Genomic DNA, 270,958 nt, shown 5'->3' with positions numbered 1-270,958 from the left:
GTTTTTGCCTTAGCACTACACAGTTGATTCAAATAACCAAAGCTTGATGATGAGTTGGTTATTTGAATCACCTGTGTAGTGCTAGGGAAAATAACAAAATGTGCACACGGGGGGCGCCTAGGACCCAGTTCTTGGAATTAGCTAGGTAGTCTTATGAGCTATCTAGGTAGTCTTGTTAGCTAGTTAGCTGCCTAGTTATCTATGCTGGTTGTTAGCTTGCATAACTGATCTGTGTATAATTATAACAGACACTTCATGTTTTGTGGTTAATATTTACATATACAGCGTTCCATTCCTGACAGGCTGATCAGATTAGCTTTTAGCCTCAGAGCTTGATCAGATTGTAGGTTGTTTCATGAGCAAAGCTCCTTGCTGGCATATAAGCAGTCAAAGTGCCTTATAGGCTAATGCATATGATCCAGTGGGTGAGCGCTATTCCTGGCAGGCTGATCAGATTCAATAGCAGCCTCAGAGGCTGATAAGTCAAGATGCTGCAGGCTGTTTCATGAGCAAAGCTCATTGCAGGTATATTAGCAGTCAAAGTGCCTTTTAGGTTGATGCATATGGTCCAGTGGGTGAGCTCTATTCCTGCCAGGATGATCAGATTCAATAACAGCCTCAGAGGCTCATAAGTCAGCATGCTGCCATTCATGCTCCTTGTTGACTCAATTAACCCCTTCCGTCCTCTCTGCCAGCTCCCTGTGCCACTCCAGACTAGCCAGGTCTCTCAACCTGGTCTCAGAGCATTTTGTATTATTCTGTACGTAAATCAGTGACACTCCATGTAGTATGATATGTTACATTTCGTATGGTTACATAAGACATGGTTATTTAGGACAAAAATTAAAGTAAGGTGGTTGGTCAGGATGTATGGGTATAACGCAAACATCTAGCCAGCCAAAGGTTGTAAGTTCAAGTCTCATCACGGACAACGTCAGCATTTTAGATAATTAGCAACTTTTGAACTACTTACTACCTTTTATCTACTTTGCAACTACTTAGCATGCTAGCTAATCCTAACCTTAAAACTTTTCACTAACCCTAACGCCTCGATCATACCGACAGCTTCATTGCGTTTTGGTACACCAGAAGTACATTCATTTCCAATGGAATGATGCTTTTGCCTTGCAGCATTGCATTGCAGAGGAAGTTGCAGTGCATTCTGTGTGATAATATATTGGATTTATCGAACGTATGCATCAAACTATGCGTAGACGGCTTGACAGAAATGGTAGCAGGCCTCCTGAGTGGCGCAGCGATCTAAGGGACTGCAGTGCTTGAGGCGTTACTACAGATCCAGGCTGAATCCCGAGCTGTGTCGCAGCCGGCTGCAACCGGGAGAACCCATGAGGCGACATACAATTGGCCCAGAGTCGTCCGGGTTAGAGGAGGGTTTGGCCGGCCGGGATGTCCTTGTCGGGGCGCATGCACGCTGACACGGTCGCCAGTTGTACGGTGTTTCATCCGACACATTGGTGTGGCTGGCTTCCGGGTTAAGCAAGCAGTGTGTCAACAAGCAGTTCGGCTTGGCAGGGTCGTGTTTCAGAGGATGCATAGCTCTCCACCTTCGCCTTTCCCAAGTCCATACGGGAGTTGCAGCGATGGGACAAGACTGTAACTACCAATTGGGGAGAAAAGGGGGTTAAAAAAATGGTAGCAGAGGGTGAATGTTGAACTTTTGTTGCACACAAATCCAGTTGACACTGTCGTTGTGATTGAGGTGTAACCCTAACCTTAACCCTTTTACTTAACTCCTAAACTTAACCCTAACCCCTAGCGTAGCTAATGTTAGCCAGCTAGCTAACGTTAGCCACCTAGCTAGAATTCGTAACATATCATACATTTTTTGCACAAATTTGTTTACATCCCTGTTAGTGAGCATTTCTCCTTTGCCAAGATAATCCATCCACCTGACAGGTGTGGCATATCATGAAGCTGATTAAATAGCATGATCATTACACAGTTGCGCCTTGTGCTGGGGACAATAACAGGCCACTCTGAAATGTGCAGTTTTGTCACACAACACAATGCCACAGATGTCTCAAGTTTTGAGGGAGAGTGCAATTGACATGCTGACTGCAGGAATGTCCACTAGAGCTGTTGCCAGATAATTTAATGTTAAGTGTTGTTTTAGAGAAGGTAATCCCAAACTGGGGTACGTACGCCAAATAAAAATGTGATTCACATTTATTTTTATTTTTTTTCACATTTTCAAACAGTGCATATATATTTTCCAAAAGGGCTATACATTTGGGTGAGTTTTTTTTCTCACCTGAGTACCCTCGTTTCACTGCCAAAAATAAAATGAAACCATCAGCGAAATAACAACACAATGTCAAATACAGGTAGCCTAGTCAAATAATGAACATCCAATCATATTAACAGTTACTCTCTTGCGGGAAACCTTCACTCTTGCGCAGACATTTAGAAATGAAACATGACAATTTGAAAAATAAGGCCCCTTGACCTCTTGTGTATTTTCTGCATTATGCAATGATATGGTCAGCGACCATGTAACGCTTTTACAACATACAGAAGTGCGCTGGTTATCAAGGGGCAAAGTATTGACACATTTTTTTGAATTGAGAGACAAGTTTAAAGTTCTCTTTACTGACCATCATTTTCACTTGTCTGACCGCTTGCATGATGACGAGTTTCTCACACGACTGGCCTATCTGGGTGATGTTTGTTCTCGCCTGAATGATCTGAATCCAGGATTACAGGGACTCTCTGCAACTATATTCAAAATTGAGTCTAAGATTAAGAAGTTGGAGCTCTTTTCTGTCTGCATTAACAAGGACAACACACAGGTCTTACCATTGTTGTATGGTTTTTTGTGTGCAAATTAACTCAAACTTACGGACAATGTCAAAAGTGATATAGCAAAGCACCTGAGTGAGCTGAGTGCGCAATTACACAGGTACTTTCCCGAAACGGACGACACAAACAACTGGATTCGTTATCCCTGTCATGCCCTGCCTCCAGTCCACTTATGAATATCTGAACAAGTCAGCCTCATCAAAATTGCAACAAGCGGTACTGTGAAAATGTAATCAGAAGCCACTGCCAGATTTCTGGATAGGGTTGCGTTCAGAGTTTCTTGCCTTGGCAAATGCGCTGTTAAGACACTGATGCCCTTTGCAACCACGTACCTATGTGAGAGTGGATTCTCAGCCCTCACTAGCATGAAAACTAAATACAGGCACAGACTGTGTGTGGAAAATGATTTAAGACTGACACCGACGTCTTGCTCCCAGACAAACTAAACAACTTCGTTGCTCGCTTTGAGGACAATACAGTGCCACTGACACAGCCCACTACCAAAACCTGTGGGCATACTTCACCGCAGCCAACGAGAGTAAAACATTTAAACGTGTTAACCCTCGCAAGGCTGCCGGCCCAGACGGCATCCCTAGCCGCGTCCTCAGAGCATGTGCAGACGAGTTGGCTGGTGTGTTTACGGACATATTCAATCAATCCCTATCCCAGTCTGCTGTTCCCACATGCTTCAAGAGGGCCACCATTGTTCCTGTTCCCAAGAAAGCTAAGGTAACTGAGTTAACCTGTTAGGGCTAGGGGGCAGTATTGACACGGCTGGATAAAAAACGTACCCGATTTAATCTGGTTACTACTCCTGCCCAGTAACTAGAATATGCATATAATTATTGGCTTTGGATAGAAAACACCCTAAAGTTTCTAAAACTGTTTGAATGGTGTCTGTGAGTATAACAGAACTCATATGGCAGGCCAAAACCTGAGAAGATTCCATGCAGGAAGTGGCCTGTCTGACAATTTCTTGCCCTTCTTGATTATCTCTATCCATTACAGAGGATCTCTGCTGTTACGTGACACTTCCTACGGCTCCCATGGGCTCTCAGAAGGCGGCAAAAAGCTGAATCGTGGCTTTGCAGGCTCTGGCTGAAAAAAAGTAGCGCGTTTGGGTAGTGGCTGGTTACAGTACTGTGAGACTCAGGCGCGTGCCCGCGTCGACCGAATGCTTTGTTTTCTTTCCTCTGTTTACCTAAACGCAGATTCCCGGTCAGAATATTATCGCTTTTTTACGAGAAAAATGGCATAAAAATGGATTTTAAACAGCGGTTGACATGCTTCGAAGTACGGTAATGGAATATTTCGAATTTTTTTGTCACGAATTGCGCCATGCTCGTGACCCTTATTTACACTTCGGATAGTGTCTTGAACGCACGAACAAAACGCCGCTATTTGGATATAACGATGGATTATTTTGGACCAAACCAACATTTGTTATTGAAGTAGCAGTCCTGGGAGTGCATTCTGATGAAGAACATCAAAGGTAATCAAACTTTTGTAAGAGTAAATCGGAGTTTGGTCAGGGCTAAACTTGGTGGGTGTCTAAATAGCTAGCCGTGATGGCTGGGCTATGTACTCAGAATATTGCAAAATGTGCTTTCACCGAAAAGCTATTTTAAAATCGGACACCTCGATTGCACAAAGGAGTTCTGTATCTATAATTATTAAAATAATTGTTATGTTTTTTGTGAACGTTTATCGTGAGTAATTTAGTAAATTCACCGGAGGTTTGCGGGTGTAGCGAAATACTTGTGCTTCGTCCCACCTACGCAACAGCCAGTGTAATCCCGTGGCGCGATTTTCAAATACCTTAGAAATGCTATTACTTCAATTTCTCAAACATATGACTATTTTACACCATTTTAAAGACAAGACTCTCGTTAATCTAACCACACTGTCCGATTTCAAAAAGGCTTTACAACGAAAGCAAAACATTAGATTATGTCAGCAGAGTACCCAGCCAGAAATAATCAGACACCCTTTTTTCAAGCTAGCATATAATGCCACAAAAACCCAGAAGACAGCTAAATGCAGCACTAACCTTTGATGATCTTCATCAGATGACACACCTAGGACATTATGTTATACAATACATGTATGTTTTGTTCAATCAAGTTCATATTTATATCAAAAACCAGCTTTTTACATTAGCATGTGACGTTCAGAACTAGCATACCCCCCACAAACCACCGGTGAATTTACTAAATTACTCACAATAAACGTTCACAAAAAAACATAACAATTATTTTAATAATTATAGATACAGAACTCCTTTGTGCAATCGAGGTGTCCGATTTTAAAATAGCTTTTCGGTGAAAGCACATTTTGCAATATTCTGAGTACATAGACCAGCCATCACGGCTAGCTATTTAGACACCCACCAAGTTTAGCCCTGACCAAACTCCGATTTACTATTACAAAAGTTTGATTACCTTTGATGTCTTCGTCAGAATGCACTCCCAGGACTGCTACTTCAATAACAAATGTTGGTTTGGTCCAAAATAATCCATCGTTATATCCAAATAGCGGCGTTTTGTTCGTGCGTTCAAGACACTATCCGAAGTGTAAATAAGGGTCACGAGCATGGCGCAATTTGTGACAAAAAAATTCGAAATATTCCATTACCGTACTTCGAAGCCTGTCAACCGCTGTTTAAAATCCATTTTTATGCCATTTTTCTCGTAAAAAAGCGATAATATTCCGACCGGGAATCTGCGTTTAGGTAAACAGACAAAAGAAAACAAAGCATTCTGTCGACGCGGGCACGAGCCTGAGTCTCACAGTACTGTAACCAGCCACTACCCAAACGCGCTACTTTTTTTCAACCAGAGCCTGCAAAGCCACGATTCAGCTTTTTGCCGCCTTCTGAGAGCCCATGGGAGCCGTAGGAAGTGTCACGTAACAGCAGAGGTCCTCTGTAATGGATAGAGATAATCAAGAAGGGCAAGAAATTGTCAGACAGGCCACTTCCTGCATGGAATCTTCTCAGGTTTTGGCCTGCCATATGAGTTCTGTTATACTCACAGACACCATTCAAACAGTTTTAGAAACTTTAGGGTGTTTTCTATCCAAAGCCAATAATTATATGCATATTCTAGTTACTGGGCAGGAGTAGTAACCAGATTAAATCGGGTACGTTTTTTTATCCAGCCGTGTCAATACTGCCCCCTAGCCCTAACAGGTTAGATACTACTGCACGGTCGGAACTAGAAGCACAAGTATTTCACTACACTCGCATTAACATCTGCTAACCATGTGTATGTGACCAATAAAATTAGATTTGATTTGACTCTCTCCAATTCAACCCAACATTGCAGAGTTATGTGCGTCCTTTCAAGCACACCCTTCTCATTAACCTGTGGTGAGTTATTCACAATTTCTGATTAACAAATACGGTTTTATATGTAAGATGGCTAACTAAAGAACAAAATTATAGATTATTATTATATTATTATTTGTGCCCTGGTCCTATAAGAGATCTTTGTCACTTCCCACGAGCCGGGTTGTGACAAAAACTCATACTCATTCTTATGTTTAATAAATGTATCTTGTGTGTGTGGCAGGCTTACAATGATGACAAAAAACAACATTTGAGAGTGCGCTGACCCTGGTGCTAGAGGCGGTATGCAGCTTGAGGTTGGATGTTTGAGGGAGTACAGGACTATAAAAAGTTTGGGATCCACTGTTTTAGAGAATTCCAACTGGTCTCACAACCGCAGACTACGTGTATGGTGTTGTGTGGGTGACCGGTTTCTGGTGTCAACGTTGTGAACAGAGTTTTTCATGGTGGCGGTGGGATTATGGTATGGGCAGGCATTAGCTAACAACAACAAACACAATTGCACTTTATCTATGGCAATTTTAATGCACAGAGATACCTTGACGAGATCCTGAGACCCATTGTCGTGCCGTTCATTCGCCGCCATCACCTCAAGTTTCAGCATGATAATGCACGGCCCCATGTTGCAAGGACCTGTACACAATTCCTGGAAGCTGAAAATGGCCCAGTTCTTCCATGGCCTGCATACTCACCAGACATGTTACCCATTGAGCTTGATTGGGATGCTCTGGATCAACATGTACGACAAAGTGTTCCAGTTCCTGCCAATATCCAGAAACTTCGCACAGCCATTGAAGAGGAGTGGGACAAGATTCCACAGGCCACAATCAACAGCCTGATCAACTCTATGCAAAGGAGATATGTTGCGCTGTATGAGGCAAATGGTGGTCACACCAGATACTGACTGGTTTTCTGATCCACGCCCCTACCTTAATTTCCCTCCTAACAGACACATTGTGTCCAGAGGACGGAAAACTCTGTTCTTTACAATCAATGCGCTTTATGAGACTATGGTATCTATTTCCCTTCTCTCTCCTCTTTCATTGTACGTCTCACTGCTCTGTTCTATGCTGTTATGTTTGTGTGCGAGATTTGTCTCTAGTCAACCTTTTCTCTTAGTTGCCCGCATGTCCTTTTCTTAGTTGTCCACATGTCCTTTATTAAGATTGGAATGGACAGACTGCATGCATAGTGAACTCTTGCATATGGTGTCATTCTTAATTGTTAATGAAAAGAAGACCATATACTATTATTGAGGTTTTGTATGATCTGTATGTCCCATTTCGCTCTGCCTGGGAGTAACTGTGTGTCCCTTCAGTCAATCCATAACCATAGCTAGAGCTCCTCAATTGTGCTGAGCCTGGTGTTCCAGAATCCTAAAGGAGTTCTACATGAGTCCAGTCTACCTACAGCTCCTGCAAATTGAGATTTTGCTTTAATTTCTTAAGAGTGGTCTGGGTTTATTTTTACTTGAACCAGTCCAGTCAATTGTTGATTAAGGGATGATGTTGAGGAAATGTGATGTCTCTAATTGGGAATAGGAAGAACGAGTTATCAGATATGATGAAGATGTAAACCGTGTTTGGTTAGTTTTCAATTAATTTGCCAACCCTTTTATAACAGGGCACTTATTTTTTATATTTCACTGTTTATATAATGGAACAAAAGTATAACATAAAGGGTGTGTGTGTCTTAAAACACTTGATTCCCTGTATAGTGCACTACTAGTCCTGGCCATAAGTAGCGGGAATAGTGTCATTTCAGATGTACATACTCGTTGCCTGCTTGTTTATGTACTAGTAGAAAGATGCCATAGCAACCCAGATTGATCCTGAACTAACTAACATGTCAATCTGCTTGTTGATGAAGGTCCTTCTGAGCTAGGCACCGCTCAAATGTCTTCTTAACCTTTGTATGATATGAGTTCATGCCCAGTTGTTTGGGAGTTGAGGTGTTTTGTAGATTAAATAATTTGAGAAAAGCCTAGCTCTAGTCGGCCCTCTAGAACAAGCACAGTGTCTACTCGGGGTATGCTCTTTTGAGAGCATCTTTCAGAATGTTGCAGATGGAAATGTAATGCATAGAAGAACTTCTACGTTTCCACCCTCTGGAATAATCGATGGCATTCTGCACTGTTGTGTTTCACTTAAAATGCCCCAGATTTCTTTCATTCGCCAGTGAAGCTTCCAGTCAGTTGTCTTTTTTTCTGAGCTGCTGTACTTATAAAGTACTAATTCATTGTTTTCAGTATATCAAATGACTTATTTTCAGTTTGAATATTTTTGTACTTTTGATCCTTAGTAATCAGTCTTACATACAAGATGTTCCTAAAGGGTCCTCATCTCATTCATGATTATCATGCAATAAATATCTGCTCAGAGAACATGAAATATACCAGCCTTTTTAAACAAAATACCGCCACTTATACTTACCATTGTATTTGACAGTTATTTACTTTGAACCAGATTCTGACGTGTCAATTATAAAAGCATGGTGACATCCTGTGCAAAAACAACTATATTTTCTGTTCATGGGCACCCATCGATTTTCACTGCTCACAATTTTCCAAGCTTTGTGCATTTAATCTTGAATACTGTACATATATTTTATACTTCACAGCTGGATAGTGGTTGCTGATCACAGGAGAGTATGTTTTTCCTGTTCTTAAGCTATGTTTACACAGGCAGCCGAACAGATTTTTTGCAACGATCTGATCGGTGAAAAGATCAGAATTAGGCCTGTGTAAACACAGCCCTAGTGTTTGCTGTGATGAGTGATCTGAATGTTCAGTCTGTAGCTGTACATCTATGAAATCACCACTGAGGGACATAATGTAGAACACCCCTAACTGTAACTGGTAAGACTCAAGTGTGTAAAGGACAAAACAGACCAACTCAAACAGTCAGTCGTGTGCAGCAGATCCCTTGCTGGGTGTCGACGAATGGTGGTCATTCATAGAATCATTGGGGAATTATCAGAAAATGACTGCCAATATTCTACAGTCTGAGGCTGCACAACTGCTGTGCAAGGCCGACGTTAGTGTATTTTGTATTTGTATTTATTATGGATCCCCATTAGGTGCTGCCAAGGCAGCAGCTACTCTTCCTGGGGTCCAGCAAAATTAAGGCAGTTATACATTTTAAAAACATTACAATACATTCATAACAGATTTCACAATACATTGAGTGTATGCCCTCAGGCCTATACTCTACTACCACAAAATCCATGTGTACGTGTGTGTATGGTGCATATGTTAGCGTGTGTTTGTATGCATGTGTCTATGTTTATGTTGCTTCACAGTCCCTGATGTTCAATAAGGTCTATTTTTATCTGTTTTTTAAATCTATTTTTACTGCTGGCATGAGTTACTTGATGTGGAATTGAGTTCCATGTAGTACTGTGCGCCTCCCATAGTCTGTTCTGGACTTGGTGGCATATGCATGGGTGTCCGAGCTGGGTGCCAGTAGTTCAAACAGACAACTCGGTGCATTCAACATGTCAATACCTCTCACAAATACAAGTATTGATGAAGTCAATCTCTCCTCCACTTTGAGCCAGGAGAGATTGACATATTCTTAATGTTAGCTCTCTGTGTACATCCAAGGGCCAGCCGTGCTGCCCTGTTCTGAGCCAATTTCAATTTTCCTAAGTCCCTCTTTGTGGCACCTAACCACACGACTGAACAGTAGTCCAGGTGCGACAAATCTAGGGCCTGTAGGACCTGCCTTGTTGATAGTGCTATTAAGAATGCAGAGTAGTGCTTTATTATAAACAGACTTCTTCCCATCCTACAGTAGCTACTGTTGTATCAATATGTTTTGACCATGACAGTTTACAATCCAGGGTTACTCCAAGCAGTTTAGTCTCCTCAACTTGCTCAATTTCCACATTATTCATTACAAGATTTAGTTTAGGTTTAGTGAATGATTTGTCCCAAATACAATGCTTTTAGTTTTTGAAATATTTAGGACAAACCTATTCCTTGCCACCCATTCTGAAACTAACTGCAGCTCTTTGTTTAATGTTGCTGTCATTTCAGTCGCTGTGGTAGCTGATGAGTATAGTGCTGAGTCATCAGCATACATAAACATACTGGCTTTACACAAAGCATGTCGTTAGTTAAGATTGAACAAAGTAAGGGGCCTAGACAGCTGCCCTTCTTGATTCTACCTGGATTTTGTTGGAGAGGCTTCCATTAAAGAACACCCTCTGTGTTATGTTAGACAGGTAACTCTTTATCCTCAATATAGCAGTGGAAAAAGCATTATGAGACAAGCCATCAACATCACAGGCCTAATCGAACATTTCCTTCATAGTGCTTCTATCAGAAAACAAGCCGGGAGGAGAAATAACACCTAAATGTACAAAATAACCAGTGTGGTGGACTAGAAAAAAATCCAATCAATTGTGCTTAAATGAGAGTAAAAGTGCAACCCATTTCACCAGGAGGTAAATGTCAGCATGGGGAATCCTTCGTCGTCTTGGTAAGCTAAGCCACTGGGCACAGATGTCAATTCAACATTTATTGCACGTTGGGTCAATGTAATTTCATTGAAATGACGTGGAAACAACTTTGAATCAACAAGTGTGTGCCCAGTGGGAAGGCAGAGAAGTCCTCAGTGTGGTCTGTGTTTGGAGCTAGGACATGCGCCTGGAGAGAAGCACAACAGGACATATGAACTTAGGATAGGATTCTAATACAAAAAAAAAGTATGCTTCTCGAAAGAGTTTACCTCACAAAATGGTCAGATTTTTCTATGGTTGTCTAGTCATTGTCGTTATTGTCTTGTCTGTATTTCGTTTAATTTAATTTTATTTTTAAAAGGTCAAAACCGTTGCCAGCCATGTTCACTTAAAAATAAAACAGCTCTGCCCTGTATAAAACTAATATAAAACCCCTCTGCCCTAATGTAGTTGGTTTCCAACATCTTGTCTAAAGCAGAGGATATCAACCCTCTGAGTCTTCTCTGCTCTTTAATGGCAACTAGTTGTTCCCCCTTTTCTCCATTTCTTGTGAAATTTCATCTTTTAAAACCATTAGAGAGAGACTGTCAAAGAATACAGCAAAGCGATGCAATTTTTACGAGTGAGTTCATGTCTAAATATTTATTCAGCACTGTCACTTTTATTCAACACTTTAAAAAAACATACACTTCTTCCTACATCCACTTGTGCTGCAATGAAAGAGTGGCCAAGTGTGCCCTGCGTTTTTGTTGTTATTAGCAGCTCGTCGTGTCTATTTTAATATCTATGAATATCTCACTTTCTCTGGTCATAGGAACAACAAATTTATGCATGAGATGCGGTGCAACTCGAGTTTCTCCATCAGGTGGAAGACGATGCCCATTCTCTCTGGTCAGTCTCACTGGAGAAAAGAAAGGAGATAGCAGGAACCGGGAGAGGCCCTCAACCGCTTTCTCTCCCTCCACTGAGACTGCATGTTCAAAACAACTGGGATCTCAGAAATCTGACTTCCGAGCGTTCAAGACATATGGGATGTCACGCTGCTTGCTTAGAGAGTACCACTTCCTACCGATTCGGCCCATACCTGGCCTGAACTTGGAACCTCGGACTCAAACACATCGCGCCACCTCAAAAGCTAGCTAACGAGGCTGAGGAGTACGTTTCACACATCCCAAAGTGCTACGTTCACCCCTCAAACTTACTCAACCAAATGTTTTTCTCCCCGATTGGTAGGTACAGTCTTGTCCCATCTCTGCAACTCCTGTATGGACTCGGAAGAGGCAAAGGTCAAGAGCCATGCGTCCTCCAAAACACAACCCTGTCAAAAGTCCTCCGAAACACAACCCTGCCAAGTCACACAGCTCACTTAACCCACCAATGTGTCGGAGGAAATACCGTATAACTGGCAAACAAAGTCAGTGTGCATGCGCCCGGACCGCCACAAGGAGTCGCTAGAGCTTGATGGGACAAGGACATTCCGGCGGGCCAAACCCTCCTCTAACCCAGACGACGCTGGGCCAATTGTGCGCCACCTCATGTTTCTCCTGGTCGCGGCATAGCCTGGGATCAAACCCGGGTCTGTAGTGATGCCTCAAGCACTGCAATGCTGTGCCTTATACCACTGCACCACTCGGGAGGCAAACAGGGATTTTCTCTTAAGTCTGAATTGGACCGTTTTTCTGTCCTAAGCATTCAAATTGTACCCAGTACTTTTCGGTGTCAAGGAAAATGTATGGAGTAAAACTTAAATATTTTCTTTGGGAATGTAGTGGAGTAAAAGTAAGAGTTGTAAAAAAATATAAATAGTAGCACAGCGGTCTAAGGCACTGCATCTCAGTGCTAGAGGTCACTACAGACCCTGGTTTGATTCCAGGCTGTATCACAACCGTCCCATAGGGCGGCGCACAATTAGCCCAGTGTCGTCCGGGTTAGTGTTTGGCCGGGGTAGGCCGTCATTGTAAATAAGAAATTGTTCTTAACTGACTTGCCTAGTTAAATAACAGTTTGATCAAATAAATTAAATAAAGTACAGATACCCAAAAAAACTACTTAAGTAGTACTTCAAAGTATTTTTACTTCATTACTTTATTCCACTGTCCAAAACCTAATTCAATATGACTATCCCCTATGGATAAATAAATATGGCAGTTACAACAACAAAAAAGTTTAAACCTCAGAAAATAATAAATGATTTCAGCTAACTGTGGTTAAACATGTGTAAAGGGTGCGTACTGGCGGCAGAGAAGTCAGGTGCAGGAGAGCAAAAGAACTGTGTTCCAACGGAGCAGTTTAATAATAAAAACCACCGTAACATAGAACAATAAATGGGTACCAAAACCCGTCACACACCAGAACACGTGCACAAGCACTTACAATAAACAATTCCGGACAAGGACATGGGGGGGACAGAGGGTTAAATACACAACATGTAATGATGGAATTGAAACCAGGTGTGTGGGAAGACAAGGCAAAACAAATGGAAAATGAAAAGTAGATCAATGATAGCTAGAAGACCGGCGACGCCGAATGCTGCCCGAACAAGGAGAGGCATCGACTTCGGCGGATGTCGTGACAGTAACCCCCCTTGGGGACGGGGACGACCCAGAGGGCGAGGTGCAGGGCGATCCGGATGGAGACGGTGGAACTCCTGCAGCAATGAAGGGTCCAACACGTCCTCCACTGGAACCCAGCATCTCTCCTCCGGACCATACCCCTCGCAGTCCACGAGGTACTGAAGGTCCCTCGCCCGACACCTCGAATCTAGTATGGAACCAACGCAGTACGCCGGGGAACCCCTCGGTGTCCAGAGGGGGCGGAGGAACTTCCCGCACCTCAGACTCCTGGAGTGGGCCTGCCACCACCGGCCTGAGGAGAGACACATGGAACGAGGGGTTAATACGTTAATCGGGGGGGAAGCTGTAACTCACCTCGTTCAGTCTCCTCAGGACTTTAAAATGGCCCCACAAACTGCGGACCCAGCTTCCGGCAGGGCAGGCGGAAGGGCATGTTTCGGGTCGAGAGCCAGACGCGGTCCGCCTCACTGCGGTGACGGTCTGCGCCAACTTTCTGGCGCAGCACCGTGCGCCGAAGGTGAACATGGGCGGCGTCCCATGTTTCCTCCGCGCGCCGGAACCAGTCGTCCACCGCAGGAGACTCGGTCTGACTCTGATGCCAAGGAGCTAGAACTGGCTGATACCCCAATACACACTGGAAGGGGGATAGGTTAGTGGAGGAGCGAGTTCTGGGCCATCTCTGCCCAGGGCACGAACGCTGCCCACTCCCCCGGCCGGTCCTGGGAATAGGACCTCAGAAACCTACCCACATCCTGGTTAACTCTCCACCTGCCCGTTACTATCGGGGTGAAAACCCGAGGTAAGGCTGATCGAGACCCCCAGACGTTCCATGAACGCCCTCCAGACCCTCGAAGTGAACTGGGGACCCCGATCAGACACTATATCCTCAGGCACCCCATAGCGCCGGAAGACGTGCGTAAACAAGGCATCCACAGTCCGTAGGGCCGTAGGGAGACCGAGCAGAGGAAGGAGACGGCAGGACTTAGAGAAACGATCCACAACAACCAGGATCGTAGTGTTTCCCTGTGATGGGGGCAGATCGGTCAGGAAATCGATTGACAAGTGTGACCATGGCCGTGGTGGAACGGGTAAGGGGTTTAGCTTACCTTTGGGCAGGTGCCTAGGAGCCTTACACTGGGCGCACACCGCGCAGGAGGAAACAAACCCTCACATCCTTAGCCAAAGTGGGCCACCAGTACTTCCCAGTCAGACAGCGCACCGTCCGACCGATGCCTGGATGACGTGTGAGCCCAATAGATCAACCGGTCACGAATAGCAGACGGGACGTACAGACACCCAGCTGGACATTGGACGGGAGAGGGCTCTGCACGTAACGCCTGCTCAATGTCTGCGTCCAGCTCCCACACTACCGGCGCCACCAGGCAGGGAGTATGGGAGTGGGATCCATGGGTCGCTCCTCTGTGTCATACAGCCGGGACAATGCATCTGCCTTCATGTTCTGGGAGCCTGGTCTGTAGGAAAGGGTGAACACAAAGCGGGTGAAAAAACATGGCCCACCTGGCCTGGTGAGGGTTCAGTCTCCTCGCTGCCCAGATGTACTCCAGATTGCGGTGGTCAGTTCAGATGAGAAAAGGGTGTTTAGCCCCCTTAAGCCAAATGTCTCCACGCCTTGACAACGGCCAACAGCTCCCGGTCCCCCACATCATAGTTTCGCTCCACCGGGCTGAGCTTCTTCGAGAAGAAGGCACAGGGGCGGAGCTTCGGTGGCGTACCCGAGCGCTGAGAGAGCACAGCTCCTATCCCAGCCTCGGACGCGTCCACCTCCACTATGAACGCCAAAGAGAGTCCAGATGGGCCATTACGGAAGCCGAGGTAAACAAAGCCCTCAGGTGACCAAAAGCCCTGTCCGCCTCAGCCCACCACTGCAAACGTACCGGGCCCCCCTTCAGCAGTGAGGTAATGGAAGCCGCTACCTGACCAAAACCCCAGATAAACCTCCGGTAGCAGTTGGCAAACCCTAAGAACCGCTGCACCCACTTTACCGTGGTGGGAGTTGGCCAATTACGCATGGCTGAAATGCGGTCACTCTCCATCTCCACCCCTGAGGTGGAAATGCAGTACCCTAGGACGGAGACAGACTGCTGGAAGAACAGGCATTTCTCAGCCTTGACGTACAGGTCATGCTCCAACAGGCGACCAAGCACCCTGTGCACCAGGGACACATGCTCGGTGCGTGTAGCAGAGTATATCAGAATGTCATCAATATACCCCACTACACCCTGCCTGTGCAAGTCCCTGAAAATCTTGTCTACAAAGGTTTGGAAGACTGATGGCGCATTCATCAACCCGTACGGCATGACAAAGTACTCATAGTGCCCTGAGGTGGTACTGAAAGCCGTCTTCCACTCTTCTCCCTCCCGGATACGCACCAGGTTGTAAGCGCTCCTGAGATCTAGTTTGGTGAAGAAGCGCGCCCCATGCATTGACTCAACCGCTGTGGCTATGACCAGTAGCGGGTAACTATACCTCACAGTGATCTGGTTCAGACCTCGATAGTCAATACACCGGCGCAGACCTCCCTCCTTCACAAAAAATAAACTCGAGGAGGCGGGTGAAGTGGAGGACCGAATGTACCCCTGACGCAGGGATTCAGAGACATACGTTTCCATAGCCTCCGTCTCCACCTGTGAGAGGGGATACACGTGACTCCTGGGAAGTGCAGCGTCTACCAGGAGATTTATCGCACAATCGCCCCGTCGATGGGGTGGTAAATGAGTCGCCTTCTTTTTGGAGAAGGCGAGAGCCAAATCGGTATGTTCAGGGGGAATGCGCATGGTGGAGAGCTGGTCTGGACTTTCTACCATAGTAGCATCAACAGAAACCCCTAAACACCTCCCCCAATGCACTCTCGCGACCACCCCTTGAGCCCTCTGTTGCCAAGAAACAGTGGGGTCATGACAGGCTAACCAGGGTAGGCCTAGCACCACGGGAAACGCAGGAGAGTCAATAAGGAAGAGACTAATTCTCTCCTTGTGACCCCCCCCCCTGCGTCACCATGCCCAGAGAAGCGGTGGCCTCCCTAATCAACCCTGACCCTAATGGTCGACTATCTAAGGCGTGAACGGGGAAGGGCACAGCGGGGATCCCTAAACTATGAGCGAACGATCTACCTATAAAATTCCCAGCCGTGCATGATTTGACGAGCACCTTATGCTGGGAATGTGGGGAAAAACTCAAAAACATATGTGTAACAGAAGGCTCTGGATGAGAATGGTGCCGGCTCACCTGGGGTGACGGCAGAGCGCTCTGCCTGCTGCCTCGATACCCAGAGGAACCAACCCGGCACCGACCGGCAGTGTGACCTCTGTGGCCACAGATGGTGCACGAGCTGGAACCACCTCCGGTCTCCCTGCGCACCGCCCCTCCCAGCTCCATGGGTATTGGAGAGGGGATGCAGGGGGATGGAACCAACAGACCCCAATCTGAACGTCCACGGGTAGCCAGCAGGTTGTCCACCAGCTGGTCGAATGTGAGAGTGGTGTTTGCAGGCCAACTCCTGACGGACGTCCTCACGCAGACTGCAGCGATAATGGTCAATCAGGACCCTGTCGCTCCAACCCGCGCCGGCAGCCAGGGTCCGAAACTCCAGGGCGAACTCCTGGGCGCTCCTCGTCCCCTGCCTCAGATGGAAGACCAGTTTGAACTCCTCAAACTGGTCCAACGCCGCATCTCTCCCTCTCCACACGGCGTTGGCCCACTCCAGGGCTTTCCCGGTGAGGCACGAGACGAGGGCGGACACCCTCTCACGGCCCGAAGGAGCCGGGTGGATGGTTGCCAGGTATAGGTCTAGCTGCAACAGGAACCCCTGGTAGTTCGCAGCCATCCAATCGCATTCCTGGGGAAGGGAGAGACGAATCCCACTGGGACTAGGAGAAGGAGGGGCGCGTAATGGAGACCCCGGTTGTGCTGGTGGAGGCGCTGGTAGAACTCCCTGTCTCTCCCAGCAGTCCATGGCGGTGCCAAGATGGTGGAGCATTGCTGCGTGCTCCCGGACGCACTCCTCCACCCCTATACCCGGGGTACCTGCTCCTGCTGACTCCATATAATTGGTCCGGAATTCTGTAAAGTGTGTGTACTGGCGGCAGAGAAGTCAGGCGCAGGAGAGAAAAAAAATATATAAAAAAATAAATAAATGTTCCAACGGAGCAGTTTAATAATAAAAATCCCCATAAAATAGAACAATAAATGGGTAACAAAACCCGTCACACACCAGAATACGTGCACAAGCACTTACAATTCCGGACAAGGACATGGGGGGAACAGAGGGTTAAATACACAACATGTAATGATGGAATTGAAACCAGGTGTGTGGGAAGACAAGACAAAACAAATGGAAAATGAAAAGTAGATCGATGATGGCTAGAAGACCGGCGACGCCGACCACCGCCCGAACAAGGAGAGGCATCAACTTCGCTGGAAGTCGTGACAACATGTGACCCCCAAATAGAACAGTATGACCATAATACAACTGTAATGAATTGCATAATAATAAGCTACTTAAGCACAAGCAAACACATTTCCTATCATTAATGATTTATTATTTTTGTTAGTATTATTGTTAATAGCCTACTATTAAAATTATGAATGTATTAATAGTATTTATTAATATTAGAAACAGCATTAGAAGCTGAGGCTTATGTCTTGAAGGGTCAGAAAACGATTGCTACAGTGTTCATTAGCCATGCAACTGAGCCAGGTATCACTGCCATACAGAAACCAAATCCAAAAATATTACAGTATAGGCTCCCATTGTTGGGAGAAATGTCCATTCAAAGAATGAGGGAAATTATATATGGTACTTTTGATTAAACGAGTGCACAGAGCTGGAGACAAATGATTGAATAAAGAACAACTATTCCCCATCCCAACTCCTGGCTTTAACCACACACAAAAAAATAAAAATAATCACTTGTGAGGGGGGGGGGGGTTGGGGGGGGCATTGGTATTTCACTCAAACCTCCACAAAAAATGTTTTCGATAATAAATCCAAGTTAGGAGATGAAGGCGTGATTGGAGTAGGCTAGGTCTAAACCATTGACTCTGTCATGTATAGTTCAGCAAAGACCCTGAGGTTGTATTAGGCTAACTTCAAATAACAAAGGAACATTTCCCATTCTCACTTCTGCTCTTTGACCTTCGGGCTACTACTAGCACAGCACATCGGCACATCGTCCAATAATCTTTAACCCCATTCTACTTGCCACATCTTTATTTTAGACTGCACTGCATCCCACCTTATCCAAATCATCTGCCTTTAAGTTTGTCTAGAAATATGGCAATATCTTTTGCATTATCCACATTTTGGCTATAATTTTTTATAATATCTCATGTCAGGAAAGAAGGCTGTATACATAATAAATCTGAGGTAAATCTGGTGATTGAGGTTATCCGTTGGATAATCTAACCTATTGTCTATGGATAATCTAACAGTCAACAGTAGGCAACCGTCTACTTTTCATTGGGTTTCCAAACCAAATTTAATTTAATGCAACAAAAAAAGATAAACCAGAAAACAATGCATTACAGAAATGGTCATGCTATGCAGTTGAACGCTGCTATTCATTCTCAACCAACACTAATTCGGTTTAGACTATAGGAGCAACAGTTCATGGTCACATCGTTTGAGTCACTGGTGATAACAATACATCGATTAGTTTAAAAACAGAGGTTGATGACTGTTTAATTACAATTCATAGCCAAATCAATGCGTCTATAGGCCCAAAAATAAACATTTCTAACGTGTAGACCTACAGACATCAATACACCTGGGTTTGGTGACCATGTAATAGCCTTCAACAACTAAGCACATCTTTAAACATCACTGTGGAATAAATTACTACGATTTGCATATTTGCCATATGAAATAGGTTTCACTTAATGATGTAAGGATGACAGCATTCAGTTCTCTTTTCTTAAAAAAAAAATATATATAGGCTAATCCCGAGTTTGTGACTTCACTTGGGGTATTCCATGGTGAACTTCTACCCTATTTTAAACCCCGTTTGAGGATTATGGGTGAGCCTATCTAGCACGTAATTATATTGCAGTCTCGTGTTTAAAATCAGAAACACTATCATAAGTGAGAACAGGACTTGCATAGGGGTGGATCGGAGTATGAGGAGCGCAATAAGCACAATTCAGGGATGCTCTTGTAATTGGTAATCACTTTCCCCAGTTTGGTGCTCATGGAGAATGTACTGTGAATTAGAATGTCCCCGCAAATGTGCGTCAGATTGTTTAATCTGCGTCTTTATATTTACCACGTCCACTTCTAATAATAACACGTTTGGCAGACAACCAGGGTTAAATCCGGCAACACAGGGTCGAATAGCCGGAAGAGATTAAGCCATGTCTCGTTTTTTGAATTAAGGCCAGTCTCGTAAATTGACAGCCGTTGGTTGCCAAAGAGGTCACAGATGTTAGAAGAGACAATGTTTGACATCAAAATGCGCACTTGCTGGAAGAAAACACTGCCGTCGTTCACATTTGGCATGCTGAAATAGTCTTTGGTATGAAGGAAATAATTGCATTAGGGTAACGTATAGAAAATGAATATATGACTGTAGAGTTGAACATATTTTCCTTCCTCTTTAAATGAAACAGTTACAGAAAATGCATACTGTTCCACAGTCATATTCTTTTTTTGTAAACATATTTACATCTTGGCGAAACCTTTATTCGAGTTAGGCTGTATTTGGCCAAAATGTATGTTCAATAGGCTACAAACACCTACATAGTAGCCTACAAGTTGGGTTGAGGTGGTTTAATATCTGACATTATAATTTACATATATTATTTCCATGTTTTAGTCAGGCCTGTTTTATAAATCTTTAAAGCGCATCAATACAACGTAAATCGTCGGTGGAAGAAATAAAAATAATAGCCTACATGGAAAATATAGGCTAGTAGTGCGTCATGTGGGAATGTGTGTGTGTGTGTAAAATCAGCGCATCTGCTAAAACATCTGTGTGTTCATTATTTCGACGTTGAAACAAACAAGTAACGCTGCTTAGAATGTGGCTCTACTTAAAAACTATGCAGCAAACTCTTCACCCCTATCTCTACCCAAATGTATACTGTGGCCTACACTTAGCAATCCTGAAACCGCATTGAATGAACAGCCACACCGGCCAAGAGGCTGGTGTATCAGCTCAAGCCTGTGATCAGGGTTCACTCAAAAGGGCAGTTTGCTCCAGGAGGAAATCAACGAGGGCACCAGCGTCGGCGACATCACGGAATCGAGCGCATTCATTAGCTGGTATCCAGGTTGTGGCTGGGTGTGCAGATGCCACTGACACAAATCATATCTGACACAAAAAAAGACAAGCTCATCTCCATCACATTCACATAGTAGAGCATGTGTATTGGGTTGTTTTATATAATGAAAGACCAAATTATTTATCTAACAAAGTCATTTTCCCTGATGTGAGTCCAGTGAAACAGGACTAGTTCTAGAGTTGAGTTGACTATATCTGGTGACTAATTAACCTACTAGTCAATAATGATCCATCACTGTTCTCAAGATAAGACAAACCCGTTTAGTCCCTTTCCTTCAGAAATTAATGTAATTCATTTGGGAAAATGTCTTATTTGGATAACCGGCAGTGATTACAATATTGGTCCAAAACCAAGTAGTCAATGCAATAAATTGTTATGCACATTTATACATGTGTATTGTTAATTATATATGCATGATTATTAGGTCATGTGGAGATTCATACAAATAGTATGATTGCTTGTTACTGCCACCATTAACTGGACATAGCTGAAGAAATCACATTACAGCCTTATGGTTTCAATATTCAGAAACACTCAAAATTATATTCCACCCTCCATGTGTCATCATCACTCTAAAAATGAAAGCTTCCTGGCTGATACGAGCATTTCGCTACACCTGCTAAACACGTGTATGTGACAATACATTTGAATTTGATCCTTAAGATCATTTAAGGTTAAAAAAGGAAACTTAAGGTTATTTCATGAACCTGTAGGTTAATTGAACAACCCATACTCTGCCATCAGATTGTTCTTTAAACTTTGCAGATGTGACGGGTGGTTTGAGAAACCCTTTTCAAAAAAGGGTTCATTTTGGAACCAGTAGGATGCTTGTGCATATAATTCTAATTTGGTCAAAGAAACACTAGGGAAGTGCGGATGGTTGGAGATGACCGACGTGTTTAATTTGCTTCTAGCAGAACTTGGCTAGGCAAAGCAACATCTGTGCCTTGCATAGTCCCTTAAAATACCTTAGCTTGAAAAATGAGAAAAAAACAGCAGCAATATTACTGTTTGTCCCTCTTGAGATGCAGTAGCAACAACATAGCCAGTATCAAAGATTATGGCTATACTGACAAGATACAGTACTTGTCTCTCCTCCCTAACAATGGGAGTCCTCGTCCACAAAGCGGCATGGCAGTCTAGCTCTTGCCTATCCTTTCTTTGGATTGGTGGATACATTTCATTATTTTAATACTTGTTTGAATATTTGAGAGTTGTTGATGTCAACTGCCTGTATTCAATGGAGAGAGATGCTATGCCACTAGCCTCTTGCCATCAATATGAATAGCCATCTGTTTTTTTCTCAATTTCAGGGATGTCACTTGTCCTACTTATATCAGTACACTCTTAACACCCTAAGCATTACACAACTTCTATTCAATCAAATAAACCTCATGTAGCAAATAAGGCATACATTTTTTGTTGTTGACCAAATTCGACACTCATTGACCTCCACTTGCTTGGTGGGTAGAAAAACAAAACAAAAAAAATGGAGGGAGACAGCTTTTCTGCCGAGTTGGGCCTCTCTTTACACTTCCTCAAAACAGTCTGAATTAATCTAAAACAGGAGTCTCCAACACAGTTCCTGGATAGCTACCCTCCTGTAGGTTTTCGCTCTAACCCCAGTTGTAACCAGCTAATTATTAGAATCAGGTGTGCTAGAATAAGGTTGATGTGTGAACCTACAGGACGATATCTCTCCAGGAACAGGGTTGGAGAGCCTTGATCCAAGATAAATGAATAAATATGAAATTAATTGTAACGTTTTTGACAAGGAGGTCTTAGTCATGCAATTTTACACTTAACTAAGATGTCTGGTGCAGTATTTCTCAAGTGAAGAAATTTGAATGGAAAGTAGTTGCCTCTTTAAATGACAACAAACACTTAATTGAAGAATCCCATCCATAGTTTACACTCCTACTAGGAGTAGGACTGTTGACCAATCACAGATGAAGGGGCATAGACTTCCGCTATCGAACTTTGACTTGCCTCAAGAAAAAAAATTATATGCTCGAACTGTTTCAACTGGGAAGCATGCGACAGGTTTAACCAGAGCCATATCTTTAAATAGGCTACATGGCTCTGGGGTAAATGTTAGCTATTAGCTAGCTAAGATAATTAAACTACTATGAAAAAACAATACATAATGTTATGTAGGCTAATCTTTGTTTTTTCTTCAGCTAGCCAAACATAGCCTGTAATGTTAGCTGGTAATTGTTGGCTAACTAGTTTTTGCTAGCAAGCTATCTACTGTAGCTAATGTTAGCGAGCTAGATTCACCATTGAGAAATGTTAGTCCCTATTTAAACCCACAATACTCTTTCACCATTTTCCATCCTCCGTCCATTAGTCCCCGTCTTGCCCTGCCCCTGTCCACTTGTAGAAAGTTTGGGTGCTGTGAAAGACAAACTCAACCTCCACAAACAGGTAAGACAAAATACACACGACCCAAAGTATAGGTTGTGTTAAACTTGACAAAAAGAAATAAAACAGATTAGATATTAGATGCATTATCAAGGACTCATGTTTATGTAGTGTTTGTGTTAATGAGCAATTTATTATCTAGCAAAATTTGATTGGCAGCTCCGGTTTTAGATTGCACTGTTGGCTATTCCTGTCTCATATGTTTACTAAATATACTGAACAAAATATAAATGCAACATGCAACAATTTCAAAGCTTTTACTGAGTTAGTTCATAAGGAAATCAGTCAATTTAAATAAATAAATTAGGGCCTAATCCATGACTGGGAATAAAAGATATGCATATGTTTGTCACAGACACCTTTAAAAAAAAAGCCTCCCAAGTGGCGCAGCGGTCTAAGGCACTGCATCGCAGTGCTAGTGGCGTCATCGGCCGTGATCGGGAGTCCCATAAGCGCACAATTGGCCCAGCGTCATCCGGGTTAGGGGAGGGTTTTGTCAGGGGGCTTACTTGACTCATCGCGCTCTAGCAACTCCGTGTTGGGGTGAACATTGTTTCCTCTGACACATTGGTGCAGCTGGCTTCCAGGTTAAGCGGGCGGGTGTTAAGAAGCGTGGTTTGGCAGGACATGTTTCAGGGGACGCATGACTCGACCTTTGCCTCCCGAGCCCATTGGGGAGTTGCAGAGAGGAGACAAGATCAAAATTGGGGGGGGAATATATAATTACAAATAAGTGGGGGTGTGGGTCAGAAAACCATTCAGTATCTGGTGTGACCACCATTCCCCTCATGCAGCGCAACACATCTCCTTCGCATAGAGTTGATCAGGCTGTTGATTGTGGCCTGTGGAATGTTGTCCCACTCCTCTTCAATGGATGTGCGTAGTTGCTGGATATTGGCGGGAACTGGAACACGCTGTCGCACACATCGATCCAGAACATTCCAAACGCAATGGGTGACATGTCTGGTGAGTATGCAGGCCATGAAAGAACTGGGACATTCAGCTTCCAGGAATTGTGTACAAATCCTCGCGACATACGGCTTGTGCATTATCATGCTGAAACATGAGGTGAAGGCGGCGAATGAATGGCACATGAATGGGCCTCAGGATTTTGTTTACACAGTATCTCTTTGCATTCAAATTGCCATTGATAAAATGCAATTGTGTTCGGTGTCCATAGCTTATGCCTGCCCATACCATTACCCCACCGCCACCACAAGGCACTCTGTTCACAACGTTAATGTCGGAAAACCACTCGCCCACCCGATGCAATACAACATGGTCTGCGGTTGTGAGTCCAGTTGGACGTACTGCCAAATTCTCAAAAATGACATTGGAGGCGGCTTATGGCAGAGAAATTAACATTACATTATCTAGCAAACGTTCTGGTGGACGTTTAGTCAGTGTCATGATATGTCACACCTGTCATGAGAAATGCTCACTAACAGGGATGTAAACAAATGTGTGCACAACATTTGAGAGAAATAAGCTTTGTGTGTATGGAACATTTCTGTGATCTTTTATTTCAGCTCATGAAACATGGGACTAACACTTAACATGTTGTTTGTATTTTTGTTCAGTATCAGACTGAAGTACTCAGACAACTGAATGATCAGACGTTCTATAAGACACTCGGCACAAATCCCACAAAACAGCTGTTGGTATATATTAAACAAATTATCACTGAGGACAATTCACCCAAAGAGAACAGATTTCTGGTGAGCAAAAAGTGGTCCATGCGGGTAATCTACACAGTCCTTAAAATACAAAACATTTTTTTTTTTTTTAAACTGTCCCAGTCCCCGGACGACCAATAGTATCATGCAATAACTCCCCTTTGGAACCCCTGTCACAATTCGTAGACTACTACATTAAACCATATGTACAATGTTTTCCCTCATTATGTGAGAGACCCGTCTGACCTTATCCTTAAGTTACAACAGCTCTGCCCGATAAGCACAACATCACTTTGGTCATTTTTTCGGGAGCTTTTATTTCAGCTCATGAAACATGGGACCAACAATTTACATGTTGCGTTGATATTTTTGTTCATTGTACAACATTTGATCATTATATGTTAATAAATAGCCCTCATACTGTTTTCAGTTTGTCATGTTCATCTGCGAAAAATATCCACTTGTGTGCATGCTAATTGATTATCATGGTAATCAAAGTCCATGTTAAGTCAATGGGACAAATTGCCTTTGTTGGCTAACTAGCTAGACACAAAGAATATTAGCTAGCTAGCCATTTACAGTTAGGCCAACATTTTGTTTTTCATTTTAAATAGTTGTGTGTTTAACTAGCTGGCTAGAAGACACATACCATGTTTGTGGTGAGAGGGGAGGGTCGGGGGATTGTCGGTGAAAAATTAAACGTTGTTTCCTTTTCTATATTATACATTACATGACCAAAAGTATGTGGACACCTGCTCGTGGAACATCTTACTCCAAAATCATGGCCATTAATATGGAGTTTGTGGGAAGGCTTTTCATTAAATGTTGGAACATTGCTGCCGGGATTGCATCCCTTCAGCCAAAAATCGCATTAGTGAGGTCGGACACTGATATTGGGTGATTAGGCCTGGCTCGCAGTTGGCGTTCCAATTCATCCTAAAGGTGTTCGATGGGGTTGAGATTAGGGCTCTGTGCAGGCCAGTCAAGTTCTTCCGCACAGATCTCAACAACATTTCTGTATGGACCTCACTTTGTGCATGGGGGCATTGTCATGCTGAAACATGAAAGGGCCTTCCCCAAACTGTTGCCACAAAGTTGGAAGCACAGAATCGTCAAGAATGTCCTTGTATTCTGTAACATTAACATTTCCCTTCACTGGAACTAAGGGGCCTATCCTGAACCATGAAAAACAGCCTCAGACCATTATTCCTCCTCCACCAAACATTACAGTTGGCACTATGCACTTGGGCAGGTAGCGTTCTCCTTCAATCCGCCAAACCCAGATTTGTCCGTCGGACTGCCAGATGGTGAAGTGTGATTCATCACTCCAGAGAACATGTTTCCAATGGTCCAAAGTCCAATGGCGGCGAGCTTTACACCACTCCAGGTCTGCGTTGCCAAGCGTTGGCTTGGCATTGTGCATGGTGATTTTAGGCTGCCATGGAAACCCATTTCATGAAGCTCCAGACTAACAATTATTGTGCTGACGTTGCTTCCAGAGGCAGTTTGGAACTCAGTAGTAACTGTTGCAACCAAGGACAGACAATTTTTACGAGCTAAGCTCTTCAACACTCGTCATCCCCCTCTTCAAAGGGGGGGACACTCTTGACCCAAACTGCTACAGACCTATATCTATCCTACCCTGCCTTTCTAAAGTCTTCGAAAGCTAAGTCAAACAGATTACTGACCAATTCGAATCCCACCGCACCTTCTCTGCTATTCAATCTGGTTTCAGAGCTGGTCATTGGTGCACCTCAGCCACGATCAAGGTCCTAAACGATGTCTTAACCGCCATCGATAAGAAACAATACTGTGCTGCCGTATTCATTGACCTGGCCAAGGCTTTCGACTCTGTCAATCACCACATCCTCATCGGCAGACTCAATAGCCTTGGTTTCTCAAATGGATTGCCTCACCTGGTTCACCAACTACTTCTCTGATAGAGTTCAGTGTGTCAAATCGGACGGCCTGTTGTCCTGGCCTCTGGCAGTCTATGGGGGTGCCACAGGGTTCAATTCTTGGGCCGACTCTTTTCTCTGTATACATCAATGATGTCGCTCTTGCTGCTGGTGAGTCTCTGATCCACCTCTACGCAGACGACACCATTCTGTATACTTCTGGCCCTTCTTTGGACACTGTTAACTACCCTCCAGATGAGCTTCAATGCCATTCAACTCTCCTTCCGTGGCCTCCAACTGCTTTTAAATACAAGTAAAACTAAATGCATGCTCTTCAAATCGATTTCTGCCTGCACCTGCCCGCCCATCCAGCATCACTACTCTGGACGGTTCTGACTTAGAATATGTGGACAACTACAAATACCTAAGTGTCTGGTTAGACTGTAAACTCTCCTTCCAGACTCACATCAAACATCTCCAATCCAAAGTTAAATCTAGAATTGGCTTCCTATTAGGCAACAAAGCATCTTTCACTCATGCTGCCAAACATACCCTCGTAAAACTAACCATCCTACCGATCCTCGACTTCAGCGATGTCATTTACAAAATAGCCTCCAATCGCCCTACTCAAATTGGATGCAGTCTATCACAGTGCCATCCGTTTTGTCACCAAAGCCCCATATACTACCCACCACTGCGACCTGTACGCTCTCGTTGGCTGGCCCTCGCTTCATACTCTTCGCAAAACCCACTGGCTCCAGGTCATTTACAAGACCCTGCTAGGTAAAGTTCCCCCTTGTCTCAGCTCGCTGGTCACCATAGCAGCACCCACCTGTAGCACGCGCTCCAGCAGGTATATCGTTTGGTCACACCCTCAAAGCCAATTACTCCTTCGGCCGCCTCTCCTTCCAGTTCTCTGCTGCCAATGACTGGAACGAACTACAAAAATCTCTAAAACTGGAAACCCTTATCTCCCTCACTAGCTTTAAGCACCAGCTGTCAGAGCAGCTCACAGATTACTGCACCTGTACATAGCCCATCTATAATTTAGCTCAAACAACTACCTCTTCCCTTACTGTATTAATTTATTTAGCTCCTTTGCACCCCATTATTTCTATTTCTACTTTTCACTTTCTTCCACTGCAAATCTACCATTCCAGTGTTTTACTTGCTATATTGTATTTACTTCACCACCATGGCCTTTTTTGCCTTTACCTCCCTTATCTCACCTCCTTTGCATATAGACTTATTTTTCTACTATATTATTGACTGTATGTTTGTTTTACTCCATGTGTAACTCTGTATTGTTGTATGTGTCAAACTGCTTGCTTTATCTTGGCCAGGATGCAATTGTAAATGAGAACTTGTTCTCAACTTGCCTACCTGGTTAAATAAAGGTGAAATAAAAAAATCAAATGTTTTATTTTTTTGTTAAAAAACACTCGCCAGTCCCGTTCTGTGAGCTTGTGTAGCCTACCACTTCGTGGTTGAGCCTTTGTTGCTCCTAGACTTTTCCACTTCACAACAACAGCACTTACAGTTGACCGGGGCAACTCTAGCAGGGCAGACATTTGATGAACTGACTTGTTGGAAAGGTGGCATCCTATGATGGTGCCACATTGAAAGTCACTGAGCTCTTCAGTAAGGCCATTCTACTTCCAATGTTTGTGTATGGAGATTGCAATGGCTGTGTGCTCGATTTTATACACCGGTCAGCAACGGGTGTGGCTGAAATTGCCGAATCGACTAATTTGAAGGGGTGTCCACATAGAGATGTACACTATAAATACAAAAATGCTTGTCAATTAGTGTCAAATATAATTCAACTGTATTGTTATGTTGCAAAATGAGACATCTACAATTGGGGGAAAGAAAGTTGTTTCTGAAGACTTCTAAATGCATCAGAGGCACAAATACAGTATGACCTCCCTATGATTGGTAATGGCTGGGAGCAAGAAGTTACATGTTCAATAAGATGCAGGCAGAGTGCACAAGACAAAATGAAGAGGACTTAGAGAACTTTTCATGAAATAACACAGCACCAACAAAGTGTAGTCCGTTTGTCAGCCATTGTAAGACAACAAAAAAAATCGAATAGAAATAAATGATTAAAAAAGCACAACTATGTAACGTAGCTGGCTACTCAATGGTCCCATGAAATCAAGTGCCACAACACGTATGAAATTCCTAATCTTCTATTCCAAACAAAAACGAATTCAATAAACAGGTTACAATAATGGGATGCCATTAAAATAAATAAAAACTTACAGATTGTGGATATCCCTTTGCTTGCTGCCTCCCTGTGAAAATAGCAATATACCTACCTGTGGGGGGGGGGAAGAAAGAATAGTGGCATTTAAAACCAAGCATGTTCTGTTTGCTCAAATTGCTGACCATATTTTGTTATATAGGTAATGACAGCGCAACCAGTAACGGCATCACCTGAAATAGCCTTACTTGAGAAGCAGATAAAAAAAGTCTACATGTTTCAATTGCAGAAATCGACCAGTGAAGCAAAAAATATATATACTAGCTCCAAAAAAGACCAGCCCCGTCTGCCCAACCCCTCGAATTTGTGGCTGCATTTGGGGCCGGCGCAATTATTTTACTGAGGTGACCTGGTGGGGTGCCTATAGTCTTCTAAAAACCTACACCATTGCAACGTAGGCTCTAGGCTTTTGAAATAGACTTTTGCTTGTCTTTGAGGTGTATTTATTATGCAGTGCCCAATATTAATTTGGTGGCACACATAGGCCACTTGGTAAAAAAAATGAATCTGCCCTGTTTTTGGAATCGGTCAATATAGAGTACATTATGAATCCTTAAGAATTAAAAGCATTATAGGAAAGGCCTTTAAATATAGTTTGCAGATGGTGGCGCAAGCAAGAGTGTAATCTATAGTTATACAATGGTAGCCTATAAATCACCTGTTGCTGAGTTATACGCCACATTATTTCATAACAAATGCAATACCCGTCTGTGATTGTAAGGCCAACCCAAGATGGGGGGTTAATTTGCATTCACACGTTTTAATTGTTTAACTAATAATGTTAAACAGCTTACCAGGGGTGTTGGTGGGGTCACATGAAAAAGTGCAGTTTCTACCTAATTAGTGCGTTTTTGTCCCATGAGCCTTAAGCCGCCAAAATACACACCGGAGGAGAGCTTGTCTTCTTTAATTGGCCCTAACTGAAATACCCGCCTCGTCATGTTTTCAATCTTGAACAGGTGTTTGCTGAATGGGGTATTGATGGTCTTTTAAACATGTGTGTGTGTGTGTGTGTGTGTGTGTGTATGTATATATATATATATATATATATATATATATATATATATATATATATATATATATATATATATAACTTAATATAGAACATGTTGTCTAGGGCCTACAAATGCTGCTAAACAAAATGTCCAATGTAGCACAAAGTGGATGGTTGCTTGTGAATATTGAATCAAATAATACAATATTTCAATTAAGTAAATAGGTTAATTCTTCAATCGAACTTGAAGAGAACATTTTAATAAGGGTACTTAAAAATGATTTGGCTGCATACATCATGCTAATGTGAGTTGTCAAAATGTTAATTGAATCCTTAAGACTCCATTAGCTGAACTTATTTTCTTTCCGTTGAACTCTGAAAATACAGGTAAAACTTCAATGACGAGGATGTGATATATTCAAGGACTGCATTTAAAGGAGTATTCCACTACAAAACTTTATTTTGGTATTTTTTTCCATTAGTCCACTGTTGATACAGCCATAAAATGTTTACACGTCAGCAATCAAGTTTTCAAGATATAGTACTTTCAAAAAGCTAATTGTAACTTGCCACATCATCATGATGATGCAAAATGCATCATATGATGTAAAAGGCATCATCATGATGATGTGGCAAGTTACACATTTATTTTTAAAAGTCCTGTATCTTGAAAACGTGATTGCTGACATGCAAAACATTTTGGGACTGTACCAACAGTGGACTAATGAAATAAATACCTACATAGTTTTTGAGTGGATTATTCCTTTAATAGGCCTTTAGCTGGTCTGTTACTGACTTGATATGCCATCACAAGGGATTTGTCACAAAATTAACAGAATCCTTCAACTGATCAAACCTTTTATAAAGGATGGTCCTTTAACTGAACAAAAATGTTTCTTGATCATTTTCAAAAGGTGAACTATTTCAAGTTCCTGAAAAATCCTCTGAACCCATTTACCTGAAACTCATATGTTTATAGGCTATCAAATGTTCAGTTAGGTCAAAAGGACCTAGATATGTATCATATGATATTCACCTGCTAATTCTCCTTGCCCCTTTCCCTATGCATTAAATTACGTTTGACAGCTATTTTGGTTCTATGGTGGAAAATGCATACTCATAAATTGTTGGCATTTTCGTTAGCTCCAGATGGTGACGAGGGAAGAAATGTACAAATAATTTCACATATAATCCTCAGGCGTGTTCAGGTACCCAAGCAGAGCAGTTTCTGTGTACCATGTCCCTTTTCATAATGCAAATAAATGGTCGACCTGTCTGTGAACTCTCTCAGCGGGTTTTGGAGAGTGAATTAAGCAAGATCTAGCTAGTGAATTTATTAAGCCAAGTCTTAAGAGTGTACTTTACACAAAACCACTAATCTCCCTGTTTTATACGTGCCAACAACAATTGTATTCTGAAATGGGCACTTGAATGCACCACCGAACGATGTTTCTAACAACCGTTTTGCGTATATGTAGACTGGCTATGTATCAGACAGCCTACACCCTCAAGAAAATATAACCTCTTTTTCTAAGAGTGTAGAGTAAACTGCGCACATCGATCACTTCCTACATGAGTAGATTACATTAAGAGAAAATACATGGGTATAGATATGGAGCACCATTAATAGAGGGCGTTGTATAAAACCAGGTGTCATAGCGCCCAAGGACAACTTTGTTAAGGCTTTAGGCTATGTCCATATTGCAATCTGTTGTTGAAAAGAATCAAACAACAGAAGGAATCGAGTTGCATATTGTATTACTTCTGATATCTCGTATAAGGATTTCAAATGGAATATAATTGTCTAAACATTATAGGACCAATACCTCTGTTAAAAAACGCAAGCTTAGAAAAAAGCATAGAAATCCCACATAGATTGTTTACTTGGAAAAATACATAATAGTTCCATAATATCCATTAATGAAATCTTTGTATAGCTATGTCAACACTTTAAACCTATCTGACTAATAGTCCATCGCACAGCAAACTGCAGAAATGTATAAATTAAAGCGTGCCTTATACAGCAAGTAGGCCTAAATGTACATTATTTGTACAACTTTTTGGCCAAATGTATAACTTTTCGAATATTGAGGTTTTTCATTTAGGCAATAGCATGCTTACTATTCTGAAAACATCACTTTGAAGAGCATTTAATTCCTCTTTTTGAAGAACGCATAATGAATTCCTCTTTTCAAACATATAGTTCAATGATATTTCGAGAACATTCTCATCATGCCAGTCATATACAATAACACAAGATTTACGAGCATATATAAAGTAGTTCATGTGTACTAGCCTAATCAAAATATGTTGTGTTTATTAATTATGAATGGTTAAAGGTTGGCACACACATCAAATTGTACATAAGAAGAAATAATTGAAATAAAAAGTTAGCCTAAAAGGTTACTTATGCCCAAAGCTGTGTGCTGTGTGACAATGGTATAATGGACAGAGCCTGTTTGAATAATTGAACATGCACTGAAATAATCTTATTCATCATTTTTTGTTAGTTCCTATAGCTAAGGTCTTGTCTCAAAACGGTAGCCTAATACAAGGCCTGTATATACAACAGAGAATGATTGTGAAGCAAACAACAAAACAATTCATCCAAACCTATTTTCTCTTGTGTTACATTTTATGTAGAATGATTGCGTTTGAAGCCTAGTCACTGAATGTAGATAACATTTCAAACATTTGAGTTGGTTTTGAAAAGGCAGGTTACAAATAACATGCACATCATTTTTTATTATACTTATATTAATGATTTTTGGGGGGGTATAGACAAGTAGCCGCGCTTGAGCCTGCAGGTTGAGCTTATCAGATCTTTCTAAATGAATGAATTAACTTTCACAGTAGGCCGGCAGGTAGCCTAGTGGTTAGAGCGTTGGACTAGTAACCGAAAGGTCGCAAGATCTTATCCCCGAGTTGAAAAGATCTATATCCCCGAGTTGAAAAGATCTATATCCCCGAGTTGAAAAGGTAAAAAAATGTCCTTCTGCCCCTGAACAAGGCAGTTAACCCACTGTTCCTAGGCCGTCATTGTAAATAAGAATTTGTTCTTAACTGACTTGCCTAGTTTAATAAGTAATGCATTATGAGGTAGATAAGAAGACACCCCCATGTGAAGAATGAATGAAACGTAGGCTAATTCAGGCATTTGTTAAATTATGCTTGTTAGAGAATGTGTTTCATGAATTTGTTGACGCTCCTGCAGGTGCTTCTCCCCTGAACACAGCGAGAGGGAGAGAGAGATGGTCGACTGGCACACACCTTGACCGTTTCTGCACCGACAGCCCCCTCTTGTGGATAGAGAAGTTCTGTTTTGGATTAGTGTATCATGACAAAGTTTCTGTATGAAACTATAACTTTTATGGGTATTTTTTAGTTTCCATGTGCTTCTGCCCGGTACTTTCTTTTTTCCCATTGATGTTCTATTTTTTTCTTCATTTTAACCAAACAAAGTTTTTGTCAATGTTATGCAGGGTAGTCTAGTGGTTAGAGCGTTGGACTAGTAGCCGAAAGGTTGCAAGTTCGAATCCCCGAGCTGACACTAATCGGTAGAAATCTGTCGTTCTGCCCCCTGAACAAGGCAGTTAAGACCCCTGTTCCTGGGCCGTCACTGAAAAGCAGAAATTGTTCTTAACTGACTTGCCTAGTTAAATAAAGGTAAAAAATAAATGCATAATCACTATAACCTACTGTTGATGTTGTAAAGATCCAGCATACCTCTGAAATGCGTTTGTTGTTCATTTATCCGTTGGAAAAAGAGGGGTCCATCGTTGTCGCTTATTCACACAACACATAAATAGTGACAACACACTGGCCTTTACAGTTACAATTTCTAGTACATTAACCAATCCCAATTCAAGATTGTAATTGATTGACGTAAATGGAAACAAATAAGCAACCAACAAATCATGTCACCATGTCATTGGATTTAGGTTAGAAGTTGGGTGAAAAAAAATATGAAATTCCCTCATGTTGATGACTTCTTACAAATTCAATCAGTTTTCCACTTTGATTCAACATCATCACATCGTTTTTTGTTGTTGCAATGACGTGAAAACAACGTTGATTCAACCAGTTTTTGCCCAGTGGGAAGCGAATGGCAAAGAACAGGCATAAATGCGGTGCTTCTGCAATCCGAGAAACAGAATCTTTCTTCACAGTTGGATAATTCGTTTTGTGTGTTTACCATCCTTGAATATGCCTTGCACTCCAGGATTATGCGAGCATTTTCCAATTAGGCGGATATAAATTCATCATAATAATGCTGCATCATTAGTGGTGGAACATGAATCCAGCTATACTTAAAATGTTGCCTGATTCATCCAAGCCTTCATGCGCTTTGTGATAGGAGAGAAGGGTCCTTGTCCTCACAAGCAATATACATTTTTTTAAGGCACTTAAGCCCCATCACCATTTTTTCTCGTGTCCTAGCATCATTAATGGATGTTTTTTTCCTTTATTTTCCTTTAAAAAATATGATTACCAGGGTTTCAAAGATGCTCCACTGCACTTTATGGCCACTTGCACTGTTTGTGCACGCCAGACCTGGGTTGAAATAGGCATACTATTTATTGTATTCAATTACTTTCACACACGTCTTGAAGTAAGTTTTTGTTTCTTTGAAGATTGCATGTATTTGGAAATACACTTGGAAAGTGTTTTTTCAAATACAAGTAATGAAATACTCCATGCATTAAAATCCAGGTATGTTTGGTCCTAGGGGTATTTGAAATAATGTATTTGGAAACAAGTTTGTAAATAGTTTAAAATAGTAGCCTATTGATAGGAAAATATTTCAAAATACTTTCAGATACTTCATATAGAAGTAGTTGATTCGACCACATTATTTGAAAATACTGAAATACACAGGAAATATGTATTTCAAATACAAAATATGCATGTATTTGACCCCAGGTCTGGTGCACGCACAATGTATAGCTTTCATTGGAAAAGAAATGCCAGACAAATAAAATCCAAACTTTTTGAAAAATCTTAAGCTATATTGGCTGTTTTGTGTTATAGTAATATACCATGAATTTTCAATGAATTTTCTGTTAGACTTATGGATAAATCTGGGTGTGTTATATGTGTTTATTATATTGTCATTTGAAAGCTTGAGAAAGAACCAATAGCGGATGTCTTGGCAATTTTTTATTTGAAGTTAATGAATGTATGGCAGGGAGTTGCCTTGCTGTGTATGAGGATGTCATATTGCTAAGTCTACCTTTAGAAATAATTAGTGATGATAAGTTATTATCAGTTAAAAATACATATTGACACAATGTGAGTAAACAGATGACTTCTGATGCATTAACTTGGGACTGTGGTATGGTGTGTGTACACTAAACCAGGCAGATATCTGAAGTAATATATTTTAATAAAAAAATGGTGAACTATACCACATTGTTCGCACTTACCCAATGTGCACTTATCAGTCCACTGAATCAACATGTAGTACTACCATAATTGACTACCATCATTGTTAGTTGACTGTGAGAAAGTCACATAGCAGAAGACCACTAGATGGGGTAAGGAGCTGGTCGTTTGTGCACCACGGGCTAGGATGCTGAAGTGACCTTGATAGGATATTTTCTCTTTTTTTCACCAGTTGCTACAGTAACTGAATATATTTGGATCCTCTCAATGAGACAATAGTGGAGGAAAATGTTTTCTATTTTTTTCTGGCTAGAGGGTAGTTCTTCATCTCTCAAATGACTCCATCTTTTCTGTTTGAAACGAGGTCGAGAGGAAGATTCCCCATTGTGAAGTATGTGCTGCTTTGGCTGTCTGGCTCTGCTCTGTCTGACTTTATTGGAAACTTCTTCTGCATGTGTAGCCTCACTTCTCAGTGTCGCTCTTTTCCTTCCCTGGAAGATGCCATCTACTCACTCTATCATGTGGGGGAAGTGAGTTGAGTGTTTGATACATGATGGTACTGCTATAGTAACACTCCACTGGAGGGCCGTGGCTACAGGAAAGAATGATGGATTCCATTTCATGTACTACACCCCACAATCCTCAAGCTAACCAATTTTTACAATATAAGCTTTAGGTCATGGGCGTGGGGAGGTGTGCCCATTGCTGTCCAATGAGGAAATTTATAGACACTATTTCTGTCCATTTCGGGGACCCTATTTTTTCAAGAGCACCCCCAGAGGCAAATTGTTGAGTATGTAACTTTAAAATTCCACACTGGCTACCGCAGGGTTGTTTCAAGAATATTTATATTACCCTTTAGCAAGGCAGAATGCCGGTTTCAAATATTGTTTTTACCAACTGCTTAAAATGTATTTTTCACCAACTGCTTGTTTACAGACTTTTTAATCAATTTATCTTGGCATTTTTTTATTCACTGATAGTTAGTTGTTTGTGTTGTGGTCAATGTTCATTGTTGTGTCAGTATTGGTTGGTGCAATCCAATTTCCCCTTTGGGAACAATAAAGTAGTCCTTACTAACTAGCAAGTGGGTGATTATTGGAGTGGTATTTGCGTCCCTCACCTTCGCAACCATGAAAAACACTTTAAAATGACAAACTTTAAAATGACAAATAGATGCAGGTTTCCTCTGTGAATTTGCCTGTGCTTACCTCCATTCCATTTATTTTTTATCCTGAAAAACTCCTCAGTCCTTAACAATTAGAAGCATACCCATAACATGATGTAGCCACCTCCAAAATATGGAGTGGTAATGTGTTATATTGGATTTCCCCCAAAGACAGCACTTTGTATTCAGGACAAAAAGTGAATTGCTTAGCCACATTTTTTTTGAAGTATTACTTATTCTGTACAGGTTTTCTTCTTTTCACTCTGTGAATTAGGTTAGTATTGTGGAGTAACTACAATGTTGTTTATCCATCCTCAGTTTTCTCTTATCACAGCCAATAAACTGTGTAACTGTTTTAAAGTCACCATTGGCCTCAGGGTGAAATGTCCTTCCTCTCCGGCAACTGAGTTAGAAAGGACGCCTGTATCTTTGTAGAGACTCTGTGTATTGATACAGAATCCAAAGTATAATTAGTAACTTCACCATGCTCAAAGGGATATTCAATATGTGCTTTTTTTATTAATACCCATTTACTAATAGGTGCCCTTCTTTGCGAGGCATTGGAAAACCTCCCTGGTCTTTGTGGTTGAATCTGTGTTTGAAATTAACTGCTTGACTGGGGGACATTACAAATAATTGTATGTGTGGGGTACAGAGATGAGGTAGTCATTAATAAATCATGTTAAATACTATTATTTGGCACAGAGTGAGTCCATGCAACTTATTATGTGACTTGTTAAGCACATTTACTCCTGAACTTATTTAGGCTTGCCATAACAAGCCTTAACATACTTATTGACTCAAGACATTTCAGGTTTTAATTTATACAAATTTAGAGAGAAAAAAAATAATTCCACTTTGACACCATGGGGTATTGTGTGTAGGCCAGTGACAGAACATCTCAATTTAAACAATTTTACATTCAGGCTGTAACACAACAAAATGTGGAAAAAGTCCAGGGAGGTGAATACTTTTTAAAGGCACTGTAGGATATGTGTCTCTAATTTTTATGTAATTGGTGTTGCCGCCTTAAAAATCCCTCATTACAAATATATACAAGGACCTTGAGCATTCCCTCCAGTGGCAAACTGTTATGGGGGAGGGGTCTAGATTAAAGAAAATGATTAGCTAATCACACCCTTTTAGTATGTCATAAATTGGAGGGTTCCATTGATATTCGGTGTGACTAAATAAAAATAGTCATTGGAAAATTACAATGTGAGCAAAATGATTAATCATATCACTTTAGTAAATGTATTTTTAAAGAGTTAATAACCTTAGATTTAAGCATCTGTGGCCTCCATTTATGATAATTCTCAATTAACTGGTGCGCTGCACGAAATTAGTCCCTTTTGGATAGTGTGGTTTTTACCTATTTTTTTCACGTTATGTCATGAAGAGCACATGCACAACTTAATAAAAAAACATGATGTTTTTCCATCTCAATAGTAAGTGCTGATTAAGTGCCAGATAAAGTATAAAGTAACGGGGTTGACCGTAACAGGTTAGAGAATTTCATCTTAAATCCCAATGTGACAGGGGGAACGGAAGCTTGTTGTGTGCAAAAGGAAGGGACAATTGCATGTAGCTTCCCCAAAAATATTTAATTGTTTAAACATTTCAATGTTTCTTTTAAAAATCTATATTTTAATAGGAATAGTTTGACCATATTAAAACAAGAGTTCAGTTCATGTAACAGGGTTGACCTTAAAATGAATGACATAATAATGTTTTGCAATGACAACAAAAAGCAACAAAAATAACTATGGCTTTACAATGATGGTGAAAACTTGGAGAAATTTTGGGGTTAAGTGCTGTTTAACTCTGACGCCCTCTTGTGGCACTTTCTAAGTAGGGCGGCAGATTGCCTAGTGGTTGCTGGATCAATCCCCGAGCTGACAAGGTAAACATCTGTCGTTCTGCCCCTGAACAAGACATGTAACCCACTGTTCCACGGTAGGCCGTCATTGTAAATAAGGATTTGTTCTTAACTGACTTGCCTAGTTAAATAAAGGTTACGTTTTAAAAAAACAAACATTTAAGTGACACATATTGTAAACTACCTTCATTCCATACATTTCGTTTTCAAAACAATAAGTCCTACAAACACATGCTTAGTATTGTTAGAAAGGTAAGAAAAACCGTGTAACTCTGACAACGTGCAACAACGCAACTATTACAGAGCCAGAGCAACAGCAGGCAAAGAAAATCTGAAAACAATTGTTTTATTTATTTGGTTTTGGTTTCCAAATTGTCCCCATTTTGGGAAATAAGAGAGTTGAAAGTCTGGGTTTGAAATTAAATATTTCACCAATTACCATTCCAAAATGATTTAGGCCTATTTGTAATATATATTATTTAAATGTCATATCTTTTACCTAATGGTGTCGCTAAACATGCGCAAATTCCCATAAACAGCCATTAACAAGCGTAAGACATCTCCCAGCCTGGTGGAAAGCAGACATGCCTCCGTTTTTAGTCTTACAATTAAATACATTTGAGAAGAAAGCTGAAGTCGTAACCTTTTCACTGAATTAATCAGTTCTCATGTCTGATTCCCAGTTCATCCACTAGATTGCAGTAGAATATCACATGATGTGACTTGGCCACTTGAAACTAGATGGGTCTAGTTTGATCAGTGTTGCCAATTTAGCGACTTTGTCGCTATATTTAGCAGGTTTTCTGACCCCTCTAGCGACTTTTATTGGTAAAAGATTCTAGCGACAAATCCAGCTAGTTTTTAGGCTGCCTTTGGGTAGTTTTGACCACCAGGTTTATATGGTTTTGATAGCATTTAGCGATTTTTTCCCCCCACTCAATTCTACCACAAACGACAGTGGGAGAAGCTGTCTGTGCAACAGAAGTCACAGCAAAGGTGCACACACAGGCAGAGATCCACAAGGGGAGGGCTGGTGCAGTGGAAGACGCTGCGTCGGGACCGCAGCTATGCCACAGCAAGGCAAATTGGGGCTGTGACGTCGTCACGGCAACGGCAAAACGTCATCTAGCGACATCTAGCGACAAATCAAAGAGCCAATAGCGGATCTCACTGAAAAATAGTAGACAACACTGCGTTTGATCTGGTTTGGGTAGTGATTCACTGTGCGAAAATGACAGAACGGAATTTCAAACCTGTCATCTTAAAGTGACACTGACAGGCGAGGAAACCTCGACCCCTTTTTCCCATTCATGTTTCCCATTAGAAATGAGTGAGATAGATCAACGGTCAATATGGAGGATGCTTTTCATGGTAATTACACATTCAATGTGTGGATGTAGAAAGAAATGCATTGTATTATGATAACCACACCCAAGGTGTACCCATTCCATGCATACAACATTTTTTCACTTTTGGTGACTTGATCTAAATTGCTAACTCTATGAATATGAGGCATTCTAAGGCATTCTTACAACATCGCCAGTAGGAAGATTTAAGCTCGATTTCCAAAAAGACAAGTGCTGTGGCTTTCATGTAATATGTCACTTTCTATTTTCTGACCGAAATTGACGGAGTGGGTACCAATTCAAGAATGACCCAGAGTACATTAAACCGTTTTATACCGCAACATTGTTGAATACACATTTCTGATTGGTTGAAAGGGCATTCTAGAATGGCCATTAAAACTGGCTAATGGACAACTGGAAAAAATACCAGGACAATCATGATGCAATATGTGCCTACACATGCAGACCATACTTGCTAAAGTTAAAGAAAACCAAACCAAGAACCACACAAACCGAAATTGGATAGTTTGTAAACGCAGTACCAAAAAGGCAAAACTAAGCTAGCTAGCTGATTTGTTTTTGCAGAGACATATTGTTTTGGAGCGTCTGATGACCTAACGTGGTGAGTGATGAACAGGAATTTCTCAAGTCCCTACTGTTGCAGTCATGACGCATGTGGCGCTATGCAGTCAAATCCCCCCACATGTTTTTAGTTTGACCAGCTGTTTTCAGCAAATTATATGTTTTAATTTGGTTGTCATATTGGCAGGTTTTCTAGCAAAAAACTATTAAGCTAGCCTAATGTTTGATATGCAATGCAATCTTCTCGTAATGAACAGTGTCGAGTGTCCTGATAAGAAGGCAAACTTTTCTAGTTATGCCAGGCAAAATCAGGAATCATCAGCTAATTGTTGTGATGTATCCAAATGAATGTCTATAGAAAACAGCTTAAACAAATGCAAATGCAGCTACTTTGCTTTTATTCTGGCTGTGTCAGCTAGCTAGCAAGCAAGGGATAAGAACGTTGCCAGCGAGCATGGGAACGGAGCATATAGAATGAACAACTGGGTCATGTTCATAAATATATGAACACAAAATATAAACACAACATGCAACAATTTCAAAGATTTTACTGAGTTACAGTTCATATAAGGAAATCAATAAATTCAAATCAATTCATTAGGCCCTAATCTATGGATTTCACGTCTGAGAATACAGATATGCATCTGTTGGTCACATACCTTAAAAAAAAGATAGGGGCGTGGATCAGTAAACCAGTCAGTATCTGGTGTGACCACCATTTGCCTCATGCAGCGTGACACATGTCCTTAGAATAGAGTTGGTCAGGCTGTTGATTGTGGCCTGTAGAATTTTGTCCCACTCTTCTTCAATGGCTCTGCAAAGTTGCTGGATATTGGCGGGAACTGGAACATGCTGTCGTACACATAGATCCAGAGCATCCCAAACATGCTCAATGGGTAACATGTCTGGTGAGTATGCAGGCCATGGAAGAACTGGGACATTTTCAGCTTCCAGGAATTGTGTACAGATCCTTGTGACATGGGGCCGTTCATTATCATGCTGAAACATGTGTTGATGGTGGCAGATGAACGGCACGACAATGGGCCTCAGGATTTCATCACGGTATTTCTGTGCATTCAAATTTCCATCAATAAAATGTAATTGTTTTCATTGTTCGTAGGCTCTGCCTGCCCATACCATAATCCCACTGCCACCATGGGGCTCTCTGTTCACAAAGTTGACATCAGCAAAACGCTCACCCACATGACGCCATACACGCCATCTGTCCGGTAAAGTAGAAATGGTACAGTTGAAACCGGGATTCATCTGTTAAGAGCACACTGTTCCAGTGTGCCGGTGGCTATCGAAGGTGAGCATTTGCCCATTGAAGTCGGTTACGACGCCAAACTGTAGTCAGGTCAAGACCCTGGTGAGGACAATGAACACACAGATGAGCTTCCCTGAAACAGTTTCTGACAGTTTGTGCAGAACATTTTTAGTTGTGCAAACCCAACATTTTATCAGCTGTCCGGGTGGCTGGTCTCAGACGATCCCGCAGGTGAAGAAACCAGATGTAGAGATCCTGGGCTGGCGTGGTTACACATGGTCTGCGGTTGTGAGGCTGGTTGGATGTACTGCCAGATTCTCTAAAACGACATTGGAGGTGGCTTATAGTAGAGAAATTAACATTCAATTCTCTAGCAACAGCTCTGGTGTATATTGAATGTTAATTTCTCTACCATAAGCCGCCTCCAACATCCCAATATTGTTCACATTTCATGTAAATGTTGAAACTACATAACAATACTAAATAAACAATTGATCTAGGAAATCTTTAAGGAAATATCCACTCAAAACCACTCATTCCTTTAATTTACAGTGTGAAATTACACTAATATGTGAGAACAATAGTTTTGGTGAACAAATGTTTCATTTTGGCATTATAATAAGGTTGGTAGCAACATGGAAAATTGTTGTGGGAATCTGTTGCAGCTCCAGTCAACTACAAAATCTGCAATGCTCTCTCAATGGGCTAGCTGGCTAGCTAGGTAACAAATGTAGCTACACACAATAATACCAAAGCAAATATATGCATGTAAAATAGCTGGTTAGCTGTAAAATTGCCAAAACAAACTGCACTATCAATTTAGGAGCCTACAATCTCACCATGTTCAACCTGCAGATTGATGTGCCTCACAGACTGGAGTCTGACATTCACAATGGCAGATATAATTTTCAGGAGATGGGAAACGTTGCCCATCCTACGCCAATGGGCCGCGCGGTGCATTCTGGGCGACTCTGGGACGAGGAGCGCTCTCCTTCAAGGAGTGAATGGTAGTCTATTGGGCACTAGCTCAAAAACCCAACATTAGCACAAATTTCGTCAACAAGAAGTACAACATTACAAATATTTTCCGAGATGTAAGATAATTAGCTTGCTCTCTGTAATATCGTATAGCTTTGGAATCGTGACATTACGTACTTTCGAGGAAAATAGGCACGTTTCTTGACATATACACTGACTTTGAGAAGGGTATTGTATGACCATTAGCTTAGCAACCGCGTGAAGCCTCATGACAATGTGAGCGTGATTGGTCGACAGTTGGCTGGGTGGGGCATTATACGTTCATTCATTCGAGTCCTATCTCCTTTCTATAATATCTCTGGCAACGGCACCATGCAATGCACCCTGGACTAAAGAGGCAGACAAATAGGAAAAAGTGGTAGACCCTCCTTTATATTACAAAAATATTATCAATGGCTGATTCGAGAGAAGACGTTCTCCCGAGTTAGTACATCGGCCAGTATTGAAATCTGACATGTATGATTGACGTTTTTGCAATCTAAAAGTCAAACTCCTATTCACTTCCAGTGTAGTGAGAGCGATTCTATCACAGTGCTACGTCATACCGGCCGGATTTCTGCCTGCTTGAATGACAATAACTCAGATACACATGAAAACATGAAATTACCCAGGGAATCGATAGAACATCACTCAGAGATGCACAAAAACAATATAACATTCAAAATGGGTGAACCTTTCCTTTACGTCTTTGCTCTTTTCTTCATTAGCATGCTGATGATTTTGAGGCTGTTAATATTGTGGCACTTGGCATACTGTTTTCATTGTGAGATAGATAACAAAGTTGTGTTGGGTTTATTTTCATCTGCTAAGACATTGAATACATGTTGTTTTCTATATTTAGTCAATTGAGTATGTTTAGTTTGGTTTCTCTGTGGCTATATCAGTCCTCTAATACAAGACTATTAAAGGCCGAGTGCACTACTTTTGTGAAACTTTCTTCAAAAAAGTATATATTTGTATTAATATATATAGTTTTACTATTTTAAGCACCTCTACTTCCCGCAGGCTCACTAGCATGAAAGGCAAACACCCTATGCTTTGCACCAATAGGGTTAACCAACTTGATGGGAATTGTAATGTGGCTCATATAGCAAAAAAAAACGTTACAATATGTTGTTTTTTTAACATATACCTGATTGCTAGAGAGCCCAGCCTTGACTCTCTAGTCATGTATTGAACTCAGTGTTCATCATCAAGTGTCATGGTGAATGTACAACAAACCCAGAAGCATAGTGCATTTTACCATTCCTAAAATTGTTATGCAATATTGCAGTACAAGTGTATTGATGTAGGCCTAATAGTCAAAATGCAAAACATGACAGGTAACCTGAAAACCATTGTACAGATTTTTTTTTGTGGTGCGGGGGGTTCTTATTTGCATAGGAGATGACTAATGAAAATGTGCCAGTGCAGGAAAGCTAAGACCCTGATGATGTAAACGTAGTGCTGCGTCCTAGAAGCCCTTACTGTAGACATTTAGGTCTGGATTTGGAGACATTCCTTGTCAGAACAGCCGTGCGAGCTGACGGGAGGGGCGGGACAGAGGGCTACCTAACAATCGGAAAGTAGCAGCCTGAGGTACAACCAGACTTCCTTGCTTTGGAGGTGTAGATCGGCCAAACTCGACTACAAGCGTTTAGTTGAATGGGTCAACCCCACTGTGCATCCTTTAAATGTTCTTTTTAGCGCGCCATCCATAGCAAATCCTATTTTCCAGTTAAATCTAATGCTTCAGGCTGGCAAGTAAACAAGGACAAACTGAATGTGTAACTGTTTAGGGGAGACTCAAGGAAAGATAAAACAGCGGGACATGATGACTGAGAAAGAATCGGCAACAGACAAGATAATAGCAGGTAAACGCTTTTGATTCTTGAGGCTATCCTTCAAAGGGCCCTCTCTCTACCTATTATTTCAGTCTCAAATCTACACAGTAGGTGCGCTCATTATATCCGTGGCGGTGCGCATTAGAGCCTTTGAGATCTCGCCAGGAGACTCCTTTTCCGTTTTCACGTTTGATTTTGGTTATAGTCGTCCAGGTAATATTCGCTCCTTTTAAATGTATTTAGCTATACAATGTTTTGTAATGAAGCTATTATTGTAAAGCGTATAGGCTACAGTCGTGGCCATGCAGCCTCAAAATAGCTCTGCCGCAACATGGAGGAAATATGATAATCCACCTGGACAGAAACACATTTCATTATTAGAATCATTATTTTACTCTGAAGAATATTTCCCCTACAGCCCCAGAAAATCGCCAGCGGTCGCGTTTAGACGCCCCTTTTCCTTGGGCAGAAAAGGTATGGTCGAGCAGTAGAGTTTGGTCCTCCATAACCGTGCAGAGTATGGTCACATGGTCAGTCCCACGGGAGGCTTGACTCAATGCAGCAAAAGTATGCTTGCCCAACTACCATCCCAGGTATCGCAGCAATGTGGTTAAAACGTCGGATTAGAAGTAGGAAAATAATCGCTATATAATCTGAATTGATTAAAAACAGCGATTCCTCTATTATGGGACAAATTATATTATTACATCTCAACCAGTGCTCTTATTTTCATGTTGTTTTACTTATTTGACGTTTTCTTCTAGGTTTTCATGTCCAACACAATAACAACGTTGTTTAGGAATAGGCATATTTACTTTTATTTCCATCACCCACAAACTTCACAGAGGTGTCATATCTGCTCCACAGCAGGACAGTAAATCATGTGACACCTCTCCTATGATGTAATATGAAGGTGTAGATGAATCGTGTACTGTACAGTAGGCCCTACAGTGCATTCATAAAGTATTCAGACCCTTTCCCTTTTTTGATGACTTCCCAAAAATGCTAAAAAGGCCTAAATAGTATCATTGATGATATATGACTTTAGAGTATGGTTACATTTCATCTGCTCTGTTAAACCTTTTAGAGATAGTTTTTTCCCACTGTGTTATGAATTTACTATGTATTATTTTATGGTGTTCATTGTTGATCCAGACAATATATCAACAAACATGCCAGTATTTGATTGGGAATCATTTACTGGGTTGTGACAGGGTGCTTCAAAAGTTTTAAACAGACCATGCATTTTACAAGCACGACACTATTTGGGCAATGCTGCCAATCCTAGGGACAGCTATCTCAGCATCACTGATATAGAGGTTGCCAGCACAGTCACGGTGGAATCGATCAATATGTATATTTGAGCTTTGCAGCAGAACGATTGCCTGGTTACCCAAACTCCTTGCTCCGGCCAAATGCTACGCCACGCCCACGGACATTAGTTTGAACTCCGCAATGATTCTGGATCTGAGAATCTCCCCGACGATTTCTAGAATGCAAACACATTCTAACTATTCTGATTGGTCCCAGAAACCGATTGGTTTGGCCAGAGCCAGAACATACGTAGGTAAATCGTCATTTTTAAAAATGCGTCATTGGCTTTGATACTCTGATTAGTTATAGATGATCCCATCACTGATGACTTTGTTTTGTACAACACCCCTCATTCTGACGCCACCACAAATTACTTCAACGATGGCAGTCTCAGACTGAGGTATGTAGCGAATATAGAGCAGCGGAATAGTTGAATTTGAGTCGTCAGGCAAGCAGAACGGGACAATGGAGTCCCCATACTATTCAGGGTGTGGTCACAGTCAGTGGAGCAGCACATGCTTGTATAGTAATGTTGAACCTTTTCAGATTATTGATTTGCAGTGTTTGGCTAATATTAGGCACTGTAATTGTGTGCAGTAAAACGTGTGAATGTGACAAATGGACATAAATTGATATTGCACTCAGCTGATTACCTGAGCTACAAGGACAATTTCTCATCATGAGAGCTGTGCTCAAGTACCTATTAGTGTGCAGATACATATCCCAGAGATGACAAATAGCATCTAAACCCTCTGATACTGCTTGTAGACACAACCCAAACCGCAATGATCTGTTTCAAATGATCATTACTTCTAATTGCCGATGTCACCATCATAACTTGCTAAGCACATTTTCTGTTGTCCGCTTTTGCTCAAGTAATTTCTTTTAAAAGAGCAAAATCCCAAACTATTTTGGACTGGCTTTAGCCAAGTGAGAACACCCAGTGACCACACTAACAGAGAGCTTTGTGTTCCCTTAGGGATTGCCACACATGTTCAACACATTTAAGGTAGAGAGAGAAAGGGAGAGCTCAGAGAGGGGTGGGGGACTCATACTCAGACATTTATTTGGTTGGACCGTGATATTAATGTGATCACAGATTCCAAAATGCACAGATTCATCTTGTGTTGCCTTTGTAGATAGCGTTGGTGACAGCTTGATGCAACGAGGCGTGACCCTAAAAGGTGACAAATACAAAAGCCATCTATAACAAACTAGTTCATTAAACAGTCAGTCATACATTCTTGTCTAATCAATGCTCTAAACATCTGAAAGCGTTTCAATCAGCCCCAGTGCTTTTCTGTGGGTGGATTCTCCAGATTGACTTGTACTGTGATCTAGGAATTCAATCAGCTTCACTGTGATCGCTAACTTTAAGCCCAGTCGTAAGCCCAGTTTTCCTCTGGTCTGCTGAGCTGCACAAAGTGGACCTCATCACTGGGTTATTTTCTGTGTGCTCTGTCCAGCTGCTCTACAGAGTATCCAAGTACTTACGGACACTCCCACACATGTGGCTCCGGCCAACCAATGTGTGATGCCTCCTCATCAATTTCACTGAGAGGAGAGAACCGTTGTAGAGTATTTTTCAAGACTAGAGTCAGCGTTGCACATTCCATGCATTCAAGGAACCAGTCTTGAGTATCAATTAACAAAAGAGTGTAAATGTGATGACGTCAGGTCAGACGACATTTCAGAGAAGACATTGAAATGCATTGAGTTATGGGAGACCTTTTACCATAAGATGGCATTGTATGAATCGCTACAAGGTCATTCAGGTCATAAATCAGCTGGTGAACAGCAACAAGCATTGAAAAGGACTATACAATATAATACCTCAATGTGGCTCAGCACATCATGAGCAGTCAAAAACAAATTGATCCACAGGTGTGCTGTCGGCGTTGCACTCACAAATTCTGTAAACGAAAGATGGTGCTGCAGTGGATAGTAGCTGTCTTGTGTTTTTTGTTTTTTTTAAACTGATCTTAACTTTTTTTGTACATAATGTCTCAGCCATCATTTCCTATGACCTCGTACCCCTGCACATCGACTCGGTACTGGTACTCCCTGTATATAACCATGTTATTTTGACTCGTTATTGTTATTCGATATTCACTGTGTATTTATACCTCATGTCACTAGTTCTATTTTATTTGTATCTTTAACTCTGCATTGTTGGAAAAGAACCCGTCAGTAAGCATTTCACCGTTAGTCTACACCTGTTGTCTACGAAGCATGTGACAAATAACATTTGATTTGATTTAGTGACACACAGCGTTTTAAGTTCCCATAGCAACCAACACATTATTGTCTTCTTGCGGGAGTAAGTGAGGCATTCATACAGCACAACACAAGTAGTGTTACAACTCAAGTGCAGCTGCATGCTACGGCAGTGATGAAGCTGTTATCATTTTAAACATGTACAGCCTCTGTACGAGACCTTTGAGCTCTAGTATACAATTGCCCTTTTTCACTTGAAGCCATTGTTGGCATCCATTTGTGAAATGCACGGGGGCTTTGGGGGTTGGTTCCTGGGCAAGGGGTTCAGGCCAGGGGAGGGGGTTAGGATGCAGTCAGAGGTGGTTTAAGGCCTCAGGCATTAGCGTCTCTGTCTGAGGTCAATCCAATGACTTGGAGTCCCTGAGACAAGAGTGGGAGGGGGGCTGAATCTGATAGGCCAGGGCCAGACAGGAAGTTGTCTGTCAGCGCCACAGAGGCCCTAAGGTCAAACGGATCCAATCGCTACTCCAAGACGAGACACACACCAGAGGGCCCACCACGACACAGGTGTGTTCTCTCAATCAAAGATATCTTTCGTGTTGTGACTAGGTGATAATGGGTGACATTAATCACATTACAGGATCACATTTCTCTTATAGGTATTCTGTGTGGGTAACAGTTCACATTAGTTGGTTTTATACCAATAATGCTGTTATTACTACAGTAATAACATGGTTGCTATATTTTATGGAGGTTGAAAATAATTACAATTGGAAGGCAAATAAACTGGGAAGGGACAAGAAGTCCCATGCTCGGCATTATGTCATGACTAAGATATTGGCTTTGTTTACCCTCAAGAGGAGGCACCCATTATGTTTTGGAGTAGGCGGCGCAGGGTGAGGGAGGCGCTTTTCACATGCCATTGGATTCTAGATGTGAAAATAAGACCAAAACAGCTGTTAGACATCAGCAGTCTGACATCTTTGCGATTACCCAAGAGGCCCTTCATGAAAATACTGTAATCTCCATCTGTATGTGTCTCTCTCTCCTCCATCAGTGCACTCCACAGAAAGCTGTACTCTCTGTACTCTCACCACTGTACTCTTTGTACTCTCTCCAGTTCAATGTTAGAAACCAAAAGCCTACTGAAGCGCAAGCCTGTTTGATGTCCAATGAAGCCTAATTGGTTGCATATGTTTCAGTGGAATTCCAAGAATGTAAACACTGAATGTGTTACTGTTTCTTCACATCTCTCACTCCCATCAAGATGCTGTGAGACACAAGCTCTTCCTCATACCACAGCAATGTTTACATCCCATTGCAATGTCTTCTGTACATCCACCTTTCAAAGTGTTTGGGACCTGTGTTCCCTTTGACAGATTTACGTAAGAACCTTTACTGAATGAATCTGTTGCTCTTAACTACCACAGTTCAAACGCAAAAAGCAGCAACAATTCAGGACAACTTAAAAACTCACAAAAGTTGAATATATGGTGTGCTGTTTGATGACTAGTTTAGACTTGATGGAATTACTTTAATAGGGTTGTTCCACCAATTCGGTGTCTTTTGAGAAGCATAAGTTGGTAAAAAAAATATATATATATTGGATTTCACCTAATTTTAACATTTTGTGATAAAGAGCACATGTTCAACTTCATAAAAAAACATGATTTCCCATCTCAAGAGGTTAAATTAAAAAAATACTATAGTAAGTGCCTATTAAGTGCTAATTAAAATAACAGGGTTGATGTCATCTTAGTCAGCCATAAATCATCTTGTGATAGGGGTAATGGATGCTTGTTGTGTTCAACAGGGAATGGTAATTGAATGCAAGCTACACCCCACCAAAAAAATATCTAGTTTGTCTATTTACGGGTTGACCTGTTACGCTCGACCCGTTCAGTTTTTCACCACAAAACACCAGAAAATGGCAAAAATAGTAGAACCAGCTCACCTGCTTTAATACTATGATTTGACTATGTTTCATTTCAAGTAAGAGTTCAGTTCACTTAGTTTGACCTTAAAATGAGGGACAGATGTACAGTTCAAGTCGGAAGTTTACATACACTTAGGTTGGCGTCATTAAAACTCGTTTTTCAACCACTCCACAAATTTCTTGTTAACAAACTTGTGCATGACACAAGTAATTTTCCTAACAATTGTTTACAGACAGATCATTTCAATTAAAATTCACTGTATCACAATTCCAGTGGGTTAGAAGTTTACATACACTAAGTTTACATTACAAATGATGTCATGGCTTTAGAAGCTTCTGGTAGACTAATTGACATCATTTGAGTCAATTGGAGGTGTACCTGTGGATGTATTTCAAGGCCTACTTTCAAACTCAGTGCCTCTTCGCTTGACATCATGGCAACATCAAAGGAAATCAGCCAAGACCTCAGAAAGAAAATTGCAGACCTCCACAAGTCTGGTTCATCCTTGGGAGCAATTTCCAAACGCCTGAAGGTACCACATTCATCTGTCCAAACAATAGTACACAAGTATAAACACCATGGGACCACGCAGCCGTCATACCGCTCAGGAAGGAGACGCGTTCTGTCTCCTAGAGGTGAACGTACAAAAGTATCTATATCCACAGTAAAACGAGTCCTATATCAACATAACCTGAAAGGCCGCTCAGCAAGGAAGCAGCCACTGCTCCAAAACTGCCATAAAAAGCCAGACTACGGTTTGTAACTGCACATGGGGACAAAGATCGTACTTTTTGGAGAAATGTCCTCTGGTCTCATGAAACAAAATTATAACTGTTTGGCCATAATGACCATCGTTATGTTTGGAGGAAAAAGGGGGACGCTCGCAAGCCGAAGAACACCATCCCAACCGTGAAACACGGGGGTGGCAGCATCCTGTTGTGGCGGTGCTTTGCTGCAGGAGTGACTGGTGCACTTCACAAAATTGATTGCATCATGATTAAGGAAAATTAGGTGGATATATTGAAGCAACATCTCAAGACATCAGTCAGGAAATTAAAGCTTGGTCACAAATGGGTCTTCCAAATGGACAATGACCCCAAGCATACTTCCAAAGTTGTGGCAAAATGGCTTAAGGACAACAAAGTCAAGTTATTGGAGTGGCCATCACAAAGCTCTGACCTTAATCCCATAGAAAATGTGTGGGCAGAACTGAAAAGGCGTGTGCGAGCAAGGAAGCCTACAAACCTGACTCGGTTACACCAGCTCTGTCAGGAGGAATGTGCCAAAATTCACCCAACTTATTGTGGGAAGCTTGTAGAAGGCTACCCGAAACGTTTGACCCAAGTTAAACAACTTAAAGGCAATGCTACCAAATACTAATTGAGTGTATGTAAACTTCTGACCCACTGGGAATGTGATGAAAGAAATAAAAGCTGAAAGAAGTCATTCTCTCTACTATTATTCTGACATTTCACATTCTTAAAATAAAGTGGTGATCCTAACTGACCTAAGACAGGGAATTTTTACTAGGATTAAATGTCAGGAATTGTGAAAAACGGAGTTTAAATTTATTTGGCTAAGGTGTATGTAAACTTCCGACTTCAACTGTAAATGATTCACTTATCACATTAAATAAATAATACTCTTCAGAAATGACTTTGTCAAAGCAACAAAATAACTAGGACTTTACAGTGATGGTGAAAACTTGGAGAAAGGTTGGGGTTAAGTGGGTTAAAATCTTCCTAGAAAGGTTTACAGAGGGACATGTCAAAATGCAGAATTGTGGCACTTAGGAAGTTTGTATTCATATAAAAAATGTTTTATTGAATTGTTGATGTGGTCTATATTCAAGGGCTCTTCATTTAATATAACAGGGTTTTTTATTGAATATTGATGCACAATTAATACTTATATATCAAAGGGACGCAAAAGGCACTCTTCTCGTGGAAAGACCCAATTAACAACCGGGAAGCTTCTCAGACAATTAAACTCAAAGCACCATCGCTATGCGTAACCCATGTGTTTAGTTTAACATTGAAATGGATGATAGCACGAAAGCACTGATAACAAGGTTCATTGCCAAGCAGATGTTGCTGTTAGAGGATGCTTTTGAACGTGCAGTGTTAACGTGTCTGCAATACGTAAACAATGGGCAGCTATTTTTATCTGTTGTGTAGCAAATTTAATTGTCTTATTATTAGACATTGTCTTATTATTTCGCCGTGGCTTTGTTGTTATCCGGGTTTCCAACGTAGAGAGAGGAAGGAAGCAAGGCCATTGTTCTTTGGAGAGGTTTTATCAATTTCCTCAGTATGACCTAAACGCTGTGCCCTTGTAGGAAACTAGGCTCACTCCTTTCTTTCAAATTCCTCTTACCATTGTTCCAAATTCTTTGTGTGGTAGTAAGGACACACACTATGGACTTTTACACTATTCTCATGTTTGATCTCAGTTATCTATCCAATGTGTGCTGTTGAAGCTTGGCTTACATGTAATTTTGAAGTGCTTACATGAATTGGAAATTGGAATAATGGACTAAAAAGAGAACCAAGGGAGGCTATAGGGCAGGGGTACTCAAATGCTATTTGATAATGTCCGCTCACACAAATTTCCTAGGTGGCAAGGGTCCGGATAGATATTATAATTTGTCAGCATAGTAACACCCCCCCACCTCACAAACCATGCAACCCCAAACTGTTGACACCCCTCTTGTTGGCGGATATCCAATTGCGATCCAATTACTGTCTTGTCTCATCGCTGCAACTCCGCAACGGGCTCGGGAGAGGCGAAGGTCGAGTCATGCGTCCTCCGAAACATGTCCCGCCAAACTGCTATTCTTAAAACCCACCCGCTTAACCCGGAAGCCAGCTGCACCAATGTGTCGGAGGAAACACTGTTCAACTGACGACCAAAGTCAGCCTGTAGGCACCCGCCCCACGCTTGAGCGCATGAGCCAAGTAAAGCCCGCCCACGGCCAAACCCTCCCCTAACCCGGACGACGCTGGGCCAATTGTGGACCATCCTATGGGACTCCCGGTCACGGCCAGTTGTGACTCAGCCAGGGATCGAACCCAGGTCTGTAGTGACGCAATGCAGTGCCTTAGACCGCTGCACCACTCGTGAGGCCCCCTCATTTTGCAGTTTTAAAGCTAATTGCCTACAATTCTACTACACATTTTGCCATGACTTATGTGCATTCGTATGATACCTGAGTGACTCAACAAATCATTGCGGGCCCTCTGAGGGACGAGGGCCCCATCGGCACATTATCTGGCCATGATTACTACAAGATTTAGATAGCTGTTTGTCTAACTTAGACTACCTACCTACATATAATACCACTCCAACGTTTGGACACGCCTACTCATTCCAGAGTTTTTCATAATTTTTAGTATTTTCTACATTATAGAATAATAGTGAAGGCATCAAAACTATGAAATAACACATGGAATCATGTAGTAGCCAAAAAAGTGTTAAACAAATCAAAATATATTTTATATTTCAGATTCTTCAAAGTAGCTACCCTTTGTCTAGATGACTGCTTTACACGGTCTTGGCATTCTCTCAACCAGCGTTACCTGGAATGCTTTTCCAACAGTCTTGAAGGAGTTCCTACATATGCTGAGCACTTGTTGGCTGCTTTTCCTTCACTCTGCTGTCCATCTCATCCCAAACCATCTCAATTGGATTGGGTCGGGTGATTGTGGAGGCCAGGTCAGAAAATGTACATTGACATTGAGAGAGCCTTGACAAACTGACAAATCTGTGTATGTTTATTGTCGCACCATTTCCCAGCCACTCCCCTGCTCAGTGGGCCAGTCAAAAGCACAAGATATGTAGCCACTGAGCTGTGTACTTTGAGGCTCCTCAGGCAACTGATGTGCTGCTGTCAAAGTGTCACACTGATTTACCTCCAGACCGATCTAGAACAAGGACTTCTTTCTCTAAAAGGTCCGGCGGGGAGCCGCTAGCCGGACATGTTTATTTTACTATACAACAGTTAAGCAGATGTCCCTACCTCCCCGTCTCCTCCGCTCTGTTTGGAGGATACCTGAGAGGGCATTCATGGGTACTTTCTCAGAGAAACCATGTGGGATATTCAATGTAGCTCAGTTGGTAGAGCATGGCGCTTGCAACGCCAGGGTTGTGGGTTCGATTCCCACGGGGGGCCAGTATTTAAAAATGTATGCACTCTACTGTAAGTCACTCTGGATAAGAGCGTCTGCTAAATGACTAAAATGTAAAAATGTAATGGTTTCTGCGTTGCACCTTGACCATTGGAAACATACAATGGTTGTAAGTCCCTCAATTTCTCACCAGTTATATTAGCTAGTTTTTCACCCCTCTCATGCCATAGAGTTTATATTACTTGATATATAGGCCTACACCATTTTTTCTGCAGATAATGTAGGGGAAAGGTAGAGCTATGCATACAGTATCTACAGCTCCATAGCAGGTGAGGATATGCTGATCAAGTTAAACCTAGTTGTGTTCTATGGTAGTCTGTTTACGCTTCACTCAGTGGAGCGGAGGTTTATTTCTGTCTCATCTGCAGATTCTCCACTGCTGGGATACCGTTTGACCTTGAGCTGCAGTAGACGCAGATCTAAAGATTGATTTCTGAGTCCAAGGCAGTTTTATATCAGTGCCTTTCTCAGTGCTTCCTGCTACAGTAGAAGGAGGGAGACTCTTTAACGTTTCATAATATGCAGGACTTATCACACAGGGATTGCATTTGTATGTGGAAATATACTTATTAGTGTGTAAATTATGATGTGATTATTTTTTTTTCTAACAAGTTGCATTTTTCACTAAATAGGCTAAATAATATTGACATATTCTCTGAAGCATCATGCCAAATGACCATCCACCGTTTTCCTTACAATAGTGATTATCTGTAACTATTACACAATACATTTCACTCATCTGCGGAGGAGTATCTCAGTTTTATTTTAAACAGGCCTATAGTAGTCGTAGCAGGACACCTGAAAAGTAGGCCTGGAAACCGTTATGAGTGTGTGTATATGCGTGCGTGCGTGTGTGCGGACTATGAAGGGTGCTTGAAACTCTGTTAGCCACAGCTGTTGTCAGGCTGCTGCTTCTCTGCACTGTGTGTCTGGGCACTTGGCCAGCTGGATTCAGTTGATAAAGAGGGAGGGAGAATGAAGGCGGCCCCTCTCTCTCTCTCTCTCTCTCTCTCTCTCTCTCTCTCTCTCTCTCTCCAGCTTCCCTCTGACTGCTTCCCTCTGACTGCTTGCTGTGCTGCCGCATGGCATGAATGGGACCTCAGATGAGGGAAGAAGTAGGACATTCTCTCAAAAGGAGAGCTGCCCAATCTAATTTTCCCTTCATCCACATGAATGTAGCCTTTTGATAGAGATTTTTTGTGTGGCACTGAATGTTTGTGGCAGTGAATGTAATGGGGCGTTTCTTTGCCTTTGTAGGCGTTGTTGATTATGCCACAAATTGCGTCTGCTGTCCCAATCAGTGTCCACTTTCTGGAGAAACGGTTGATCTACACATTCTCTGATGTTTACAGTATCTATACATGCCAGTTGTACTATATAATACATAAAAGTACAGAATGTCTTGAATTGATTACATGCACAATACACATGCACTTGTCCTTTGTAGAATATCATTGTTGTCATTTAAGGCTGAAGTTATCCGTCTGTGTGCCTATGAGGCCTACAGTACCTTGTGAACTATTCTGGAACTGGTGCAACGGATTTCAAATAGATCTAATCAGACTTGCAAAGAGACAAGAATCTCACTTGTCTATTATTTTTAAATGAACCTTTGAATGGGCTGTGGACTGTGGTACAGTATTTAACATGCACTCGCTCGCCTGATGTTAGTTATTTAACAAAAATGTTGGGTTTATTTTTGCGCTAAACGTAAAGAATGTTTTAAAAAATGTGGTTTATTGCTCCAAGGACCTATTTCTATTAGCTTAACATGCTTGGCCAGTTTGGCAGATTCCAAATATAACGATCTGTAGATTAGGTCTATTGGACAAGACACACAGCTTAAATCTAACCTGAGCAAGACATGAGAAGGAGCATGTTGAAGTTAATCAGGCCTTGCACTATGAGATATTGAGTCCTCTGCTCCTGTCTTTAATGAAGGTAAAGTACAGTATATGCCTGCATATAGGTCATCCATTTTGGGGAAAAAGGATGGGTTTCAACACTGTCATTGCGTGGTAATGCACCGATCGTGAACTTGCTTCTTGATAAACTAGCAGATGATGAAGTCCTTACCCTGTTCCTTTTTAATTTCCCATAATGAAAGACTAGCCTCTTTTTTTGGTAATTGCATGCGTCTCTGAACTACAACAGCAGTACAAGGAATGTGTTTTCTCATCGTGTTTACGCATATTTTGCCTTTTTCTCGCTCTCATCTTCCCGTACGAGCAGCAATGAAATTTACCGGTCCTTCAATCTTATAGTATGAAAATATGAGAAAATCAGAGACGACGTGAAGGACATTTTCGTGTGCGGCCATTTCCCTCACACTTGAAGCTGTATTGAAGAGGTGGTGTGAGCCTAGCTATCTGGTCAGAGATGACAAGAGGAAGCTCTGACATCATTTCTCAGGGGAGTGCCACAGGGCCAGAGGCTAAAAGCTTGGATTGGATTGACTTCTTTTTTCTTCATCACACAGGCACTCACTGAGAGTAGGCTATGATGATCACACGAGAAGAATCATCAATGTCATTCGAAAGACGAACAGCTTGTCGATGTACCCAGGCTTCTAGCGGTAGAAATAACCCGTTTTTCACTGTCTATCCAAACCATTTGTGTCTTAAGGATTCAAATGAGTATTGTTTGACAACTTGTTAGTGAGGTATAGAGCCCTGCACAGGCATGAATTTTAAGCCTGAGTCCTACCCATGCCCTCGACGTTCAGGCCTTGCCCGAAACCTGAAATCAGAAATAAGTTCCTCCGTTAATAAAACCATTAGCTGCTCCTTTCTATGTGTCACTCGCTCCCTACGCACTGCTCGCTCTGCATGCGCACTGCTCATGGCGGCTCTGGGTCTGACAGTATCCATAGCAACGGCTCCGCTTGGGCTGCTCTGCTCAATGAAGAGACATGCGAGAGCAGTTAGCTGTTAGCTACTTTTTCATCACTCACAAGGAACATTATTACTTTCGGTGAAATAATCTCTCCCGTCTTATATTTGACGAGGTTGAAGCACTTCCGACACCGTGTTATGATCTTAGTCAGATATGACTGTACTGTGCTGCAGAGCACAAGCAAATGGCTCAGCTTACATTTTTTTACTGATCAATTGTGTGTTCCCCGAGCCCTGATTATACATCGGCCCAAACCCGATGTATAATGTCAGGGCTCGGGTCGGTTAGCAAAGCTCTAGTGTTGTCGATGTATCTGACATATCCTAACTCTGCCTTTGCCTATATAATACCAAATTTGCACACAGGAAAATGCAGTAGTAGCTTGCTACTTCCCACTTTGTTTTATTTCTACAAACTTGTAATTAACTTTGACACCAGTTTTACATTCCTGTTCTTGCTGCTCATTTGTGGTATCGGAAAAACCTCCATTGTGCAGTCATAGATTGGGGCCTAGTTCTCCTGTATAAACCGATTCTGAGATCTGTACTGAGGGCCCGAAAAATGCAAAGAGTTGTCTGGGGAAACAGAGGAATGTGACGAGAACAGGAAGTAAAAGCTCCTCCTGCAGAGAGGAGAAAAAAGTCCAGGCACAAAAATCGAGAGCCTCTCTGAAAAGGTTTTGAACTTTATAGATGCAGCACACATATCTGGCTGGAGGCCTGTCAGTCGCTTATGGAGGAGGAATGGCTCTGCTTCCTGTCAGAATGTGTGTAGAACATTCCAGGCAGCAGGACCACTCTGCTAGGATGTAGAAAGGGAGGGGAAACAGGATACTCTATCTATGGCTTCATCTAGCAGCTCTTTTTATTGTGGCTCAATGTTTATTTTTTCACTCTGATGATTAGAAGAAAATGATGTCGTGCTGTTGGGACTTGATTGTATTTTGACTATTAGAATTCAGGATTGTAGGCTATTCTAGGGCTTCTCCACTTCACTATTCAATCAAATCTCTCTGAAGTGAGCTACCTTCATTGAAACATTGATTCTTTAGCACTCATTCTGAGGAAACTTTGTTGGCAGTTGATAGGTTGAGCAAGAGCATTGTTTGCTTATTTCGGATGAATTATAAGCACTTTTTCAGAGCCCGACATTAACAATAGTGGGGGATGTTGAAGAAAATCATTATATTGTTATATAACATTACAGTTATGTAAGTGTGAAGGCACCACACTATTCAATTAATAATGTATTTGCTGTTGCCAGTTATGTAAATTACTTACGTTTATATTGCCATCTCCACAATGTGATTGTCAGTGATTCATCGACTTCGACACCGCTTTCTAGTTTCTGGTTGACTTGTGTAAAGGATTTAATGGGTTATTCAATGAAATTGAAAATAAATAAATATAACATTCTCAACCAGATGCCCAAATCCACTTGCACTCAATAGTCTGAAAAAAGGTCTGCATTGATATTTTCAACCGCTTGTATGGAACTCAATACACATTTTTATACAATTTCTCATTAAGAATTTTATGCTGCCAGGTAAACAAACTACACAAGCACACACACACACACACACACACACACACAAAAACTCAGACTCCTTGATTTGATTTTTATTGCTCTCTTTAAAGGGGAAATCTGCATTTCAAACAATAACCAAGTGCTCCCCACCACTGTTATTGGTAACAGCTGAGGGACACGGCTGGAGAAATTTAACCACTCTCAAATTCATAGACCGAGCTATGGATACAACGACTGACCATCCATGATATCAAAATTACGTTTTAACCATGTTTTGAGGTGTTTGTTAACCAGTGTTTGTTTACAATTCTTATTTAATTTTTCTACAAAGAATGTTAAACAGGCTTATATTTTGGGTTCTGATGGGGTACGCAGCCTGGCCTCAAAAACTAGACGTAACATAGTAAATGTAAATCTGTGACACTCAAATTAGTATGATATGTTACGTTTCAGGCACGTGCACAGATAGGGCTCCCTTCCACTCTCCAAAGTGCCCTTTTAGGTGGTGGTATAATTTCCCCCAAAATTATTATTATTTGTATACATTTTTGTCATTGTTGTTCGGGACCCACTGCCCACAAGTCGTCGTCAGGTTTGCCACCCCCCCACCCTGGTCCGTTTGTTGCGCCTGTTGATCTGCTCTGTACGGAGCTTGTGGTTGCACCTTTTTCACAGTAGTCTGCCCTGTACAGAAATTGCACACGCCCGGTATCCAAACATGCATGGCTTGAGAGATGCGGTCACCAGTAGAGTGTGTGTAGCTAGCTAGTTTAAATATCAACAGTACTGCCACAGCAGCATAACATTTGATTAATACTTGATAACAATTGATTTAGCCCACATCATCATCAATATTCGGTCTGGTTGGCAGCAGAGAGAGGCAGAAAGACAGAGTGGTAAATCACAATCAGTAAAAGAAATCAAGCTAGCTAACAAGAAGATTTACAGCAATCATCAACATCAATGATCAGCTGATAGCCCAGCCTCTTTTCCCGATGCACTGTAAATAGCATGCTTACAATTTGTGATGATGAGTGAGTGTGTTGGTCCAGAAATAAATAGGCATATGCTCTAAAAATGTTACATTTTCACTACATGAATATGAATTTCGAGATATGAATTGTGTGTGGGGGGGGGGACCTGCCCCCTGAAAGGTCTGTGCATGGCCCTGTTACGTTCGGTATGGTTACTTAAACCCAAAGGTTGTGTGTTCGAATCACATCACGGACAACTTTAGCTAACTTTAGCAACTTTGCAACTACTTACTACTTTTTAGCTATTGCAGCTACTTAGCATGTTAGCTAATCCTTCCCCTAACCCTAACCTTATCCCTAATCATAACTCATAACCTTAACCCTAACTATAACCCCTAACCCCTAGACTAGCTAGTGTTCGCCACCTAGCCACCTAGCTAACATTAGCCACAACAAATCGTAATTCATAGCATACAGTATCATATGTATTGCAAATTTGTAACATATTGTACGAATTGCAATTTGTAACATTTCATAACATATCATACATGAAGGACATCCACAAATTAATAAATGTAACATATCATACTAAATGGAGGGTGACAGATTTACATTTACTATGTTACGTCTACATCCAGGTTGCAGCACAACAGTAAGATCTAAGCTCTTGGAGAACATCATTTAAGAGAAAACGGCTGATGCACCTGCCTCTCTTAAATGATGTTCTCCAAGAATCAATGTGTATCATTCATTGAAATTAAAAGGATGGATGTAGGAAATGCAGATTGCACTTTAAAGTAAGACTCAAGGTTATGATTTTAGGATGGGAGCATGGGGGAGGGGGTGGAGAAAGTGGAGTCTATCCACAGGTGGTCCATAATTCCATACAGTAATTACCAAGCAAAGTGCATTGTGGGGATTCGGACCACTCAGCCACTCTGTAAGGGCGAGAAAAGGATGTGCCATGTGGAAAACGGACAGATAACATGATGTCCCATTGAGAGACCATCCCCAGACACTTAAAACTGTAGAGGAAGCACTGTTATTGTGCATTGTCAAAGGGCCTTTTCATAAGTGCTGCAGTATTAAGTGAATCTAATGAAAGTGGTGGCAAATGGACAAATACAATCTTTAATTCTTTTCAAATGGCGTTTTGTTTAAAAGGCAGGTGCATCAGCCGTTTTCTCTTAAATGAAGAGTTCTTATATAGTTCGGAGTTTCAAATAAAATATTAGAATGGCAATATTCTTTGTAGTGTATTATCAGAGGATGACTGATCAATCATAACTAAGATCACAGCTGCACAATTTATATGAATGGTTGAGAAATAGTGACTGACAATATACTAATAGACATACAGTATGTACTAATTCTCATTATTTTGATTGAGCTACAGTGGCTTGCGAAAGTACTCACCCCCTTGGCATTTTTTCTATTTTGTTGCCTTGCAACCTGGAATTAAAATAGATTTTTGGGGGGTTGTATCATTTGATTTACGCAACATGCATACCACTTTGAAGATACAAAATATTTTTTATTGCGAAACAAACAAGAAATAAGACAAAAAAACAGAGAACTTGAGCGTGCATAATTATTCACCCCCCCAAAGTCAATACTTTGTAGAGTCACCTTTTGCAGCAATTACAGCTGTCTCTATAAGCTTGGCACATCTAGCCACTGGGATCTTTGCCCATTCTTCAAGGCAAAACTGCTCCAGCTCCTTCAAGTTGATGGGTTCCGCTGATGTACAGCAATTTAAGTCATACCACATATTCTCAATTGGATTGAGGTCTGGGCTTTGACTGGGCCATTCCAAGACATTTAAATGTTTCCCCTTAAACCACTCGGGTGTTGCTTTTGCAGTATGCTTAGGGTCATTGTCCTGCTAGAAGGTGAACCTCGGCCCCAGTCTCAAATCTGTGGTAGACTGAAACAGGTTTCCCTCAAGAATTTCCCTGTATTTAGCGCCATCCATCATTCCTTCAATTCTGACCAGTTTCCCAGTCCCTGCCGATGAAAAACATCCCCACGGCATGATTTACATTTACATTTTTACATTTTTAGTCATTTAGCAGACGCTCTTTTCCAGAGCGACTTACAGTAGTGAGTGCATACATTTCATGGGGGCTGCCACCCCCATGCTTCACTGTGGGGATGTTGTTCTCTGGGTGATGAGAGGTGTTGGGTTTGCGCCAGACATAGAATTTTCCTTGATGGCCATAAAGCTCAATGTTTGTCTCATCTGACCAGAGTACTTTCTTCCATATGTTTGGGGAGTCTCCCACATGCCTTTTTGCAGATTCTGGGGCCTTTCAGAACAGGTGTGTATATATATACTGAGATCATGTGACAGATCATGTGACACTTAGATTACACACAGGTGGACTTTATTTAACTAATTATGTGACTTCTGAATGTAATTGGTTGCACCAGATCTTATTTAGGGGCTTCATAGTAAAGGGGGTGAATACATATGCACTTACCACTTTTTCGTTTACATTTATTTTACATTTTTAAACAAGTTATTTTTTTCATTTCACTTCACCAATTTGGACTATTTTGTGTATGTCCATTACATGAAATCCAAATAAAAATCCATTTAAATTACAGGTTGTAATGCCACAAAATAGGAAAAACACCAAGTGGGATGAATACTTTTGCAAGGCACTGTATCTGTTGTTTGTTTTTACCACTCGTTGTATCTACTTCTCTCTGTCTCTTCAGATGCAATGGCAACTCCCTCTCCAGCAAAGAGCATGGGTGACCCTGGCATCACCCCACTGTCACCCTCCCACATTCAGGTAAGAAACATTCCATGGAATATTCTGCGTGGAGATGGATCCATAAGAGCCGAATGAAGTCAAACTCCATTACTTTGGTATGAGAGATTGGTAGGCGAGTTTGGTATGAGAGATTCACCACACAGTCTTTTTAATTCATCTGCTTTTCCATCCAGAATAAATCACACCTCTCCTTAAACGTTCTCCATTTGTTGACTCTGATTTTCTGTCCTCTCCACCTCAGCAAAATGACACGGACTCGAATGCCCACACGGGACCTTCGTTCATCGTGGTGGTTGCTATCGACTTTGGCACCACTTCCAGCGGCTATGCTTACGCCTTCACTAAGGAGCCAGAATGCATTCACACCATGAGGTGAGCCAAGCCAACGCTGCAATGCAGTCCCTGGTAGCAGGAGGAGAGAGAGAGAGATTGAAGGAGTCATAGGGAGGTGCACTCAGGTCAGGCTGTTCTTTTCCGTAGCAGTCTTATTAAATATTATCTGGCAGGTGATGCAGGAGAGAGTTCTACTTTCTGGTCTTAGCACTTGTCTAGGCGTAATCATACCAGAAGGGTTGCTGATAGCCAGGTTAAACGTATTCATCAAAGTATTGCTCCTCAAATTCATTGTCATCAAATGGAGATGTATAGGGCACAGAGGCCTCTAACTGGATTCCCAATGACTGTCTTTAGAAGTCAAATGAAACAGTGTTTGCTCCCTCTCTCACCACTTATATGCCTCATTGGCGGTCATCGTGGTCCCAGTCAGTGTAATGGTCATGTTAGCGCTGGGAGGAGGAGCTGGTTCACTGAGCTGAGGAACCAGCTGGACTACAGTCCTGAGATCCTCTGACCCATAAAACACACAGGTCAACTCTCTCCCCTGTGTGTGCCAGGCACCAGGGCCAACCTCCATACAGTGCATTGCAGTCCCTCACCAAACCGACAGGTGTTTATATGGTTTCATGCGCTAGTTTTAAGGGGCTCTATTTGAACTTTGAGTTCATGGCATATCTTAGAGCAGGGTTGGCCAATCTTATCTGTAAAAGGCCATTGTGGTTGCAGGTTTTTGTTGATTTTAATCATTTTTTAATTCATAGTTAAACTTGTTGACTTAACTGGCAATCACCAATAGTTCGAATGAGTTTTCCATAGAGAAAGCATGTCTGGGAACTCTATATACAACTTGTTACAGTTTTATGCATGACTCTCGATCAAAATCAGCACTTTCCCACTTCCAAAATATTAACAGACAACAGGTAACACTTTCTAGCATCTGTAGCAGTTTAAAAACTTTTGTTGGTTAGACTACTAGGAAGAACAGTATCACAAGCCCCTACACTAGATAAAATGGAGTATCGTTAATGTAACATCCCTAGGGTGATGAAACGCAAAGACACACAGAGACCCAGACTGAGAGAAGCATCTATTGCGGAACCCTCTTCTGTCATTTACTCCAGACATCAGATAACAGTTGAGCAATATATTTTTACTAGTACTACTAGACCTTGCAGTGAAAACACCCAGAGCTCTAAGATTATTTAGGATGGATTGAACCATCTTCTCCAAATCCTTACATAAACAATGGCTTCACTGGATAAGCCCTAAGACTGGATCTGTAAAGTTTGCCCATACATTAAATGAACTATTTTGGGGTGCTGTAACATTTACATTTTCACATGATGGAGATTTCAGGGTAGAACTCCTCTTTGAATAGAGGAGGAATGCATTGGTGTATTGATAGTGAGCATCAGCTATTTGCGTCTCTATGACATAGACATTAGTATTCATCCCCTGTCCTCACTGTCGCTGGCCCTCACAATGGAACAGGAATCCAATTCAGTGGTGGAAAAAGTACCCAATTGTCATACTTGAGTAAAAGTAAAGATACCTTAATAGAAAATGGGCTCAAGTGAAAGTCACCTAGTAAAATACTACTTGAATAAAAGTCTAAAGTATTTGGTTTTGAATATACTTAAGTATCAAAGTAAATTTAATTGCTAAAATATACTTAAATTAAAACATTTAAAAATATATATATAATTTCTAATTCCTTATATTAAGCAAACCAGACGGCACCAATTTCTTGTTATTTTAATTTACGGATAGCCAGTGGCACACTCCAACACTCAGAAGTAATTTACAAATGAAGCATGTTTGATTAGTGAGTCCGCCAGATCAGAGGCTGTAGGATGACCAGGGGTGTTCTCTTGATACGTGTGTGAATTGGCATTCAAAATTTAACGAGTACTTTTGGGTGTCAGGGAAAATGTATGCTGTAAAAAGTACATTATTTTCTTTAGGGATGTCGTGAAGTAAAAGTTGTGAAAAATAGAAAAAGTAAAGATACCCCGAAAACGACTTAAGTACTTTACACCACTGATCCAATTGCACAGCTAAACACTCAAACCAATAGAAAACCAGCCTGAGACAAAAACAGCTATTCCAAAATGGCTGCCAGCTCCTGAAGTTCCTCAAGAACTTCCCAACACTCTTATTACTCTTTCAACTGACAATATTTTTTGGTGTGTTCATTTTTTTAGATAGAATTTCTGCTCCTGCTAAGTTTTGCAGTAAGCCATCCTTTATTTAGTAATATGTACTGTACGTGTGCTAAGGCTTTTAGATTGTGATTATCAGAGGTCTGGCCTCCCACTGCTCTAAATCCCAGTCTTACATACTGTACGCACAGTGAAAATAAATGCATAATTTAAAGACTCTCACTCCTTAATGCATTATTCAGTGAGCTGTTAATGCAGTAAGGCATATTCCAGGCCAGACTATCTAAGGTTATGTTATACAGAAGGCTATTCTTCACCTGTCATGTTCCTACATGTAGATCAGTTTAACTATACTGTGAAATGATTTGCATTCAGTGATAGTTTAAATCACAACCATGTTTTAATTTCTGTTACAATGACTAATACGCAGATGCAGTCACATTGAGGCTATCTTGTTGTTGCAATGTTGAATCATGTGACAGAATGAGTATTGAATAAAAAGGCTTCATGTCTGGATTATTGGATTGTATCAAATACCATTTTAAATTAGTAACCAAGCATAGATTAGAGCTTCATAGAGCATGATCATTAAACACTGATGTGATTTGGAGTGGAGCAGAATTCTCTGTCTTTTCAAAGAGGAACACGATTCCCATATGGCTGTGGACATACCATCTAGCATGATGATGAATATGGTCATGACGATGGCAATGATCATAATGATGAGGATGATGATGAAGAACATCTGAACTATCAATGATAAACTTGGATTGTGCGCAAAAGAGCCCAAGATAATCTCCATCATAATTTAGATTAGCAGTGAGCATCCAGTGGTTTCCCCCAAAATGTTCCAATTGAGTCCGTCACAGTAGGCTTCTCCCCCAGTGAGACAGACCCATAATCTCATCAGGGCACTTAGCAAACATACACTCATCTCCAAGGGAAGCAAACTAATTATAGTTAGTCTTGATTTGCCCAGAACTAGTATAGCTCAATTAGCGTGTAGGCCAGGTTCAGAAAGCCATTAGACTGACAACGAGGGACTGGTGAGGACACACTACTTGAATTTGTGTGATTGACCTTGGACGTGTCTTTAGTCTGCAGACATTTTAGTTCAGGTTGGAATGTTGACAGGATACATGAATGTTCCTATGCATTCCACCTTATTGAGCCATATTGAGCACTTTGACACAAATGGAGAAAATGCACTGCAGGGAACTGTCTGGGCCCTTAATAATTTACCAGTATCATTTGCAAGTAGGCCTACGTAGTTTTCAACCAGTTGTTTCAACAGATGAAAGATAGATTCCACTGGGCACACACTGGTTGAATCAATGTTGCTTCAACGTAATCTGTCAACGTATTGTAACGTGGAATAAATGTGGAAAATACATTGGATTTGAAAAAAAGTAACAACCAGTAATGTTGTCATCTCATTTGAACCTGCATTGTAAACATTGAAATTAGAGTAAAACTTCAACTGAACTACATTGACTTAACCAAGTTTCTCATTGGTTTAAATGTTTTGTGTTCATTCCCAGACGCTGGGAGGGCGGCGACCCCGGGGTGTCCAATCAGAAGACGCCTACCACCATCCTTCTGACCCCGGACAGGAAGTTCCATAGTTTTGGCTATGCAGCACGTGACTTCTACCACGACCTGGACCCTACCGAGTCCAAGCACTGGCTCTACCTGGAGAAGTTCAAAATGAAACTCCATACAACTGCGGTAAAGACACACACACTCGCGCAAACACACACTTCCCTTATTACTCTGTGTCTGCCCTTGTGCAGGTCTGGCAGCTTGGTAGCCCTTGATCAAGACTTTCAGTTCCATTACATTACACATAAGAGTCATTGGACGAAGGCGTCTTCTATATGGGGGAGTGTTGTTAAGAGCCCTGATGCTCGGTCTGTACATTAACACGCGCCGCTTGCGGTACAGTTTTGGAAGCATAAGGACCTTATCTTTCATATCAGCGAGAAATAATAAAAAAGACATAAAACGTTAAATTGAAACACAGGGTTAGTGTTAGTGTTCCCACACGGCCGAATCTCCATGTTAGTGTTTATGGAAAACAGACGGAAGATAGAGTCGACTACCTGTGCTAATTAGCTTTCTGCATCTCCTAACACCTGTGTGTGAACGCAAGACTGAAAAATACTGTCAGTTGCAACTGTGTTAAAGCCGGTAAAAACAGAGTACAGCAGTTCCTCAGAGGAGGAAGTGGAGGACCATCCCTCAGTACATTTCATAAAAATAAAAATTGTAAAACATTGGAAAAAGTTTTAGATTAAACTATACTAAATATATTCACGTCACCAAATAATTGATTAAAACACACTGTTTTTCAATGAAGGTCTACAGTAGCCTCAACAGCACTCTGTAGGGTATCACTATGGTGTAGCCGGAGGACAGATAGCTTCCGTCCTCCTCTTGGTACATTGACTTCAATACAAAACCTAGGAGGCTCTTGGTTCTCAACCCCTTCCATAGACTTACACAGTAATTATGACAACTTCCAGAGGACGTCCTCCAACCTATCAGAGCTCTTGCAGCATGAACTGACATGTCCACACAACCAAAGGATCAGAGAATGCATCTAGTACTGAAAGCATAAGCTAGCTAGCACTGCAGTGCATAAAATGTGGTGAGTAGTTGACTCAAAGAGAGAGAAAGACAATAGTTGAACAGTTTTCAACAAATTAATTTCTTCAAAAATGAAGGAGAGTTTCAGTTTCACTTATAGTTAGCTTACGCACTTTTGTACATCACGCAGTAACGTACAATTATTTTTGCGCACAAAAAACGTAATACTTCCACGTCAACTGTAATATGAATACAATTGTAAAGCACAATTTCTCCCCTTTCCAGCAAAATCAATGACGAGACCTTCATGATGCCCACCTTTGCATGACTGAAGAAGGCAATGAGCTCCATCTGGTCTTTTTAAAAATGACGGGTGGGGAAGCGAAACCTACTGCGTGATAGGGAAAGGGGGAGATAAGCCGTGTTGGGAAACAGCTTTTTTCACTGATCTGTCCAACTTATCACCTTTAAAATGTAAATAAAACACTATAAAGAGTTTATATAATGTTTCATTACATACCTATTTGAAGGTTTGTGTCGAATTTGAAATGGGTTTTTAGGGCGGTGTTAGTCATCTTCAGAAGTAAACAGCGGCTGTCGCGGCTTTTGAGAGCCATGTTGGCTTGCAGTAATGACGCAAAAAATGTATGCATTCAGTTGTACAATTGACTAGGTATCACCCCCTTACCCTGTCCCTGTCCCTTTCTTGTTTTTAATCTGCGAGAGAAGCGCTACACCTGGTGGAGAGAGGCTGTACGATACTGAATGAGTTGCATTATGCGTGCTGTACGTTACGTCATGGCACGTCACAATTTAACGTACAGCGTCAGGGGTTAGTCAACAGTACTTAGCTAGCAAATGCAGCTGGCTAGTTTAGTTACTCAAACACCCGGCTCAAACAGAGGGATGCTATGTTAGCTAGCTGGCTATGACTATCCAACACAACACTGGAACTCAAGTTAAGCTTTTGGTTTTATTCATTTATTGCCACTGGGGACTGCCGGTGTAACTGCTTAATGACTATATACTGTAACGTTACTGCATGATTGTAGCGGGATTACTAATGCATTAGTACTATTAGCTAACGTTACGTTGACTAGGACGTTACTTTAGCTAATATGGGGACAACGATGTAGGCTGTGTGTAGTGGTTATGACATGGTTTGGCTTGGAAAGGTTTTTTTGCCTGGTCACATACAGCTGATGTGTTGTTCATTGAAGTCCACAATGAAGAAAAAAGGTGAGCGGAGGAGAGTGCGTAGAGGATAGAAGGAATACGACGTGGCTGCTATGAAAGTGAACTGTGTTTATGCGGGATCAGGGGTGTATTCATTTACACCCTAGATAAGATGATGTAGGCAAGAGTGTGCAAGGTGGTGAATGTGTCACTGTCTGTCCATGTGTCACTGTCTGTCATCTCAAATATTTCTCTCAACTTGTGTGCACCTATGTTGTAAACTTTCATTCATAGGCTTGGTTGTAGCCACCTCATGATGGGTATAGGGACAATTTGAGTATCATGTAGTAGCCTAAACCTATCGATGTTACATTGAGCTGGGTAAATGGAATATGAATGAGGGTCATCCAACATGCTGTAATGGAAAGTCCATGCTCATGAAAAAAAATTGTCCTCCCTCATAAACAGCACTGACCGCCACTGTTGTACAGTAAGTGTATGTTTTGCATTTGTGAAATTATTTTGACGTGATATGAAAGCAAAGGGATTTATGTTTCCAGAACCGTACCGTAATTGAGAATCGATTCACGTTTAGAAGGCGTATTTGGCTGTTTTGGCTTCCAGGGCCAATTCACCTCTAACAGAACATGTAAGGTCCTTGGACTGTCAGGAGTAAGGTTAGGCTCCTCTAGTCCATTATTGGGCTAGCAGCTTGGCTGCCCTGAGCTGACATTGCAGCAAGCTCTTGAAGTTCTGTGTTCTGTGCCAAGTAAGAGGTAACACCGCCAGTAACTGTTGGCTCAGGCTACTGTTATTGAACATATTTCACCATAGAGGTAAAGTGGACACGATTTGGATGAGGCTGAGTATGTTGACTGGGTCTATCTTAGTATTTATCAGTAGATGTCTGTAGGGTGTTTAAATGAAAAGATTACGATTAAGTGGAACTTTAGTTTTCTCTGTCGTCCCTTCTTTCCCCCAATCAGAATCTTTCCATCGACACAGAACTCCATGCAGCCAATGGGAAGAGAGTAAAAGCTATTGATATTTTTGCATATGCTCTGGCGTTCTTCAAGGAGCAAGCACTAAAGGTAAAGTATTACCAGATTCTACTGCATGATATATTACATGCAACAACAAAAAATACATTTGTTTCATATATTGAATACATGTATTATTAATTAAAAGTAGCATTTAATGCTCAGCGATAGTGCTGATGTTATGGTGGGTCAGGGAACATAGATGCCGTGCTTGATGTGATCCCGTGCAGGAGTTGAGTGACCAGGCGGGTGCAGAGTTTGACAACGCAGACATCAGATGGGTCATCACGGTGCCAGCCATCTGGAAAATGCCAGCCAAGCAGTTCATGAGGGAGGCAGCCTACAAGGTGGGTGGGCCCCTGTCAATGAACCCACATCCATGTGCACACGCATGCAGTCACACAGGGAGGCACATGCGCTCATGCATGCATATACACGCACATTGTAAGGTTGAATGTCAAATATTCCTCGTTTCAAACGACTGTCTGTCTGCTGTAGTCTGCTTTCAACAGCTCAAATGACAAGCTTTTGCCGCTCAAACCATCTATCTCCCTCAGAGTAAATGATGCATCGGTACAGTCTCGCCGTTAGCTCTCGTTTGGCAGAGGCACTGCAGGTACTTGGGAGAGAAAGTGATGACGGTGCATGATTAACTTTACCACCCTGGCTGCTGCTGTGATTTATTACCTATAGGAGAGAGGTTGGTTGCTGCTCTGGAGCTGCAGTGCCAGACAGTGACGACTACTCTCCTCCCCCTCTTTCTCTTGGTCTCTCTCCTGTGTGAGGGTAGAGCGAGAAAGACTGATCCACCACGACTGCAGTAGAGGAGAGGACAGAGAGGAGCGGGAGGGCAGCTGGAGGGAGCCACCAGGGAGAGGGATCATTTCATCACTACGAGTCGTCCCAAGAGAGAGAATTTGAGGATAGGACAGTGAGACAAGGGATAGCAGGGAGGGGGTGCATACTGAGGATGAGAACAGAGGAAGAGAATGAAGGGGATATTGTGATAATTCTCAATACGCTGTGAGGGAAAGGAAAATAAATAAGACAAACACCTTGGTTCGACAGATCCCTACAAGACAGTGTACTGTAACTCCAATGTATGATATTCCACAATACACACATGCCAGCTTACAGCATAGTAAGACAGGCAGGGTTGTTTGTTTTCCCCCAGAGGAGAACAGTGGTGGGAGGGAACTGCAGAGAGCTGTGCGATGGGCACATGGTAGTACGGTGTGGTACTCTGTGTAGAGGAATTTCAGGGGAGAGGGCTAGAGGAGGGGGTGTGTGGGGAGGGAGGGGTGTTTGGGGAGGGAGGGGTGGAGGAGTGGGTGTGTGAGGAGGGAGAGGTGGAAGAGTGGGTGTGTGAGGAGGGAGAGGTGGAAGAGTGGGTGTGTGAGGAGGGAGAGGTGGAAGAGTGGGTGTGTGAGGAGGGAGAGGTGGAAGAGTGGGTGTGTGAGGTGGGAGAGGTGGAAGAGTGGGTGTGTGAGGTGGGAGAGGTGGAAGAGTGGGTGTGTGAGGAGGGAGAGGTGGAAGAGTGGGTGTGTGAGGAGGGAGAGGTGGAAGAGTGGGTGTGTGAGGTGGGAGAGGTGGAAGAGTGGGTGTGTGAGGAGGGAGAGGTGGAAGAGTGGGTGTGTGAGGAGGGAGAGGTGGAAGAGTGGGTGTGTGAGGAGGGAGAGGTGAAAGAGTGGGTGTGTGAGGAGGGAGAGGTGGGTGTGTGAGGAGGGAGAGGTGGGTGTGTGAGGAGGGAGAGGTGGAAGAGTGGGTGTGTGAGGAGGGAGAGGTGGAAGAGTGGGTGTGTGAGGAGGGAGAGGTGGAAGAGTGGGTGTGTGAGGAGGGAGAGGTGAAAGAGTGGGTGTGTGAGGAGGGAGAGGTGGGTGTGTGAGGAGGGAGAGGTGGAAGAATGGGTGTGTGAGGAGGGAGAGGTGGAAGAGTGGGTGTGTGAGGAGGGAGAGGTGGAAGAGTGGGTGTGTGAGGAGGGAGAGGTGGGTGTGTGAGGAGGGGAGGTGGGTGTGTGAGGTGGGAGAGGTGGGTGTGTGAGGTGGGAGAGGTGGGTGTGTGAGGAGGGAGAGGTGGAAGAGTGGGTGTGTGAGGAGGGAGAGGTGGAAGAGTGGGTGTGTGAGGAGGGAGGGGTGGAAGAGTGGGTGTGTGAGGAGGGAGGGGTGGGTGTGTGAGGAGGGAGGGGTGGAGGAGTGGGTGTGTGAGGAGGGAGGGGTGGGTGTGTGAGGAGGGAGGGGTGGGTGGGTGTATGAGGAGGGAGGGGTGGGTGTGTGAGGAGGGAGAGGTGGAAGAGTGGGTGTGTGAGGAGGGAGAGGTGGAAGAGTGGGTGTGTGAGGAGGGAGAGGTGGGTGTGTGAGGAGGGAGAGGTGGAAGAGTGGGTGTGTGAGGAGGAGGAGGTGGAAGAGTGGGTGTGTGAGGAGGAGGAGGTGGAAGAGTGGGTGTGTGAGGAGGGAGAGGTGGGTGTGTGAGGAGGGAGAGGTGGAAGAGTGGGTGTGTGAGGAGGGAGAGGTGGAAGAGTGGGTGTGTGAGGAGGGAGAGGTGGAAGAGTGGGTGTGTGAGGAGGGAGAGGTGGAATAGTAGGTGTGTGAGGAGGGAGAGGTGGGTGTGTGAGGAGGGAGAGGTGGAAGAGTGGGTGTGTGAGGAGGGAGGGGTGGGTGTGTGAGGAGGGAGGGGTGGGTGTGTGAGGAGGGAGGGGTGGGTGTGTGAGGAGGGAGGGGTGGGTGTGTGAGGAGGGAGGGGTGGGTGTGTGAGGAGGGAGGGGCGGTGTGTGAGGAGGAAGGGGCGGGTGTGTGAGGAGGGAGAGGTGGAAGAGTGGGTGTGTGAGGAGGGAGAGGTGGAAGAGTGGGTGTGTGAGGAGGGAGAGGTGGAAGAGTGGGTGTGTGAGGAGGCAGGGGTGGAGGAGTGGGTGTGTGAGGAGGGTGAGGTGGAGGAGTGGGTGTGTGAGGAGGGTGAGGTGGAGGAGTGGGTGTGTGAGGAGGGAGGGGTGGAGGAGTGGGTGTGTGAGGTGGAGGAGTGGGTGTGTGAGGAGGGTGAGGTGGAGGAGTGGGTGTGTGAGGAGGGTGAGGTGGGTGTGTGAGGTGGAGGAGTGGGTGTGTGAGGAGGGAGGGGTGGAGGTACAGTACATTAGTATGTGTGAGAGAGTGTCACATGGGTGTGGCAGTCTGTCTGCGGCTGCAGCCGCCGGATAGAGACACCACTCTCCCCTCTGCAGTGAACAAAGAGGATGGGCTGGAGAGAGAGGAGGAGGAGGAGAGCGGGGAGAGAGCAATAGGAGACAGGATAGGAGAGATATGAGAGGAGGAGAGACGAAGAGGAGAGAAGCTCTTTAGACAGCTTGATCACCTGATATCTGCAGTGGAGGTTGAGGCACAGTAAGAGGGGGAGGATGTTTGGTTTGGGGGAGGGTGAGTGGCTGCGTATCTGCAGTGACTCAGCATCCTCTGGCTGGATCATTTATTACTGGTACTGGGGGAAACGAAACACCCCTACCTTACCCACGTCTCCCTCTCCTCCTTTCCTCCTCACCCTCCTCGACCCCTTCATCGCAACATGCAGAATCTCACAACGCACAGGGATGTGATGCAATGTTCAGCTTTTATACTTTGCCTGTCTTTTTCTGTGTATATTGTGGACAGAAACACAAACCAGCCAGAACAGCATGTTGATTGATTGGCCTTCAACTTAAGCCGTTGTTCGAATGCTGCAAAAGCAGTGGTTGCGTGTGGATGTTTCGAGAAATGTAATAGCTTTTGGGAATTCCTTTTATGCTAGGATTGCATGATTTATCCCTGGAGTATTTTCCTATTCATATCTGTGGCCTGCCCATGAGCCCAATACTTTTCCAAAAGCCACCCCTCCCTCCTCACATGGAACAGGATTATGTTTTAGATTAATGATGATTGTGTTAAATTGTTCCATTTCAGCTGTATATGGTATAGTGTTTTATTACTGATGTAGACATTGTAACTTTGATGTTCCTAAAATAATTCAGTAAAAAGTTTGGTGCTGACAGCCATATTGTCTTACTTTCTATTTTGAGGTATCTTGAATCCTTAACATACACTGAATATTTACCAATGAGGGGATGTTTATAGTAACTTACTAGGACAGTTATTCACATTGCTGGTTTTATTGAGGTCATCTTTCTGAGACCTGTTAAGGAAAAAGCTGTTGTCCAGTATTTCCTGTTTGTGCTCTGCCGTCCTCTAGGCTGGTCTGGTTCCACGTGACATCCCAGAGCAGCTGATCATCGCCCTTGAGCCCGAGGCAGCCTCCATCTACTGCCGCAAGCTCCGCCTCCACCAGATGATTGACATTGGCACCAAGACCAACCAGAACGGTTTCAGCCCCACTGAGAATGTGGGGGCAGGGATGACCCAGGGTAATTCCCACCCCCCCGTCACCCCACAGGCCAATTAGAATATGAGCATCACATTGAACGTCACAATAATGTACCGTGGTAACATTTTGCATCCCCCATGTAACGATTTCATATAGTATGTGCCTCTGAAACTAATCTTGGACTATAGATTGGTTATTGGTCGACAAGCATGTTTATCATTCCAAAAAGAGTCAAATCTGTGTCTGTAGACTTCATTCTGGATAACTGTATTCACGATGGAGAGGTAGTGGTGGCCGGGGAAAACCGTCTTCCCACTCAAGTCAGGTCACAGGTTACTGCAGTGATATTGTACGTTTATGTAAAATGCTGCTAATAGAAAAAAAGAATCTTAAACATACATTTCCTCTCAACGGATAATGTGCATGGGACAATATCCTCAACCCTAACATAACTTTTATTTTCATATTCAGATACAAAAAAATGCATGGATAAATACAAATCATCACATTCTCCATGTCTATTTGCTTTTGTTTCTGTTTCCTAAAACGTGCACGAGCCCTTGAATACTATGGGGAAAATGAGCCAACAACTATTCGTATTCAGGATGTAGCACGGAAAATGTACTGATATCTGAATGTATAAAAGGTCATTCAAATACTAAATAATGCCACCTTAGAACTGGTCCGTATTATCCAATGAAATCCAATCTCATATTTGACACCCACGTGAATCAGCAATAGCAAATGACCATAAACTCCCTCAAGCCTTTCCTCTCTCTCACTCATCGATCTTTTGTTTCGGGAAAAAGTTGTGGTTCTCCATAGATCATCTAAACAAGAGATTTAGAAGCTTAGTGCCCTTCAGTCCTATCTCGCTATGCTGTTGACTAGGGATAGGACTAAACCACACTCACACTAGCAATCACTTGCTTGAATGCATTTATTTTAGTTCAACAGCTTACCTTATACGTATAAAGGAGGTTGAACTTCTGTACAGAAGCTGAAGGCTATGTTATGGTTATATAGCAGTACTGTAGCTTTAGTTGGAATTCAATCTGGTTCACCCACACATACAGTAGAGGAAACCCTTTAGGACTACAGTAGATATGGTATACTGTCTTTAATAAGAACTGAGATGAGAGATGATGTACTGTACTGTATACGTTAGTATTGTTGATGCTTATTACTCACTGCAACAATATGAAAACAGAATTTGCTCTGTAACTAGACACTTGTTACCTTAAGGTTCTTGGATGAAGATAATTGATTTGATTTAATGTTCATTGCCTCCATCATGGTTTACAATGCTAACATCATGCTATTATAGAGCGGAAGTCTATTGGTGGCTCTTTGGAACAGATGTTTTTCTTTTAAAGACTCTCTAATGACCTGCTTTAAGCTGTGTCTGGTCGGCTTAGGTCCGGGGCTAAAGCTATGATTATGAGCACATACTGTAAGACTTGCAGAGTTTATACAGTACCAGTCAAAAGTTTGGATTCACCTACTCATTCAAGGGTTTTTCTTTATTTATACTATTTTCTACATTGTAGAATAATAGTGAAGACATCAAAACTATGAAATAACACATATAGAATCATGTAGTAATCAAAAAAGTGTTAAACAAATCAAAATATATTTTAGATTTTAGATTCTTCAAAGTAGCCACCGTTTGCCTTGATGACAGCTTTGCACACTCTAGGCATTCTCTCAACCAGCATCATGAGGTAGTCACCTGGAATGCATTTCAATTAACAGGTGTGCCTTGTTAAAAGTTAATTTGTGCAATTTCTTTCCTTAATGTGTTTGAGCCAATCAGTTGTGTTGTGACAAGGTAGAGGTGTTATACAGAAGATAGCTCTATTTGGTAAAAGACAAAGTCCATATTATGGCAAGAACAGCTCAAATAAGAAAAGAGAAACGACAGTCCATCATTACTTTAAGACATGAAGGTCAGTCAATCCGGAAAGTTCAAGAACTTTGAAAGTTTCTTCAAGTGCAGTCACAAAAACCATCAAGCACTATGATGAAACTGGCTCTCATGAGGACCGCCACAGGAAAGGAAGACCCAGAGTTACCTCTGCTGCAGAGGATAAATTCATTAGAGTTAACTGCACCTCAGATTGCAGCCCAAATAAATGCTTCACAGAGTTCAAGTAACAGACACATCTCAACATCAACTGTTCAGAGGAGATTGTGTAAATCAGGCCTTCATGGTCGAATTGCTGCAAAGACCACACTACTAAAGGACACCAATAAGAAGAAGAGACTTACTTGGGCCAAGACACACGAGCAAGTGACATTAGACCTGTGGAAATCTGTCCTTTGGCCGATGAGTCCAAATTTGACATTTTTGGTTCCAACTGTGAGATGCAGAGTAGGTGAACGGATGATCTCCGCATGTGTGATTCCCACTGTGAAGCATGGAGGAGGAGGTGTGGTGCTTTGCTGGTGACACTGTCTGTGATTTACTTAGAATTCAAAGCACCCTTAACCAGCATGCTTACCACAGCATTCTGCAGCAATACACCATCCCATCTGGTTTGGGCTTAGTGGGACTATCATTTGTTTTTCAACAGGATAATGTCCCAAAACACACCTCCAGGCTGTGTAAGGGCTATTTGACCAAGAAGGAGAGTGATGGAGTGCTACATCAGATGACCTGGCCTCCACAATCACACGACCTCAACCCAATTGAGATGGTTTGGGATGAGTTGGACGGCAGAGTGAAGGAAAAGCAGCCAACAAGTGCTCAGCATATGTGGGAACTCCTTCAATAATGTTGGAAAGCGTTTCAGGAGAAGCTGGTTGAGAGAATGCCAAGAGTGTGCAAAGCTGTAATCAAGACAAAGGGGGGCTACTTTGAAGAATCTCAAATCTAAAATATATTTTGATTTGTTTAACACGTTTTTGGTTACTACATGATTCCATATGTGTTATTTCATAGTTTTGATGTCTTCACTATTATTTTACAATGTAGAAAATAGTAAAAATAAAGAAAAACCCTTGAATGAGTAGGTTCGTCCAAACATTTGACTGGTACTGTATTTCTCGTATATCTTTACATTCTTGTAAAATGCTGAGTTTGTTTTCCAAAATGGTGCTCATAGTATCCCAAGTCTATATACTGGATTTTAGAACCGGCGACGACAATGTAGCACCATCCAACGGAATTATCTTCTACTCTATCATCTGTCTTTCCATAATAATTATGGGAAATGTAGTTGGTTTGAAATTAACCCTTTGATAGATGGTCAGTTTGTTTGTGCATTACCTTCAGTAGCAATGCAGAGATCAGAGAGAGGTTGGACCAAAAGAAAGGGGCACAAGTCAATATCCCCTCCCTAATGATGGTGTTTCCAACAGGATGTTATAACTCTTTTCCTACTGAGGTGTTTTTATGTTGGAAGGAAGCCTACGGGAAGGGAAAGTGTACTCTCTGTCCAGCTGCTGCTGTTTCCTCCTTACATTAACTTTCCCATAATGACCGCTCCTCTGTTCGAGCAGCTTTCACCATAGCTAACTCATAATGTTCTCACAGCATTCCCGGAAAGTGATTTCTTCATTGTGTTTTGACACGATGACGGAAGAGTTAATGGTGACATAGATAGACCCCACTCTCACACCCTCCTGAGGACTAATGGGAGTAGGAAAGTCCTCATTTCCCTTCATATTGTTTCCGCTCTATTGGAGAACATGTCCTTCTGACATCTTGGTCGATGTGTTCATGCTACTGCCACTGCTGTCCTGTTTTCAACCAGTGATTACAAGGTCCATATGTAATTAATGTCACCATTAGCCTGTAAGTGCTGATCATAAGTGCATTCTCCAGTTCTGAACATTTACAGTAGAATGTCCTTTCCTTGGCCAGCGTTCTCTCGTCCCTTTGCAGCTAATACATTTTTTTCCCCATAGGAAGAACATTTCATCAGCATACAGTTGAAGTCGGAAGTTTAAGTACACTTAGGTTGGAGTCATTAAAACTCGTTTTTCAACCACTCCACACGTTTCTTGTTAACCAACTATAGTTTTGGCAAGTCGGTTAGGACATCTACTTTGTGCATGACACAAGTAATTTTCCTAACAATTGTTTACAGACAGATCATTTCAATTAAAAGTCACTATATCACAATTCCAGTGGGTCAGAAGTTTACATACACTAAGTTTACTGTGCCTTTAAACAGCTTGGAAAATTCCATCATGTCTTCAGAAGCTTCTGATAGGCTAATTGACATAATTTGAGTTAATTGGAGGTGTACCTGTGGATGTATTTCAAGGCCTACCTTCAAACTCAGTGCCTCTTTGCTTGACATCATCGGAAACTCAAAAGAAATCAGCCAAGACCTCAGAAAAAAATTGCAGACCTCCACAAGTCTGGTTCATCCTTGGGAGCAATTTCCAAATGCCTGAAGGTACCACATTCATCTGTACAAACAGTAGTACACAAGTATAAACACCATGGGACCACGCAGCCGTCATACTGCTCAGGAAGGAGACATGTTCTGTCTCCTAGAGATGAACATACTTTGGTGCGAAAAGTGCAAATCAATCCCAGAACAACAGAAAAGGACCTTGTGAAGATGCTGGAGGAAACGGGTACAAAAGTATCTATATCCACAGTAAAACGAGTCCTATATTGACATAACCTGAAAGGCCGCTCAGCAAGGAAGAAGCCACTGCTCCAAAACCGCCATAAAAAAGCCAGACTGCGGTTTGCAGCTGGACAATGACCCCAAGCACTTCACAAAATAGATGGCATCATGAGGAAGGAAAATTATGTGGATATATTGAAGCAACATCTCAAGACATCAGTCAGGAAGTTAAAGCTTGGTTGCAAATGGGTCTTCCAAATGGACAATAACCCCAAGCATACTTCCAAAGTTGTGGCAAAATGGCTTAAGGACAACAAAGTCAAGGTATTGGAGTGGCCATCTCAAAGCCCTGACCTCAATCCTATAGAAAATGTGTGGGCAGAACTGAAAAAGTGTGTGCGAGCAAGTAGGCCTACAAACCTGACTCAGAAACACCAGCTCTGTCAGGAGTAATGGGCCAAAATTCAATAAACTTATTGTGGGAAGCTTGTGGAAGGCTACCCAAAACATTTGACCCAAGTTAAACAATTTAAAGGCAATGCTACCAAATACTAATTGAGTGGATGTAAACTTCTGGCCCACTGGGAATGTGATGAAAGAAATCAAAGCTGAAATAAATTATTCTCTCTACTGTTATTCTGGCATTTCACATTCTTAAAATAAAGTGGTGATCCTAACTAACCTAAGACAGGGAATTTTTACTAGGATTAAATGTCAGAAATTGTGAAAAACTGAGTTTAAACGTATTTGGCTAAGGTGTGTGTAAACTTCCGACTTCAACTGTATATGTTAATAAAATACAGTTTGAATATAAAAAACGGAAAATGAAACTCTAGATCCAAATAGTCTCACAATGGATTTTCTAATTCCTGCAAGTCAACACAGCTTCTGGGATGGGTACCTGCAGTTAGGCTATATGGACAGTTCTGCTGTTTTCACACATCCATCCTAGACATCATATAGCCCTATCATCCTGTCGCTTGACTTACATTGTATGACCCACACAGCTTCACCAAAGCGCTTCCACCCTTCTCACGCTCGGTCATTCTCTCTCTGTCAATAACCAGCCAAGGAGCATGTCCGGAGCAAACGGCAGAGCCGCACCTTTTTGGTGGAAAATGTCATAGGGGAGCTTTGGTCGGAGCTGGAAGAAGGTAGAGTCTCTTTCTCTCTTTTACGCTTATGTTTCTCTCTCCCTCCTCCCTCTATACAGTAATTGCTCCTGCTGTTTCTTATGCTACTGATCATGCATCGTGTTTGTTATTCGGTGCCCTGAAAAACAACAACCTTATGTTTATTGAGTGGGAGGATGTACCCTACTTACTATCTTTCTAGTTTTTGCTCATAACCTCATGCTTTTACAGTCTAATCGATTACATTTCTCTACTAATCAAATGCTTCCTGTAGGTTTGGCTGCATGTTGACATGTCAGTGATCGTATGGTTGATTACATGATCACATGGTGATTACTGACCACTGTGACAGTGTGGGCATGGTGATAGTAGGTTATCTACTGTATAAAAAGACTGAAATCCAGTATAGCAATTGGCTTATCCTCTATCCGATACACTGTATCTTGTTCTCTAATACACACTTGGGGTTTTAGGACGCGACGGCATCATGACTACTCATGTTGAACATCCGCTGAGTGTGTCCCAAAAACAAGCCGCTTTTAGAGGAAATTGTCAGAAGTCATGCTTCAGAGGCGCTATTGGCTACCGCTATAGTCTTCTGCTCCTTTGCCTCCAATGACGTTTCTCTCTCTCCGTGTCCCCAGGTGACCGCTATGTAGTGGTTGACTGTGGTGGCGGAACGGTTGACCTCACGGTCCATCAGATACGGCTCCCTGAGGGACATCTCAAGGAGCTCTATAAGGCCTCAGGTAAAGAGTGCTCAATGCTCAGATAGCAGCTTTAAAGGATGCCACACTGCTTGCTTAGCAAGTACCACTTCCTCCTAATTCATCCCATTCCTGGCACAAACTTGGGACCTCTGCCTTGCTAGCACGTGACCACCCTCCTGGAGTGTCTTACCAGTGTGCACCACACGGAAAGCTGGCTGCTCGCTGGCACAAGTGGGGAAACTTCAGGCTGAGGAGTAAATTTCACACATCCCCATGAGCTACACATGGACTCCTAGTCTCAAAAGGGTCCATGCATCCCCTCTGTTCTGTGGACTCGGTGTCATTTGAGCTCTTATTGACCGACACTCATTTTCACTTCCTCAGGCGGTCCTTATGGCTCCATTGGTATTGACTATGAGTTTGAGAAGCTCCTGTGTAAGATCTTCGGGCCCGACTTCATCGACCAGTTTAAGATCAAGCGGCCGGCTGCCTGGGTGGATCTGATGATCGCGTTTGAGTCCCGGAAACGGGCAGCGGCCCCGGACAGGACCAACCCCCTGAATATCAACCTGCCCTTCTCCTTCATCGACTACTACAAGAAGTTCAGAGGTCACAGCGTGGAGCACGCCCTGCGCAAGAGCAAGTGAGTGTGCGTGTGTGAGTGTGTGTATGATTGCAGAGGAGGGTTAGAGGATCGGTATAGGATACAGAATACACTGAAAGTCTAGAGCTCACCTCAACTCCCTATTGAGTGATTACCCGATTACCCAAGCATGTGTCTGAATAAGCATGTGCTAGCTGTCGGATGTAATATACCTTTACTTGGTGTATGTATCCAGGGAAATACACACACACACACGTCTCCTCTGCAACAGATCTCAATTCCATTACCCAAACGTTAAATGACCAACTTGCTACATATGACCATTACTATCCATTTGTTTGTGATACTGTGTGATAAATTAGATTAGATGCATTTTATTATCACCAGTGGATATTCATTTGGGTGCATGTGCTTAAAAACATAGGACATAATACCAAAACACACAATGCAATACGATACAGTAAAATGCATAGAAAATAGTGCAATACAAAATCTATTCAATGAGGATTACTTCTATCCATCTATCAGTTGTCCAGGCACTGGCAATGATTATCCATTATACAGTCTGAAACTGCCCAGTAAGCCAACCAGCGAATTCAGAATTCACCACCTTTCCCCCTCCACCACCTTACAGTCAGCTCATTAAGAGACGCGTCTATTGTACAATATAGTAGACTAGTGTCATTAGCTGACTAAGTATTCCCACTCTGGTTCATTCAGTTCAAATTACCTTAGATAAGTCTAAAATGCTTTCTTCCTGCTTATACACAGTAGTAAGTGCAGTAGTAGTGTTACACTAATAAATGTTTGGATCAGTATGTGCACTTGAATTCACTAAAGATGACTGAATAACTTGAAATAAACCTTGTCTCACTTTGATTCTATCCTGTAGTCTGGCTGTTAAAAGTACTGTCTTACATTACTATAGATTTTCATCCTGTATTAAACTCATGGGACCCTTAACGACATTCAGACGCCAGAAACCTGAGCCTCCAGAGGTCCTGCGGGTCCTCTGACTCATATCCTAAATGATTTACAGTTATGACTATCTCGCTGTGCCACAAAAGCCTTTCTGTGAAAGAGAGAGGTCACTGGCAAGCACACACTCACATCTAGGAGAATTCTCGAAAGATACCAGATGGATTCTATACACTCCTATAAGATCTGTTACAATACAAACACTGAGGAGGATGAGTATACAGTACATGTAGAAAAACAGTGGTCCCATGAGAGCTATTGCATGGAGGCAGACACTACTTATCTATTGTTCTCCTACAGACATACAGTACATGTATTCCACAGAGAGCTCACTGTGTTAAATCTCCATACAGATCATTTACCAAGAAGCACAATGGGTAAACATTTGTGAAAGATACAAGGATTTCATTCAGACTGTAAATCTTTTTTTTTTAAATGTCCTAAAGTCATTATAGGCCATCTACTGACGAAGGAGGAAGTCTGGTTCGGAGTGTATTGTGTCAGTGCTTATACGGTAGCCTACCAATCGACTGGTAATCAGAGCAGCGTCAATAATGGCATGCTTATCTGTCCTCTCTTCTCTCTGCAGTGTGGACTTTGTGAAGTGGTCCTCCCAGGGCATGCTGAGAATGAACCCTGATGCCATGAACGCCCTCTTCAAGCCCACCATAGACCACATCATTCAGCACCTCAGTAAGTAGCCACTATTACTAATAAAAAAAACAATTTTCCTGAAGGGACTTCTTAGTACGGACACACATATACAGTATACTGGTAGTATCTGAAAGATATTGCCTGTTGTCATTCTATATTAGGAAGCCAAACCTTAGGTGTAGCAATACTGCATCCTATATAATGTTCAGCTGTTGGCCCTGCTGCTGTCTTGACAAAGTGACATATCTCAACTGACCAAGATGAATAAAGCATCAAACAAGATTGGATTGTATGCATCACCATACTGTATGTGAGCACGCCCAGCCTGGTCTCAGACTAGACGTAACATAGTAAATTAGTATGATATGTTACATTTGGTATGGTTACATATAAAATAATTTTACTTAAGGGAAAAAATGGAAGTAGGGTGGTTGGTCGGGGTAGATGGGTTGACGTGTAATGCGAACATCTAGCAACCCTAAGGTTGCGTTTTTGAATCTCATCACGGACAACTTTAGCTAATTAGCAACTTTGCAACTACTTAGCATGTTAGCTAACCCTTCCCCTAACCTTAACCCTTTAACCAAACTCCTAACCTTAACCCCTAGACTAGCTAACGTTAGCCACAACAAATTTGAGTTTGTAACATCTAATATATTTTTCAAATTTGTAACATATCATACAAATTGCAATTCATAATATATTGTACAAATTCCAATTCATAATATCATACAATTTGTAATTCATAACATATACGAATTGTAATTCGTAACATATTATACAAAATGGATGATGGACATTCACAAATTAATACATACCATATGAAACATAACATATCATACTAATTGGAGTGTCCCTGTCTACCACTGAGTCCAGGTTGGCACTCCACCCAGGCTGAATTGAAAGCATTCCCATCCCATTCTCTTAAGGAGTTGAGATCCCAGAAGAGATATCTGGGGAGTGCACACTGCATCCCAAGGCTTCCTCTCACTGTACAGTGAGCAGTCTTCCCAGTACTCCCACCCAAAATAAACCAACCTACTTCAATTATGCATGCAGTGTTTTTTGACAGAGAGTAAGAAGTGGGTCACATTACTTTAGCATGGTCTGTTTGGAGTCTGATGAACTGTCTGATAACTTTGGGGCTCAAACAGGGAGGGTAGTTTGAGATAAATATTTCAGAAAATGTTGTCCTCTGGCATAACACATAGCCATATGCTATTGCCTGCAGAAAACTGAAATTGTATTAATGCTTCACATACTATAGAGTAGAACTCTAGTTGAATAACAACTCTTTCCCTCTCAGCCGATCTCTTTGAGAAGCCGGAGGTGTCTGACATCAAGTTCCTGTTCCTAGTGGGCGGTTTCGCTGAGTCGCCCCTGCTGCAGCAGGCGGTGCAGAACATGCTGCAAGGACGCAGCCGCATCATCATCCCCCACGACGTGGGCCTCACCATCCTCAAGGGGGCCGTTCTCTTCGGCCTGGACCCCAGCGTCATCAAGGTACGCCGCTCGCCCCTCACCTACGGTGTGGGCGTCCTTAACCGCTATGTGGAGGGCAAGCACCCGCCCGACAAGATGCTGGTGAAGGACGGCACGCGCTGGTGCACCGATGTCTTCGACACCTTCATCACTTGCGATCAGTCCGTGGCCCTGGGCGAGACGGTGAAACGCAGCTACACGCCCGCCAAGCCCAGCCAGCAGGTCATCGTCATCCACATCTACTGCTCGGAGAAGGAACGCGTGGGCTTCATCAGCGAGCCGGGTGTGAGGAAGTGCGGCACGCTGCGGCTGGATGTGACCGGTACGGAGAGCACCGTCGTGCGCCGTGAGATCCAGACGCTCATGCAGTTTGGGGACACGGAGATCCGGGCCATGGCGGTGGACGTAGCCACTTCGCGTACCGTCAAGGCTAGCATCGACTTCCTCAGTCAGTAAATAGGGTGAAATGGAGAAATAAGGTCAAAGGGTCATAGGAAGTGTAACCTCCAGCAGCACACACACAATGAGCCAGGGGACAGTGGCTAGAATGTAGCAGTATATTGATCTTTGGGCCTGTTCAGATTAGCATGAGTGCTAGTTTGTTTCTGCTTTAGCTGACTCCTTGGTCAGAAACAAACTAGCACTCAGGTTTTATCCCTGTGTACCATCTGTGTGTGTATCTAGTCTTAAGTGCAGGCTATATTGATGTGCTCTGCTCTAGAGATATTTAGATTGGAGTATGTACAGAGATGCAACACAGCTTTGTACTATAGGCATATATTGCTATTGATAAGTACAGCCTTGTTTCAGGTCCATTGTGTGTTATCTGTAGCTGTGTGCTGTAGCTGTGTTAGGTCATGGTAGGTGGATACTGTAGTACTCCTATCTTGCAGCTCTTACAGCTACAACACTATGCTATGACACAATGCTCCACAAACCTATGTCCTCTCCAACCCTCGCTCATGGGACCAAATTCTCATAACTGCTATGACCATTAGGCATTTAAAACCAAACTCCTGGGGTTTCCTTGAACAACAGTTAGAAACTATCATTCAGATGCTTATCCTACTCATCAGACCAGAGTTTTATTGAGTCGGGGTTGGAGAGCACCTGAGATGAGGGAAGGCAGTGGTTCTCCAACAAAAACACTCCACTTGATCAGTTAAACTTCACAGGATAGCTTTCAAATCTGTATTTGTCTCTACCGTCTCCTGTGGTCAGGCATGAGATGCCATAGAAAGGAGTTATATTACCTTATGAAAACAAACTTGGTGCATTAGCTTTTAAAATACATTTGAAGTCATGGAAACTCAGTTCATTTTTGGTCAAATGTAAGCAGACGGTCTCCTATCCTGTCAACAATATCTGTTTAAGGCAACGGTTGGCTTCTAAATGTGGCTTATTCAGCACTGCAATCTATGTAAATCTATGTGTTAGGAATATAGAGAGACTAACAACTAACTGTTTAGACGTCAGGCTTGATTGTCAAGACGTTCTATCATTTCTTACAAACAACGTAAAAATCCACCTCACTGTTTAACATGTTGCGCTGATCCACAACAAAATATAAATCCGAGAATGTGAAAAGTGGCAGAGTTGACAATGCTGCTAGCTGAACCGGCAAACTGATTTGAATATAGCCATTGCAATGTGCTTTGTGGTTGCCTTCATTTGTTATGCTTATGAGACGACGGAGGACACAAAGACACTGAATTTCCTTTTTTGAATATCTGAAATTCAGGAGATTGTGTAGGCCGTTGAAAAGGAAAGGTGAAATTGAAAATATGTTTATTTCTGTAAATACAGTATTTAAATATTGTACAGATTTTTAGCGTTATTATTTTAGCAGCTTTAGAACAGACACCTTTTTCCATTATTCTCACCATCCATAGCATGTGAGTCGAGGCAGAATTTGAATGCCGCATTCATCGACAATGAGTGAAAGTGAGCATCGAAAGAGATTGAATACCTTTGTCCTTAACATGAGTGGTTATTGTTATGGATCATGGAGTTTCTTTGGGTTGGGCAAATATTTGTTTGCTTTGTAACTGTCAATTTGTATTTAGTTCAAATGTTTACAATAAAATGACAATTGGCATTAGTCCCAATTGGCTTTTGAAAAAACCTGTATTAAAAATATCAGTAGCAAATATTTTTGGGGGTCTTTCTAACTACAGTAATTGGCAAACCATACTGACAGACACAAGGCCAACTGAAACTATACTTCAACCACCCTACAAATACTATAAAATTACAGTTCCAAATCTTTGTCTTTCTTCTCCAACAAATGTAATACAAGAGCAATAAAACCTTACAATTTCAAGGTATTGTTCCTTACCACAATTTAACAACCATTTACATTTCTGTGCTGTGCTTCCATTTTAAATTAGTTTCAAGGCTGCAGCTACCGGAAGCTGCTTTTGAAAGTATTATCCCCTAACTCAAGTATTGATGGAAGGAAACAACGCAATAAAAACAACTTCATATTTAAACATATAAATAGCTTTACACTGGAGAAGAAAACTAGTTTATGGCCCAACATACACTAATTTACCCAAATGAATGTCTAATATAAGATGAGATGTCAAAACTATTCAGCATATAGACACAATTCATGTCCCTAGTCTTGATTCAAGACAGAGGTAGTGTATTACTCACTAGTAACTGGGTTTGGATTTGAATTGATTTTGTTTCCTACAATAGCTGTTGTTTGCAGATGCACTCAATTTGAGTGGTTGGTAACAAGGTATAGCGCAGACGATGCATGATAACCTTAAAATAATGTTTATGGTCTTCCAGCAGTGTTCCTCTCTGAGAACCCTACACTGAGGATGTAAAACTAATGTAAGGTAGATTCTCACAGAAAAACTCTGTGAATTTAAGTTGGTCTCCGTTGACTTGAAAAAGTGCACAAGCTTTGATCCCTGATGCTGCCTTTGGCACTCTCCTGCAATGCACGTTTTGCATGATTAACTCTTTACGAATGATGAGAGAACATCATTTCTAACCACACTTTTTTAGGTTTGAGGGTTAGGTGAGGTGATAATGTTACACCACCATGTGTGGAGAAAAGTGTGGCCTTTTCAACTCTAGATGTAATGACAAATGAATAATTAACTGCGAAGGAAATGTTTTTACATGTACATGGCATGTCCCAATCAATCATCTCACACACTGTTATCACAGCAGATCTGCTCAGTCTCCATCCAAACAACTAATAACAGGTTAATCTATCAACCCTTTCCTCATCCTCATGGAGGTCAATGGATGACTATTGAGTTGAAGGAAAGAAAAAGACAGCATTTGTTTCTTTAATGTATTGCTACTTTGATAAACACCATGTATTTCGTGCCGCCTCCAGTATTATGTAATGCACAATATACTGTATGTAGCGGCTTTATATTCAAAGCTACGTCCGAATAGTATGAAGACATGTTTCGCTGAAGTTCGCATCATATTGAGTTTATAACGCAGCAGAATATGACAATTGGCACCCTAAAGAGGGTAAATATGTCAAATTCTATGAAGTGTCATTTATTAACCTGTAATTGAATGGGTGGGTGGAGACGGTTAAGGAGCATCAGTTTAGCTAGCTTCTGCATACTACGACAGAAAGTGCTTAACTCTTTATCTAGAACTTACAATATTACAGGACATGAATGTTCACTGCTACTTGATGATTCTATGCTTGCCGTAGAACAAATTTCTTCACTATTCAACCAAAATTGCCACTCTTAAATGTTTCACAAATCATACGTTTTTCAGTTTATCCTTGGGTTTACGCACATGTGATTTTTCTACTGTTGAGTTACAAGTTTCCTGCTCTTACCATTTTCACTAAAATGAGTTGTATTTCAATGCCAAGTATTCACAGCCAAACTGTCATCCAATAAAATGTCTATTTCAAAGAATATCTGACTACCTGTCGTTGTTCGTTGCTGGTGTCATGACATGCTACACATGCATCATCAAAAAGACTTCCCACATCAATAAAAGTAACAGGGGAAGAAGAAAACAGACTATATCACACTTCTTAATGAAATTATTTATGCTTTGCATGTTTATTTAGGCCAAGACGGCAAGGTGCCAGTGCAGTGGCTATAAACACTCACTGCTGTTTTATCACTAATATTGGAAACAACAGCTATTCCGCAATAAATCCAAAGTTTGGAAACCCAATTCAACCTAATTCATATTTTTCTATGTGTTCTATTCAGTGTTAGCACAATTTGATGAGATATATCCAAAGCAGCCACAGATTTGTATATGGGTGTGACCAATTTGGGTCTGTACCCTCGGGCTGAGTAGGAGCCGAGAATAAGAATATCAGAAAAGCAACACTGCTCTCCAGTGGATATTCTGGTCACACTTTATTTGGTGTGACCAAAATGGATACAATGGATACTCCATCTTGTAGATGCTCTACAGATGGTCATAGTATCAACAAACTATCTGTTGATAAGCAACTGCATGAAAAGGTTATGGTTAGGGTTATGTTTAGAATAAGGGTTAGGGTAAAGGTTAAGTTCAGGGTTAGGATAAGGGTAAATGTTAGGGCTAGGGTTAAGGTTAATAGATGGAAAATTCAAATAAAGTGTTACCAACATTTTTTGAAACTACAGTACCTGAGACTACGTAATACAGCATTGAAATGATGGGATAACTAGTACAGCACTATGCAGTAGTGATACCCTGCTTCACCACCTGTGACTTGTTTTTGGTGTTTTCGCAACGGACGATTCCAACTCAGTGCACAGGAGGTTGGTGGCACCTTAATTGGGGAGAACGGGCTCGTGGTAATGACTGTAGCGGAATCAGTGGAATGGTTTCAAATACATCAAACACATGGTTTCCATGTGCCAGTCCATTTGCTCCTCTCTGGTCATTATTATGAGCCGTTCTCCCCTCAGCAGCCTCCACTAATTCAGTGGTCTATATCTCCATGATAATGACAGCTCGAAATTATTTCAAACTTTGCTGCTCATCTGTTTCTGATCTCTCCACCCAGGCCAGAACGTTGTATTAGGAGAAAGAACAGTAGATCCAAAATAAGCTCCAGCTGTTTTTTTGGCTGAAATTCAAGACTCATTTACTTTTGCTGTGTCGAGTTGTGACGTTTTGGAGACATGGGTCCATAACTGCCGGTATCTATTAGGCCTAATGGCTTTGGAGTGCCTTATGTACAGTAGTACTCATATAGTACAGCGATGATTTTTACCAAAAAAAGATCCTGGGTTTAATAACAGAGGTTGCGAAATAAGCACATGCTTCAAACCAAACTCAATGTGCTATTCTCTACTCCAGGGGTTCTCAAAGTGGGGTCCGCAGAAGCACTGCATTTCATTTTTTTGTATGAATATTACTAACAACAGATTAAAGGGATTTTGGCCAATGGATCCATGGAATAAATTGAGGGTGTAATACAATACAATAAAATGTAATATTATTAATCTATAATTTATGTTCTTAACCCTGGGCAATATTGGCCTGGGAGGCTCACAGGGATATTGGTATCCACGTTACTCCAGCAATTACAAATGTTTCAACTTAATAATTCTTGTATATATTTTTTTACATAAATGCACTGTAATTAAAGCTTAAAACTGCAAAGTTCTCTCTGCCTTATGGCAAAATGTGTAGAAATGCAGGATATTAGCTTTAAAGCTGCAACAACAAAAAATCTCTGCCCCATTACAAAATGTGTAGAATTGCAGTAAATTTCCTGAAAACTGCTACATTTTCTCTCCAATGCCATGGGCCTTTAAAATGTTTCTTCCCAGGGCCCGAGACTTGGTTCGTCCGGCCATGCACTGCCAAAGTCATAGCAAAACTCCTTGTATGCTATTTTGTTGTGTTCTGATTATGTGAGATTCCCTGATGAATTTGCAATCACAAAAGGGGTCCCCAGACACAAAAAGTTTGGGAACCCTTGCTCTATTCAGCTTGCAATGCTGTGCCATTATTCATTTCACATATACATACTTTTGGATTAAAAAGTCCACTGCTAAATTGTAGTTAGCCTCAAGCGCCCTCGCTAATGATCCAACAAGCTGAATATGAAACTAAACACTTCTTATTCAACCACTGTGTGCATTTAGGAGTGAGTGTGTTATTCTAACAGGAGTGTGTGGAGAGGCTCTCAACCCCGCACAGGGCAAGGTTGTTTTTAGTTGTTGGATGTGTGCGAGGGGGATGGGTAGGGTGAAGGATAGGATAGGTGCACTGGTTGTCTCCGGAATGGCTGGAAAGTAGGGCAGTTGCTACGGCAATTTCAAGGGGAAACTCTCAAAGTAGGCCCTTGAATTGCTGGTGTGATCCCTCCCACACATTCACACACACTCATATATTCTGTCAGGAAAGCAGTGAGATTTGGAGCTGGGAGCTCAACATGTTTTCATTCCAACGTGATGTTGCGGTCGATGTTCATGGCTGAAGTCTCACAGTTCTTCACACGTTTTCATTCCATTTGGAGCACGTTTGTGCTCTGCTGGGCCATTCCCCCCTCTGTCAGGTTACCTAGCCATCATTTGAGTTTATTAGTATTTGTTTGCTCAGCAGACACCCTTATCTATGAGATGAGTGTCACTGCATGTTGATGAGAGGTCTGTTTGGGTAACTTCCCTCCACACACACACATACCTGCACACCATAGGAGACTGCTGAGGAAGGCTCATAATAATGGTGGGAATGGAGTAAATGGAATGGTATGAAAACATATGTAAAGCATGTGTTTGATACCATCTCATTAATAATTCATTCCATCAATTAAATTTAGCCAGTCCTCCCCAATGAAGGTGCCACCAGCCACCTGTGCTACACACACACACACACACACACACACACACACACACACACATATACACAGGCACATACATACAAACAATTGTGTACATGATAGGAATGGCACTCCTTACTGTAACATATTCCAACAACAGAATCCAGTGTTGGAAAGAGTCAAGACAGTTTTATTGGACTGGATGGCTGACTGAACATGCGACTACACGTGTGTATTTTTTGAGTGCGGGTTTGATATAAATAACTGTTAGATATTCTAGTAAAGTCATGGCATGAAATCAGCATGAAATCAGACCAGCAACCCTTTGTTCCTAATGTGGGCACTCCAACTTCAGTTTGAGTAGGCCTTACCCACTATGGAGTAGTCCTAGTATGTTTAGGACAGGTATAGCTACAAAATGATTCTGGTGAGCTTTTTCCATTTGCCAGGAAACATCCTAATCCCTTTATCAGTCTATGATAATCTAGATAAACCACATCCCAACCATATGAAGGAAATACAAAAACAATCAGGTTTTTGCTAAGCAATGATTTTGAAGATTGGTATTCAAGGAGTCCAACAAAGCCATTATCTAGTCCAACCATTACCTAATTCAAAGTTACCAAAACCTCTCTCTGTCATTCATATAGTAGCATCCTTTTGTATACACATCCAATTATATAACTGCAGACACATTGAAAAATCTGTTCTCTGTCATCTGTCGTGTTTTCCACTGTTTTAAATATACCTTGCTAATGCTTGACCTGTGTGTGCTTTGTTAGCTACAATGCCACCCCCAGAGCCCTGGGAGCACTGATCAAAATGAAACGCTGTCATCCACAAATTCCCTCAGGCAAACAGACATAATTACTGGAATTAGCTAGCTATTTTGTCATTAGCCTCTGCATTCAATGAGCCTATTAAAAAGAAATCGAAAAGAAAGACAGTGACGGATGTCTACGGCGGATTTGAAGACACAAGCATCCCCCACCCCTTAGCCCCATATTCAATGCTATGTTTAATACCATAATGTAGTCATTCTCGGGGCTGTGGCTCTGCGGATTGTTCTGATTGGTATTGTGTGAGTGCTGATGGCTCGAATCTGTTAAGTCACTGCATACAAATGCACTTTGTTAGCGTTCTGATGAAAATGGCAGCTTGCCTTTTAATGCTGTATTTTCCCTAGCCGTAATCACAGGGTGGGTATTCAAATAAATGAAGCCAAAACAATGAGACCCAATCAGGACTTCCTAAGCTGGTGAAAGGCCAGGGACACGTTAATGAGAGCTGTGAAGACACTAGGCCTCTTGGAAATACACGTATGACACATTAGGCAGGCTTTCTGGCTGGCTGCACTTTTTGTCTAAATGGGAAAAGGAGCGACATGATATTAACGTGTAATTTAGTGTAGATTTGTGTTTGCACAAATGCAGCCCCCAGTCTTTCAACATTTAGGCTAATAGAGACTCAGAACTTTCTTCCTGTATGCGTTATGCGAACACACAATTCAAATCAGGATTTAAACCGGATTCTGCATATTCTTGCATATGATAGCTTATACATTTTTTTGTTGCCATTCTAAGGATTACTTTGTCCTTGAACAGGTCGGGATATACCTCTGTCCTTTTTCTTCCACTCATGTTGCTGCAATGCTTCATTGTGTAGGTGTATTTGACTGCAGCTGCCGTACCCAATTGTAGAAACAATTAAAATGCTGTAACTTCATTCATATTGTGCTTCACTCAGGTTCGCATGGTTTAAGGGTCTGAAGCGCGATCTCACGCACCATCTCGTTTCCACAGAACAAAAAGCTGCAACAGAGATATGGTGAGCCAGTGGAACATGAATAGACGAATGTTTATCACAGATGACGGTCCTACACTGCCCTCTAGGGTTTTACAGAGCATCTTTCAGAGAGCTGCTTTTTTTTCTCAAAATTATGACTTGTTATATATTAGGAGGCTACAGTCCAGGTTAGCTGGTGTACAATAAATACATTACAAACAGCGTGTTATTTAATGTGTTCCTCCCGTCATAGGTTTACGCTCCAAACCAAATGAACACAAACGTCGGTAAAGTGGCGCATAGGCAGTAAATCCTATCGCAGTACTAGTTTTGTTAGGGCTGAGTCTGAAGCCTCAGGAACCCATATTTGGCACTAGGGGCATACGGATAGCATTAATAACAGAACGCCCTCGTTTGTCCTGAGGGACATGCATACTGTCTGCACATGGTAAACACCTCCCATAAAAATAAATACCAATGACAGAATCAGGTGAAAACATTGATGTTAGACAGTGGATTTGATAGGGCCGAGGGACCCGAATATAGAATATGACCATATATGGCAAGGTATAGAAACAAGAATGTGTAGCTTTTTTGTACTGGGAGACATTCAATTGAGGCATTTCAGTTTGAAAGTAAAGATTAAAGCTTAGTATTTATCCACAATTGCCATTTTTGGCCATTCACGAAAATGCAAAAGGACAGGCTAAAGTATTGGTTAGCTCGTTTTGCACGTTTGATAATGCATTATGAGTCAGTCCGCTACAGTTAATATTCTGCCCAAGGTGAAATGTTAAGGGATCTTGCATGTTATGACCCAGCGCTTTCCGCCTCTTTACGCCAAAGCAATTTGTGAGTACTCATCGTTTCTCACCCATGGCTTTGAGTACCCGAAATAGGGGGAACACACGCAAAGCTCCTCCCAACTTTTAATGAGTCATAGATCGCCACCCTATAAATATGTAGTTCAGGATGACACCAGTTTATAGTTGTGGGAATAGCTGAGTTTGGCTGTCAACAGGGCAAAGGAATAACACCCAAGGGCGTTTACGACGTGAACAACGAGGCGTCGGTCAGCATCTCTTGGGACATACTCATACAGTGCCTTCAGAAAGTATTCAGACTCCTTGACTTTTTCCACATTGTTACGTTACAGCCTTATTCGAAAATGGATTAAATTGTCCTCCCCCCATCAATCTGCACACAATACCCCATAATGACAAAGCAAAAACAGGTTTAGAAATGTTTGCACATTTATTAAAACAAAAACATCACATTTACAGGTATTAAGACCCTTTACTCAGTACTTTGTTGAAGCACCTTTGGCGGTGATTACAGCCTCGAGTCTTCTTGGGTATCAAATCAAATTTATTTAATATAGCCCTTCGTACATCAGCTGATATCTCAAAGTGCTGTACAGAAACCCAGCCTAAAACCCCAAACAGCAAGCAATGCATGTGAAAGAAGCACGGTGGCTAGGAAAAACTCCCTAGGAAAAACTCCCTAGAAAGGCCAAAAACCTAGGAAGAAACCTAGAGAGGAACCAGGCTATGAGGGGTGGCCAGTCCTCTTCTGGCTGTGCAGGGTGGATATTATAACAGAACATGGTCAAGATGTTAAAATATTCATAAATGACCAGCATGGTCAAATAATAATAATCATAGTAGTTGTCGAGGGTGCAACAAGCACGTCCGGTGAACAGGTCAGGGTTCCATAGCTGCAGGCAGAACAGTTGAAACTGGAGCAGCAGCACGGCCAGGTGGCCTGGGGACAGCAAAGAGTCATCATACCAGGTAGTCCTGAGGCATGGTCCTAGGGCTCAGGTCCTCCGAGAGAAAGACAGAAAGAGAGAAAGAGAGAATTAGAGAGAGCATATTTAAATTCACACAGGACACCGGATAAGACAAGAGAAATACTCCAGATGTAACAGACTGACCCTAGCCCCCCGACACGTAAACTACTGCAGCATAAATACTGGAGGCTGAGACAGGAGGGATCAGAAGACACTGTGGCCCCATCCGATGATACCCCCGGACAGGGCCAAACAGACAGGATGATGCTACAAGCTTGGCACACCTGTATTTGGAGAGTTTCTTCCATTCTTCTCTGCAGATCCCTGCAAGCTCTGTCAGGTTGGATGGGGAGCGTCGCTGCACAACTATTTTCAAGTCTCTCCAGAGATGTTCGATCGGTTTCAAGTCCGGGCTCTGGCTAGGCCACTCAAGGAAATTCAGAGACTTGTCCCGAAACCAATCCTGCGTTGTCTTGGCTGTGTGCTTAGGGTAATTGTCCTGTTGGAAGGTGAACCTTCACCCCAGTCTGAGGTCCTGAGTGCTCTGGATCAGGTTTTCATCAAGGATCCATTTGTAGTACATCTTTCCCTCAATCCGGACTAGTCTCCCAGTCTCTGCCTATGAAAAACATCCCCAAAGCATGATGCTGCCATCACGCTTCATTGTAGGGATGGTGCCAGGTTTCCTCTTGGCATTCAGGGCAAAGAGTTCAATCTTGGTTTCATCAGACCATAGAATCTTGTTTCTCAAAGTCTGAGAGCCCATGAGGGCTGTCATGTGCCTTTTACTGAGGAGTGACTTCCGTCTGGCCACTCTACCATAAAAGCCTGATTGGTGAAGTGCTGCAGAGATGGTTGTCCTTCTGTACGGTTCTCCCATCTCCACAGAGGAACTCTGGAGCTCTGTCAGAGTGACCATCAGGTTCTTGGTCACCTCCCTGACCAAGGTCCTTCTCCCCCGATTGCTCAGTTTGGCCAGGCGGCCAGCTCTAGGAAGAGTCTTGGTGGTTCCAAACTTCTTCCATTTAAGAATGATGGAGGCCACTGTGTTCTTGGGGACCTTCAATGCAGCAGATCTGTGCCTGGACACAATCCTGTCTCGGAGCTCTACGGACAATTCCTTCGACCTCATGGCTTGGTTTTTGCTCTGACATGCACTGTCAACTGTGGGACCTTATATAGACAGGTGTGTGCCTTTCCAAATCATGTCCAATCAATTGAATTTACCAAAGTAGGACTCCAATCAAGTTGTAGAAACATCTCAAGGATGATAGATGGAAACAGGATCCACCTGAGCTCAATTTTGAGTCACATAGCAAAGGGTCTGAATACTTATGTAAATAAGGTAGTGTTTTTTATTTTTAATACATTTGTAAAAATGTCTAAAAACCTGTTTTGGAAAAGTCTTTATGGGGTATTGCGTAGCTTAATGAAAACAAAAATGTTTTTATCAATTTTAAAATAAGGCTGTAACGTAACAAAATGTGGAAAAAGTCAAGAGATCTGAATACTTTCCGAATGTATGAGGTCATGCACCATGCTCCCGGGGCTGTTTGATTGGGATGCGACCCAAAGCAGGGATAAACTGCCATTAACGTGGACAGCTGCATTCCCTCCCATAGAAATCATGGGGGACGCCCGTCTGCTACATGCTTCGCTGAACCCAATCCCGGCAAATCAACTTCTAAAACCATAGAAACCGTTCACAGCCATATCAATGTCATGTACAACAGGTGCGTGCGTGCCCCCCCAGGACAGTCTTTGCAGCCAGCGATGCGCCTCCCCATCCCATGTGATAGCCTAGAGTAGTTTGTTAATGGAGGACAGCCACCCAGCCTTGGCCCCCTAACAACTCAGCGCAACCCCAGTAATTTGGGGAAGACTTTCAAACCCAAATAAAGAAAACACTTACAGAGTCAAAACCTGTATCCCGTAAAGCCTTCAGGGTTTACGAGTCTGTCATTGTAGTACTTGTAGGATCAGAGATGGTTGCAGGCAAAAACATTGTGCGTGTCTGGCACAATAACAAAGGGGGCAAAGCAGAGAGAGGGATGGGTAAAGGTCATGGGCTATGTTGTAGTCTCCCAGCATAGGGCAAGCACCAGGCACTTCAAGATCAAAAGCTGTGGCGCCATCTTCCACTCTTATCTACAATCGAAAGTGGCAGATTCAGCTGTGCTGGACCCCAAGGCAGCAGCACATAACTGAAGGAGCCTGCCACCATTTTAGAAAATATTTGTCCAGACCGGTCAATTGAAAAAAACTGGTGTTCTTTATGGTTTTACCATTGGTACCACTCCAATAATCCAGGGGATACATTTTAAGATGGCCAGACAAGAAAATGTGTGTGTCATTGTGACATGGAGTGCCTATGATGCTAGTTCTGACCTTGGTGGGTAATCTTACACTACATAGGAAGTTACATTACATCAACTTGTAACGGCTGGTTAATAGATCGGGGTCTCTATTCACTGACTGGCTTTGGCCATTCATACATCGATCAAGTGACACCATTCATTCCTATGTGAAGACTCAATAGCGCATTCAAGCCAAATTAAGTCTTAAGATAGTGTCACATGGAGGAATAACGTGAAGTTTGAGCTAATCCATGAAGTGATGTTGCTGGCTAACTCAGTGCTGCCACCTCTCATTGAGTAGCTCAAATTGAAGGCCAACCTGGGGTACTGCAGGTTGCCATTAGCAACTCAATTATCCTTATAACTTATTCTGTGTGCAATTTTGAAGTTATCAGTTCAAGGACATACATCTGGTTTATTAGAAGCAATTATTTGTATCATTCTATTTCGTTTTTTTAAGAAGATTGTCATTTTTCCCATTCGCTGTAATGGGGGGATCCTGTTTTCCGCTAACAATGCCTGCAGTACTGCAGTTGGCATTCAACTTCTGTAGCTTCAATGAGAGGGGGCAGTCGTTCTCCCCTGGCTCTATTCAATCCGTAACGCAGAAGTTCAGCATTAGTGTTATTGAAATTTAAAGGCAATGTTCCGGCATTAGAGGAGACTGCATTCACATTGCCGCTGCTGCATGTCAGCGCAAATCGGAAGTTACATTTACATTTCTATCACGCAATCGGGAGTTATTTTCCCTTGCGGTTGATCCTCATCTATCTTCCCCTTTTAAGCATTTTCCCCCAATTCTACAGATTTCAAGACACAGTACAAATATGCATCAGTTCTCCCCTTCCCAAAGGCAGTCAATGTCCACAATGGTAGAGACAATGTTCTTGTCACAGCCAGGCATGTGCTCTCCTCCGTTAGGGTAGAGGTCAATGTGGCCAACAGCCTGAGATATGCCCTTGCCTGAAATAAAAAGGATGATTTAGTCTTGTGCTGTATTCCGCTCATATGAACAGAAATATTTTGTGTAAGCCACAAATGTAAGCCAGGGTATTCGTCACACTCAAACAGTGCACTTTATTTTGATATTTAAAAAACATCCATTGTGTCCCATACCAACATAAGGGATGAAGGGCAGCGTGTCAGTGTGAATGACATCTACAAAACGTGGCATCAGAGGGGTCCAGGCGCACCGTTGCAATGAGGCCCTGGAAGCAGGGCTGTGCTGGGTCCAGCCCTGAGAGAGGAGGACACACAAACATACAACCTCTAACTCAGAATTTCAGCCAATCACTTTACATCTACACGTTTTCAACAAGGGTTATATGGCTCAGAATAGGAGTTGGGGCTTGGGACCTGGGTTTCATTGCATTACGTAGATCCATGATGATGTATACAGGTGCTTAGCTAAGATCTGACCTGTGATGCGTCCTAGCCTGCTGATCCTGCGGCCCACCTCCCCAGCAGCGTCTGCTCCCAGATTGTCCGATAACGTGGGCCATGCTAGCCTTCTGCCAATAGACGTCCTGTGACAGAAAATGTTAAGGTGGGCGTTGGAGTGATAATGCGGTCTTTCAACCTAGAATGCTCTGTTTGCTGTGTGTGACAATTCCCCTTTATTCTGCAGGTGTGCGTCCATGCTGCCGCAACAGAAAGAGATATGTTTAGGTTTAAACGTTCTTGAGCTGTGAAACATACGGCATGTGCATGCGTAGACAGTCAGGGTCAATTCCAATATAATTATAGAATTTAATTCACTTCTGAAGTAGAGAGTTTGTTGAATTCAATTAGAACTCCAACAATCTTAAAGTTATAGAATTAGACTACATTAGAATGGTGAAAAATGTCACTTCGGAATTGAAATTCTGTATTTTTCCATTTCCCAGATAAACTAATGCAAAGAAATATAAAGGAACTAATGCAATTATAGAAAATTTACTGCAGGATTTGAACGCCTAAAGTGGATTGACGCAGGCTTGTGTCAATCTAATTAAAATAATTACTTCCCCATCAAAATCCATCAGTTTAAGCTAGATATATCCGTTTTTGTATGGGCTGTGTCTCATTCCACCGTATCCGCCCATGTCAGCCTTCCACAGCTGCGATGGAAAGTGGGAGAGCTACAGCGCTGTTTGTCAGACCAGGAGACATCCCGAAAATCGGTCTCTCATGAAAACGTCTGTGGCATCCCGAAAGGTTTGACCTATAAACTAACATGACAACTATGGAAACATGACTCACGATGGTGTTCTCAGTTTTGTCACGGTACTCGTCTGAAGTTAACCCGGTACCAAAAAAATTATAGAAGTGGTTGTGCCCCCCACCCTTAAAGGGGTCAAATACATGTACATTTTTTTTTTATTATTCCTGAGCCATCTTATTTCTCCTAGATATAGGACTGAGACTTCAAAATCTTATGACTTCCTTTGATTGTCTTTTGCCATTTATGAATGTGTTATTCAATGCCTTTCAATGGGCTATAGCAGCAAAGGCCAAATTTTATATTTTATCAAATTGTAAATATATATCTACACAAGTGAATTTAAACAGCTAAAATATCCACGGTATGATCATCTTAAAACAAGTCCATACATTAGCTTAGTAGAATTTGAATTGAATAAAATGTAAAAGGGAAAAGGAATTGAATTTGTGGAATTAACACCAACCCTGTGTATACAGTACCTATGATCCAGAAGGTACTTACCCAGAAGACGTCAATCATGTGGGCCACCTGGGCACCAACGACTCAGATGTTATTGGCTGCCTGTGTGCAGAGGGTCAGCCCCCCCTTCTTCCAGTCCACACAGATGCAGTTGACCTCTTCCTCTGTCAGTATGGTCTGAAAACACAAACATGACATCAACCCCACAATGGGAACTGCTGTTCCCGGTGTTAACTATCGCTTACTTCCTTGGTGTTATCCAGAGAACCACCCTCTCACCCCAAAATAAAATATCAAGCATAGTACACAAGTCACATTGCGAGGGACTCAACGTGTAGTGCACTCAGACTAGAACTGACCGCTGCCTACTTTGCACATGTCAATAAGCCAGTTCTCGTCACCCTTGTCAAAAAAAATGAATAAGTAACCAGTACAATTAACGACAGACATTTGTGCTGAATCTGTTTGCTTTTTTTTTTATATACACTGATCTGGGCTACTCTTCTGTGTCTGGGAAACAGGCAGTTGGAGGTGTCTGATGTCACGTACTATTGTGTACATACTATAACATCAGTTCATATCAAGGCCAAAAGGTACACCATCTATATACAGTAGCATTATAACTGATCAGCACAGTACACAACATGAATCATTGTGGAAAATCTGGCATTCACTAACACTTAAAGACTTAAAACACTAGAAGTTGTTGTTTGTTTCCATCAGTCTCACGAAATCCCACAGTAAAAAAAAAGCTGAAATTCACAACTTTTCATCCATCTGCTTGCTCTGCATTCATATTTAGTCTCACATTGAAGTGTTTTACCATTGTCTTCTCAGGACAACCAGGGCCGCAAACAGAAAACAAAACAATGACAAACAACTGCATTCATGTTTTATTGCCAAATGTAAATAAAATAAAAAACGGATAAAAATGTATTTATACGAATCCTGTAAGTACAGAAATTCTTGGCTCAGTGGGAAATTATCCAACTAGTCAGTGACAACTGTGTGGAGTTTGAAGTTTGTGACAGCAACTATGTGAGCTTATTACAGTATTATAGACACTATGTCCTGGGGTTTCCTATGCTCTTCTATGTTCAGGGGTGGCAGGTAGCCTAGCGGTTAGAGCGTTGGGCCAGTAACCGAAAGGTTGCTAGATTGAATCCCTGAGCTGACAAGGTAAAAATCTGTCGTTCTGCCCCTGAACAAGGTAGTTAGTTAACCCACTGTTCCTAGACCGTCATTGTAAATAAGAATTTGTTCTTAACTGACTTGCCTAGTTAAATAAAGGTTAAATAAAAAATAAATATGTACAAGAACCGCTTACCTTCCAACGACTCTGGTCGTTAAACAGTATTTCCAGAACAAATTACAACCATAAAAAGACATCCCAATTAAATAGGTCACACCTATTTAAAATGTCAGGCTACCTAATTACCTAGTTGAAATCAGTTGTGTCAATTAAGCCTCCTTCATACCTGGTGCTAACATTGTTCCTGTGTCCTGAGCTAAACCACATTTTGATCGTGCCCACGTTGTTTGCTGTTTTTACCTATTGTTCTTTTGACCAATCAGATCAGATCTTTTGCCAATAAATGGTCTGGTTGTGTAAACGCAGCCATTGTAGCCCTTGCATCTACACATGGTAGTAAAATGTGTCTCTTATGCGTTCACTGTGTCCACATTGTGACCAAATATCCTGGTCCCTCCCTGTATGGAAATGTTTGACTGATATTCTTTCAAAATAATATGGATTTATTTATTTAAAGACGCATATTTATGCCAAGTCAATGGCGTCACCTGTCAGTGATGTTATAGGGTGGGATAATGATGATTTAAATGGTTTCACTGTTCAGATCCGTCTACACTTGTAAGATACAGTATATAGCCCCATTTATACCAATGCTAACATGGCTGTGTTTAACACAGACAGCCTAATTCTGATCTTATTGGTATTTTGACCAATCAGATCTTTTCCTCAGATCTGTCCTCAGCCCTTTGTCCTCAGATCTTTTCACACATTCTGATTGCGCCCATATTTTTAGACAGGTGTAGATGATTAAAAGACACATTGCGATCTGATTGTGATCAGATCTTCCAGACCACCTCCTGAGGAAGTCAGGGACTCGTTGTGTCCGGATATCAATCAAGTGTAAACAGATCTGGATGGTCAAACCATTTAAATCATCATTATACTGGCCTCTAAAATCATTGGCATCAGTAATTGTCTTAAAATAAATAAATTAATATTATCTTGAAAGAATATCTGTCAAATAATTTGCTGACAGGGAGGCACCAGCTGATCTGGTCACAATGCAGAAACAGTGGACGGATAAGAGACACATTTTAATACAATGCGTAGACACGAGTCAAAACAAACCTTAATCAGATAGTGATTGGATCATATTAATCAGATCACAAAATGCACATGTTAGCGCAAGGTGTAAACAAGGCTTCTGACTACCTCCAGAGGTGGTCGGGAAGATCTGATCACAATCAGACCACAAGGCGACTTTCAATCGTCTACACCTGTCCAAAATCTGGGCACAATCAAAATGTGGAAAAGATCAGAACAAGGTATGCATGTTACAACCAGGTATAAACGGGCTTTAGAAAGCAAGAAACAATTCATTGCTGTAGTGTAGCAGTTGAGATTGTGGAAAAGTATGCTAGAAACTGTTCAAGGTTTGTATGTGACTGAATGAATAAGTAAACATATACAAAACACAACTTAATCAATAAATCACTTTTGAATTATATGTTGAATGAATATGATCAAACTGAAATGTTTACTCCTTCCCAGTCATCTATTTCATGTGTATGTTACAGGTATACTATTGTGTCTTCTAGAAATTGGTTAGACCTGGTTCATTCTGTCAAGAATATGTTTTTGTCAGTAATGTATAGCGTTTATAAGTCATACGGTTTGTTATCACAAAACTGATATCACAGCCAGCTCAGACATGTACACTGTGTACGTACAGTATGTGTACACCATATACCATGTTGTACTGTACTGGTGATGGCACTGCTGTTCCTAAGGAGTGTAGGTGTGTATTCATGGGAAGTGGATAGCAGCCGGAAGACCCTAACCTAACTGCAAACTCTGAATTAACCCTAACCTTTAACTGTTAGATCACCCAGCTGAATATCCACTTCCTATTGTGTGTTGTTGCATGCTGTTACACCGATACTGAACAAGAGAGACAGTAAATTGGCTTGTAGGTTTCTTCTTCTTCTTTTTTACATGTAGATCAATTTTTGTATCATACCAATATACTATGCTTAAAAAGTAAATTATCCACTTGTACATTAAAACTTTGAATAAGTTAAATCTATCAGTACAATTTCAATTGCATGTTTTTCTCATTTAATTTTCTGTCAACTACTGTACATTTCCAAGAGATGGCACTGGAGAGTAAGCAGTGGCTGTTTCTCTTTCGCCTCAATAACTATCCTTTTTATACTGAACAAAACTATAAACGCAACATGCAACAATTTCATATAGTTTACAGTTTAAGGAATCAGTCAATTTAAATAAATTCATTAGGCCCTAATCTATGGATTTCACATGACTGGGCAGGTGTGTAGTAATGGGGAGCCAGGCCAACCCACTGTGGAGCCAGGCCCAACCAATCAGAACAATTTTTTCCCCACAAAACGGCTTTATTACAGACAGAAATACTCCTCTGCACCCTCCTCCCCTGATCCCACAGGTAAAGTAGCCGGATGTGGAGGTCCTGGGCTGTCGTGGTTACATGTGGCCTGCGTTTGTGAGGCCAATTGGACGTACTGCCAAATTCTCTAAAATGACGTTGGAGGCGGCTTATGGTAGAGAATTAACATACAATTCTCTGGCAACAGCTCTGGTGGACATTCCTGCAGTCAGCATGCCAATTGCACACAAAACTTGAGACATCTGTGGCATTGTGTTGTGTGACAAAACTGCACATTCTAGTGGCTTTTTATTGTCCCAGCCCAAGGTGCACCTTTGTAATGATCATGCTGTTTAATCAGCTTCTTGATATGCCACACCTGTCAGGTGGATGGATTATCTTAGCAAAGACTAACAGGGATGTAAACAAATGTGTGCACAATTGGCCCAGCGTCGTCCGGCTGTCATTGTAAATAAGAATTTGCTCTTAACTGACTTGCCTAGTTAAATAAAATGCACATTTAAAAAAGTTAGCTGGATGCCCTTTGGGTGGTGGACCATTCTTGATACACACAGGAAACTTTTGAGCATGAAAAACCCAGCAGCGAAGCAGTTCTTGACACAAACCGGTGCGCCTGGCATCGACTACCATATCCTGTTCAAAGGCACTTCAATCGTTTGTCTTGCCCATTCACCCTCTGAATGGCACACATACACAATCCATGTCTCAATTGTCTCATGGCTTAAAAATCGTTCTTTAACCTGTCTCCATCCCCTTCATCTACACTGATAGACATCAATAAGGGATCATAGCTTTCACCTGGTCAGCCTATGACATAGAAAGAGCAGGTGTTCTGAATGTTTTGTATGCTCAGTGTATATCCTAGTAGATATAGGAGATCCACCGATTGTATGTAACCAGGGGTTCGTATGTTTTATATGAAGGGCAGACAATGTATATTAGCAAGCCTCTTCAATAACCACCAAATTGAGACTAACAAAACATGAATGACACCGTGCGTATGTCCAAGGAAAATCAAATACTGAAATACAATATACAATTTCAGAATAATTGTTTGGTAATTTACCTATTTATGATATTCCTACCTTGCAATTCTATTATCATCAAAAGGAATATAGCAGACACCTGATCTATCCAAAGCTCTAGAAAAAAATTGAAATATTTTGCACAGAAATAGTAGAGAAATAGAAGAGAACTCGACAACATAATAAATGTGAAACAGGGAGGGAGGGGTAATCTTTGCCAGATGATCCTGTCAAAGCAGTTAGATGAGATGATCATTGTGGAGTTTCCACCCAGGAGGATAATCCCATGAGAAAACAGGCCTAAGGTGCTCTCTCTCCCCTGCGGCTCCTGGATAAATCATGTGGAATAGGAGGTGTCTGGGATTGGTTTAGTGAAGCACCCCGTGGGTCAAATACAGTATGTGTGTTTATCATTTTGATTATTTCAAGACCAATGTGTGTTTGTGGCTGTGTAGTCTTAGTTTACTTGCTGCATTTGTTTATTTGCTCAATTTGTCTTTGCTTTGGCTATTAGGTTTCCACAAACAAGTGGAGACATAACCAAAATTAAAACACAATGATTAAGAATACAGCAGTAACAAATCAGCCCCAGCTCTAAACATGTTTTTGTAAAAGTGCATGCACTCTGACCCGTCAATGTCATTGAATTGTCTTATTAATTTCCACATTTGTACAGTATAACATTTCACCACAAATCTTTCAAAACTAGCCCTACAACACATGTAGGTAACACTGGGAAAAGGAATATTGTTCGATTCGAGAGATAAACCTTTGATGCACCATTGCACTGTGACACGTTTGTGAGGTGGGCAAAGCAAGGCAGCAGAAGGGAAATTACGTGCAAGATGGAGCAGGCTGCAGGGCGGGGGAAAGAGGACAGAAAAGCCGGCAGGTTCGTCCGCGGGGCTTACCATTGGAATGTTAATCCTGCTAATGTATTACAGTTGGAGAGGAGAACCACAGTCTGGAGGAGGAAGAGGAAGAGGAAGGAAGAAGGAGGGAGGAGGAGGAGGGAGGCAGACACAGCAAGGCTCTAATTACTGGAGAATGACACACAGGACCAGGCTGAAGCATCCAGGGGCCGCAACAAACTAACACAGCATGTGGTTTCTGTTGTTTTGTGTGTGTGACTGAGAAAGCAGTTGGTTTAACTGGGGGTATAGTTAGACTAAATCCTTAAAATAGTGTTGAGCGGTACAGTAGGATAAAGTAGCACCCCAAAACCACCCCTTCAAGGCCTCAAGTATATCCTAAATTTGGCTCGCTGTTTTTGTGGCTTGCTAGTATGTTTGTTCCACAGATTCCCTGCTACCCCAGGGTACAGCTTGTCAGACATAACTCATATTGTTCCTATTGTGAGTATTCAGATAGAGCTGAGTCTCTCCTATTGAAAAGGAAGGGTTTAATCGGATTAAACACAAACAAGGCATGCTCTACGTCTTGTATACAGTGTCCTCCTTCATGAGGTTGGATGTTGCAGCAGACAAAACGTGCAGTCTCTCATGTAGTTGTATAATCAATGTATTGTGATGATTAGTTAAATGACAAAACTATAGCAATTTAAACATTTAAGGGCATGAATTTGGGCAGAACACCATCCCTAGCCAAATTATAAAAGATACACTGAACAAAAATATAAACACAACAAAGTGTTGGTCCCATGTTTCATGAGCTGAAATAACAATCCCAGAAATGTTCCATACGCACAAAAAGCTTTTTTCTCTCAAATTGTGTGCACACATTTGTTTACATCCATGTTAGTGAGCATTTCTCTTTTGCCAAGATAATCCAACCACCTGATAAGTGTGGCATATCAAGAAGCTGAACAGCATGCTCATTACATAGGTGCACCTTGTGCTGAGGACAATAAAAGGCCAATCTTAATGTGCAGTTGGCATGCTAACTTCAGGAATGTCCACCAGAGCTGTTGCCAGAGAATTGAATGTTCATTTCTCTACCATAAGCCTCCAATGTTGTTTTAGAGAATTTTGAAGTACGTCCAACCGGCCTCACAACCGCAAATCATGTTGAACTATTTCAGCCCAGGACCTCCACATCTGACTTCTTCACCTGCAGGATTGTCTGAGACCAGCCACCCGGACAGCTGATAAAATTGTCGGTTTGCACAACCGAAGAATTTCTGCACAAACTGTCAGAAATTGTGTCTGCATGCTTTTCATCTTCATCAGGGTCATGACCTGACTGCAGTTCGGCGTCATTACCGACTTCAGTGGGCAAATGATCACCTTCAATGGCCACTGGCACGTTGGAGCAGCGTGCTCTTCACAGATGAATCCCGGGTTCAACTGTACTGGGCAGATGCAAGACAGCATGTATGGCGTCGTGTGGGCAAGCTGGTGGCTAATGTCAACATTGTGGCAGTGGGGTTATGGTATGGGCAGGCATAAGCTACGGACAATGAAGACAATTGCATTTTAACGATGGGTAATTTTAATGCACAGAGATACCGTGACGAGATCCTGAGGCCCATTGTGGTGCCATTCATCCGCTGCCATCACCTCATGTTTCAGCATGACAATGCACAGCCCCATGTCACAAGGATCTGTACACAATTGCTGGATGCTGAACATTTCCCAGATCTTTCATGGCCTGCATACTCACCAGACACGTCACCCATTGAGAATGTTTGGAATGTTCTGGATCGACGTGTACGACAGCGTGTTCCAGTTCACGCCAATATCCAGCAACTTCGTACAGCCATTGAAGAGGAGCGGGACAACATTCCACAGGCCACAATCAACAGCCTGATCAATAATATGCCATTTAGCATATGCCATTAATCAACTCTATGCGAAGGAGATGTGTCACGCTGCATGAGGCAAATGGTGACATCAGATACTGACTGGTTTTCTGATCCACGCACCTACCTTTTTTTTAAGGTATCTGTGACCAACAGATGCATATTTGTATTCCCAGTCATGTGAAATCCATACTGATTTCCTTGCCTGAACTGTAACTCAGTAAAATCTTTGAAATTGTTGCATGTTGCTTTTATATTTTTGTTCAGTGTATATATACATCTTAATTCAAAACCTATTTCCAAAATAAACTTTCCACAATTAACTAACCTAAAACTTATTCAGTGTTATACAGGTTGAGCAAACAGCTCATAAAGGAGAATCATATTAAAACACCACCGGGAGCTTTCCTCCCATCTTCATCAATTTGTAATGTTAATAAGTTTGAAAAGCCATCTCAGCAGACTTTAATTTCCTTAATCCTCTTTAGGAACATAGTGTAAAAAGAGCTGAGATTCCTTCCTCATTCTGTTTGTATTTTTAACACTAATTACTATGATGGCACTTTCTGCTCAAGTCCAAATTACATTTATGATATTCTCCTTCTTAATTTAGTCAGTCTGCCCCATACCATTGATTCACCATATCATAGACAAAGGTGGAATAATGATATGTAATTAAACCACAGTTTAATTACGTATGCAATTAACAAATGAGTTAACAAAGGCAACCTGAATGGATCCTTATATTACCTTCTACTAGTCAGAGTATATGAGATGTAATAGCTGGCTTTTTAATAACAAGTTTCTCATTATTGTACTCTAATTACAGAAATGATGTGTGAGTGATGTTAAAAAGCAACGCCTCTCTATTTCATGAAAAAAGTATTTTGCAATACTTTTGGATATTTGACACAAGCCATAAGGTCACAGGTCACAGGTCTTAGAACAGATTGACGTCCGTAGGTCATCTAGAGCCCCCATTAGAGCTTATCATCATCATAGAATTTGATGATTGATTCTTCATCAGTAGTAAATGAAAATATTATTTCATCATCTTTAATATTCTTGCCACTACCACAGTGTTCCGAAAGGCGGCTGGCTGTAGCAGAGAGACTGTAAGGGGTAAAGGGAGATGTGGATGCTTGTCTTAATGCTAAGCTGTTGTTGACTGTAATTCTAGTGATATTGGTCCCAAGGAAGTTGAAGTGGCAGATAAATTATAATCTGCTGATGTTGCTTGACTTTTTGGCGCTGAAATGCATGCGTGAACTAAATGTTTTCATGATGTGCGGGACCTTCAAACATTTTTTTATGAACCATAGAACACTCTCAGAAAACTAAAGCAGCTATTCTATTCCTTCCCTCTGTATTCTCAAAGGTAATCGTTAACACTTCTAGAAGTATGGATTTTTCCAGACAAATGTTTTGGACCATTTTGAATGCGTTCTCCTTGTGCTGGGCAGTGTGAACAAAGTGGAATGGTGGGACGTTTCCCCTCCAGTGGAATATTGATTATATGTGTTGTGTGGAGGGGGAAACCAAACACTGTGACTGCTCTACCTCACTCCACAGACTACTGTGGTCCCATGGACAGGCTGTATGGACTGCTGGGAGAAGAGACTTCTCCACAGAGTTGTGTTGTTGAAAAAGTAGCATTTAATAAGACTACGTATTGTTAAAATAATTCTTTCTTCGTCTCCCTTGTTGTGCTAAAATGTGATAACTCAGATGCTTTATGCCTGCAACTGATGTCTCACATTGTAGATGTTAACTAGCATGTAATACACAGAAAGGCAAAAAGTAAACCGTAAAAATGTCATTGTAGTAAAAAAGGCTGTTCTGTTACAAGCTGGGCGGCCCAGGCTCAGCTGTCAGTCCGTTTGGTTGTACATGTAAGTCCGTAGGGACACCTACTGAAGGCTTATGTAATGTTGGCACCGGCCTCTGTGGCACAGCCCCAAGAATTCCTCCTGTTACGGGATAGCCTGGAGAGTGCGCTGTGGCTGTCGATTCAAAGAGTGTAGGTCAAACGTATCAGTGACCAGGCAGCAGGCACATCTTTATCTCGCCATCTCTCTCCAGTCCCCACGTCCCCCATTGCATTACGTTGCCATGGATGTTAGACAGCGTTTCCATGGCATTGACGCTTGTTCAAGGGGAACATTGTGTGTAGGACCTGTGTGTCAGTCACTCAGTCTAATGTCATAGAACATAGATGAAGACATGCTGTACCTGTAAGGGAAAAACCGGTGACTTTCTTTCAATGGCACTCACTTTTAGCCCATGTGTTGTTCATAAAAACACATCATTTTTATTATGTTAATGAGACAAAGCAGGCTACACCAGAAAAAAAGCTTGTTTTATAACTGCACTCTTACATACATTTTTACAGTCATGGACTCCATTTTTATAACACCACACAAACTTATATATTCAATGGCTTTTTTAGGTTTTTCTTTAAAAAGTTTTTGATATTGGTTCTCTGACAGATGTGTAAATTGTTGTTTTGTCTCCGCTCCCGGTTATTTTTACTCTCTGAGGCTACATTCTGCTAGCTCCTCTCTCGTTTCTGATTTGACCTTTGACACCTGACCTTCTGAGGTGAGTGGAATTCATAACAAAGATTAAAATTCCTAAAGGAGGTACTCATAGTACATCAATCTAGGGTCTGCTCTTGAAGAACATGCTTTTCTCATCTCCAAAGTTCTACGTTTCATAGATAGTTTTGTCACATACAAAACAAAACAAAACAAGTCCATTATATACATCCTCTATCCCATATTGCAACCACAGGTCCCTTTCCCGTGATGGTGGCAAGCGTCACAATGATTTCATGTTTGACCACCAGAGTGCAGTTGGAGCATCCAAATTTTCTTCATTTCAAATCCACTCTAGTCATGCAGTCCCAAAAAATGATCTCAGATTCAATTTAGAAATCCTTTTTAACAGTTGGTCGGTTCAGCAACAAAGTCTCACCGTATTTGAGAGAGTTCTTTGAGGCGTGGTGGTCCATCAGGGGATTTGTTCTAACTGTTGAAGATTATTCCTGTTGTGTACCATCAGTTAGACAAACAACATTTTGTTAACCAGTCCATGTACACTCTTAGAAAAAACATGGAACCTTAAAGGGTTCTTTGGTTGTCCCCATAGTAGAACCCTTTGAAAAAACCTTTTTGGTTCCAAGTAGAACCCTATTGGGTCCCATGTAAAACCCTTTCCACAGAGGGTTCTACATGGAACCCAAAAGGGTTCTACATGGAACAGAAAACGGTTCTCCTATGGGGACAGCCAAAGAACCATTTTGAAACCATTTTTCTAAGAGTGTAATGGTGATGTGTGCAGTTAACTCTGATTTACTGATGGAGCATGGCAGGGACCAGGAGGAAGAGGGGGGTCAGTGGGTCTGAGAGGGGGGGTTGGGGGGTACAGGGCAGGCTGGGTGGGTGGGTGTGGGTGTCATTCATACCGGCCGGTCCACTGCGTACTGGCAAGGGCTTAGGTTAGACACGGTGTTTTGCACGGTCGGGTAGGCAAAGTTGGCATGCTGCTTGGCCTTGAGCCGGAGGCTGGCCAGGCTGGAGTTGCAGGTGTCTCTGTACATGTAAGGGCTGGCGGTGGTGGCGTAGGGGCAGGTGCTGGCGGTCACTGCGACCGAGTTCAGCGTGGGGCTATTGAGATTGTTGAGGTTGCCCAGATTGTTGAGGCCCGAGCTGGCCACCCCGGCCACCGCCGAGGGCACCATGGAGGAGGCCATGTTCATGGAGGGGATGGAGCTGGAGGGGGAGAACATGGGCTGGGATGACAGGGGACTGACATTCATGGAGTTGAAGAAGGGGAAGCTCTTGGCTGACAGTGGGCTGCTGGCCAGACTCTTGGTGGCCCAGTTGTTGTAAGTGTAGCCAGAGTACATGTCGTCATAGGGCTGCATTAGTCCATTGAACTGGGCACCAAAGCCATTTTTACACAGCTCAGCCTGCTGATTCCTCTCCCTCTTCCTCCACTTGGCACGGCGATTTTTAAACCATACCTGAGAGAGAAGAACAGAGAAGGAGAAAAAGGCAAGTAAATATGGGCTTTTCTTTTCAACATAATGTGAGGTGATAAAAATTGCTCTGAAACACAATAAAATGTTGGTATGCAATGACTGAGAATGTATATCTTTCAAATAGTTTTGGCAAGATTCAGTATGTTGTTGCTCTGTAGACTTTTTGAAAGAAAGAACAATCCAGGAAACTAAGTTTATCATCAAACAGTCATATTAGCCATGGTTTATTAAAACGAACGATTCACTTATTTGAATTATAAGCTCCCAATGAAAGAAATGTCAAGCTAGAGCTGTCTTCACATTTTGTCATTTTAAGGTCCTATTTTTAGAGGTATCAAATGGATTAACGTTTTAATGGCAAATCTAAAATGAAGGTACTTAATTCAGTTCCCAATTGGGGAAGTATTCATTTCTCTCTGACAGTTCATTTTTGTGCTAGAACTTTCTCTTTATTCTCACAAACACAAGACTTCAAAACTCCTCACTGTGTGGCAATATACCTATTATAGGAATTAAATATAGAAATTACATAAATGGACTGTCATGTACAGTTCAAATCTAATTGTATTAATCAAATACATATTATTCCCATGTAAATTATTCTAATTTAAATGTAAAAAGGCCACCAACACTGCTGGGGCTAACTAATCTCCCTCCCTCCCTTCATCATCTAGAACCGCTGTGCCAGGCATACAGTATCTCACCAAATCCCCCAATCTGTGTATCTGCCAGCCAACAGCCCAGGCATCTGTTGTGATAGCAATAGAATGCTCTGGACTATTAAATGTGTGGGTACAGTGCACATAGCAGTGAGTTTTCCATGGTACCCATTGACAGTAGGGGAAACCCCACTATTGAGGAAGACTTCTTGCCTTTTAACATGACTCTTGGGCTATGTTGTTTAGGTATCATGGAAACATCTGAATGTCAAATGGTTAGTGAATGAGGTGTTTGTGGCAAACCTTACCTCACTTTCCTAAAACTGTCAAATGACTGATACAAGACACTCGCTGTGACCTAAAGTACCCACGTCCATTGCTCACGACTCCGTTTCTCTCTGAGCGTTCATTTTGTGCTGGAACTTTCTCTTTATTCTCATATAGACAAGACTTCAAACTCCTCATTAAATTGCATAAATCAAGACGACAGGAGTAGTATTCGGGATATGCAGGGGGCATCTGCGTCCATGTGGGATTAGCAGGGAACGAGTGAGGCTCAAAAGGCCACTGCTAGACATTAGGACGTGTGTGGTCTGTTGTTCTTTCAAAATAACAACCAAGACTGTGTGCTATGTGACCTTTTATCCGGCCAACGTAAATTTGATCCATTACTTGTCAGGCAGGCAGTGATTTTATTGTCATCCATTGGAATGTGAGCCCACCTGCTCCACACTGGGGGGTGACCAAACCACTGGGCTTGGGTCGTTTTAGGGTCAGGAGCAGTGCACACTTCTGACCTTTGTGTGACATGTGAAGCCTAGTTTTAGGTTGTTGTACCTAATCCCTGGTTAGGTACACTCTTTTACATTTGTACTTTCAATTGCCTTTTTACCTTCTGAATTACGTTGAACTAATATGCTTGACTCCCACAAACGTTTTGGTGAATGACATAGCTAGAGTACAAAACAACCCATGTTTCAAACACACTGACTATTAGGTAAACCAAGAGGTAAAAGTCAAAATGTTAAATCCTAAAGAAAGTGGGTTTGGATTGCATTCAGACTGATTGGCACCTTTTTCCAATGTTTTATGTAATGGGGAACGTAACGGCCGTCGAAGGGAGTAGACCAAGGCGCAGCGGATTGAATGCGCATTTTTTACTTTATTGAACACGAAAACAAAACAAGAAACGAACGACAGCTGAACAGTTCCGTCAGGTACAAAACACTAGATTGAAAACAACCACCCACAAACACAAGCTGAAAAACCTCTACTAAATAGGACCTCCAATCAGAGGCAACAAGAAACAGCTGCCTCCAATTGAAGGTCAAACAAAAACCCTAAACATAGAAATAGAAAAACATAGAACATATACCAAAACCCCGGAAACACATAAAACAAACACCCCCTGCCATGCCCTGACCAAACTACAATAACAAACAACCTCTTTTACTGGTCAGGACGTGACAGGGAAATACTAACAAATGGGGAAATAATAACGAAACTCAACCACTGGTTCAGTATTGGCTCAGTAGTGATTATGTGGGGGACTCACCCTAACCCGTGCCTCTGTGAGGTTGGTCCACACGGCAATCTCCTCCCGTGTGCTCATGTCGGGGTAGCGGTTCCTCTGAAAGGTGGCCTCCAGCTCCTGGAGCTGCTGGCTGGTGAAGTGGGTTCTCTGCCTGCGCTGCTTCTTCTTCAGAGAGCCGTCCTCTGTGTTCGACTCATCTGTCTGGTTCTGGTGGGACTTCTCTGTGTCTGGGAGGCAACAACAGGGATGGAGAGTTTTACAATCAGTAGAAAAAACAAGCCCAATACATTACATTTTCAACTAAGCTAAAATATGGAATTGTTTTAAGATGACCATACCAAGGATCTTAGGATCCCTTTAGGTGTAAAAAAAATATATTAACAAATGATTTAATGAAACATTGAATTTGGCCTTACTGCTATTACCCCATAGAAACGCATTGAATTACAGATTGATACATGTAGAAAACAGATAGTCAAAAAAATATATCAAAAGAAAGTTTGTTTTAAAGTGTCTGTCCTATATCTGAGAGATAGATATAAGATCAGGATTTTATTTCAAAAAATGATCCATGTTTAAAAAATAATTGGGGCACTAAACTACTTCCACATATACCTACAGTACAGACGAGTCTCGTGAGGTTTGTGGTCGTCCTAGAGCAAAACATGTATGTGTTTCAGATTGCAGGGTCCTTGGTGCACTATGAGCAGCCTAGAGAGGCTATATTATACATCAGCATTTGTGGGTATCTATGCATGTATTTCAAAGCGTGTGTGCATGCATTTGGATATATAGACACAGTATGCTGCTACATTGGTGCTTTTTCGGGCCTGTCCAAGGGGTCAAGCATATACATTCAGATTGAATTGCCAAACAACTAAGTCTGCTGTGTGGTTGGCACTCATAAATCCACCTCCAACAGGGCTTCAGACATTCTAGTTCGGACGCTACAGACAGAAGTTGGCAGATTGGCGGTACCAACTTCAGACGAGTCCCGTGACCTTTGTGGGGGCACTAGCAAAACGGAGAACACCATCGCGTTCGTGAGAGTCTCATCTTTCATAGAGTGGTCATATTAGTTTTGTAGGCCAAACCGTTCGTACGCACAGACGTTTTCGTGAGAAGACCGATTATCGCAATGTCTCATGGTCTGACAAACACCGCAGATGTTGAAGGCCACCGTTGGCGGTGGTGGGGATTGAGACGCAGCCCATGCAAGAAAAAAAAACACATACCTCTATCTTAAACAGACTCAGATTCTGATGGGGATTTTTTTATTACGCTAATTGTATTTCATGGTGTACTACATCGACTGTAGTGGGATAAATGATTAAAGCATGGGGAAAAAGTTGAGAAAGCACTTACAACTTTAACTCAATCTAAATGACAGGCATATTTCAATTCCCATTCAATTGTCAAGTATTTTTTGCACAAGAGCAGCAATCATCTCTTCAGAGTGAAGTGTCTTTCCATTGATCACACTTCTCACAGTTTTCGCCAAAGCATATTGGCAATAGTCTGTGACTAATTTAGACTGTCATGTTACCAGGTGTGCTCTTTTATTTGAACTGAATTAACTTAATGGATATACCCTCCCATGCTATTTGAACAAAAGTTTTTATTTATATTTTCTTCTAATGATATGGCAAATGGTTAACAGTTTCCACCTGAGACTTTTGCAGTTCTGTTTGGAATATTACAAGATTCATGGACTGCGTTTATGTATCCTCCTTTCAGAGTTGTCAAAAATGAATCAATAATTGAAATTGCCCGTGAAACCTGCTTGGCACTAACACCAGAACCAATCAGACATGTTATGTCTGCCCAAGATCCTTTCTCTCTTCATCTGAGTTCCGCAATTGGAGGACCCCACAGAAAGAGTGAAATTAGTTGGCTACCTAATCCCAGGGATCAGGCTTTTGTTACCGGGCAGGTTTCGGACTGTTTGGCAAGGGCTTAGCTCTCTGGGAGCAGTTAGAAATAGTCAGCAGGGTTTAAAAGACTCCACAGGGCCACTGGAAAAACCAATAGGACCAGGCCTTTGCTGTTATCTACCAGTAAACTGACACTGGTTTAGCCATCATTTGGCCAAAAACCATTTCCCCTCCAGTGTCACAATACAGAAAGGAGGGCAGACCTTTAAAACCTACTATAAAGCAATCTCAGTGATGAGAGTAAATAAAGTCCATTTATTTAGCTTTTTCTGATTACGGGCTACGTTGTTCTTGATCTCCAAATAGAATATACAGTCTCGTAGAAAATTGTTACTTTACTCACTGACATAACGCAAATACAATGAATATGAATAGCTGTTTTGTTTTTCATGTGTAATACATTGTCACGGGTATATCAGCCAATTGGCTACACTACACACACCTACAGTGCATGGGCTAATATATATTCATGGTGTACAAATGTATAGAAGAAGGCATATGTCTGGCAAGTACTGTACACCCTTGCAGCTTTTGTAACAGCAACTTATTTGGTCAAACTGCCAGTCAATCAGCCAGCCAGCAAACAAACAAACCAACCAAATAATAGTCAGCCCCCACCACCACTTGCACAACTGATGAGATTTCTGAGAGTCAGTTGGAGAAGCAATGTCCTGTATCCACTAACCACTGGAACAACATGTCAGTCGAACACTGACTCAATTTTAAAACGACCCTAAACCTGATGATGAAAATGAATAGAGTTTTAGAGCAACAAGATGATAAATGCATGGGTAAAGGGCTTTACAGTAAATGAGCATTATTGAGGAGCATATGTAGAAGCCCCCTTTCCACTCATCACATTCCTTTGAAAGTTGTTTCAGCCTGACAGGCTGAGATATTCTCAGCACTAGAATGTCTGAAGCCCTGTTGGAGGTGGATTTATGAGTGCCAACCACACAGCAGACTTAGTTGTTTGGCAATTCAATCTGAATGTATATGCTTGACCCCTTGGACAGGCCCGAAAAAGCACCAATGTAGCAGCATACTGTGTCTATATATCCAAATGCATGCACACACGCTTTGAAATACATGCATAGATACCCACAAATGCTGATGTATAATATAGCCTCTCTAGGCTGCTCATAGTGCACCAAGGACCCTGCAATCTGAAGCATGTTCTAATCACTAGGGGTGTCCCCATTTTGTGAAAGAAATGATACATTCCCAGGTTGTATATTATCAAACGTGGGCTGAATAAAAGAAGGCTACTGTAGCCAAACCTCTGTGTCTACACAGCGCGTTTGTCATTTATTGACGTTTCGCTCATTTTCAAACTTCAGAGATGCCACTTGAGCGTGCTATTGCCCATGTGACATTTGTCATTTAATAAGGCCTAATTCGGAGTATGTATAACATTTATGGGGTGGCAGGTAGCCTAGTGGTTAGAGCGTTGGGCCAGTAACAGAACGGTTTCTAGATTGAATCCCTGAGCTGACAAGGTAAAAAAATCTGTCATCTGCCTCTGAACAAGGCGGTTAACCCACTGTTCCCCTGCAGGCCGTCATTGTAAATAAGAAGTTGTTCTTAACTGACTAGTTAAATAAAGGTTAAATAATGAAATGAAGTGGATATCATATTTCAGAGGTAATGCCCAGGTGTCTCTCATCATGGGGATACAGTTTATTTAATAAATATATATACACTGAACAAATAACCATTTAAGTGGACATTGAAAAACAAACTAATTGGTTGACCTTTCTAACAATATCCAATATCACACGATATTGTTTATTTTTCTATATATAATTTCAACTAGCTAAACCTTTTTCTAGAATAAACATTCCGTAGTCAGTGAACAAAACAAGTAGGCTACATTGGAAATATTGCCACTTGATATTTTGGCCTCTATGCCTCATTATGTTGATGCTAGGTTATAGTCCTTAATCCATGGTTCACATTTAGGCGTTCTCCTAAATCCCTGCACTCACTCAGGACCGTCCGTTTCGGAGTAAGTTTACATTAGTCACACTTTATGGGGTCTGTTGCAGCCCCTGGATCCACAGAGATGTCATCTATTAGACCGCACCGGTATCACAAATATTTGCTTTTTCTCTGGCATCATTTGTTATAAAGTGCCATGCAGACCATTGAAATGCAGAGGCAGACATTTAGCTTTCAAGCCTGAGAAATAGTTGCTCAGGATATTCTTGTATGTCTATGACTTTAGGCTTATTTCCGTTCATTATGTGTTTTAGCTTTTAGGTTTTAATTGAGAGTGATTAAAATATCAGTGTGCAAAGACACGCACAATCCAAAATGGCCAAAAGCTGCTTCTCCGCCAAGGCGCAAGGGGTTCATGACAGATGTTTACAGTAGCTTCCATTAAAGTCTCGCAGTTAATAAGCCTTGCTTTATAAAAGACAAGCGTGAAGAATGAACTTGCAATTTGAGTTCATGAAGGAAAAGGACAAGTATCTAATGTGAATCATATAGGTTGCTATGCGCTGTACAAAATAACACATTTGGATTCGAATAATATCGGCATTCAAGTTAAGAAATAAAAAATGTGGCAACAGTAGCCTAAGAAGCAAGCCAATTAATACGATTAAATTGATATCCACATATAATTACGCACACTATTGGCTACAATAATAATAGGTATTGCAAGCTATAAACAACTTTAGAAAAGCATCGTGATGTTGCTTTTATGATTATGATTAATCTTATTAACCGTATTATTATTATTATATTAGCCTATTATTATTAGGCCTATTATTATACAATTGTTTGATTGGTCGGCCTACATGCATGAACATATAGCCTAAGCCTATTCACCCGCAATTTCAGTCTGAGGACATCGGTCAAACACTCCTTTAATGTATATGTATGGTATACGTGGAAACGAACCGCTGTTGTCTTGGCCTTTGGACCCCTGATCATGTTGCGGGGTCCCGGAGTCCGAGAGCGATAGCGCCGGGCTACGGGCTTCACTGTCCGTCAGAAGGTTAAAATCCATAACCACGGCCTCCCGGCTCTGCAACAGCAAGGCAATACATTTCAGCATAAATCAATAAGGTAACATAATACAAGCATCCTCACCTCAGTGTTGGCCTCCAACCTAATTGGCAATACAAAATAAACAACTACAAAAATAAACAACTAGAAAGAACAAGAAATGACAACAATAATTATGTTGATAATAATTTTTATAATAAGCCTGAATTGTAATATAACAAATGCTTGGACAGTTAAAATGTTCTAGGCCTACGCATGTTTTACAATTCAATAACAACATTGACTAGGGGATAACTATGAATATCACACTTCCTTTACGTGGTAAAATCTTGACAAACTGCTAGTGCTAATCATATATTCTCATATTAAGACATTCACGTTGCTGATTGACTTTATTCATGATACAAAACGGTCCATCTCTGAAATAGCCTACCTATTAGATTAAGGGTGTGTTCGTAAATTCACTCTGGAGTGCGTTCGGAATTGTCCGTTCGTAAATTCAGATCGTTTCACTATAGGAGAGTAGGGTTGATCCGAGCGTTCTGGCCTCACAACGGCAGTCAAGCACCCAAGCTAACTGGCTAAAGTTGGCTAGCTTGCTAGCGACTTCCAGACACAAATGAGAGAACACCTCACTCTGAACATTTTACTCGTCCTAACAGAGCTGGTTAGGCTGTTTTAATGTTATCTAGAGCGTTGGTGACTGTAACTGTGCTGCTGGCAACAGTTTAATTACGTTTTTTTTTTGGCGACGTTTACTGACATGGCTCAGATTCCACGGGTGTTGCCTGTTCGTAAATTGTCAGTTATTCTGCGCTCTCGCACAATCAGATGAGAATGCTCTGAAATCGGAGTAGATAGCCAGAGTGATTTTACGAACGCACGCTAAATGTAGGCCTATATTACGTTGTAATAACTACGAATGTGTTATGTTACTGTTAGTTCTATTTTTGTTCATTTGGAGTTATAGTGGTAAAATATATGACCCGAATAGCAACCTCGTGAGGGAGGCTGATACGCAATGAAGCCTAAAATAACAGGTCGTATATTTATACAAGCGCAGTTAACACCTTGAAGATATGGAGGACACAATCGCTCCCTCAAAGCTTCTTGATATTTATGATGTCGTGTTACGTTTAACGACGGGGGTAGGTTCCAATCCACTTAGCCGCCTCTCAACCCCTTTACAGGCGCTCTCAAAATGGGAGCTAATTGGTCTTTGCCTTGTACAAAAAATATTGTAGTAACACTGCCTCAACCATGTGCCATAAGTGACTGCGTATGTGTGTTTGTGTGTATTTGTACTGTGGTTCAGCAAAATGAAGGCAGTTATATACAGTACAATTAAAAACATTAAATTACATTTCACAACAGATTTCACAACACATTAAGCGTGTGCACTCAGGCCTCTACTCTACTACCACACATGACAACACAAAGTACATGTGTATTTGTATGTATAGTGCTTATGTTATCGTCTGTGTATGCGTGTGTCTGTGCCTGCGTGTGTGTCTCATCACAGTTCCCGCTGATACAGAAGGTGTATTTTTATCAATTTTTTAAATCCGATTTGACTGTTATGTGTGTGTGCATGTATTTAAATCAGCCTTCTTCATGCCGGTCTCTGTCACTCTATAAACCCCTCATTAGCTGTGCACCCTTTGACTCCTCTGGTGTGTCTCTGTGAACTATGATGTGAACGAATCACATGGTGGCCCATAGTGGCATAACATCAAACCTCACTCACTTGAGCTGGATACTCACTGGAGAAACATGCAGTTAAATATAAAACTTCAAGTGAGCTTCAAGTTCCTTGGCGTCCACATCACTAAGGACCTATCATGGTCCAAACACACCAAGACAGTCGTTAAGAGGGCACGACAACACCTATTCCCCCTCAGGAGGCTGAAAAGATTTGGCATGGGTCCTCAGATCTTCAAAAAGATCTCCAGCCTCCCAAGTCATAGACTGTTCTCTCTGCTACCGCACGGCAAGCGGTACCAGAGTGCCAAGTCTGGACCAAAATGCTCCTTAACAGCTTCTACCCCCAAGCTATAAGACTGCTGAACAATTATTCAAATGGATACCCAGACTATTTGCTTTGATCCCCTTATTATTTTATTTTTGTTGCACTGACTCACTTGCACAGGCTCGATGTACACTCACTGGGCTATAACCACACACTCACACATACTACACTGACACTCCCAACACACACACAGACACACGGACACACAGACAAAACACACACGCACATGCATATTGACGCCACACACACGCACACACACACGCACATACATTTGCATTCACATTCCTTCACACTCTTCACATACGCTGCTGCTACTCTCTGTTTATTATCTAAGCCTACAGTAGTCATGTTACACCTACCTACATGTACATATTACCACAATTACCTTGACTAACCCCTGCACAATGACTCAATACCGGTACCCTTTGTATAAAGCCTTGTTATTGTTATTTTATTTTGTTACTATCTTTCCTTTCATTTCCTTTAATAAAATGTTTCCTACCTACTTTTTTAAAACTCTGCATTTTTGGTTAAGGGCTCGTAAGTAAGCATTTCACAGTGCATGTGACAAATAACATTTGATTTGATAAGATTTGAACACACATTTCCCAGTCATTTTCATTCAAGTACGGTACTGAGTGGGGGCTCTGATCTGATCAACCAACTTGCTGACCATCAGAATTTGCAGACTAACTTGATGGTGTTCTCAGTTTGAATGGTAAACACAATAAATCCAAAAACTGATTAATCATATCAAGCAAATACTAGCTGTATTTCCGTTTCCCCGAATTCTTTCAATTTCTACAGAATATCCCTGACAGCAATCTGCTCCTCTGTGTGAGTGTCTCTGCTCTAGAGATCTTAGAATAAGCCCTACACTCAGAAAAACGTGCTATCTAGAACCTAAAAGGGTTCTTCTGCTGTTCCCATAGGAGAACCCTTTGAAGAACCCTTTTTGGTTCCACATAGGACCCTTTCCACAGAGGATTCTACATGGAACCCAAAAGGGTTCTACGTGAAACCAAAAAGGGTTCTCCCAGGAACCAAAAAGGGTTCTCCTGTGGGGACAGCCGAAGAACACCTTTGGAACCCTTTTTTTCTAAGAGTGCACATGATGAAGCCTCGTGCTGTGTTCTTTATGCACATCTCCATACATGTACGCCTATCAAAACATTTGTATTCCACTTCAAAGAGTTGAAGAACTGCAGGAATAAAACAAGTGTTTATGATATGTCATGTTGGTCAACACTTTAAGATTTGCGTTCACCATGACAGAAAAAGCAACAGAAGACAGAGTCCAACTAAAAATATACACTTATGTAAAAGCATTTTTTAAGTTTCATTGCGTCATGTTTTTAGCAGTTATAATTTAGTATCTCATTATGAAATATAAAACGTTATGCTGTTTGGTACAAGTAGAAAAATATCAATACATTCTTATGCCAATGTAGTTCTCTCCTCAATGTTTTACAATCCTTATTGTGTATTATAAATCACAGTACACCTATTGCACCGTCACATCATCCATGACTTATAAATGTAACAATCCATCAATGCTTTTGAAGAGTAAAGACCTTGTAAGCTCATATCCAATCACAACTGCATGGGAGACACAGGGGGCAGTGTTGTGATCATGTGCTTATTGCACTAATACAGGTTTAATTTGACATGTGAAAAGAACCATGCCAAAGCTATCCTTCACAAAATATAAAGCATTTTGGAATTATTCTATGGTGTTAGTTTCTTTCCCAAAGGCTTTGTTCTGGCCCATAGGTGAGAAGTGAGATTGAGGATAAGGTCAAATCTCACAGAGAGATTGCTTTACAAAATATACTTATTTTGTGTTGAGGCGATAGTACTAATAAGGTTCTGGTTTTGTGGGTTATAGTTGACTTGCTAGTCAAATCGTATTTCAGTTGATTGTTTCAACACTGATATAAAAGATTTATCTGAAGTCAATACAAAAGTGACATTGCTTATCATTAAGTACTTTTAAGTCATCAAATAGAATTACTGCTTAGGATTCTCTATTGTGTAAGCTTGTTTAAATTCAATGTAAGGTTGGTAAAATCAAAAATCTGGTATGTGCCATATAGGCTGAAAGACATATCCATTTTGTCTACAACCAAGACCTAAAGTGAAAAAGAACGCATCCAATCTCATTGCAAAGCAACCCACAGTAAAACTCAGAGGCTACTTGCCTGAAAGAGAGCAACAGCTGCTGTCCTTTGTGTATAGGCTATGCCACCAGAGAAGTCCAGTATTTTGGTCAGAAATATGAATATGACACTGTCAGATACATATCCTTTGACAGTGATGTATGGGACCGTGTCATAGCAGTGCTGAGAGAGGCCGGGCAGCTTGGCAGAAGGTGCGGGTGACGCACGCCCGCATTTAGTCTAGAACAAGGTGTCAGGGCCTCCTTCGGATGAAGTCCCTTCGCTAGAATTAGATAAGGCCAACAACCCATCATGGTGATGGGCCTAACAAAGACACATGGATATAACTGAAGAGAAGCTTTTATGAATTTCAAGAGACACTGTATGGGAGGTCCCCAGTTCACCAATAATGTTGTGTTATTTAGTTGCAAGTGCATACATTTTATAAAGGCGCTTTGGTTAATTATACCAATCATTTCCGTTCATATTTGACAACATCTGTCACAATATCAATGAATTACTTCACCTAACGTCTATATAAATATTACAATTTCACCATGGTGGCTCCTTTAATTTATTATAAGAATTTGTATAAATATGTAGGCCTAGAGTTGAGGACGACTGATTATTTTGTACTTTATTTCAACTTCATCCATAAGTTACTCGTAATTGAGACATACTGTACATAGCCTTGTTCACCCATTGAAATGAGTGAAGTCAATCCAGTACAGTAATATATTACAATTGGAATCCTTACAGCAAATGATGATACTATTCATAGTCAGATTACATCATTATGTTGTTGTTGTTCAATGGTCTACAAATCAAGTACAGTTGTAATGACATTTGACAATACTTGACATTTATAGCCCTACTATGTTGATAGAGCTGTAACAGATTCTTGATCATAACCTGATATGCTGAAATGTTACAGGCAAATTGCTCGTCTGACAAACATAACCCATAGCAATTCACTGAGTGACCTTGGTACTTTATTAGAATTACTCTGATATTTTCTAAGGGCTTGCGCTCGTGCTCGTGCACCATGCAATGTTCATTTTGGGATCACCACCACTTTTGCATCCAAATTCCCTCTCTGTGTTCCTCTGTTTTCTGTCTCAACGATGGCTTTAATACAGCGTAAAACATTGATGTGACCACAGATGGAAGTGTATGTTTACTCATAGTCTTATGAACTGAATGAAGTATACTCGTGTTCAACTGAGCAAATCAACATTAGTAGGAGTCGATGCGAGATGGGGTGTGTAGTTTGCATAAGTAGAGTGCTTTAAGCAGTACGACATCGGGCTCATTAAAATATATATCTAATAATAAAAAATAATGGAAGCAGAAATCCTCTCATTTTTCAGAAGATTGGTGGGTCCATCTGTTGGTAAGGCAGAGGCTCACTGCTTACATTTCCACGACTTGTGCATGCCTTGGAATTATTCATAAAAACGCGTTGAGAATTAATTCCCTGGATTAAGACTTGATTAAGATGTATGTCACTTTGCTGTCTGAGAATTTATTAAAGGCCTCCTCGAGGAGGCGGCAGATGGAATTTCGGCCCAATGTTTGTAGATGTTAATTTCTCCCCTCCTAACAAACATTTGCATATGACTGGGAGGGTCAAAGCGAAGTTTCTCTACATGCGCACAACAAACTCGGATTTCTCAATTTTATTTGACCTTTTCTCAATTACCGGATTTCTCAATCTCCAAGTTAGCCAATGGATAGTGATGCTATCGATGTTAATTCGATGTTATAAAGTCCATATAATAATAATAATGATACGTTTTATTATAAGCTATTATTATCATTAATATAAATGTTTTATTACAGATTATTTGCCAGTAATAAATGACATCTGATTGGGCTGATAGGCCTTTGTGAAAAACGTTATAGCTTTGCCTAGGCATTCATATTCACAATAAAACATTTTCAATTAAGAAACAGAAAGCAATCTGAAAGAGGAGCAATTCAAAATATCAGTTATAGCCTACTATATCTATCTCTCATAGAATCGAATAATAATGATATATATTTTGAGTGAAATGTATAGGCCCACTGCAAAATCAGGCCAATTCTTTTTTCATTTTTTAAAAATAGAATTTGTATTTCACCTTTATTTAACCAGGGAGGCCAGTTGAGAACAAGTTGTCATTTACAACTGCGACCTGGCCAAGATAAAGCAAAGCGGTGCGATCAAGTCAGTTAACAAGTAGTCTACTACGTAGGGACAATTCAACAATTTCAACAATGAATAGGCATATAAGAAACAACTTTTAGGCTAACTGTCACATGGCTGAGGCCCATAGCATGATCACATTTTACAAGTGAAAATTATAATGACCGAGAATAATAGGTTATTTGGAAGGCATGATTGCACTTGCACCCTATATTATAGGCCGATCCCTTGTCGCAGTGTAATTCAACAGTATTCCATGCTTTGTGGCTGAATTAACAGAATAGGCTACGCCAAACTGTTTCCTTCAAACAGCTCAGTGGTTTTCATTTCAAAACCGGATGATTCCGTAATACAAATGTATTATTTATAATACAGTCAAATGATCTCATCTGATATGTCCTTGATCTTTAACTTCACTTGTGAGGTGGTAGATGTCAGACTGAAAACCACAAAATAACATGCAATCAAAAAATTGCACGGCCTAAATAATACAATATTGGTGCCATATCACTTGTTAAATAAATGATAATGGTTGGCCATATGACCTTGTGTAAAATCGAATTAATGGGGTGACACTTGTTGCAGATGTGCAAATCAGTTCAACGTTGTCGGCTATTTTTTTCTTATTCCCACTCAATAAATATCTAAATAGCAATATATATAATGAATATTTGAATTTGAATAAATTGACCTGACAATTAAAATTAATTTAGCCCTTGCTAGCAACGTGTCTTAAACATCTTGGCCTAGATATGGGAGATCTATATACAGCAATATATATTTTTATGTATGGCATCTCTCTAAATAATATATGAATTATTGTAAACATAGTATAGTTAGAATGAAGTAGGCTAAATAAAGTTGAATTCGTCAGGTATATCCTCTTTAGACATAGGCTTATATGTTTTCCATTTTGTTACGCAGATAGGCAAATAGGCCACACACATGGATAGACCCAACAAAGGATTGTTAGCCTATATGAAACAATAGCAGTGCGTTCTTTATAGGCCTGTTTTCTTACTTTAATATAATGTTTAATTTGCTATAAGTTCGTCATAACAAAGTAAATAAACGGAATACGTTTATGTTCAGGGGAGAGTGAGTGCACGCATGTTTGTACGGAGAGAGTTCCGAGGCCTAGACCGGAGGGGGCAGAGGGTAGAAACTCTGTTTTTCTTTCTTGTGGATCGGGAGCACCTGCCACCTATCAATTTCGGATAGACCCTCAAATATTTTTGACCTAAGAAATATTCTCACAGAGAGCGCTCTCCCATGTAAGTCAAAACTTAACTATGTGTTTTTACATTGTGGTAATTTAGTGGTTAGAGCGTTGGGCCAGTAACCGAAAAGTTGCTGGATCGAATCCCTCAGCGGACAAGGTAAAAAGCTGTCGTTCTGCCCCTGAACAAGGCACTGTTCCCGATAGGCCGTCATTGTAAATAAGAATTTGTTATTGACTGACTTGTCTAGTTAAATTAAAAAACAGTTTACAGTAGCGAGCACATACATTTTCGTACGTATTTGTGCCGGTCCCCCGTGGGTATCGAACCCCCAACCATTGACGTTGCATGCACCATGACCTACTGCCCGAGCCCCACCGGAACAAATACATAGCATTTCGAAAGCACTTATAATTTGGACAAACAATGAGCAAAATGTGTTAGCCTGTATATTCCGATCAATGCTGATATAGGCCTATTAACTCTACATACAGGATATTTGTTCCAGAAAACTATTTTATTTAGATTTATAAGGATGGAAACGGTGACTTATATTTTAACTTAATTAAAGCAAATTAACATTTCACAAGAGGAGCAGATGCCAGGTTTAAAAAGTGTATCCCCTAAAATCTACTGAAGACATGAATCAATGCCAAAATTACACTCTACTGTTAGATAAATTGTGGTCTACATTTCCAGTTTTATTGTCAAAGTAAACAGGCTAGGCCTAATAGATGTTTGTTTCATTCAGCTAGGACATGCACATTTGGTTATAGTAACATAGAGCACTCTTCTCACACAACTTTGAGTTTGTAAGTGCTGGACAGATGTGATGTGACAGGTCATCATCATCTTCATCATCATGACTAATGAGCTAAAGTAAACTGTAAACATGATTCTGTTTATTTACCCTGCTCTGCTCAATACGTTTAACCACCTAAATCATGGTAAAGGTGTTGACGAGAAGCCTATACTTTTAGTCCATCGTATCAGAGTAACTTGCTGGTAAAGTTTGAGTTCGTGAGGTAGCCTGGCTATGTTTAAGACTAGCAACCCAATATGTGATGTAGCTATAGGCTTCGTTATGGATTTACATGACGGTTCAAACAATCTAGTCTAGTCTAGTCTAATTTGCTTGCCTAATGCACATGCTGACATAACATTCAGTCAGACACAACCATGACGTTTGAAGTTTACTGGGAGAATGAAACTATCATACGCGCACTTACATGAAATCCTGGTCTGGTCTGGTTAAATTAATCCCCCGAAAAGGCAAGCTTGATGTATAGGTTAATGATTGTCCGAATGAGATGCTGCTGACATGAAGAAAGTTCCTCCGGCTGTAAAGTAAAAAAGTGACAGTTTCCCTCTTTCAATGTTGTCAGACATGAAGGCAGTCGAAGAGTGAAAGCCTGAACCCCATACAGCGGGGGGACTGACTTTATGCTAAATATCTTGTGCGACAAGTCCACTACAGAAAGGACTGCCCACTTCACTTCACAGCTTTTACTTGTCCCCCACAACCCACACAGTGCACGCTCGTGCGCAAGGAACCCCCACGCACTAAAGCACGCACGCACGCACGCACACACACAAACTCTCTCTCTCGCGCGCTCTACATCGCCTTATCTTGCAGCCATGCACGCACTCTCACACGAATGCACCCTCTACCCAGCACTTTTCTCTGGAGCCTCGGCTTGCATTGCGTTTCGATTAGTCCAGCTGATATCCATCTGAGTCAAAGTAGCCAATTCACACTGGACACAAACGTCAATTCAACGTCCATTCCACGTTGGTTCAACGTCATTTCAGTGTGTCCAGGATATTTTTTTTTTGTATTTTATTTTTATCGTTACAAAAGACGCATGATCACACTAGAATATTTACGTTTTGTGTTTGGATGTGTCATCTTCGGAGCGGCAGGTAGCCTAGTAGTTAGAGCGTAAGGCCAGAAACCAAAAGGTTGCTGGATCGAATCCCCGCGCTGACAAGGTAAAAGTTTGTTGTTCTGCCCCTAAACAAGGCAGTTAACCCACTGTTCCCCGGTTGGCAGTCATTGTTAATAAGAATGTGTTCTTAACTCACTTGCGTAGTTAAACTAAATATATTGATACAGACCCCTTGATTTTTTCCCACATTTTGTGGAATTATAAAATTGATAAAAAATGTATATTTTTTTCCTCATCAATTTACACGAAAACAGGTTTTAGAAATTTTTGCAAATGTATTAAAATAAGAAACAGAAATAGCTTATTTACATAAGTATTCAGACCTTTTCCTATAAGACTCGAAATTGAGCTCAGGCAGATCCTGTTTCCATTGATCATCCATGCAATGTTTCTACAACTTGATTGGAGTCCACCTGTGGTAAATTCAATCGATTGGACATGATTTGGAAAGGCACACACCTGTCTATATAAGGTCCCACAGTTGACAGTGCATGTCAGAGCAAAAACCAAGCCATGAGGTCGAAGGAATTGTCCAGAGAGCTCCAGGACAGGATTGTGTTTAGGCACAGATCTGGGGAAAGGTACCAAAACATTTCTGCAGCATTGAAGGTCCACAAGAACACAGAGGCCTCTATCATTCTTAAATGGACGAAGTTTGGAACCACCAAGACTCTTCCTAGAGCTGGCCACCCCGGCAAACTCAGCAATCGGGGAGAAGGGCCTTGGTCAGGGAGGTGACCAAGATCTCGATGGTCACTCTGACAGAGCTCCAGAGTTCCTGTGGAGATGGGAGAACCTTCCAGAAGGACAACCGTCTCTGCAGCACTTTAACCCGATCGAACATCTCTGGAGAGACCTGAAAATAGCTATACCACGACGCTCCCCATCCAACCTGACAGAGCTTGAGAAGATCTGCAGAGAAGAATGGGAGAAATTCCCCAAATACAGGTGTGCCAAGCTTGTAGCACCATATTAAAGAAGCCTCGAGGCTGTAATCACTGCGAAAGGTGCTTCAACAAAGTACTGAGTAAAGGGTCTGAATACTAATGTAAATGTGATCTTTAATTTTTAATAAATGTGCAAACATTTTGAACAACCTGTTTTTGCTTTGTCATTAAGGAGTATTGTCTGTATATTGTGTAGATTTACTTTTAAAATAAGGCTGTAACAAAAAGTGAAGGGGTCTGAATACTTAATGAATGCACTGTATGTGTATAGCATGTAGCCTATAAAGTGACAGTTTTAGGTTTGGCTAATCAAGTATTGAGGGTTGTCAACAGGGCCGGCTTTAGCCTTTTGGGGGCCCTAAGCGAGATTTGGTTGTGGCCCATCTCCCACCTTGCGGACAAAACATTTGAGTGGCCCTCACTCTTGACAGCGTAGACAAATGTACTTTTGAATGCAAATTTCCTGCAATTCTACACATTTTGCCATGACTTACGCATTGTTAAGGAAATCTGAGGGAGAGCGACTAACAAAATCAATGGGGGCCCCTTGGAGGTTAGGGCCCCTCGGCACGTGCCCTGCGTGACAGGTCAGTATTCGGCCATGATTAACACAAGTTTGGATAGCTGGCTAGACTAATTTACCATTCTGACATGGCTAATTCAGTGACTGTAAGTGACTGACATAACAACAGAACTTGTTGATGCACAACCCAATTTTGAACTTGCACATTGTGTATTCTATTATTCTAACTGTCAACAATAAGTTGAGACCCTGACTGAGTTCCAAAAAATAAAGAAATATTTATAAACTCAGCAAAAAAAGAACCGTCCCTGTTTCAGGACCCTGTCTTTCAAAGATAATTCGTAAAAATCAAAATAACTTCACAGATATTCATTGTAAAGGGTTTAAACACTGTTTCCCATTCTTGTGAACCATAAACAATTAATGAACATGCACCTGGGGAACGGTCGTTGAGACACTAACAGTTTACAGATGGTAGGCAATTAAGGTCACAGTTATGAAAACTTAGGACACTAAAGAGGTGTTTCTACTGACTCTGAAAAACACCAAAAGAAAGATGCCCAGGGTCCCTGCTTATCTGCGTGAACGTGCCTTAGGCATGCTGCAAGGAGGCATGAGGACTGCACATGTGGCCAGGGCAGTAAATTGCAATGTCTGTACTGTGAGATGGCTAAGACAGCGCTACAGGGAGACAGGACAGACAGCTGATCGTCCTCGCAGTGGCAGACCACGTGTAACAACACCTGCACAGGATCGGTACATCCGAACATCACACCTGCGGGACAGGCACAGGATGGCAACAACAACTGCCCGAGTTACACCAGGAACGCACAATCCCTCCATCAATGCTCAGACTGTCCGCAAGAGGCTGAGAGAGGCTGGACAGAGGGCTTGTAGGCCTGTTGTAAGGCAGGTCCTCACCAGACATCACCGGCAACAACGTCGCCTATGGGCACAAACCAACCGTCGCTGGACCAGACAGGACTGGCAAAAAGTGCTCTTCGCTGACGAGTCACGGTTTTGTCTCACCATGGGTGATGGTCGGATTCGGGTTATTGTGGAAGGAATGAGCGTTACACTGAGGCCTGTAATCTGGAGCAGGATCGATTTGGAGGTGGAGGGTCCGTCATGGTCTGGGGTGGTGTGTTACAGCATCATCGGACTGAGCTTGTTGTCATTGCAAGCAATCTCAACGCTGTGCGTTACAGGGAAGACATCCTCCTCCCTCATGTGGTACCCTTCCTGCAGGCTCATTCTGACATGATCCTCGAGCATGACAATGCCACCAGCCATACTGCTCATTCTGTGTGTGATTTCCTACAAGACAGGAATGTCAGTGTTCTGCCATGGCCAGCGAAGAGCCCGGATCTCAATCCCATTGAGCACGTCTGGGACCTGTTGGATCGGAGGCTGAGGGCTAGGGCCATTTTTTGCTGAATATATATATATATATATATATAAACTTAACAAAAATATAAACGCGACATGTAAAGTGTTTCATGAGCTGAAATATTTCTCTCAAGTTTTGTGCACACATTTGTTTACATCCCTGAGAATGAGCATTTCTCCTTTGCCAAGATAATTCACCAACCGGACAGGTGATGACGGCATGATCATTACACAGGTGCACCTTGTACTGGGGACAAAAGGCCACAGTAAAATGTGCAGTTTTGTCACACAACACTATGCCACAGATGTCTCCAGTTGAGGGAGCATGCAATTGGCATGCTGACTGCAGGAATGTCCACCAGAGCTGTTGCCAGAGAATTGAATGTTCATTTCTCTACCATAAGCCGCCTCCAATGTTGTTTTAGAGAATTTGGTAGTACGTCCAACCAGCCTCACAAACGCAGACCAGGTGTAACCATGCTAGCTCAGGACCTCCACATCCGTCTTCTTCACCTGCGGGATCGTCTGGGACCAGCCACCCAGACAGCTGATGAAACAGGAGTATTTCTGTCTGTAAGAAAGACCTTTTGTGGGGAAAAACCCATTCTGTTTGGCTAGGCCTGGCTCCCAAGTGGGTGGACCTATGCCCTCCCAGGCCAACACATGGCTGCACCCCTGTACCGTGATATGAAATCCACAGATTAAGGTTCTAATGAATTTATTTCAATTGACTGATTTCCTTATTTATATGAACTGTAACTCAATAAAATCGTTGAAATTGTTGCATGTTGTGTTTATATATTTTTTCAGTATATTATAATTTTTTGGAGGGTTGGGGCCCCTTAGCGGCCTGGGGCCCTAAACGACCGCTTATGTCACTTATGCCTGGTGCTGGCCCTGGTTGTAAACCTTCACACAGAGGGAGTGTGTATAAGGACGCTGCGTGCCAGAGGGAGGGGAGAGAAAATGGACTAAGAGTATTTGGTACCCCTGTGCATTATAGGCCTATCAGCTACTCTTATTTAATTCCACAAAATCCAGATGGGAAACTTTCCCGAATGTGTCTGTGATTAAGTCATTGATTGATGATGCAAATGTTAAAGTTTGCCAATGCATTTTATACAAAATGCAGGATATTTGTTCCAGAATAAGATGATCAGCTTAACAACAACCATGCTCTCACTGTTGCTAAACAGAATAAAGATAACATAGGCTAACCCAAATGGGCTTATACATGATGGGGACTGGGGAACAGAAACATCACGTTGCAGACGAAACGGCCTCCAACAGGTAGATCGCGAGCTACAGTACCAGTAGCTTGCAGCCCACCTATGAGTAGCTAGCCAAGCAACTCTGAAAGTACCTGCATTTATTTCATGTGTTCCATCGCAAACTGTCATAAACATAAAGCTCCCGGCTAATATCCAATCAAAGCCACATTGCATTTATCCCACTCCTGGTTAGCCACTATTGGCAAAAAAGTCAAACGTAACACAATATCTGCCAATTATTTCCAGCAATATTGCCCGTCTGTCTGTTTGGTGCACACATTTGTCCATCACTCCGTATGTAGTCAGTTAGTGATGCTAATGTAACCGTCTTGTGGGTAAACAGAAAGACTTTCCCCAAAACCTTCTCAATTAAATGTTAACTGCAAAGTAGGCTTACCTGACAAAGATGTCATGATTATTTGTACCAAATGTGTGACCATTGTTTTGCAAACTCTGCCATGACATTTTAACTGGCCCTTACAAAAAACTCCTACTGGAATCCTGCACAAAAAATTCACACAGGATTTTCAGGGCCACTTTCCTCTAGGACAATTCCTAAAGGGATTCTGCAGATAGTCCACCAATAACATTTCATGTAGGACAATCCACATTCTTACTCAGAAAAAAGATTCTGCAAACACAACACAGACAAAAATAACTATGCTACCCTATAACATGTTCATATTTGTTGTAGTTTTAGTATGTTTCTCTGACTCCTTACCTGTAAAAAAAATTAAATACTTAATATTAGCAGTACTTTAACTATCTAAACTGTCTTCCAGCCATCCTGCAGGATTTTTATTTGATTTCTGCAGGAATGTACTAGGTCATGCAGGAATTGCCATATCCTGCAGGAATATCAAAATCCTGCAGGTTTCGGTCCTGCAGGACCAATTCCAGCACGAATCCTGCAGGATTTTGATATTCATCGGGCCATAATTCTGCAGATTTCGGTCCTGCAGGATTCCTGGTCGTACAGGAATTGCCATATCTTGCAGGAAAATCCTGTAGTAATATCCTGCAGAAATTGTCATATTTGTGGAGTATTTTTATAATTTCTGTCAAACTTCTGCAGGTGTCCTGCAGGAGCATCAGGGACTTTTTCTGCAGGAGTTTGTCAATCCTACAGGATTCGTGCAGGACACCTGCACAATTCCTTCACAAAGGTTTGAATTCCTGCAGGATTACTGTATAACTTTTTTGTAAGGAGCAGCAGTAAGCCTAACAGCAAAAACATCGCTAGACCAACACATTCCTCTCTCGCTTAATGCACAATTAAAGGGGAATTACACTTAAATATAAATTATTTCGTTTTTTTCCAGAACTCAAAATTGTTCTTTTGATGTGATTTAAGCATGACATGGACTCAGAACATCCATTTTCGTTGTTTCTCTATGAATCATTCTAATATTGAGAGTAAAACTGTCACGTCCTGACCAGTAATAGGGGTTATTTGTTATTGTAGTTTGGTCAGGACGTGGCAGAGGGTATTTGTTTTATGTGGTTCGGGGTGGTGGTTTGTTTAGTAGGGTATTTGATTTCTGTATTCCAGGGGTTTTGGGGAACTGCTCTATGTTAGTGTATTTCTATGTTCTGTCTAGTCTTTTGTATTTCTATGTTTTGTTAATTGGGGTTGGACTCTCAATTGGAGGCAGGTGTTTTCTAGTTGCCTCTGATTGAGAGTCCTATATATAGGTATGTGTTTGTTGAGTACTTTGTGGGAGATTGTTCTGTGTATAGCCTTGTGCCTTACCAGTCGTTGGGTTTGTTTTGGTTCTCCTTCTTGTCTGCTTATAATAAAGAAGATGAGTGCACATTTCCCTGCTGCATTTTGGTCTATATCTGACGACAACCGTTACAAAAACCACTGAAACCAGGAAAAATAAAACAGAGAAAACAGAATTCCTGAAAATACAAAAGCTAATTTTATGGGGCCCCCTTAGTTGTTTATTAACCATTATTTTACTAGGTATATGTACAGAAAACACATCTCTTGTACACCAAGGACCCAGGGAAGAGTTGCAAGGTAGAGGACAAGAGAAGAATGTGCCTATCTGAAATCTAAATTGTAGCTTGCGATATGTTAATTCTTTTAACCCAAACTGCTGAACAATTATTCCTGTGTACTTTATCATTTTTTCAATGGCATTCAAAACTATATAGAAGGCCTATGTACCTTGTACATATTGATCATTTTAGGTAAATTTGCCAACATTCATGAATCAATGCATCTCATCATATAGGATTTACCCGCTGCCGAAACCCACTGGGCATAGATGTAATTTCAATGTCTAGTTTTGATTTACATTTGGTTGAGTTGTCAACTAACGTGAAATCAACAAAAAATGTCACTCTGTTATTGGATTTAGGTTAAACAAGACCAAATTCCCTTACGTTGATGACTTTTTGCAAATCCAATAAGTTTTCCACTTTGATTCAACGTCATCACATAGATTTTTTGTTGTTGAAATGACGTGGAAATATCGTTGATTCAATAATTGATTTGAAGGTCTGTCATCATTTTACTTTCAATTAGTATTTTTTCCAGATGATCAAAAATCCAAATGTGTCTAAAGCTTGTAGCCACAAATGCCTTGATAATAGCCTAAGCTATCTATCTTATTACAACACTAATCATAGCCGTGGGAAGTATGGGTGCTGAGGGTGCTGCAGCACCCCCTGAAATATCTGAATTTAGAAAAATAATCTTCTCACAAAAGTAGTGCACTGGGCCTTTACTAGTCTTGCATTAAGGACTGATTTAGCCTTCTGTAGCGCATGCACCCCAAACAATTCTGCCACTAACTGAAAACTGAAAACTAGTTGTATTTGGCAGAGATTTGGAGCTCTCTTTCTTATTGCTCTATTAACCAATTTACCACCTGTTGATGTCACCAGGCAGGCCAAAACTTTTAGCCCACCAAAACATTCTGAAATTTCAAGCAGTCTTTTCAAGAAGCTCATACACTAAAAGGGAATTATCATAATTTTCACAATTTTACAGTATTATTCCAACCACCTAGTGTGGAAATATTTATAAAATACAGGTATATCACGTTTTTGAATGCACTAGGCCTTTAAACCTGATTTTGTCTAATTTCTTACAACTGCCTGGCAAACTATGTTACTGTATGCTGAACTCCATGAAATTATGGCACAAGCACACCAGTGCCTTGAAATTAAGACGTATTAATGAATTAGATTCAATTGCCCAAGAAATATGACATCAAAGGAATTCTTATAACCAACTCTACAATGGGAAACATCCTAAAGGTTTCATTGCCAACTGATTCCAAAATCTGGCATCAGTTTTATCAGTCTGTAATAGGGTAACTATGAATAAATATTATAGTTACTTCACAGATATCTTGAGTAAATATTTTCAGTTTTGATGAAGTCAAATAAAATAAAAATGTATTTGTCACGTGTGCCGAATACAACAGGTGTAGATACTTACTTACAAGCCCTTAACCAACAATGCAGGTCAAGAAATAGTTAATAAAATATTTACTAAAGTAAAAAAAGTAATAAAAAGTAACACAATAAAAGAACAATAACGAGGCTATATACAAGGGGTACTGGTACTGAGTCAATGTGCGTGGGTACAGGTTAGTCGAGGTAATTTGTACATGTAGGTAGGGGTAAAGTGACTATACATAGATAATAAATAGCGAGTAGCAGCAGTGTAAAAACAAAGAAGGGGGGGAGTGTCAATCTAGGTAGTCCAGTTGCCCATTTGATTAATTGTTCAGCAGTATTATGGCTTGAGGGTAGAAGCTGTTAAGGAGCCTTTTGGACCTAGACTTTGTGCTCTGGTACCACTTGCTGTGCGGTAGCAGAGAGAACAGTATGACTTTGACAATAATTTGGATCTTCCTCTGACACCGCCTAGTATATACAGAATAGAGGTCGACCGATTAATCGGAATGGCCGATTAATTAGGGCCGATTTCAAGTTTCCATAACAATCGGAAATCGGTATTTTTGGGGCGCCGATTTGGCCGATGTAATAAAAAAAAAATATATATTATTATTATTTTTTAGACCTTTATTTAACTAGGCAAGTCAGTTAAGAACACATTCTCATTTTCAATGACGGCCTAGGAACGGTGGGTTAACTGCCTTGTTCAGGGGCAGAACGACAGATTTTTACCTTGTCAGCTCAGGGATTCAATCTTGCAACCTTACGGTTAACTAGTCCAACGCTCTACCCACCTGCTTTACATTGCACTCCACGAGGTTACGCAAATGCAGTAAGAAGCTAAGGTAAGTTGCTAGCTAGCATTAAACTTATCTTATAAAAAACAATCAGTCAATCATAATCACTAGTTAACTACACATGGTTGATGATATTACTAGTTTATCTAGCCTGTCCTGCGTTGCATATAATCGCTTAGGTACACGTTGCTCCAATCATAAACATCAATGCCTTTCTTAAAATCGCTGCGAACTGTGAAGACTATTTCTTCCTAACAAAGACAGCCGACTTCGCCAAACGGGGATGATTTAACAAAAGCGCATTTGCGAAAAAAGCACAATCGTTGCACGACTGTACCTAACCATAAACATTAATGCCTTTCTTAAAATCAATACACAGAAGTATATATTTTTAAACCTGCATATTTAGCTAAATGAAATCCAGGTTAGCAGGCAATATTAACCAGGTGAAATTGTGTCATTTTGCGTTCATTGCAAGCAGTCAGGGTATATGCAACACTTTGGGTAATTTGTCAGAATTTTACACAATTATGACATAACACTGAAGGTTGTGCAATGTAACAGGAATAACGTTATGTTTTCGAGATGATAGTTTCTGGATTCGACCATATTAATGACCTAAGGCTCGTGTTTCTGTGTGTTATTATGTTATAATTAAGTCTATGATTTGATAGAGCAGTCTGACTGAGCGATGGTAGGCAGCAGCAGGCTCGTAAGCATTCATTCAAAATACCACTTTCGTGCGTTTTGCCAGCAGCCCTTCGCAATGCATTGCGCTGTTTATGACTTCAAGCCTATCAACTCCCAAGATTAGGCTGTTGTAACCGATGTGAAATGGCTAGCTAGTTAGCCGGGTGCACGCTAATAGCGTTTCAAACGTCACTCGCTCTGAGACTTGGAGTAGTTTTTTCCCTTCCTCTGCATGGGTAACGCTGCTTCAAGGGTGGCTGTTGTCGATGTGTTCCTGGTTCGAGCCCAGGTAGGAGCGAGGAGAGGGACGGAAGTTATACTGTTACACTGGCAATACTAAAGTGCCTATAAGAACATCCAATAGTCAAAGGTGTATGAAATACAAATCGTATAGAGAGAAATAGTCCTATAATTCCTATAATAACTACAACCTAAAACTTCTTACCTGGGAATATTGAAGACTCATGTTAAAAGGAACCACCAGCTTTCATATGTTCTCATGTTCTGAGCAAGGAACTTAAACGTTAGCTTTTTTACATGGCACATATTGCACTTTTATTTTCTTCTCCAACACTTTGTTTTTGCATTATTTAAACCAAATTGAACATGTTTCCTTATTTATTTGAGGCTAAATTGATTTTATTGATGTATTATATTAAGTTAAAATAAGTGTTCATTCAGTATTGTTGTAATTGTCATTATTACATATAAATAAAAAAAATAAAAAATTGTCCGATTAATCGGTATCGGCTTTTTTTGGCCCTCCAATAATCGGTATCGGGATCGGCGCTGGAAAAAAAAATCATAATCGGTCGACCTCTAATACAGAACCAGTCAAAAGTTTAGACACATACTCATTTCAGGGTTTTTCTTTATTTTTACTATACTTTGTAAGTCCTGGATGGCAGGAAGGTTGGCCCCAGTGATGTACTGGACCATACTCACTACCCTCTGTAGCGCGTTACGGTTGGATGCCGAGCAGTTGCCATACCAGACGGTGATGCAACTGATCAAGATGCTCTCGATAGTGCAGCTGTAGAACTTTTTGAGAATCTGGGGACCCATGACAAATCTTTTCAGTCTGCTGAGGGGGAAAAGGTGTTGTCGTGACCTCTTCACGACTGTCTTGAAGTGTTTAGACCATGATAGTTTGTTGGTGATGTGTACACCAAGGAACATAAAACTCTCAACTCCCACTACAGCCCCGTTGATTTGAATGGGGGCATGTTCGGTCCTCCTTTTCCTGTAGTCCACGATCAGCTCCTTTGTCTTGCTCACGTGGAGGGAGAGTATTGTCCTGGCACCACACTGCCAGGTCTCTGACCTCCTCCTTCTAGGCAGTCTCATCATTGTCGGTGATCAGGCCTACCACTGTTGTGTCGTCAGCAAACTTAATGATGGTGTTGGAGTCGTGCATGGCCACGCAGTCGTGGGTGAACAGCGAGTAACAGGAGGGGACTAATCACACACCCCTGAGGGGCCCCCGTATTGAGGATCAGCGTGGCAGATGTGTTGTAGCTTGAGAGCTTACCACCTGGGGGCGGCCCGTCAGGAAGTCCAGGATCCAGTTGCAGAGGGATGTCATGTCCTGACCAGTATAAGGGTTATTTGTTATTGTAGTTTGGTCAGGACGTGGCAGAGGGTATTTGTTTTATGTGGTTCGGGGTGGTGTTTTTTGTAGAAGGGTATTTGATTTATGTATTCCGGGGTTTTTGGGCACTGTTCCTTGTTTATGTATTTCTATGTTTAGTCTAGTTAGTTGTATCTCTATGTTTAGGTTAATGGGGGGTTGGACTCTCAATTGGAGGCAGGTGCTTTCTCGTTGCCTCTGATTGAGAGTCCTATATATGGGTATGTGTTTGGTTTAGTGTTTGTGGGAGATTGTTTCTTGTTTTGCGTGTGTGAGCCTTACAAGACTGTTTTGTTGTTTGTGCGTTTTTCCGTGTTTATTATTTTGGTGTTCACTTTATTTTATAAATAAATCAAGATGAGCATCCACATTCCTGCTGCGTTTTGGTCCTCCATTCCAGGCGACAATCGTGACAAGGGAGGTGTTTAGTCCCAGCGTCCTTAGCTTAGTGATGAGCTTTGTGAGCACTATAGTGTTGAACGCTGAGCTGTAGTCAATGAACAGCATTCTCACATAGGCGTTCCTTTTCTCCAGGTGGGAAAGGGCAGTGTGGAGTGCGATTGAGATTGCGTCAGCTGTGGATCTGTTGGGACGGTATGCGAATTGAGTTGGTCTAGGCTTTCCGGGATGCTGGTATTGATGTGAGCCATGACCAGCCTTTCAAAGCACTTCATGGCTACTGATGTGAGTGCTACAGGGCAGTAGTCATTTAGGCAGGTTAACTTTGCTTTCTTGGGCACAGGGACTATGGTGGTCTGCTTGAAACATGTAGGTATTACAGACTCGGTCAGGGAGAGATTGAAAATGTCAGTGATGACACTAGCCAGTTGGTCCACGCATGCTCTGAGTACACAGCCTTGTGAATGTTAACCTGTTTAAAGGTCTTGCTCACATTGGCTACGGAGAGCGTGATCACACAGTTGTCCAGAACAGCTGGCGCTCTCATGCATGCTTCAATGTTGCTTGCCTAGAAGCGAGCATAAAAGGCATTTAGCTCGTCTGGTAGGCTTGCGTCACTGGGCAGCTCGCAGCTGGGTTTCCCTTTGTAGTCTGTAATAGTTTGTAAGCTCTGCCACAACGAGCGTCAGAGATGGTGTAGTAGGATTCAATCTTAGTCCTGTATTGATGCTTTGCCTGTTTGATGGTTCGTCGGAGGGCATAGCGGGATTTCTTATAAGTGTCCGGATTAGTGTCTCACTCCTTGAAAGTGACAGCTCTAGCCTTTAGCTCGGTGCGGATGTTGCCTGTAATCCATGGCTTCTGGTTGTACGTATGGTCACTGTGGGGACAACGACGTCAATGCACTTATTGATGAAGCCGGTGACTAAGGTGGTATACTCCTCAATGCCATTAGATGAACCCCGGAACATATTCCAGTCTGTGTAATCAAAAGAAATCCAGATGTTTCATGTAGTGGAGAAGAAGCCTACTTCTTTCACATCATCGTATATAATTATGTAATAATGATTGTGCTGTTTGATGAATAAATTAACACATTGTTTCAATGTGTAAACTGTTGAACAATTTTAGTTTTGTAGATTAAATATTATCATCTAGGTTCCAGGTGTTTATTTTGACTATTTTGACAGATGTTCACAACAATTTGTACAAAACATAACCTGTTGGTTGAGCATAGCACAAATGTCATGTATGTACAGGTGTATGACTGACATCCATAAAGATATCTGTCTTGTTATTGCCTCAGTGGGGTTGGCGTGTCTATGACGTTTCTTTATTTGCCGATGAAATGTTGTAATTACAAACCCCACAGGTGATCAAATTGGCAAACAGAGGACTTTGATTGTAAGGAGTTACTGCTGCATGTTTTAAACACAAAGCAATACAAATTTCAGGTTATATGTTGAATAAATAGGCCACTGATATCACACAGAGAGATAAGGGCTTTGATATACTGTACATTCAATTTTGATAAGTTATAGAAAACCCCACAAGATCTTTACATGACATGTAGAAACATAAATGCTTTTATTTTCTACAGAAATGAAAGTTTATGCTGCAATATAGGCTACATTTTAATTGAGATATTTCACATGAAGTTTTCCCTCTATACACTTTCAATAGGTCTATCTATTGATTAATCAGCCATTATGGAAATAACTATTCCAACAACAGCGCCTTAATGGTTATAATGCTAAAGAATAGCACAGCCATAAATGCACAAGGAAACATTGGCTCCCGAAATTATTATTATTATTTTTTTATGATGATTTCATCATACCAGCCCACAAACAGAATCATTCAACGAAAACTTTCATACATGTGTATCAACAGATGAAGCAAGCATGTACTGGAAACATAGGCTACAATGAACAGCTTGTAATGTTGTTTACATCAGTTGCAGAGATGTAGCCTAGTCTGCAGTCAAAGATTTTTTAAAACTGACTTGTGCTGCAGTCTTTTGCAATGCCATGGATGCTGACCATCATGCTTTCGTTATCACGAACACTCAATCAACCGTGCTGCTTACTGTTAGTCCTGCCCATTAAGATTCATTGATTTCAGTTCTGTTGTGACTGGGATTAGCTGAAAAACATTAGTTTATGGATCAACATACATTTATTTATGTAGCTAATTATGGAAACGTAAAAAAAAAACTCCCATATCTTCAAGTGAATCAATATTTGTTTTGCTAAAATAATTATATTTAATCGGGATTGATTGGTTTACCGAGCAGTCAAACCCGATTGGCCTAGAGAGCTGTCAAACCATTTCAGTGGCAGTGCAGCATGTTCGGTTGTGAAGACCCAGCTTTTCCACGTAGTGTGTTTACTAAGTACAGATTGTCAGCCGGTTTCTGTGTTTAATTTGTGTATATTAGGAACCATATAGCTACCTTTTGAATGAATAGTTTTTGGTTCAAATGTGTCTCACGTACTGGAATGTCAAAATAGAGTAGTTTTCCTATGTCTTGTAATTGATTATTGGTCATCACTGTTGGGCAGTTAGCTTGCTAGCTTATCAATTGAAATTGCACAGGACTCCATCTTGGAACTCCTAACAGGTAGGGTATTTTCGAGGTTCAGTTTGATCCAAAAAGTTGTGTGCAATGTTAGTTTGCTAGCTGATGCTTCAAAAACCCAGTAACGGCTAATTTCAAACCGACGCTGTGTGTTGTCAACGATGTAAACTAGGGCATAACTAGCTAGCCGACCTGTCAAATTATGTCTGAGCCTAACTACGTTAGCGTGGTAAAGTAGCTAAGTAACTGACGTTATCTGTCTCACCAAGAATGACGAGTTAATGCTAGCTAAATCTTTGGCCATGACAGTTAGCTAGCTATTGAATTATACAGCAAGCCACTTATGTAGCTAACGTTAGCTGTTTTATGTAGATAACTAGCTAGATTGTAACGTCATTGGTGTCAATCCAATGAACGTTACTTTATCTACTTTGCCAACCTGTATGATTCATCACATGATTGGTGTTAACTTAATTCACCTGCAATATTTGGAATATTCTTGGTCGACATTCCGCTGTCTGTTCATGTTGAAAATCAAGTGATAATCCCAACATGCAGGCCTTTATTACTTAGCCAGCTAGTTATCTGGACTATCCTTGCTAATCATCAGATGCCAGGCCTGTAGCTGAGTAGCTGACTTAGCTAGCTAGGTTGTAATATTGCTGCTAGGTTATCAATTGGGCCATAGATGTGTTAAAGGGATAGTTCACCCAAATTATTAAATGACACATTGGTTTCCTTACCCTGTAATAGTCTTTGAAGAAGGTATGACGGCAACTAAGTGTGAATTGTCCTGGCATTGTTTCCACATGTTGACGTTTTAGCATTTGTGGCACAAATCCCATTCAACTCATGGGACCAGGGTGGAAAATTAACACTCACCAAATGCTGGTAGATTCTAGCATTGGCGGGTAAGAATGTATATTTCACAGGGCTGACCTTTTTTTACAAGGAGCACATATGCACGCAAAGAAATTTAGCAACACAATGAAACATTTGAAGTATTAAAACTCTAATCCTTAATTTTGTAGGTGCACTGTTGCTCCTAAATAAAAATTCCATGTCGCCCAGCAAAACATTAAGCCGCGTATGTGAGTAAAATGGTCGCACTGTAGAGCCCTGTTTCACCAGCCACTTTGGCAGGTGGTCAGTCACACAGAGCATTTGGAAAGGCCAAATGTAGAAGTTGGTTGAATTATCCCGAAAGGCTACTAGAGTCGTTCCATGTCATTTCAGCAAGCCATGACATCCACCGTCTCAGATAGTTCTGAAATCTTCTGTACAGAAATGGTTAAGATCGGTGTTCCTGAAACTTTATTTTGTTGAAATTTAGTTTCATCTCAGAAATTAAGCTAATTGATTGCACTCAAATTGGCCATTTTAAGTTATAGGATTTCAGATAATATTCAATAAATATTGTACCCAACATCCGATTTGGAGCAAATGTCTTCCTACTAATGAGTAAGACATGGGGATTCCCCAAAAATTGGCAAAAGCAACCCACGGACCCCCCACAACCCATGTCAATCCCACCCTAACAACCAGTATACAGTATCAGTTCTCTTTTAGAAAATGTGTATGAAGTATTGTTAAAATGCTTAAAAGACAGTGATTGGAATTGTGTTGAATTGTGTTTTGGGAAATAGAGACAGTAACAAGGTTTCCATGCAACATTTTTCTGTGTGTAAAGTACATGTTGGATAAAAAAAATGTCACAACAGGCTTGATGGAAACAGCAAATTTGTTGGTAGACTTTCAACAGAACAAAATACGCTAGACAAATCAAATGCGTTTTTCTTTGTCACATGCGCGAAATACAACAGATAATACCTTACAGGGAAATGCTTACTTACAAGCTCTTAACCAACAATGCAGTTTAATGAAAATAAAATAGAAATATAACAAATAATTAAGGAGCAACAATAAAATAACAGTAGCAAGGCTATATACAGGGGGTTCTGGTACAGAGTCAATGTGCGGGTGCACCGTTGACCTCTTTGAGATGATGTGTACCCCCCCACGGGACATTTGAGCTAACGTGCGCTAAACAAAAACATTTCCCAGGACATAGACATATCTGAAAGCTTAAATTCTTGTTAATCTAACTGCACTGTCCAATTTACAGTAACGATTACAGTGAAAGAATACCATGCTATTGTTTGAGGAAAGTGCACAGTTATGAACTTAAATGTATTAATAGACCAATTAGGCACATTTGGGCAGTCTTGATACATTTTGAACAGAAATGCAATGGTTCATTGGAGCAGTCTAAAACTTTGCACATACACTGCTGCCATCTAGTGGCCAAAATCTAAATTGTGCCTAAGCTGGAATAATGTGTGGCCTTAATCTTGCATTTCAAAGATGATGAAAAAACAAACAAAAAACAAAATTTTCTTTGTGTTATCTTTTACCAGATCTAATGTGTTATATTCTCCTACATTAATTTCACATTTCCACAAACTTCAAAGTATTTCCTAGCTACAGGCAGTTAGATTTGGGTGTCATTTCAGACATAAATTGAAAAAAAGGGTTCCATCCTTATTAATAAGCCTTTTTGACCTAGACTTAGCGCTCCGGTACTGCTTGCTGTGCGGTAGCAGAGAGAACAGTCTATGACTAGGGTGGTTGGAGTCCTTGGCAATTTTTGGGGCCTTGGCAAGTTTTGGGGCCTTCCTCTGACACCGCCTGGTATCGAGGTCCTGGATGGCAGGAAGCTTGGCCCAGTGATGTACTGGGCCGTACTCACTACCCTCTGTAGTGCCTTGCGGTCAGAGGCTGAGCAGTTGCCATACCAGGCGGCGATGCAACCAGTCAGGATGCTCTTGATGGTGCAGCCGTATAATCTTTTGAGGATCTGGGGACCCATGCCAAATCTTTTCAGTCTCCTGAGGGGGAATAGGCATTGTTGTGCCCTCTTCATGACTGTCTTGGTGTGTTTGGACCATGATAGTTTGTTGGTGATGTGGACACCAAGGAACTTGAAGCTCTCAACCTGCTCCACTACAGCCCCATCGATGAGAATGGGGGCGTGCTCAGTCCTCCTTTTTCTGTAGTCCACAATCATCTCCTTTGTCTTGTTGAGGGAGAGGTTGTTATCCTGGCACCACACTTCCAACCAGGAACACATCGACAACAGCCACCCTTGAAGCAGCGTTACCCATGCAGAGGAAGGGAAAAAACTCCTCCAAGTCTCAGAGCGAGTGACGTTTGAAACGCTATTAGCGTGCACCCGGCTAACTAGCTAGCCATTTCACATCGGTTACAACAGCCTAATCTTGGGAGTTGATAGGCTTGAAGTCATAAACAGCGCAATGCATTGCGAAGAGCTGCTGGCAAAACGCACGAAAGTGCTGTTTGAATGAATGCTTACGAGCCTGCTGGTGCCTACCATCGCTGAGTCAGACTGCTCTATCAAATCATAGACTTAATTATAATATAATAAACACACAGAAACACGAGCCTTAGGTCATTAATATGGTCAAATCCAGATACTATCATGTTTATTCTTTCAGTGAAATACAGAACCGTTCCGTATTTTATCTAACGGGTTGCATCCATAAGTGTAAATATTCCTGTTACATTGCACAACCTTCAATGTTATGTCCTAATTACGTAATATTCTGGCAAATTTGTTCGCAACGAGCCAGGCGGCCCAAACTGTTGCATATACCCAGACTCTGCGTGCAATGAACGAGAAGTGACAATTTCACCTGGTTAATATTGCCTGCTAACCTGGATTTCTTTTAGCTAAATATGCAGGTTTGAAAATATATACTTCTGTGTATTGATTTTAAGGCATTGATGTTTATGGTTAGGTACAGTCGTGCAACGATTGTGCTTTTTTCGCAAATGCGCTTTTGTTAAATCATCCCCCGTTTGGCAAAGTTGGCTGTCTTTGTTAGGAAGAAATAGTATTCACACAGTTCGCAACGAGCCAGGCGGCCCAAACTGCTGCATATACCCTGACTCTGTTTGCAAGAGAAGTGACACATTTTCCCTAGTTAAAAGAAATTCATGTTAGCAGGCAATATTAACTAAATATGCAGGTTTAAAAATATATACTTGTGTATTGATTTTAAGAAAGACATTGATGTTTATGGTTAGGTACACGTCGGAACAAAGACAGTCCTTTTTCGCAAATGCGCACCACATCGATTATATGCAAAGCAGGACAGTCTAGATAAACTAGTAATATCATCAACCATGTGTAGTTAACTAGTGTTTATGATTGATTGATTGTTCTTTTTAAAGATAAGTTTAATGCTAGCTAGCAACTTACCTTGGCAACGTAAAGCAGGTGGTTAGAGCGTTGGGCTAGTTAATGTAAGGTTGCATCCCCAAGCTGACAAGGTCAAAATCTGTCGTTCTGCCCCTGAACAAGGCAGTTAACCCACCGTTCCTAGGCCGTCATTGAAAAAAAGAATGTGTTCTTAACTGACTTGCCTAGTTTTTTTTAGTTTTTTTTCTTAATCGGCAAATCGGTGCCCAAAAATACTGATTACCGATTGTTATGAAAACTTGAAATCGGCCATTCCGATTAATCGGCCATTCCGATTAATCGGTCGACCTCTAGACCAGAGGACATTTCTCCAAAAAGTACGATCTTTCTCTCCATGTGCAGTTGCAAACCGTAGTCTGGCTTTTTTTATGGCGGTTTTGGAGCAGTGGCTTCTTCCTTGCGTGCGGCCTTTCAGGTTATGTTGATATAGCGCTCGTTTTACTGTGGATATAGATACTTTTGTACCTGTTTCCTCCAGCATCTTCACAAGGTCCTTTGCTGTTGTTCTGGGATTGATTTGCACTTTTCACACCAAAGTATGTTCATCTCTAAGAGACAGAATGCGTCTCCTTCCTGAGCTGTATGACTGCTGTGTGGTCCCATAGTGTTTATACTTGCGTACTATTGTTTGTACAGATGAACATGTTACCTTCAGGCGTTTGGAATTACTCCCAAGGATGAACCAGACTTATGGAGGTCTACAATTTTTTTTCTGAGGTCTTTGCTGATTTCTTTTGATTTGTCCATGATGTCAAGCAACGAGGCACTGAGTTTGAAGGTAGGCCTTGAAATACATCCACAGGTACACCTCCAATTGACTGAAATTATGTCAATTAGCCTATCAGAAGCTTCTAAAGCCATGACGACATTTTCTGGAATTTTCTGAAAAATTACTTGTCATGCACGAAGTAGATGTCCTAACCATCTTGCCAAAACTATAGTTTGTTAACAAGAATTTTGTGGAGTGGTTGAAAAACGAGTTTTAATGACTCCAACCTAAGTATGTAAACTTCCGACTTCAACTGTATGTTAGCATTTTAAAGCTTCATGTCAAAATCATCCTAAAGTGTCTAAAAATGGATTGTGTAACTCAATGGTTACCTAGATGATTTGAACATATTTCAACTAAATGTTGCAGGATTGCTAATCTGGTGTTTCTAACAACATTTACATTTACGTCATTTAGTAGACACTCTTATCCAGAGCGACTTACAAATTGGTGCATTCACCTTAAGATATCCAGTGGAACAACCACTTTACAATAGTACATCTATATCTTTTTTTGGGGGGGGGGTAACACAGAAACGATTTCAGATCAACCGGAGATGGTGGGTGTGATGGCTTGCTGAAATGACATGGAACGACCCAAATGTCACTAATCACACAACATATAAAGCTGTTTCATGATAGTTTTATTGAAAAACTTGACTGCCATGCAATTCATTATTTTGTTAGGCTTGTCACATTTTAGTCCCTAGCCCATTTCTCCTAGATTTTGGGCTAGATTTTGGGCTCCTAGATTTTGGGCTTCTAGATTTTGGGCTCTCAGAGGGATAGCCCTCTGAGAGCAGCCACTTATTGTCAGGGGTCGCGTTAACGCAGGATTTTGCGTTTTTCACGCAGAAAAGGAAAGAGAGAATGCAGAAAAAGTATCTTGCTGCATTTTGTAACAGATATAAAATGCTTCTTATTGTACATTCTGCTTGGCTTCAGTCAGGATTCTAGGGCTGTCTCTGACAAAAAATTGCTATGAGACTCGAAATTGAGCTCGGGTGCATCCTGTTTCCATTGATCATCCTTGATGTTTCTACAACTTAATTGGTGTCCACCTGTGGGTAAATTCAATTGATTGGACATGATTTGGTAGGGCACACACCTGTCTATATAAGTTCCCACATTTGACAGTGCATGTCAGAGCAATAACCAAACCTTGTGGTTGAAGAAATTGTCTGTAGAGCTCCGAGACAAGATTGTGTCGAGGCACAGATTTAGGGAAGGGTACCAAAAAATGTCTGCAGGATTGAACATCACCAAGAACACAGTGGCCTCCATTCTTATTTTTTTATTTTTATGTAACCTTTATTTAACTAGGCCAGTCAGTTAAGAGACCTGAAAATAGCTGTGCAGCGACGCTCTCCATCCAACCTGACAGAGCTTAAGATGATCTGCAGAGAAGAATGGGAGAAACTCCCCAAATACAGGTGTGCCAAGCTTGTAGTGTCATACCCAAGAAGACTCGGCTGTAATCGCTGCCATGAATACTTCAACAAAGTACTGAGTAGTGGGTCTGAATACTTATGTTAATGTGATATTTCAGTTTTCTATTTGTTACATTTGCTAAAAATTCTAAAAACCTCTTTGCTTTGTCATTATGGGTATTTTTTTAACATAACTATTTTATCAATTTTAGAATAAGGCTGTAACATAAAAAAATGTCAAGGGGTCTGAATACTTTCCAAATGCACTGTATAGACACACCCTATGTCTTCATAAAATCAACTATAGATGCATTGAGCTTGTCTGATGCGTTAAGCTCACTGTTTGATGAAATAAGACATAAATGACTCGAGGGAGCCAGAGATAATAGATTACCACAAGAAAAAAAACATGAAGCTTTTCTGACCATCCTCCTACCACTCCTACTGGCGTGCTCAGATTCTTCCATTACTCTCCTGAAGTGGCTCGTAATAGGCTACACGAGGAGTCGGCAAACTTTACTGATCTGCATGCCAGTTATGGTTTTCAAATGCACATTTTTGTGGAACAGTTTCACTTATTTTATATCGTCTTTGTATCGCAAAATCATTGTCATATGGTTAATCAAAATTCTATCTAAATCAAAAATGATAGAAACGGTAAAAAAAATTCTTACAAAGCCAACAAATGAAAATATTGCAGCCCGCAGGTAGAAAATAACCAGATTTTTAAACATAAATATCCTTAAAATCACATTGTTGTGGACAGGCCATGTAGCCAAACTTGAAACATTGTATCAACTATTATCTTGGGTCCAGCCTGAAGCTCCTTGCTACATTCTACAACATATTATGGGCCCTCAGTTTCCCTTGCCAGTGAGCTCGGGACAGACACAGCTTTAGTCTATTTGCGCAAGGGATAAGAAGTAATCAGGTAGGCCCATTTTATTCCACTGGATCAGAGCATTACATTTTTCCTTTTCACGCTAAGTGGTTATCGAAAGGGAAACAGTTGGAAAGATTGACAATAATTCCTCAACCTATTTGAACATTCTCAATGGATGTAAAAATAGACTTCGTGCTTCAGTTGCACTTCTCCACTCGGATGAAATGTCTTTGCCTTCCTCATTAGATCACGAAGACAGCCTCTGACTGATGTGTGGGCTACTTTTCTCTTTTACTTTCCTCGGGTGTAGTTTTTCCAAAGTTTTTTCAAAAAAGACCTCTCTCATTGTAAGCTAATTTACTTACACCAAATAGCTTTGCTCTTCTGTTATCTGATGAAAACTATTTTCTGTCGAATGTGTTGCACTGATGCAGGACTCTCCAACCCTGTTCCTGGAGAGCTACTGTCCTGTAAATGTTCACTTCAACCTGAATCTATCACACCTGATTCTAATAATTAGCTGTTGATAAGCTGAATCAGGTTAGTTACAACTGGAGTTGGAGCAAAAACCTACAGTACAGGACGGTATCTCCAGGAACAGGGTTGGAGAGCCCTGCGCTAATGTATTTTGGGTGAAGAAAAATGATAGTCGCACACCCCTTATCACTCTGAAGCAAAAAACACTGACTTTCAATATAAAACGCAGGTGAAATAGTTTAAAACTAGCCTTTGGCGGTATACTGTATGTACTGTATACCGGGGTATTTGGAAATTGCCACTTGACGGGTTTTCCATACCGTTGAAATGATTTATTTGAAGTTGTTCAATACATTTTAATATTTGTAGCTACCTTTTTAAGTAAATACCTGCAGTCAACTTGTGCAATACGTTAGGAGATGAAGCAGATTGCGTTCTTCATTTCACCTGTCACATTATTTTACATTATGAAGCTTACCGTAGTTTCCCAGAACAGTTGAGCCAATCACGTGTTTGTTTGTAAAAAGCACAAAGGGAGAAAGCGGGAGCAGGTGAGTCCTGCTGTATATTGATGGGGTCGCGTTTTTATATTGAAAGGCAAGTGGTTTTTTGTTTCAATGGAGTGAACAGGGGAGTGTAACTATAGTTTTCCATAACAGAAAATTGCTTTATTTTTATCAGATGACAACAGAAGTGCAATGCTATTTGGCTGGCAGCCACACAAGTAAATGCGCTTACAATGAAAAAACTAAAGTATTTTTTGCAAAAACGGTGCATGGCCATCATATTTCTGTTTATCATAGAAAGAATTAACGCATTAACGCCACCCCTATGTTTAACTTACTAGTTAATCTAAGTAAGTGGCTGAATAAATAAGGTGGCAGGGGCATCATATTGTGTCAGCTTTCTGCTGTGTTTGTGAAGTCAAAGCCTTTTGGATAAGTTATTTGTACTGCTGCCACTATCTTGATTTCCTTGCGTTTTTTTCTCCTCTCAGTTCTTGGCCCATCTTCATCCTACTCTGAGCAGAGCAGGCACGTTCGTTGCACTAGCGACTCCAGACTCCACACAGACACAGCATGTAGCCTACACATGCTGCTGCAGAGCCAGTACTGTTCTTCCTTCATACAAGCATGTGTCAAGACTTTGTTCATTTGTAGAATGTCTCTTGTTCACATTAGCTTACAAATGTCCAAACTCACCAAAAATGACATTCGGTAGATCCTACCTCTGTATGTATGGCTTTATGATCTAAATAGACTGTAGTTGCAATAGGTTTATTTTCGTTTGTGCTCATTAGCATATTTAGCTAGCACCCTCCATTGAAATTCGCCATTACTTGTGCTAATTTTGTTAACATTCAGGTAATAGACGCCCAATGTTGTTTTTTTTATGGCGGTAATACCTTATTTCCCAGTATGAGAGAAGGACCATATGAAAGTCTGGTTACCGCCCATCCCCTATTTAAAAACACTTTTTTTTTGTTGATAGTCTGGGTTTTGAAAATGCATATTTCTGAAAGCTAATGAGACCTCAGGTTGGACTATTCGAGGAGAGTTGGTTTGAATCATTAGGTTGCTAGTAGGAAAAATGTAATTGCTTTCATAGAGGACTGGTTTGAATTGTGAGGATGACCACAATTTATTTTCATAATGTGACAAATCTATTAGTTTTCTACCCAATGTTGCAATGGAAGTGTTGTGATCTATTTAATAAACAAGACACCAGCAAAATGGATACGTGCCGGTATAGCAGGAACAGCTGCATCTAATGGTTAAATCCTGGTACTTTCACACTACTTTATGGTAAATATTGCAAGTGACTTCAATGACTAATTTCTCTGAACAGTGAGGGGAAAAAATGACCAGATTCACTAGGAATACATTACGTAGTATGGAGAAGCAGTATTCCAAGCCACAGCTTCATACTACTTGTCAAACATGTAGAACTCATACTGTATACTGGTTGTTGGGTGAGATTGGCGTGGGGACTCCTCATGTTTTACTCATTGGTAGTTTGGTCCAAATCGGTTGATGGGTACTATATTTATTGAATATCTGAATCCTATAAATTAAAATGGCTAGTTTTGGTTCAAGCAATTAGCTTAATTTCTCAGAGTTCAAATTATATTTCAACAATGTTTCAAGAATGCTAATCGTATCTGTTACGAACTACAGAAATGATTTCAGAACCATCTGAAATGGTGGGTTTTGAAATCCTCTTTTGCTTTGTGAGGTAGAACGACCCACTTAAGTGTGACTTTGTCCTTGTGTTTCTTGGCTAGTTACATCATTTTGTTAACATGCTATGTGTTTTTTCAGTATTAGTTTGAGTTTGTCACAACTTTCTGCTGCTAGCAAGACGCAGAGATTCTCATCTTTGACAGAGCAGCCATAGTGGGGTGGAAACAACCGGATGCATCCAGTTTTCAGTGGAATTCCAAGTCTAACTCGGGCATCATCCTATAACGTCACAATTTGACCTAGTTTTTTCTCAGAGTTCCTAGTTGTCTTGAAAGCACCATTAGGCTATTTGGCTATGCCTGCGCAGTTGTTTTCTAGGGCTGGGACGATACCAGTATTGCGATACTCATTAGTATCGTGGCAAGGAAACATAACACGATGCGTATTTAACTTCTTTAGGAAAACAGCCCTAATGTTGGAAACAAACACGATTATGTTGTCATCCAGAGTCTCACATGTATTTATATTCTAAGCAATAGCACACAATATTTTACAAACAGCAGGTTTTTAAAGGACCAAAGAGTTAGGTCCGCTTCGTGTTTTCATTTTTTCCATGGAAAAATATTACGGTACTGGTATTGTCACAGCCCTATTGTTTTCCATAAACAATTTATAAGTTGATTATTTAAATAATTTTGTGAGTTAGCCAAATACAGTGCCTTCAGAAAGTATTCATTCCCCTTGACTTTTTCCACATTTTGTTTCAAAGTTGTCAACGATCTACACAATTCTCCAAAGTGCAAGAAAAATTATGAAAATAAAACACTAATCATGTTTTGATAAGTATTCAACCCCTACAACAGTACAAAGGGCAAGAAGGTTGAGCAGCCACAACTGTCTGTAATAGTGCCCATGAATGAGTCTTTGAATGAAGAGATGGAGATAACTGTCCAGTTTGCGTGTTTGTTGCTGCTTGTTCCAGTCGCTAGCTGCAGCGAACTGAAAAGAGGAGTGAGCCAGGGATGTGTGTGGTTTGGGGACCATTAACAGAATGTGACTGGCAGAATGGGTGTTGTATGTGGAGGATGAGGGCTGCAACAGATATCTCAGATAGGGGGGAGTGAGGCTAAGAGGGTTTTATAAATAAGCATCAACCAGTGGATCTTGCGACGGGTATACCGAGATGACCAGTTTACAGAGCAGTATAGAGTGCAGTAATGTGTCCAATAAGAAGCATTGGTGGCAAATCTGATGGCCGAATGGTAAGGACATCTAGCCGCTCGAGAGCACCCTTACTTGCTGATCTATAAATTACGTCTCTGTAATCTAGCATGGGTAGGATGGTCATCTGAATCAGGGTTAGTTTGGCAGCTATGGTGAAAGAGGAGCGATTACGATAGAGGAAACCAAGTCTAAGTTTAACCTTAGCCTGCAGCTTGTGCTGAGAGATGGATAGTGTACCGTCTAGCCATACTCCCAAGTACTTGTATGAGGTGACTACCTCAAGCTCTAACCCCTCAGAGGTAGTAAGTTTCTTAAGAGCTTTGCACACCTCGATTCAACAATATTTGCACATACATTTTTTACAAATTCTTCAACCCCTGTGAAGTTGGTTGTTGATCATTGCTTGTCTGCCATTTTCAACTCTTGACATAGATTTTCAAGCAGATTTAAGTCAACTATAACTAGTCCATCAGGAACATTCAATGTGGTATTGGTAATCAACTCCAGTGTATATTTGGCCTTGTGTTTTAAGTGAATTTGTCTCCCAGTGTCTGTTGGAAAGCAGACTAAACCAGATTTTCCTCAAGGTTTTTGCCTGTGCTTAGCTTTATTCAGTTTATTTTTATCCTTAAAAAAAACTGCCTAGTCCTTGCCGATGACGAGCATACCCATAACATGACGCAGCCACCACCAAGCTTGAAAATATAAAGTGGTACTCAGTGATTATGGATTTTCCCCAAACAAAGTTAATTTCTTTGCCACAAATTTTGCAGTTATACTTTAGTGCCTTATTTGAAGCAGGATGCATGTTTTGGAATATTTGTATTCTGTACAGGCTTCCTTTTCACTCTGTCATTTAGGTTAGTATTGTGGAGTAACTACAATGTTGTTGATCAATCCTCAGTTTTCTCACAGCAATTAAACTCTAACTGTTTTTTAAAGTCACCAATTTCCTCATGGTGAAATCCTGGAGCGGTTTCCTTCCTCTCTGTCAACTGAGTTGAATGGCGCTTGTATCTTTCTAGTGACTAGGTGTATTGATACACCATCCAAAGTGTAATTAGTAACTTCACTATGCTCAGGTATATTCAATGTCTGCTTTTTCATTTTTACCCAGGTGCCCTTTGTGAAGCATTGTAAAACCTCGCTGGTCTTTGTGGTTGAGTCTGTGTTTGAAATTCACTGCTTGACTGAGGGACCTTAAAGGTAGTTGTGTGGGTTACAAATTTGAGGTAGTCATTCAATAATCATGTTAAATGCCATTATTGCACACACTGAGTCCATGCAACTTATTAGGCTTGCGATAACAAATTACATAATACATTTCAGCTTTTCATTTTTAAACATCTCTAAAAACGTAATGCCATTTTGTGTAGGTCAGTGACACAATCTCAATTTCCATTTTAAAGTCAGGCAGTAACAACAAAATGTGGAAAAAGTCAGTGTGAATACTTTCTGAAGGCACTGTAGTTCTACAGGTGATGGCCTAAGCCACATATCAATAGCAACTGTACGCTGTACGGTATATTTTACATTTAAATTAAATACATTCTTACAACTTCAGGCCCGTATTTGGATTCAAGCAATGGCTCTATGTGTGAAGTCTGAGACCTTGGAGGACCACAGCAAATCTTATGTTCTTCTACTTAGCCACACAATTTGCTATATCCTCACTAAATGTGTTGTGACAGAGAGTTAACACTTTTGAAACAAGTGATAATACATTTCTGTTTGCATTTAAGTCACCTGAGTCTAAGCCTATCAATGCTTGCATTTCAGCACTCCAACCACCCTGTACCATTCATCTCTTATTATTTTGAATCTGCTTATCATGAATTTGAACAGAATTCTGCCTCAGTATTACCTCCTCTCAGTCTCAATAGTCAAATAACATTTCCCTGCAGACACACAATATTATCTTTCTACAGTACCTTTCTCTGGCCTGCTTAACGGTTAATCCAACCATTTTGAGGTACATGGGGAAACTGCTATTCAAATATTACCAATGTCAATCTAATAATGTTCGGCTTGCCCGATTTGTCTGAGGCGGTGTCCAGAGAACCTCTGCTTTGTGATGATTTTAGCTGTAGGATCAAATATTTCAGTTAAGACAGTTCCATTGACTGGCTGGTCTTTGACTACCAAGCTATTTTACATGAATTCATTTACTTGCTTTAGTAAGAAGTAAGCCTTCTGAAAATATATATACATTTTTTTTGTTTGTCTTTTCAGGTATCAGGATGGTGGACAAGAATATATACATTGTCCAAGGGGAGATCTGTACTGTTGTAGGTGCCATCAAGAGGAATTCAAGGTGGAATACCCATACTCTTTTGGTAAGTTGTTTTATCTTGGTAAAGACAATTTTTGTAACACAATAGTATTTCTCAATCAAGGCTTAGTTTGAAATGACAACAGTTTAGTTGAGCTTTTTTAATTGTAGAACTACCTGCTCAAGGAATGAGTGTTTCAGACTTGGTACAAGAGGAAGGAAGATTAAAAAGAAGAGATATGCAGAAATAGTTTTCATAGCGCTGCCATGAATGTTTCTTTGTGTAGTGTTAAGGCCTAATCGTCATAAATACTTTAATACCTTAAGTCTACATTGGCAGCTACTCTGAGTAGAAAAAAAAGCATTTGCGTTAAAATTGTAGGCAGTGTGTTAATTTGGTCAAATCTACAGCATTTGAATGGAGTAGTTTCACTTTGAGCTTCAATGTCCTCTCATGCTTGAGTTTTTGTTGATGCCAGTACTGTTTGTTTTATTGTTGTACAGGATGAGGAACAAGATCCATTGCTTAACAGTTTCAGCCACCTGAAAGAGATTCTCAACAATATGAAAGGTAATAACCTAATAATGGCAAGCACAATACATGGTGCATTGTATATTTGGCCTTTTTTTCTATAGAACTACAGAATATTAGTGGATATCTAAGGTAAGTCCTTATCTCTAACTTGTCATCCCACACGCAAATAGATACCTGCAGCAGTCTCCTTTACTAATACCTGACTAGCCCTCTTTGCAAATCTTGTCTCCATAGGTGATCGTAGGTCACCATTTCCTCCCCAACAGCATTTCATACTTACATTATTATGCAGATACAGAGAGGATATGATAACACATGAAAGTATTTTTAGTTTATAGCAATTGTTCATTATACTAGAACGACTATCATTGTCATTGTCCATGGAAGAAGACCAGCTTAAAATGAAAGCCATATTTTCAATTTTCCCTCCGCCAATACATTACATGAATAAACCTCAGTCAGTCGGGACCTTGAGGCTAAACGCATTCAGATTATCACAAAGTGCCTTCTCCTGCCTGATAAGTAAGAACATATTTAATCAGGTGTGCAGCAGATTTCCACAGAGAAATGGGCTGGCCTTTCAAGTTTGTCAATATTATCTCTCCCAATGTCTTACTGCGGGGGACTACTCAGCTTAATAATTTTTAGAAGTCCCATTGAAACGATATCACTGTTTGTTCGTCTTTTATCCAAGTGCCTCATTATGAACATGACGGCGAAGGTAAATGTTACGCTAAGTTGTGCAAGTGTTCTTCTCTGCTCAATGAGGGGAAGATGCTCAACACTTCAAGACACTGGTACCTCTGAGTTCTTCTCACAACACGCAATTCAGTAAAAAATAGAATATCCTCTGTGTTGGATTTCCTTGAATTTAAGAAGAGCATTCATCCCTTCACATTAGTTATGTTTCCTTGATGGGTTTTGGTTGTGACCATACTTTGCTCTTAATATGTTCTATTACTATCAAATATATTTCCTCCACAGGGCAATTTTCTCCTTGTACTCAGACATAAGAATGTTTTATACTTTTACTCTTAGTCCTCTTTATTCCGGATTGGATATAATGCCGCAACAATCTTCAACTGGAGTCTTAGGCTGCAGTTTGTGCCCTGTCCCATGAGACTCCTCTCTTCCAGCTCAGCCACCACTGTCCATTGTCACGTTCTTTGGCCTGCCTCGCTTGTGCTTTGCCGTAGGTGTTCTTCTGAGGGCAACTTTCTTTAGACATCCTCAGCACGTGTTCGCTCCATCCGATCCTGCTCATCTTGATATATACTATGCTGGTGGAATAAACCTTGTCCAGAGGTATAGGCCTATGGAGTTTTGCAAACTATCCTTCATGTTGGCAACATTTCATGATGCCATTTTGCTTTGGTGCCAACATGATGCATATGAAAATGTTTCATCTCATACACTTTGCTGAGTAAAGGAGGTTGTTTCACATTACTAGGTTGGTCAGTCTAGTCCACTGCCTATTCCACTACAGTGACATCTGAGGTTTCTTGGTAGAATTACAGTACATGACCTTCATCATTTTTTTGGTCAGTCTTTACATTTCACTTCTCTCTCGTCTACTAACCTGTTAGGGCTAGGGGGCAGTATTTTCACGGCCGGATAAAAAACGTACCCGATTTAATCTGGTTATTACTACTGCCCAGAAACTAGAATATGCATATCATTATTGGCTTTGGATAGAAAACACCCTAAAGTTTCTAAAACTATTTGAATGGTGTCTGTGAGTATAACAGAACTCATATGGCAGGCAAAAACCTGAGAAGATTCTGTACAGGAAGTGCCCTCTCTGACCATTCCTTGGGCTTCTTGACTCTCTTTATTGAAAATTTAGGATCTTTGCTGTAACGTGACACTTCCTACGGCTCCCATAGGCTCTCAGAACCCGGGAAAAAGCTGAATGACGTCTTTGCAGCCCCTGGCTGAAAAACATTAGCGCCTTTGGTAAGTGGTCTATCAGAGGACAATGAGACTGAGGCGTGTGCACGAGGCGACCCCATGTTTTTATTTTCTCTCTCTTTGTACTAAAACACGGTTTCCCGGTCGGAATATTATCACTTTTTTTACGAGAAAAATGGCATAAAAATTGATTTTAAACAGCGGTTGACATGCTTCGAAGTACGGTAATGGAATATTTAGAATTTTTTTGTCACGAAACGCGTCGGGCGCGTCACCCTTCTTTACCCTTTCGGATAGTGTCTTGAACGCACGAACAAAACAGAGGATATTTGAACATAACTATGGATTATTTTGAACCAAACCAACATTTGTTATTGAAGTAGAAGTCCTGGGAGTGCATTCTGACGAAGAACAGCAAAGGTAATAACATTTTCTTATAGTAAATCTGACTTTGGTGAGGGCTAAACTTGGTGGGTGTCTAAATAGCTAGCCCTGTGATGCCGGGCTATCTACTCAGAATATTGCAAAATGTGCTTTCACCGAAAAGCTATTTTAAAATCGGACATAGCGAGTGCATAAAGGAGTTCTGTATCTATAATTCTTAAAATAATTTATGTTTTTGTGAACATTTATCGTGAGTAATTTAGTAAATTCACCGGAAGTTTGCTAGTTCTGAACGTCACATGCTAATGTAAAAAGCTGGTTTTTGATATAAATATGAACTTGATTGAACAAAACATGCATGTATTGTATAACATAATGTCCTAGGATTGTCATCTGATGAAGATCATCAAAGGTTAGTGCTGCATTTAGCTGTGGTTTGGGTTTATGTGACATTATATGCTAGCTTGAAAAATGGGTGTTTGATTATTTCTGACTCGGTACTCTGCTGACATAATCTAATGTTTTGCTTTCGTTGTAAAGCCTTTTTGAAATCGGACAGTGTGGTTAGATTAACGAGAGTCTTGTCTTTAAAATGGTGTAAAATAGACATATGTTTGAGAAATTGAAGTAATAGCATTTCTAAGGTATTTGAATATGCTGAGTTTAGTTAGAAAAGTCACATCTTTGGTTTATAGTTTGGTAATACTTGACATAGAAAATACTTGGAACCTGGTTATTCTGGCTGTCCTGAGTTCACTTGTCTAGAAGTGATTTAGTTTTCCCCTACTCTAATTTACTTTTTAAGGCATGGGATGGCAAGTTGCGTTTAAAGTTATTCAAACATGTAAGTCAGCCAATTATCTCTAGTAAACGTTTATGGTATCTCTAATGCCATATAGGGTTCGCATGCAACAACCCCACTAGAACCCCTGACCTCCATCCCCCCCGTCCCCCCCCGTCCCTCTATCACCGTCTGTAGTGATTGATCATTTGGAGTGGCTCTGTTGTGTGTATTAATGGAGGGGTGCTAGCTGATGGTCGCCGGGTGAGCTAACTCTCCGGTCAAGCCTTTGCTGTCATGCTTTTGCAATGGGATTCCTGGCAGCCCCATCCCCAGCCACAGTAGCAGCTAGTGGAGAGATGGAACACATGGACCCTGCAGCCATGGTCTCAGCCCCCTCCAGGCGTAGAGCTTCCTCCAGGGAATGCCACTGCCTCGAGATGGACAGGCACGGCTGCGCCAGGGGCCTGGGAGGAATCTGCCACGCTTTTTCATCCCCCAACCCCTCCCAGAACACCAAAGGCCTTGTTAGTAGTCCACAGCTAGCATTGGGGAACAAGTGTTATATTATGTTCGTCTACTTTGATTCTAAAGAGGTAACTGATGTATTCTCTTGGTTGCCAGTTAGTTTACAGAAGTAGTTTAACTCAAGTTGCCATTCTGGAATGTTATAAGATGCTTGAATTTTATTCTAATGGACTAAATATTTTTTGTTATCCCATGTCGACTTCCATTTGAGTTTGAGCAGACTGACTTGATTATACAATTCTTTTTTTTTTGGTACTCATGAGGTTTGATATGAAATTTGCAATGGGCAAACATTAGGGGGTTAAGAGCTGGTATTGCCTCCTAACCCCCAATCTTGTGCATATTTGGCTCTCTGACATGGTATGTTCATGTCCTGGTGTGCGATGAAAGCCTAAAAAAAGCAGATCACATAACCAGGCCAAAGCCCAACTCTGTATTTGACAGACTGATCAATGTGTTTTTGTTTTGCGGCAACACAAACACAAGCTAAGTCCCCTGCCACCACACCCGCCCAACCAATATTTCTGTACGAATTCTTCCGGGTGGGCTGTAGTGACCCAGCTGTCTGCTTAATGAAAGCCCAGTAATTCCATTCACACAGTGTATCTTAGCTCCTCTAACAACAAAAGCAACCAGTGAACAAAATGTGGATTAGTACTGAAAGGTTTCTCAACCACTTTCTCCCCGTTGTTAAAGGTTCTGTTCTCCTAGCGTGATTGACAGGGCCATGTGCCATGGCACAATGCAGCTGGAAGTATATCATCTGCAATTTTAAGTTGGGTAAATATAGCAGGGAGTCTTGTCAAGCAGAGCTATAAATTGTTCTGGGAAAGGAAGTGTTGTCTCTCTTTCTGAAAAAATTTTCCCCTACAACTTCTGGAAGGAGGGTTTCTCTTTATTTCAAACAGAGGACACAGTTATGGAGCCATGCAAATCCCCTCTGCCACCCCACCTTACCACGTCACACTCTCCTCTCTCCCCAGAGGAAGTAGGCCCTGTATCTCCTTGGGAAGGGATGTTTTTGAGTGCTAAAAATGCTTAATCTTCCATCACTAAACTCATTAGATCCATATAATAGAGTGCTTTCCACAGATTTGCAATCTACATCTGCGCCTTTTAGATTTGAAGTGCTTGTTTGCAAACAATGAAAGGGTAGACTTTCCCCCCTTTGTTTAATATATATCATACAAACACCAATAAATCACAGCATGACTTTTTGAATGTACAGCATGACTTGGAGAGGAATTATTTTTACCTGAGGATCTCAAAGGGTCTATATTTAGCCAACGTCTTTCCAAACTGCCCCTGCTTACTATTCAAAATGTTGTATTCATTATATACAGTACCAGTCAAAAGTTTGGACACCTACTCATTCCAGTGTTTTTGTTTATATACATTTTTTTTGTACATTGTAGAATAATAGTGAAGACATCAAAACGATGAAATAACACGCATGGAATTATGTAGTAACCAAAAATGTGATAAACAAATCAAAATATATTTGAGATTCTTCAAAGTAGCCACCCTTTGCCTTGATGACATCTTTGCACTCTCTTGGCATTCTCTCAACCAGCTTCATGAGATGGTTACCTGGAATGCATTTCAATTAACAGGTGTGCCTTGTTGAAAGTTAATTTGTATTATTTCTTTCCTTAATGCGTTTGAGCCAATCAGTTGTGTTGTGACAAGGTAGGGTTGGTATACAGTAGATAGCCCTATTTTGTAAAAGACCAAGTCCAAATTATGTCAAGAACAGCTCAAATATGCAAAGAGACATGACATTCCATTACTTTAAGACATGAAGGTCAGTCAATCCGGAAAATGTCAAGAACTTTGAAAGTTTCTTCAAGTGCAGTCGCAAAAAAACATTAGGCGCCATGATGAAACTGGCTCTCATGAGGACCACCACAGGAAAGGAAGACCCAGAGTTACCTCTGCTGCAGAGACAAGTTCATTTGAGTTAACTGCACCTCAAATTGCAGCCCAAATGAATGCTTCAGAGTTCAAGTAACAGACATCTCAACATCAACTGTTCAGAGGAAACTGCGTGAATCAGGCCTTCATGGTTGAATTGCTGCAAAGAAACCACTACTAAAGGACACCAATAATAAGAAGAAGACTTGCTTGGGCCAAGAAACACGAGCAATGGACATTAGACCCGTGGAAATCTGTCCTTTGGTCTGACGAGTCCAAATTTGAGATTTTTGGTTCCAACCGCCGTGTCTTTGTGAGACGCGGAGTAGGTGAACAGATGATCTCTGCATGTGTGGTTCACACCGTGAAGCATGGAGGAGATGGTGTGGGGGTGCTTTGCTGGTGATACTCTGTGATTTATTTAGAATTCAAGGCACAATTAACCAGCATGGCTACCACAGCATTCTGCAGCGGTATGCCATCCAATCAGGTTTGCACTTAGTCCCACTATCGTTTGTTTTCAGGCAGGAAAATGACCCAAAACATACCTCCAGGCTGTGTACGGGCTATTTGACCAAGAAGGAGATGGAGTGCTGCATCAGATGACCTGGTCTCCACAATCACCCGACCACAACCCAATTGAGATGGTTTGGGATGAGTTGATCCGCAGAGTTCCTCTGTCCAGTGTGTGTGTTCTTTTGCCCGTCTTAATCTTTTCTTTTTATTGGCCAGTCTGAGATATGGCTTTTTCTTTGCAACTCTAGAAGGCCAGCATCCCGGAGTCGCCTCTTCACTGTTGACGTTGAGACTGGTGTTTTGCGGGTACTATTTAATGAAGCTTCCAGTTGAGGACTTGTGAGACGTCTGTTTCTCAAACTAGACACTCTAATGTACTTGACCTCTTGCTCAGTTGTGCACCGGGGCCTCGCACTCTTTCTATTCTGGTTAGATCCAGTTTTCTCTGTTCTGTGACAGGAGTAGTACACAGCGTTGCACGAGATCTTCCGTTTCGTCACAATTTCTCGCATGGAATAGCCTTCATTTCTCAGAACAAGAATAGACTGACGAGTTTCAGAAGAAAGGTCTTTGTTTCTGGCCATTTTGAGCCTGTAATCAAACCCACAAATGCTGATGCTCCAGATACTCAACTAGTCTAAAGGAGGCCAGTTTTATTGCTTCTTTAATGAGTACAACAGTTTTCAGGTATGCTAACATAATTGCAAAAAGGTTTTGTAATGCTCAATTACCCTTTTTAAAATGATAAACTTGGATAAGCTAACACAACGTGCCATTGGAAGACAGGAGTGATGGTTGCTGATAATGGGCCTCTGTACGCCTATGTAGATATTCCTTTAAAAAATCACCTGTTTCCAGCTAAAATAGTCATTTACAACATTAACAATGTCTACGCTGTATTTCTGATCAATTTGTTATTTTAATGGACAACAAATGTGCTTTTCTTTCAAAAACAAGGACTTTTCTAAGTGACCTCAAACTTTTGAACGGTAGTGTATAAAAATACAAAAATATTGCAGTGTGTCTACCAAAGCTCATTAGTACTACTGTAACAAAATACAATTTTGTTGGTATTGACTGTTTTTGGGTATGACATTTTCTAAGTCTCTTCAGCTGTCATTGTAGATCATATTTACATGTTAAATTTGAATGTTCTATATTCACTCCAAAGCCTGGTTCGAAACCTTCTGCCTTATTGCCTCATGGTTTTGTAGTTATGGTTTGCCAGTGCTGTCCACTAGTCATTGAACATCTGGGTCAGTAAGTAGACCAGTGGTGACAGGGATAACCATGTGGATATGTGTTGGGTAATCCCCGCACTACACTGGAATTACAAACAAGCAACTAATAGTGACAAATTGGCCCTGTGACAAATTTGGTAATGCCTATTACGTTGAGCTGTCCATATCTGCTCATTGAAGCCATAGGCAGTGGACGTTTTACAACATCCAAAGCATCCAAAGCATTGTTTTGATGTGTAAATTCAATCAGAGCTCTCCCCTGACATTGGAAGGGAAGTGATGTATTCTATAAATGGTCTATGTTTAACATCAAACAGAGAAATCTCTCTCAATCCCCTGTTGAATAATTCTGTGGATTTATGTTATCGGTTATACATTGGTCGACTATACCTCTGAGAAGTAGGAAAGAAAAGACCAGGGTGAACACAATTCATTCAGATATGTCTTTTTTTTTGGTCTATCTTTTCTACCTTTTGTTATTCACAAGTCAGTCTCAGACTCAGCTTTTTAAATCTTTAAATCTTTTTTTTCTTCCTTCCCCTTTCCTTTACGGTGAAGGTCAGATTTTTGACAGGTCTGCAGAGAAAGCAGTCAGTCTAAATCCCCTCATTTTTATTCCTACAAATACAGGTTCTGAGATTCCAACACCCACAAGATCTAAAGCCAGAGCGGCCTTTGACTGACAGCTCTTTCTCTTTTTTCCAAACACTAACGAAATTCACAAGCACACCTCTAATTGACTGGAATCACCAGAAAGGCACCAGTGGTTGATATTAGGGGGCATGGCAGTGGAAGCGTAGAGTGAATGCCGTAGCCATGATTTGATCACTTGCAGACTGACCTTTTCAATAATTACCTCCTTGTCCCCTGAGCAAAGGACAATGCAGAGATAATTTTGGCAGGAGTGGCAAAATTAGGCAAGGGAGCACGTTTGAATCATGTTATTTTTGTCTAAAACACTTCATGTTCATGATGATTTCATCCCTTTATTGTTAATTGGGAAGTGGATGCTGAAGAAATTACATTTTTGCGACTGAAAAATTATTTTATAGTGTCTTTAAAGTGTCTTAACAAGCTAAAATTCAGGGTCTGCTTGTTATTAAAAAAAATGTAATAAATATTTTGTTCCTAGTTTCTTTATGAAAGGATTAACGTTATTTATGTGTTACTTTATCTATGAAATGCCTACCACCCCATACGTGTACATCATTGTACAGTCTCGTCCATCAATACGTAGAAACACACACGCTCTCACAGTTCAAGGTCAAGTGTGTGTGCCGTCTTGGCCACACAGCTGTGTTCAGGCAGCTGTGGCCGGGCCTCTAAGGGCCGTAGTCTGCGCACGTGGGAACCGACTGTGCCCTTTAGGCCCCCTGCACTCCTCTGCCACCTGATATTCGCACATATATCATACCCAATTGAACCGCCAGAATGCAGTCGGCAAATGCCAAGTAAGAGCCATAATTCATATCGCTCAGTCACGTATACAAATATGTTTACTCATGAAGACATTTTACCCTGTGGAATAGCCACTGTGAGAACTTCATTACATGTCCCTGGTGTTTCCCCAGTACGCCTTGGGTTTACCACTGAGATTATGATAAGGGAGGGTTATATTCTCAGTCCCAGTTTTAGTCATTTTTATTGCTCATTTCAAAAAGCCAGTAATTACTAATGATGGTGTTGTCAGAGCCATTAATACCCTGGTCATTTTCCTGATGCTTGATATAATGCCTATTTATAACACCAAATCCACTACTCTTCTTGAGTATAGGTATTTTGAAGACAACCACCATGCCATAATAATACAATGCGATAAGATTGTGTGCTATTGAAATCCATTCTGTGAAGTTGCCTATATATTTGCTTATCCCCATCCCTTTAAAGCATGTGGATTCTCATTCACCACTGTGCTATAACAGGGACTTATAGGTAGGGGGGACTTTTTACTCTTTGACTGTGAATGTTACAGGGAAACATTGTGTGGGCCCAGACCTGAAGTACAGCAAGTGTTTGAACCTGTGAGGAATTTATAACTGCTGTCCCTTAACCTCTCTAGGGTAGGTGGCACCAAATCGTCCCACCTACGTAACAGCCAGTGTAATCCCGTGGCGCGTTATTCAAAAACCTAAAAAATGCAAAAACTTCAATTTTTCAAACATATGACTATTTTACACCATTTTAAAGACAAGACTCTCGTTAATCTAACCACACTGTCCGATTTCAAAAAGGCTTTACAACGAAAGCAAAACATTAGATTATGTCAGCAGAGTACCTAGCCAGAAATAATCAGACACCCATTTTTCAAGCTAGCATATAATGTCACATAAACCCAAACCACAGCTAAATGCAGCACTAACCTTTGATGATCTTCATCAGATGACAACCCTAGGACATTGTTATACAATACATGCATGTTTTGTTCAATCAAGTTCATATTTATATCAAAAAACAGCTTTTTACATTAGCATGTGACTAGCATTCCCACCGAACACTGCCGGTGAATTTACTAAATTACTCACGATAAACGTTCACAAAAAGCATAACAATGATTTTAAGAATTATAGATACAGAACTCCTCTATGCACTCGATATGTCCGATTTTAAAATAGCTTTTTGGTGAAAGCACATTTTGCAATATTCTGAGTAGATAGCCCGGCATCACAGGGCTAGCTATTTAGACACACAGCAAGTTTAGCACTCACCAAAGTCAGATTTACTATAAGAAAAATGTTATTACCTTTGCTGTCTTCGTCAGAATGCACTCCCAGGACTTCTACTTCAATAACAAATGTTGGTTTGGTTCAAAATAATCCATAGTTATATCCAAACAGCGGCGTTTTGTTTGTGCGTTCAAGACACTATCCGAAAGGGTAAATAAGGGTGACGAGCATGGCGCAATTCGTGACGAAAAATTTCTAAATATTCCATTACCGTACTTGTCAACCGCTGTTTAAAATCAATTTTTATGCCATTTTTCTCATAAAAAAGCGATAATATTCCGACCGGGAATCTGCGTTTAGGTAAACAGACGAAAGAAAATAAAGCATTCGGTCGACTCGGGCACGCGCCTAAGCCCACTTGCCAAAAGCGATAATGTGTTTCAGCCAGAGGCTGCCTCGATATCGTTCAGCTTTTTCCCGGGCTCTGAGAGCCTATGGGAGCCGTAGGAAGTGTCACGTTAGAGCAAAGATCCTCAGTCTTCAATAAAAAAGAGCCAAGATGAAACACAACTTGTCAGACAGGCCACTTCCTGCATGGAATCTTCTCAGGTTTTGGCCTGCCATTTGAGTTCTGTTATACTCACAGACACCATTCAAACAGTTTTAGAAACTTTAGGGTGTTTTCTATCCAAAGCCAATAATTATATGCATATTCTAGTTACTGGGCAGGAGTAGTAACCAGATTAAATCGGGTACGTTTTTTATCCGGCCGTGTCAATACTGCCCCCTAGCCCTAACAGGTTAAGGAACAAGAGTTATTTTCCATTGCGCCAAAAACTCGAGACCTGGGGGTTTCCGTTAGAGAGATGGTGTGTTGTCCGCTACTTCTCCCAACCTTTCATTTGTTCCTGTCCATGGGAAAGGTGGAACGCTTAGCACCGTCGTAGGATTAATGCTCCAGTCCGAATGGTGAAAAGGTTGAAACTTTTTTTCTAGGAACAGTACTCAAGCTTTCATCATTGGGCGCTTGGGGAAGTTTAACGGTTCACTGTCAAGCCAAAGGAATGGCAAAATGTTGGACAACTTTCACAATATGAAACTTCAGTACAGTACAAAAAGTCATATGGGACATTTTATGTTTGGACACTGGATGCAAGCTAACTTTATGACCAGCAGAGCAGTGGGTTTTGTGGATGTGGGCCATTGTTGGTGCAGTAGGTCTTTGGTTCGTTGTTGTAAAAGCACCCATCAAATGCGCATGATTATCGGGGTCCTCTACCAAGACAGGCTGTCACCTAGTGCTGGTTAGTAGCTGTAAATCTGTCCAGTTAACAGTGCTTTAACCGGGGACTGACAGGCAGGGCTTAGGCCCGGTGTGAAGAGGCGATGCAACTGTTGTCCTGTTTCAGAGCCTCTCAACAATGTGCTGAGTGGATGGAGAGTCCTGGCAGAGGGCCGTTAATCATATTGGCCTGGGACTGTGGGGGAAGGTGGCGTGGAGGATCCGGATGTTCTGACAGGAACAGAGGGCAAAACGGGCTCAAAACAGCCCCTTTGAGCCCCAAAAGAGAGGGGGGAAAGGGTACACCATTTGGCCTTCTGCCAGCAAGGTTAAGCAAAAGAAGAGTAGAGCATTGCTTCCTGAAAGTTTGCCTCGGAGCACTTGTTGATGACTTGTCCTGTCAAGTTCTCCGATGGTTCTTCAAAATAAGTCACTAGGGATGTGAATAACAATATTCTAGTCACCGAATAGTCGACATCAATCGATAACTACCAATTTACCGTAGAACCTGTTTGGTGCGACTATTCAGATCCTGTGTAGGTCATTGAAGGGCAAAGGCAAGGAAATGTACTTTGATGCACAGCTTTTGTTTTGAAAGGTGCAGTGCAGAATATGATAAGCAAACATGGCTGGCTAATTCCTTTTTGCCGTCTGCATTAATGATGGCCTGACACACGTGCTCCGGTTAGAAATACATTTTTAACAAGATATATGATTTTACCCTCTTTGCTGTTTCTAACCACTTCAGGCATTATGTCATTCGAGGGACAAATAGGATGACATAACAGTCGATGGTATTCCGGTAAAGATAACATTGATATGTTTCGGGGGGTTTAGGCTACAGACAAAGTCTAAGCAAACCTACAGGGTCCTCTATCCTCCAGGTTTAGCGGTGGCCCGCAGAGACTAGAGTGGATCAGTTGAGTTCAGGTCTAGGCCCGCCTAATGTGCGTTGTCAGTTGTGAACCAATGCTGAGGATTTAGTGTTTTCCAGTCTGCTACCTGGATTGTGTTTTAATCTTCTGTTAAGCATAATCTTATGAGGTGGTAATTGGCCCGTTGTGGGGCAGGTCTCGAGCAGGACCTCCCCTCTGCCTTTGTTCAGCCTGGAGGTAATAGGCTTTATGTTCAATTATGCTTTAAGGACTCCACACTGGGAACTGAGAATATGAATAAAGCAGGCAGTATTAAGCTGGGGTTTGGGACATTTTCAACACCTGCTTCCTGCGCCCGTCCCCACTGGAGGTCTGCTCTAAAAACAACCTGGGCTGCATGTGGTGCCACTTTGATGGGGCGAACAATATTTAGCAGATTGACTATGACCCGGTATTGAAAATGGAGGTGCCAAATATTTGCTTTCAATGTTTATGTGAGCGCATCGCTATTTATAGCCTGACACGAGGCTGAAACCGTTTTAGAGGAGGCCCCGAGTTGTGTTTGCGTGGCGGCGGTTTATGTTCTGTGTACTGTTGGCGCCTCACGGACAGCATTTTTTTCACCTTTTAATTGGTCATTCTGTAGCAGATCACTTTCCAGCGTGATGTGATTTGCATTTCTGTTCGGTGTCTGGAATGTCCTTTTAGTTCATCACAGTCCCAATAGATCTCGGGTGCCTTGGTAAAACAGGGGATCAGTGCTCTAGTCTACTTCTCCTACAGTGTGTTGAGACTGTTTCTGATGTATAGATTCAAATGGTATAGGGCTATATAGCACATCTATTCAATCTTCCAGATGAATATTTACCCTCATGCAAATGCTTTGGATTATGTCAGCTAGATCTTTAGCTCATTTGGTTTAGCCACCAGCTTTCTCCAGCAAAAATAACATTGGTAGAAGTTGATTATCTCTGTCTGCTTTCTTGTCCTCCAATATAGCCTTAGCTTGAACCATCTCTTTCTATGTTGTGTGCATTGTTAACACGTAGGGAGAACAACAGAAAGGTACCTTGTGGTTATCAGGTCATGCCAAAATGGTTAGCCGTCTGAAAAAAACAACTTAAGGTTAAAGCATGTTGATGCCAGGGGCTGTAGTTAGGGGCTGGCTGGTCTTTTATCAGGGATTCTGTTATGTGGACAGTACATATTTCATAGTCCCTATTAGTGTTTTCCCTCTTCCTTCTCATGGTGTTCGTCTGCTATAGGGCATGCCTGGTTGTTAAACCTTTGTCACAGTCTCAGCATGGACAAATATAGGGGCTCAACCCCCGAACACCTTCGACAGACTATCATTTCATGTAGGAAGATATGTTGTTGAGTAGAATGTGTGAAATATTGCATTCAATTGATGATTGGTGGACACCAAAGTTGCTTACAGGAAGGGTAGGGTACGTTGGAAAGTCAGAAATAAAGCAGTGGACCACTGATTCACTGTCTGTAACGTTAGTGGCCAGGATAATCTCCGCAGCAGGGGAGCAAAGCTGGAGAACTCAAACTGCACACCTGACTAGCTGTGGAAGTTGCCCTGCTATTGGGGGATGGGGGTTGGTGGAATGGGATTTTTTTGTTGTAAAAAATAAGGGCCGATATTAGTATTGTGAGGAGGCACTGTCTTGCTTGTGTGGCGCTCACATCTTAAGCCTTGGGCGTCCCAGTACGAGTACCATACTGCCTTGACGGACTGTGTTAATAAACCTCCCTACAGACCCACACCCACCTCACACACACATTCGCGCGCACACACACATGCAGTCTCACCACACACAGCTGCTTGTTATTTCATGCCCCATAAGGGCCCTGTGACCACGAACATTCTAAAACACATATCCAATTAGGTAAGCATTGCTGTGTGCATCAGCTTCCAACTGTGATTCTCACACACACATTGATACATAGAATTCCCCCAAAATGTCTAAATAATTTCCCAATCCCTGAATTCTATTGTAATAATTTAAAGTACCATTTTTATAAAAACATTTTAGTCTGGGAACATTTGGTAAGTTCCTGTATTGATGCTTTTGGAACACCTTGTACAGTTCTCAGATGAGACAATTATTTGATGATTATTTTTGTAATTTCTACCCCCCTTTTTCTCCCCAATTTCGTGATTACTTGTCTCATCGCTACAACTCCCCAACGGCCTTGGGAGAGGCGTAGGTCAAGTCATGCGTCCTATGAAATATGACCCGCCAAAGCGCGCTTCTTAACACCTGCCCGCTTAATCCGGAAGCCAGCCACACCAATGTGTCGGAGGAAATGCTGTTCGACTAGCGACCTGAAGTCACCTTGCAGGCGCCCGTCCCGCCACTAGGAGTTGCTAGAGCGCGATGAGCCAAGTAAAGCCCCGCCCCCCACCTACCCACCCTATGGGACTCCCGGCTACGGCCTGTAATGACACAGCCTTGGATCAAACCCCAGGTTGTAGTGATGCCACCACACTGAGATGCAGTGCCTTAGACCGCTGCGCCACTTGGGAGGCCCCCGACGACTATTTTTCTGTATCTTGCTGCTGAGTTTTTTGGGCTCAGAACAGGGCAGGACGTCTGGCCCTTAAATGTGCATGGAAAGCTAACATTAATAATATGCATGTTAATCTCTTATGGCTCAAAGTGGGGGTGAGATTGACTTCATCACTACTTGTTTTTGTACGAAGTGTTGACATGCTGAATGCACCGAGGTGTCTGATTAAACTACTAGCACCCAGCTCGGACACCCATGCATACCCCACAAGACATGTCGCCAGAGGTCTCTTCACAGTCCCCAAGTCAAGAGCAGACTATGGGAGGCGCACAGTACTACATAGAGCCAAGGCTACATGGCACTCTATTCCACTTCAGGTAACTAATGCAAGCAGTAGAAGCAGATAAAAAAAACAGATATAAATACACCTTATCGAACAGCGGGGACTGTGAAGAGACCACACACACACACACACACACACACACACACACACACACACACACACACACACACACAGGCTCAGATACACATAAGACAAGAACTCTACATACATGTAGACATGGATTTTGTATTGTAGATACAGTACCTTCGTAAGGATTCAGACCCCTTGACTTTTTCCATATTTTGTTACGTTACAGCCTTATTCTAAAAATGTTTTTTTTTTTTTTAAATGTCCTCAATCCACACACAATACCCCATAATGACAAAGCAAAAACGGGTTTTTAGACTTTTCTTTTTTCTAAACCTGAAGGGGCCTCCTGAGTGGCGGAGTGGTCTAAGGCACTGCATCGCAGTGTTTTAGGCGTCACTACAGACCTGGGTTCGATCCAAGGCTGTGTCGCAACCGGCCATGACCGAGAGTCCCATAGGGGGGCGCACAATTGGCCCAGCGTTGTCCAAGTTAGGGGAGGATTTGGCTGGGAGAGCTTTACTTGGCTCATGGCATTCTAGTGACTCCTTGTGGTGGGCCGGGCGCCTGCAGGTGTTCCCTCCGACACGTTGGTGCAGCTGGCTTCCGGGTTAAGCGGGCGGGTGTTAAGAAGAGCGGTTAGGCAGGTCATGTTTTGGAAGATGCATGACTCGACCTTCACCTCTCCCGAGCCCCCGATTGCTCAGTTTGGCTGTGCGGCAAGCTCTAGGAAGAATCTTGGTGGTTTAAAACTTCTTCCGTTTAAGAATAATGGAGGCCACAATGTTCTTGAGACTTTCAATGCTTCAGAAATGTTTTGGGAACCTTCCCCAAATCTGTGCCTCAACATAATCTTGTCTCAGAGCCCTACAGGCAATTACTTCGACCTCATGGCTTGGTTTTTGCTCTGTCATGCACTGTCAACTGTGGGACCTTATATAGACAGATGTGTACCTTTCCAAATCATGTCCAATCAATTGAATTTACCACAGGTGGACTCCAATCAAGTTGTAGAAACATCTCAAGGATGATCAATGGAAACAGGGTGCACCTGAGCTCAATTTCGATTACTGTAAGTACTGAATACTTACAGTACCAGTGAAAAGTTTGGACACACCTACTCATTTATTTATTTTATTTGTTTAACTTTTATTTAACTAGGCAAGTCAGTTAATATCAAATTCATATTTACAATGACGGCCTACCCCGGACAACGCTGGGCCAATTGTGCGCTGCCCTCGTTCCCGTGTTTATTTCTTACTATTTTCTACATTGTAGAACAATAGTGAAGACATCAAAACTATTAAATAACACATATGGAATCATGTAGTAACCAAAAAAGTGTTAAACAAATCAAAATATATTTGAGATTTGAGGTTTTTCAAAGTAGCCACCCTTTGCCTTGATGACAGCTTTGCACACTCGTGGCATTCTCTCAACCAGCTTCACCTGGAATGCTTTTACAACAGTCTTGAAGGAGTTCCCACATATGCTGAGCACTTGTTGCCTGCTTTTCCTTCACATTGCGGTTCAACTCATCCCAAACCATCTCAATTGGTTTGAGGTTGGGGGATTGTGGAGGCCAGGTCATCTGATGCAGCACTCCATCACTCTCCTTCTTGGTAAGATAGACCTTACACAGCCTGGAGGTGTATTTTGGGTCATTGTCCTGTTGAAGAACAAATGATAGTCCCACTAAGTGCAAACCAGATGGAATGGTTTATCGCTGCGGTAGCCATACTGGTTAAGTGTGCCTTGAATTCTAAATAAATCACAATGTCACCAGCAAAGCACCCCCACACCACCTCCTCCGTGCTTCATGGTGGGAACCACACATGCATTGATCATCTGTTCACCTACTCTGCGTCTCACAAAGACATGGCAGTTGGAATCAAAAATCTCAAATTTGGACTCGTCAGACCAAATTACAGATTTCCACCCTTCTAATGTCTATTGCTTATGTTTCTTGGCTCAAGCACGTCTTTTCTTGTTATTGGTGTCCTTTTAGTGGTGGTTTCTTTTCAGCAATATGACCATGAAGGCCTGATTCACGCAGTCTCCTCTGAACAGTGGATGTTGAGATGTCTGTTACTTGAACTCTGTGAAGCATTTATTCGGGCTGCAATCTGAGGTGCAGTTAACTCTATTGAACTTGTCCTCTGCAGCGGAGGTAACGCTGGGTCTTCCTTTCCTATGGTGGTCCTCATTAGAGACAGTTTCATCATAGCGCTTGATGGTTTTTGCTTCTGCACTTGAAAACCTTTCCGTATTGACTGACCTTCATGTCTTAAAGTAATGGATTGTCATTTCTCTTTGCTTATTTGCGCTGTTCTTGCCATAATATGGACTTGGTCTTTTACCAAATAAAGCTATATTCTGTGTACCACCCCTACGTAGTCACAACACAACTTATTGGCTTAACTGCATTAAGAAGGAAATACATTCCACAAATTAACTTTTTACAAGGCACACCTGTTAATTGAAATTAATTCCAGGTGACTACCTCATGAAGCTGGTTGAGAGAATGCGAAGAGTGCAAAGCTGTCAAGGCAAAGGGTGGCTATGTTGATGTCTTCTCTATTATTCTACAATGTAGAACAGTCAAAATTAAGAAACCTTGGAATGAGTAGTGCCAACTATTGACTGGTACTCTATACTAAGACATTTGTGAAAATTTGATAGCAATATGGAGTGGGAAAGCGGCTGTGCATTTGGACAATTGATATACACTGCCGTAAATAAATATAACATCTGTTTTGTCCAGGACTGGAGTCTACACAGACCATTGCACTATAGCCAATCAGAGCGACAGTAGACCTTTATACAAACAAGCCATTTGCCACACCGGCCTGGCATCATTCGCTTTGAACTGGACTGTGTTTCTACAGGCAGTAGCAAAAGCGGGACTTTAGATCATTAGAACGCATTTGCCAAAAGCCACAAAATACACCTGAATGGATTTCTGCTAATATGTAAATATGTGTAAATACCACGTGAGTCCTCTTACATTCGGGAGCAGTACAGTCCTATTAACTAAACAACCATGAAAAGGTTGGCTCTCTCTCTGTTATGCACATAAACAACAACAAGATCAACAACTAATGCTAGCCAGAGCAAGATGAGCTAAAATCTAATGAAGGAACATTAGATAAACACTTTTTCAGCTAGTTTGTTGTTAAAATTGCACTGATAAATGATGGGGAATTGTAGCCGCCTCATCCTTCTGCAGCTTCCCTGCCAATGCATGCTTGTCCCAACCTAGCACCCAAGCTAACTGGCTAAAGTTGGCTAGCTTGCGAGCTAGCTACCTCCAGACACAAATGAGAGAACACTTCACTCTGACAATTTTACTTGCTGATTGAGTAGAAGCTGATAATCTAGTTTTTACTCCGCTGGTCTCGGGAAGAAATGACCAGTCCTCACTGTCCGAGACCGAGTCAAGACCGAGTACCAATGTATCCAAGACCGAGACACTCAATATGTGGTCTCGAGTACCACAACACTGATAAATACAAACATTTTGACAATGTGTGTGTTTGTGATGGGGGAGGTTAAAATCATCACCTTGTTCATTGAACATGCTAAGCAGATACTCGATTACAACTCTCTTTTGTGCATCCATAGAGTTGTCGTCCCCCTTCCTGTTTTGTCACTGGCAAAAGGCAATACTTTCCAATTGGATGCACGGAATTTAAAAAAGACAGCCTATTTTGGGGTCACAGCTGGGTTTTGAGGAGTGTGCGCTGTAACGGTGACATGGGTCAAAACAGTCTTGTCATTGGACGATTGAGGGGGAATGGCTGAGAGGTGGCGGGGAGGGGTGGAACAGGCGTGGGACGATTAAACAACTGCCAGCGTTTCAGGGATCATAAATACTGAATCGAAAAGAGGTGACGTGCGGTGAGCATTTTTTTTAAACCTGTTGACGTGTCCTTCTTAAATAGAATGGGGATCAGTGCCTCCGATTACAAAAGCCGTCCTGCAGACGGGAGGGAGCCGGCCGGGCCGAGCGGCCCACACAGCTGACAAGGAGACCTGCTAAGAACCTGGGACAACAAGGAGGTGTTGATTGGTCTGAAAGCAAAATAGACCTGCCGATATACTGCCAGTCTACCCCTCCCTTTCTCTGGCTCCCTTTTTTATCGACGTGGCTCTCCTCTGGCTGACGGATGTAACTGTGACATGGACATAAGGGACGAGGTGGTCCTGGTCCTTTCATGTCTTGGACAAAGCCTCACCTTGCTGACAGAGGCCCCCCTTCACCGCTCATCTCCTTCATAAATGGCTTTTGAACTGCGGTGAAGTTTGAGACATTTTCAAGTTACAGATGAGGCGAGTTTTGCTTTGGAAACTGGACTTCCCCGTTGTTGTAAAATGTTGCACAATATATCGTTTTGCCTCTTAAACTCTCACGAAGGTGTTGATGCTGTAGTGAAAAGAAGCGTGAGGTAAATATACCCAGATTTGTCAGTTGTAGTCTAATCCCTGTGTGAGAGGGGTGGGTGGCTCCAGCTCTCTGTAGCCCCTCCTCTTCAGTCAGAGTAGGACCTCTATGTACAAGGCAGACTTCAGCCATCTCAGCAATGCTCATAAGCCCATGTTGGTTTTAAATTGTAAAAATTCCTGCTAAACTGGCAGTAGTGCAGTAGGTTATGAGTGGTGAAATGCCGTCCCTGAATTAACGACCTGGGAACACTTGCAGAGTAGTATTGTCTTGTTTTTGGGGAAGGGGTGTGGGTGAGAAGAGAGGAGAAGGGGGGGTGGGGTTGGTGGTGCTCTGTATCTCAGACAACGAGGTCAGGGGGAACTGAACTTGTGAACCAGTCGGGAGCACTGTTACTGTTGAGTCAAGTATTGGTCAAACTTATCCAGGACTCAATGCACAGATTCCTCTGAACTCAATATTAGGAAGGTGTTCCTAATGTTTGGTATACTCAGTGAATATGGTACATATAAGGAGAGATCTTGAAATATAGGTTTTGTTTTCTCAAGGCTCTCGGATCACCCATAAGGTTGTCTGCCCCCCATGTCTTTATATTTCAGATTTTCTCTTCATTGCATTGTTTTATATGGTTATATGGTTAAGCGCCATTGGGCAATCGTTTAGTAGTTTTACAGATTTTGGGATAAATAGACATTTGTTTGTGATAATGCAATGTGGTTTACTCGTCCATCAAACCGTCTTTACTCTGGTGGGGTACTTGGATGCATTTCAAGAACAGTGTTGATGTATTTTTATCGGCATTATCATCAGCCATTTTTATATGTCAAACATTTACTCCATTGTTCATCCTTGAGCACTAATGTACAGCTGCATAGTAGATAATTCAACCGGTTCAGTGGTCTCAATATACTGGGCCATTGAAAGGGGATCATCTCTAGGGACATTGAAGTTGTGACCGGCACTTTCATTATTAGTTTAGATAATTCACTCAGAATTATTCTTAAACAGTCCTTTATCAAGAGAGTTGGGAGTGACTCATCGGGCGAATGTAGTATCAGGCGCTGTCAGGGCAGGAGAGTAGAAATGGATGTAGGGCACGTCTAGCCAATGACCCATTGCAGTTGTGTACACAGAGATGCCCCACCTCTTGTCTACCTGTCAGACCGTCTGACACACACGACACACGCAGCCATTTTCTTTAAAGGTGACAAAAGGGATTGCCAATTGTTTTTCTGTTTATCAGAGGTGACATGGCCAATGGCGCAAGGGGGCGAGGAGGCCCTGTGTTGCCATAGCTAAATATACATCCCTGACAGCTCCATAATGGGTTCCAGGAAGTTCAGTCGAAAATAAAAACAAAGCAACATTTCTAGCTGATTGGTTTTGAAAGGCCGTTTTTTCCTTGTTGAATGGGAAAAATGTGGACTTCAGCATTCCATGGCAGTGATGCCAGTCTGATCGGATAGGCGCAGCCTTGCGTGTGCAGAACGAGCAGGGCGCGATGGAGACGCAGTGCACTGCAGAAAACGCACTTTATGGGAAAGACAATTTGGCCGTTGTGAAAATAGATGATATTGTTCAACACCAATCTTTTAAAATTGGCTTTATTTTGTCCCAGACTATTTATTCGGCAAATATTGGTCGGGGTTTAAATGCTTTTAACCTGATATAGCCTACTTTGGAAAATGTTGATGTAAAAGAACTTGCAATTTCTCACTTATTTCTACAGTTGGACAAGTGGAAGAGTGTAAAGATTGTGAGGAGCTGCATTTAGTGGTTTGGAGCTAATCCCTGTAAAGCCTATAATGTAAGCAACATTGTCTGTGTTTGCACTGTGATCCAAATGATGAGTTAAACTATGTTTCCAACTCAATCTGCAAGAAGATACTCTTAAAAACCAGTTTTTTCCCTTGCCAAGTAGAAAACAACCAACAATTCTGTTTTTGACTAAAGCATGTTTTCCTGATCAAGGCATTTTGTGGAAAAACATATGGAGAGAAGAAAATAAATACTTTAAACTATTTTCATAAACTTGAAGGCTTGGTCGATTCCATTTGACCATGTTGAATGTTTTGATACACTAGGCTCTGACTTGGTCAGTATTTAGAGTATTATGGTGTTATAAGGGTGTTTACAAAGCAAGTGCCTTGTAATGAATTCTATGGATAGTTAGAATTGAATCCACTCAAGCGATACTGAGGCTGACAAGGCGGAAGGTAAGTGAGGCGAGAAGAGGCCACAAGTCGTATGGATGGTTCTCCGTTAGATCTACATAAAAATATTTGCTCCTCGACTTTCTCATGTGAGAGCAGCCTCAATTGTTTACAAACACCTTGCCCGCCGTCACTTACAGAGCAGAATTCTGTCATGAATTCATAAAGATAATGCACTAGCTGGATCCCATCCCATTTGCTCAGCTGTTCGACATTACCCCACAGTATCTTGGAGGAGCCACTTAACAAGGCATGGTTTAAAATTACTGCACTCCTGGCAAACGGCCTCCGTATTAAACTCAAACACCACTTTTGTAAGTTGTTTGTATTCCTTTTTTTCCTTTGCCTCTCCGGTTTGGGTAAATTATGTGCTGAGAGATGTTTTATGACAAACAGCAAGCCCCAGGGAAGTGCACTTTATACATCACTAGAAGGGCCTGCCATGTGAACTGCGATAGTGGCTCAGTTTTTTTGCTCTACAGCCCCACTGCACAAATGCTGAGGGAAACTTGAAGGATTGCATTTCCTGGTATCTGTCGAGAAGACTGGAGAGTTAAGTTTCTCTATCCTGCTGACACCCCACCTACAGACGAAGGAGCATAGATCCTAGAACCATGCCAATAGCCTCGCTGCGGGATGGTGTCCATATAGCTTGGCCTCTCGGCCCTTGGCCCAGCCCCTGGCCTCTCCGTTTACCGAAAGCTGGTTACAGTATCGTAGATATGCGGACCCACGGGGGAGTCATTTATGACAGTTGTCGCCTTTAGTCCGCTAAGCCAGCCAGGGCATCTCCAGCCACTGAGCGGGGCATTTCAGAGCCCCAGTGGGGATAAACCCGATAGGTTTTTGTTTCCCCCGCTATGGAGCCCATGTGGCATCACTGGACAGAAATGTCCCTCCGCCCCCAAGCCTCTGTTGTATAAAGTCACCATGCGTTGCCATGGAGAGGACTGCCGCACGTGGAGGCTACGTTACACTTTGGACAGGACGCAACGTACATGTATTTTGTTATGAAATCGAATGTGAACATTCTTGGTTTGATGTACGTTATGGTGTAAGAAACTCCTTGTCATATTGTTGGATTATATTAATTAAGTCAACACTGTTTAAAAAAAGAAATCTCAGTTTTAGTACACACTTTTGGGAGTTTTTTCCAGCTGTACAGTGTTAACTCCACCCTTGGCTAGCAGTAACCTGCACTACTTATTAATGTGCGCCGCAGACTGGCTAAATGGTATACTAGCCGAGTGAGAGTGTATTGGCTAGGCTGCAAACTGCAGAGGGAGAGCGGCAGCATATGGAAGCTCTCATTAATGTGCTTTTGCTGTGTTTAGGAGCTGACTGGCTGGGGCGCGGTGGTTCGTTGTCCCCTCGACCCACCCACCCTCGACCCACCCTGCCTCCAGCCCAGGGTAAACTAAAAGTGCCAAGATTAGTATTAATCCCTCTTAATGCTGCGGCTCATAATATAGTCACTAGGTGACTTGAGACTAATCCGTCCAACCTAACTGCTACGATTTATTAAACACACGGAGGATTTGCTGTCAATGCTGGGCGGGTATCAAGAACACATCATGTCTAAATACAGTGGTATCAGACTATTAATACTGATGAAGCTGGGGCTGATTGGTACATTCAAATGAGGGCCTTGCACAGAGAAGGAGGCAGGGATGGATGAGAGGATGACTGCCCTTTCCACTGAATAATGTTTTTCCTGACGGTTGTCTATTACTCCTCGATCACACAGCGTTTTGGTACACCAGAACTACATTCATTTCCAATTGAACGCTGCGTTTGTCTTGCAGTATTGCGTTGCAGAGGCAGTTTCAGTGAGTCCTGTGTGGTGCATGCGTTGGATTTATCGAACATACGCATCAAATTCTATGTGTAGAATGCTTGGTGGGAATGGTAGCAGAAGGTGAATGTTTTTCTGCCCACATATCCAGATGATGCTGCATAACATTTTGCGCAATGATGCGATCAAGGCATTATTCCGCACAGTCTTACCTGCAGCTCAAACTGGTCATTGATTTTTAATAGGGATGAAACCATTTGAATCTTTGGTCAGACTGGTAGATGTTTCATTGATAAATCAATGCCGACACTAGAGCTGTTTCAAACATTTTCAAAAATCTTTTGGAAAAAAAAACTAACAATTTCTCTGTGCGCAACACCTTGTGTATATTTTCCTGGAGAAAGGTGACATCTTTAAACGAACTGAAGTGAATAAAAATCAACCGCACTAGATCCTTTACCTTCTAAAATGATGACTGGAAACTCTTATCTCCCTCACTAGCTTTAAGCACCAGCTGTCAGAGCAGCTCACAGATCACTGCACCTGTACATAGCCCATCTATAATTTAGCCCAAACATCTACCTCTTCCCCTACTGTATTTATTTATTTATTTATTTTGCTCCTTTGCACTCCATTATTTCTATTTCTACTTTGCACTTTCTTCCACTGCAAATCTACCATTCCAGTGTTTTACTTGCTATATTGTATGTACTTCGCCACCATGGCCATTTTTGCCTTTACCTCCCTTATCTCACCTCATTTGCTCACATTGTATATAGACTTATTTTTCTACAGTATTATTGACTGTATGTTTGTTTTACTCCATGTGTAACTCTGTGTTGTTGTATGTGTCGAACAGCTTTGCTTTATCTTGGCCAGGTCGCAATTGTAAATGAGAACTTGTTCTCAACTTGCCTACCTGGTTAAATAAAGGTGAAATAAAAATAAAATGACCATGTAGCCTAACAGTCATTAGTTTAGGCATGACACGCAACACCTCTTGTAGATCGTGTATTTAAATGTATTCTTTGCAGTGATTTATCCAGCCATTCATTCATGGTTTACCCAACCCTCCATTGTGTGAGCACAGCAGCAGAAGCACAGCTGGTCCTTACAGTAATGTCAAGGTGGCTGAGGAAGCGTCCGTGCTCTGGAGAGAATTTAGCAGTAGCCCTTGGGGGAATTCTATCTGGAGGGCAGCCAGAGCTCTGACTGTGTAATGCACCTTGGCGGGCTCATGCTAGCAGACAGGAGGTTTTGTTGTCATTTCGTGACGCCTCTACAGTGGACTCTTGTGTCCTAAACATCTGACGGGCCACTAGTTCGTTCACTTGGAGTGTTGGATAGATTTATTCCCATGCCCTAAAATCTCTAGTTATGGACCGACGAGTTGGAGGAGTGAGAAAGAGAGTAAGATACGTTTATTAGCGGCTGCAATGCTTGTGTTGATCACTGGCCCATTTCCTCGAATCAGTTCATCTTGCTCAGATTTTCTTTAAACAGCTGGTAAATCATTTGTTTCCTCCAGGAGAGCTAACCGGATAAATGTAAGCAATGCCTTCTACAAAGCAATAAATATTTTGAAGACAGATCAAAAAGATTGACAATGTCTTTCAGGTTTGTGTTCTCATTGATGGTTTTATAATTTTTTAAATGGCTGTTTTTGGCACAGTACAGAATATTTATTAAGATAATCAAACTCTTTGCCGCTGTGAAATGGAAAAGAAACATACAGGACTGATTCTAGAATAGAAGTGTGTTCAAATATTATTTGTAAGAAGCTCTTCAACAGCACTCCTCACATAAAAAGCATTGGTCTCTGTGAGTCCACACCGCTCGGCTTAAACCTGTGTAATCTGATTTTAGTATGCTCCTGTTTGCCAGTGGGTATTGTGTCTTGCTAACACAATAGCTGGGGCCTGTTGTCTATCTACAGTGTGTGGTTGCAGGATTCCTTCAGACCCCAGGGAATGCCATTAGATGGAAGCTGAAGGAATGCAGCAGGTGAAACAAATAGGGGGGAGTTGTCCCCCCGCCCCCCCTCGCTCTCTGTCTCGCTCTCGCTACCCCCCACTCATTCTTTCCATGCAGTTGTGGATGGTAGTACTCATGAGGAGGGGTGTGAAATCTAGTCCGATCCGGAGCATGTGTGCCGATTTATCCTGCCGAGCCGACCGCCATCTACAGCTTAACCTCTTACTGTACCAAACAGAGAGCCCCGCTCCTACCCCCGCCCTGACTCCCACCCCCATTCCTTCCCCCCACTTCTTTCCCAAGATGCACACCAGGATCGGCAAGGGTACATGGTCAAAGGATCAGATGGAAATTCTGTATCTTGCGCTCTGTTTATTTTCTGGAAATAGAGGTGATAATACCAGGCCACCTCATCTGAAGGGCAGCGTATGACAGCGAAATTACTTTGAAATAAAATGATGGAATTGGATTAGATAATGGGGGGGCCGTATTTACCGTAAGGTAGGTAATTGGGAGAAAAAGGTTTATAGATCAACTTGGTCATGAAAACCACATTTTAAGATCATCCATTTGAAATGTCGTGAGAACTTGTTGAACATAAGGAATAATTGTATGTGTTTTGGTGCGTTTTTACACAGTGTATTCCCCAAAAGTATGGTAAAATGTTATCTTTAATTGTTCTAACCAGGGGGGTTCGCACAATCACAGTATTCCACTTGTACGCTTCTGCATCTTTTGGGAGGCATCAAAACAATTAAAGGGATAGTGTAAAATGTTGATTTTTAAATGTTTTTCTGCTTACTGGGAGTCATGGATACCATTTTTGTCTGTGTGCAGTTTGAAGGAAGTTGAAGGTAGTTTCGAGAGCAAATGCTAACTACTGTTACTTGACATGGGAATGCAAACTAGTCACCTTTCGGCAAAGTTCGCCATTTTGAATCCAAAGTAGGTGACCTACGTGATTTGTGTAGATCTGATGAGAAAAGTTTGGGGGGTTGTAAGCGAACGAGTGATGCGCGTTTGGAGCAATGCTAGCTGTATCCAAGGCTCAGCCAATCGTTCACGTAACAACAGAATGCAGTACGCGACTGACGAAGAGACAACCAATTTGCTAGTTACAGCATCAGCGGGCACTCTTGAAAGACAGCAGAGAGTGGAAAGGCAGTTTGCCAGTTACAGCAGCGCGTCTCCTGAACGATAACGATAAGGTAGGTGAGAAGCCTGACCACGGAGACTGGGTTGAGGTGATGAAGCGTACTTCATGAGCTGTAACCGAAAAACAACTGGCATGTGGAAAGTTTGAGGTGAGGGAGAAAGTGTGGTGGAACAAGTATTGTTTGCGTTAAGTATCTTGCTAGCTGGATCAAATTCTCTGTTAGCTAGCCAGAGAAATGTTGAGCAACATTAGCCAACTTAACTGATCAAATAATTGAGTTTATGGTGTGAAAATTAGCTGGCTAATAAAGTCAGACAGCTAACGTTAGCTGGCTACCGTTACAACATCAGATGAGCTAACCTTAGTAACCTAACTATTTCACTATAGTATTAACTGGTATACGACTCCTTGCTGTTCCTCAAGTTATAACGTGTTAGCTGCTTACTGGACCCTGTCAATCTGTGTGAAATGTTAGTTCGTTAGCTAGTTAACTAGTTATCTGTGAACTAATGTTTTCCCTCTACAGTATGTGGTTAATTTTCAGAATGAGAGAATTAGGTGAAAATGGGGTGTAGCTTGTTAAACAGGTGGATTCAGGGATCAAGTGTAGCTGGAGCTGGGCCTGGCTTAAGATGGATGCCACTATAGAGGTGAAAGGAACACCACACACTTTCCCTCTTTCTCACTTTTTCAATACAGTGGATAAAAGGGGTATGCCAGGTGTACTCTGCCTGAAAGAGATCAATTATGCCAACAAACGGTATCATGCTCTGCTGGCACATTGTAGAACAAATGTCCACAGGCAGAAAGTGTACAATGTAATATTGTCCAGTGTAGACCAAAGATATTGCTTTTGCTGTGTTGAACTTGACAGTAACACGTGTGTGTGTGTGTGTGTGTGTGTGTGTGTGTGTGTGTGTGTGTGTGTGTGGGGGGGGATTATTACGTTTTTTACACAATGAATGTTATTTTTGCATATGTAGCCTTGTGCACTTGATCGATGTCTACTTTAGTGGCCACTATAATAGAGCAAAAATAGAATGCCTGTTTGTTTCATTCTATTTCTACTTTAAGATGTTTTTTTCCCCCAAGTGAAATATTTTAGATGTGTGTGTGGTCGCAAGAGGTCTATTATAAAGGCTGTCATGGCTAACTGCAATATTAGTGTATTGTTTATTCTCAAGACTTGAGTGTCATTTGCAGTAAAGTCTAGGCAACAAATAACATTGGATTGCTTTCTTTAAATGTTTTAGCTGTGCGTTAGGTTCACATTAACCACTTTTATTTTACACACAGAGACTGATCATGTAGATCACATTCTTTGTTTAATTAGTTAAAACCTGCATTTCCCTCTAGCAGGGAATTGTTTTGCATGTTTCAGTGCAAAATAAAAGAGTGTCACCTTTTTGGGCCCTCGCCAGTTTGCATCCCTGTTGACAACCTTGCACAATCCCTTTTAACACACACACACACACACACACACAGAGAGAGCGAGAGAACGGAACTGAACTCCATGTGTTTCACCCCCCTTCCCCTCTCGTTCTTTCTCTCTCTCAAATGTTTTAATTCAGCATGATAAAACATCCGTTATTTATGAGTTGATTGAGCGTAAAGTGTGCCCATCCATCATAGTGGCGACTGCAGGCTGTGAAACACATTAACTGGACGCCAGGGCCTGGCCAACCCTCGGCTGGAATAATACGGCTTCTGTGCAAAGTATGCAGCATAGAAAATACATTTTATGTACAGGATAACAGGTGCAAGGCAGCATAGCGCAGCACCGGTTCCCCTGGCCGGGAAGGTTTACTAATGAAGTCATGCTTTTTGAATGCGCTGGTTATGCTTTTTATCAACTTGCTTCCATTTTTATGTTGGGACATAAGAAGAGCTGAGTTTGTCTTTTTAAATCATCAAATCAAATGTATTTATATAGCCCTTCTTACATCAGCTGATATCTCAAAGTGCTGTACAGAAACCCAGCCTAAAACCCCAAACAGCAAGCAATGCAGGTGTAGAAGCATCGTCTGAGAACATGGACATTTTAGTTGTTTAGCCTAGACGAAAGGCAATACAACCATTGATTTGAGTATAAATATGAGATTATGGTTTAAGATTGACAACGGAAGAGTGTGTTTGAATTTGTAGCCCACATTCCTCAAGCCTTTGTCGACTGCCTGGCTAGTACCATGGCTGTATGCCCCTCCAATATTAAACGTTTAGCATGCTCGCTCTCTCTTTCTCGGTCTGTCCGGCTGTCTCGCTTTTTCTTTTTCTCATAAAGAGGGGAATTTCTCCCGAGTGAGGTCCTCTCCTGTTTGTAGTCAATATAAGTCCAAAGGGCAGTTTGAACAGAGCCCCCTGGGTCAGAGGTGCTGGCAAGGCTGTGTGTGTTTGTTTGGTCTTTAGCACTGCCTTTTTTAATATCTGGCCCAAGGTGTGGCAAACAAAGCATTGGTGGCCAGGGGCCTCCGTTTGGTTGACCTGCTGAAAGACTGATGGAGCGATTATGAAGAGAAGGCATGAAAGACTGGATTAGGAGACCAAACAGGCCTCTTGTTTATCTGTGATTTAAAGTTTATGCTGTGCTGTCACTTTCACAGCCCCCTACGCATGCATGGACGTGCACAGTGCACACGAACACACTCACACTGCGTGCCTCCACCTCTGTCCCCAGCCAGCAGTGGGGGGACAAGTATGCTAGCAGTTACACAAAGCCACCATCAGGCACAAAGGGTTTCCGTTGAGAATAATCGCCACGTTTAGTCCTGCTTTGACTTCGGATTAATCATGTTGGTGGTTTAGACCTAGTCAATGTGTTTAAAGATGGGCATCATGAATGAGGGAGTCCTTTGCATCCAAGGGTTTGCAGCAAATACTACAACAAGCCTCTATTGTTAATATCAGAGAAAAATGTGATGCACTATGTTGGCTAACTTCGTTGTTTAACTAGTCATTTAGCAGATGTTCTTACCCAGAGTGAATTACAGAAGCAATTAGGGTTAAGTGCATTGCTCAAAGGCAGATTTTCTTTTCGATCTACAGATTTTTCCCCTAGTCTGCTCGGGGATTTGAATCAGCGACCTTTCGGTTACTGGCCCAACGTTCTTAACCGCTAGGCTACTATAGAATGGGGTCCAAAATTGGCACCCTTGATATAGATGAGCTAAAATAAATATTTCAAACACAGAGCTATGGTGTATTCTCCAAACATTTGCAAAAAAATATTTTATGCTAATAAAATTGTTTAACAAGTCATTTTTCTCAAAAAGGTAGGTGTCAAAATTGACGCCTCTGTTTTCAATACCTTACCTTACGAGGTTAACGCAGAGACTTTTTCTAAAATGTTTTATGAGTTGGAGAACACATTGGGAGGGATCTTAGACCATGCTTCCATACAGAATCCTTCCAGGCCCTTGATATCCTTTGTCTGCGCTTATGGACTGCCCTCTTCAATTCAAACCACAGGCTTTCAATGGGTTCCCAAGACTGAGATGGCTATTGCAAAATGTTGATTGTGTGGCTAATTAACCATATCTTGTAGATTTTGATGTGTGCTTGGGGTTATTGTCTTTCTGTAAGGGTCACTTGCGGCCAAGCTACAGCCTCCTGGCAGAAACAACCAGGTTTTTGGCCAAAATGTCTATGTACTTTTGAATTGAAGCGGGTAGTCCATAAGTCCAGACGAAGGATATCAAGGACCTGGAAGGAATCTGTATGGAACCATAGTCTAAGATCCCTCCCAATGTTTATTACTACATTTTTGAAAAAGGCTCTATACCATTATCCTCACAAGGTGACTTATTAAAAGATATTGAAAACAGATGTTGGTTATATTGACCCCTACCTTTTTGAGAGAAAAAAACTATTTCTCTAAGTAATTGTAATAGTATAAAATCAGATATTTTCCCAATTTGTCTAAGCATACAATATAGCTCAGTATTTGAATTATTTTATTCAGTAATTTTTGCTCATCTTTATCAAGGGTGTAATAGTTTTGGACAACTGTATATACAAATGCAAACTATATTCCATTCCCCACTGGAAAATACTCCTGCGGTAGCCCTGCAAAAGCTACATAGTTACTTCTGAAGCACTTGGAAAAGTTTTAATTTCTCTGGGGCTTTTAAATTGCCTGTTTAGGTTGTGTCGAGGCATTGTTCAAAGCATCTATAAAATACCACTGTGGGTTGGACGAAACGACCATATGGAGTTCCACAACATTGTTACATCCTAATTGCCCCCTTCGACAAGTGCCAATTTCCTTCAAGAGAAGGCGGGAGTGAGGGGAAAAAAAGAGTAAAGGAGGGGGGGCTCGTCGAGTTGACATGCATCAAGCTTCTCCCGACAGATGGATAAGACTGTAGTCCAGGACTTGCCAGCGTGAGATGAAAATTCTCCCTGGATTTCATTTTAGGCTTGCTGGCCTTGTTAAAACGTCCCCTTTCCCCCAGCATTAGGAGCCGGCTGTTTGAAGGGCCCCGACTCTAATTCCAGGAGCGGGGCTCCAGATCAATAACCATCAGTATTTGGTTTTGGGCTGCTGCACTGGTCAACCCCCACACCCCCCTTAACCCTGCTCCCCATTCATGCACCCAGGGTGAGGGTGTCATTTTGACGTAATTTTCACTGTGAGCTCATGGACTGTCTGAATTGGAGTCTGCGTGTGTGCTGTAGTAGAGCCTCGTAGATAAAGGGATTTGACAGGTCTGCTGTTGCACATTTTATTTTTGTTACTGTGAGGGCACATTAGCATCAGGTTGTGTGCAGTGCATGCACTACAGTGAGTGTGCTCATACTAGGGCTGTCCCTGACCAAAAAAAAGAGTTGTCTATTCTTTTGACCAATCGATTCGTTTGACATTTTTAAACGTGTGAATTTTTCCATATTGACACGTCCTATGTGTTTTAATCAAATGAACTATATTCACTGAGCTTGTATGATGCTTTAAGCACACTGTTTGATTAAATAATTAAGAGACACAAATTACTAGAGGGAGTCCGACCAGAAATTGATTTGATTGCTGGGCCAGGCTCAGACTTGCACCCGTTGTCTCTCTCTCTCCTCCCTGCTGCATCGGCCCCCTCATGACATCAAAGTGTTTATCGCGCTGTAGGTGTTGCTGAAGCTGCAACATACAGTACCAGTCAAAAGTTTGGACACCTACTCATTCTAGGGTTTTTCTTTATTTTTACTATTTTCTGCATTGTAGAATAATAGTGAAGACATCAAAACTATGAAATAACACATATGGAATCAGGTAGTAACCAAAACAGTGTTAAACAAATCAAAATATATTTCATATTTGAGGTTCTTCAAAGTAGCCTCCCTGTGCCTTGATGACAGCTTCGTACACTCTTGGCATTCTCTCAACCAGCTCCATGAGGAATGTTTTTCCAACAGTCTTGAAGGAGTTCCCACATATTCTGAGCCCTTGTTGGCTGTTTTTCCTTCACTCCGGTCCAACTCATCCCAAACCATCTCAATTGGGTTGAGGTCAGGTGATTGTGGAGGCCAGGTCATCTGATGCAGCACTCCGGCACTCTCCTTCTTTGTCAAATATCCCATACACAGCCTGGAGGTGTGTATTGGGTCATTGTCCTGTTGAAAAACAAATGATGGTCCCGTAAGCGCAAACCAGATGGGATGGCGTATCACTGCAGAATGCTGTGGTAGCCATGCTGGTTAAGTGTGCCTTGAATTTTAAGTGTGCCTTGATCATCTGTCTACCTACTCTGCGTCTCAGAAAGACAGTTGTTGGATCCAAAAATGTCAAATTTGGACTCATCAGACCAAAGGACAGATTTCCACCAGTCTAATGTCCATTGCTTGTGTTTCTTGGCCCAAGCAAGTCTCTTCTTCTTATTGGTGTCCTTTACTAGTGGTTTCTTCGCAAGAAACTCGACCATGAAGGCCTGATTTAATGCAGTCTCCTCTGAATGATGTTGAGATGTCTGTTACTTGAACTCTGTGAAGCGTTGTGAAGGCCGTCATTGTAAATAAGAATTTATTGTTAACTGACTTGCCTAGTTAAATAAAAATAGATATTTGAGCTGCAATTTATGAGGCTGGTAACTCTAATTAACTTATCGTCTGCAGCAGAGGTAACTCTGGGTCTTGCGGTCCTCATGCGAGCCAGTTTGATCATAGCGCTTGATGGTTTTTGCGACTGCACTTGAAGAAACTTTCAAAGTATTTGAAAAATTCTGGATTGACTGAACATGTCTTAAAGTAATGTTGGACTGAAGTTTCTCTTTGCTTATTTGAGCTGTTCTTGCCATAATATGGACTTGGACTTTAACCAAATAGGGCTATCTTCTGTATACCAACCCTACCTTGTCACAACACAACTGATTGGCTCAAACGCATTAAAAAGGAAAACATTTCCACAAATTAACTTTTAACAAGGCACACCAATCTGGTTTCCTCTCGAGTTATAGATGTGTCACTGCAACCTTAAAGGTCCTCAATGATGTCACCATTGCCCTTGATTCTAAGCAATATTGTGCTGATATTTTTATTAACTTGTCTTTTGATACGGTAGACCATTCCATTCTTGTGGGCCGGCTAAGGAGTATTGGGGTCTCTGGGCTGGTTTCCTAACTACCTCTCTCAAAGAGTGCAGTGCATAAAGTCAGAATCTGCTGTCTCAGCCACTACCTGTCACCAAGGGAGTACACCAAGGCTCAATCCTAGGCCCCACGCTCTTCTCAATTTACATCAACAACATAGGCAGTATGAAGCTCTCTCATCCATTTATATGCGGATGATGGTCTTATACTCAGCTGGCCCCTCCCCAGATTTTGTGTTAAATTCTCTACAACCTAGCTTTCTTAGTGTCCAACAAGCTTTCTTTACCCTGAACCTTGTTCTGAACACCTCCAAAACAAAGGTCATGTGGTTTTGTAAGAAGAATGCCCCTCTTCCTACAAGCAGTTATTACTACCTCTGAGGGTTTAGAGCTTGAGGTAGTCACCTCATACAAGTACTTGGGAGTATGGCTAGACAGTGCACTGTCATTCTCTCAGCACATATCAAAGCTACAGGCTAAAGTTAAATCTAGAATTTGTTTCCTTCATCGTAATCCCTCCTCTTTCACCCCAGCTGCCAAACTAACCCTGATTCAGATGACTATTCTACCCATGCTAGATTACGGAGACATCATTTATAGATCGGCAGGTAAGGGTGCTCTCAAGCGGCTAGATGTTCTTTACCATTCGGCCATCAGATTTGCCACCAATTCTTCTTATCGGACACATCATTGCATTCTATACTGCTCTGTAAACTGGTCATCTGAGGCCTTTTGCTTTTTGGTAGTCCGTCATTGTAAATAAGAATTTGTTCTTAACTGACTTGCCTAGTTAAATAAAGGTTAAATAATAATAATAATAATTGAAATGCATTCTAGGTGCCTACCTCATGAAGCTGGTTGAGATAATGCTAAGACTTTGCAACGCTGTCAAGGCAAAGTGTTGCCACTTTGAATTATCTCAAATATAAAATATATTCTGTTACTACATTATTCCATGTGTTATTTCATAGTTTTGGTGTCTTCACTATTATTCTACAATGTAGAAAAGAGTAAAAAATAAAGAAAAACCCTTGAATGAGTATGTGTGTCCAAACTTTTGACTGGTACTGTATATACTCCATTTCTGACTGAAAAGTTCCGTTACCGAAATAACTCATTTGTTTAGGAAAAACATTCCCTATTCCCTCTATCCTTGCTCTTTTTACGTGACACATGTTTCACATCCACGTGACCAAAGACCTATTCAAAGACCTATTCACATGGGACTAGTATTACTAGAGACTGTTGGTTATGTAATAATTACTCCAGAATGTCCATTATTCCAGAGGACAATTCACAATTTTTTCCCAAACTGCCCTGTGTAATTCTTTCTTTTTCCCCAATAAATTGACAGTTATGACGCAACCCTGGAGGCTTTTATTCTAGGTGTGAAGATACAGTATTTCAACATGTCCAGGTGATGGGGCCACACTGATAACTCAAGCTTGGTTCCCAAGTTTCTAAACCATACCAAACCATCTTTCCTATAGTGTCGTCGTAATATTTTAATTGAGGAAGTGTGATCATAATCATTAGGATTTTGTAGGGATCCGCAGTACCTCCTAAATTCCCCCCCCCCCAGCCTTCAGATGTGCGTTAAACAGTGCAATTGCACTTGAGATCCATTTTAAGGCTATGTATGAGAAAGTCAAATTAGGTCAGTTGTATGCTGTTGCTTTGCTATCTATTAACAGTAAGGGTTGCATTAAATAGGCAAAACATTTTTATGAAGCATTTGGTAATATTCAATTCATAAACACATTCACTGTGAAAGTTGATAGGCTACATGTAGGCCATTCAAATATAGCTTATGTGCAGCACTTAGTTCAATTTATCATATCAGTTACTTGTGCAAACCGCGAGCAACACCTGTCAAACTCAGACTTCAGAATTCTCTCAAAACACAGGAATGTCAGTTCGCACTGGACTAGTATTATAAGAGGTCCTTGGAATTTGACAAACTTTAGGTTATTCTGGTTGGAATTGTTACACTCCAGCCATGAAAAGTGCTGACATGGCAGATTCAGACGGGACAAAAATTACAGATGTAGTGTTTTGTGCTCGTGCACATAATTACATTACCCAACCTCCACAAGTAAAACTAATCCCATCCAAATAGGGCACAATAGGGACCAAAACTCTGTCTGTGGACGTTGAAATCAAGGCCAGTCTGGACCCCATCAAATCTGAACCAAACCTAGACGTCTATGATTGGTTCAGATTTGGACCGGACCAGAAACCAATGTCCGTGGATGGGGAAATGATGGCTGGTCAGGAACTGCAGCAAAAAAAAAAGACGTCCAAAAGGTGTAGGCGTCGGTGCGTGCTTACTGAGGTGTAGCCGACAGTGTTGCCTCAAATTGAATTTTATGAATGCCCATCTATGTGAGAAGCCTACCGTTTGTAAAACAACAACAAACGATTTCCGGACAGGACCAAAAAAAGATGTCTGCTCGTGCTTACCAGGGTGTAGCCTACCATGGTGGTGTGCAATGGAATTTTTCACCGTTTGTCAACCAGGCCATTGCATTGGCTTTATTAGTCCTTATTCCTGTGGCTAATCAATTGAGCTATATAAGCACTGAATATAAGCTAACTCGTGATGAAGTTCGGTATCGCCAGCCTATTTGCAATGTTTTTACACAGCCGGGAAATGCAGAAGTATACTCGTTCTACCATATCCTATATCTGCCTTACGATTTATGTTAGATCATTTTGTGGACTGAACGTTGGTGGATGCATCTCTCCAACAGCACCCTGGAGATTCACGCTGGGAATGGACATGCAAAATATTTTGCGTCCCTGCCTTAGACTAAGTGGGCACTACTTATCAAAGGGCGGCATCAGCGCTCACCTAAAAAGCCCATATGCCACTGGTTGAGAGAGATTGTCATTGTTTTTGGGAAGAATTATGTAAGGTTTTTACGTGTTGTTGGTGTATCTTGGTCAGTTTAGCTCAGAAAATGCTGCACTCGTCAACATGTTGCCATAGGTGGCCACTTAATCCTGCCTAATGAGCGGGCAGGCCGTGCCTATAGCATATCATAATCACGTCAATAAATTGGTTCTAACAAACTCTGAACACAGTAACACATATGACAGAAAAATGGATGCAGAGGACGTGACAGACTCGAAACACGTTGCTCAGGAGGTATAGGGAAAGTCAGATGTGGAATAAATGTGACTAGTTGTGGAAAATACTGGTGAAAAAGGTAAGGAGCAAGCTCTGTGTGCATATTATGATTACAATATAATTACAAAATAATTTTCCTGACCGTTTTGAACATTGCGAACACTAAATAAAGTATAAGCCTACCAGAGAGTCTAAAGTTTTTTTGCCTTGCCTTTATAACAGCAAAGATTAAAAACAGTCGCATTCCGTCGTGAATGCAATTTCCGAAATGTAACGGTTTATTTAATGTTGAAACGAATTATTCAAGGCTCGTTTTATTTTAAAACGGAAATGCTTGATTGCATTTCAAATCATGAATGACTCATATGCTGTGTGATGACATGAACAAATTAAATCAAATCAAATGTATTTATATAGCCCTTCTTACATCAGCTGATATCTCAAAGTGCTGTACAGAAACCCAGCCTAAAACCCCAAACAGCAAGCAATGCAGGTGTAGAAGCACGGTGGCTAGGAAAAACTCCCTAGAAAGGCCAAAACCTAGGAAGAAACCTAGAGAGGAACCAGGCTATGAGGGGTGGCCAGTCCTCTTCTGGCTGTGCCGGGTGGAGATTATAACAGAACATGGCCAAGATGTTCAAATGTTCATAAATGACCGGCATGGTCAAATAATAATAATCACAGTGGTTGTCGAGGGTGCAACAGGTCAGCACCTCAGGAGTAAATGTCAGTTGGCTTTTCATAGCCAATCATTCAGAGTATCTCTACCGCTCCTGCTGTCTCTAGAGAGTTGAAAACAGCAGGTCTAGGACAGGTAGCACGTCCAGTGAACAGGTCAGGGTTCCATAGTCGCAGGCAGAACAGTTGAAACTGGAGCAGCAGCACGGCCAGGTGAACTGGGGACAGCAAGGAGTCATCAGGCCAGGTAGTCCTGAGGCATGGTCCTAGGGCTCAGGTCCTCCGAGAGAGAGAAAGAGAGAATTAGCGAGAGCATACTTAAATTCACACAGGACACCGGATAAGACAGGAGAAATACTCCAGATATAACAGACTGACCCTAGCCCCCCGACACACAAACTACTGCAGCATAAATACTGAAGGCTGAGACAGGAGGGGTCAGGAGACACTGGCCCCATCCGACGATACCCCTGGACAGGGCCAAACAGGAAGGATATAACCCCACCAACTTTGCCAAAGCACAGCCCCCACACCACTAGAGGGATATCTTCAACCACCAACTTACCATCCTGATTCAAGGCCGAGTATTGCCCACAAAGATCTCCGCCACGGCACAACCCAAGGGGGGCTGCCAACCCAGACAGGAAGACCACGTCAGTGACTCAACCCACTCAAGTGACGCACCCCTCCTAGGGACGGCATGGAAGAACACCAATAAGCCAGTGACTCAGCCCCTGTAATAGGGTTAGAGGCAGAGAATCCCAGTGGAGAGAGGGGAACCGGCAAGGCAGAGACAGCAAGGGCGTTCGTTGCTCCAGAGCCTTTCCGTTCACCTTCACACTCCTGGGCCAGACTACACTCAATCATAGGACCCACTGAAGAGATGAGTCTTCAGTAAAGACTTTAAGGTTGAGACCGAGTCTGCATCTCTCACATGGGTTGGCAGACTATTCCATAAAAATGGAGCTCTATAGGAGAAAGCCCTGCCTCCAGCTGTTTGCTTAGAAATTCTAGGGACAATTAGGAGGCCTGCGTCTTGTGACCGTAGCGTACGTGTAGGTATGTACGGCAGGACCAAATCGGAAAGATAGGTAGGAGCAAGCCCATGTAATGCTTTGTAGGTTAGCAGTAAAACCTTGAAATCAGCCCTTGCCTTAACAGGAAGCCAGTGTAGGGAGGCTAACACTGGAGTAATATGATCACATTTTTTGGTTCTAGTCAGGATTCTAGCAGCCATATTTAGCACTAACTGAAGTTCATTTAGTGCTTTATCCGGGTAGCCGGAAAGTAGAGCATTGCAGTAGTCCAACCTACAAGTAACAAAAGCATGGATTAATTTTTCTGCATCATTTGTGGACAGAAAGTTTCTGATTTTTGCAATGTTACGTAGATGGAAAAAAGCTGCCCTTGAAACAGTTTTGATATGTTCTTCAAAAGAGAGATCAGGGTCCAGAGTAACGCCGAGGTCCTTCGCAGTTTTAGTTGAGACGACTGTACAACCATCAAGATTAATTGTCAGATTTAACAGAAGATCTCTTTGTTTCTTAGAACAAGCATCTCTGTTTTGTCCGAGTTTAAAAGTAGAAAGTTTGCAGCCATCCACTTCCTTATGTCTGAAACACAGGCTTCTAGCGAGGGCAATTTTGGGGCTTCACCATGTTTCATTTAAATGTACAGCTGTGTGTCATCCGCATAGCAGTGAAATTTAACATTATGTTTTCGAATGACATCCCCAAGAGGTAAAATATATAGTGAAAACAATAGTGGTCCTAAAACGGAACCTTGAGGAACACCGAAATTTACAGTTGATTTGTCAGAGGACAAACCATTCACAGAGACAAACTGATGTCTTTCCGACAGATAAGATCTAAACCAGGCCAGAACCTGTCCGTGTAGACCAATTTGAGTTTCCAATCTCTCCAAAAGAATGTGGTGATCGATGGTATCAAAAGCAGCACTAAGATCTAGGAGCACGAGGACTTAATGATTGATACAGTAGCCTATAGAAATTTAGAAATGTAGGCCTAAGTAAGTGACGGTATTAAGACTAAACAGGATGTGCTCTTAGGCGTACAGCTCGATGGTGGTTATACAAGGTTGCTATTTTTTTAATTTAACCTTTATTTAACTAGGCAAGTCAGTTAAGCACAAATTCTTATTTACAATGACCGTCCACCCCGGCCTAACCCGGATGACGCTGGGCCAATTGTGCGCCGCCTATGGGACTCCCAATCATGGCCGGTTGTGATACAGCCTGGAATCGAACCAGGGTCTATAGTGAAGCCTCTAGCACTGAGATGCAGTGCCTTAGACCACTGTGCCACTTGGGAACTTACTAATGATAAAGACATTACTTATTATTATTATATATAGTAATAACAATAAGGAGATCCCAATTTTCTTTTTATTATAAATATAATTTCCCCGACAATTTGGAACAATGTAAACACTAAATAAATTATAAATAATACCAGAGGCTGTTCTAATGACAAAAATAAAGGTAAAGCCTTTGTTACAGCAAAGCAAAGATTAAAAACGGACACATTTGTAAAATTGTTTAATTTACATGTCCATGCTTGAGGCTTAGTGCACACGGAATCAGTAGGCTATTAAACAAACACTCAAACAGGCAACAGAAGCAGGATCTCTCTTATTTCTGTAGATATATTGATGATTTATAAAGCCAGTCACATTTAATACATAGGCTATTGATTATAGACCTAAATAAGTTTGGATTTCCACTCCTCACTTTTCTTAAACAATAAGGCAAGTGCTGTTTTCTCATCTCCTCGTTCTGCTGCTGCCTCCGCCGCATTGTTCTTAACCCAATATGCTGGTTAACTTTTTGGCAATGCACATAGCAACATTGTCTAAGAAAAGGCGCCAATTCAACAGCGCACTGATGCTAATAGCAACCGCAATCTAATGAGGGAGAAAGCGCATTTGTTATAAAATAATATTATTTGTATTAGTGTTGCACTATTTTTTATGTAATATAACCATATACAATTTCAATAGCACATGTGTTAGACTGATGGACTGTGCCATCCCCACGGTCTCCACAATGGATCTGTCCACTCAGCGCGAATCAGACAGGTGTGTTGTACACCATGATATACAGTTGAAGTCAGAAGTTTACATACACTTAGGTTGTAGTCATTAAAACTCATTTTTCAACCACTCCACAAATTTCTTGTTAACAAACTATAGTTTTGGCAAGTCGGTTAAGACATTTACTTTGTGCATGACAAAAGTAATTTTTCCAACAATGGTTTACAGACAGATTATTTCACTTATAATTCACTGTATCACAATTACAGTGGGTCAGAAGTTTACATACACTAAGTTGACTGTGCCTTTAAACAGCTTGGAAAATGCCAGATAATTATGTCATGGCTTTAGAAGCTTCTGATAGGCTAATTGACATCATTTGAGTCAATTGGAGGTGTACCTGTGGCTGTATTTCAAGGCCTACCTTCAAACTCAGTACCTCTTTGCTTGACATCATGGGAAAATCAAAAGAAATCAACCAAGACCTCAGAAAAAAAATTGTAGACCTCCATAAGTCTGGTTCATCCTTGGGAGAAATTTCCAAATGCATGAAGGTACCACGTTCATCTGTACAAACAATAGTATGCAAGTATAAACACATGGGACCACGCAGCCATCATACCGCTCAGGAAGGAGACACCTAGAGATGAACGTAATTTGGTGCAAAAAGTGCAAATCAATCCCAGAACAACAACAAAGGACCTTGTGAAGATGCTGGAGGAAACCGGTACAAAAGTATCTATATCCACAGTAAAATGAGTCCTATATCGACATAACCTGAATGGCCGCTCAGCAAGAAAGAAGCCACTGCTCAAAAACCGCCATAGAAAAGCCAGACTACGGTTTGCAACTGCACATGGGGACAAAGATCGTACTTTTTGGAGAAATGTCCTCTGGTCTGATGAAACAAAAATAGAACTGTTTGGCCATAATGACCATCGTTATGTTTGGAGGAAAAAGAGGTAAGCTTGCAAGCCGAAGAACACCATCCCAACCGTGAAGCACGGGGGTGGCAGCATCATGTTGTGGGGATGCTTTGCTGCAGGAGGGACTGGTGCACTTCACAACATAGATGGCATCATGAGGAAAGAAAATTATGTGGATATATTGAAACAACATTTCAGGACATCAGTCTGGAAGTTAAAAGCTTGGTCGCAAATGGGTCTTCCAAATGGACAATGACCCCAAGCATACTTCCAAAGTTGTGTCAAAATGGCTTAAGGACAACAAAGTCAAGGCATTGGAGTGGCCATCACAAAGCCCTGACCTCAATCCCATAGAAATTGTGGGCAGAACTGAAAAAGGGTGGGCGCAAGCAGGCCTACAAACTGGACTCAGTTACCCCAGCTCTGTCAGGAGGAATGGGCCACAATTCACCCGACTTATTGTGGGAAGCTTGTGGAAGGCTACCCGAAACGTTTGACCCAAGTTAAACAATTGAAACGCAATGCTACCAAATACTAATTGAGTGTACGTAAACTTCTGACCCTCTGGGAACATGATGAAAGAAATAAAAACTGAAAGAAATCATTCTCTGCTATTATTCTGACATTTCACATTCCTAAAATAAAGTGGTGATCCTAACTGACCTAGGACAGGGCATTTTTACTAGGATTAAATGTCAGGAATTGTGAAAAACTGAGTTTAAAGGTATTTGGCTAAGGTGTATGTAAACTTCCGACTTCAACTGTATATATATATATATATATATATATATATATTTTTTTTTTTTCTCTCTACTGCTGGACTAAACAGCCTATCAACCAAACAATCGGCCAGTCGACTAAAGTGGGTCAGCCCTAGCTCATACACATTCACAATGGTTCTGCTAGCTCATGAAAGGCGTTACGTTAAATTAACATTTTTAGCTGTGGAGACGAGTCTTAAAATGTCAGAACATGGAGGAGAACTGGGAAATCCGGTAGAACAGAACCAGCAGACTCCAGACCTCGTAGGGTAAGAGTTGATTACCCCTGGTCTAGACTCTAGAGAGCCTACCCTTCTTACCCCTTCAAAGTAGGAGGATTCATATGCAGAATAATCAGATCAGATTGTGATGTCATGCTGTTGTCCAAAATCTCATCACACCTGAACAGGCTGAAATTCCAGGCGTGCCGCTAAAAGGGCTTTATCATAATTTTCACAATTTCAGTGTTATTTCGACATCATAGTGTGGAAAGATTTTTTTTTTTTTTACAAATCTTGTTCTTGAATGCACTGTCCCTTTTTAAATAAATAAAAAATGCTTTTTAATTGTGGAGTTGTCAGTGACTAACAGGGTCCTAATGGAGGAGGTGTAGCGGGACCTGTGTTAGACTGGGCAGAGGGCACCAGGACTATATGACTGTGTAAAATGTGACACAGCAGTCTGACAAATTAAGTTATTCATCCTTTTGTGATTAAATTAAGCAAATACAAAGGGGCCACCAGCCCGAGTGCCGAGAGTCAAGCAGTGTTTGTATTTCTGGTGTTGTAATCGTGCTGCTCTGAATAGCTGTCCCTCTGCCCATCCCATTTCCCTCACACACATGCATACACATACACCGTTTGGAAAATTGGCTTTGTGTTTGTAGAGTGTAATGCATAGTTCTCATGGAATTCAGATTTCTCTCTGTTGGTTCAGTTGAATGCACAACAAGGGGGACATTTATCACCATTTAATGAAACTGGATATGATGGCCATTGGAGCTCTTAGTTGATGTTTTTTTATACATGGAAGTTGGTCGCTAAAATCACAAAGTTATTCCGTAAGTTTGCTGTGCTGTGTAGGCGTAAACTGTGTAAAGCATATGTGTTATGTTATTTTCTTTTGAATCTGTGGCTTAATCTAACTTTTAGTCTAAGTATGATTATATTCGGGCTTCAAATGACAAAACCGAACTGCCCACTTCGTGCAAATTCGTGCCTATGACTTTTCCTATAAAATTACTTTCAAATAATTTTTAGTCTAGGTTTCGTTTCAGGCCTGGGTTTTATTTATGGAGCGAAATACCTGCCAAAAGGTTGACCGTACATATCGTTAGGATCGTAAGACAATCCATACGTAAATTGTTAGGATTGTAAGGAAAGCCATGTGTGAAACATGAAATGTAAACGTGAAATTTCATCTGTGAACATACGAACACCATGTTAGGATTTCAGACTAACATTTTTAGCTTGAAAAAAATCTTCTTGCGATTCTGACGTACAATATTACCTTTCTGAGTTTTGGCAGTTTCACCTCACCACGTACACCAAATGTCCCGTGAGGAGTGCTACGAGAACAAGCATGACGCACTATAAAAAAACGGAAGTCGGGGAAACCGGAAAGAAGTATCCTGCATGTTTTCAAGTTAAAAGTCTCCATTCTCTATTACTCCTCAGTTTACTTCACATTTAGGTAGCTGATGTAATGGATTTGTTTGCCAGCTCAAGTCTAGATACCACTACCTGTATTATGCCTACAACAGCATGGGCATCCCCATGCATGCATCTTATCAAAATATGACTAATTCAGTATTGCACCATCAAATTCTATGTGCTCTGTCTGCAATCATAACCAGTCTTATCTACCAGAAATAATGAAACAATAATAGATGTTTGCTAAATCTATGTATTATTTATGACCACCTGAGCGGCCATTCCAAATATTTTGATATTTGTTTAATCACTGAAAATCTTGCCAAAGCATATTCTGTAGGAGGTTCTAATATAAATGTAAAATAATTTGAAATTATTTTTATGAATCTGGTCATGGACTTTGAAATGAGCAAGGGAGAGGTTAAACGTAGGCTGTCGGGCATAAACTTAGTCCCACACTTTAGAATAACTCTGTTGCAGTGGCCTGAGGTTGTCTCTGTATAGGCTATTCCCTCCATTGCGACACTGCTGCCCAGTTGAAGAGCTTGTGATCTCCATGCAAGCACCACAGCACCATGCACCTTCTGAAAAGCCCTTCTGGAGGCATGCAACCATAGTCATTATACCCTAATGTAGGCCTATTTGCCTACTAGCCAAATAAAGTGCAGAACATGCATGATGCGTGCAACTCCTCATTCCAACATATTTGAGCCTTTCATTCATACTTCAGTCAGTATGTCATCCATTCAGTATTTGCAATAGGAACTAACTTAAAGAGAATAGAACAGTCGTATCCATTAGGTTTATTGAAATCCATGTGTGTTCAAAATGATCTAAATTCTCAAGTTCTTTTAGCCTATCACTTTAATATTTCAATGTTTTAATTTAGGCCTATTCAGATAAAAAATAAGCCTTCAATTTGTAGGCATTGCAATTTAGGCTATCATTTTGGTTGCTGGTGTCTTGTGTAATATTTGTTTTATAACAGTTTTATTATAGGGCTCCACTTAAAAAGGAGACCCTAGCTCACAGGCCTAAATATAGCCTCTAAATGAATTTTAAACAAAATAGTTGAGGAAGCACGTGCAGTGGCTGATAGGGAAAACAGATCTGTCAATAAGAATAGGATATAGATAGTCTTGGGCATTTGGGACCCCTTGGCTATTTCACTCAGGACAGGTTATAGCCAAGACTTAATCAATATTTCGTTTTGTCTCATGTATTGATATGGATATAGCCTCTGCGTGGTGGGGTTGTGCTTCACAAATGGTTATAACAAGCCTACGTACAGAGTGGAATTCACTAATAAAACAGTCAAAAGGTCTAATATAAGGCCGACAGTCCGTGCTCCCAAATACTGGAAAAAGTGTGGTTCGTTAGGTTACATGATCACCACAGTAGCCCCACGCAGCTATAAAAAAAAATATTATATGGCCGTTAAGTAACACACAACAGCATGGCATATTTAGATAGCAGAATAGGCCGCCTAGCCTAAATCTTATTTACTTTCTATTTTACAGCTCAGGCGTTTATTCTAGATAAGGCTCTTCTGTGTCTTTAGCATTATCTCACAAGTCATTTGCTGAAGGCCCAAGCCTATACTACGCCATCTGTTGGTATAACGTCGTTATTGATTGCAGTTCTAAAACAAGCTCTAGACTTTCATTTTGGAAATGAAACCGGAAGCTGGAAAGCAACTCTAACGTTTGGGTTAGAGTCGCTTGATTGACTAGCTAGCTTAAACTAGCTACATTCGGTTCTTGTCCTTTGCTGATGCCACATTACTGATGACAAGTTTGTATGTATAAAAAATATATTTAACTAAGTAAAAGGAGATGTAAAGTAATAATTGAACGTGTAAATGTTAATTCATAGTCGTAACAGGGTATGTACGTTTACAGACCTAATTTAACTTTTACGCTTCATGTTTCACGCTTGGTTTTTCTTACGATCCTAACAATACGTATGTTCAACCTTTTGGCAGGTATCTCGGTCCATATTTATTTGAATGGTACCACCCACCAGCATGGCGCTGTTTATTAATCAGAAACACATGCAAAGTTGGAGTCGCGATAGAGCTGAGCAATATAATAGATAATATTATTTATATATATGAGTGAGCAAAGCTGTCATCATGGCAAAGGGTGGCTACTTTGAAGAATCTTAAATATAAAATATATTTTGATTTGTTTAACACTTTTGGTTACTACATGATTCCATATGTGTTGTTTAATGGTTTTGATGTCTTCACTATTATTCTACAATGTAGAAAATAGTAACAATAAAGAAAAACCCTTGAATGAGTAGGTGTGTTCAAACATTTGACTGGTACTGTGTGTGTGTATATAGGCCGTTTACCATTGGAAAACATTTATCAGTTCCAGTCTACTTAACGGGATGGGTCTCCCATAGATACCAATGCAATAGCAGCTTGGTCTGATCTACTTACTGTAGTTCATTGATTTCCATTGAACCAGAAAAAAACGGAGTGGGGTGTCTCACTTCCTCTTCAGTCTCTGACTACAGCTTTTCGCTTTAGCCGACACTTGCGTGATACGGTTGAATTTTAGAACCCCACTTCCTGTCATCCAAAGATGAATGGTTTCGACCACTAAGGTTTTAGCCAAATTCGTTTTGCATGACCCGGTGCCCCAAGTTTGCTCATTTTCTACCTTTCCATTGATTCTTAAAACAAATCTCCACCCTTCCAGGGCGCTGGACCATGCAAAACGAACTCGCCCATTGCTTCAGTAGTTAGGCTATCCATATTACCGGAGCTTATATTCTTTCTATTTCTATGGTGGATTCGCAGCCGCAATTCAGATAATGAATTTATATATAGCTAGCTAGCTTGCTGCGGTAACAGAGAGAACAAAAAATATAGCTATTTGATCATGTCCGTGTGCATGTCCAAGTAAACTCTGCAAAGAAATAAACGTCCCTGTTTCAGGACCCTGTCTTTCAAAGATAATTAGTAAAAATCCAAATAACTTCACAGAACTTCATTGTAAAGGGTTTTAACACTGTTTCCCATGCTTGTTCAATGACCCATAAACAATTAATGAACATGCACCTGTGGAACGGTCGTTAAGACACTAACAGCTTACAGACGGTAGGCAATTAAGGTCACAGTTATGAAAACTTAGGACACTAAAGAGGCCTTTCTACTGACTCTGAAAAACACTAAAAGAAAGATGCCCAGGGTCCCTGCTCATCTGCGTGAACGTGTCTTAGGCATGCTGCAAGGAGGCATGAGGACTGCAGATGTGGCCAGGGCAATAAACTGTAATGTTCGTACTGTGAGACGCCTAAGACAGCGCTACAGGGAGACAGAACGGACAGCTGATCATCCTCGCAGTGGCAGACCACGTGTAACAACACCTGCACAGGATCGGTACATCCGAACATAACACCTGCGGGACAAGTACAGGATTGCAACAACAACTGCCCGAGTAACACCAGGAACGCACACTCCCTCCATCAGTGCTCAGACTGTCTGCAATAGGCTTAGAGAGGCTGGACTGAGGGCTTGTAGGCCTGTTGTAAGGCAGGTCCTCACCAGACATCACTGGCAACAACGTCGCCTATGGGCACAATCCCACCTTCGCTGGACCAGACAGGACTGGCAAAAAGTGCTCTTCGCTGACGAGTCGCGGTTTTGTCTCACCAGGGGTGATGGTCGGATTCGCGTTTATCGTCGAAGGAATGAGCGTTACACTGAGGCCTGTACTCTGGAGAGGGATCGATTTGGAGGTTGAGTGTCCGTCATGGTCTGGGGCGGTGTGTCACAGCATCATCGGATTGAGCTTGTTGTCATTGCCTGCAATCTCAACGCTGTGCGTTACAGGGAAGACAACCTCCTCCCACATGTGGTACTCTTCCTGCAGGCTCATCCTGACATGACCCTCCAGCATGACAATGCCACCAGCCATACTGCTCAATCTGTGCATGATTTCCTGCAAGACAGGAATGTCAGTGTTCTGCCATGGCCAGTGAAGAGCCCGGATCTCAATCCCATTGAGCACGTCTGGGACATGTTGGATCGGAGGGTGAGGGTTTCCCCCCAGAAATGTCCTGGAACTTGCAGGTGCCTTGGTGGAGGAGTGGGATAACATCTCACAGCAAGATCTGGCAAATCTGGTGCAGTCCATGAGGAGGAGATGCACTGCAGTACTTAATGCAGCTGGTGGCCACACTAGATACTGACTGTTACTTTTGATTTTGCCCCCCCCTTTGTTCAGGGACACATTATTTAATTTCTGTTAGTCACATGTCTGTGGACCATGTTCAGTTTATGTCTGTTGTTGAATCTTGTTATGTTCATACAAATATTTACACATGTTAAGTTTGCTGAAAATAAACGCAGTTGACAGTGAGAGGACATTTCTTTTTTTGCTGAGATTACAAGATTGAGTCTCACCAGAGAGGTTGTTGTTGCTGAGGGTGGTGGTATGGACCTGCTCCAACCCGCCAGAGGCACTTCGCACCATGTGACGGCCCCCCCTTTGTTCAGGGACACATTATTCCATTTCTGTTAGACACATGTCTGTGGAACTTGTTCAGTTTATGTCTGTTGTTGAATCTTATGTTCATACAAATATTTACACGTGAAGTTTGCTGAAAATAAACACAGTTTATTGAGAGGACACAGTGAGAGGACGTTTCTTTTGTTGCTGACTTTATTAATGACGTCTGGAATATGACACTTTCACTAAAATGATCAAACGGCAAGAGTCAGACACATCAATCCTCAACATATCAACAGCTGGTATAGGCACGGTTTAGCTGAGACTTTTCTATTGACATTTACGCTGGTAGTCTTTTTCTGAAATAATTATCTCCTGACTTGCAATAGGCCTGTCTTAAATGAAATGGTGCTCGGATAACTTTCATTGGCTAGCTAAGGTTAGCATGTTAGCTAGTTACACTGGCAGCTGTCCGTCAGTGCCTTATTTGTTGTTATTTCTCTGCTACATGTGGAAATCACCACAACTTTCCCACCCCCAATTCCTGAATATGCATTAGCAGCCTGCGTCAGTCTTCCAGGTGAAACCTAAATTATATATTTTTTTGCTCTAGGACAGGAATTACTCGATGTTGATGCGTCAACTTTCTCTGTGGGATTTTTAACTTACTGTACTGGGACAAGGATGTAACTAAATGTAGCAGAGCCTGGTGAGAGGACACTGCCACAGACCAGAGCTAGGAAGGTTCTCTGGGTATAGAGGCTCAGTGAGGCAGAGTAAACGGTTCAAACCTAGGCTTTATTACATCATTTTACATGCAGAAATCCTCAAGAATAAAGAACTTAAAGTATAACTTCAGTAACTAAGGTTTCTCTTAAACAATGTATTATCTCCCAACCTGTCTGCTGCCCCTGGTGGCACGACAAGTGACTGCAGTTTAGGTGGCTGCAGTGGTTGTGCTTCTGGGTGCACAGGGGCTATTGGCCAGACTCCATCTGGTTCCCATACCTGACATGAGGACACCTTGAGCCAAGGAGGCAGTGGCAGCTGCTTGGAGTCCCCCTCAGCATGACAGGGCAGCAGGTAGCCTATTGAAAGTCAATCACGCAAATGTACCATTTATAATGCTTTGTGGTCTTAACATCTGGCACATAACAGCACAATTGCCAGAAAATAGCCTGACATAATTTTTGGTTAAATTGACATCCATTGATGGAAAATGATCTGGTGAGTTTAATAGGGGTGAATTATATTTTCTCTTGTGACATATTCAAATTCCTTTATTACGTAATGTCATAGCTCGCAATATTTTTTATTTTGAGAAAAAAATTATTTTGCTTCTAATGTCATTACAAGTTACTACGATATTCCTTAATTGGCTCAATAACATTATGGAAAAAGGGTTTATTGTATACATATGATAACTCCTCTCTTGCTGTGAAAAAAAATGTGGCCTAAATATACTGAACAAAATATAAACGCAACATGTAAAGTGTTGGTCCCCTGTTTCATGAGCTGAAATCAAAGAACCCAGAAATGTTCCATATGCACCATAAGTGTATTTCTTTCACATTTTTGGAACTAAGTTTTGCTTACATCCCTGTTAGTGAGCATTTCTCCTTTGCCAAGATAATCCACCCACTCGCCATGTGTGGCATATCAAGAAGCTGATTTAACAGCCTCATAATTATACAGGTTCACCTTGTGCTGGGCACAATAAAAGGCCACTCTAAAATGTGTAGTTTTGTCACAACACAATGCCACAGATGTCTGAAATTTTGTGGGAGCGTGCAATTGGCATGCTGATTGCAGAAATGTCAACCGGAGCTGTTGGCAGATAATTGAATGTTAATTTCTCTACCAAAAGCCGCCTCCAACGTTGTTTTAGAGAATTTGACAGTACGTCCAACCGGCCTCACCATCATGTAACCACGCCAGCCCAGAACCTGCACACCTGGCTTCTTCACCTGCGGGATCGTCTGAGACCAGCCACCCGGACAGCCGATGAAACCTTAGAAATAAAGCCCTTTTGAATGTTTTAATATTAAATAAAAATAAATACAAAAAAGAAGTAAGATACACAAACTAATAGTGTAATTGTAGAACGCTTTTGAAAAGCAGCATGTCTTCAACTTTGTTGCATTCATCTGACCATGCAGAGTGAACGTCAAAGTACTTGTGACTCCGTGGTCAAGCAACTGCTCTCTCCTTGAGTGACAGGGGGCAGGGCTTGGTGTGGTTAGCAGCAGAAAGAGGAGGGAGAGAGACTCAAGTAGCAAATTAAGTAAACTATTAAAACTGACATAGGCACAGAAGTTGCGTATCACATTTAACAAACCAAACATTGAAATACCATTATAGAAGGTAAAGTAAAACTCAAACCGGTCCTTGTATCAATACCAGTATATAGTAAAATACGGTATACCGCCCGGCCCTACAATCCACCCAGTGATGGCTAGGGCTGACACACAACTCACACAAGCCAAACTACCCCTCCATCTGTGAGAGATTGGTGTCCAGGGATGTAGACAGCCCTGGGTAGCTGGTGCAGAGGGGGTCTGAATCCTTCTGTTCCGGAAGCGGGGTGAAATGCTTGTCTCCCATCAGAGTCTTGTAGAGCAGTGTGAAGAGGTCCTCTTGAGCTTGATCCTCTTGCTTGCCTACTTTTAGCTTTTCTTCTTGGCATTACTTTAACTTTAAATGAACCATCCTCTGCCTCTAGGGAGCGATGTACCGAGACCGAACAACCTAGCTGATGGTCCTCCTGGCCAGGAGGACGTGCTGGTACCTGCTTTCTTCATCATTTGTAGCAGAGCCTGGGGAGTGGCCACTGCCACGGACCAGAGCTAGGACGGGTCTCAGGGTACAGAGGCTGAGTGAGCCCGAGTAAACAATTCAAGCTTAGGCTTTTATTGTATAATTTTACAAACCCGAAATGCTCAAGAATAAGGAACTTAAAGTATAACTTCAGTTGCTAAGGTTTCTCTTAAACTAAATCTTATCTCCCAACCTATCTGCTGCTGTCTCCAGTCCTTTCTTCCTTGAATGTGAGCAGCAGCAGCCTACTCAACTGTTTGGGCTAATTAAGGATTCTCAGCTAGCCTCTATTAGCCTCCTAACTGGGAAGGTGCTGGAAGGCACCCTAAGGTTTAATGCCAATGTGCTAAGAATGTACATTTTTAGTCTGAAAAGTGAACCTAGATATTGTACTGTGCACCTGTGCGTGTTGTTTTTTGCTGTTCACTTTTGAAGCAGCCCTCTCAGAAATAATGTTCTGCCTTGATCTCGTACTGATCTCTGCTGATTTAGTTTTTCTACTTGACTTCAGATTCACCATACATACATCTGCAACAAACAAGAACAATGCTACATTAAGTAAAAAAAACTGATATGAATGTTGATATCAGGACATTCTGAGGGTCTTGTGAATCTCTTCTACTGGTGCCTACAGTGCCAGTTAAGTAGGAGCTCAGCTCCTCGTCCCTCCTAGTATTCCATGTGTTAAGCCCTTTCTGCTCCACTGCCAATGTGCATACGTTAGATGGCACGGACTGAGGTGCTTTCCTGGGGGCAAAGGATCAGGCTCTCCCTGTCTCTGCTTTGGTCGGTTGCAGAGGTAGGCCACACATGGCTGCTCACACCAAGCAGAACAATGGGCTATAGTTCCAAGATGGCCAAATGTCCTCTAACAGCCTCAGAAAATGGTTCTAACACACACACACAGACAGACAGTTGGGAGGCAATTTACATGGATGGTGAGTGACTTTCATCCTCTCTTTATATAGGGCAATGTCAGCCAAAGGTCAACCTGGTTATGGTGTGATCGTCTCACTGTGGTGGTGCGGTCGTCTTTATTTATTTCACTCTACAAGCCCTGGAGATTGAGCTGAACTACAGAGCCATATTTAGCCTTTATTTAAGAAGATTGGGCAGGCCAGCCAGAGACTGTCCGATGGCCTAGCCCTTGCTTACCGATGGCCAGTCGGATCAATACAACACAATTGAGTTCTCCAAGCTGAGGGTCTTTGAGACGCAGCCGTGGCACTTACGGGGTGATCGCTTTTGATGAAGTCTTTATCAGCCTCTATTGACAGATTCAGTTGAGCAACTTCCTCTCCCGTCCCTTGCTCCTCTCCCAACTGTAAAGTAATGGATACTAAGCCCCCTCCTTTAAAAGTTTCTAAGAGCTGATGGAATGATTGATAGGAACACAACCCCTTTAAGTTTGTTTTTGTTATTTCTGCCTTGATATCTGATGGAGGAAATTACTTTCCAGCGGAGTTCAGGTGACCCCTATGGTTCTTTGAGACCGTTGTTCAGTCCGATACTGCAGCTTTGTGGCAAAACTTACACCAAATGGACCTACCCCATCAAAGGAGCATAGAGGGAGAATACAAAGAAAACATCAGCTCCCCAAAAAAAATGAAGAAAAAGAAAAAGCAAGCGGGAGGAGATTTACTTTTAGAAGCAAGTCTAAGAGCAACCTGGCGTCCGATGAAGGATTGTGGAAATTTCGAAATGATTACATATTTGATTTCCAAACATGCCGCGGGGGTATTGGATATCACAAGCTAATGCGTGGCGGTCACATGTGCACTGTTGGAAATTTGGTCGAGGCTCGTCTCAGCCTTTGAAGTCACAAGTTGTTTTTTCGCGTTTAGAGTAGCTGCTCCAGAGGAAGCCTAATCCATGTGATATTGCTATGGCAAGCAGTATTTCTACACAACACTCCAAACAGTGTTCGTGACTCCACTAATTTGCCGTTGTTGTTTTACCTGCTTTGTATTTTGCAGCCCCTCTAGACCCCCATCTCTCTCTCTCTCTCTCTCTCTCTCTCTCTCTCTCTCTCTCTCTCTCTCTCTCTCTCTCTCTCTCTCTCTCTCTCTCTCTCTCTCTCTCTCTCTCTCTCTTAGTTACCCTCAGAGGGAGCTGTTACCCAAGCCTCTGTGGATTGGCCCGAGGTGGTTTCCCAATCGCGAGAGATGCAAGGCGAACTGGATTTCTGTGAATTGATTAAGAGGAAGATTTGGTTCATGTTCTGCAGCTGTGTTTGGTTGGCTCAATGATGTAACCTGACTTGAATCTTTAATTGATACACCGCAATCTGCCTCTTGTGGGTGCTTTAGAATAAGTTTGTTCATTGTTTTTCACTCTATGTCAATTTTACACATCTTTTGTCATTGTTTTGGAATATGTAAACGTACAAGCACTGTTGTCGGGCATTATGGGATTTCTTCCAGTCGCTGTGACCCTGCTGCACCACCAGAAACCCCCACCCCCACACCAAGCCCAGTCACTCTCCAGTCAATTTCATTAATGCTAAATCCCACATCCTACACAGCTGCCTTTAAAAAGAGCTTTTGGAAATTGAGTTGTAATAAGATACCGTGCGCTACCAAGGTGAATAAGAGGCGGTTCTTGAATGCCTCTCTCTCTCTGTGTCTCACCCTCTGTCTTTCGCTCTGACACACACACATTTTGCTCCATGTTGTTCCCATCTCTTACCGTGCTGTAGCAGCGGGAAAAGGTTACAGCCTCCACAGCAGCTAATTCCCCATTGATCTGCCCTGGGGCACCATAGCTGTTTACACAGACCTTTTATAGAGAGCAAAGCATATTAAAGGCAGAGAAAAGTCCGCACACTGCTGTTGACCACTCTGTTCTGCATGTTTGTGCACAACAGCAGAACTGAGGGCTAAGGTCCTACCGAGACTTCCCACACTTGGTTGGGATTTGCAAATCCCACTGCCATAAGGGGAGATATCTGAGAGCATTAAGATATTGGAAAATAATATTGCTCCTTTTTCAGAGTAGAGGCCATGTGATCTCTAATCAAGTTATTTTCTTATTTGTATACAGTGCATTAGGAAAGTATTCAGACCTTCACTTTTTTCACGTTATGTTACATTAGCCTTACTCTAAAATGTATCATTATTTTTTCCCTTCAATCTATACACACAATACCCCATAATGACAAAGTGAAACCGGTTTGTAGAAATTTTAGCAGATTTGTCCACTGTCCCACAGTTGACAGTGCATGTCAGAGCAAAAAACAAGCCATGAGGTTGAAGGAATTGTTCGTAGAGCTCCGAGACAGGATTGTGTCGAGGCACAGAACATACCAAAACATTTCTGCTGCATTGAAAGTCCCCAAGAACACAGTGGCCTACAATCTTTTTTGTGTATTTTTTTTGTACTTTTTTAGCACTTTTTCTCCCCAATGATATCCAATTGGTAGTTAGTCTTGTCCTATCGCTGCAACTCCCGTACAGACTTGGGAGAGGCGAAGGTCGAGAGCCATGCGTCCTCCGAAACACGACCCTGCCAAGCCGATCTGCTTCTTGACACGCTGCTTGCTTAACCTGAAAGCCAGCCGCACCAATGTGTCGGAGGAAACACCATGCCACAAGGAGTCGCTAGAGCTCGATGAGACAAGGACATCCTGACCCGGACTAAGCTGGGCCAATTGTGCGCCGCCTCATGGGTGTCCTGGTCGGGGCCTGCTGTGACACAGCCTGGGATCAATCCCGGGTCTGTAGTGACTCCTCAAGCACTGCGATGCAGTGCCTTAGACCGCTGCACCACTCGGGAGGCCCGCCTCCATCATTCTAAAGTGGAAGAAGTTTGGAACCAAGATTCGCTGGTCTGATGAAACCAAGACTGAACGCTTTGGCTTGAATGCCAAGTGCCACGTCAGGAGGAAACCAGGCACCGCTCATCACCTAGCCAATACCCTCCCTACGGTGAAGTGTGGTGACAGCATCATGCTGTGGGGATGTTTTTCAGCGGCAGGGACTGGGATACTAGTCAGGATCAAGAGGAAGATGAACGGAGCAAAGTACAGAGATCCTTGATGAAAACCTGCTCCAGAGAGCTCAGGACCTCGAACTAGGCCCGGACTTGAACCCGATCGAACACCTCTGGAGAGACCTGAAAATGCTGTGCAGCGACATCCCCCCCATCCAACCTGACAGAGCTTGAGAGTATCTGCAGAGAAGATTGGGAGAAACTCCCTAAATACAGGTGTGCCAAGCTGGTAGCGTCATACTTAAGACTCAAGGCTGTAATCGCTGCCAAAAGTAATACAACAAAATAGTAAAAGGTCTATATAGTTATGTAAATGTGATATTTCATTTTTGTTTTGAAAACATTCATTATGGGGTATTGTGTGTAGATTGAGGGGGGAAAGCAATTTAATCCATTTTAAAATAAGTCTGTAACGTAACAAAATGTGGAAAAAGTGAGTAAGTCTGAATACTTTGCTAATGTACTGTACAGTGCTTCTTCCTTTAAAAGTTATGAGCTTATGTCGCAACCGTTAGTGGTAGATGGTGGCATTCTGTCATTGCACCACACTATCACAAGGGGGAGTTAGAACGCTGATCTATCGGTAGTGTAGACTGTGGCAATTAATGGAGGCTTTTTCAGTCTGAAAGTCTCTCCTCTGGCATTAGAGTCCTGCATCAGGCAACACCAAAAAAACTGTCGGTGGTCCAGGAGACAGGGTCTTTTTCAGGACCCTGTCTTTCAAAGATAATTTGTAAAAATCCAAATAACTTCACAGATCTTCATTGTAAAGGGTTTAAACACTGTTTCCCATGCTTGTTCAATGAACCATAAACAATTAATGAACATGCACCTGTGGAACGGTCATTAGGACACTAACAGCTTACAGACGGTAGGCAATTAAGATCACAGTTATGTTCAGGGACACATTATTCCATTTCTGTTAGTCACATGTCTGTGGAACTTGTTCAATTTGTCTGTTGTTGAATCTTATGTTCATACAAATATTTACACGTTAAGTTTGCTGAAAATAAACGCAGTTGACAGTGAGAGGACGTTTCTTTTTTTGCTGAGTTTACAATGGGGGGAATTTCACTAGACATGTGGACTGACGATTTTCGAAAAATAGGCACGGTGTTCTCTCCCTCTAAAAACAGAAATAAATAATTCTAAATAACAAACGGGCTTTATTTACATGTTTTCCCCCTTTATTCAGATTACAATCTCTCACTTTCGATTATTTGAAACAAAATCATCTACAAAATATCGTTATTCTTTAAACAAGCCATAGCAAGTTGGTTGCAATTTCAGTTACAAAAAGGGGGGGGAGTAAGGACCTTGTCTGTCGGCCCTGCATTAAAGACCAAAATTGGTTAAAAAAAATTGTGATTAGTAAAAATATATACCAGTTTTATTTAAGGACCAAAAAATGGACAGCTGTGCCTTATAGATTGCAAAATAGGTGGGAAGACATTTTCGATGTACCAACTCCATGGCACATGGGAAGAGATTTTCGTTGTACCGACTCCATGGCACATGGTTTATGAATTGACACACAATTTCCCGTTCATTTTAACCTACTGCAGACCTAAAACCTATGGGTTTAACCTTCCTAAGGAATGATTATATTTGCGATAGAAGCTGCCTCTTAATGAGTTCCGAGCGCCGATCTGTTATCCAGCGATTATTAGTAATAATAATAATAATAATGAATGACAGAGCATGGGGACTGGTCTTGATAGATCAAGCAAATTTTTATTTGGGCATGTTAGGATTATTTTGCACTTCACTTGTAGTCACTTAGTAGCTTAGGCCTACAGTACTCTCGACTGGTCCAGTTGTACAGCGCCATATTTTCCTAACTGAAACCCTTAATTAAATCGCTTTAGCCGTGATTTCAAAATGAATCAGTTGATGCATTGGTCCAGAGCCAGGTGGTATTGGCGGAGAGTCACCTGTGAGCTCTGGAACTCGACCTCCTGTTTCTGGTGTTTTTTCTGATTTATTTACAAAATGGTCATTTTAAATGCCCGGCTACTCTAGGTGTGACAATCCCCCCCAACTTGCAATGTATTCAATGTTTATTTCAACTACATTTTAGTTGCACTTCCCCCCCAGCTCCACGACCACAGGTAAAACCTTGCTGAGATGATCGATGTATTTGTTGCATTGTATCGTCAATTTCTCAAGACAAAACGTCTTGATGGCCTTCACCAGTTCATCTTTGCTTGTAGGCTTACCGAGTCCACCAAATGCATTGTTTTCTAACCACATCAGGATTGCTCCATAACGAATTACAATGGGAATAAATATAATTGAATGACAGATATATTGGAATAAAGTAGGCTAATGAAGGCAAAAAATTGTTGCTTACTGGAACATCCAATTGTTATAATAGGATTTGAAGCAATAGCCAACCCGCGTTTGGTCAACTATTTCAGCACCGTTTCGCGCTGCTCTGAGACAAGCAAGACTACTTAATAAACATATACATTTTAAAACAGCTTTTAAAAATTGAATTAAATAATATATTTGTCCCATTGTAAAGTGTAGCCTAAAGGCCAAAATGGGCAAACTTGCAATGTATTCGATGCTTAAGTACTCTAAAACCAGATTTGCCCCAACAACGAAAAATGCATCAACCCCTACAAATATATAAATGTATTATTAACCCTGCATTATAATTGTATAAAAGCCCCTTAGATATGAATTTAGAATCCTCTAAATTGAATTAGATCTACTATTGTACAAGGACATTTTATTGATCTGCCAGTATTTTCATTTCGAGATTCCGGTAAACTCTTTGTTTCCTTTTGTGTCCTACCAATTATTATTGGATTATTCACCATGGCAACCAATAACATTTATTTCTTAGTTAGGTTGGCTTGTTTGCAGAATTTACAGCCTGCTACGCGTATTATTGGATTATTCACTCATTAATGGCTTTGGATCAAAATAAGTACCAACATTCTTTCTGATAGTCTTTAATAAATACATGTTTTGACCAAGTTAACCTGCTCGTGTTGTGTGTGTTCAATTATTTGTGACATTGTGGCGTTTTAAATCATATTGAAGATAGAAGACGCCTCTTAATGAGTTCAGAGAGCCGATCTGTTATCCAACGATTAGTTTAATAGCCCGGATACTGTAGGTGTGAATCCCCCCAACTTGCAGTGTATTTGATGCTTAAATACTTTTAAGTTTTACACAGTTTCTGTTCATCAACATCTTTATGTTTTCGTTAATAAAATAACGAGACTTTCAAAATACAGATGTTTATTTCAGCTACTGTACATCTCAGCTACGTTTTAGTTGCACTTTCCCCCAGCTCCATGACCATGGATAAAACCTTGCTGAGATCAATATATTTGTTGCGTTGTTGTATCGTCAGTTTCTCAAGCCAAAACATCTTGATGGCCTTCACCAGTTCATCTTTGCTTGTCGGCTTGGCAGAGTGACGGATACATTTTTCAGAATAAAGTAGGCTAATGAAGGCAACAAATTGTTGCTTACTGGAGCACCCAAAGTCATCCAATTGTTATAATAGGATTTGAAGCAATAGCCTACCCTCGTGTGGTCAACTATTTCAGCACCATTTCGCTCTGCTCTGAGACAAGCATGGGGACTGGTCTTGATAAATCAAATAGATTTTTCTCAGTTTCGGTGTTGGTTAGCCTACAATTAGAGTGTGGAAATGGTCGGATTATTTTGCTCTTAGTAGCCTACTCCCGACCGGTCATGTTGTACAGCGAAACCCTGAGGGGTTTCATTTTTCTTGGAATAGAAACACTATAATATTAGTCAAATTATTACATTTAAAATCAATCCCATATACTATGTTCTTACAAACAAGCTTTTAAATGATCTAGTACAGCCTATATTAAAAATTGTCAAATGCTTCTCAAAGATGCCCTCTGGTGCTCAAACTAGCATTAACGGCAACTATAGCTGACAATTAAATAACATGCCATAGAATTCTGCGGCAGCCCACAAGATGTGGCACAACTTTTAAAGGAAGAACCACTGTGTATATAGTTTTAAATGATCACTTAAATTGATCCACCAAAACACAAACCTACCAATACATTTAAAGCTGTTTGTATTCAGTGTTGCAAGTGTTGACTGACCTCTCCTCTCTGTCTCCGCAGAGCTGTCGGATGTGGAGCCCAACGTATTCCTGCGGCCCTTCCTGGAGGTAGTACGATCTGAAGACACCACCGGACCAATCACAGGCCTGGCCCTCACCTCTGTCAACAAGTTCCTGTCCTACGGCCTCATAGGTGAGCAGCACAGCTGTCATCATACATACAGACAGACCGGTCAGGGCTGTTGTCTAAGCATTTATGTTATATACAGAGAACATTGTATGGTGCTCTGTCAGTTATTTAGCCTTGATATTGTAAGTAATGTAGCATTGACAGAGATTTCTGTGTGGGACCACTACGTTGTTGTTAAAGACAGCTTTCCATTTGGAGGGGACACTTGTTTATATTGTCAATCTGTGAGAACACAGTCATCATGGACTCCCTCTGGCTCCAGGCATGCCAAGAATGACGAGTTCTGATTTATCGACGCTTAAATGGACTTGTTGTTTACTACAGAAATGGCACAGCCCGTCCTTGCTAGCATCATCATGGAAATATGGCAGGCGTCCGCCAGTTGTCAAAAGTGTGAAGAAAGCATGTATCACCAGATGTTGTTCTAAATGGCAGGGGTTGAATAAATGTTATCTCCGACGTCAAAACAGCTGCGACGCTTCGCTAAAATAAATAAGCTCCATTGTAACATTGAATAACACCATTTATCGCGTCCCTGTCCTGAACATGTTGTTTTTATTGGGCTGTAATTTTATCATTCAGTTGTTATATTGGCCAAATATCCGGTGAATACAACATATGTGGGAAGGGTAATTTGATTTCAGCTCTACGACCATTGCTTTTGGCATGTGTCCTAAGGTGTACCGTAGTTGTCTTTTTCGAGTCTGATCCCACAAGCCCTTGGAATACCTGGCAAACTGAGTCTAGATGCACGTCCTCACACACACACCACTCTCTCACAAACCACAAGCACACACCATCACAGATCAGCCTCTCACAAATCACTCCCAGAGCCCCTGTCTGTCACTCCAAACCCAACGCCTGCTTCCTAATCCTATAACCCCCCCCCCCACACACACACACCTCATCAGGGGAGTTCAAATGGGTGGGAAACCATGGCAACGTGACCCTGCAGCCCTCAAGACAATGGCCCTCCAGCGCAGAATGAAGAGAAGGATATGACACGCTCAGATATTACCCTCCGTTTGAATTCAACCCGTGTTCCTCAAATGCTGTGAGGTCTTTCCCAGCTTGTTAACACACTGAAGTCAACGGCATCATTTTTCCCTACACCATCTGTCTGCTCACACAGAAAGCGGCTCGTTGGATCACAGTCGTTAGACGTATTGAGGAACTGAGGAAACACTGGTTGTATTGGACTCTGATCGTACATAAATACATGCATTTTTCAACAGCATATTACTGTACAATGAATGTAGTGTAGTTAAATACTTAAACTTTCTATTAAAATGATAAATAATGAGAGTTTCAATGGAGATTCTGCATTTATAAAGTATTATGATTTCAATCGTAAAATAAATTCTACAGCTTTGATTAATTCAATTGATTCATTCTAGGCCTTCCCGAAAAGGTTGTAAAATACTGAAAATGATTTCTAAATGTAATCTGTTTAGACATTAACATCGTTATTCACTAGAATAACGTATTCACTTGAATAACTTATTCACCTCACTACGAGAATATGTCCTTACTATGGAGTTGGCCCAGATGTCTTGTTCATTAGCCAGTAAGTAGTGCCAAATTTACAGGGCTTAGTTACCATTTAAATCCAAATCGTTCCTAAGTACTGCCTTAGTAGTATTCTGGTACTTACGACATGGTCATTTAAAGGAAATGCCCGTACCTAGTCATTTAGAATTGACTGCGGAGTCAGAGCGAAACCTCTTACCTTAATAACCAGGTGAACTAGACGCACTGTCTCATGTTCATAGAGTCATGTGAGATTGAATGAACCATCTTTCAGTGTCGAAGGGCTTTTATACTAATGAGCCTGCTCCAGCAGTTCTGATTAGGCCCATCTCCAGTGAAAAGTCAACTTAGTATCCGTCCGTTCAGACATTTTATGAGAGCTGGCCGTCTATATTAGCTAAAGATATGACATGTAGCCTACATTAGTACTGCACACCTTGTAGGCCTACTCAATCGATGAAAACTTTGAAAAAAAATGCAATTTTGAAATTGCTTTCAACACCCCAGCCAAAGGAAATGTCTCAAATTAAGTCGTTTTTGCTCAATTGTCCACTTGTCACACCGTTGTACAAGCGGAGTAAGAGGTTTAAAAGGACTTCTGTTGGTGGTGAAGGACTGATACTAAGAGACAGGCAGAGGGCTGATCCTGTTGAACACTGCCATCTGCTGGCTGCAGTGCCAAAAATGTTCACATTTGCTGATCATTCACTCGTTTTTGATCATTTTATTTGTCAATTTGTAATAATTTCTCAAATGTTTCCCATTAGATGTATGGTAAGCCTAACGCTAATTAGAATCTCTCGATAGATTTCTCAACATCAGCTTACATTGATTAGGGATGGATTCACTTTGGCATAGTTTTTCCCCACTATAAAGTTGTCTGTTATGGAAACAATGAAGTTTTCTTCAAGTATCACAACTGGAAAGTCCAATTGCCAAAACATGTTAATAGCAGCGATAAAGCGGCCACTGGTGGCAGGCTAAATACGTCTGTCTGCTTTGTTGTATCGACGTAGTGGAGTTTTTTTTTCTTTGTCTTTGAATGATTCCAGAGCTCTGTTGTCTCCTGTGTCTGTGATGTGGTGGAGAGGGCTCTGCAAGTTTGCACATATTCTTAATATCCCTTCCCAAGGCTCCTCTCAGGAGAAACACACCACAGCATGTAGCTTAGCCCTGTTGCTTTTACCCTGCGTGTCACTCCGAACATGTTCCCCTTGGTGTCGTCCCTTTGTCCCCCCCCCCCCCCGTCAACCTTCCTCTGTTTGCAATGGGCCCTGCTTTACCCTCTCTGTCGCCCTGGGGGGTCCGGAAAAGATGGAAGGAAGAGACCAAGGGAAATCGCACACACATTTCATTGAGTGAGGGCTAATTCCCCTCAATCTGTGGCCTGAGGTCTGCTGGCACGGAGGGAGTGCTGGCCTAAGCCCCTCCACTGATGGACATCCTGATCCCCTCCTCTCCAACATCCCTCAGAGCCTAGATGCACCACCACTCAGCCTGCTGAAAGCAGCCATGGCCACACCAGCCTCATAATGCTCATAGAACAGCTCAACTGAACATTTGCCTTCATTACCCGCTCAAAAGAGAGGTGCAAAATATCACACTGGTTTTCTAATTGTTACATCATATAGGCATTTATATATAAAAGATTTTTAAACATGAAGGCCAGTCAAGTCAACTTTTAATGCAGTGAAACTATTATTGCAACCTTTGAAGATGGGGTATTTTTACAAAAATGTTACCTGGGATAATTGTTGTAGTGCAATTCAATCACAATTGTTTTATAAAGCCTTTTTTTTTACATCAGCAGTTGTCTCAAAGTGCTATTCAGAAGGGGAACAGGTTAGCAAACTTGACTTCACTTACACTAAGGAAAAGTACACACCCTTTTGTTTGGTTTGAGGAGATGTATTGGTCGTTGTACAGTATGTGCCTCTGGGGTTTTTGTGTGTGGCATTCTGAAACTCTCCTCTCTCTCTTACTCGGCAGTCTGAATGTTCTTTTTTTAACGTCATACTACAGGACAGCTGTTCCAGCCACGCACGCCCAGCCAACGGTGTTATTTTAACAATAGTCCTCCCCTTAGGCTAGACTTTGCCAAGGGGGATTAGTATTTTATATCACTTCTGACATTCTGCTGGATAGCCCGTGGCTCCAGTTTCTGTGGTGGGATGAGATGTTTTCAGCCCAACTTCCGCAGTTGTCGTGACCCTCGCCTCATTGAGGGACTTTGGCAGTACACAGTTTCACTCGGCTAATCACGTTGCGCCGTTTCTCGGCGTTCACTCAAGTTTTTTTCACAGCGTCGACAAACGCTCCAAGACTTGACACACACTCATTCGCTAAACATCTCACCGATGTTTAGCGAATGAGTGTGTCAGTGGGCAGGATGGCACCAGCCTAAACCCTTCCCCCTTCCCCCTCCCCCGCCTAAACCCTTCCTATTTATCTGTCAATAGATAGAATGGTGTGTGGCATCAGACCTCTACCTGGAAAGGCTTTCACTTGTTATCCCTCTCCTTCCCCTAGTATGCTCTCTGCTTATTAGGCCAAGTTAATGAAATGCTCCTTTTAAGAGCGATGGGAAAGAAAAACATGCTGGCTCCAGGCCGCTGCCTGGCCTTGTTGGGTTTCAAAACACTAGCTCCTGTTGCCTACACAGCCAATTGGCCAGCACAACCCACAAAAGGCCACATTTGGTGATTAGATCTCCAGGCTTTGAAGGACCTTCTGGATGGACCATGCTAGATTGTGTGTGTGTGTGACCATCAGATGTAAGACTTATTGGCTCGACAGTCCACTCATGCAGCGCTATCACCTGTCAGAAAACCTGTCCTCTGCATTATCTGTTTGACAGCAGCTGTCTGTGCATTAAACATGCATTCATGTAATGATGCACTCCTAGATAGTTTTGTTTCATCTCTTGCCTTAGCATGGGGTCGTTCCTTGTCATTTCAGCAAGCCATGACACCCCCATCTCAGATTGTTCTGAAATCATTTCTGAAGCTAGAAACAGGTCAAATTAGCAATCCAATTTTTTTTTAAATATATAATTTAATCTCTGAGAAATTAAGCTAATTGATTGCACGCAAATTGGCTATTTTAATTTATAGAAATCATATCATATTCAACAAATATTGTACCAAACATCCGATTTGGACCAAACCTTTTTCAAACATTGAGTAGATGAGGAATCCAAAGAAATTGTCAAAAGCCAACCACGGCTTTTGAAGTTGTTGGACATGAAGTGTGAAAATGCTAATATAGGTACCATTTATTTGCATTGGATTTGTGACACATGCTAAAAAGTTAGCATTTGAAACAGTGGACAACAAAACCAACACATGGATTGTTGTCAGACCTTGTCAATAGACTGTCAAAATCCTCTTCCTTGTGCTTTTTGAGGTGGAGCGACACTAGGTCTTTTACTTGACATTTTTGCTACTTTAGTTGTTCAATAGCTCAGATGACAAAAAATGTGTCCTCATTGATCGTATAGGAACAGAATAGTGGTTTAGTTGGTCTGGAAAACAATGTCTGCCACACAGGTATGTTCGTTTCGAGGTTGAAGGCCATCATAAGGATTTCCTTAACATCAAACGTTTCACAGATTGGCTTGTTGCACAGTATTGACATCTGATAAAAAGATGGCAATATCAATGTGCATTCCATATTTGAACATTGTCGTGTGCCTCACACAGTTCCAAATGGAGTTGTCACTTAAATTCAGCTGAAGTGTTGTGAGTGAAACTTGGCAGACTTGAGCCTTGAATGAGCAGTGTAAGAAATGAGCGGATTTTATAAAACGTCCGCTGATTTCTAAGGAGATGATCACATTGGCCATCTTGTCATCTGTCCTGTGCAGATGCTAACCACGAGGCGGCGGCGGAGGCCATCGAGAACATGGCGGATGCCGTCACACACGCCAGATTCGTAGGGACGGACCCCGCCAGCGATGAAGTAGTGCTCATGAAAATCCTACAGGTAATCTTACAGCTAAAATCTTACAGCTAAACGTGCACCAGATGATGATCAATCAAACAAGCTCAATGTCACCCTTTTCCCAGTTACCGGTAGTGCACATATTAGACACTGCACTATATGGGGAATGGGTTGTCATTTGAAACTTTATACAAGTGTATTACATGCATGAATACCCTGGCTGGATTCCCTTTGAGGTTGAACATTTACTGTACGATGGCATACCTCTTAAACAGAGGAGGCTGGTGGGAGGAGCTGGATGGGCTCATTGTAATGGCTGGAATGGAATAAATGGACGGTGTCAAACGGGGTTTCCATGTGTTTGATTCCAAACGTTCCATTCCAGCCATCACAATGAGCCTGTCCTCCTATAGCTCCGCCCACCAGCCTCCTCTGCTCGTAAAAGCCCATGTGGAACTGAGATGGCCACCCTGAATGTTACGCATGTACACACTCGCATGTATACACACTGTCTCTGCCTTGACAGGTCCTGAGGACTTTGCTGCTCACGCCCGTAGGAGCCCACCTGACCAACGAGTCTGTGTGTGAGATCATGCAGTCGTGTTTCCGCATCTGCTTCGAGATCCGCCTCAGCGGTGAGTTCTCCATCTCAGTAATTCTCCCAGTGATTGATGCACCTGGAAGGAACTGCAGCTAGTCCACATGCTTTGCTAGAAAGACACTAAGCTGTATTTTATGAAGGTTTTCCAGGGGAAAAATTCTGGAACTCATGGATATGAACCTGATTCTCACGTTTAGCTTCCATGGCCTCCGGAATCCTCATCACTCCAGCCTAACGTTTTGATGAGCTCTATCACTCAACTACAACTCTCACCCCCTCCAGACCTTCAGGCGTTAGTAGTTCACTAACCCCCCCCCCTTACCCCCCAACCCTCCCTCAGTCCCTGACCTGTGCTTTAATAAAATGCCCTCCTTATCCAGGCCAAACATAGACAGACAAGAGGTCCCAGCCTGGCCTCGTTCCTCTTGTCCTCTGGGCTCTAATGGCACCTCCTCTGTTTGTTTTGCCCTCTCCACAGAGCTCCTGAGGAAATCAGCCGAACACACACTGGTGGACATGGTGCAGCTGCTGTTTTCCAGGTAACGGGAAGGGTGGGGAGATGTGTGTGTGAGACAAGCCCAAGCCTCTACACCGTACACTGGGACTGGAAAACTTCAGGAAATGAACTTCCAGTTTGTCTATAGAGAACCCTTTCAATTAGGATATTGGATTAGAGCGCCTACCATGAAAACCACTGGGAGGGAAAGTTGTAGGGTTAGGGCTTACCTCACTGTGCTGTGTGTAAATTACAAATCTGTTTAATTTTACAAGTTGCTTCATAATCAGTGTCTGACTTTTTAGTATGAAGATCATTTGGTGAACTTAAACTACCAACTGAAAATCCCAGTCCTCGTCATCAGACATGCGAGCCATTGGCTCTATAAACGACCATGTTAAAGCGCCAATGATAATCATTCAAGCTTTTTTATGCAAAAGTCAGTTTACCATCTACTGATAATGGTATAATCCCTGTCAAGCCTCAATTGGAATTATCATTAAATGCAGTGCCTTCAGAAAGTTTTCATACCCCTTGACTTTTTCCACATTTTGTTGTTACAGCCTGAATTTAAAATGTATTTAATTGAGATTTTGTCACTGGCCTACACACAATACCCCATAATGTCAAAGTGGAATAATGTTTGTTTTCTTTACATTTTTATAAATTCATAAAAAATGAAAAGCTGAATTGTCTTGAGTCTAAGTATTTAACCCCTTTTTTTATGGCAAGTCTAAATACACTACATGACCAAAAGTATGTGGACACCTGCTCGTCGAACATCTCATTCCAAATTCATGGGTATTAAAATGGAGTTGGTCCCCCTTTTGCTGCTATAACCGCCTCCACTCTTCTGGGAAGGCTTTCCACTAGATGTTGGAACATTAGTGCAGGGACTTCACATTCAGCCACTAGCATTAGTGAGGTCGGGCACTGATGTTGAGCGATTAGGTGTGGCTCGCAGTCGGCGTTCCAATTCACCCCAAAGGTGTTTGATGGGGTTGAGGTCAGTTCTTCCAGACCGATCTCGACAAACCATTTCTGTTTGGACCTCGCTTTGTGCACGGGGGCATTGTCATGCCGAATCAGGAAAGGGCCTTACCCAAACTGTTGCCACAAAGTTGGAAGCACAGAATCGTCGAGAATGTCATTGTATGCTGTAGCGTTAAGATTTCCATTCAGCGGAACTAAGTGGCTTAGCCTGAACCATGAAAAACAGCCCCAGACCATTATTCCTCCTCCACCAAACTTTACAGTTGGCACTAGGTAGTGTTCTCCTGGCATCCGCCAAACCCAGATTCGTCAGTCGAACTGCCAGAGAACACGTTTCCACTGCTCCAGAGTCCAATGGCGGCGAGCTTTACACCACTCCAGCTGACGCTTGGCATTGCACATGATGATCTTAAGCTTATGTGTGGCTGCTCGGCCATGGAAACCCATTTCATGAAGCTCCCGACGAACCGTTCTTGTGCTGTGTTGCAACCGAGGACAGGGGATTTTTACACACTACACACTTCAGCACATGGCGGTCATATTCTGTGAGCTTGTGTGAGCTACCACTTCACGGCTGAGCTGTTGTTACTTCTAGAAGTCTCCACTTCAAAATAACAGCACTTAAAGTTGACCGGGGCAGCTCTAGCAGGGCAGAAATTTTATGAACTGATTTGTTGGAAAGGTGGCATCCTATTACGGTGCCATGTTGAAAGTCACGAAGCTCTTCAGTAAGGCCATTCTACTGTTAATGTTTGTCTTTGGAGATTGCATGGCTGTGTGCTCGATTTTATACACCTGTCAGCAACGGGTGTTGCTGAAATGGACGAATCCACTAATTTGAAGGGGTGTCCACATACTTTTGTATATATTGCATTCGGGAAGTATTCAGCCCCCTTGACTTTTTCCACAGCCTTATTCGAAAATGGATTAAATAAACATTTTTCCTCATCAATCTACAAACAATACCCGATAATGATAAAGCGAAAACAGGTTTTTAGAAATGTTTGCACATTTATTAAAAAATAAAAAACATACCTTATTTACATAAGTATTTACCCTTTGCTATGAGACGTGAAATTGAGCTCAGGTGCGTCCTGTTTCCATTGATCATCCTTGAGATGTTTCTACAACTTGATTGGAGTCCACCTGTGGTAAATTCAATTGATTCGACATGATTTGTAAAGGCACACACCTGTCTATATAAGGTCCTACAGTTGACAGAGCATGTCAGAGCAAAAAAACAAGCCATGAGGTTGAAGGAATTGTCCGTAGAGCTCCGAGACGACAGGATTATGTCAAGGCACAGAATTGGTGGAAGGGTACCAAAAAATGTCTGCAGCATTGAAGGTCCCCAAGAACACAGTTGCCCCCACCATTCTTAAATGGAGGAAGTTTGGAACCACCAAGACTCTTCCTAGAGCTTCCTGGTCACTCTGACAGAGCTCCGGAGTTCCTCTGTGGAGATAGGAGAACCTTCCAGAAGGACAACCATCTCTGCAGCACTCCACCAATCAGGCCTTTTATGGTAGTGGTCAGACGGAAGCCAGTCTTCAGTAAAAGGCAAATGACAGCCCGCTTGGAGTTTGCCAAAAGGACTCTGACCATGAGAAACAAGATTCTCTGGTCTGATGAAACCAAGATTGGACTCTTTGGCCTGAATACCAAGCATCACGTCTGGAGGAAACCTGGCACCATCCCTGTGGTGGCAGCATTATGCTGTGGGGATGTTATTCAGTGGCAGGGACTGGGAGACTAGTCAGGATTGAGGAAAGATGAACAGAGCAATGTACAGAGAGATCCTTGATGAAAACCTGCTCCAGAGCGCTCAGGACCTCAGACTGAGGCGAAGGTTCACCTTCCAGGACAACAACCCTAAGTACACAGCCAAGACAATGCAGGAGTGGCTTCGGGACAAGTCTCTGAATTTCCTTGAGTGGCCCAGCCAGAGCCCGGATCGAACATCTCTGGAGAGACCTGAAAATAGTTGTGCAGCGACGCTCCCCATCCAACCTGACAGAGCTTGAGAGGATCTGCAGAGAAGAATGGGCGAAACTCCCCAAATATAGGTGTGCCAAGCTTGTAGCGTCATACCCAAGAAGACTCGAGGCTGTTATCACTGCCGAAGGTCCTTTAACAAAGTGTCTGAATACTTATTTCATTTAAAAAACATTTTAAAAACGTCTCATGTGGTATTGTGTGTAGATTAATTAGGTGGGGAAAACTGTTAAATACATTTTAGAGTAAGGCTGTAACGTAACAAAATGTGGAAAAAGTCAAGTGGTCTGAATACTTTCCGAATGCACTGTATAGTGTAAGTTCAGGAGTAAACCTAACAAGTCACATAATAAGTTACATGGACACTCATTGTGTGCTATAATAGTGTTAAACATAATTTGTTTAAATAACTACCTCGTCTCTGTACCCCACGCAAACAATTTTCTGTAAGGTCCCTCAGTTGAACAGTGAATTTCACACACGGATTCAACCAGAAAGATCAGGGTGGTTTTCCAATGCCTCATAAAGGGAACCTATTTGTAGATTAAGAAAAAAAGCAGACATTGAATATCCCTTTGAGCGGGGTGAAGTTATTAATTACACTTTGGATGATGTATCAATATACCCAGTCACTACAAAGATACAGGCGTCCTTCCTAACTCAGTTGCTGGAGAGGAAGGAAACCGCTCAGGGATTTCACCATGAGGCCAATGATGACTTTAAAAGAGTTACAGTGTTTAATGGCTGCGATAAGAGAAAACTGAGGTTGGATCAACAGCATTGTAGTTACTCCACAATACTAACCTAAATGACAGAGTGAAAAGAAGGAAGCCTGTACATAATAAAAATATTCCAAAACATGCATCCTGTTTTTGTAACAAGGCACTAAAGTAATTCTGCAAAAAATGTGACAAAGAAATTCACTTTTTGACCTGGAATACAACGTGTTATGTTTGGGGCAAATCCAGTACAACACATTACTGAATACCACTCTCCATATTTTCAACTATGGTAGTGGCTGCATCATGTTATCGGATGCTTGTAATCGTTGACTGGGGAGTTTTTCAGAATAAAAAAATGGAATGGAGCTAAGCATAGGCAAAATCCTAGAGGACAACCAGGTTGTCTGCTTTCCATCAGACACTGGGAGGTGAATACTCCTTTTAGTAGGACAATAACCTAAAACGCAAGGCCAAATCTACATTGGAGTTTCTTACCAAAAAGACAGTGAATGTTCCTGAGTGGCCTAGTTACGGTTTTGACTTAAATCTGTTTGAAAATCTTTGGCAAGACCTGAAAATGGTTGTTTAGTAAAGATCAACAACCAATTTGACTTGAAGAATTTTGAAAAGAATAATGGGCAAATGTTGCACAATCCAGTTGTGGAAAGCTCTTAGAGACTTACCCGGAAAGACTCACAGCTGTAATCGCTGCCAAAGGTGATTCTGACATGTATTGACTCAAGGGGTTGAATACTTATCTAATCAAGATATATTCGTGTTTTATTTTTCATGTTTTTTTACAAATGTTTTTATTTTTCTTCCGCTTTGACATTGCAGAGTATTTTGTGTAGATCGTTAACAAAAAATTACAATTAAATCTATTTTAATCCCACTTTGTAACACAACAAAATGTGTGAATACTTTCTGAAGGCATTGTACATTAACGTATTCAGCAACACTTAGCCATCTTAATTTCCCTCTGCATTCAGAGGTCAACAGGGCGCCGGTCCACTAATGCAATAACATGATTCTCTACCGACTTCAGCATTGTGGGGAAGCATGCCACATCGTTCCCCCCACCCCCTGTCCCAGAGGCCCGTACATTAGACTTCCAGTCACATCGTCTCACAGACGAGTGGATGAGCCTGCGGAGCGCCAGACTGTATGATCTGCATATAGATGAAGAAGAGCGTCTCCCCCATAAACACACACAGAATTAGCATGGCCAGTAATCCTGCCAGAAATGATCATAAAATCAGACGGAATAGAGTCGTCTCATTCTCTAAATGTATTACGCCCCCCCCCTCCCCTCACCACCTCAAGAATAAACAGAGCTCAAAACAAAGTCACGGTGTAATTCTCTCTCTTGGAGGCGCATGGATCTCAGACGAGGCTATTTGATGCAGGATTTGTTAAGAAACGTGGTGTCTTTCACAGTGGAGTCCGTTGATATCGCTAAGTCACTATCTGGACATTCTTTGTGTATTTGTGTCGTCGTTGGGAGTTGTGTGTCATGCACTGCAGCAGCTTGTTATCATATCTCTTACAACACTGTTTACTAGTTGTCGGATATGGAAATAGAAATGAATGACAGCCATCGGGGGCAGCAGGTAGCCTGGCGGTTAGAGCGTTGGACTAGTAACCGAAAGGTTGCAAGATCGAGTCCCCGTGCTGACAAGGTAAAAATCAGTGGTTCTGCCCCTGAACAAGGCAGTTAACCCTCTGTTCCTAGGCCGTCATTGAAAATAAGAATTTGTTTTTAACTGACTTGCCTAGTTATTACAACTTTCCTTCCCACAACAACGTGCAAGTACGTTGAGGATGCCTATTACGTAGACTCACTCACCCAGCCTTGTCCGCAGCTCATCCATAATAAAGACGTAAGAGCCTTGAGCAGCCCGGGCATAATGAGCAGCAGATCTCATTGAGTGCTCAGGAGGAGGCTTAGATTGCCTACTGAAAGTATTATGAATGTTAATCTGTTGGACTCACAGATCATCCAATAATCGAGCTTGCAAGACAACACTCTATTAACGCAGAGTTAACGGCGGGGGGGCCCCGTCTCCGTGTGTGTGTGTGTGTGTGTGTGTGTGTGTGTTAGCCAGTGACATCTCATTCGCCGCAAAGCCCAAGAGTCCACAAAGCACAGGGCTCTCGGACATTGTGTGAGGAGTAGAAACATTACGCTGCACAGCTCATCTCGTCAAGCCACTGAGAAGCTCATCTGGGTTCGGGATGGAAATGCAGGGCCCTCAGACAGATTGCTTCTGTCAGCCCTAGTGCCTCATAAGCATCGCTCTCTCTCTCTGTGTGTGTATGGTTATTTTCATGGAGCTTTGGTTACTTTAACAAGCTTTGTTTAGCAGTTGTCAACTTCTACACCAGCTGTTTTTATTTTACTGTCTGCAAGCCTTTGGGGGATTTAATTACATTTCATCTAAGATGACAAACAATTTTCCGTTCTTTGTCCCTGCTTGGATATTGACATGCATGTGGTTACACAATACAGATTTTATTTTCAGTGTGGCGTTAATGACATTGAGTTTCCATGTTAGTCTAAACTGTGATATTCAAGTACTGCCCTTTGGTATCATACAGTTTGCAAGGGCTTAAAGCCTTTTGTGCTCTTAATGCTTATAATCGCCACCGGGCACAGCCAGAAGAGGACTGGCCACCCCTTAGAGCCTGGTTCTTCCTGGGTTCCAGTCTTTCTGTGCTTCTGCATTGCTTACTCTCTGGGGTTTTAGGATCAGTTTCTTTATAAGCACTTTGTGACAACTGCTGATGTAAAAAGGGCTTTATAACTACATTTAATTTGATTGATTGCTCTAGCTCTACATGTAAAAGGGACTCAACTTCAGATATCCGCTGCGAACGGAAACTGCTTTGTTGGTGTAGATATCAGGTTTCCTGTCGCCTCACGGTGGCTGATGAATGAATGACCTTGAATTGACGGTAGAGTTTGAGAAGGCACAGGAACTCAACGCAGAGGGAGGAGAGGAGAGGACAGGACAATGTATTAATGAATGTATAAGTCTGATAATTGACATCCTCCTCCCGCCCTTTTTTTTTTTTTAGACTACCCCAGTTTAAAGAGGAGGCCAAAAGTTTTGTGGGCGCCAACATGAAGAAGGTAAACTCAAATTAGGCCTAATGTTGAATGTGCCAGTACTGTCTTGCTATGACTGATTTTCTTGCATCACCCCCTCCCCTTGTGTCCTCCTGGTTCCTGTCATCCCCATGGTGCTGTGAGTAATCATTGTACTCTACAGGGATGGCCACCGTAGCAACACCTCTTTTTGCTAGGTCTTTGCTCCCCCACGGCCAAAAAGAAAAGTGTCTTAACAATAATAATAATATATTGTCTTGACGTGCGGAATTGCAACTACATACCCAATATGCCCTTCCCTCCCTCTGCTTCCACCCATCGTGGTGGCGTGCTTTTCCCAATATCACCTCCATCTCATCAAATGCTGCGTTTTTTTATTTTATTATTTTATTTTATTTGAGTTCCTCTTTACAAAATGCATATTTGCCTGTGTTCCCTCCCACAGATCCCATCCTGTATCCTGGACACACAGGATCTTATTTGTACAGAGCAGCCTAAAAACACCAATCAGAGGGGCTTAGAGAGGGTACTTGTTAAAGGCTCTCGACTAGTGCATTGAAATAGGCCAGGTTAGCGTGGCTTTCTGGAGTGAATGCATGAGGGTGCATTTTAGGGATATTTTAGCATTTTCTTATATCCTGGGTTTAAAGGAATTTCATATTTCCACAACATAAATTTCACATGAATTATTAACAACTTAAAAAGACATTTCATTATTTGGTGGTTAGATTTTTTTTTTATCCCACTAAACTCAATTCAATGTAATTTAAATGAAAATAAATACAGGTTAATGGTTTCAGGCTGTACAACAAATTACGTTATTTCAAACTGTTCATGTATTCATACCCGTTTCTATATACAGTGCATTTGGAAAGAATTCAGACCCCTTCTCTCTGTCCACATTTTGTTACGTTGCAGCCTTATTGTAAAATGTGTTAAATGCATTTTTCTTTTCCTCATCAATCTACACACAATACCCCATAATGACAAAGCGAAAACAGGTTTTTAGAAATGTTTGCAAATTTATAAAAAATAATAAACAGATACCTTATCTACATAAGAATTCAAACCCTTTGCTATGAAACTCCAAATTGAGCTCAGGTGCATCCTGTTTCCATTGATCATCCCTGAGATGTTTCTACAACTTGATTGGAGTCCGCTGCAAACGGAAACTGCTTTGGTAAATTCAGTTGATTGGACATAATTTGGAAAGGCACACACCTGTCTATATAAGATCCCACAGTTGACAGTGCATGTCAGAGCAAAAACCAGGCCATGAGGTCGAAGGAAGTGTCCGTAGGGCTCCGAGACATGAGATGGTGTCCAGAAGGACAACCATCTCTGCAGCACTCCAACAATTAGGCCTTTATGGTAGTGGCCAGACAGAAGCCACTCAGTAATAGGCACATGACAGCCCGCTTGGAGTTTGCCAAAGGCACCTAAAGGACTCTGACCATGAGAAACAAGATTCTCTGGTCTGATGAAACCAAGATTGAACTCTTTGGCCTGAATGCCAAGCGTCTGGAGGAAACATGGCACCATCCCTGAGGTGAAGCATGGGGTGGCAGCATCATGCTTTGGGGATGTTTTTCAGCGGCAGTGACTGGGAGACTAGTCAGGATTAAGGGAAAGATGAAGGGAGCAAAGTACAGAGAGATCCTGGATGAAAACCTGCTCCAGAGCGCTCAGCACCTCAGACTGGGGAGAAGGTTTACCTTCCAACAGGACAATGACCCTAAGCACACAGCCAAGACAACGCAGGAGTGGCTTCGGGACAAGTCTTTGAATGTCCTTGAGTGGCCCAGCCAGAGCCTGGACTTGAACACAATCGAACATCTCTGGAGAGACCTGAAAATAGCTGTGCAGCGACGCTCCCCATCCAACCTGACAGAGCTTGAGAGGATCTGCAGAGAAGAATGGGAGAAACTCCCCAAATACAGGTGTGCCAAGCCTGTAGCATCATACCCAAGAAGACTCGAGGCTGTAATCACTGCCAAAGGTGCTTCAACAAAGTACTGAGTAAAGGGTCTGGAATACTTATGTAAATGTTATATTTAAGTTTTTATTTTTAGTAACTTTGCAAAAAATTAAAACCAGATTTTGCTTTGTCGTTATGGGGTATTGTGTGTAGATTGATGGGGGGCAGAAAACAATTGAATCAATTTTAGAATCAGGTTATGTAACAATGTGGGGAAAAGTCAAGGGGTCTTAATACTTTCCGAATGCAGTGTATGCATCGTGTGGCTTGGATTGGACATTTCTCTGGCATTTCTGATTTAGCCTCATACCACAAACAGTAGAAAAGAACACAAGTGACACTTTTATTTCACAATCATACCCCATCAAACCTAGACTCCAAGTGTACAAATACAAATATTGATGGGCACCAGAAATGTCAGCTTGGGGCCTCCCGAGTGGCGCACTGGTCTAAGGCACTGCATCAAAGTGCTAGAGGTGTCACTACAGAGCCGGGTTCAATCCCAGGCTGTATCACAACCGGCCGTGATCGGGAGTCCAATAGGGCGGCGCACAATTGGTCCAGCATCGTCCGGGTTAGGTTTGGCCGGGGAGGGCTTTACTTGGATCATCTCGCTCTAGCGACTCCATGTGGTGGGCTGGGCACCTGCAGGCTGATACCGGTCGTCAGTTACATTTACATTTTTACATTTTAGTCATTTAGCAGACGCTCTTATCCAGAGCGACTTACAGTAGTGAATGCATACATTTCATAATTTTTTTTTTTTCTTCCCGTACTGGTCCCCCGTGGGAATCGAACCCACAACGCTGGCGTTGCAAACACCATGCTCTACCAACTGAGCCACATTGAACAGTGTTTCCTCCGACACATTGGTGCGGCTGGGTTCCGGGTTAAGCGTCGGGGGTTAAGAAGCACGGTTTGGCAAGTTGTGTTTTTCCGAGGACGCATGACTCGACCTTCGCCTCCCGTGCCCGTTGGGGAGTTGCAGCAATAAGACAAGATAGAAAAAGGGGGTAAAAAAATGTCAGCTTGAGCAATTACAATGTGAAGTTTGCCGTTCTGTCTGATTGCCTGCCCTTCACTGTGCTGTCTGGTTTGGCCTGCTCATTTGTGAATGTCTCCGTATGGAGCCTGCCTGTGTCCCCCCCTCCTAACCCACTACCCTCTTTCCCAAACAAGCCCATCCCGGTGGGGTTTGCATGGTACTCTGTTTGAACCCCCCCCACACCCCATGCATCACTGAGTGAGTCGCTTGTCTGTGTGCTGCTGCTGACATGTCGTCCATCACTAATCACGGGCACCTGCCCCCTTCTCTCCTGAGGCTTACAATATGTTGTGGAAAAACAAACGAGTGCAGGTAAGGAGATGACTGGTGACTCAGTTGGAGAATGACCATCCCTCCTCCTCATCCTCCCTGCCCCTCCTGTCCTCTTAATCTGAACCCACTAACCACCCACTTTTGAAGATTCATACACAATGCTAAGGGGCAATTTTTTTTAACCAAAATACAATTTGCAGATGTTTTTAAAAGATGTATTGTTGTAGTTATATTCATTATAAAGTGTTGGAGTACACTAACAAAACCATGCCATGACCTTTTTCATTGTGGCTGCTTGAATTTGTTTCTTGTGTTTAATCCTGTGTGACTTTTTGTTGAATTTTCTTATTCCACCTTTGTACAGATATTGTATCTTGCCATTGGGGTGACTGCTATGCAATCTCAGCTGTTAGTAAACAGTGTTGTGTTTTCAGATGTATGTGTATGACTTTCTGTTTTAAGACTGTGTTATACTGGGGCACTGTCCAAATACTGTATTTAAAAGGATCCTATTGCCTTTAAAAGATGAACCTGATACCATCATCTGTACAATATATGATGATATTACAGCATCCTCTGGCCAAGAGCACAGCCAGTGGTTTAATGTATTTGTGTACTGACTGTGTGTGTGTTCTACTGGTTTTAGCTGAAGATGCGTGCTGGTGGGATGAGTGAGTCGTCAAAGTGGAAGAAGCAGAAGCGCTCGCCCCACCCCCCCCGTCACATGGTGCGAAGTGCCTCTGGCGGGTTGGAGCAGGCCCCTACCACCACCCTCAGCAACAACCTCCTCTCTGGTGAGACTCAATCTTGTAATCTCAGCAAAAAAATAAACGTCCTCTCACTGTCAACTGTGTTCATTTTCAGCAAACTTAACATGTGTAAATATTTGTATGAACATAACAAGATTCAACAACTGAGACATAAACTGAACACGTCCCACAGACATGTGACTAACAGAAATGGAATAATGTGTCCCTGAACAAAGGGGGGGGGGTCAAAATCAAAGTAACAGTCAGTATCTGGTGTGGCCACCAGCTGCATTAAGTACTGCAGTGCATCTCCTCCTCATGGACTGCACCAGATTTACCAGTTCTTGCTGTGAGATGTTACCCCACTCTTCCACCAAGGCACCTGCAAGTTCCTGGACATTTCTGGGGGGAATGGCCCTGGCCCTCACCCTCCGATCCGACAGGTCCCAGACGTTCTCATTGGGATTGAGATTCGGGCTCTTCGCTGGCCATGGCAGAACACTGACATTCCTGTTTTGAAGGAAAAATGCATAGAACGAGCAGTATGGCTGGTGGCATTGTCATGCTGGAGGGTCATGTCAGGATGAGCCTGCAGGAAGGGTACCACATGAGGGAGGAGGATGTCTTCCCTGTAACGCATAGCGTTGAGATTGCCTGCAATGACAACAAGCTCAATCCGATGATGCTGTGACACACCACCCCAGACCATGACGGACCCTCCACCTCCGATCCCGCTCCAGAGTACAGGCCTCGATGTAACGCTCATTCCTTCAACGATAAACGCGAATCCGACTATCACCCCTGGTGAGACAAAACCGTGACTCGTCAGTGAAGAGCACTTTTTGCCAGTCCTGTCTGGCCCAGCGATGGTGGGTTTGTGCCCATTGGCGCCGTTGTTGCCGGTGATGTCTGGTGAGGACCTGCCTTACAACGGGCCTACAAGCCCTCAGTCCAGCCTCTCTCAGTCTATTGCGGACAGTCTGAGCACTGATGGAGGGATTGTGCATTCCTGGTGTAACTTGGGCAGTTGTTGTTGCCATCCTGTGCCTGTCCCGCAGGTGTGATGTTCGGATGTATTGATCCTTTGCAGGTGTTGTTACACGTGGTCTGCCACTGCGAGGACGATCAGCTGTCCGTCCTGTCTCCCTGTAGCGCTGTCTTAGGCGTCTCACAGTACGGACATTGCAATTTATTGCCCTGCCCACATCCGCAGTCCTCGTACCTCCTTGCAGCATGCCTAAGACACGTTCACGCAGATGAGCAGGGACCCTGGGCATCTTTCTTTTGGTGTTTTTCAGAGTCAGTAGAAAGGCCTCTTTAGTGTCCTAAGTTTTCATAACTGTGACCTTAATTACCTACCGTCTGTAAGCTGTTAATATCTTAACGACCGTTCCACAGGTGCATGTTCATTAATTGTTTATGGTTCATTGAACAAGCATGGGAAAAAGTGTTTAAACCCTTTACAAAGAAGATCTGTGAAGTTATTTAGATTTTTACGAATAATCTTTGAAAGACAGGGCCCTGAAAAAGGGACGTTTGTTTTTTTGCTGAGTTTATGAACATTTTCTTATCCCACATATTATTGTTTTTTCAGACCGTGTTAGAAACAAGATCGGGGGGATAGACATAGAAGGTAAACTAAGGAAGGGCACAGACAGTCGGCCGAGGCTCGAACCCCTAAGTCGACCATGTTGCAATAACCGGAAGACGGACAATTGATCAAACATGATCAATGCATGCCCCGCAACAACATCAATAACAAATGCCTCTTCGGTAAAGAACAGCTTAGAGAATCATATTTGGTCCAAGGGGGCTTCATTGTATGTCTCTATTAAACTTAAATCTCATAGATATATTAACATTTATACTGTCATGCATTTTAAAGTGGAGAGATGAATAGCATGGATAAGTCTAGGCGATCTTGACCAAAAAATGCTGATGTAGCTAACACAGGTCTGTGTGTTTCTACCAGGTGGTGTCCCATTCATCGAGCAGGATAGTTTGTCTGTCTCAGACAGCGTGGCCTCCTCCATGTCCATCCCCACAGACAGCGGCCTGGACACCTGCTCCAAGGCCACCTCCAGAGAGGACCTGACAGACCTGGACCAGAGCAGCTCTGCTGCCACCACCCCTTCCACAGAGCCTGGACGCCTGTACACTCAGGTGAGGGGGGGGAAAGACACTGGATCAGCTATGTTATCTGTCACTTTTTGCATATTTCTAGTCTTCGTTCGTGCTCATTAATGTTCATACGCTGATGTTTCTGTTTCCCCTGCCAGTCTGAGGGTAGGCAGGTGGAGCATGCCCAGTCAGCCTCGGTGGAGTCCATCCCTGAGGTCCTGGAGGACGGAGAATCTGTGACGGAGCATTCGGACTCAGCCTCATTACATGACATGGACTATGTCAACCCCCGAGGAGTCCGCTTCACACCACAGCAAACACAGAGAGACGGTGAGGATGGTGAGCCATCACACCACCGCCAGTATTGTTTGGATTTCACCCTGTTCCACTTCGCATTTCACCTTGTGTGTCTCCTTATGTCTCTCCTCATGTTTCAACACGTCTCAACCCATGTCTCACAACTTGTCTCTGCGTGTCTCCTTTTATATCCCGTGTCTCACCCCGACCTGACGTCTCACCCAAATGATGGCTTTGAATCCTCTCCTAACTGTCATGTTGTCATTTCCTAACCTCCCAGGTGCGGCTCTCATCCCCTACTCCCTGCCCTGTCTGCGGGAGCTCTTCCGCTTCCTCATCTCACTGACCAACCCCCATGACCGCCACAACACGGACGCCATGATGCACATGGGCCTGCAGTTGCTGACCGTGGCTCTGGAGGCGGCTCACATCGCCCCCTACCAGTCACTGCTGGGCCTGGTCAAAGACGAGCTCTGCAGACACCTCTTCCAGGTATCGTACACCACAGGCTTGTTCAGGAGGGGAACCTTCTATTGCATCTATTCAACACAAAACAACGTAACTAACGTGTGTTTTTTTTCTATTTCAGTTGCTAAGTGTGGACCGTATGAACCTGTATGCCGCCTCCGTCCGAGCGTGCTTCTTGCTCTTTGAGAGCATGCGAGGACATTTGAAGTTTCAGCTCGAGGTACTTGGGAGTGTTTCTTTTCTTCGCATTTGATATTGTCACAAGGGTTCACACACTAGTTTGACACAACCACACACAAGCTGAGTCATGGTAAAAACCAGCAGCTGAACAGAGTGACCAACTTAACCACCTTCTCACGGTCTGCAGATGTATCTGAAGAAGCTGATGGACATCATCACGTCAGAGAACATGAAGATGCTCTATGAGATGAAGGAGATGGCCCTGGAGGCCCTGGTGCAGCTCTCGAGGATCCCCAGCTTCGTCACCGAGCTCTACATCAATTACGACTGTGACTTCTACTGCTCAAACCTGTTTGAAGACCTCACCAAGCTGCTCTCTAAGGTGGGAACTGACGATGCCTGTTCTCTGGACACTCACACTCACTCGATGATCACTCCAGGGAGCTTAGGGTTTTGTTTACTTTCTAAAATCTGCATTAGAAGAGTGTCCACTGTCCCGTTCAGTCAAGGATTAATACTTCATTTGTTTCCTTTTGATGCATACCGTCACGCTCCATGCTTTTCATTTTCAGAGGAACATTGTTCTCTTTTGTTGAACTATGGTTTGTTTGTGTCATGTTTTCTTGCAGAATGCCTTCCCTGTGTCCGGACAGCTCTACACAACCCACCTCCTCTCACTAGAGGCCCTACTGACTGTTATTGACAGCACTGAGGCCCACTGCCAGGCCAAGGTGCTCAACAGCAGCGCTCAGCAGGACCAATCAGCAGAAATGGTGTTGGCAGAAGGGGAGGGCTCAACCAACGACCGTACAGACACAACCACGGGTACGCCGATTCCTCTCATACACTTGGTATACTTTCTGCTTTGATGGTCTTATACTGTAATGGTCTTTGTCCATCATTTACATTGACAAAAGGTTATATCAGATGTGTATAGAGGGTTATTCATTAATGTTTTTCTGATGTGGTTGTAGAAGCGAGCAGGCAGGTGAACAGTGCCAACGGTCAGAATGTTCCAGAGGCTCACAGTTGGCCCCTACCACCTACCAGCGGGCACCTGATGGCAGAGAAGATGAGACTGGGCAGACAAGACCAGGAGGAGACAGAACCAGGTAAGTTTGATTTTACTAACCAGTGGCCAGGTCTCCTCAAGCACTGGGTTAGCATTCAGGTTCATAGACATGAATGAAATTGATTTAAGAGTGAAAATTGTATTTTTATTTTAGCTGAGAAGAAAGAACCAAAAAAGCCACAACGCTTCTCGTCTTGTTTACCTGATTCTCAAGAGCTGTTGGACATCAGAAATAAAAAGAAGGTATGTTTTATGATTTTGTTGTGCATCTGTTTTAAATGACTTATGCGTGGCCGTTAATGATGTTTCCACACGTCCTGTAACTCAGACTTTGACATAAACCATGCATTGACGACAATGGCGTTTGAGTCCGCTTGTGGATCTCAAGTTGTGATTCGACTCGCTTTGTGTCGCTAAGATAAAGTGATCATACTTATATTGTACGATTACAGCTGCTGAACAGCGGCACAGAGCAGTTCAACCAGAAGCCTAAGAAAGGCATCCAGTTCCTGCAGGAGAAGGGTCTCCTCAGCAGCCCCATGGACAACAACGAGGTGGCCCAGTGGCTCCGGGAGAACCCCCGCCTCGACAAGAAGCAGATCGGAGAGTTCATCAGTGACCGCAAATACATGGAGTTACTGGACAGCTTCGTCAAGTAGGAGCCCCAGTCTTCTTCTTATTACCAGGCAGCATGATGTACAACCAGTTGGATCTTCTCCTTCATTGAATTGTGCTGAAGTTTGGCTCAGTTACTAGTGCAGCAATGAATAGTGAAGCAGTGACGTTTATTTAGTTGAACCCTAGGAATTGTCTTTAATCCCCAACGATTATAAAATGCAGTACACAAATGGATATGTATAGTTGAGTTAAAAGACCTGACAGGAAATTGAAGAATATACTTCAGAATATCCATATTAGTGAATCATACTCATTCTCACGTGCAGCACGTTCACCTTCCGAGGGCTGCGTATTGACGAGGCGCTGCGTCTGTATCTGGAGGCCTTCAGACTGCCAGGAGAGGCTCCGGTCATCCATAGACTTTTGGAAACCTTCACAGACACCTGGCATGTAAGTCAGCTGTCTTACCCCCCTTGGAAGTCTCTCTTTTTCCTCACACACATGCACTGGGGCACAGGGAGGGACACACTTCTTCCATTACCACAAGGCAATCGTTGCCACCAACTGTCCCTATCATCATGTAATTACGCCCAGTGGAACTGTGACCCTGATCTGAATCAAGGACAGGGGCAGTAGTCACTCAGGTAATTAGGGGAACAGGATAAAGTTGCAACTGCAAGGCTGACATAACAGAGCCGGCCTGTCTATCAAGGGCAGGGGGACAAAACCAGCAGGGCCACTGGCTACTCCTTAAATAACCGGAGAGGGTCGTCCTCGTGACCTGGAAAATCTTTTATTGTAATGTCTTTTCATAGTCTCCCTGTCCATACACAATCGCCTTGAATGAGTTCACAGATATTCTTACTGCACACACACGTGTACCTCTTTCCCACTATTGAGCAGTTGTGACTGCACTTTCAGCAGGACAAATATAAACTCAGCAAAAAAAGAAACGTCCTCGCACTGTCAACTGCGTTTATTTTCAGCGAACTTAACATGTGTAAATATTTGTATGAACATAAGATTCAACAACTGAGACATAAACTGAACAAGTTCCACAGACATGTGACTAACAGAAATGGAATGATGTGTCCCTGAACAAAGTGGGGGGTCAAAAAAGTAAGTCAGTATCTGGTGTGGCCACCAGCTGCATTAAGTACTGCAGTGCATCTCCTCCTCATGGACTGCACCAGATTTGCCCGTTCTTGCTGTTAGATGTTACCCCACTCTTCCACCAAGGCACCTGCAAGTTTTCAGACATTTTTGGGGGGAATGGCCCTGGCCCTCACCCTCCGATCCAACAGGTCCCAGACGTGCTCAATGGGATTGAGATCCGGGCTCTTCGCTGGCTATGGCAGAACACTGACATTCCTGTTTTGAAGGAAAAAACGCATAGAACGAGCAGTATGGCTGGTGGCATTGTCATGCTGGAGGGTCATGTCAGGATGAGCCTGCAGGAAGGGTGCCACATGAGGGAGGAGGATGTCTTCCCTGTAATGCACAGCGTTGAGATTGCCTGCAATGACAACAAGCTCAGTCCGATGATGCTGTGACACACCACCCCAGACCATGACGGACCCTCCACCTCCAAATCGATCCCGCTCCAGAATACAGGCCTCGGTGTAACGCTCATTCCTTCAACGATAAACGCGAAACCGACCATCACCCCGGTGAGATAAAACCACGACTCGTCAGTGAAGAGCACTTTTTGCCAGTCCTGTCTGGTCCGACGACAGTGGGTTTGTGCCCACAGGCGACGTTGTTGCCGGTGATGTCTGGTGAGGACCTGCCTTACAACAGGCCTACAAGCCCTCTGTCCAGCCTCTTTCAGCCTATTGCGGACAGTCTGAGCACTGATGGAGGGATTGTGCGTTCCTGGTGTAACTCGGGCAGTTGTTGTTGCCATCCTGTACCTGTCCCGCAGGTGTGATGTTTGGATGTACCGATCCTGTGCAGGTGTTGTTACCGTGGTCTGCCACTGCGAGGACGATCAGCTATCCGTCCTGTCTCCCTGTAGCGCTGTCTTAGGCGTCTCACAGTATGGACATTGCAGTTTATTGCCCTGGCCACATCTGCAGTCCTCGTACCTCCTTGCAGCATGCCTAAGGCACATTCACGCAGATGAGCAGTGACCCTGGGCATCTTTCAGTAGAAAGGCCTCTTTAGTGTCCTAAGTTTTCATAACTGTGACCTTAACTGCCTACCGTCTGTAAGCTGTTAGTGTCTTAACGACCTTTCCACAGGTGCATGTTCATTAATTGTTTATGGTTCATTGAACAAGCATGGGAAACAGTGTTTAAACCCTTTACAACGAAGATCTGTGAAGTTATTTGGACTTTTACGAATTATCTTTGAAAGACAGGGTCCTGAAAAGGGGGCATTTCTTTTTTTGGTGAGTTTAGATGTTTTGGTGTGCCAAATGTTGTTATATTGATGTATGTATCTGGAACTCAGCTGTTGATGTGACAAATAAAATTTGATTTGATATATACACATGCGCCGAATACAACATACATACCTTACCGTAAAATGCTTACTTACAAGCTCTTAACCATCAATGCAGTTAACAAAAATGAGTTAAGAAGATATTTACTAAATAAACTTAAGTAAAAAAATGGAATTAAAAAAGTAACACAAAAATAACAATAATGAGGCTATATACAGGGGGTACCAGTACCGAGTCTGTGTGCAGGGTAAAGGTTAGTTGAGGTAATTGACGTAATATGTACTTGTAGGTAGGTAGGTAAAGTGACTAGGCATACATAATCGGTCGTGGGCAGGAGGACAAAACCAGCGGGGCCACTGGCTGCTCCTTAGATAACTGGAGAGGGTTGCCCTCGTGACCTGGAAAGTATTTTTATGGACAGAGGGTTATATTAGTGTGTTTTTCCCTCTGTGTGTAGAAAGTGAACGGCTCTCCCTTCATGACCAATGACGCAGGCTTCGCCCTGGCCTATGCTGTCATCATGCTAAACACGGACCAGCACAACAACAACGTGCGCAAACAGAACATCCCCATGACCATTGAGGTAAACACACACACACACACACAATTTATTTCCCATGAGAACACGCTCACTATTTTTATATTTCAAATATATTTTATTGATAGAAATGGACTAAGTTACTATTCCTACCAATTTAAGTTTTCTACTACTACAAAACAAAATCTTATCCGATCTTATTTTGTCTTAAGTTGAAATGTTCAGAAATGCACCTATAACCCACATATGTTAGACATGATGTGAATCACCTCTTATGATCGCTTTTGTGCCATGCAGCGATGGGTTTCACAAGAGACCCTTTTAGACACCCTACATTTAGTATGTTGTGCTGGTTCTTCCAGACCCTCTGATGGTCTGAAGAAAGCCGACCCCCAGTAACAGCTGTGCCCAGTGGTGGTCTGTGGGATTAGGTCATCCTGCTTAGTCAGGGGTGGAAAAAGTAAGGGGGGAGAGAGGACGTGATGGGAGAGGACAGGAGGGGTGGGAGAAGTGAGGGGGTGGGGAGGATAGGGGGGGGGGGGGGGGTCCTGGCTCCCGCTCTCTGTGTGAGTGACAGCGCCTGAAGACTAAACACAAGTCCCATGGGCAGGGTTCTGAAGAGGCCTCTGGTGGGCCACTCTCCTACACAAGACATACCCGATCCTCGGTTGCCATTTGGAATTGTGACCTTAGATTCTTTTTTTTAGAGGGCAATGAAGTTTCCACTGTTCAGTTTACTGACTCTCAGCACAGTATATAAAAACACCGTTATTACGGATGAAAGTTCTTACGATGTGACCTCTCCAATTGTCATACAAATGCCATGATACGATATTCTGTGAGACTCATGGCAATAGTCGAAGATGCTATTGCTCTAAATTATACTCAGCTAGCGCATAGTGCAACATTGTAGCTCTTCAACAAATATGTCGGTCTGGAAACAGCTCTGCTCTCTCTGGCTGTCAGTCCCATGATTACTTGGCAGGCATCACGGCCAGCTGCTTTGTGTCTGTGGAGGCTATTGTTACCGTTGTCTGCTCCACGCCGACCCTGAGCCCTCACTGTTTATTTCTCTGTCTGTCCATCCCGCTGCAAAGCATCTCGAGTTTCCCCTCTGGTTTACCTGCCATTAGCCAAAGCACGCAGCCAACCAGGAGCCTTGATTCGATCAGTCAACACACGGTGGATGTGTTTATTTGCTGTGGCTCTTGGCCTCGATCCTGTTTGACTAACACTACACCTAACCGTATTAAGTGACACATACGTTGGTAAAGCTTGGACCCCTACCCCCTTAATTGTTGGATGCTCAATTAGCAAGAGCATTGCATGCCAAAGCATTGGATGCCAGAGCCAGGCTAGCTGGCAGAGCTCCACAATGATTGGTGTGATGAGGGTGCCCTGATTCTCATATTATCAGTGTTAACTGTCTTTTTTCCCCCTTCATGTAGCAATTCAAGAAGAATCTGAAGGGTGTGAATGGAAATACAGACTTTGATCAGGATATGCTGGAAGACATCTACAATGCAATCAAGTAAGCCATAGTCTTATGTAGATCTTATATAGAAATGTTTGTGACTTACACACACAAGATGAAGGAAATCAATCTTATTTCAAGAGGATGTACTTATTTGTTTCAGTGTTGGCACTTTGTGACAGTAAGTTATGTCTGGGATATTTTTTCCATGTCAAACGACCCACCCTAGATGATCAAAGTTGCCTTATCAATCATGGTATTCTCTGTCGTGTAGGAATGAAGAGATAGTGATGCCAGACGAGCAGTCTGGCCTGGTTAAGGAGAACTATGTATGGAGCGTGCTGCTCCACCGGGGGGCCACCTCCGAGGGGGTCTTCCTTCATGTGCCCGCCGGCAGCTACGACCACGACCTGTTCACCATGACCTGGGGGCCCACCATCGCAGCCCTCTCCTACGTCTTCGACAAGAGCCAGGACGACACAATCATCCAGAAGGCCATTGCTGGCTTTAGGTACACTATAGGCCTGCTCAGATGTGACCGACCGGCTCGATTCGGTCTTATGTATCAATATTTTAAATTGTGTTTTTTACATTGAATAAAAGTAGAGACTCAGAGATAGAAAATGGTATATCATACACTACAGTTGAGGAACAATGGGAAAGTCATTCTGCTTTAAAAGTTGATAAACTCGTAATCTCACTTTTGAGAAAATGGCCCTTGAATGTTTTGGGGTACCTACTGGAAGATCTCTTCTTTGTCTACACCCATTCAGCGTCGTTCACACCCTTTTAAGCTTTAGCCCCACCCATCTCTTTAAGGATTCACATGTACTAAACAACCAAAGATTTCTAGACTAGGTTTATACTACTGGTGTGTTCGTAAATTTTATCTGGAGTGCCAGAGTGTGCTCTGGGCGTTCATAAACTCAAAGCGTTTCCAGATTGGCCATTTGTAAATTCAGAGCGTTTCACTCTCGGAGCTTCAGAGCGCACACCGGACGCTCTAGCCGAAAAGTACGGTTGATCCAAGCTTTCTGACCTGACAGCAGTCAAGCACCCAAGCTATCTTGCTAGCTGCTTCCTGACACAAATGAGAGAACAGCTCACTCTGACCATTTTACTCACCCTAGCAGAGCTGGTTAGGCTGTTTTTATGTTATCCAGAGTAGAGGTCGACCGATAATGATTTTTCAACGCCAATACCGATTATTGGAGGACCAAAAAAGCCGATACCGATTAATCGGACGATATATATATATTTTTTTGTAATAATGACAATTATAACAATACTGAATGAACACTTTTATTTGAACTTAATATAATATGTAAATAAAATCAATTTAGTCTCAAATAAATAATGAAACATGTTCAATTTGGTTTAAATAATGCAAAAATACAGTGTTGGAGAATAAAGTAAAAGTGCAGTATGTGCCATGTAAAAAAGCTAACGTTTAAGTTCCTTGCTCAGAACATATGAAAGCTGGTGGTTCCTTTTAACATGAGTCTTCAATATTCCCAGGTAAGGAGTTTTAGGTTGTAGTTATTATAGGACTATTTCTCTCTCTACCATTTGTATTTCATATACCTTTGACTATTGGATGTTCTTATAGGCACTATAGTATTGCCAGCCTAATCTCAGGAGTTGATAGGCTTGAAGTCATAAACAGTGCTGTGCTTCAAGCCTTGCGAAGAGCTGCTGGCAAACGCAGGAAAGTGCTGTTTGAATGAATGCTTACGAGCCTGCTGCTGCCTACCACCTCTGACTGCTCTATCAAATATCAAATCATAGACTTAATTATAATAAACATACAGAAATACGAGCCTTAGGTCATTAATATGGTCAAATCCGGAAACTCTCATTTCGAAAACAAAACGTTTATTCTGTCAGTGAAATACGGAACCGTTCCGTATTTTATCGAACGGGTGGAAACCCTAAGTCTAAATATTGCTGTTACATTGCACAACCTTCAATGTTATGTCATAATTATGTACAATGCTGGCAAATTAATTATGGTCTTTGTTAGGAAGAAATGGTCTTCACACATTTCGCAACGAGCCAGGAGGCCAAAACTGCTGCATATACCCTGACTCTGCTTGCATGAACGCAAGCGAAGTGACACAATTTCCCTAGTTAATATTGCCTGCTAACATTAATTTCTTTTAACTAAATATGCAGGTTTAAAAAATATACTTGTGTATTGATTTTAAGAATGGCATTGATGTTTATGGTTAGGTAGGTACATTGGTGCAACGAGTGTGCTTTTTTCTTGAATGCTCTTTTGTTAAATCATCACCCATTTGGCGAAGTAGGCTGTGATTCGATGATAAATTAATAGGCACCGCATTGATTATATGCAACGTTTTAGACATGTAGCTAGCTAGCTAAACAATGAACCATAATCCCAACTCATAATGTTACTACCCTGCATGAATCTGCAGGTAGCTAACCAAACAGGTTCAATGTTAGCTAGCTAACATTAGGTTATAACTAGCAATGCAAATGGCTCTGAGATACAAATAATATTACAACACAGATCTCATACACGTAACGTTAGCTAGCTAGCCAGCCAGCTAACATTAGCTAGCTAACAGTACACTTTAACTTGAAATGAAAACGATTTTCTGACTAAATTAGAAACGTGTAATATCTGAAAATGTAGCTAGCTAGACTCTCTTACCCGTATACATGGATGGACGCTTCTCCCTCTGTCACGGACACCATGGTTGCCCTTAGTTTGAAGATGTAACAGCCTTTTGTGTGTTCCCTTTTCGACTCCGTCTGTTTATTTGCAATCAAACGCCAACATTTTCTCCATCTCGTTAGCGATCATACTCTATTTCCACTGATTTCAAAACTTTTCTGTGGCTAAACCAACTAGGCTCGTAATTTAACAATTTTATTCGTATTTACAGATGGCATACAAGTTTGTTATTAAGGCACATGAAAGTTAACATGTTCCAGAAGGCATTTCTGCCAAAAAAACGCATTTTGATAAAAAAAAAGTTTATGTTCAAATGGCTCTCCTGTGAAGTAGTGACGCACGACATACGCCTAGTTTCCTGAAACGAGTCACAGATGGTTCTGGGCCCAGCCATGTGGCTCTGAGGAGATGCTGAAGAAGGGTCCCTTGGGGAAAGCAATGAGGCTTGATGATCTGTTTCTCTCTCTCCTTTTAGGAAGTGTGCCATGATATCAGCTCATTATGGATTCAGTGACGTTTTTGATAATTTGATCATCTCCCTCTGCAAGTTTACAATACTCAGCAGTGAGGTAAGTGCTTCATTTCAAATGTGGGAACCTTCGCATTTCACCTAGTGCGCTAGAGTATTCTAACATTTTCCACTGGATGGTTTCAATACAGTCGGTGGAGAACCTGCCCACAGTATTTGGGAGTAACGGGAAGGCACAGATAGCGGCGAAAACGATGTTCCACCTGGCCCACCGGCACGGTGACATCCTGAGGGAAGGCTGGAAGAACATCATGGACTCCATGCTGCAGCTGTTCAGAGCCGAGCTGCTGCCCAAGGCCATGCTGGAGGTCAGAACTGTTTCTTTATTACTGACAATGGTCAGGGACAGGAGATTTACCTGACCTTGTTGTGACGTAACCAGAAAGGGTGAGCATTTTTTTCCTGGTCAGGTTACATGGTCAGAAAAAACGAATGGCCTCAATCATGTTTATGAGTACCTTTGGAACATTCAAACCTTCCATTCATTTTGCTGGATGAAATGGTTCTCTGTTTGAATTTGGAAGACTGCGGACTCTTCTGTAAGACATTATGAATGTTATACTGCCACCTACTGATATTAAACTAGACATGACTTCCTTCTTAAATGTCTGTGGCGTTTGTGTGCTTATGTCCATTCAGGTGGAGGATTTTGTGGAGCCAAATGGAACGATTTCCCTTCAAAGAGAAGAGACACCGTCAAATCGGTAAAAGTCACCTTAAAATCATGTCACACCATCTGTTTCGCTCAAATACCAGGCTGAGCTCTTTCACTTAAAAAAAACCTAGAGCTTTTCTGACATTTAAATCCAGTTCCATGTTGTAAAATGGGTGGCTATCATTAAACATTACATGTGTTTTTAAAGTGTTTGACATCTCTGTCTTCCTCCCTTTCTCCCAGGGGTGAGTCTGCGGTGCTGAGCTTTGTGAACTGGCTGACACTGAGTGGAGCGGAGCAGTCTGGTCAACGTGGGCCCTCTACTGAGAACCAGGAGGCCAAGCAGGCAGCCGTGCTCTGTATCAAGGTACCAGAACTACAACACCCATCACCCCTTAGCCCACTGCTTTCTCTCTATCACGATCATCCAAATTGCCTCTGTTGATAAGTTCATATAGTGCATTTAATTGTTTTATTAATACATTTTTTGGGGGGGGTTGTCACTCCCCCTCCAGCAATGTGACCCAGAGAAGCTGATCACAGAGAGTAAATTCCTGCAGCTGGAGTCTCTACAGGAGCTGATGAAGGTAATCATAACATTACAGGCAAATATTGTCTATGCATTGTCTGAATATTAATTACTAAAATGCAGGGAGTATAAAACGTTCTAGTATTGTTTTCTAAGAGCTGTTTCTTGTGCACAGGCCCTGATCTCAGTCACACCTGATGAGGAGACGTATGACGAGGAGGATGCTGCGTTCTGCCTGGAGATGCTGTTACGCATAGTCATGGAGAACAGGTACAGCCAGAGGGAAGAAAGGGTAGAATGTTTGCTTTGAGTAAGGGCAAGTGTGTTTTGTCCCACGTCCATTAGGAATGACATCAGTCAAATCAGCTGTTTCAACATCAGGCTTTGTTATGCTATCGAGTCCTTATCATTTGTCTGTTTTTCTCTCTCTCTGTGTGTGTGTGTGTGTGTGTGTGTGTGTGTGTGTGTGTGTGTGTGTGTGTGTGTTTAGGGACCGTGTGTCGTGTGTATGGCAGACGGTGCGGGATCACCTGTGCCACCTGTGTGTCCAGGCTACAGAGAGCTGCTTCCTGGTGGAGAGGGCCGTGGTGGGCCTCATAAGACTGGCCATCCGCCTGCTGCGCAGAGAGGACATCAGCTCCCAGGTACACGCACACGAAAGGGGAAACCAAACTATCTAGGAGTGCATCGTTGCATTAACGCAGAAATGATGCAGTGATAGCACTGTGTTTGGATGATTGGACTGTTGATCCAATGAGTCTTACATCTGATGGGGACACACACACACAGCTTTCTTAGGTCAATGTCCTTTAACCATTGCAATTGGTCTTATCTGGCCTAGTCTTAAAAGCAATTAAAAAGGAAGCTTCAATTTGTTGTATAACAAGTCACAAAGGATGTTTCCTGTGATAGTTGTTTGCTGGTGTCAGATGTTTCTCTCAATTGTTGTATTTGCTCGGGCATCAAGGCACACAATGAACTACCTTAGTCTGTGTTGATCAGTGGGACAATTTGATTATCCAGGTTTTAACTGGTCTAATCTTTTTTTCCAAGAGGGGACCTGGGTTCTTGATGCCCTGGCCTGTAACCTCAATAGTGTTTATTATGTGACTGTCCTATTGACCTTGAACTGCTATATCATTACAGCTTCTCTTGATTGCTCGAACACTTTTCTCAGCAATATAAAAAAAGAAAAATGGAATGTGATCTACTTTATAACCCATGGAAAACCAAATAACTCACCAGAAAACACTTTCATGTCTAGTTATGGACTAATTATGCAAAGGTAGTTTACAGGTTGGTGGTAAAAATATAATATTATGCGAGTTATTGTTATTTAAGGTGAAAAAAAAGACGACACAATTCAAATAAAAATGTTGTCACTTGCTTCGTAAACGACAGGTGTAGACTAACTGTGAAATGCTTACCTATGGGCCCTTCCCAACAATGCAGAATACAACTAAATAAATAATAATGGGGGGGAGAAAAAAAATTGTAACACAAGGAATAAATACACGACGAGCAATGATGGCATGGCTATATACAGTATGAGTCAAAAGTTTGGACACCTACTCATTCAAGGGTTTTTCTTTATTTGTACTATTTTCTACATTGTAGAATAATAGTGAAGACATCAAAACTATGAAATAACGCATATGGAATCATGTAGTGTTAAACACTTTGCCTTGATGACAGCTTTGCACACTTTTGGCATTCTCTCAACCACCTTCATGAGTTAGTCACCTGGAATGCATTTCAATTAACAGGTGTACCTTGTTAAAAGTTAATTTGTGGAATTTCTTTCCTTAATGCGTTTGAGCCAATCAGTTGTGTTGTGACAAGGTAGGGTTGGTATACAGAAGATAACCCTATTTGGTAAAATACCAAGTCCATATTATGGCAAGAACAGCTCAAATTAGCAAAGAGAAACGACAGTCCATCATTACTTTAAGACACGAAGGTCAGTCAATCTGAAAATTGTCAAGAACTTTGGAAGTTTCTTCAAGTGCAGTCGCAAAAACCATCAATCGCTATGATGAAGCTGGCTCTCATGAGGACCAACACAGGAAAGGAAAACCCAGAGTTACCTCTGCTGCAGAGGAACAGTTCATTAGAGTTAACTGCACCTCGGAAATTGCAACCCAAATAAATGCTTCACAGAGTTCAAGTAACAGACACATCTCAACATCAACTGTTCAGAGAAGAAAGTGTGAATCAGGCCTTTATGGTTGAATTGCTGCAAAGAAACCACTACTAAATGACACCAAAAAGAAGAGGAGACTCTCTTGAGCCAAGAAACATGAGCAATGGACTTTAGACCTGTGGAAATCTGTCCTTTGGTCTGATGAGTCCAAATTTGAGATTTTTGGTTCCAACCGCCGCGTCTTTGTGAGACGCAGAGTAGGTGAACGGATGATCTCTGCATGCGTGGTTCCCACAGTGAAGCATGGAGGAGGTGTGATGGTGCTTTGCTGGTGACACTGTCTGTGACTTATTTAGAATTCAAGGCACACTTAACCAGCATGGCTACCACAGTATTCTGCAGCGATATGCCATCCCATCTGGTTTGTGCTTAGTGGGACTATCATTTGTTTGTCAACATACAATGACCCAAAACACACCTCCAGGCTGTATAAGGACTATTTGACCAAGAAGGAAAGTGATAGAGTGCTGCATCAGATGACCTGGCCTCCACAATCACCTGACTTCAACCCAATTGAGATGGTTTGGGATGAGTTGGACCACAGAGTGAAGGAAAAGCAGCCAACAAGTGCTCAGCATATGTGAGAACTCCTTCAAGACTGTTGGAAAAGCATTCCAGGTGAAGCTGGTTGAGATAATGCCAAGTGTGTGCAAAGCTGTCATCAAGGAAAAGGGTGGCTACTTTGAAGATTCAAACATTTTGATTTGACGCTTTTTTGGTTACTACATGATTCCATATGTGTTATTTCATTGTTTTGATGTTTTCACTATTATTCTACAATGCAGAAAATAGTAAAAATAAAGAAAAACTTTTGACTGGTACTAATAAACGAATATACTACTGGGGTACCAGTACTGAGTCGATGTGTAGGGGTACGAGGAAATTGAGGTAGATACACTGAACAAAACTATAAATGCAACATGTAAGGTGTTGGTCCCATGTTTCATGAGCTGAAATAAAATATCCCAGAAATGTTCTAAAAAGCTTATTTCTATCAAATTGTGTGCACAAATTTGTTTACATCCCTGTTAGTGAGCATTTATCCTTTGCCAAGATAATCCATCCATCCGCCTGACAGGTGGGGCATATCAAGAAATTGATTAAACAGCATTATCATTACACATGTGGACCTTGTGCTTGGGACAATGTGCAGTTTTGTCACACAACACAATGCCACAGATGTCTGACGTTTTGAGGGAGAGTGCAATTGGCATGCTGTCTGCAGGAATGTCCAACACGGCTGTTGCCAGAGAATTTAATGTTCATTTCTCAACGATAAGCCGTATCCAACGTCGTTTTAGAGAATTTGGTAGGACGTCCAACCGGCCTCACAACCAAAGACCACGTGTAAGCACGCTAGCCCAGGATCTTCACATACAGCTTCTTCACCTGCAGGATCGATTGCCTGAGACCAGCCACCCAGACAGCTGATGAAACTCTAGGTTTGCACAACTGAAGAATTTCTGCACAAACTGTCAGAAACCGTTTCCGGTTAGCTCATCTGCGTGCTTGTCATCTTCACCAGGGTTTTGACCCGACTGCAGTTCGGCATCGTAACCGACATCAGTGGGCAAATGCTAATCTTTGATGGCCGCTGGCACGCTGGAAAAGTGTGCTCTTCATGGATGAATCCCGGTTTTAACATTACCGGGCAGATGACATATGCAAGGCATCGAGTGGGCGAGCGGTTTGCTGATGTCAACATTGTGAACAGAGTTTGAATACAATTGCATTTTATCAATGGCAATTTGAATGCACAGAGATACCGTGATGAGATCCTGAGGCCCATTGTGGTGCCATTCATCTGCCTCCATCACCTCATGTTTCAGCATGATAATGCACAGTCCCATGTCGCAAGGATCTGTACACAATTCCTGGAAGCTGAAAATGTCCCAGTTCTTCCATGACCTGCATACTCACCAGATGCTCTGGATCGACATGTACAACAGCGTGTTCCAGTTCGCACAGCCATTGAAGTGGAGTGGGACAATTAACCTTTTGTCCTGAATACAAAGTGTTTTGTTTGGGACAAATTCAATACAACTCGTTACTGAGTACCACTCTCCATATTTTCAGCATAGTGGTGGCAGCATCATGTTGTGAGTATGCTTGTAATCGTTAAGGACTGGGGAGTTTTTCAGGATAAAAAAATAAACTAGATAAGCACAAGCAATATCCTAGAGGAAAACCTGTTCTCCCAGACACTTGGAGATTAATTCACCTTTCTGCAGGACAATAACCTAAAACACAAGGCCAAATGTACACTGGAGTTGCTTACCAAGAAGACAGTGAATGTTCCTGAAAATCAATGGCAAGACCTGAATGTTTTTCTAGCAGTGATTAACAAACCATTTTGAAAGAGCTTGAAGGATTTTGTTAAGAGTAATGGGCAAATGTTGCACAATCCAGATGTGGAAAGCGCTTAGAGACTTACCCAGAAAGACTCACAGCTGTAATCGCTGCTAAAGGTGCTTCTACAAAGTATTGACTCAGGGGTGTGAATACTTATGTAAATTAGATATTTCTGTATTTCATTTTTAAATACATTTGCAAAAATGTCTAAACATGTTTTCACTTTCATTAAGGGGATATTGTGTTTTTTTTATGTAATCCTTTTTGAATTCAGGATGTAACACAAAATGTGGAATAAGTCAAGGAGTATGAATACTTTTTGATGTCACTCTATTGTATGTGTGGGTAGAGTCTAGTGTGTGTGTGCATAGTCAAAAAGTGTTAGTACAAAAATAGTCAATGCAGATAGTTTACCAAATAGTTAGCCAGACTAGTAGTCTTATGGCTTGTGGGTAGAAGTTGTTCAGGAGCCTTTTGGTCCCAGATTTAGCACTCCGGTACCGTTTGCCGTGCGGTAGCAGAGAGAACAGTCTATGACTTGGGTGGCTGGAGTCTGACCATTTTGAGGGCCTTCCTCTGACACCACCTGGTATAGAGGTCCAATTGATTTGTGTCTTATGTAGAGCGTTGTCTACGGTTTAGCAAAAAGTGTCTTGTGATTCAGAGTTGCGTCTGTTTAGCAAAAGAAGTGTTCCGCATTTGCATTTAGTGTGAAAAGGATGAGAAATTACTGTTGTGCAGAAGAGGTTATTGTTTTGGCTATGTGGAGCCCAGTTTCCTTCAGTAATCAAGAAACTGTAGATGGAGAACTATCTTTTGCTCCCAATCTTATCTCTAACCCAGATGGACATTGTTACGGTAAACTAATAGTGTATTCTTCTTCCTTTTGCTTCCCCACAACGTATTTGTCACAAATCCTACAATTGTTTCGGCTAATCTTCTTGTCCCTTCAAACGTGCAGTGAGACCTAGCAGAACTGTGAGACCTAGAACTGTCATTACATAAATTGAACTTTGTTTGTAAGGAACATACTTCACTTCCCTAATCGGTGAGATTGAGGTCGCAGCCAGTTCAAGCAGTTGGTCTTTTAAAGTAACCGCGTCCCCTTAACCCCTCTGCCACACCATCTCTAGGTGCTGCTGTCCCTGCGTCTCCTGCTGATGATGAAACCACACGTCCTGGCCCGGGTTAGCCGGGAGGTGGCCTACGGCCTCCATGAGCTGCTTAAGACCAACGCTGCCAACATCCACTGCACAGACGACTGGTTCACCCTTTTCTCCCTAATCGAGTGCATCGGGGCCGGGATCAAACCCCCCGCCTCCTTCAAGGTCACCTCCACTACCCCAGACATCGACACAGGTCAGCCTTTTACTTGTTGGCCTTAGCTGCTGAGAAAAAATCTACAAGTTTATGGTCAATTGTATTGATTTTATACAAACAGCTCAGCTGTTATATTACAGGGCACACAGCCACACTTTTAAGTGGTGCGTTTTTATGTCTGCTAAACGGTTGTTTTCATGTCCCGTTTCCACCTTTGTTCCAGGTGCCCAGTCGGACAGTGAGCTGTCATTCCACCACCCCAGTGAGGTGAGTCTGGACCGGGGGTACACCTCAGACTCTGAGGTCTACACGGAGCACGGAAAGTCCAGGATGCCCCGCTCTGTCACTGACGTGGACGTGACCAGCAGCGGATGGCTGGTGGTATGAGCCCCCACACACACACACACACTTCCACGTCACGTGCACACGCTTTTCTTTTAAGTGCTCAGACGATCAATTCCAGAGATCTTCATAGCGTTGATACTATTTTACGCTGCTTGTTGTGGAAGACCCGAGAGTAATAGTGAAACTCGTGTGTTATTTTGTCATATCAATGTCAGTCAATACTCTCAATGCATCAACATACGGCACATCTCACACAGTGTGTTTATATTGGCAGGTTGGGAAAGACGACCTGGACATCAGCAAGGTAGCGGCTTCTGGCTCCAAGACCCTGCTAAACCCTCTAGTGAACCAGTACAGCCTGACCCTGGGTCAAGACATGGGTTTCCACGACACCAAGTCTCTCATCAAGTGTGTGGAGTCCCTCTCCTTCATCGTACGCGACGCTGCACACGTCACCCCCGAGAACTTTGAGCTGTGTGTCAAGGCCATCCGGGTGTTTGTGGAGGCCAGCCTAAACGGAGGTATGGCTTTCTGTGGACTGACATATATACTTGTTTGAGGTTCATTTTGTATTCTGTCTTTTTCCAAAGTGTTTTTAGTTTTTTCATAACAACTAGAATTCTTCCAACAATGAATTCAGCATTGTATTTGCCTTTCTTTTCATCAATGCTGTTTTACAAGCTAACACATGTCATATGCTTGAGTAATTTAAGCTTTGACAGTTTGCCATTTTTGAGTGGTTAGTCTCAAAACCCTTTGGAAGGGGATCCGAAGGCATGCCTATAGAGTGACTACCCTGCCTCCTCCACACTAACCCTCTAATTGAGGACTGTGTCACTCGACTTCCCTTCTCCCCAGCAACAGCAGTCTGTTAGTGATCTAGATTGATTTGATTTGATCTGGAAAAGACTAAAGTAAAGCCGGGATTACAGTGGAAGGTGGTGCAGGTGCACTCTGCAGGCATGGCACCACTGATAGCCTTTTCATTTCTCCCAGCGCTCCAGGCCCTTAGATACCTGCTGTCAACACGGCTTTACACACTTAATAATAAAGTTTGGTTGATCAAGGACCTCAGTTAAGCGCAGCGCTTATCTATATAGGAAGCTAATGGAAACCGCACAGCCCTGAAACCTGCTATTACTCAAAGTTGATATAGCCTTTTGTTGCCTGGTTTAACATAAAAGGAATGCATTTTTTTCCCAAGCGCTAAGTCATACCCGTCAAAATATGACGTCTATAGAAATATAAATGAAGATAATTATTCAGGATATATCTGTAACAATGGCTAAAACTGTCTCTCCATCTCCACTGACCTACAGGCTACAGGACCTATGAGAAGAAGAAGAACCACAAGTACGACTCCCAGAAGTCCCGTGTGAGGAGGAAGCCCCGGGACAAGGAGGGGGCATCCCGCCGCGCCAAGGCCTCCAGCCAGAGGCCTTCCCGTTCCCATAGCGATGACGAGGAGGACGAGGGGGTCCCAGCCAGCTACCACATGGTGTCATTACAGGTTAGTCAGGACGTAAGTACCACAGCCCTCTTTCCCTTCTACCTTGGTCTCTGTGCTGCTCAGGGGCTCTTTTCAGTTGGATGAAATGTTCAGAACTATATGACAGACAATCATGTCTGTTCTACACAATATAATTATCTATCTGAACATTCTGTAACGTTGTACCCTCCTGAATAAGCCCCAGGTTTGCTCTCAGGTATGTGGGGTGGAGGTGGGGTTGCAGGGAAAGGTGGGAATTATGGGAGATTTCAGCTGTCTTTTCTCTCTCTGCATACTCAATTGAGACTGAGGCGGAGTGACATACTATGGTTGTCATGGCAATTAAGCGACGTTGTGGCGGTGTTTAATCCTATTCTGTGACGATACCACTATCGCAGTATTTTTCCCTTGGCAAAAATTCAAACACAAAGGTTAAAAATCTGCTGTATGTAAAATATTGTAAATGTGACTCTTAAATCCGCTTTGCGTTTTGTTTCCTTGCCATGGCACTAACGAGTACCGCGATACTGGTATCATCCCGGCCCGATATGAGTGATTCAAAGTTACGTGATCTGTCAGCACTAATTGCCATCTCTTTTCAGAACTCATTTGGCACTAATCAGGTATTCATGCTCAGACGACGGACACTAATATTAGCCTGGGTTAGAATAAAGTAATGAAAGGGGCGTACCTAGTCAGTTGTACAACTGAATGCATTCAACTGAAATGTGTCTTCCGTATTTGAATCAGAGAGGTGTGGGGGGGCTGCCTTAACCGACATCCACGTCTTTGGCGCCTGGGGAACTGTGGGTTAACTGCCTTGCTCAGGGGCAGAACATATTTTTACCGTGTCAGCTCGGGGATTCGATCCAGCCACCTTTCGGTTACTGGCCCAACGCTCTAACCACTAGGCTACCTACCTAAGCTGCATTTAGACAGGCAGCACAATTCTGATCTTTTGACCAATCACATCAGATCTTTTCACATATCGTTTTCAGATCTGATCTGATTGGTCAAAGACCAATTGGTGGGAAAAAAAGATCATAATTGGGCTGCCTGTCTAAACGCAGCCATAGATATGTAAATATACTGTAGTATGTGTCTTGGAGCCAGCAAGACAATACAGACATTAAGTCATACATTCATGTTTTAGAATCAAGCTGTGATTAGATTAGCAATGACCACACCATATTGACATGGAGTTCGGTGTTTCCCCCTGGTTCAGCTGTTAGATCTGATGCACACGCTGCATACGAGGGCCTCCAGCATCTACAGCTCCTGGGCAGAGGAGCAGCGCCGCCTGGAGCCTGCAGGGAAGAAGATTGAGGCCGACTCCCAGACACTGTGGACCAGCTGCTGGTGCCCACTGCTCCAAGGTCAGAGACTTTATCCCCATTGCTGTCATTATAACCTATTTAAATAAAGGCACCTCTAAACTGTGTTTAATAAACACAATTTATCATCATTTCGTAGTCATTGGAGGAATGTTTTCAGTGTCAGTGTGTTATTGTGTGAAGCCAAATGCACATTTCCTGTTTTCGTTGACAAGGTTTTCAGATGTTAATATTTTTTTGCTAATATTGGAACTGATAACTAATATTTGGAGATTCATATAAATATAAGCTTGAAGGTCCCTAGGTCCCCTTAATTCACTGATGACCCCTGAGAGAATGGACTTAGTGGACTCAGTGATCTTGTTCTCGTTCCACTATAGCCAGTCTTAGCTCAAGTATCCATACATTGTGTGAACACTATAGGGATAGCCTGGCTGTGCTGCGATGCCAGGAGGCTGGTGCGAATGCAGGCCCTGACCTACCTCCAGAGGGCACTGTTGGTCCATGACCTGCAGACACTAGATGCTGTGGAGTGGGAGTCCTGCTTCAACAAGGTGAGAGGAGGATGCTGAACATCATTTTCCACAAAATAGGAGGACCACTGGAAATTGGTGTGCGTATGGGGAATAGTGGGTCACAAGAATGGCTGCTGAATGGTTCCTCTGAAATAGATGATTCATTAAAAGAGTAGGCACTTGGGGCCAAATCCTAGCTTCTATGGCAAATAAGTATTTTGGAAAAATCTCACATTCTAAAATAAGTGGGAAATACAGTGACTTTTACCCCAAAATAATGACGTTACAACCTTATTCTAGAATTGATTAAATACATTTTTTTCCTCAGCAATATACACACAATACCTCATTAAAGACAAAGCGAAAACAGGTTGTTAGCCATTTTTGTAAATGTATATAAATAAAAAAACTAAAAAAGATTCTCTGGTCTGATGAAATCTTGATTGAACTCTTTGGCCCGAATTCCAAGCGTCACGTCTGAAGGAAACCTGGCACCATCCCTACGGTGAAGCATGGTGATGGCGGCATCATGCTTTGGGGATGTTTTTCAGCGGCAGGTACTTGGAGACTAGTCTGGATCGAGGCAAAGATGACCGGAGCAAAGTACAGATCATTGATGAAAACCTGCTCAGGACCTCAGACTGGGGAGAGGGTTCAAATTCCAACAGGACAACGACCCTAAGCACACAGCCAAGACAACGCAGGAGTGGCTTCGGGACAAGTCTCTGAATGTCCTTGAGTGGCCCAGCCAGAACCTGTACTTGAACCCGATCAAACATCTCTGGAGAGACCTAAAAATAGCTGTGCAGCGACGCTCCCCGCCCAACCTGACAGAGCTTCAGAGGATCTGCAGAAAAGAATGGGAGAAACTCCCCAAATACAGGTGTGCCAAGCTTGTAGCGTCATACCCAAGAAGACTCGAGGCTGTAATCGCTGCCAAAGGTGCTTCAACGAAGTACTGAGTAAAGGGTCTGTAAATGTCATATTTCAGTTTTTTATCTTTAATACATTTTTTTTTTTAAATCTACAACCTGTTTTTGCTTTGTCATTATGGAGTATTGTGTGTAGATTGATGAGGAGGGAAAAAACAATTGAATCAATTTTAGAATATGGCTGTAACGTAACAAAATGTGGGAAAAGTAAAGTGGTCTGAATACATTCTGAATGCACGGTAAGTGGTCTGTCTAATCTGAGCGTTGTCAGTGTTAACTGTGTTTTAAGTACTGTGTACTGTGTGCTCCCAGGTGCTGTTCCCCCTGCTGACCAAGCTTCTGGACAATATTAGCCCTGCAGACGTGTGTGGCATGGAGGAGACCAGGATGAGGGCTTGCACCCTGCTGTCAAAGGTCAGAGTTCAGTCAACACACAACAGGCATCCATTTCAAAGTGTGAAATCTGATATTTTGTCAGACTGTTTTCAGACCACAGGTTTAGACTCTCCTACAACTGTCTGTTGCCTTTGGGGTGTTATTTTTTTTAGAGAAATTGACATAATTTGCTAAATCCTTCCACTGTCTAGCACTTCTCATCTGCCTGAACAGCGATAGTATAATATGCTGTGTGCCTGTCTACCCATGCCATCTCTGCATATCTCACTGTTGCTCTCCATTGCTCTGCTCTCCCCTAGGTGTTCCTGCAGCACCTCTCTCCCCTGTTGTCTCTGTCCACCTTCGCTGCCCTGTGGCTCACCATCCTGGACTTCATGGACAAGTACATGCACGCTGGCTCCAGTGACCTGCTGGTAAGGATGCCTGCTTGTTACACAGTAGCACATGTCGATTTCAACTCCTATTAGCGCAGGTGCTTCTAATCTGAGTGGTCAAACAAAAAGAAAGGACAACAAATACTGGTCTTTAAGTAATAGTTCATGTTTATTCCTATACAGCTCATTTCAAGCAGTGTTTTTTTTTCTCCATCTATGTGTGTGATTGCATGGCTAATTGGCTGGTTGTTATCACCCCCCCCCCAGCTGGAGGCCATCCCAGAGTCTCTGAAGAACATGCTGCTGGTGATGGACACAGCAGGAATCTTCCACAGCGCTGACTCTCGTACGGGATACTCTGACCTGTGGGAGATCACCTGGGAACGCATCGACTGCTTCCTGCCTAACCTCCGGGAGGAGCTCTTCAAACAGACAGTCATACCACAACCAGGTACTGCTTCTATTAAGGCCCTGTTTTCTTTGTACTCTGCTTTCAGACTGTTAACAAGGTAGGTTATCTGGATCTGTATTGGCAGTACAGCATTTCCTGCGTTGCGGCCTCTGCAGAAGTCAGGGCCTTCATACTTCTTGCGCCTTCGCGGAGCATACCTGTTGTCAAGGTAGTGAGTTGTTTATACACGACATACCACCCCTACCTACCGTCAACCAATCATGTCAATGGGGAGCTATATGGAAACCTTACAAAATGTGGGATGCACATGGCGATGCGGTACGGAGCTTGATTTGGCCTCTGCAGGCCTACGGCGGCTCCGTGTTTGCATCACACCCTCTGTACGGAGCCTCTGGACCTCATTTTCCCGGATCAAGCATAAATCAGATTTTCAAATACACAGCCTTCATGTTTTTCATGATTTATACTTAGTCTTGTTTCAGTGTTCTGCTATATACACAAGCTAGATCTCTGAGATGTAATGGCTGTATGTGCTCTGTGTCCATAGATCCTGTTCCTAGTCCCCCAGTGGAGCTTGTCCAGCCGGCTGCCCCCTGCCCCCCAGCCTCGCCACCCCCAGCTCAGGCCCCATCTCTTGTGCCAGTGCCAGCTGCCCCCACAGAGCCAAAGACCTCCAGCAGACCAGCGTCGCCCCAAGATCCCCCACCACCTAGTACCAACGGTAACCATGTTAACGTGGCCAGTCAAAGATCAAATCTGGCCAACGCCAACGATCAATTTAGTCAATGTCAGTTTCATAGCCAACAATCAGTGAATTAATCAATGTCCTCTCTTCTCTTCCAGGAACAGACAGATCATCTCCAGTACCCCCGTCGACTCCCCCCATGCCCACCCCAGTGAAGATGTCCCCCCAGATCTCTAGCCCACTGATCCAGTCCCCCACGAGTCAGTCCCCTCTCATCCTGCAGCCCCTGGCCTCCCATCTGCAGGTGGGGGGCGTGCCCCCTATGTCCCTCCCCATTATTCTCAACCCCGCCCTCATTGAGGCCAGTTGCCCTGCTCCCCGCCCGCCACCCCACTAACCATAGTGACACCCCGCAGGTCAAATAGAGCCACCATAGCCCTATGCCTACTCTCAGGGGGGGAACTCCATCCCCCACCTGTCCCCTAAACAACATAGCTTTCTCCTTAGGCTCTGCCCCCCTTCACACAGGGGGATAAACCGTCTGTGACACAGAGAGAGACCCTGGACATCCATGGTCACCTCTCAGATGACACTAAACAACAGACACATCTAGCTTTGAAGTCTTATCTAACATCCTGGGGCCTGCTGTCCTTCAATATTCACTTATTCGTCAGACATTTTTTGGAACTCTGTCGGGGTCTCAACTTACTTTTGAGAGTTAGATTAGTAGAATACACAAGGTGCAAGTTTGAAAATTGGTTGTGCGTTAGCAGTTTTTCTCGTTTTGTCAATCGCTAACAGCCACTCCAATTAGCCATGTCGTCTAACAATTTTGTTGATTGGTAAATTAGTCTAGCCAGTTACCTAAATTTGTAGTAATCATGACCAAATACTGACAGTGCACTTGCCCAGGGGCCCTGACTTCTAAAGGGCCCACCATTTTTTTGATTTTGTTAGTCAATCTCACTCAGATATCATTAACATGGCAAAATGTGTAGAATTGAGGAAATTGGCTTTAAAACTGCTAAAATGTCTCTCCACCCCATGGAAAAATGGGAAACAAGTTGTAAAGCAGCAAAGTTAGTAGAATTGCATGAAATATGTTATAAAATTGCAAAAATGTCTATTCCCCATGGCAAAATGTATAGAACTGCAGTTAACTTGCTTTAAAATGGCTAACATTTTTCTCTACGCCCCATGGCAAAATGTGTTCCATGAAATTACTTTAAAAGATATTTCTCTCCACCTTCAAGGGGGGGGCATTTAAAAAAATGGCCCGCTTTGTGGGGGGGCCTCCCCAACCAAATCTCGCTTAGGGCCCCCAAAAGGCTAAAGTTTTGCCTGAGTATGCCTGTGCTTAACATTAATCTAGAGGTTCTGCCAGGAACAAAATCATAGTGAATAACTTATTTGGGTTTTAAGTACTGCATGTTGTTTACTGAATAGGATGTAAACAGATTCATTTACTCCAGTCAAAGTGTCAGGGCACTGTCTTAAAACAAAAACAGACCTATATCGTAACTATTTTATTGGAAGGTCGAAAAGTAAGTGTACGGTAATATAAAGCATACATAGTTTCTATATTTCCAGTATAAAATTTGGCGTCAGAGGTTAGAAATTAGCTTACAAGTTGTCACAATCTTGTTTGCAAATTTTTATTACAATGGCCCTAAAACACAAAAGAACAAGGATATGTTTTAAAACGACACTTTACGTACTTTAAATACTGTTATGACCAAGAGGGCCAAAGGTGTGCATGGAAAGATGGATTTGAGATGCTGCCATTGCTAACAAGGGCAGCACCAAGAACATTCTGAATGTGACAACTGGCCTAGGTATGTGGTTGGTTCCCTGTGTTCTGGGATGGTGGAACTCTGTACGTGTCAACTTTTGTCGATCATGTTAGGAGAGTTTAATAGTAAAGTCTTAATGAGATTGTTTAATGGAGTACAATATTGTCGTTTGTGTAATAAATGTTGTCACATACACCGGATAGGTGCAGTGAAATGTGTTATTTTACAGAGTCCACCATAGTAGTACAGTGCCCCTGGAGCAAATTAGGGTTAAGTGCCTTGCTCAAGGGCATATCGACTGATTTCTCCCCTTGTCAGCTCGGGTATTCGAACCAGCGACCTTTCGGTTACTGGTCCAACACTCTAAGCAACATGATGCATACAGCAATTGTGGCCACTTAAGACTTGAGTAAGCATAATGTCATATTATATGACTTGAGCAGATTGAGCATAGACCGCAATCAGTAAATCTGGGACAAGCAGATCTTAAATTCAGTTTTCATTTTCAAGAGATGAGATGATTGGTCCAGATCACCTGTGCAAGTTTCATACGGGACTACTTTACCCCACTTGACTCAGTGAAAGTATATTTGCATTTCACCGTCTGTACAGTAAGCTATGGATTGCAGAGGAGTTGGAACATTGGCATGTTGAAGTTAGAGCCTTGATCATCTTATCAAACGATGCACGTACCAGACTTCTCACTGCATGTGATGACGGAAGAACAAACAATGGTTTTCAAAAGCCTCAACCACTTAGAACACGTCAGGTGTCTATTTTGAAAACCCAACCTTGCGATTGGAGTAAACTTCAGTGCAGCTTATTCCTTGGCCGTTACCCCTATCAGTCTATAATATTTTTAGCGTATTTATTCAGCTATGAATGGGGTCGTTGGGGAATTAATACTCTCGTCGAAGCACAGTTGGGAGCAACTACTTCCATGTCAGGTTACATTACTCTCCGAATCCTCTGCCTTATGTCAGAAATCACATTAGTCTGTGCACAAACACAATGAAGTGGAGCCCCTCTATCAGGGGGGTCTTTTTGTAAGTCGTTATGTTAATGTGTTGTACTGCGTTGTTAGGTATACCAGGAGCTAATTCTTGAGTGAACAAGAAATTACATGAATATAATGTATATATGAAGATAAGGTCATGTACTTTTTACAATGTAATAAATGTAATGAAACTGGATTGTTGTCTTATTCATGGGTGTTAGTAAATTATGCATTAATCAAATCACAGCTGGATCTGTGGTGTAAAACATCTGGATTTTTATTTCAAAGCAGAATGTGAAACACTTTTTTTTTTCTTAGTAAACTAACTGTATCAGAAACTACAGAGTGATTCTGGCAGAAAAACAACCGTTAAAATTGTCTTTGTACATGGAATGTAAAAACAATATCAGTAAATAAGGGATACGAATGACAAGCCATGGGGATTATTAATTTAATCTAGTCTAAAAATAATGCAATCCCGTAAAAGGAAGACGGTAACATAAATGCATACAGTACTTCACTCACAAAAAAAAATGTTTTAACACCTTCCGAGGGCTACCCGATGTCGTCAAAAACACCTACTTACAGCATCTTCCATCACACTATACCAGCTACAAAAACAAAGATCCATCTGAAATACAACTGCAACCTTTTAAAAAAACACCCCAAATCGAGCATCTCTCTAGCTCATCTTCACTTGGCATCCAGCTTGGCCATTTCCTGAAGGTATATTCCGATGCTCTCGCTGTCAAACAGTACAAAGTAAATGTTTTTCAGGGAAGAGGTCGTTGCGGAGACAAAATGGTTGGAGATTGCCTTGAGGATCAGCTGGGCGGCTGTTTGCTTTGGGAATCCATTCCTAGAACCAGGAGAGATGCACAGATGTGGGCTCAATTTCTATTTGTCTTTCTGCGATTCCTATCTCCTTGCTGCTTCCTGAACCTTATTTGAGTATAAGGTTCAATGTCCCTCCCTGGACCTTTTTCTCAAATGTGTTTTAAGGAAACGAGGAAAGATAAATTGAGAGCCCTAGTTCAGACCGCTGAGGCCCCTTTTTTTTTTATTACTGGAAACCAAATGTATGAATTGTACCTTTTAAAATAACAATGTTATTGTTACTCAGCAGGTTACCACCCAACCATTGTTGTGAGTCAAGTGCCTGTCTGATAATCTCACTACATGCCTGATGGAAACAGTCAAATTGTCTAAATTTCCTAACTGTCGACAAAACAAAATTCGCTACACAAAGGTGGATATGTTTTGGGGCTGTGATACGATTATGCAACAAATTCCGGTGGAAACAATTTATTGTGCAATTGTTGTTAGATTAACCATGACGAGGTAAATTTGCAGTCACGTGATATGTTGTGTGGTCCTCCCACTACAACATGAAAAAGCATGCAGATTAGGCTACAGATTAAATAAATGATGATAAACTTCACAGGTTGGTGAAAGTGCATGATAAACTTAATGCTAGTTTTCAATAGATATCAAGGGTTCTTATTTTATGCTGGTGACATGAATGGTGCTTGCCTGCCAATCGACAAATAAATACAATCTCTCTCTTATCCATAATTTCATCATGTAGGCACTGTATCAGCGAGCTGTTGGCTAGAGCGCATGCCGAGACCAGAGCGGGCACATTTGCTGTTTAAAGCAGACTTTGTGCCCAAACCATCGACCTAGTTAAAAACAAATAGAATTTCAGTTTTTTTATTCAGTAAATAAAAAAGTTGTGTGTTCACAAGAAGCCAGTTTGATAGGCTACAGCAGGCTATATGTAGCGTACAGCTGCATTTCAGATACACTTGTGTGTCATAGTGGAGACCAACATCTAGCTTGTTACTAAGCTATATAAAACGACAGTTGTTGATGTGTATGGCTGCATTTTTTAAACATTTTGAATGTTGCAGTACTAGGACATTTATTCTGTCTGGTGCTTTAGCGTTTGAGCAAGCAAGAGAGATCTGCGGGTTTTCAGTGAATGTATGTAAATCACGAGGCTCATTTGAATTTGACAGTGATCGAATCAAGATATGGCATCTGTATGGGCATATTCTTTTGTGTGAATTTGAATATTCGCTTGAATATCGTTCGACAAATTGATGGAAACCTAGCTACTGGTATAGATTTAAACATCATACTGGCTGTATTTCTGTATTTTGAATGTCATATCTAACAACAATGGACTAATGAAACAAATACCAAAAGATAGTTTTTGGGTGGAATTTTCCTTTAAAGCTGTAGTTGACTAGTCTCACCGGCCAGCAGGAAGTGAGGGGAAGGCCACAGACTTCAGTTTCTTCTCCTCTGCAGCAGAGAGACAGGCCTTGACAGTCTTCTCCAGCTGGTCCTCACACTTCTCCGAGCCCCACTGAGGGATGTTACAGTGGATGACGAAACGAGCTGGCATACCACTGGCCTGGCTCACCGCAACTACAGGAGGAAGACGCACTGACGTTTCGCTCTTCACGTGCAAGTTTAAATGTAGCATTGACAGTGTACTGTAAGGTTGGTTTTGAAGTGAGGTGAGACAATATGTTTCTATCAAGTGGATTATGTTACATTTGGGTATTTGGATAAGCACATTCAGTAATTGCATCCTTTTATAACCATACAAAAGCAAACCCTTTCATCCAGCAGATTTGACAGTAGTTTGGGTGTCCGTGTCTCCATACCTGATGCTACCTCCAGAGGTCCCTGTGCTTTCCTCAGTTCTTTCACTGCCTCCAAGAAGTCCCGCCCACCTGCCTTCTCCAGGGCATTGCCTGCAGACCACAGCACACAACAGGTAAGATAGAGTCAAAAGTATAATGGGCTGTGAAGCTTTCGCGATTCTAAGATGAAAAGACGAGCAGGTCTGGAATCCTCACCCACTCCCTCTTTGAGGTCCATCTCAGCATTTGTGGGGTTGATGATTCCCTCCACCTTGATCGTTCCAATCTTGCTAATTTCACTCTCTGTTAGTGAAAGCTGTTAAAGGGGATATAGAGTTGAAGTTATGACAAAGTTACTAAGAAACTTAATGCATACGTGTCATGACCAAGGTGTATGTGGACACCTGCTCGTCAAACAACGCATTCCAAAATCATGGGCATTAATATGGAGTTGGTCCCCCCTTTGCTGCTATAACAGACTCCACTCTTCTGGGAAGGCTTTCCACTAGATGTTGGAACATTGCTGCAGGGACTTGCTTCCATTCAACCACAAGAGCATTAATGAGGTTGGGCAGTGATGTTGGGTGATTCGGCCTGGCTCGCAGTCGTGTTCCAATTCATCCCAAAGGTGTTCGATGGGGTTGAGGTCAAGGCTCTGTGCAGGCCAGGCAAATTCTTCCACACCAATCTCGACAAACCATTTCTATATGGACCTTGCTATTCTGTAGCGTTAAGATTTCCCTTCACTGGAACTAAGGGGCCTAGCTCAAACCATTAAAAACAGCCCCAGAACATTATTCCACCTTCACCAAACTTTACAGATGGCACTATGCATTCGGGCAGGTAGCGTTCTCCCTGCATCCGCCAAACCCAGATTCGTCCGTCGGACTGCCAGATGGTGAAGTGTGATTCATCACTCCAGAGAACACGTTTCCACTGCTCCAGAGTCCAATGGCGGCAAGCTTTACACCACTCCAGCTGATACTTGACATTGCGCATGGTAATTTCAGGCTTGTGTGCAGCTGTTCAGCCATGGAAACCCATTTCATGAAGCTCCCAACGAACAGTTCTTGTGCTGACGTTGCTTCCAGAGGCAGTTTGGAGCTCGGTAGTGAGTGTTGCAACCGAGGACAGACGATTTGGCTACCACTTCGCGGCTGAGCCATTGTTGCTCCTAGATGTTTCGACTTCACAATAACAGCACTTAAAGTTGACCGGGGCAGCTCTAGCAGGGCAGACATTTGATGATCTGACTTGTTGGAATACTATGACGGTGCCACGTTGAAAGTCTGAGCTCTTCAGTACGGGCCATTCTACAGCCAATGTTTGTCTATGGAGATTACATGGCTGTGTGCTCGATTTTATACACCTGTCAGCAATGGTTGTGGCTGAAATATCAGAATCCACTAATTTAAAGGGGTGTCCACATACACTATATATACAAAAGTATCTTTACAATAGGTGTCACAGAATGACAGTTTTGTCATAACTGACATGACATGATACCTTTTGTCCAAGGAACAGGCTTTTCGCTGAGAGGATAGTGAATCCATCGCCTGGTCCATCTTCCACTGTTGAGTTGGCTACGACAGCCTCTTTATCATTTTCTGTGCTCTTCTTATCATGGAAAACAGAACACATTCACGCTTCTTATAACACTATAACAAACACATGGACAAATATTGAGATGTTTGCCATCATTCACGAAGCCCATTCATGTGTACTGACCCTTGGCTTGCGGCCTGGTTTGCCTTTGCCTTTTTTGGTGGTGGGTTTCTTGATGCTCTTGACGCGTTCCGCCCTCTTCTCTGGCACGGTCACCTGAGTGTCCACTTTCACTCGGCTGCCCCTCTTCTTGGACAATAGTTCCGGGTGGATACGAGGCAGGACCCCTCCGTTTGATATGGTCACCCCTCGGAGAAGCTAAGAGGCCAAAGAACAGGTGAATTAGTTTACTTTTCAATCGGTATTCAGTCTATCATTGTTCAATTTCTTTGCTCTGAGAAATACTTTACTAGTCAAGTGGTAAAAAAAAAATCCTCATAAAATGAAGAACATTGTGTAATTAGTTTAAGTCCAAACCTAAACCCCAATTGAGATTTTGTGGCAGGACTTGAAACAAGCGGTTCATGCTTGAAAGCCCACAAATGTCACTGAGTTAAAGCAGTTCTGTATGCAAGAGTGGGCCAAAATTCCTCCACAGTGATGTGAGAGACTGATCAACAACTACAGGAAGTGTTTGGTTGCAGTCATTGCAGCTAAAGGTTGTACAACCAGTTATTGATTGTTGGGTGTTTATTAAATAAAATAAGTATACATTTTTCTGGTTATTTGTTCACTCAGGCTCCCTTTATCTAATATTAGGTTTTGGTTGAAGATCTGATAACATTAAGTATCAAAAATATGCAAAAATAGAGAAAATCATAAAGGGGGCAAATACTTTTTCACAGCACTGTATGTCTTGTCAGGATATCGGGCCTCAATAAAACATTTTACCACTTGGGGTTAACCACGAAGCGGTGGCAGTTCATGCCTGATGCCATATGGCGTCATCTGTACCTTCCTGAACCCTTAAGACAGAAGGACAACCTTCATCATAGTTTCATGGAGCCCTATTGAGAAATATACTGCAATATAATATAGTGTAACGATGATGCAATGAAGTGGAACGACAAGCACTGACATTTTCTAAATGTTTGTCTATTTTAATGGGAATTATACTGTACCTGGTTGAGCTCCTCGTCGTTGGCTACAGCCAGTTTAATGTGCCGAGGAGTTATTCTGCCTTTTTTGTTGTCCCTTGCTGCATTTCCTGCCAACTCCAAAATCTCAGCTAAACAAATAAATGAATGTCATTAGAAAATCTTCAGACAAATTATAAAGTATCAGTTATATACTGAACAAAAATACAGTGCATTCAGAAAGTATTCAGACCCCTTGACTTTTTCCACATTTTGTTACGTTACAGCCTTGTTCTAAAATGGATTCAATTGTTGTTTTCTCATCAAGGCGCACCTCTATAATGATCATGCTGTTTAGTCAGCTTCTTGATATGCCACACCTGTCAGGTGGATGAATGATCTTGGCTAAAGGAGAAATGCTCACTAACAGGGATGTAAACAAATGTGTGCACAACATTTCAGAGAAATAAGATTTTTTGTGCGTATGGGAAATTTCTGGGATCTTTTATTTCAGCTCATGAAACATGGGACCAACACTTTACATGTTGCATTTATATTTTTATTCAGTATATATTTTAGATACCATTTTTCCTGTTATATTGGACACACAACTGAATTGAAGAAAGATGTGTGTGTTTTCATTCAGGTGAGACAACAACCTGCCAGGTACTCTATGACGGCTGCCATGTAGACGGGTGCCCCCATGCCGATGCGGTACTTGTGGGTCCCTGTGCGTAGATACCTCATCATCCTCCCCACAGGAAAGATGACCCCTGCTCTGGCAGAGCGGGACAGTTTGGTGCTCTTCTTCTTCCCTCCTCGGGCTGACATCTTGCCACAGCTACGTCTACCTGGGAAGACAACAGTCCATTTACCATGGTTAGTGTTTACGATGGAGATTGAAACTATGTTAAATGGGTCATTTATTTTGTTTGCCCAAATGAGTTTTATAAAGACTCAATTTACTCCTCCAAAAGCTTGCAAATGTGCCACGTTGAAGCTTCCATACATTGACTAGATGCTGGTGTGTACATGTAGCATAACCAAGTCTGAGCGTGAAAAGTTGGAACTTGTCAGCAGGCTATGTGACCACTCATTATTTAAACTGATAACACATGTATAAACAAATCTGTGCAGATCTGTAAACTTGAGAAACAAAGAATGAGATTCCAGGTTGAGAAGGGGCCTTTCAGGAGCGTCATATCGTCCTCGTGTAGGCCTACAGTTTGCAAAGCTGATAAGATCAGAGACTGAATAAAACTAGCAATGCACACTAACAGATATCATTGGAAGACAATTCCAAAATACGATGGAATAAGAGGCCTACAATATTTAAGAATTAAATTGCGTGCCATATAGGATTATTTGATTAACGCATCAGTATTTGTATTTATTATTTGTAAATACTTCATATTTGTATAGTATTTAGTCTGCTTTTCAAGGTAAAATAGTAAGGGTAGACAACGTACTTTCCCAAATGTAACTATGTAAACAAACTCAATAATACCGGACAGAAAACGGCCGCGGTGGCCTAGACTCCAGTTTTGGATATGGCATTTGCAATCTGAGACCCGACGTATATTATTTAGAATACATTGATTTGTGCATCTTGAATGCGTTTTGGATTCTGGATTGCTCACATGCACATGACAAATAAAATAACAAAAGATCATGACACCTAGTATAATAGCTTACAATAGGCTACTCGACAAACAGTAATTTAATTTTATTTTTTTTGTCAAATATGAAGTCTTAAATGTAACGACAGATCCTAAACGACATAGAAATATTAAATGCACAAATCCATGAATATGACAAACGTTTATAAATCTACGCGCCATTATGCAGGAATAAAAATAACCCCTTGATACGTTTTTCTTCTGACCGGTTCCTCCTATCGCAACAGGATTATGCTAATATAAAATAACTATCTATCTATCTAATCAATGGCCTTGCTTTAAATTGGTTGCCTATCCACTAGACATCCGCGGCTGTTGTTCTCAAATAGAAATGCCTGGGACATCGGGCCATAACCTTTCTGTAATTATGTTCCTCCCATGCTACAGCGCAACCCCCATTTTGTTTTCAATCCATTGGATGTGTAATCTCGTCAGACCTGGTCGGAAAGGAACGTTCTTTCCGAGACGCAGCTCGCCACAAAACGCAATAAACCGGATATGCGCGAGAGTGAAATTATCCAAGTTTGATACCTGTTTGTCCTCCTTAACACGAATCGATGCAGGCCTGATCTTCTCTTTCACAAATCTCAGAGGAATGGCTGTATTCGCTGTCCTTATGCGGATCCTGTTCATAAAACTACAACCAACGTACGTACATAGGCTACATAGGGGGCTGGCTCTACTACTACTGATGCTGCAAAGGGGAAAAATTCAGTACGGGGAAAGTAGAATGAAAACGCCCTCTTAACATGGCTTGAAGGGGAGAAGAATGTTGGTTGAAAGTAACGCAATGTGTTTGAATATATACGACTGAATTTGGCCTTGTATGCATAGAGCAGTTTGAAAAATGTGTCAATTATAAATTCTGGATACATATATATATATATACACACTCAGTGGCCAGTTTATTAGGTACACCAATCTAGTACCGGGCCTCCAGAACAGCCTGAATTATTCAGACATGGATTCTGCAAGGTGTGGTGTTCAAACGTTGTTCAATTGGTATCAAGAGACCTAATGAGAGCCAGGGAAACATTCCCCATATCATTACACCACCAGCAGCTTGTACCGTTGACACCAGCAGGATGGGGCCATGGATTAATGCTGTTTACGCCAAATCCTGATTCTGCCATTGGCATGAAGCAACAGGAACTGGGATTTCTTCCGACCAGGTGACGTTTTTACACTCCTCAATTGTCCAGTGTTGGTGATCAGGTCCCCACTGGAGCGGCTTCTTATTTTTAGCTGATAGGAGTTGATCCCGGTTTGGTTGTCTGCTGTAATAGCTCATCCGTGACAAGGACCAACATGTTGTGCGTTCCGAGATGCCGTTCTGCACACCACTATTATACTGCGCCGTTATTTGCCTGTTTGTGTCCTGAATGTTAATTTGCACGATTCTTGCCCTTCTTCTTCAACCGCTCTGATTTGGCTCCCGAGTGGCGCAGTGGTCTAAGACACTGCATCTCAGTGCAAGAGGCATCACTGCAGTAGCTGGTTCAAATCCAGGCTGCATCACATCCGACCGTGATTGGGAGTCCCATAGGGTGGCGCACAATTGGCCCAGCATCGTCTGAGTTTGGCCGTCATTGTAAATAATAATTTGTTCTTAACTGACTTGCCTAGTTAAATAAAGGTTAAACACATTTTTAAAAGTTTAATAAAAAAAAAAACTGTTTTTGCCCACAGGACCTCCGCTGACTGTTTTTTTTTTTTTTTTTTTTTGCACCATTCTCTGTAAACCATAGACACTGTTGTGGGTGAAAGCCCAGTGTATTAAAAACAGAAATGCATTATTTACATAAGTATTCAGACCCTTTGCTATGAGACTCGAAATTGAGCTCAGGTGCATCCTGTTTCCATTGATCATCCTTGATGTTTCTACAATTTGGAGTCCACCTGTGGTAAATTCAATTGATTGGACATGATTTGGAAAGTCACACACCTGTCTGTATAAGGTCCCACAATTGATAGTGCATGTCAGAGCAAAAACCAAGCCATGAGGTCGAAAGAATTGTCCGTAGAGCTCCGAGACAGGATTGTGTCGAGGCACAGATCTGGGGAAGGGTACCAAAACAATTCTGTAGCATTGAAGGTCCCGAAGAACACAGTGGCCTCCATCATTCTTAAATAGAAGAACGTTGGAACCACCAAGACTTTTCCAAGAGCTGGCCGCTCGACCAAACTGAGCAATCGGGGGAGAAGGGTCTTGGTCAGGGAGGTGACCAAGAACCCGATGATGACTCTGACAGAGCTCTGTGGAGATGGGAGAAACTTCCGGAAGGAAAACGATCTCTGCAGCACTCCACCAATCGGGCCTTTATGGTAGAGTGACCAGATGGAAGTCACTCCTCAGTAAAAGGCACATGACAGCCCGCTTGGAGTTTGCCAAAAGGCACCTAAAGACTCTCAGACCATGAGAAACAACATTCTTTGGACTGAATGCCAAGCGTCACATCTGAAGGAAACCTGGCACCATCCCTACGGTGACGCATGGTGGTGGCAGCAACATGCTGTGGGGATGTTTTTCAGCGTCAAGGACTGGGAGACTAGTCAGGATCGAGGGAAAGATGAATGGAGCAAAGTACAGAGAGATCCTTGATGAAAACCTGCTCCAGAGCGCTTAGGACCTCAGACTGGGGCAAAGGTTCACCTTACAACAGGAAAGCCAAGACAACGCAGAAGTGGCCTCGGGACAAGTCTCTGAAAAAGATTGCGCCGAAGACCATGGCTGACGTTTTACATTCTCCCAACCAATTGTGCAATTTTTCTATAAATTTTTTTGCAACTTATTTTTTGACTTATTGTGTACATAACCTTCTCTTATGACCGAAAATAACATCTGGACATCAGAAAAGCGATTACTCACCACGGACTGGAAGAAACTTTTCCTTTAACGAGTCCGACGAGAAGGATATCCTGCTCTCACTGGAACAGGCCCAGATCCACGCCTTTAGCGTAAAGAAACGACCCCGGAAAAGGGGACGCAGATCTGGGATCCTTCTGAGAATCCGGAGGCGAGCGAGTAAACCCCCAATGCCTTCACGTCTTCTTGCTAAGGTGCAACCGTTAGAAAATAAAATTGATGCCCTAATACTAAGATTATCCTACCAACAGGACATTAAAAACTGCAACATCTTATGTTTCACCGAGACGTGGCTGAACGAAGAAACCGACAATATAGAGCTGGCAGGATTTTCCATGCACCGGCAGAACAGAGACACTACCTCTGGTAAGACGAGGCGTGGGTGTGTGTCTTTTTGTCAATAACAGCTGGTGCGCGATGTCTAATATTAAATAAGTCTTGAGGTATTGCTCACCTGAGGTAGAGTACCTTATGATAAGCTGTAGACCACACTATCTACCAATAGAGTTCTCATCTGTATTATTCATAGCCGTCTATTTAGCACCACAAAGTGAAGCTGGCACTAAGATCGCTCTCAACCAACTCTATAAGGCCAAAAGCAAAGAAGAAAATGCTCACCCAGAAGCGGCTCTCCTAGTGCCCGGGGACTTTAATGCAGGCAAATTTAAATCAGTTTTACCAAATTTGTAGCGTCATACCCAAGAAGACTCGAGGCTGTAATCGCTGCCAAAGGTGCTTCAACAAAGTACTGAGTAAAGGGTCTGAATACTTATATAAATGAGATTTCCGTTTTTTGATTTTTAATAAATTAGCA

At 42.1% G+C, this 270,958-nt stretch overlaps 4 protein-coding genes and 1 pseudogene across 10 annotated transcripts; 2 read left to right on the top strand and 3 right to left on the bottom strand.

The window, feature by feature from the left end:
• The first annotated feature begins 43,897 nt into the window (after positions 1–43,897).
• LOC106606490 (heat shock 70 kDa protein 12A) lies at positions 43,898–87,793 on the top strand. Of its 2 annotated transcripts, XM_014202722.2 has the most exons (12): positions 43,899–44,284; positions 62,030–62,106; positions 62,330–62,460; positions 66,128–66,314; positions 69,338–69,442; positions 69,622–69,738; positions 73,601–73,772; positions 79,389–79,475; positions 80,099–80,203; positions 80,549–80,807; positions 82,336–82,439; positions 83,707–87,793. In XM_014202722.2, the coding sequence occupies exons 1-12, from the start codon at positions 44,194–44,196 to the stop codon at positions 84,336–84,338; spliced, it is 2,067 nt and encodes a 688-aa protein (XP_014058197.1). In that variant the 5' UTR covers positions 43,899–44,193; the 3' UTR covers positions 84,339–87,793. The 2 variants fall into 2 exon arrangements, with proteins under 2 accessions (XP_014058206.1, XP_014058197.1); XM_014202731.2 differs by lacking the exon at positions 79,389–79,475 and having other exon boundaries at positions 43,898–44,284.
• An 8,714-nt stretch (positions 87,794–96,507) lies between these two features.
• LOC106605598 (inactive pancreatic lipase-related protein 1-like) lies at positions 96,508–99,703 on the bottom strand (annotated as a pseudogene).
• Positions 99,704–109,011: 9,308 nt separating this feature from the next.
• On the bottom strand, positions 109,012–127,010 carry LOC100136797 (paired-like homeodomain transcription factor 3alpha). Of its 2 annotated transcripts, XM_014200970.2 has the most exons (4): positions 126,729–127,010; positions 117,796–117,922; positions 112,976–113,181; positions 109,055–110,743 (listed from the first exon to the last, which is right to left on the bottom strand). In XM_014200970.2, the coding sequence occupies exons 2-4, from the start codon at positions 117,902–117,904 to the stop codon at positions 110,177–110,179; spliced, it is 882 nt and encodes a 293-aa protein (XP_014056445.1). In that variant the 5' UTR covers positions 117,905–117,922; positions 126,729–127,010; the 3' UTR covers positions 109,055–110,176.
• Positions 127,011–140,861: 13,851 nt separating this feature from the next.
• Positions 140,862–260,455, top strand: LOC106606442 (Golgi-specific brefeldin A-resistance guanine nucleotide exchange factor 1). Of its 5 annotated transcripts, XM_045720593.1 has the most exons (41): positions 140,862–141,137; positions 146,014–146,155; positions 154,575–154,678; positions 155,119–155,185; positions 213,925–214,056; positions 219,449–219,567; positions 220,052–220,160; positions 220,605–220,665; positions 227,411–227,465; positions 231,384–231,531; positions 233,459–233,649; positions 233,766–233,946; positions 234,185–234,396; positions 234,494–234,592; positions 234,740–234,934; positions 235,182–235,377; positions 235,527–235,664; positions 235,779–235,867; positions 236,077–236,279; positions 236,569–236,692; positions 239,146–239,271; positions 240,675–240,757; positions 240,975–241,211; positions 243,877–243,970; positions 244,062–244,238; positions 244,570–244,634; positions 244,829–244,952; positions 245,101–245,172; positions 245,290–245,384; positions 245,605–245,758; positions 250,803–251,028; positions 251,213–251,370; positions 251,609–251,855; positions 252,654–252,856; positions 254,049–254,199; positions 254,581–254,711; positions 255,917–256,018; positions 256,300–256,413; positions 256,642–256,825; positions 257,334–257,507; positions 257,630–260,455. In XM_045720593.1, exons 3-41 carry the CDS (start codon positions 154,583–154,585, stop codon positions 257,866–257,868), a joined length of 5,571 nt encoding a protein of 1,856 aa, XP_045576549.1. In that variant the 5' UTR covers positions 140,862–141,137; positions 146,014–146,155; positions 154,575–154,582; the 3' UTR covers positions 257,869–260,455. The 5 variants fall into 5 exon arrangements, with proteins under 5 accessions (XP_045576549.1, XP_014058162.2, XP_014058142.2 ...); XM_014202687.2 differs by lacking the exon at positions 146,014–146,155 and having other exon boundaries at positions 233,766–233,937; positions 252,654–252,844; XM_014202667.2 differs by lacking the exon at positions 146,014–146,155 and having other exon boundaries at positions 233,766–233,937.
• A 60-nt stretch (positions 260,456–260,515) lies between these two features.
• Positions 260,516–267,967, bottom strand: LOC106606477 (core histone macro-H2A.2). Its single transcript, XM_014202702.2, has 9 exons — positions 267,810–267,967; positions 266,259–266,450; positions 265,645–265,751; positions 264,647–264,841; positions 264,425–264,535; positions 263,135–263,234; positions 262,940–263,029; positions 262,523–262,697; positions 260,516–261,120 (listed from the first exon to the last, which is right to left on the bottom strand). The coding sequence occupies exons 2-9, from the start codon at positions 266,428–266,430 to the stop codon at positions 260,955–260,957; spliced, it is 1,116 nt and encodes a 371-aa protein (XP_014058177.1). The 5' UTR covers positions 266,431–266,450; positions 267,810–267,967; the 3' UTR covers positions 260,516–260,954.
• Between the last annotated feature and the right edge of the window lie 2,991 nt (positions 267,968–270,958).

This window comes from Salmo salar, chromosome ssa01 (genome assembly GCF_905237065.1).
Source record: "Salmo salar chromosome ssa01, Ssal_v3.1, whole genome shotgun sequence".
Lineage (NCBI taxonomy): Eukaryota > Metazoa > Chordata > Actinopteri > Salmoniformes > Salmonidae > Salmo > Salmo salar.
The sequence above is the reverse complement of the archived record's forward strand: the minus strand, read 5'-3'. Positions and strand labels throughout refer to the sequence as shown.

What these genes read in the sequence shown, in the direction of transcription:
- LOC106606490 (XM_014202722.2), top strand. Translation starts at nt 44,194, where the DNA reads ATGTGTAACTGTTTAGGGGAGACTCAAGGAAAGATAAAACAGCGGGAC. An exon ending in CACGCCCTGCGCAAGAGCAA is followed by an intron (nt 80,808 to 82,335) that starts GTGAGTGTGCGT and finishes TTCTCTCTGCAG; the next exon opens with TGTGGACTTTGTGAAGTGGT. An exon ending in CCACATCATTCAGCACCTCA is followed by an intron (nt 82,440 to 83,706) that starts GTAAGTAGCCAC and finishes TTTCCCTCTCAG; the next exon opens with CCGATCTCTTTGAGAAGCCG.
- LOC100136797 (XM_014200970.2), bottom strand. Translation starts at nt 117,904, where the DNA reads ATGGATTTTAACCTTCTGACGGACAGTGAAGCCCGTAGCCCGGCGCTA. An exon ending in CAAAGGCCAAGACAACAGCG is followed by an intron (nt 113,182 to 117,795) that starts GTTCGTTTCCAC and finishes GTTGCCTCCCAG; the next exon opens with ACACAGAGAAGTCCCACCAG. An exon ending in TCACAGAGGCACGGGTTAGG is followed by an intron (nt 110,744 to 112,975) that starts GTGAGTCCCCCA and finishes CTTCTCTCTCAG; the next exon opens with GTATGGTTTAAAAATCGCCG.
- LOC106606442 (XM_014202656.2), top strand. Translation starts at nt 154,583, where the DNA reads ATGGTGGACAAGAATATATACATTGTCCAAGGGGAGATCTGTACTGTT. An exon ending in GATTCTCAACAATATGAAAG is followed by an intron (nt 155,186 to 213,924) that starts GTAATAACCTAA and finishes CTGTCTCCGCAG; the next exon opens with AGCTGTCGGATGTGGAGCCC. An exon ending in CCTTCACAGACACCTGGCAT is followed by an intron (nt 236,693 to 239,145) that starts GTAAGTCAGCTG and finishes CTCTGTGTGTAG; the next exon opens with AAAGTGAACGGCTCTCCCTT.
- LOC106606477 (XM_014202702.2), bottom strand. Translation starts at nt 266,430, where the DNA reads ATGTCAGCCCGAGGAGGGAAGAAGAAGAGCACCAAACTGTCCCGCTCT. An exon ending in ACCTCTGGAGGTAGCATCAG is followed by an intron (nt 262,698 to 262,939) that starts GTATGGAGACAC and finishes TTCCTCCTGTAG; the next exon opens with TTGCGGTGAGCCAGGCCAGT. An exon ending in CCCTCACTTCCTGCTGGCCG is followed by an intron (nt 261,121 to 262,522) that starts GTGAGACTAGTC and finishes TCCTGGTTCTAG; the next exon opens with GAATGGATTCCCAAAGCAAA.